Source organism: Rhamphochromis sp. 'chilingali' (genome assembly GCF_963969265.1).
Source record: "Rhamphochromis sp. 'chilingali' genome assembly, chromosome: 8".
NCBI classification, from domain to species: Eukaryota; Metazoa; Chordata; class Actinopteri; order Cichliformes; family Cichlidae; genus Rhamphochromis; species Rhamphochromis sp. 'chilingali'.
The window spans coordinates 1720948-1958660 of NC_137935.1; the positions used below are offsets into that span (position 1 = coordinate 1720948).

The window sequence follows — 237713 nt, forward strand, 5'->3', positions numbered from 1 at the left end:
GTTGTGCTGTGTCCAGACCTGTGAGCGTCACTGAGGTTATTGATTGGTTGACTCCATTACTAACATAATAAGCGAACTTGTGTTAGAGAGGCATCGAAGCACGTGAAGCAGAGACGTCTCAACCGTTTAGATTTGAGCTGTTTCAGGTGATGTTACCGTCTATTCGCACACAAAGTGATTTGCATGTGTTAAAGACATTTGATTGCCAACCTGTCAGACTGATAAACTGATGTAATATGAGAACATGTTGCTTTCATGCAGGAGGTGAAGCAGCTGGTTGGTCCGCCTCAGAGATCAGAACCATGGGCGATCGAGGTTAGACGCCTGGAGGTGTTTCTCTCTCTCACAGGGCTTTAATTGGCCCTGAGCTGCCAGCAGGGCGCCATTGTGCACGTAAAAGAAGCTTAGCAGCACGAGGCCGGCAGCCAGCGACACACACACATACAGAGCTGTGTGTGTGTGTGATGGCCGGGTGTGATGTGTGTGTGTGTGTGTGATATCATGCATGCATGAATGTGTGTGTGTAACGAGGATATTACATGTCCTGTGTGTCCATGTTTGTGTTTTGAGGGGGGTAGTTAATGTGTGTGTGTGTCTTCAGCTTATCTCCACAGGAGACACTCAGGTTTAACCAGGCAGGTTAAAACACACACACACACACACACACACACACACACACACACACACACACACACACACACACACACACACACAGAGATTGATTTCTTTCCTCTCATGCAGCCATAAACGTGACCTCGAGCAGCGCGTTGGCCGTATTTCGTCCTGCGTTGGACGACACTCTCGTCTTTTTGCATCGCTCTTGTTCTTTCGAGCGGACTCGAGTCTCTGACACTCTTCAGTGGTCATTCACGGCCTCTGCAGCTCGCTATCAGTGCTGTTCACGTGCAGCTCATCTTTAAGTTTACAGCTCGTGGTCAGTTTGGACCTTATAAAAACTGCACTTGGGATTCTCCCTAACCCTCGTTCCAGAACAGCTGCAGTTCTTCTTGGACTTGGACTCAGTGTGACTGTTGCATGGAGGTTTTCAGGCTTTCATGCCTCCTGCAGCTCGTGCTCAGACATTCTCATTCCTGTGTGGTGTACAGCACAGACTCTGTGGTTTACGGGGACGTATGAGGGTCTGTGGTTGACGAGTGAAGGTTGTTATTGGTGTGGGAGTGTTGAAATGTGGTTTACGGTTCCCCGATTGTGGTCATGTCGATGGTTACCGTCTTGGGTGGGTTCACCGGCTTCTCCTGGATCCAGTTAAAACTTTTCTGAGTGAAGCAGCAGATTGTTTAATCACAGCGAGGTCAGATTCGGGTGCACCTGAGGTGGAGGTGGCGTCCAGCAGAGAACAGGCTGCTGGCAGTCAGGCAGCCGCCGCTGTTGTCCAACAAATCCTGCCGCCCGGCCCACTGTTATTAGGATCCCAGCAGGGAGGAGGAGTAAGGAGGCGGGTGGGCGGGATTTAACATCTGTCCCACTGAACCTGTGTGAGACCACCAGGTAGCCCACCTGTAGCCCTCCATACTGCCCTGCAGAGGGGTAATTATCAGCTAACTGCTGCCGCCACCGGAGACAGGTTGAAGGTGTTAAAAGCAGCAGACATTAAAACACGTGAGCTTTTCTTCACAGCCACACGTACACAAACACACACATCCTTCGTTCCTATGACTCTGAATACAGCCGACGTGAATCTGTCTAAAATCACATAAGTGTAAAATATTCAGTGTTTGCAGACGTCATCGTGACTCATGAATTATTTTATGTATTTCACTTTGTGTCTCTTCTTTTTTCCTCTTTGTAATTTTTTGAGTTTTTATGTTTTTGTTTTACATTTGTAGTTTTTTAGTTTTTTGTGCACCTTTGTTGTTGTCGAGTTGTGTATTTTTTTAAATTCAAACGCTCCGGTGTTCCAGGACTGAAGCTGAAGATCAGGTGCTGATGAAGAGGTTAACATGCATATTGTTAAAACACAAACAGCACTTGTTGCCTGGACCCTCACTGCTCTCATTAAAGACTCAAATAAATTTACACTGAACTGATGATGAAGCCGCACAGGAACCCATGTCAGAGTTTCAGTGCCTGGCTCAAAGACACTTCAGCAGACACCAAACTAAACCAGCTGGCTTCGGTGGGTCAGTAATCCTCCGACCTGCTGCCTGTCGGACGCGTGCTGGTGAGCTACGGCAGCCCGGAGGCTCCGTGTAATTGGCAGAGGGCGTCCTGATCCAGCGGCTGTGAATGAGAGCTCAGCACGAAGGCCGGCTGCAACGGAGACACTTCAAAGAGGAGCTGAGAGGGCGACCTGCTGACCCACACTCCCAAACACACACACACACACACACACGCACACACTCACTCACACACACGCACACACACACACACACACACACACACACACACACACACACAGCGCTGCTGACTTTAACGAACCTCTGACTTTTCCTCTGGTGCTACCACAAGGTGGATGTTTGTAGTTTCCATAGAAACCGTTGAACCACAGTTGTGATGAGCTCTCATCAGTGCGGAGGTCATCACAGAAAGATGCGATGCCACGATGTGTCATGATTATTAAAAATACAACGTTGATATTAATAAAGAGCAACTAAAGGAGCAGACACGAAAACTACAAACTAACCATCAACCCTGAGCTCGCGCAGACAATAAAAGATCATCTGATCCTCAGAAGGTCTTAAAATTACGTAACCCAAACCTCCGATGAACTACAACACACGACATATTACACCCTGTAATTATTCATTCAGCATGAGCTGAACCAAGAGTCCATCCTTACTCCATGAAGCTCAGAGGGGACACATACAACCTTTGAATTTCTTCCTCAAAAGTGGCCTAGAAGTCCAACCCACTGCCCGCTGTGCCACAGAGCCACACATGTTTGACAGCAGCAGGCTTGTACAGCGGTTGAGGGTGAGGATTTCGGCTCCTCACAGTCACTGAGTGGACCACAAACTCCTCCGTATACCAGTGTGAGGCCATCTGTCCCACAGCTGATGACCCAAGCACAGCAGATCTGCACCAGAACGACTGAAAAAGAAAAGAATCAAAGTGCTGCAGAGCTCAGAGAGCTGTGCATGGACGAATGCCGCAAACCTCGATGAACCGAAGCAACGCTGTGAAGAGGAGTGGACCAGACTTCCTCCAGTGATGTCAGAGACCGATACAGTCAGACGCATCTCTGTTAATAAATGCTGAAATGATGGGCTGTCTTTGTTTGTATTTGAGTCGTTTCAGTGCTTGAGCTGATAGTTCCCCGGTGAGGGAAGAACATCCCAGCAGTATCTGAAGCTGTGATGGTGGATTTGGAACAGGTTTGTCACAATGTCCAACTCCTGGATCCAGATCCATTTTTTTCCAGACCCCACCTGTGATGCAACTCAATCCATAAATTTGGAGTTAATCTGACTGTCCTGTCTGTACTGGCTGCTCGTTTCACTTCAGCTTTTATTGGTTTAGTTTTGATCAGTTTCAGTGTTATTTTAAGTCATTATTATATTTTAATGATATTTTTCAGATGTCAGTAAATAAAATGACCAGAGCCTCAGCAGGTAAGCAACAATTATATAACACAACAGTTTTAGTTCTGCTTCTACTTTTTATTCTTAATTCAGTGAATAAAATGTTTGTCACGCCTAGTTTTAGTTTTAGGTTTTTCATTCATTCTGGGAAACTTTGAAATCTTAACTCTTAAGCTCCTTTAACTGCCTCCTCCATGAGTGTGCTGAACCTGCCCTCTCCTGCAGGCTCGGCATATGGCCACTGTGTTCACACTGCTGCTATTTGATGAGCAGCAGGTCTGCTGGTGGAGCTCATTAACCCCCCAGTCTCCACCCCATCTACAAGTGCTTAACCAGCCACAAAAGCTGATGGGGAAAGTCATTTTTAATGGTTTAGCGGTCTCACAGCAGGGGTGGGGGAACAGATTTGTCCCTCAGCTGGTGGTGAAGAGCTGCCTGACGCTCATCGGAAGCCTGATCTTGACTTTCAAGACCAGAGTAAACGATCTGAGCCTGAGAGCCATTGCTGCAGCCGACCTCTGACCCAGCAGAGAGCTCAAAGGTCGCTGCATAATCTGCTGTATTGTACTCAAATAAAAATAAATCATGTATCTCCCCGCACCTCCTCTTTTTTTCCTCCTCCCTTTCTTCTTCGTCCCTCTTCCTCCGTTAATGTGTCACCTCACTGGAATGCCGGTCTGTGAATTAGACTCCTAATTGTTGCTGCAGTTTAACAGACCTGCTGTCAGACTGCAGATTAACTCGTGTGTGTGTGTGTGTGTGTGTGTGTGTGTGTGTGTGTGTGTGTGTGTGTGTGTGTGTGTGTCAGTGATGAATCTCAGCACTAGCAGCTGCAGACAGGTTACACTTGCTCCGTCTCTGCAGTCAAACCTGTGAACATGCATCCTGGTCATGCCTAAATGCACTGAGCTGCTGCCGTGTGATTGGCTAATGAAAGGTTTGTCCTGAGGAGACCAGGTGAACAGGTGTACCTAATACCTAAAACCTGATCCATTCATCCATTTTCATTCCAACTCCATCAACCACATCTGAAAACATCTCTTCCCTCCCATCGCTCGCCTCCACGGCAGGAGCAGAAGTCTTAGTTATCCAGGACTGCTTAAAGACTGGGCCTTATGAGTGTCAAACATCAGGCCCAGGGCCAGAACCGGCCCAGCAGAGACTCCAATGCGACCATCTGGACGACATTTTTAAAATATGAAAGAGCGCAAACAGTTTGGACTTCCAACTTTTAATTTTCATGATTTTTGTCCTGCTGAGAACAACCCCCGTACTCCCATTCACACCCCACCAAAGTAATGAGTAATAAACAATTAACGGACTGAAAGCTTCTCACCTTTTCTCTCTGGTCCCACTGCGACACTTTTACTACAGAAAAACACATTTTCTGTAATTTTACACATTTATAGCGCAAATCTGGCTGAGATTGTTTTCCTTTACTACAGCTGTGTTTCTTTAACATGTAGAAAATCTGACCCAGAGCCTTGTGTTTGACACCCCTACAGTATCACATAATGGTGTTTGCAGTCTGCCCACTGATCCTGTCACGTGTGGCTCTTTTCTGAATATTCCACAAAGTGCACTGAGCCCGCTTTCGCCTGAATGAATGAACTCAGAACTGGAGTTTTTCCGCGCCGTGCCTGCAGGGGGGACCCTCAGCTCCGTCCCGACAGCTGACTGCACAGACGGATCTGCACACGCACACCTGTCTGTGTGAGAGCTGCAGTCGGCTGCAGTCTGGCCGGACCCTCAACCGGGCATCGCGACATTTCAGCCCGTCACCGCTTCTTTCGGGACCCGAGCGAGAGTCCGCTGAGCTTTACGCGCAACACGCACTCCGAAAACCCGGGAAGACTTCTGCGCCCCGCGGCTCTCCTGCGCTCTGAGTCTCTGCAGGTAGAAAACACGATGAACACGCAGCTGCTTTAAAGTGTGGACTTTTTTAACGCAGGCAGGTGCAGTGAGAGGCGCAGACCGCAGCGGAGTTTTAAAATAGATTTTAAAAGGTTTTATTAAACAGGTTTATTTAAAAGGTTTGGGGGGAGCTTTGGACACAGCTTCATATCTGTGCGGTTAAAATGATTGTGCTTACTGAGAAAGGTGCAGTTATTTTAATCCAGTGTTCAGTTTTGTAACTATCCATTCTTATGCCGGTACTTTACACATTTAATGATTATAAGAGTTACAGTCAGGGGCGTTTCCAGGGCTTTTAAAAATGAGGGAGCCCACAGGAAGTGGGAATCTTTAATCAGAAATGTAAAAAAAGACTTATGAGTTGATTTTCATGCACTCATTCAGATGGATTACAAAGACTTTAAATACAGTGTTGTGTTAAACAAGAGTTTTACAAAGTAGTGAGAGTATTTTGACTAAAGTAACCCCCCCCCATGGTTAGAGTCCATTTTCCCCTGAATTGTCTGAATTAAGAGATTCAAAGGGACACGGGGGAGTCTCCGGGCGTTTTTAAATGGGGTGGCACAAAAACCAAAACAACACAGTGGTGGGATTTCTGTTAAGCAACGGTTCTGCATGTAGAACATTAAATCTAATCAAATCTATAAGAAGCAGATCTCTGATGTTTTTTGAAGAGTTTCTGTGTAAAATATCTGAGCTCTATGATGCATGGCACACACTCAGTTAATATTTTACAAGGTTTTTGTTATATCTATGTTTTTTTAAATTATTATTATGAATCAGATCTGAATATGTTCAGAATGACAGTCATTCTGAACATATTCAGTAAAAGGACTAGATGCATTATCAGGGATTGTAACATCTCGTCCTTTTACTGAATATGTTCAGATTGAACATCATGGCAGTCAGTGTACATGCAGTTAAAAAAGTAACAGAACATTAATGTATAAATGAAGTTAACCTTATATACATTAATTTTTACAGAGCCCCGCAGGGGACATGGGAGAAAAAAAAATTAAGACGGACTTTGCGAGATCTCGCAAAAGTTGAATTCCAACAATGGCGGCAGCTACTTAGTTGTAATATTACTCTTTCTGGGTCACAAAATACACTTTTAAGATATTTTGAGGCGTGAATGTAGCTGTGTAAACGTCAGATATCTGCTCGGTTTACAAGACATCACATATTTGCAAAAGTGCTCCGATGTTTTCGGAGATCTGACACCCACTAGCTCGAAGCTAACGGGAGGTCGAGACCTACTACAGCCGGGAGGAACACCGCTCTCCCGGCACATCGTGCCTCGACCTCCTGGTCGGCTTCGAGCTGGCGGCCTCCGAAGAATGCGGCTAAAACTTTTGTGAGATCTCACAAAACTTTTGCGAGATCCCGAGTTTGTTTTGCGAGATCTCGCAAAAGTCCGTCTTAATTTTTTTTCTCCCATGTCCCTTGCGGGGCTCCGTAAATTTTAGTAAAACATTACTGTGATATTTCAGAACTTAACTTTTTTAATTGCTTTCTATCCACAAGTAGCACACATGCTTGACAGGATGACAGGATTTACATATTTACATTTTGGGGGGGGGATTATGGGTGATGGGGTAATAATTAAAGTGGACACTCTGGTTTGCAGAAGCGCTTTCAAAGGAAATAAACCATGAAGAAGGTTGTGATGGCTGCAAGAATATTAAAAACATGCACAGCATTGGGTGAAATATCTTCTAGTCCCTGCTGAACTGCCCCCAAAATTTAACGCTAAATATCAGATGATTTAGTTCCAGGTTAACTAAATCCAATTTATAAAGCTCCAATACTTGGATTTTATTTTAAAATGTTGTATTAAATTCATTTTAAGTGCAGAATGAGCTAAAAAACAAAACAAAAAAAGAACAACTAATTGGAGTGTGTGCACTTTTCCCATTGTGCATTGCTGCAGGCAGTAGTTTTACTGCTCCTGTTTTGTGATCTGTGACCTGTAGGGGCATTTGTTGGCTCTATTTTTCATGGTGAGGAGAAAAGATGTCTTCTTTTCTGTAAGAGTAGCCACACTACTTTAGGTACATTTTTTATTCTCAAAAACAGCCTTGCAGTTTCTGCAGTCCCTCTTGTTGCCTGTAGGGGGCAGACAGCATCACTGAATAAATGTTGTACAGATATCTCAGTGTTCAGGTGTCCATATACTTTTGCGTTCTGAAGTGTTGATCATCACCATATCAACACTAGTCTGAACCTCAAACAACTCTTTGAAACCGTGAGCCAAAGTGTGGAGCAGCTAACGTGTCCCCACAAGGATTAAACAGCCCCCACAAAGATAGATACACAAGTATAAAAACACACTCCCTCCCTCCCTTCATTTGTTTCTCTGTAGGGATTCCCCGTCCTTCTCCATTTCTTCACCATCACCATCTCATGCTCCAGGCCCTGGCTCTCGGCCCAGACACTGTTGACTGTTCCATGGAAACCCTGGCCTCTGTTTGGGTCCATGACCCCGTTGACCTCAGCGACCTCGGAGAGCAGCGTGACGAGTCATCGCCCGAATGGGGTGAGTCCAACTAACAGCATCAGATAGTAACAGTTAGTGAGAGGCCGAGGATGCAGAAGGCAGCTGTACTCTGCTGACTGCGATGTATTCTTCATGGAAGGAATTATTCTACATTTCTATAAATGCCACATTCAGCAGAGTGAGAATCAGCGAGCTGGAGGATCATTCATCAAACACAAGAAGCTCCCGGCATGTTCAACATGAGCGATCTGTCTCAGCTCTCTTTGCTGCAGATGGAAACATCCAGAACAGTTTATATTAAGATTCATCTTTTAATTTTCTCAGGCTCTTCTTTCTCCAAGAGTCCAATTTGTCAAGAATGCCCTGCCCTGGTTTCTCCACACTGCAGCTCCTCTAACGACCACTAGATGCTGCTGATGTGAAATCAGAGCCTCAAGACCAAAAACCAAGGGCTTTATAACCATCCACGCATTGTTGTGAAGACTTTTAATAACAATTAAAGGAAGTTTCGATGTGGTAGAAGTGAAACCAGTACTGATGAAATGGAAGAAACCTGCATTCTTACTAATGGCCAGCAGGGGGCAGCTCCTCTGGTTTAAATAGAAGTGTCATTATATAGAAGTCTCCATCCATCCATCCATCTTCATCCGCTTTATCCGAGGTCGGGTCGCGGGGGCAGCAGCCTAAGCAAAGAGGCCCAGACCTCCCTCTAGAAGTCTATGAGGATAAAAGCCTTCTGCTCATTTATGGTCGCGGCAGTTGGTTTCAAGTCCTTTTAAATCCAACGTGTTTTAAATTAGGGTCACATTAGAGTCAGCTCAAAGTGAGCCATGGTTTACCATGCGAATGAAAGGTCAGCCCCGCCCCTCACCTGTCACATCTGGTTTCAAAAAGCTAAGATAGCGGCAGCTAACACATGAATTATACTTCTGTGTCAGAATTACGCCGTAATTAACCGGAACCTTCTATGTAACCTGATGTGCACCTCCAGAGAAATGTAACTAGACGTCGGGTCGGTGCATACCACAAAGACTTGAATGTCGTGCAAGGTTGTGGTGTAGGAGAAAAATGAGTTTCTGGTTACGTCAGTTAGGACCCAGATTTCCTGCAGAAGTCTAAATCAAGCTATCAGTCCTCAGTTTGAGGATTTAAAATTGGACCTCAGCAACTAATGGGTGGTCTCACAGGTGGAAGCCTCTGGGCCTGAAACATTAAGACAAATCTATTTATTTGGTTATGTGGACACAAGTTTCAAAAGAACCAAATCTCTAATGCTCAGCTGGAGGTTGCTCCAATCTTGAGCATACACTCCTGTGTTAAAATGTAATAAAAAGCCTACTCTGACTTTGAGAGCATGGTTTTGAATCCAGAACTTCAGCCGGGCAAATAGTCTGACTAAATCCTCCACTGCCACCAGTTTAAAGTCTGCTGTGTGTCTTCCTCTCAGAGTCTCATTGTGTCTTTGACTCCACGCCTCCGGCTGCTCTGATGTGGACGGAAGATCTCTCTCCTCACCTCCAGAGAAACAAACAGGTACCAACAGGTTCTCACATTTAATTTATTATTGTTTTAGTGCACACGAACTACAGTTAGCTCAGCAGCTGAGGTTAAACATGGAGTGCAAAAGACACAACCTGACCCTCAACGTATAGCAGTTCCTTTTTGTCCTTTTTGAGTAAGCTACTGTAACACTTCTTATTTCAGCTGGTACACTGTGAACGTAAACATCTAGCACGTCTAACTGACAGCAATATTTGTTAGAGAGCATGCACAGGGTCAGAAATGAGTCCATCAGAGGGACAGCTCAGAGTCAGAGAGGCTGAGATGGTTTGGACATGTGCAGAGGAGGGACAGAGGATGATGAAGATGGAGCTGCCAGGCAGGAGGAGAAGAGGAAGACCTCAGAGGAGGTTCATGGATGTAGTGAACAAGGACAATGCAGAGGGTTGGTGTGACGGAGGCAGATGATCCGCTGTGTATTCAGTAAACCGTAACACATTTCAAAAGAACCGGTCGATGTGTGCCACTGAACCTCTGCAGTTCATATACCCGCGTCCTTATAATCTGCATTGCTGTGATGTGATTGTATCCTTCCAGCTCCAGGACACTCTGCTGCAGAGGGAGGAGGAGCTGGCCAGGCTGCAGGAGGAGAACAACAAGCTCAGAGCATTCCTCAATTCCTCCTTTGTGAGAAACCTGGAACAAAAGGCAAAGGTCCGTGCAGCATCAGACGCACTGACAGCAATAAACCAGCAGTCTAAACAAAGACACTCAGATCTTCATCTACTGAGCTGAGAGTCATAAAGACATATTTCACGTGTCCTGGGTGTGCCCGGGGGATTCTCCTTGTTAGTCATAGCTCCCCAAAAAGAGAAAAAATAACTTGCCTAGGAGAAACTAGTTAGACGCCCAAACCACTTTAGCTGCCTCCTTTCGATGTGGACGCTCTAGTCTTCCAAATGGCCGACCTCCTCACCTTATATCTAAGGCTGAACTGCTTGTAACGCCTATCTTGTGGTCGTAGTTGAAGGTAGGAACTATTCAGTAAACTACCAGGTATGCCCTCAGCCTCAGCTCTCACGTTAACACAAAAACTGGTATGGGTCCACATCACTGCTGACTTCATACCAACCCTATCAGCCTTCAGATCCATCGTCACCCTGTAGCTCTAACATGAATATGTTTTGTACAGAAGTAGAAAAATTATGTAAAACAAATTATGCCAACTGAAACATTCAGACACTGTTAATGAAACCATTGATCACTAATCCTGGAGACATCTCAAGTCTTTCAAAGTTCACTTTTATATCAGTCCAAAATGTCTTTTGCTCTATCAAAGCATTAAATGTTTTCCACCGATAAAGAAGATAATAACACACTGCTGTTATTCTGTCCTTGTTTCTTATAGAAACTAACTGCTGATGGGAGGAGGAAGCTGAAGAGAAGCCTGGCTTGCTTTGACAGTTTCTGTGGGGATCAGCGAGCGCCCCCCCAACAAATCAGCAAAAGAGTCTGCAGGAACCTCACTGCCCAGTTCTGCTCGGAGTCTTTAGAGACATCTGCTTGCTCAGAACCAAACCTGGACCTCTGGGTCCTTCGAACTCTGGGACTGAAGGATCGGGACACCATCGATACATCCGAGGAGTCCTCCTCTGAGTGGAGCCTCAGGAGTTTGGTTTACGATACTGCCGTCAATCCATCCTCATTCCCAGAATGCAATCCCAACTCTTCTTTCGGCCCTCCTGTCATCATATCCACAGATACTTCAGTCCACAGTTACTGTCAAAGAGCAACACATGGAACCAGCTGTAGGTACAGTGCTGCTGAATGCCAAGAAGCAAACTGTGAAAATCCTCCTGAGTCAGCTTCAAACTGCCCAGACGACTTCACTGCCACTCGAGTGAGCACACATTACGAGTTTCCTGAAGCCACGACCAGGACCTACAGCGCCCCGTCTGCTGAGACCTGTTCTCTCACTGCCTTCAGTCAAGTCCAGACTTTGGAGGGAAATCCTGCTGACCATCACTCTTACTGGTCTTCACTACAAGAAACCCAGACACCATCACAAGACACGATCCAGTTCAACCCACCAGCGGAAAGAGGCTTCCCCACCCCCGTGTTGCCTTCAGGTGCAGACCAACCCAGGAGTTCTGCTAGTGGCTTCATTCCAACGAGCCCATGTCATCCTCCGGCAGCACCACATACGCCTCGCAACCGGACAGATTTGGCATTCAGCATGTCCCTCAGTCCGTCCAGCAGCGTCAAGACCCACAGCTTCCCCCAGGGACAGGCCTTTGTCAGAAAGGACGTGGAGGGCCGGTGGAACTTTACCTGGGTTCCCAGACAAGAACCGTAGGAAACCAGATGGTCCTTACTCTGAAAGACAATCAAAAGCCTCACGTTGTCTTACTGCATAAACATCTCAGGCTGATCCTTTAGAACAGCAAGTTCAAGTGGACTCACTATGGCTTTTAGACAATGTTCTGGACTGAGTATCAAAAAATGCCTTGAAGGACCCTAAGATTAATCTTGAAGACCACACGGACAGATGTTTAAACAGCTCAGAGACCTTTGTCCTATGACAGCTTGAAGGAAACACCTCTTTAAGTCGCCTTTATGATGCCTATATTAATGACGGTTACTTGATTGCATTCTGTTTACTCAATAATCCAAAAGCTAAGAGTACAGTAGCAACTGGAAAAGAAAAACACGAGCCTGAGCAACCAAACCATTTTATTAAGTATAGATCTAATAAAAAAACATAATCTTAACTTAATGAAACATTCAAATTAACAAAACTGGCTAAAATAACACCTGTATGCGTTTAGTCTGTATTTGAAACTGCCACATAAAAATAATAGTACTGAAACTTTTGCTGCTTTGAGTCTGTATTTTCTACATACATATATGTGTATCACATGAACGTCAGTGAGGGACCAGAGCCATTATGACCAGATGACAAGTTCATTTCTGAAATCTTGTTGGCTCCTGCGAGTTAGCTGAGGACCTACTGACTATGGTTCAAGAGGGACTTTTAAATGGACCACGGCATTGGAAATGTGCTGAAGCCAACATTAAGCCCTGGGGCTGGAAATTAAGCCAAATCCAAAGTGCCCAAAACTGCAGTTCCTCTAATGTCCACCAGAGGCTCCAAAACTGAGGCAGTGGTAATAAAAACTGAGAGAGGCCGACAGTGATCACTGACTGTTTTTAGGGGCTTGTTCAGATTCAATAGAACAACATACAAAGCATTAAAACATGTTATAAACACAACAACGTTAATAAACACAGAGCAGTATTCATACGTCATCACTTAAAGACTGTCATGTTAAAATGTCCAACATTACAGCAGAAATAAACATTATAATTCCCTCGAAGAACAGGCAGACGCAAGTGGTTTTCTGTCACTGGTTTATTTGAAGACTTCTCTCCAAAGCCACCGTGAAAACTATACAGCATTAACAAAATAAAACTCAGCGTAAGACACAGCAGTAAAAACACAGTACAACAAACACTATAAATAAATACCTTGTTGGCTGCATGCTGCAAAAAGGGAATTAGCCGCCGTTCTTCTGAGGTTTCCTTTAACCGTTTAACCGTGTGTAGTTAAAGTCCACTTAACATGTCTTTCAATAAAAACCATCCTTTCTGCGCGCTTACAGGTGTTTTTCTTCGTTCTACCCAAAGAGGAAACTAGCGCAACTTGTAAGCGAACTTGACTTTCAAAATAAAAGCACCAAAACGTTGACTACAAAAAACAAACAAAGTAATGTACAGCTTAAACAATTTACAATCATGACATGGATCTTGACAAGATAAAAAAAATAATCCAAATTATATACAATGTCATCATGCCAACAGTTACAAACATGTTCACAGTTGTGCACAAACTTGTCACCTGGTCATATTTCACAACTGGTAAAGGTTACTGTTGTAAAGGAGTGTATTTCACCCCAAACCACCATCCTTTTCCAACTCTACCCCACTAGACTTTGGTGCCTTAAAAGAACCAGCGGGTGGAAATAAAAGTAAAAGCAAGTAAAAGTAAAACTACTCTGAATCAAAAAACAAAACCAAGTTCAAACACTAATTATGACGATTGCCATCATCCCTCCAACCTTCTCGCAGTGTTTAACATAAGAGTCATTGGGGTCTGATTCACTTTCTGAGTCAGCTTTAAATGATCACTAAAACAAATCACTGCTGTTTTAAACTTGGGGTTTAAAAAAACAACAGAAAAAGTTCGTTTTTATGGTTCACAGTGGATGGTGTTAACCATATTTCACATGTTTTCCATACTGGTGTGTTTTTAGAAACATTCTACCAATAAATTCAGCAAAAGTTTTTCAATGATCGCTGAAATTACAATTGATTCAAATGTGCCCAAAGCTGTTGTTGTTTATGTTATCATGTAGCTGTTTTGTTTTCAAATGCAAAGTTTTACTTTAAAATCTCCTTTTTCTACCATATCTATAAAAATGTGTCTGATAACACCGTCTGCCTACATGTGAGTCCAATTAACATGAAATTGTTTTCATATTATTTGGAAAAATATTTTCTTAACCCATGGTTTAAACTATCAGATATGTTTACATGTGAAAGCATTATCCAACGTAAAAATAAAATGTGCTTCATTTCTAAGTGTTGGACTCTAAATGTCAAACATGTCAAACAGCAAACACAGTTATTTATTAGAAGGTGTGTGGGCCAAACTAAAGCTTTTTATGAGCTTTATTTTTCCATTTAGGATGTCAGGGCACAGATTTGGCCCATAGCGTAGTCTGACCCCAACATCAGCTGACATTAGCTCAGTCGCCACAAAAGCTCATTTCCTTGGAGGTGTTTGGTTCCGAACCAAAGACGTGGACACTTGAGAGGTTCAAATCTCAGAGATTATCTGTCCAAGAGTTTGTTCACTGAGACACTCCACAAGCTGTTTTCACCCAGACAACCACCGAGAGACGCCTGCCTTTCAATTCAATTCAGTTTTATTTATACACCAACTCACAACAACAGTCACCTCAAGGCGTTTTATACTATAACCCTACAATAATACAAACAGAGAAAAAACCAACAATCATATGACCCCCTATGAGCAAACACTTTGGCGACAGTGGGAAGGAAAAACTCCCTTTTAACAGGAAGAAACCTCCAGCAGAACCAGGCTCAGGGAGGGGCGGGGCCATCTGCTGTGATTGGTTGGGGTGAGAGAAGGAAGACAGGATAAAGACATGCTGTGGAAGAGAGACAGGGGCTGTATCCCAATTCAGGGTCTGCAGCCTTAAAGGCCGCATTTTAAGGCCGATTACGTCACAGCGACGCGACGAAGGCTGTCCCAATTCGAAGGCTGCTCGAAATGCAGCCCTCAAATGCGTCCTTCATTTCCCTGAACTTTAAGGCTGTGGCGGTGCAGACTTCGTGGCCCAACATATCCTAGAATGCATAGCGCGGCGGTGGGTGTGGATAATTTTGCCGAAAAAAAACGGCGGATGAGGGGCGCCCAAAGAGTAACTTAGTAAACTAAGTGCTGAATATTATGTCACTTATTTATGTGCAAATGTTTAATAACTAAGAACATTAAAACATTACTGTTGGCCACATGTTGGCAAAGTCATGTGACATCAGTGACGTTTGTACTAACTTGGTTTTAAAGCCTTTACTTTAAAATATACGGCGTTCAATAGCTGAGCTTAATCTTACAGAGAATGATCAAAGCTCATGTAGAAACAAACAAACAAATGAACAAACGATTTTCTCCTTCATTTCTGTCAAACAAAGCTGTATGACACGTTTCCAGCTGTTAGTATCATGGTTGCTAGGCAACCTGGGCAGCGCAACGGAGGCTAGACCGTCCCATTTCACAAGCCTCGCACTTCCGGCCTTAGCGGTCTTTAAGTACGCGGCCCTTGAGGATCGTTGAGGCTGCAGACCCTGAATTGGGATACAGCCAGAGATTAATAACAAGAGAAGTCTACTAACACATAGTGAGTGAAGAAGAAACACCCAGTGCATCATGGGAATAAGCAGCCTAAGTCTATTGCAGCATAACTAAGGGAGGATTCAGGGTCACCTGCTCCAGCTCTAACTATCCGGTTGTTCAGTGATGACGTGACGAATCCTACTTCCGGGCCTAAAGTAGTCTGCGTTTAATATGGCTTTTGTGTTGTTAACATGTTTAATGTTTTGTATTTTCTTCTATTTGATCTCAAAAAGCTCCTAAAACACTCAGTGATCACTGTTGACCTCCCTCGGCTTTTATTACCGCTAATCATTTATTTAAGCTCAGTTTTTAAAACCTTAGGATGTAACTACAGCCCAGCCCATGCAGCAGTATATGAATGACTAACCTCGTATTGTGGATGGATTATCTCAGTTGTTCTCTGGCTGAAGTTTGGTCCTTTTACAGCATCCTGCCATGCGATTACATTTGTTCCTGACCACCGAGAACACTCACGTTAACTTTTATCGAGTGGAAAAAAAGTTAGCTTGTTTATATTATGCTAACATAGCTGTGTCGCTAGCGGTCACGTAGCACATCATTATATAGCAGCTAGCCCAACTTCAGTAACCCTACAAACGTCACTGCTGTTTAGTTTTCTGTCTTCATTTATGTTGGAAGTGATAGCAGAGCTGTACGTTTGAATTTGTTTCCAAACCCCGCAGTCAGGACATGCTATATTGTATTTAGATAGAAGCTAGCGAGCTAACTCCCTGCTAACTTCTAACTGCATTAAATTTCATAAATTCCGTTTTCATGGATGACTGGATGTTAAACTCAATTGTTACACCTGGTAGAGCAGAACGCTGATCATTTTATTAAAGATGAAAGACTTTAGACAGTTTTTAACTCTCAGTAATGCCATAGTGATCGTTTGATATATGGACCTGCAGCGGAGTTTAGACCCAGACACGGCTAGTGACGTCAGACTGAACAACCGGATATGCTTTACCAAAAGGAAAGTTTGAGGCCTAATCTTGAAAGTAGAGATAGTGTCTGTCTCCTGAATCCAAACTTCCCTGTCCTGTGTTGAGGACAGCAGAGCCTCATCACATGCAGACCTGAAAGGACAGCAGAGGGTGTCCACATACTTTTGGTCACGCGGGCGTCTCCTGCACTCCTGGAAACACTAAAAACATTGGAGTGATGCTGTATTCAGATGTAGCAGGTGTGATGAGTTTTCAGGAAGCTTTCTGATTCGAGGCACGCTAAGAATTAAAGTTTTGTGAGTTTGCTCTTCGTCTGTTACCAGTTAAACCAGTCTGACCGTCCTCCTCCTCGCCCTCACCTCCCTCTCTTCTCAGGAACAAAAGGAGGCCTGCGACTCCCCAGAGACGCCCCCCTCACATCCTCCTCCACCCCGATCCGCCCACGCAGGTAAAGATGATGGGTTTTACTTTCTCCCTGGGGGTTCTCAACATGGGGTCCTGGCCCTGCCACGGGTCCCCTGAGAGCGAAGCAGGACCGAGGGAAAGATGGGAGCGAGCAGTGTCCGTGGCGGGCCGACCGAGGAGGGTATCTCTAATGAGAAGGTTAAGACCGGCTGCAGATGTCCGACAGATTGGAGGCTCTTTTAGGGCTGGAGGGACCCGGAATCTGGCAGGAATGTGAAAGGAGGGTCGCTCTGGATCACAGACTCTGAGTGTCGGCCAGGGAGAGGGGTCATTAAAGAGGGCGGCCGGCTGAAACTCGATCCACGCCGGCTTACCCGGGAAACAACCCGACAGCTTGGCTCGCCTCAGATTGCTGCAGCTAATGAGTCGACACATTTCACACAGGTAAGCTTTCTCAGCTCGCCACTTGTTTCAGTTTCTGGACGGAGGACCTGAGCTCAGGTTTCTGGGGTTTTTCATCTTCTACACCCACTAAACCTCCACCTGCCCTCCGCAGCAACACTCAGCGTCACTGAGCCACTGAGCTGCAGCAGCTACAACTACACACTGACACCTGAACAAGTGCTTTACATCAGTTAAGCTGCGATGAAATAAAGGCACGAAGAACCTTTTCAAAGTCTCTGAAGCATCAGTCAGGTCACACAGCCTTACGTGTTCAGTCTTTGTCTAATATTACTGTAATGAACTTTAACCTTTAACATGCGAACTGAGGCCTGCACGGTCTGAACTCAGGGTTGGACGTCCACTCCTGGGAAGACTGCAGCTTTGTGCACACACGGAGAGGAACTCTGTGTTCAGTATCTGGCCTGAGGAGCAGCCAGGGATCGAACCTCCTGAGCTGCAGCCAGTGTTTCACAGTGTTTCAGCATTTTGCCTCAGTTTATGTTAAACAGATAATGACACAGTGTAGTATCTCATGTGTTTTAGTGCATTTTTATTCACCTGATTTAAAGACCTGCTAACTACAGTTATGTTCAGATACATAAAACCAGAGCAGAGCCAGAGCTGTACATCCAGGCTAAAAGTGAAGGACAGTCCCAGTTTCCTGCTGATGCACAGCGCTGCATGCACACAAGAACAACACGATTCAGTGTATGAGTGCCATAAGAATAACAGAGAGACTTTTAATTAGAAATTCATTTGGAATATGAATCTGCAGGCGACGTTAACCTCCTGTTTAAACACAACAATTAATGAAGGAAGAGTGGCGAGATAAAGAACGCCTGCACACACTGCTCTGGACTGTGTGTGTGTGTTTAAACGATATCGATTCTTCTCTAACAGTAATTAGCTGATTGATGAGGGAGCTTCACAGTCAGGACTGCACACACACACACACACACACACACACACACACACACGGTGACAGACTGACCGAGCACCCGCCGTGTTGTCGCGCTAATTGCTTTTAGGTAATGCGTCATGTATAAGTGTATGGATGATGCTGACCTCTGACCTCTGGATGGAGTGATCAGTGAGAGAGAAAACCTGATGAGATGTGATGAGAGTCCTGCCGCTGCGTCGGGTTAATGTGCGTTTAGAGAACAATGAGGAAGTGAAGGGCGAGTGGACACGCCGAGGATCAAACAGCCAGCCAGGAGAAAATAGATGAAAAAATAGAAATGAAAATTAAGACTTCACAGTCGCCTCTGTTGGTGCACAGCGAGCGTTTTCATTGGTTTATCATGGGTTTATAATCTGTAGCTGATGGATTTAATAAGAGATAATCCTGTTTTGCATGGATGCCTAACTTTATTGTAACACCTGAGCAGAGACACTGTGACTCTCTCACTCTTATTTATATTAATAATAATTAATAAATAAAAACCAAAGTAAGAGGAAAATCGATATGAGACAATCTGAAAAAGTGCAAAATGGTAAAATTTGTGTTAAGGAACAGAAATCAGCATATTAAATATAGATGAGTGTGTGTGTGTGTGTGTGTGTGTGTGTGTGTGTGTGTGTGTGTGTGTGTGTGTGTGTGTGTGCACGCGCGCTGAGTTTAATGGTTGATGAGTCCTAATGGCATTCTGTGTGATGATAAGTAACTACACACCAACTGTCTTCTGCTCAACAATTAACTCACTGTCACCACACACACACACACACACACACACACACACACACACACACACACACACACACACACACACACACACACACACACACACACACACACACACAGACAATGAGGTGGAACCATCACTGAATCGTATTTGGACAAAAGGTTAAAGGTCCCCGTGAGCTACCATCCATGGAGCTGCCAGATCCACGCTCTGTAGCTAACTGGCTAACAGCCTCCATGTTGGCTTACTGTGGAAATGACAGGTTTCTCCGTCTCATCCAGGTCGGGGGTCAGTCTGAGTGGAGATGCCCAGACGTCCCCTTCCTGGTCACTTCCTCCAGCTCTTCCAAGGACTCCCAAACAACCCCAGAAACATAATCTCTACCCCTGGTCTCTGGTCCACCGGGCGCTTGTCCTCCCAGCTGTACACGCCCAAAACATCTTGTCCAGGAGGCACCCTGGTCAGATGCTAACCCCGAGTCCCTGCTAAATGATCAAGGCCCTCTCCCTCTCTGAGAGCCCTTGTGAAGAAGCTCGTTTCCACTGATTTCATCCACTTTCATTCTTTCAGTCACTGCTCACAGCTTGTGACTGCAGGCTGAGGGCAGAGAGCTTATAGCAGTGGAGTGGTTTGGGTGCCTATCAGTGAGCCCTATCACTGATCAGGGAAAATCAGTGAGATAAGAAAACCTCTCTGATGATTACAAAATCAAAGGACCAGTTCACCCTGCCCAGGCCAGGGCGACTGGGGCCCCGCCCTGGATCCAGGAGGAAGGGCTGGAGGCCAAGTGTCTGCTGGACGGGGACAAACCTGTCACCTACAAGTCATTGATGTCAGAGGACATTAGCTTATTTTATGGAGCTGGTGTGAGTGTGCTGTATACATAAAGATGCTGAAAAAACCTGTAAATGTCCATCAGCTTCCCCTGCTTCAGCTGTAACAGGTTAACGATCGAACAACCCTTAATTTTTATTCTTGTCATTTCATGATGTCAAACAGTCCGAGTTCTTCCACCACCACAGAGTGACGTTACAGAGGATCCAAGCACACCGCTGTGGTTCGAGGAGTCAGCTCTGAATTCTGCTTCCTGTCACAGAGGACTGGAAGACGAAAGTGGACACCGAGAGTTATGGTCTGATCAAAGCTCAGGAAAGATGAACGAGGCTTCGATATGGACTAAAAACATTGCGGAAGTGAAGCAACTGTGCAAAAGTAAGGAGACAGAAGTCAATACAAGCATCTAACGCCACATCCGGATATATCAAAACTGGCACGTTAGGCCCTGAAGTACTTATTTGATCATCTGACTGTATATTCGTGTCTTCGTGTTTCCGTGTTTCCAGAGAAAATCTGAGTAAACTGATCAAAGTCAAAGTGAAAAGAAATGCGGCGGAGGAGGTCGAGGAGGCGGGCGAAGGAATTTTCAGTCAATGGTGGATCAAATAACGGCGGTCGCGTGTTGCAAGCGTGCATTGAATGTAAATTTGCAGAGACGACCTTTGGTACAGTAGGCAACACACACACACTGTAATTAATAACCAGTTGAACCAGTCCACACTGGGAACATCAGACTGGATTACACATAAATATCTAAGCTGGTAACGCTGTGGTTGGGGGGTTGATGGGGTGTGTGCAGCTCTGTTTCCTTTACACTTTCCTCCACCTGTCCTTAGCACGTCAGCTATAAAAGAACTGATTGTGTTTCTTCTGTATCTGACCAATGATGTGACGGCTGTTTGGTCAGTTCCTCTGATAAACTGTCCAAGACGTCAGAGCTCCAGTTTGTTGCAGCCATAGAAGCTAGATAGCGTTCCACTGTAAATACGGTGATGTATGGCTCCCACAAACCAACATGGCAGCAGTCAAAAGGGTTCAAAGCGGCGAGTGACGTGATGGTGAAACTTTCCTCTGTCGGGGCTGCCGGGGGCTCTGATGCATGTTTATTCAGGCTAACGCACAGCTGTAAATAAAGTTTGAAGACTGCAGCGTTCAGCTGTCGTGCTCATCTTTTATAAATCCAACATGCATGCAGAGGATCTGTGACGCTGCCAGAGGAAACTCCTCTAACTAAACTTTTAATCGATGTCCTGCTGCTGCGGCGGCGTCCTGCTGGCAGGGACGAGAGGGTCTGACTGAGCAGCGGCTCGCATTAATAAACGCTGATGAGCCTGTTTTTCTTTAAAAGCCATTTCTGCTTTATTAGTGCGAGCAGAGTAAAGAGCGACAGGTAGAGACAGATGAGAGGAGCGGGTAAAGGTCATGGTGACAGTGATGCTCAGTGGCGCTCATAGAGCATATCTCCAGCTAATCCCTCTGCTAATACAACCAGTCACAGTCACGCCATTATTTCAGGCTTTAGTCTGAGACCGCGGTAGCAGGAACACTGCACTGGGCTTTTAGCTCATCAGACTCTTTTAGGGGTTTGGGAGTAAAATTTAAGTTTAGGTAAGTTAGGCTTTGACACTTTGTTAAAATGATTAAAATTAGAGTTAAGAGGCCTGTGAATGCATTAATGTCACGGCTGTTCCTTCCCCTACTCATGGACCGGAGCGGGAAGCAGCCAAAGTATGACAACCACTTATCCAGAGTACCTCAGCACTACTCTTCATCAGAGCCCCCCAAACACAGCCAGCGAGTTTGAAGTGGATTGGTTTAACAGCTGCTGAGATAAGCAAAGAAAAGAGATGGAGATACGGAAGTTTCTTCGTGTGGAAACACCCTGTTTGTTAGTGGAAGTGACCTGGAATAGAGCCTGTTTGTTATAGTCATCGGCCTTTCTGCTGTTGTCTATGAATGTGAAGGTTTAGTAACTGCAAATACTTAAATACTGTAGCATGAAATGATCATACTTCATAGTCCACACAGCGTCGCTGTCACAGCGAGGAGGCGGAGCAGTCGCCCCCCTGCAGCATACCTGCATTGTTCTGACAGACAGTGAAGCAGCACCAGTCCAACTGTTTGCTTGTGACTGTGTTGTTGCCTGTTTTGGGCGGAGCATAGATTCTCACGCCGCTGTTTCCTGGAACACATTTCTGTGAGACTGTGCCACAAATCATTGTTAAAATACACGGAGGTGCGTTTGCTGCTCTCTGCAGACGAGCTGTCGAACACCATCAATGAGCTGCTATTGATCTCTGCGTGCACACAGCAGGAGATGATGGATGATTTAAATTTAACGCTCAGGTTTTTTGTGTTTCAGGGCTTCGGCCAAAGACGCCACTTAAACATTAATTAATTAGAAAACAACTGCAGCAGTTCAAAAACAGCTAATGTCACTGGTCTCTGGCTCATACGTCTCTGACGGGGTTCAGCGGTTTGTGTCTCAGCTGAAGGTGGCGTGTGAACTGCCAAAGCCTCCCCTGTGCAGTGAGGAAACAGCGTGTTTGTGCAGTTTGGTAGATACCTGCTGGACGAAGGTCGAGCTCACCTAATCACCAGGAGAGGAGCTGGACCGCAGGACGGATACACTCACATCCTGGTCCCTGGACGTCGGGCTATTCTCCGGTGAATGAGACGGTTGTGTCAGTAAAGTTTGTGCTTACATTTGTACTTTGGTGATAATTTCTAAGAGTAAGGAATCACAAGATGAAAAGTTAAACCAGACTACAACCAGTAATTCTCAGGAGCAGTTTATTAAAAGACAAAACAAGAGCAGGCCAGCAGACCAATAACTGAAACTCCCTGAAACCAGCCACCTAATCTCACCCAATTGATTCAATTTTATTTACATAGCATCAAAACACAACAACTCAAGTCACTTTACATTGTAACAAACTTACAGTAATACAGAGAAAAACCCAACAATCATATGACCCCCTATGAGCAGCACTTTGGCAACAGTGGGAAGGAAAAACTCCCTTTTAACAGGAAGAAACCTCCTGCAGAAGCATGTGGCCTGTCTACATTCCCAGTGACCAACAGGGAATGGGAGAGCACGAAGACAGTACAAAGACACTCTGTGGAGCCAGAGATTAATAACAAGCCTTCCTGTGTTTGCTTCACTTTCCTGTTACTTCCTTAGTTTCTCGTGGCTCTGTTCCTGTTGGGTTCGGCTCTGATGTTGGTTTATGTCAGAGGGAAGGCTCAGATCTCCCAGCTGAGTGGCTTCCCTTCTCTTTGGTAACTTTGGCGCGCCTTCTGTTGGCCATGGTTAATTTCTTTTGCTTCTTCTTAGATGTTAATAACTGACAGATTTCTTGGAACCACTTCACTCTTTTTAGTTAGGCGGGACGTGATGTGTAGAAAGACTTTCTGGGGGTTGTGACAGTTGACAGTAAGAATTCAGGTTTTTTATTAATCCATGCGTGCTGCCCTGATAAATATATAAACCTCATGAAAACAGAGGCGATACGCAGACTGTGCGTACTAACTCTGGACACACAGGAACTCCCACACTCAGGCTGGTGGTCGAACAGCGACACCTGCTGGTTTGTGCTGATTTAGCCTCTCATTTACGTTTCTGCTGATTTTCCCACCTGAAGTCACTTGTTACCGTCAACGGATCAGATTTGTTTAGGAAGTTGTGTAAATGACCCAGAAGTGCTTTCTTAATCACATCAGCAAAGGATGCGCTGGAGGATCCTTTGTAAAGGAAAGCAGTTAATGACATCCCACAATTCATAGCTGTGGACCAACATGTTCATTAATGATAATGTGTTTTCCATTTCATGCCATAACATGTTTGAACCTGTGTCAGGAAAAGTGATTAAGAAAAGACGTTTGATGAGAATGTCAAAATAAAAGTCCTGCAACTACATTTAAGCTGCTCAGTGACTATTTCTGAGCCTCAGTCAGTAAAGCACAGAAGAAGCTCATAATCATTAGCATTAAACATGTGCTCCCAAAGAGCCAAGACATCTGACGGTGAAACACATTCCTCCATCAGAGGTGGAAAAAACAATCACCTCAACTGTTTCAGCACGTTTTCCACAATCCACTAAAAATGAATAATTAAAAGAAATTTCAGATGCCAAACAATTATCATCGTCAACATAGATTTTTATTAACCAGTGTCTCTTTATAGAAATGGTATCACATCACGTACAAGCACGTTTAGTCTGTCCACGTAAAGATGAGCAGTGCCATCTCTTTATTAGTCATCAAAGAAAAGCAGGGTTTGATCTGAGAACAGCCGCTGACATGCAGAAACAGCAAAGCTACAAGAGGAGATAACACTGATTAAAGGTCTCGGGTGAAAACAGACGGGGCTGTGGAAACATTATGAAATCAACATAAATAACGAGGGACTCCTTTTCTATTAGAAAACACAGAGACTAAAGTAAGATATATAAAAATAAGGCATTTCCAGTTATTTTATAGGTGAACTGTGATTTTGTTAGCAGCTAGTGTCGTCACCTGTCGTGTGGTGGCGGGCTGATGAGCTACTTTCATCCATGATACATGAACCTGGATTGTTCTCATGTTCTTGTCATTTATCGTCAGTGGGTGTAGCAGCAGCAGCCCCTTTGTCCACCTGTCAATCAAAGAGGCCACACCCCCAACAATGCAAATTTTAAGCCTTAAGATCATTTAAACAGGAGAGTTAGCCAAAGAGAACGAAACCGTTTGTAAACACGTTGATTTCTGCTGTAAGATCAGACATTTCAACATCTGTGGGGACTGACTCACTGCTGGAGCCTCAAGAGGCCATTAGAGGAACTGCAGATTTTGGCACTTCAGCATCAGCTCAATTTTGAGGTTGATTCTCGTATAAAAGCCTTAAAGATTCAAAGTGTTTTGTTGTGTTGGTTTCATATTTTCACTGTGAGCTGTAAATCTTGTGAATTAAGGAAAGACACTGAAAACTTTGTCCCTGAGTTTGTCCTTAAGGCAGCGTTTCTCTGTGGCCTCGATGCAGTTTTACTAGAGACCAAATAAGGGAAACAATACTCTGGTTTATTAAAAGGTGTATTAACTTCCTCAATATGGACAAAAGTACGGGACCACCTACGTAAGACAGCTGTAAGAGCTGCTTGGCCATGCAAGAGGAACTTTGGAGCGCTGCAGCCTTTGACTCAACAGAGCGTCGGCGACTTTTGCAAACTGTGCGCCCGAACACTCGAGACCTCGTTCAATTACTTTACACAGTCTGTCACTGCATGGCCGAGTGCCTAAAAGCTTCCACTTTGAAATAATACCCCCGAAAGCGTGGTGAAACATTTAGGAGGGAAGTCGGACTTGATGCAACAATGGTTTCCTGTTACAGCACCTACTTCAATTCAAACTGACAACCCCTGAATTCAATAATTAGGAGATGTGACCCAGTACTTTTGTTCATAAGCGTAGTTCTTGTACTATTGCAGAAGTTCTGAAACCTTCAAGATCTGCCATTTAGATCAGCGGTCCCCAACCCCCGGGCCTTGGCCCGGTACCGGTCCATGAGTCGTTTGGTACCGGGGCGCGAGAGTTGAGGCTCAGGTGTTTTTATCGGTTTTCAGCATTATTTTGTTATTGTTTTTATCGTTAACTCGGTTTTCCTGGGTCTTTTCACGTGTGATATGAATAAATCTTTTTTTCGGTACCGGTACTAGTTTTATTTTGTTGCATTTATCTTAAAGGCCGGTCCGTGAAAATATTGTCGGGCATAAACCGGTCCGTGGCGCAAAAAATGTTGGAGACCGCTGATTTAGATCATCCTGAAATATACGGATCTCCTGCTCTCCAGAGGATGAACTCTAAAGATTTGAATTACCCCTGGACTTTGCTGTCTATCGCCTCCCTCAGGACAAACCCATCTTAATGTTTCTTCTGACCTCCCAAACACTTGTATTTTCCTGACGTCATTTGAATGCAGCATCTCCTTTGAGTTAGAAATAAAGGTCTTTATCAAAGGGTGGAGTTGGTGCCATTTTCACCACAAGCTCCACCCCTTTTCCCTCTACGATGGAAGAACTTCCTCAGACGTCCTTGAACTGCTCACCGCCTGCTGCTGGTTGTGTTTCCCCATTTTGTTCTCCGGACTGATAGTGAGGGCGGAGTCAGAATCTAGGTGGTGTATGAGGGTGGGGTTAGGAGAGCAGTGAGCATCATGGGCGGAGTTAGGAACTGGGTTGGGGTGTGTTTCTGGGACCGGGTCTGAACGAACTTCTGTCCTATCGCATGGTTCCTGCTGTGTTTGTGTCTCTACTGTAAGCTCCACCCCTGCCCCCTCTACATTGCCCATAAACCCAGCGCACCCTGAGCAACTCCTGCTGTGCTGTGGCCCCTCCTCCATATTTATGACCCCTCTCTTGAGGTACCCTCTGGGCCGCGTCCGCCTGTCTCTGCGGCTAACATTGGTACGCCCGTTTCGGTGGCCCTGATTGGTTCTGTCGCTCTGGCTCTGGATCCGTTGAGCCCTCTGCAGGGCCATGGCAGCCAGGTCTGAGTGCGATGATGTGCTGTCGATCAACCTCCTGCCCAGAGCGAGTGGGCGGACGGGCAGTGCCAGCCTCAGCCTGAGCCAGAAGCGAGAGCGCCGCGGTTCAGATCGGGTTCCTCGCCATGTGACGGTGGTGATGGTGGCCTGACGGAGCTGAGGGACCTCCACGCAGGCCAGTTTGCTGACTGAGCGGTAAACCACAGCGATAATAGAGGCTCGGAGACTATTCTCGAGGTACAGACCGAGACGACACTCCAGGAGACTGAAGCTCTTTTCTGCCAGGAAGTTTGGGCTGAGAACCAAGAGGAGGCGGCGGCTCCGCTGCATTGACTGCAGGATGGCCTCTGATAGGTCTGACAGGGGACAGACAAAAAGACTCAAGGACTGCAGCTCAAGGTTCAGCTTACATCCACACGTACACGGGTACTTTTAGCTCTGCCACGAAGGAGACGTGGCAACTTTAGTTTGTCTGATCGTTCCAGAGTTACTGAAAATGTTACGGATAGATCTGCATAAACATTTCACCATAACATTAAAGGGATTCTTCACTTGAGATATGTCAATGTTGGACATTTAGTTGCAAATCTTCAGGAAGACACATCAAACTGGGAGACATTGTCTTTATGTTCTCCACAAAATATCAGATATCAGGGGCTTCATTCATTCATGGTGTGGAGGGAAGCTACGACCGAGGCATAGTTTTATTTTTGTGTGTGTGATTCTGAAAATGGAAGACATCAAATAAAAAACACTGACATGAATAATGATGGTGAAAGGAAAAGACTTTTATACCAAAAAACAGAAATAAAATAACCACAGTTCACAGCGTGACAAAGTGCAGGATGCACTTTGTCATTCTGAAATATCAAATATAAAGTGGAAAATAAAGAAAGTGCACAGTAATTAACAAACAAATAACAGGTTACTCAATGCTGATATCTAAAACCTGCAGTGCATGAAGCATGAATCCATACTTGGTTTTTCTTGTGTTGTTTAGCAGGTACGATAACTCCTCTATGCAGATGACACCCAGGTTTACCTCTCTGCTGGCGTCTGTGCAAAAACTCCTCAACGTCACAACTATCCAAGCGATGTCACATGTGTGCACGCACAAATCACACAGGTAACCGTACCCACCAGTCTTTAAGAAAATGTGGGTGTTCCCTGACTGGTTCCTGGAGGTTGCTGTTACTGGGTGAAACTGGTTGTACCAAAGACCTTGGATGCTAACAGATTGCTGTAGCTGCACCTACGTTGGATGAAAGTGTCCGATTTGTCTGAAAACACTGTCAACTACTGAGCGGTAATGAAATCACTTGTTGCCATGTTTGCCTTCAAAGTAAAAGTTGTACTTTTTGAGTGGATTTCAGTTCTAAGGCAGAACTTTGTCTTTGAAGGCAAACTATTCATTTCCGGTTTGTGTCGCACTTTAAGTTTTACGACTGTCTGGTGGTTATTTAGTGGGTATTTTCAGATAAGTCAGTATCTTTCATACACACTACAGGTGATTGTGTAGTGACCTGCTCATTAGGCAGGTGTTGTGCTCTTTGTAACCAATTAAAATGACGACTACATTCAGCTACAGAGGACATACAGATATATAAATGGAAATGCTCCCCGTCTGTGGCACATGTGATGTGTTAGCATCCATTGTATGGATTTGAATAAATTTTGTATAGATGGTCATGGCCCCCCCCCTCCCCGAGGATGACTCTTACCCACTTTGTTATCCTGACACCTCTCCACGAGTCCTACCAACAGGTGACCTTTGGTTTTTAACAGATATGTAGAAAAAAACGATAGAACCCATATGAACCTAACACTGAATGCTAACATGATACAGATATAGGACTTGATTTTAATCCACCTCTATAGTCTATTAGTGTGTTAACTGTGTGTTACGATTTGATTAACATGTGTTTAAGGCTATTTTGTGCATGTTTGCACAAAACACTGTAAAGTAAAACCAGACCTCTTTTATAAAGCACCAGTTTAGAAAACACAAAAGTTTTTAACTCTGGACAAACAAAAAAAATGAAATACATAAATGTGATAATGACACATGTGATAATGAGTGGATACTGTAGATGATGAAATGGCAGCTAATATCAAAGTTAAAATAAAATGAGTGAAATTGAAAACCTGTAAAACAAACACTTCTATCGAAGCATCTGCATCGTCCTCCTCCCGCTCTTGAGGGCGACCAGCTTTAACGGCATTGTGACTTCAGCTCCAGGACTGACAACACAGACTTCCTGTTGTAATGAACACTGCAGCCTCTAGGGGCGCTTTCAGCATTTTAACTAACGAACTAACCCTTTAAAAATGTTAGTCTGAAGCTCGTTTTTAGCCATGCTAGCAGCTTTGCAGTAAGGACGGTAACATCCACGCTTGAACGTTGATGTTCAATGAACCACTTCAAACAATCACGGTTTCCACAAAGATGAACTCCTTTCCCCAAAGCACGATTAATTGGTCCTTCGAGAGCCGGAGCCCTGGAGTCGACATTCACCGAGGGGAGAAGAGACACGCTGAAAGACTGACGTCAGTCAGGAAGTTCCTGTAGTAAAGTCCCGAGATGCTAAGCAACGCCAAGTAAGTTGGAGAGTGACTCTATAATCGCAACTGGGTTTGTCTCCCGAAGCTGGGTTTGTGTCCCGCAACTGGGTTTGTGTCCCGAGAAATCGCCCTGGGTTTGTGTCCCGAGTGTCCCTTCATTGGGTTTTGTCGCGCGACTGGGTTAGGGTCCCGAAAGATTGGGTCGGTGTCCCGAGTGTAACGGTGAGAGTTCGAAGTAGGCCTAATTTGTGTTGTTGTTGTTGTCATATGCGTTTGTGTGAATGCTGCGGAGCAGGTGTGGTCTGTGACACGGTTGTTGTTGTTATCATAGGTTCCCGAGCAAGTAAGACTGCATCACAGGGAGACAACGCATTCATGCAAGAATTCACTCCCAGCAGCGCGAGATATTCATATTCTAATACAAAACTGTGATTTTGAGGGTAAATTGGTTGCTGTAAAATGTTTAGATTCAAGTCTTAGAAATTTTCAGAAAAAAAAACCCGCCTTGAAGAGTGTGTGGAGAAGGCCAGCCCACATCAGCAGCAGTTAAGATATGCTCTGGTGAATGGCTTTCCCCCACCCCTTGCTGACACAAAATGCTTAGATTATTCTTTGGCTTGCCCTGATCAACAACAGCCTGTGCTCCAGACCTTAGATTTAATTGAGGTGGATAGTTGTTAAAAGTAATCTACATTAAGCTTGTGGTTGCTTAAATTCAGTACAATGACATATGAGATGAAGTAAAATAGGTAAATATTTAAACTAATGATGTGCATAGAGGCACTTGACCTGTGTGAAAGACTGTCGTCTTATTATGAGCCATTGTTGAGATGTAGAGCACACCTGTGAAAACAACTAATATGCTGAACCCTGTATGAAACATCTAAAAGTACATGATGGAGAAGCTGAATTGAATATGAAAGTGCACGTCTTTGCCACTGTGGGGCAAAGCACGCAACCACTGTGTGAGGTTGCGTTGTGGTCTCTTCTGAGCTGATGAGCAAGCTACACATTATCAGATCGAGAGCTGGCTGAGAACTCATCAAAGAGAGGGAAACAGAACTATGATAACTGTGATAACTGGAGTGTGCAGCGTTTCTGTGAGTTCAGCTTCTTCTTTCAGATGTGCAGCAGTTTTTCTGCATCTTGACTCATGTGTGTAGAGCGTTCATAGCATCAGCATCATGATTCTATGAAAAGCACATGAACCAGAAGCTATGGTGGTGATGACAGCAGTTTCCTATGAACATCACCTAATGCTGTGCCACTGCACTGTGCATATGATGACACTCTGAAGACTGCTGGGATCATAACAGCAGTAAGATAACTGGACCCAGCACCCTTTCCACAGAGGGGTTTTTCTGCAGAGCGTGGACAGTGGAGGAGTCATAAGTACCCCCCTCGCAGGACGAAGGCCTGAAGTGAGGTGATGGGGGTTGGTAGAGGCCATAAAACTAGAGTGCTGAAGAGGTCTGCAGCTTTCATGATAGCTGAGACCCATGTTGACAAACAACAAAACCAACTGGTATGTTTGAATGCTTATTCTACTCTGGTCCTATGGACAGTGATGGAAACAACTGGAAGAGACATTCATGACGCCCTGCAGAACTCAAACCACTCTGCATAGATGATGGGTGATCACAGCAAAGCTGGGATGTTTTTGAAAATGTTACTTTCTTATTTTAACTATTAAATTAACAATTCATTTGTTTGCTCGTAGGATGCAGTTTGCCATTGGATGAGATCAATGAGGAATGGGATAACTGCTAATACATTTGTCAAACTGTGTACGGTTACAGTAATTTAGGGTGATTGACATATGCTGTGTATAAAAATGTTTGCATTGAAACTGTCAAACATGAGGTGATCATAACTTTTCTAGCATAAAGGTCAAAAAGGGGGGAATGTTAGGTTTTGTATTGTTGATTGTCATTTATGCTTAGAAATATCTACTTATATATGCTTAGAGTTTTATAATTAGTTGTAGATTGGTAGAGGTTTGAGCCTTAATAGTCTGCAAACTTTGTGTGCACACCTACATCCTGGGAGCATGGGAGAGGTCGTACCTTGTCTTATTGTTTCATGGTAGGATAAACGTGGCTGTATCTGTTTTAGGCTAAGTGCCTTTTGTTTAGATGAACTGCTGGACTTCCAGACCAGCAGGTTTAGGGAAGTTATTTATGGGGTCACACTCTGACCACACACACACACACACACACACACACACACACACAGTACTCTTTGTTTGTATGTAGAGGTCATATGTTAATGAACCTATGCATATTCATGTAACCTCAATAAAAGAGCAGTGTTACGGGGGAGCGGACGAGAGCAACTGGGGTCAAGCGAAGGAACGGCGTTTGTCCGGTTCTCTCCCGTGCACGAGAAACATGAAGAACTTTGTCTACTTCGTGTCTTGCTTGCTGTGTAATTATATTGTCTTCAACGTTCCAGCGAATAGGTTCAAGCTACAAACCTGTCAGGGAGATTTACATTTTCCTTTTTAAATATCTGCACAGCTGTTAGATGATTAGTGTGAAATATGGCTCGCACATACATGGACGTCTGTCCTCTGAGCTGCACGTGCTGGGCTCGACCTGCACCGACGGTGTCGAGCAGCCAATCCTCTGTTCTCAGCTAGATGTAAGAAGTTATTCCGTTTTTTTCTACCTTACGTTTTTGTAAAATTCATAGTTCATTCCAACCGTATTTTTTAACCGTTTTTAAATTACTTGAACTATTTTGTTCCATTTGGGAGGTTTTGGTTATTGTGCAGCCTGTTGGTCAATGATTATATAGTTCATAGAAATAAACTTGACTACTGTACTCACATGGTGTTCTATGTCAACCACAGTCAAGAGTAAACTGTTATATTTAAGCACCAAGAGCTACGCAGCTATGTTTAGGCATAAAGAACTTGGTCGGCTTCAGCAAATATTGTGGTTTTGGGTTAAAAATGCGACGGCCACATTTAAAACTGAAACTTTGTCCAAAACAAGTCACACTATGACATCGCGTGTCGTTGCTCAGAGGCCAAAGGAAACCGTGCGGGTATCTGTAAGTGGTTTTGGCCAAACATCACCTGAAGAGGAAACAAGGTGGAGCACAGTCTCATTAACCCAGGACGCTGAAACGTGCCATTTGTTCATAATGCGACACTGATAAAAACATTAGCTTGTTGATGGGAAATGTTTTCTGGTGTAAATACTGACAGAGCTGCTAGCATGGCTGTGGACTTTTTCATATCCTTAAAGGGAAAATGAAACTTTGTTCCATAAAATGAATAAATCTGAGTCAGTCCTGGTCAAAAGCATGACTCTCATTCAGAGAAACCACGAGCCTTCCCCAGGCTGAGCTCCATCAGCTGTAACTGTTCTCAGAGAGCTGCTGCTACGCTGCAGAATTCAGGACTTTCTGCGGGTCTTTGACGGTGTTGCTGATCAGCCCCGTTTGGGAGTTTGTACTGTTCTGACTGTGAAGCCTCATCAGCGCCACCTCCTTACTGCTCTCTTCTTCGTCCTCCCCTCGGCTGCTAACCCTCCTCACGGGCAACTCCACCCTCAGCCTCTTCCAGAAGCGTGACGACAACTCTCTGGACTTGTCCCCCTGCCATCGGACCAGCGCCAGAGCCACCCGGGCCCGCCTCAGCTCCCTGACCCAGCCCTTCCTCCGGACCGGCTTGTACTGGACCAGGATCACCCGCAGGTGCCCAGCTAGCGCCATAGTGTCAATGCCGGCCTTAAGCTCCAGCAGAGCCTGGGAGCCCTGCGAGGCGTAGCCGGGACTGACGACCACCAGGAGGCGCCTGCTGCGAGCCACGAAACTCAGAGTCTCATCTGTGATGGCTGCAGGGAGAGAGGGATAATGAAGGATGGACGGATGAAAGGATGGATGGATGACGTGTGTTTTGGTTCACCTGTTCAGTGTGTGTGTGTGGTGTGTGTGACAGCACACGTGAGTACTCACTCCCGCCTGGCAGGCTGTCTCGGTCGAAGATGCACACCGAGTACCCGAGCTCGTTCTCCAGGACTCTGCGCAGCGTCAACAGAACAAACTGCTCCTCCTCACTGTTCCTCGCATACGAAATGTACACGTCGAACTCCTTATCATCTGAACACACGCACACGCACACACGCACACACACTCCATTACAGAGGGGAAACTTCTGAGCTTCAGTCGTCAGGAAGTCAGGACGTAAATGTCACCCACACATGTCGAGTCAGCGAGATAAAAGTGAGTGGAAACTGATCTGATAAAGCGCCTCCTCCTCCTCCTTCTTCTTCTTCATTCTCTACAAAACTAAACTGAACAGTCTCACTCAAGGTTTTGGACTTTTCAAATATGCTGCATGTTTCAGTGAATCGCTGCTCTCCACGTCTGTTCCCATTTTTCCACATGACATGAAAACGTCCCTGCACACACTGCTCAGACGTCCTGTGTGACATTTCTGGTATGCACAAGTTTCATTTGCAGATAAGATACAATCTTTTTCTACCACGACATGTGAAAACTGTCAAATTTTGCCTCTGATCGAGATAAAGCGAGGGGATTTTTCTGTGAGAAGCTGACCGAGTGTCCTCGAACGCAAACATGTAGCTCTGGAGTGATTTTAGGGTCACAAACGTTCTCCTTTAATAAACTAAATGCTGCAAGCGCAGCCAGGCAGCGCGACTCGTAGAGAAGAAATTTAGTGTCAGGGAATAAAAAGTGAAGTGACACTGCAGATATTTCAGTTACCTGGCCAAAAACAAGGCTGTAGCTTTATTACCTCGTGTTTTACACCCCGAATATGCAGAATCATAATCGCACAAAAAGGCGATAAAAACGGTGCGTCTGAGGGTTTATCTGACTGCGGGTCATAAAGGGAACGGGCGAGCAGGTGGAGGGAGCTGGGGGCGGGGTCTCACCTGTGTGCCGCTCGTCTGTGCCAAACCAGGAGCGATAGAGCAGCAGCAGCTCCAGCCAGAAGACGTGATAAACCACGAAGAGGATCAGCATGAGGAGCAGAGTGACGCCGAGGCCGCAGCCCAGCTCCACGGTGGGCAGCGACACTGCAACACAAACACACCTGAGGCCTCAGTGACGGCTAAGCCACGCCCCCACGGACAGAAAACAACACAGGGCAGGGGGTCTTCATCATTTCATTGTAACAAACCTGTAAGAAATGGAACGACATCTGTGCTTTTGATGCTTTCTATCTAACGCTGCTCGAGCTCAAGAGCGCCCCCTGTGGGAGTTCTACATTACGCTGGACGTTATCTATGGTTTTGTCATCGACACCTTGGTCTACTAAAGACGTCACAGGTGTTGGGTGGGGATCACCCAGGACCATAATTCCCAAATCGAACTTCCTGTTTGTTCCCTGAGACCTGAAGCTCATCTGGAAAGTGTTTACTGAGCTTGAGTTTCAGATGCATGACGAGCCTTTAATGTGAAACATCCACACGGCGTGAGCAGCGCTTCCTCACCTTCCTCCTCCAGCTGAGCTCTGCGGGTATCGAAGCCTCGCTCGTTCTTCACGGAGCAGTAAAACTCTCGCTTCAGGTCTTTGGACTGGAAGTCCTGGATCACGAGGATGTTCTCGATAGTCAGGTCCCTGAAGTGGTCTCTCACCACCCTCAAAGCACAAAAAGAAGTGACATTTCAAAATAAAAGCACGCTTTCTGCAGGAATTTACTCTCCGCTGCTTTCGTCTGATAGTTCGAGTTGTTTTAAATATGCTGTGCTGCTGATGTCTCGCAGCCTAGTATATATATCAATAAAGTAGTGTTTCAAGTTTGTTACATTTAAACAGCTCCTTTCACATTATAAGCACTGAGGCTACAGACACACGTTACACATTTTATCTTGTTTTTGTAAAACACTCTTTGAGTTGAACTTTAATTCACTATTTTGAGCTTTTTACTGAAAGGTTTGGAGTTAATTCCAACGGTGCAAAAATAGGAGACGCTGATGAAAGTGAAGGAGGCGTCATTTAAAATGAAAAACCCAAATAAAAGCAAAAACCTTAGCAGTGGTCAGCGCTCTTATCATCAAGTTTATTTGAAGATGTGACTTTATAACAAGCGCCCGTGCAGAGCGGCCGCTGGCGCACGCGCTCTGTTCGCACCTGTTAATTTGTGTGAATCGATCAGGAAGTTTGTCCAGCGTCTTCCCATCAACTGTCCACCAGATCTCCCGCCACGGTTTGTCCAGGACGAACGGAAGCTGACCTCTGCACACCAGACGCACCTCGGTGCCTGAAGAGACAGAAGGATATTCATTTCAGTGCAGGATGAAGGTAAAGTGTTTCCTGCTGCAGGCGTGGATGTTCACGTTAAACAGTTCACTCCACTCGTGGATCTGCATGATGCCATAGAGTGGGAATATCCTAATGTGGTCGTTTTGAACTGCGACTCGCGCAAAGCTGCACGTGGAGCTGGAAATGAGCGGCACACGTCCAACTTGGTGACGGACATGACTCAAAGTGATTTTAGTGTATTCTCTGGATTCATTTCTGTTGAATATTTGCGGTTCATTAAACGATCCGTACAGAACACATGTTCCCGAGCGTGTTTTTATATCTCGATGTTTCTTTGCTGCACAGCTTCATAAATGCAGTAATTCGGTCTAATTAACGACCCGTTCAAACTTTTTGGAGTCGCAGTGTTTGCAGCTTTGGAAAACGCAGCTGCAGTTTCATGACTTTATTTTCCTTTCACAGACAATGACGCTGATATTGAAGTCTTAAACTGCTGCTGATGACGGCGCTGCGGCAGTCGTTTCCTTCAGACATTTATCAGCCTGCTGGCTGCAGTCCTGCTCGCCTCCATCGGCACCGACTCACACTGTGTGTGCATGTCGCGTGCGTTGATGGAGCGTGTGCACGCCGTTAGCAGCTCGTTCTGTTTTATGAGACGTTCTCCCGCAGCTTCCACTAATTCTGAGCGGACGATTAACTTTGTGAATGTCGAGTCTCAGAGAGCCAGTTTGAAAGAAGCTGCTGGCAGACGAAGTGCCGCCCGTCACGTCCTCAGAGTCCAGCTGCAGGTGGAAGAACTTCCTCCACAGAGCCACACGACTCTTCCATCAACTGCTGATGTTGTCCATGCACATCTGGACAAATCAGCCTGGTTAGATTCACCCCTGTCCCCGTCCTCTGTGTTAATGAGAGACGTGGCGTCTGTGCAGACCTTTGTGTTCATCAGTGTGAGCAGGACTGAAGGCTGCTGTAGATCAACCTCATTACACTCAAAATGTTCTTAATGGGTTCAAAGATATCTGTGCAGCACGTTTTATTCAAGCAGGATTTATGTTCCTGCTGTGAAGAAGTCACAGGACAGCCAATCACATCAAGTTATTTATTTAACATGTGAGCTCTGTTGGTTTTGGTTTTTCTGTTCTTTCAATTTTTTATTCGTCTGCACGTTTTCCATTTTGACCAATCGTTTCTGATCAATAACAAATTAACACTATCGCTCCGTCAACAGCGACCTCCGGCTGTCATCTGCACCGATCAATGCGTCTGCTGCCTCGCATACAAACAGGGTCTCCACAATACACGACTGCAGCAGCTCAGGGTGAACGACGACACAAAGAAAACCCTTAAAAACTTGATTTTTCCTTCCGGTCCTCATCATGACACATTCCAGCCAACAGACATTTTCTCTCGTTCAGGGTCTGCCCCGGGGTCTCCTCCACACTGTTCCCAAAGGAACGGGCACTCCAGCCTGTTCCTGATGGGAACCTGGTCTCAGACTGAGAGGTGCTGAAGCTGGAGGTCATCGCTCCGCAGAGCCAGAAAGACCATGAGGCCACTGAACCCACAGCCCACCAGGACTCTGAATTAGTGCCAGCAATATGAACCAAACAATGGGCCCCAAGGTAAAGCCCAAGGCACGTTTGACCGGCATCTCCAAGTCACGGCAGGGACGGTCAAATGCTCATGAAGTTTATGCAAATCTTTAAATCTACACATAGGAGCGTTTAGCACGTCCTCGAGGCCTCTGAGCTGTAAAGCTGCAGTACAAACAGGAGAAACGTGCAAAGACAAAGATGACTGAACAGCGCTCGGGGGGTTTGTTCACGTACCTGTTTTGACTGTGAAAATCTGGTCATGTGTGGGGTTCATGATGCTGGGCTCTTTGGGCAGCGAGAGGGGCACTGAGAGTAAATGAGAGCACCGGTTACCTGCACAGTTACTGCCTGTAATCTCTGTATGCGAGTTACCAGAAACGGTGTCTCACAGATGGCCGTGACGTTGATGCTCCTGGTGAAGTTGAGTGTTTGGTTCCTCCTCTGGTACTGGACTCTGCAGTAATATAAACCCTGATACTGTTCCATCATGAGGTGAACCTGCAGACTGTTTCCTTTCTGCTCCCTGTCGCTGTCCCAGAACGGATACCAGTCGCACACCTGAGAACGGCGAGATTCACACACTTTAGTTTCATCCAGCCCATCCAGACCCGATCTGCAGACGATATCCTGCAGCTCCGCTCGGCTTTACAGCGTGTTTCAGTTCAGCTGTTTGCTTTACTGACTCGTTGACAGAAGGATTAATGAACAGAGCTGCCACGTTTAAGAGAGGAAAAGCACGAATACCACACTGAACATATTCTGTTAATTGAAAGAAGAAGTAAAACTGTTATTGCAGAAACACAGGCATCCCATCGTACGAGGAAGAGAAAAAAACATTTGTGAGAGAAAAAAGATTAATCAGCTATAACGGTGCTGATACGTCTGTGGTTTACTCAGTCATTAGTATCACAAGGTGTATAACGAAACCAGGGAGACTTCTTTACAAAACACATTCATTTCTAGTTAAACATAAAGTACTTCATTGAAGGGATTCCATAAGGCTCAATATTGGTCCCACTGCTATTTTCAAAATATGGAAAATGACTTTATACAAAGTTAGTTGAATTCTAATAAATATGTTTCTATATCATTAATATGTCATCATTTCACCTCTGCCCCTGAAACAGTGCCTTGATTTTCTTTAAAATAATATATAATAAGTTAAGAAATGTTCTATCGTAGAAAAACATCAACATCAGTCAGAGTAACTAAAGAAAGGTAAAGATAATGTACAGCCATTAGAAAAGTTGCTGACTGGAAATAAAACAGAGCAGCCCAGTAACCATGATTCAAGAGAGCGCCAACATACAGCGACCAGAACAAACCAATAAATCCGTTACACTGAAGGCTGATTGGAGATGAACTCAAACGACAGATCGTGTCAGAAGGTGGACGTCGTCCAGCTGCGGCGACTTCGCTTGGTTAAGTCGCTACTCGCAGAACAGACATCGATATGTTTGGTATTTGATTCAGTTTTGAGTTTGTGTTGGGGCCCAATGTTGTGTTCAAAACAATAAAAATGTTTTTATTTGCAGAAACATTAAAGATATACTCGATTACTTTTGATCTACTGACATTTAAGAAAATGTCAATTCAATAAAGAACCGAGTGTCTAAAAGGATTTTAATTTGGTGTCATACAGAGAAAGCACTCAGAGGCTGAAGGACCAGGCTTTATGTCAGAGACCAGCATGATTTTAATGTGATTCTGAGTATCTGAATGCAACAGAATCAAAGACTGCAGATAAAACAGGACAGAGGTTAACAGCAGTGCTGAAAACTTACCGGGTGCGCCACAAAGTACCATTGGACCTTTGGTGCGCTCTCTGACATCTTGGTGGCATCCTGCAGGTCTGGACAGTCTAACGTCTTCCCCTCCTGTAAAGGGATCAAGTCCTCAATCGGTGCCACGGCAACCGGAAGCGCACACTTAACAACGTTGTCCAGCCGCAACACTTTGAGGCGGATGGCGATCTTACTGCAGGAGGACTTGTTACTGCAAGTCAGAGACGGGAGATGTCAGCAAGCAGGAACCCATCCAGAGCATCTGCACATTTCAGCTCCGGCCAAACATTCAGATTTTTATTTGGGGGGGGGGGCAGTATGGAGATTATGTAGGGAAGTGAGGAGAGTGAATGACACACAGGAAACAGTCTGGGGTGGACTCCAACCCAGGCGCCAGCTCAGGAAGGCGCACGATGCTCACGCCTTTCCCACGATGCTGCATCAGCTCTTCTAAAAGTTTCGGGGAACTGACGGCATTCAGAAGCGGCGTTCAGCCGAAACATGACAAAGTGGAGCAGAGCAAACCACAAACCCACAGAACGCGAACACAGGCTGTGATTTTGGGTCATCGCTGGTCTCGGCATCATCAGCACAACAGAAAGAAGCTGGTTGACTCTCTGCTTCATCTCTAAAACTATTGAGCCTCTTATGTTATCACAGGGTTGTGATTCAGATCAAAGATTCTAAACATCACCAACAAACTGATTATTATCTTATCATATGAACAGTCGTGCGCACGCTAGCCCAGCTGTGCTGTTTTACTCTCGAAACCAAACGTCAGGAACTTACAGGCTACAAATACGTGAACTCAGAGGCTCGTGAGAACTTGAGTTTTGACCTCTGAAACATGTGGATGCTATTCCTGCATCTGTGTCTGCACGGCTTTGTGCATGTGCCAAATAATTCTCTGAAGCCGGTAAGACAGAGGAAACAGGAAGTGACCTGACCACACAGGAACGCAGAACTAGATCACCTTGTTCTTTGAGGTCTGCTGCAGTATTGGTACTGAAAGCAGCTCTGGCAGCACTCGTACCACAGACGGCAGCAGCCTCATGACGGACGGACCGGCAGTGAAGTAAACGACGACATCAGAAGAAATACGTTTGTGTTTGTAGCAAATATGAAAATTAAAATACAGACGTCGGTTTTTTGTCTTCATTAGTCACAAAATAACTGATGTGAGCTTAACTGGTTGTGGCTCAGACGACTTACAGGCAGAGCTGTAATGCCTGTCTGGCTGGGCCTGATCTCCATGAAATGTGTGCTGTGCGTATGTGTGTGCATTCATGTCTTTGTGGGGACCAAAAATTGGAAGTTCAGTGTACTTGTGGGGACCAACGTTTGAAGGCATGTCTGAGACTCAAAATGTGGTTTTAGTGTCAGGGTTACAGTCGGGTTATGTCAATTAAAAGTCCCCACAAGATATGAATCCCCGACGTGTGTGTGTGTGTGTGTGTGTGTGTGTGTGTGTGTGTGTGTGTGTGTGTGTGTGTGTGTGTGTGTGTGTGTGTGTGTGTGTGTGTGTGTGTGTGTGTGTGTGTGAGAGAGAGTCTTATTCATGTGCTGAGATAATCTGCCCAGTTCAGATTTATTACGGCCGACTCCTCCAAGCCCCCAAAAACGTTCAGATGGAGCTGAAGGAAACCCCGCCCGTCCTCAGTGACTCGTTGCTAACACGGCGAGCTGTTTGCTCGCCGTGTTAGCGGACGAGTGTACGCCGTGTGCAGAGTGCAGCGGGTTCGAGCCCTCCTCTCTCTCTCCTGTCTGTCTAATAAAAATTCCACGAACAATCATCTTTAAAAACAAAGCGTGACTGTTGTGCACGGCCGTCTAAGTTTTCATGTTTTTTTCAGTATCATTAGAAATGAATGAATCTTGTTTTGGACGCGCTCATTGGCTTATTATATTTTTATATTATTTTGTTTGTGTTTTCTAATAAATACAAAACACAATAGCGACGCAGAGACCAAACAACCAGAAACACAACAACATTATTATTGAAATAAAAAAAGGAAAAGCTTTATATAAAGGTAGTCAAAGCGTCCTCTGAGCGCCGGCTCATCGTTTAAAACGCTTCTTCATCGGTTTGTGTTTCAAGGTGCTCGATGAGCTCACCATCAGCCTGCTGCTGTTGCTCCATCTGATTAACGTGTGATCTCCACACCGTCCAAATGCTTCACGCTTAAAACTCTAACTCCTATAACTAGTTCACATTCTCATTCTTCTGGATTTCAGAATAAAAGACTTATTTATAAATATGTTCCCGTGCGTTGCATGGTCAGGTGACTCGTGAGGTCGAGTAACGCTGATCTGCTTCCTGTTCCCATCACTCGAAATGAATACGAGGCAAATTCAAACGTGAACACTTTTAGTAAAACGGGGCAGGTGACACTTTACTACATCACGGGATCATCACTTTGGCACAGATTGACCCTCGTAGACCGATCTTGCTCCGAGGCTTGCCCGGACCCTCCTCATCCCCTCGGGACCTGATCCTGTTTGCTGACTGTTACTTGGAGGTTTGGAGCGAGTCCAGCTGACAGGACTTATCCGTCGAGCTGAGCGGCACATTTAAGATGCTCTCACAGCCACTTTGGAAGATTAAGTGTGGAGCGGCCAAGACGGAGGATCGAAGCTAAGAGACCGGCTTGTTGCATCTGACTGATCTACAGGCTGATGACCGGGCTGGACCGGCCGTGTTGGACCATCAGCCGGCTGGAGTCGCTAAAATCGAGGCCTATCCGCGAGATGAGTCTGAAGACTCTGTCAGAATTTATATTAATTGGAGAACAGAGAGGTCAGCTGCCCGCTCAGAGCTGTGGCTGCAGTGAAATTAAATATAATGTGGTCACTGAATGCTGTTGGAGATGGAGGCCCTCTGTCACCCCTCGCCTTACAGCGGCAGTGGAAGTGGGTGTGGCCAAGGCTGAATTGTTAATCATTTACACCTGAGGATAAAGGTGTGCCGGAGGCTGGCTCGGTGAAGCTGCTTCGTAGCACTTTTAAAGCAGTTTGAAATAAAAACAGCATTTCTGGTCGTAACAGAAGGATTACATACTGGTCGCAGTGTGGCTGGTATTGAACTCAGAGGGGGAAGGACCAGTATAAAACCAGTATTTGTAATAAAACCTCGAGGTTCTGACGCTCTGGGCCGTTGACAGGTGAAAACATTAAACAATAACAGGCTCTGAAGGTTAAAACATCCTGAGGAAACAAATTATGAACAGAAAAGAGGAGGTCGTGTTTAAAGAGGCTCAGTGAGGAACCAGGAATCCTCCACGTCCAGATGAACAGAATCAACCTTTTGGGATTTACTTACCTGGATGATTGAGCGTGCTCAAAGACAAATGTTTGATATATTTGCAACATGCGCTTCGGTTCAGACAAAAACTTTCCCAGCAGCCCCAGCGTCTTACCGCAGCATGCAGATGTACTGGCCGGTGTCGGCGGCGGCGGCCGGCTGCAGAAACAGTCTCTCTCTGTCTTTGCTGAGCCGCGAGCTGCAGAGCAGGATGACATCACCAATGAGTGAACGTAAATCAGACACGACTCAATTAGAACAACATTAGAACAAAGTCGGCGAGGCGGATCGAGCCGCCTCCCAAACACCATACGTCCTCTCTGGAAGGGAAATCGTTACAGCCCACTTCATCATTCAGCTCCTCTCAAAGTGTCTCAATTAGACACAACCCCCCCATCTGCTTTAAACTCAACCAGGCTCATCTGTAATCGATCACAAACACATCGGTTGTTTATTCCCTCTGTTATTCTCCAGACAACATAAAGTTTATATAGAAATAAACCTAAAACCTTGAACTGGAGCAGTGGAAACCTGCAGGGCAGAAAAAGTGAAGCCGGTTTTGGTCCTTTGGCTTCAGCTTCCTTCTAAACTTGGTCGATCGTGGCTCAAGAGTTGGGAGTTCGCCTTGTAATCGGAAGGTTGCCGGTTCGAGCCCTGGCTCGGACAGTCTCGGTCGTTGTGTCCTTGGGCAAGACACTTCACCCGTTGCCTACTGGTGGTGGTCAGAGGGCCCGGTGGCGCCAGTGTCCGGCAGCCTCGCCTCTGTCAGTGCGCCCCAGGGTGGCTGTGGCTACAACGTAGCTGCCATCACCAGTGTGTGAATGTGTGTGTGTGGATGGGTGGATGCTTGTGTATAGTGTAAAGCGCTTTGGGGTCCTTAGGACCAAGTAAAACCAAGTAAAAGCACTATACAAATACAGACCATTTAAACTTCCCCTGAAAATGACGCCGACGCGTTAATGGGGGTTACCTGTACGTGATTGGCTGCTCCAGGTCGTGGCCCTCGGGGAGGCGGTACCAGAAGAGGTTGTGCCCGGCGCTCTGGGTGGAGGTGTAGTTGTAGACGGAGGGATGAGAGAAAAGAGGACAGGAGAGCCAACCGACCTCGCCCTCCACTACAGAGACCGCCCCCTCGCTGGACTCGCCCCAGTCGTAGCACATGGGCTCTGAGAGGAACATTAAAGGAACAGTTCAACCAAAGCAAGTCCTCGGCGTGCAGATCACACCGAGAACGAGTCAAACATTCAACGGATGAACTTTTTTATCAGAGAACAGGAAGAGGAGTTTGTGGGGGTTCTCCCTCTCTGGATCAGGATGCTGGTCTGGCTCTGATTTTTCTGTGCGAATTAAACAGCGCTTAGTGGATGTCATCGTTAACTGGCCTTGTTAAAGGACGCGTCCGCCTCATTAAAGGATTAAAGCGCAGAGGGCAGCTGCTGCACTGCTGAAATTAAACTGCTTGCAGCGGTTATTAAATTTGGTGCAGAAAGCTGCACAGAGCGAAGGACAAAGAGCCGTGCGCGTGAACAGATGGAGGCACAGATTTCTGACCCCGACCTCCAGGCTCAGAATATCCCAGCGTCTAGCTGGGAAACACAGACATCAGCATCTGGCACACAGACAGACACCCGGCACAGATGATCATGACTGCTGCCTCACATGTCCACAGCCAACTGAGACCTTTTTTACTTCTTTAAAGTTAGTGTGGGAACCAGATTATGCAACACAGAAAACATTTGTTGTGGCTTTTTAGCCTCTCGTATGTTTGGAAAGCTGAGGAGAGAGAACAGGGCCAACAGCCTCTGCATCAGCCCCACACGGAGCTCTCTGCAGCACAGAGCGGTGCAACAGTCACGCCTCGTTTCTTTATGTTGGGCAGGAAAATTGGAAATAGGTGCAGCGATTTATTGAAACTTGGAGAAACATACACAGAAATACGGCAAAAATATGTGACTGCCTTTATTTTTCTGCTTGACCTCTGAGCAGCTCTGTCGCCTCTGCACGATGGAAACATGCAACCTAAGCTAAGGCATGCAATAAAAACGGGCTTTATTCATGTCCTTACAAAAATAGACTGACTGTGCTGTGCCTGGATGGTGTGTGTGTGTGTGTGTGTGTGTGTGTGTGTGTGTGTGTGTGTGTGTGTGTGTGTGTGTGTGTGTCCCCTGTGATGAAATTTTTCCTGCTGCAGAAAGCAGATGTTCTGATGATGCAGATGTTAATAACAGATGTTAATAATATGAATAAAGCCAAACGGGCCTCACTCACAGTTTTACTGGGGCGCGGAAAATAATGTTTATTTTTATTTTTTGTAAATATGAAAACAACTTCATTAATATTTTATTTATATATTATTCTAGTAATCTGGAAAAATAATCTTCCAAAGCGTTTGACTGAATGTGGACACCCCACGCCCCCCTTTACACTCAGCCCTGCCTGCTGAAGGTGATGAAGGTCTCGGGTTAAGCGAAACATCAAAACCATCTCTTTCTCTTAACCTGAGCTCGGTAACAGCTCCGCCTCTTTGCTCTCTGCCGAGTGTGTGTAGACCAATGGGTGCAGCGTGTTTAACTATGACATCATCATCTTAGTCACAGGCATGCTCTTTGATACGTTTCTACTGCGGGGCTGTTTTCAGGTGCAGATACGGGCGAAACGCTCACTGACGTCGCGAAGCTCAAAGCAAAAAATGAGCATCAGGGATTTTCTGTGATACTCTGTGAACTGGGCACTCCTACAGAAACAGACAGTAAAATATCATCAGCATAGAAATTACACGAACATCTGCTTAAGTTCCAGATTGCCGTCACTGTCTCTGCTTATGAAAATCATACAAAGGTGGAACAGGAAAAAACGGGGTGAATTTTAGCCCAGCACAGACATCCCGCCGTGCTGAATGAGGTGTCAGTAAAGCCATTAGTGCTGTAGTATTTATAGCTGATGTAATTCTCCTGCAGTGAGGATGAAACAGCTCTAACTGATGGCTGTAACTAAAAGAGAAAGTGCAAACCCTCATCCAGGATTTTTATCGTAAGCAGGACTTAAATTACCGATTGATCATCAAAATTAGACCAATTTTCCCTCAATTGATTTAATTGAGCAGCGGTCTCAGCGCTGACCCGAGGCCAATCAGTCAGTCAGATTACAAAGCACGCAGCTCGCTCTACAAGCACCTCATCTATAATGACTGAATGACTTAAATGGAGGATAAAGATGATTGCTGTTCAACACAGCATGGGATAATAATAAGGACGACTATCATCCACCACGAGGAGCAGACTCTTGTAGAATGTGCGACCCCTAAACCCACCTAAGCACAGGAAATACCCTTAAAATCACATTTAAGACCCCCCCTCACAGTCTAAACTGAAACACACACTGAAACTGTCTGAAGGTGCAAAACATTATCAGGGATCAGTGGGACCTCTGTAACCATAGAAACCAGGTAACTCATGCATTATGAGACAAATCCAACAACAGAAACTGTTTCGATTTCGTGGCTCGTCCAGCGGCTCGTCTGGGGTCCCGAGCCTCAGTTTGAGAAACTGAAGTGCAGGTGGTTTCAGGATGGTGAACACCGAGCTCTGGATTAATGGAGGCTCTGTGCCCCTCCTGTACGGAGCTGGATCGAGTGTGCGTGTTGGTAATTGACCTGTCAGGTTCTCCCGGCCGGCGTATTAGTCTTTCTATTAAAACCTTCTCCAGCATCCGTCCACCTCTTCCCGTCCTCCTCCCTCGATATCCATCCATCCATCTACACTAACGCCTCCAGCCTGATCCTACCTCTCCACACACACATCACCCATCTGTCCGTAACAAGCTGCAGCGTTTAGCTTCAGTCCCAGCGATCTGTATGAGGATAATAGGACTACAGTGATGGCGTCGCTGTGTTTGTGATGCTTCAATAATCTGGTTGAAACAGTTTAACATTGATCTGCAACTCGTGTCACAATCGAGGTTTGACTTTAGTCCTTTTATTTAATTTTGCCGTTTTCAGACGTCAGAAATAGCTTTTATTAATGAACCAATCAGGGATGTTACACATCAGGTGACATCTACATATATCAGCATCGTCCAGGTGACGTTTATTTCTTCACATCCTGCTGATGGTTTTAGTTACTCTGGAGGTCTTTAAGCTACTATTACACCAAACATCTGAGCTTTTAATCATGGTTATCAGGAGTGCTTGTCAGGCCCTGTTTAGTCTCTATAAACAGATCTGCTGTGTGGGTGTGCAGGTCACCCTCAGCCGTGTGCGTGCGTCTGCAGCGTGAGCGTGGAGGGAAACTCGCGACCTTCAGGGTGAAAATTAAAATCACGTTGTTGTTTTTGAAACGGTTGATTTATGGCACGTTTGAAGAGAGCAGCTTTTCCGCCCGCAGCGTCCCCTCCCCTCCTCCTCACTTTACATCCACCCACCTCCTCTACACTGACCTCCCACTGCCCACCCCTGCCTCCCCGCCACCCTCCGACAGCGTTACAAATGAGGCTCCTCGCTCAGGAACCATCCATTCGCCGTCCCACGGGGCGAGAGCTCCGGCTTTTAATTAACCTCACTTCTGCAGAGTTGCACCGCAGAAACAAGAAAGATTTTCAGTTAAGCAGACCTGAGAGACTCTTAGAGGAAAACACGGCACTCGTTTTTGTCCCTCTCAGTTCCCTTCAGCGTAGAAAGAACTCGTCGGCCTGATGGATCCAAATCCACACTTCATCCTCACTCCTGTGCCTCTACATGAGAATTACCTGAAGCTTTTAAAACCAATGTGCATTCAGATTTTTAGGTTTTCTGCTTCGCTGCTGCCGAAAGACAAAAAATGCCAACAGACTCGAGTCACTGACTCGACCCTCCGAGGAGCTCCGATCTCATCCCGCCTGTCACAGCTGTCACCTACCTGTCGGAGCGCTGGACTGACTGGCAGCAGGGGAAGTCCCGCCCATCACGGCGAGGAGGAAGACGAGGGCGGAGATGAAAGTTGCCCTGCAAAGACAAAGACTGTTAATGTTTATTTTTCAACAACCTTCAAAACAAACACAAACAACATGAAACTGCTTCAAACTTGACAAAGAAAATTTTTTTGAGTCATTCTTGTCATCATTTTTCCATAACTCCATCCATGACTTCAACTTTTTAAGTGAGTGAGAAAACCAAAGAAGGCGTTCACGTATGTGTGGTCTGAATATGTCTGAATGTCTTTATGAAATTATTTATTCCACAAAGACTCTTTTGTTACGTTGGGTTAGTGTAGCATCAGGGTTTAGAATTACAGTCCTCCGCACATACAAGGTCTTCTCTTAATGACCTTGTAGTACCATATCACCCTATTAGAGCACTTCGCTCTCGCTCTGCAGGCCTACTTGTTGTTCCTAGAGTATTTAAAAGTAGAATGGGAGGCAGAGCCTTCAGTTTTCAGGCCCCTCTTCTGTGGAACCAGCTTCCAGTTTGGATTCAGGAGACAGACACTATCTCTACTTTCAAGATCAGGCTTCAAACTTTCCTTTTTGCTAAAGCATATAGTTAGGGCTGGACCAGGTGACCCTGGTTATGCTGCAATAGACGTAGGCTGCCGGGGATTCCCATGATGCATTGGGTGTTTCTTCCTCACTATGTGTTAACAGACCTCTCTGCACTGAATCATACTTGTTATTAATCTCTGGCTCTAACTCTGTGCTGAAAAGGTCACTGCAGCTGACCTCCCAGCAGTCTACACACCTGTCTGCTGATTAACTTGCACACATGTGTAACTGACAGCTGTATCTGCTCACCTGACCAGCATCCAAAGGTGTGCAGATCGTGGAGGGATATCTGAATGATTCGAGAATGAGTTTGTTTTTTAATTCGCATCCGTTGCCGGGGAAACCTCCGACACACACCGGCTGTTTTACTGGACTACAGCACGAGTCCAGGCCGACCTACCCCACCTCTGTCTGTCTGTGCACGTCCGAGAAATGAGAAATTGTATCTATTTTCATTTCATTTTATTGGTTTATTGTGGGAGTGTGTGTTTGCTCTGCAGCAGCGAGTCATGATTAATTTTTATGGATCAATATGTGCCACCTCCTCCTCCTCCTGCGTGCAGCGCGCTTCAGGACAGGAAAGAGGGTTAAAGGTCACATGCCTCCTTACATAGATGATAAATAAAAGCTAAAGATAGATTTGAAAAACGGAAATCAAATAAAAACTAGACTTCTGCCAAACAACAGGATCTGACTGAGTCAAACTCTAAACACAGGAAATGTCTTCAGCTTTAGTTGTTGTTAATCTGCTTAAATCTGCAGCCTCAGCGAGCCGTTACTATCAGACAGTACTCACATATATTCCTACTTTAACTATACAGCTGAGAAAGCCATGCTTTATCCTAATAATCTATAAAAAGCAGAGTAAAGATTACCCGGTTACTAACAGATAAAATAAAAAAGGAGGCACGGCTCGCAGGGACAGTAAAACTTGCAGCGCCTGAGATTTCACTCTTAAAGGAAGTCACGGTCCCCTGCCCGCACACCTCCACAGGGAGGCTGATGGATGTCTCTGAAAAACGAAACGACCCGAGCTGCAAGCAGGTAACTGCTCATGTCACGCTGTCTGAATAACAGACCGTCTTCATGGTCGCTTAGTAATCCAAACCCGTCGCACTGACAGGAAGAAGCTTTGCAGCTTGTTTGTCTTTCCTTCGTCCACCTGGAACAATTGGAGGCGACTCGGTCAGCTGATCGCAGGTGAGGCAGGTGAGACGTTAATGCGCTTAAATCTGGAAATCTGAAAAGTCACATGATCAACACGAGACGCTGATCACTGAAAACGGTTTTGGGCTGAAATACAGTTGTTGGCACTGAGCCTTCTCAGTTGCCATGGTAATGCATCATCTCTGAGGAGGATGGGCAGCGCATATTTATCCTGCAGCTACAATCCACTTTGCAACCCACCTGCACCCAAGCTCCTCCCTGTTATGGCATTCCTAACTACATGAGCGTGAAAGCTGCTCTCTCCGAGGAGGTCGGGGTGGTGTGCAGTCCCCCTCCACCAAACTTGACACTTGGCACAGTGCAGTCAGACAAGTACTGTTGTCCTGGCAACTGCCAAACCCAGACTCGCCCATCAGATTGCGAGATGGAGAAGCGTGATTGGTCACTCCAGAGAACGCGTCTCCACTGCTCTAGAGTCCAATGGCGACATGCTTTACATCACTGTATCCGACGCTTTGCATTGAGCTTGATGATACAGCCGGTCGCCATGGAAACCTGCTCCACAAAACTCTCTACGCTCTGTTCTTGAGCTAATCTGAAGGTCACGTGAAGTTTGCAGAAGTTTGCAGACAGTGGGTGACCTCTGTGCACGGCGCACCTCAGCATCCGCTGACCGCGCTCTGATTTTACGTGATCTACCGCTTCATAGTTGTGTTGCTGTCCTTCACCATCGATTCCACTTTGCTATAATCCCACTAACAGCTGACTGTGGAATATTTAGTGGCGAGGAATTTTCACGGCTGGACCTGTTGCACAGGTGTCGTCTTATGGAAGTGACTGGAACACCTGAATTCAGTGAGTTGGTTGGTGAGTGGATACTTTTGGAGATGTAGTGCATCATTCAGGAGACGACTGCAGCGCGTTGGGCGTGAGTAAAATAAATAAGGGGTTGTGTTGACCAGCACATCGGCGATAACCGCCGCCGTAGGTCTCAGACTGAGCCTGTCGAAGGCTGTGACGCAAACAGAATCGTGACTCACGTCTTTATCTGCTTCATGAGTCCAATGTCCAAGGTATGGACATTGAGGCTGTGGACAGCTACAGGTACCTTGGTGTTCATCTGAACAATAGACTGGACTGGACTCATAACTCAGACGCCCTCTACAGGAAAGGGCAGAGCAGGCTGTACCTGCTGCGGAGACTCAGGTCGTTTGGAGTGGAGGGCCCACTCCTGAAGAAATTCTATGACTCTGTTGTGGCTTCTGCTATCTTTTATGGCGTGGTCTGCTGGGGCGGCAGCATCTCTGCTGGGGACAGGAAGAGACTGAACAGGGTGATCCGAAGGGCCAGCTCTGTTCTAGGATGCCCTCTGGACCCAGTGGAGGTGGTGAGTGACAGGAGAACGGCGGCTAAGCTGTCATCCCTGATGGACAACATCTCCCACCCCATGCAGCAGACTGTGACAGCACTGAGCAGCTCCTTCAGTGGGAGACTGCGGCACCCACGGTGTGGGACGGAGAGATTTCGCAGGTCTTTCCTCCCCACTGCTGTCAGACTCCATAATAAAGACTTTAACTGATCAAGCACACACATCCACACATATGCAATAATACTAAGTGCAATAATCCTTTCTGTCATCGTTGTATTTTTACTCAGTTGTATATAGTATTTGTATTTGTATTCTATTTTTATCTTATTGTATATTTATTTTATTTTATTCTACTGTATATAGTATTTTATTTTATTCTATTCTGTACAGTTGTGTACTGTATTTATTCTTATTGTATTCTAATTTTTGCCTCATAACTTTTGCACTGTCCACTTCCTGCTGTGACAAAACAAATTTCCCACGTGTGGGACTAATAAAGGTTATCTTATCTTATCTTATCTTATGCCTCTCATGAACAGAAACCAGCCTCCCAGTATGGAAACCATCACTTTCACTTCAGTTCCCATTAGTCTCATTAGTCGTGTGGTCTGGGAAAACATCCCAAAACTTCCAGTAAGACTTTGTTCTGTTCGACCAACACCTGAAAACCTACAAACGTTCATTCACCTGAGATGTGAGAGGCCACAGATCTCAGCTGTTCCTGTTTGACATTTTAATAACAAACGAACAGCCGAGCCACGGGAAAATGCACCACAGCAGAAAACGAGTAAGAAGGTGAAGAAAGATGGAGAGGCGCTGCAAGAGACAGACGGAGGGACATAAAGAGTCACGGTGGACAATCAGGCAGAACTAGTGGATCCCAGGAGGGACATACAGACCCAGAGCTGCTCACCAACGCCATCCATCACTCACACACACTCTCTCACTCACACACACACACACCTCCTGTGTGTGTTTGCACGAGCGAGCGATACGCTTCATCACAGGTACAGAGATATAACCCCCTCGAGCTTCGCCCCAGAGGATTCTGGGTACTAGATTGCCCATTTTTTAGAGACTGAGTGAGTTAAACAAACACACAAAACAAAACAGCAGCTTCCTCTGAGGAAATCTTCATCACTCCAGCTGCACACTTCATTTACAGTTTACTCATCTGCTCGCTTTTATTTCTTTGTTGTTTTTCTTCATTTCTGGGGGGGTGTTACTGCACTGCCTCATCAGTTCAGTGCTTAGATGTGATGATGATGATGATGATGATGAAGAGGCATGTGGGCTGCAGTTATGTTTCTGCTGATCACTGCAGACTCTGACCTGACTGACTATAATCGGATTATCGGGACCAGATCGATGGAGACTGTCCTCCAAACGTCAGACTGACATTTATAAAGTGTCCACTTCCAGCTGCCTTCACATCCGGACAGCTGTGAAACGAACTTCATTATTTTAAGAAGCTCTCTGTCCTTCACGTAAAATTCGGCCCTCATAACATATCAGAATTTGAACTTCCACTCACAGCAGCAGGACAAAGCGTAAATGATTTACTGGAGTTGTACATGTTTTTGAGCGCGGGCAGGTCGGGGCAGGGCACGCACGCCGAACCGAAGAACACATAAACATGATATCAGCTGACGCGCGTTTTCTGATAAAGAAAATCGATCCACGCAGGAATTGTGAGATTTTGAGAATGAAACTCGGCATGCAGGCGCACGGACACCAGCAGAGAGGCTCTGCGTCCGGACAGCCCGCTGCGGATCACCAGTGTGCGCGGTGGTACTCTCACTGACGGCGGCTCTCCGTCAGTGAGCCCGCAGAACCAACCCGAGCCTGGTAAAGCACAGCGGCGGGGTCCGTAGAGGAAACAGTACATTTAAAACCAGCAGGCGGTCACTTACATTGGCAGCAGGTCCTCCGGGGGTGAGAGGTGTGAGTCCGGTCGGGGCTGTCAGAACAGCTGACAGAACCAGGAGTGTCCGGGTCCAGTGTGAGGCGCCAGAGTCCTGCGGCTCACTCCCTCCCTCACCCTCTGGGAGCAGCGGGGCTCTGGTGATTAACGGCCGCGTGTCAGGGCTCGATCTCGGCTGTAAATCTCCCACAGAGGCCCCGGTGCTCCGGGAACTCCTCCAAAGTGACGCTCGGAGCTGCTCCGGGTAATTAAGCAGCCGCGGTTAACATCACGTGCCGACTAATTAAAGGCGCGGGAGGGTAGAGCGAGTCTTCGAACAGCTGTGGACAGATGCTGACAGATGTTAACAGCTGGACTCGGTCCGCACAAACTTTAAAGAGTCTTAAAAGCGCGTAAAAGGCGCAGCGAGCGACGCAGTGTTTACGTGGAGGAAGTAAAAGTTCCGCGGATTCCGGTCCACGCTCCTCCTCCTCTCTCACTCTGTTGCGACATCGATGAGAGTTATTTCCCAATAACACACACACACACACACACACACACACACACACACACACACACACACACACACACACACAGAGCTCCGTGAAGGTGCCCCCCCCCCCCCCCCCTCCATTAACAGGTCTCTTGTTTGGTGTTAGGATGGATGATCGTTTCTGAAATAACGGCGCTTTATTCATTTCTATCTGTGATGCTTTTTTAAATTCGCTGCGTTTTTCTATTCATGTTTTTATTTCATTCACATTTTTATCAAGATTTGAAACTAGTAAAATATTTACTAGTTTTATTTAAGGAAATCGTCAGAAACTCCAGCTGGGAACCAACAGCAGTGCTGCTTCAGTCTGAAAATGTAATCTGATTACCGTGGTTGGACTAAAAGTTGCAGCCTGGTGTGATGTCGCCCCCTGGTGGTGTCTGTCAGCAGTCTGAGCTTTGCAGGCTCACTGACGTTCAAATGTGGTGAAGTACATTTAAAATAAGAGAAAAATAAAACCTGATCAATCCCAATTTTCTGAATCTTTCACAATAAAAGCCTCTCACCCGTTGACTCGATGACGCCAGAGAAAACGCTACCCAGGTATTTCCCAATAAAATTCCCATGTTTCTTCACGGTAACCAACAGCTGTTTTAATTTTAATGGAGTGAGGATGAAAGATTTGATCTAAACTACTGAAATGTGTAAAACTGGTGGAAATTCAGTGGAAAGCTCTGCAGCCGTACTCTTCCTGAAGGCGTTAAAGGAAATTAAACTCATACAGCCCACCTTTACAGCACTGACATGGAGGACCAGCCAGTTCATTTTTGGATCAATAAATAATCAATAAAGGTGTGACTGATCAGAGCAGACTAAACCTGGAGTTTCTGATCCAGCTTCACCTTAAAATTCCTCCTACAGCTTCACAGTAAAAGCCTCCTTGTAATTTCACAGTAAAAGCCTATTAAACCCTATACAGCAAGTCACATAGATCAGGGGTCCCCAATCCCAGGCCTCGAGGGCCGGTGTCCTGCAGGCTTTAGATCTCACCCTGGTCAACACACCTGAATCACATGATTAGTTCATCATCAGGCCTCTGGAGAACTTCAGGACATGTTGAGGAGCTAATTTCGCCATTTAATTCAGCTGTGATGGATCAAGGACACATCTAAACCCTGCAGGGACACCGGCCCTCGTGGACTGGGACTGGGGACCCCCGACATAGATGTTTTACATTAAAAGTCTCCAAGCTGCTGCTTCACAATAAAAGCCTCTCATCTGTAGATGAGACAGTAGAGATCCCCAGGCTGCTTCAAAGTAAAACCCCTTTACCTACTTCCCCGCGAAGAACCATCGTGGCTCCACAATAAAAGCCTACCGTTTACAAAGAAAAAAAAACTCACGAAGTTCCTTCAAAGTAAAAGCACTAAAACGGCTTTACAGTAAAAGTCCATCAGTTTAATTTTGAGTTTACCTTTTCAAGTTCACTTGTTAAAATAAAAGCCCTTGCATTAGTTCTCCAACATCTTCAAAGTTAAAGCCCTCCCCATCTTCTTTATAATAAAAGCCCTACAGCTGTTTTACATTAAAATCCAAAAGATTACATTAAAAGCAGGAAGTCACACAAACACTTCACAATTAAAGTCTTGAAACACATTTGAGCAGTAAAAGCCTCCACAGTAAGAATCCTAAGCTTTGCAAGAAAATCACCAAATCGATTACAATAAGTCACAACGATGTTTCAAAGTAAAAGCTTAAAAGTCTATGGTTTGCTTCACAATGAAAGCTTCACACAAAATAAAAGTCTTGAAGCTGGGTCAGGGCACTACTGCTCCTTCACAATAAAAGTCTCTCAGTACACACAAAATAAAAGCACAAAGATGCTTGAAATTAAAAGCAAACAAGTCCTCCTATGACTTCACAATAAAAGCCCACCAACAGTTTCACAATAAAGGTCACAAAGCTCCTTCAAATTAAAAGACTTAAAGTGGCAATTAAAACTCAACAAAATTCCTTTACTTGCTTCACAATAAAAGTCCCCTAGTAACTTCACAGTAAAAGCCTCTGAGCATTTTTACAGTAAACTGTTTCAAAATAAGAGCTCAGAGACAAAATAAAATGCTAAAGCTGCTTCGTAGTAAAACTCTCACAGCTAACTGTGTGACCAGATTTAGAAATGAAACTCTCGGAGTCGCTTCAAACCGTGTGAATTGGTTTGTAATTAGATGCTTCACAATAAAAGTCATTTCTTTCAAAATAAAACCTGCCACCTGCTTAACCACGAGATGCTGTTGGATCCCAGAGGTCAGGCTGACGGTGTTTCCTCCTTGTTGCTGTGATGTCGGCTGATGGTCGTGTTTTTGTGTCTCTCCTTGTTAAAGTTGGATGAAGCCGCCTGCGAGGTCGTCGCCCGTAAAGTGGAAACCAGCCGCTGAGTGCCTGGATGAGCTTTTAGACCATCTCGGGAATAACTGAGAGCTTTTTAGTGGGAAACCACAAAAACACCTGAGTGTTTCCTGCCGCGGCTGCTTCAGAGATCCCAACGTGACATACACGAGCTTTATTTGTGGCCTAAAGTCTGAATCTGTGCGTTTTGTGTTTATGCAGCAGGACCGAAGTCATTCGAATACAAATCCTCGGACTTACAGGAGATTTGATGACAGATAAACGAGGCCCTTTATCACCATGAAGCAAGTCTGCTGAAGTTACAACTTCAAATAAAAATGAGCGATATCTGTGTTACTCTGACCTTTTCTCAATATTGTTTTAAACGATTCTTTCATTTTCTTTACACATTAAAATCACAAACTCACTAATCTCAAATATTTTGGGACAGACTAACGAACTAACGTGCTTATGGACTGAACAGCTGAACGTACAGAAATCCTGTTTTAAGCAGGCGCTGCTGAAACGTCTTTAGGCAGCTGTTGTTGTGAAATGTTGTTAGTTAAAAATAAAAGTGAATTGAACTGAAACAGTGGCCAGAGCATGAGGATTCATTTCAGATTAAAACACAGAGGCCGACTTTGTTGCTTATTGTGTTTCCAGGGTCTGTGTGCAGTGGATATCCTTAAATGGTCATGTCTGCACAGAAGCCTTACGCCCTTGAAACCTCCTTTATGTGAGGAGCAACCAATCAGAAGAAAGTTGCCCTGAAGGATGGGCTGTCCAAAGGGCCAGGATAAGATAAAGAAGGATTATTTTGTGACTCATGCAAAGCAGCTGAGAATGAGCAGAGCAGATTAACATGTACACAGACAAACAAGTTCATCGTCAGGAGTAAAAAACACAGACAGACACTGATGCTCTTATATGTTTTTTTATTTTTCAGTACTCTTTTTTCATCCTGCTGCGTATTTGCGATGATTTTCTTCTAATATATGATGCGTTTTTATATGGAGGTGCGTCCGAAAAGGTGCAAACATCAGCAAACACAAAGAAAGAGCAAGAGATTTTAGGTTCGACAAACACGTTGCAACTCGGTGACGTTCACCCTCCTCCTGGGCCTGCGTCGCTTCGTAATGACATATCATTTTGTGATACGACAGTGCCCCCTACAGGTTCAACATCTCACTGTTTTTGAGTAAAAAAACTGAGCGTCTCAGTTTTTATAAGCAGGAAACTTTAAAACTGCCATCGTTTAATTTCTAGAGAGCTCAGAGTCGAACCCTGAACGCTTTAAAACACAGACTTTTGTCTTTTCTACACTTTCTGCTTCTCATGAACCGGTTTACAAACTCATGCTGCCTTCAGGTGACGCAGATTACCATCGATGCGAGCCTTATCAACGATGGTTCAATGTTCCCGCTCTGATTTTGTGCTTGTGAAATAAAGGATTTGAAACCCTGCACTTATTTTTTGCTAACTTGAGAAGACTCGAGTTAAAGTATTTGAGAATGTCTCAGTAAAATGACAACAGGCAGCACGGAGACGAAAGAAACACTGTGGACGTTTAAAGCAGCGAACGAACGCACACATCTGGTTTTTCTTACACTTTAAGACATTCTCAAATATTTGATACGCAACTAAAATCTTTTCTTCGCAGGCGTTCGTGTGAGTTTGTGAAAGGTGACAAATGTCATCTGGCGTCACATGTAAATAAATCAAAACAACATTTTTATTTACTTTAACATATAAAAGTTAAATTATATGGTTAACAACAGTAGAAATTATTTTATCTATGAAAGTTATTACATTTATTACTAAGTTGTTGCTGATTTTTTTTCCCTCTATGTTGAATTTATTTCCTTTTTTTTCTGCTTTTGTTTCATTGCTGTCGTGTGCTAGCGTGCTATACGAGCTCAAATGTGAGCGCCATTTGTAGTTACTTCATGTTTGCATTTGAGATCATTTTTTTGATGCATATTCTGAAATAATGTATATTTTCATCATTTTAGTTTATTTTGAAAAGTCTCAACAGGATCTTGAGCTTTATTGTGAAAGATTTATGTGAAAAATAATCAAGTGGACGGTTTTTTGCTAACAAACCGACGCGTAAAACAGTCGCACGTCCGTCCGTAGTGTGGTTATTTTAAATATAAGACAAAGAGAGAACTATAAGAAGAAAGTAAGATGGCCACTACATCAACATTTAATTTCTATCTAGATTTTAGATTTATTTAGATAATAAACTGAGATTTATGACATATGTTTTGGTTATGTGACTGGCACTTTGCTTCCTCCGTACAAAAGGGCTCTCACATGATTTTTGAGGCGAACTTATCTCGTAACTTGAAGGCAGTTAGATTGAAACTGGTTCTGGGTCTCCTGCTGAGCCTGAAGCAGAGGATGTGGTAGAAAAGACACCCGGTACAACATTTCTGTCGAGTGGTTTGGTTGTGTTGACGCTTACAGAAACATTAAGAGGAGAGCGTTCGTGCCGAGCCGCTCGTGTTCCAGTCCTCGCGGTCCGACCCAGAACCCCAAACTGGAAGACATTCTCAGAGGCAGCGCAGCAGACTGTGACTGGTCCATTCATTTCCACCCTTCAGTCCATTTATCCATTTACAACCTCACCAACCACGCCCCGCTTGACCCCGCCTCCTTTTACCCTCCACTTCCACCGATCAGAGTGTTTTTAAGTGTCATCTCTGCAGCTTGGTGTCGGCCGACGGGAGGTGACGAGTTTCCCAAAAACAAACACATCAAAGTTCAAACTCTCGTTCATCTGCAGGCCGAGCTCCTCGTTTGGTGTCCAACTCCAGTCCTCCAGAGCTACCTGCAGCTTTTAGACGCATCCTTGTTCTGACACACCTGAATCAAATGAATGGTTCGTTATTAGGCCTTTGCCAAACTTGATGTCTGCTGAAGAGGGAATCGAACCTTTTGATTCAGCTGTGTTGGAGTAGGGATGCATCTAAAAGCTGCGGACAGCAGCTCTGGAGGACTACAGCTGGACACCCCTGGGTTAAGGGACTTTTATGTAACAAACGTGCAGAACGTCATCAGCAGTTGTTGTTTTAACTGTTTTAAAATGTGACCGTTCTTTAAACCTTTGCTCTGTTTTTATCCCTACGCTCTTTTCGCCAACAGACGTTACTCTCTTACTTGGCACATAAGGTGTTTTTAGTAACTTACTTAAATACGGCTACACTGACTTGCTGCTCCTTATGGTACAAACTGGCCCAGCCTAGTTCTAAAATGAGCAGCTGCTTATTCAGGTTCTGAGAGCTTCCTGTTAATCAGCAACAGAATCAGGATCAGAAGAACAGCCGGGACTGTTTTGGGGACTTGGTCCAATCTAGATGTGGAACCAGGGACAGTACAGTGGAGGGACATTTCAGCCTGAGCAGAGGTTTTCCATCTCTGATCTTTATGACTCAAAAATATCTTTACAAATGATTTTATGATGACAGAAGTTTCTCAGGATTGTTCTGAGCCAGCGTGACGACAGAGGCTGAACTTGTGGAACCACAGTATGAGCGGCAGAGACAGGATCGCAGCACGAATGGCACTAACGACTTTCCATACATGCTGCAGTCCTGGTGATTTTCTCCCGCTGAGAACGGTGAAGGCAGTGATAGAACGTGTGCAGGAGGAAGGACGCGTTTGATGGAGACTTGTTTCATTTTTTTCCCGGTTTTCTTTTTGGGAAACTCGGCTGGTAACATCGGAGAGAAGTAAAGGGTCTGAGTGAGAGAAGAAGGAAAGTCTTAGAGGTTGGAGAGGGCAGTGCAGCGACTCAGGCTGAACGTCTAAACTTTACTCTCTGGAAAGGAAAAGATCTCGCCGTCACAGAGCAGTGCAAGGAAGAAACGTACTCGGGGTGGACGCAATAAAGGGAGCTTTCAATCCTGAGCATCCACCCAGGGAGCTGCACGTCTGCTCTTCCTTAAACTCTTGACTTTTATTTTGAAAGATGACAGGAAATCTTTTCCTTTCAGCTGTGTGAAGTTCAGACGAGGTTGGAGTGAAACAGTTTTCAGGGCAGTGCTCTTTGTCTAAACAAAGCGGGGCAGTGTCAGAAACGCTCCAAAGCCCCCCATCGGCCGACACCTGAATGCATCACGGTGGAGGGAGTGAAAGTGGGAGCGTCGGGCGTTTTATCCAAACACATTCACATCCACGACATAAAAACCTGTTCTGGAATCTTTTGATTCACTAATCAATAACCGACCACTTCATCTTTTCCTTGAAGTTAAATTTAAAATTCAAATTTTCTTTTCTTGAACCGCTGCACACATCGTGCCAATTCAACATAAACAAATGGACCAATCAGAGCTCAGTGTGCCCGTCCTCATCAAAACCAAACACACAGTCGTGTTAATAACAGACAAAGTGAGCGCATGCTGTGGCGTTTTAACCCGTTAAATCCTGATCACGCAGAGCTCCAACACGCCTGCACGGGGCAGGTCGCGGTCGGCTCGTCGTTCAGCTTCAGTCCTGTTCAGACCGGATCAGAGTTACACAACTCGGCTGTTAGTGTCTCAATAAATCATTTAAACCTCCCCATGTCTGCGGGGGCGTCGCACAGAAAGTACATCATGCAATATTTCTTGTAACGCCGCAAAACCCAAAATCTTGTCATGTGATCAGAGCCTGAACGCAGCACAGAGAGACTGAGCTGCGATCAGTTTTTTATGACATTATTGGTGGACTTCACAGTCCTGCTGATCTCTTTTTAAAACCAGCAGCTTTCAGACCAACCTCGTGTCTGAAACTCCCCACAGTCAGAGTTACACCTCCACCTGTGCTCACGGCTCTTTGACCTTTCCTGCCCCGGGTTGTGTCTCACAGGCTGCAGGCCTCTAACAGTAACTCACACCAGCCGTGTTTTGGAGAGCAGACTGGTTATAAAGGATAGCTGTAGCTACCAGGACGTCACTCGCTGTAAAATACAAATAAAATTCCAGAATTTCAGTCGCCAAAACTGGAGCTCAGACTTCTTAGGCGGAGGAAATTATCTCTAACAGTGTTTTTTACCAGGCTGTATATTTCTACTGTAAAGCTGTTCATTTTAACATACCAGTCTATGGGGACTGGCTCACCGCTGAAAGTTGCTGCTTGATTTTGGGCTCCTGCCGTCCTTCATTTATTACTTTCTGTGCAATGGAAAAGAATTAGCACTATGCTAAGCTGCACATTTCTGGCATGTTTGCACAGTTCATGGTTACTACAGATCGGTTACTACTACAGTGGGTGTGCTCGCTATAATCTGACAGCACACTGACTGTATAGTTTATACCAAGAAGCACCCAGGGTTGTTTCTGCCCTACGTTTCCCCTGAAATGATTAATTGATTATGTTTTAGGATATTCAAAATCCCCCCATCGTCAACTATTTGTTCATGGAAAATATTTGGGAGTACACCATCTATACTACAGTCTGTTCCAACCGTAAACTGGGCTTGTATTTGACCTATAAACAGCTGCAGGTGCTTTTACAAGCCTCTTGGCAACCCACCTCCACCCCAGCTCTTCTGGGGTGTATCATATCTGATGTCTCAGATGCATAGTGACAAATATAAACTCCTCTGCGGATGTAACAGCCGTTAACACAGCCTGAGACGAAGCCTGCAGACAACACTCAGGGCTGAAAGGTCAAAGCCTTTCTCTGAGCCTCGCACAAACCTTTTAGAACTCGATCCTTCACGTTTGGATGCGTTTAAAGAAGTTTCGTCGGTTTTCGTCAACGTGAAGCGAAAGCAGGAACTCGATCTACAAACTGCTGAGTGATTTTAAAAAGCAGGAATGTGGAGTTCACGTGGACACCACCTGCAGCGACCACACAAACCGGCACGCTGTTCTGATCCTCTCAGGCGTACAGTCACCCGGTCGCCCGACTGACCTCCGTCACAGGAAGCGGTCCGATCGGCACAGAGCCGTCTTCTTTCCTTCAGTCGCCAGTGTCTGCAACAAAAACCCACAAAGGCTCCCACCCCGAAAACACAACGTAACGCACGTAAAGATGTGGCAGCTGAAGAAGACGAAACAGAAAAGGTCTTCCTTCCAACCGGACAGAACATCACGCAGAAGAAGAAGCGCGGCGTGTCAAAAGTGCGAAAGTCTTTGCATTCATTAAGAAATGAAAGGAAGTGAAGTTTCTACATGGCTTAAAGCTTCGGAGTTCTCAGCGCTCGCTCGACTCGCAAAAACATTTTGTCGTCGTTGTGACAGAAATGATGATGATGATTACAATGTGGCGATGAAGAGTAGGTGGGCTAGCCTCTCGGCGCCATTTCAGCAGGGCTCTTTGCATAAAATGTAAATCATCATCATCAACGTCTTGATTTTTTTTCCATTTCCAAACAGGCCCCTCCCCCTCGCCCTCCCCCATTTGATTTAAAATATTTCATAACGAGCACGAAGACCCCACCGCCCCCCCTCCCCTTTTTTTAAGCTTCTTTTTTTCTTTGTTTTCGCCGTCGTTGTTATGGCGGTTGTTGTCGTCGTCGTCGGTGTGGTTGTAGTTGTTGTTGCTGAACAGAGGGAGTGTTAAAATGGGAGTTCTCCTCCTCCTCCTCCACCTTCGCCTCGTCTTCCTCCTGCGGGTGGCGCTGCAGGCTACGACGCCTCTCGTTCTGTGGAGGACTCCGCTGCCCGCTGCTCCCTCTCCAGGCTCCTCGCCCGCTCCTCGCTGTTCATCGTCGGGCTCCTCGAGGACTTCAGCAGCTTCTCCTCGAGCTCGTGCAGCGACGGCTCCTTATACATGCAGACTACAGGGGGGAGGGCGGGGGGAGGACGGGGGAGAAAGACAGTGAGTCATTAAAGCATCACGCCACCACCAACTCTCGAATTTACACATAAAATAAACTGAAAGACATCCAGACGTAAATTCAGATGTCAGAGTTCAACCTGTGATGCTGCATTCAGTGACATAATCATAACTAACAGGTGTGCAGTTTGTGCCAGCGTGGACGAGGACACACCTGAACCTTTATGCAAAGTATAAAAACAAAGCTATTAAAACTAGCAGCTACTTCGAGGTCTATGTGCTGACGTTAAATAACAGAAAAGAAGAAGAACGAATCAGAAATGAGGAGGTAAAAGAAGACATCAGTGAGTTAACGAGGGGGGAGAAGGAAGAAGGGGAGAGGAGGAGGCTGAAGGACACAGAGGAAGAGGAGAAGATTGACAGAAGGACGAGAGGAAGGTGATAGTTGACAGATGTATAGTTGATGGATATTTTTAAATGAAGATGAGGGATGAGAGGGGAGGGGCAGAGCAGCTGAAAGCAGAGACGGAGCTTCGTGTTTCCAGTTAAACCTCCATCTGTGATATTAGAGCTTCACCTTGTCCTCACACTCTGAGTTCTGGCTGGACGACCTCGGCTCCTGGCTCACCTCTGAGCTCTCCACGCCTTCCTCAAACTCTCTCGTTTGCTCCCAGGATCTAAGAGCACAGCAGCTGAGCTACAACGGCTCCTACAAACCGACAGCACAACCTCCCAGTCTCACAGTCAGCTGCCGTTTTACTGGTTGTATCGTCAAACAGGACTAAAAATATCACATTAAAAGGCTTCGCTATTCTTTCAATTTATGTAATTCTGGTTCAAGTTCACCAGGAAATACGAGTCTCAGCTGCTTTACTGTTAAGAGGGTCAGTGTTTACGTAGGCTTTACTCGGCCAACGGTTCACCTGAAGTAGGTCAGAATGTGAGGCTGAGGATTTTGAGATATGACGTTCAGAAACACGTTTTCCTGCCTCTGTGTTTTAATATCAGGACGTTTCCAGCAGAATGTAGATGTCAGTGTTTCAGTGTTAAGCACCTACATTTACAAAATCACCTCTAAATGCAAAACCTCAAAGCCCATTTCACTTATTGAACTCATCTTCTACTACGATAAACTACAGACATGTGGAGAACCGTCGATTTCAAAGTACCAAAATCCCAAACTGGGAGAAAAAGCTGACTTTTCTACTTCTTCTCTCATGTTTGCGCTTAAAAAACATTTTGTTGTAAAAATACAGAGTGTGGAGTTTAGCTCAGAGCGGGAGGCGAGGTTACACTTCCCTCTAAACACAACTTGTGTGTCTTTCACTGACGCGGAGCAGAGGAAGCTGAAGATATCAGCTGCATGTGCACACAGAAGAACAATGTGAAATAGTTTTAACATTAGCTTATTAAAAGTTTTGAAATATGATGACTTGTTGGTTAAATGAAATGGAACTGTTGGACTGACGTCATCACAGACCTGCAAAATCAGTCATGAACTAAGGATAAATATTCACTCTGGGACAACAGAAAACAAGCGTGCCTTGAACTCCAGGACGGTTCCCCGAGGACCTCAACAATACTGCAGACCCACAAACCTTCTTTACAGATAAAGAAAATCGACGGTGGCGTTACTAATTCACACTTCGTCCTCGTGTTTTGTCTTTCTGTCTGACCCGTGAGACACGAAAGCATCGCCACCACCAACATCTGTGTCCACAGCTGGTCTCACCTTCGATGGGTCTGGGGACAAAGTGTGAGCACGGTTTGGTTTTCTTCACTCGGTTTCCCTTCATGATGATTCCTTCCTTATTGAGGCCCAGGAACCAAGCCCGGCCCGACTCGTGCTGCCGATACATGGTGGACGAGTAGATGACGTAGTAGTTTTCAAAGACCGACTCCTTGAACTTGCACTCTGGTGTGAACACATCCTGATACACAAACACACAGAAAACATTTCAAGTGTAATCAGCAGAGAGATCATTTTGTAGTTTTCCTTACACGACCGCCTGCTTCACATCTCTGTGCGTCCACATGTTTGATTGCACGACTCGACTGCTTTTATCTGAGTTTTATTTTGAAGTTTAAACTTGGGGCTTTTATTTTGAAATGAACAGCGTCGAGTGCTGACCAGCAGCCTTTTAGCGTCACGGTTCAGTTTGTGCTCAAAGCTTTTGTCATCATTTTACTTCCATATGAATCTGCCTGCCTGGTGTGACAGGACAGGAAACGGTCACTACATGCTGATACTTCACAGAAACACGGCAGGATGTGATAGGACACAACACGCGAAGCAGCCAATGAGCTGCGACCAATACGAAACACCTCGAAGGTGATCGATCACATTACACGCACACGATAGCGTCAGCAGCACTGCAGCGCAGCGTCACATGTAACAGGACATGAGAGTCTTACAAAAGCTGGGTCTTAATTCTCAGCCTGAGGTTCACACTGAACACAGGAACTGTTCACTGCTGCAGTCTTTAGAACATTTTAATTAAACAAAAGGAATCTGAACTGTAAGAACTTCAATAATCCATAAAACATAAATGGGAAAAGAAGCTCAGTGCAAAGCAGCTGAAGAATAAAACTCGACATTATTTTGAAAGCTTCAAAAAGCTTTTAAGTTGAAATATTAATGTAAGTCTTGTTCGTGCACTTTATCCTTCACGGATCAGGAAGCTGTGGTGGACACCAAACGTGACTGCTGGGCCGTTTAAAGTCCCAGTTTAGCACCTCCCTCCAGGTATAACAGGTGTGTGTGTGTGTGTGCACCCTCTGGATATAACAGGTGGTCAGGTGAGCCAATCAGAGCAGAACAACCCCCCCTAGCCTAGAGCCAGAGCCGGCGTTCAGTTACCTCAATTCTGTGATCACTTAATAAATAAAAAGCAGTTTTGGTCAGCAGGTGTGGACTGCAGGCTCCTGGAGAAGCTTAGAGGCTGTTTTTATTTGTAATCTGTTGCCGATTATGTTTATGTGTCGCTGTGCTTCCTCTCCCAGCCTTTTGCTGCCCTGCTCCGACCTTTGAGACGCGTTCCTGTCATAAACTTTGTATTGATGTAAAAACTTTGCTCACCGTGAGATGTCACAGATGCTAATTACAAATCTGTCTCTGAGTGTTTAAAATGATTCACGAGTGACTGAGAATCTGATAAGAATCACGCTGAAGTCACTACTACACTTAATAAAACCCAACACAAACACAGCAACAGATAAAGAGGAAAAAGGAGCCACGAGGAAGGAAAGACGGGACTTCAAATGGAGCGTGACGATGATGTCGAGGAGGAAGAGGAAACAGAATAAATGATGAAAAGCGTATTTTTTCCTCCCAGCACGCAGCCTGCATCTCATATCAAGACGTGATGGTTTCAGTAAACAGTGTCGAGACGCTCGGGCCTCCCAGCACAACTTTACTTGCAGCTGTCTCACCGCTCATGCTGTAATGCTCTTACATAACTGCAGAGCAAGAGGAGGAGCTGCTGTACTCTTCATCTGAAGCTACACCTGAGAGAACATGAGTTTATATTTTATGGAGCCGAACCAAATCCTCACTTTACCTCCTAAAAAAACAGGGCTGCCTCTTCCATCCTGGATTTATTCGGCATGTGGTTGAAGGGCTGAGAGATGGGATGAAGTCATGTGATCTCCCCGCTCTCGATGGGAAGCATTTACATTTCAAAGCATTGAGCAGTCAGGACCGACTGGTGAGATGGGATCAGGCCAATTTGTGATTAATTAATAATTAATTAATGATTAAGATTCATGAAGAGGACCATCGAGCTAACAAGTGCAGAAACATTTACTAACAGCTGCACTTCCATATATGGCATCAAACCACGAAGCAGCAAGGTTTCATCACATACCCGCCACGAAGGCGCGCTCGTGTTACACTGACTCAAACTACCACACAGTCAGCGTCCGCGGCTTCAAATCGCAGTGGCGGCGAGACATCTGTGATTGACAGGCAGCAGCAGCCAATAGGAGCGCTGCAGAACAGGTAGTTCATGGTCGCTCCTCAGAATTACATCTTCCCCACAGCGCCGACCAACAATCGCAGCTAACAGCTAGCTTCTTCGGGCGCGCTGCGAGCTCATATTTAGTTTTTGTGTCTAACACGCCTGAGAAAGCTTCCTCACATCGTCGCCGTTATCCTCCTCTTCCTCCACTACTCTGCCTCCATCCTGATGCTGCGCACAGAGAGGCGCATTTTAAAGTTTTATGCACGTGTTGTGAATTATGGATGTTAGATGGACTCGCTGAGCAGCAGTACAGCTGTAGATGTCCTCGGTCTGATCAGGGCTGTCCTCCTAACTACTTCCATTGTTCATCATCAATTAATTATTACACACGCTGTCTAAAAGTGGAACTTTTGTACCGTAATGTCACCGAGTTTGCATCTGAACACGAGCTGGAACAGAAAAAACAAACGCAGGATCTCTTTGCAGGGGAAGAACTGGATCGGTCAGATAATGAAATAAGATCTGAAATCAGATCTTGTGGGGATTAAAACTGAGAGAAGTGTTTTCACTTCAGTGAGAAACTTTATCTCAGTGTCACCCTTGAGCAAAGCAGTAACACCTGATTACCTCACAAACAGTAGTTGACTATCAGTGTTTTCAGCAACGAGACGTTTTAATAGTTAAAATGATTGTTGGGGACACGTCAGGAGCTCCTGGCTTTACCTGCTCCAAACCTTTAACGAAACAAGCTCAAGAAGGACATGAGGATGAGGCAGATGTTCTTACAGATGTGTAGAGGAATCCCTCGGCGTTCATGGCCACGTACAGCGCGGCCTTCACTCCCTGAATGGCCACGACCCTCAAACCTACTGGGATCAGGTTAAACAGAGCTGGAGGGCGAGAGACATAGACAGAGAGAGAGAGTTAGGTAGTGAGAGGCAGAAGTAGATTAATACAAAACGTCACAGAGAGCACAGAAGACGGACGGAGCTACCAGGAAGTCTGCCGCAGTTAGCGAGCTCTTATTGTGAAACCTCGAGTTGAGTCATTTGGCGTTTTGAAAGCAGATGTGACGATCGAGCGGCGGAGATGAACGAGGAACTAAGATACTGCACTAAACTCCCCTCTTAACGACCATGATTTCAAACGTTGATGACCTGGCTCTCTTCCTCTCCTTACTCCTGCAGGTTTCTTCCTGTTAAAAGGGAGCTTTTCCTTCCCACTGTCGCCAAAGTGCTTCCTCATAGGAGGTCATATGATTGTTGGGTTTTCCTCTGTATGTATTGTAGGGTTTACATTACAGTATGAAGCACCTTGAGGAGACTGTTGTGTAAATAAAACTCAATTCGAGACCTCCCAGAATATTTTTGTTCTATGAATATGTGCACGTATATATCAGACGGAGCAGAAACGTTTAACACTGCAGGATGATGTGAAAATGGTGATTGCTGGAATAATTCATCAATGGTGGGTTAGCCACGAGGCCCCAGCGTCTCAGCCAGGCGGAGGTTGAGACCCGGACTCTGGACCGCTGCAGCAGCTCCATTCTTTCCTTTTTCAGCTGTTACATGCTAGCATGCTAACAGAGGCCTGTAGAGTCTCCTGGGGGGAATTTGCTGGGACATCCACTCCTGAGATGATGTCTTGAGTGTTTTCCACGTGTGGATACCGTCCTCCGCTGTGGAATAACGGACTTGAGATTCTTTGGCGATGGCCTTATCCCTGCGTGACCGATGGACATCAACTGATGCTTCTTTAAGCTCGTTGCTGATGCCTTTCCTCCTCTGCATTGTGTTAACACACAAACCTGCAAACTACAGAAACGTCTGCTTCTATCTGTTCTCACATTTGCAGTAAAAAGTGTCAGAAATGAAAATGTCACGAAGAGTCGCACAGAGCAGGTTTAAATTAATAAACCAGCAGTGATTCCTCCATCTCTGCTTTAAATCTTCTGCACCTGTGTAAATCAGACCCACTCAGCATTAAAAAATCCCATTACACCTCCTCAAACTGTGAATTCTTGTGCTTTTAGTCGATCTGTAACGGTGGTTAAAACCCGGCTCAGCCTGCTGATGTGCTTCCAGCTGATAAAGCGAGAGAAAAAGACTGAATAAAAGCAGAGAGAGAGCGAGAGGGGGGGTGATAGAGGGACGCAGTGATGAGAGGTGATTTAATCCTCGGGGACAGAGAGCTGCAGTGTGGGTGAGGATGAGGAGTAGGAGGAGGTGGAGGAGGAAGAGGCCTGTGGCAATGGCTGTGGTTAATCCTCCTTTATTTAACTCAGAGATGATCAGAGAGAAAGCGAGAGGGGGAGAGAGGGGAATCCAAAACATCTCCTCCTCCTCTTCTTGTCCTGTTTTTGCTTCTTTTTTCCAAACCAAAAGGATTTACAGGAAGCAGCAGAGGCTGTAATCCTGAGCTCATCCAGCCGAGAAACAAAGACCTGCAGCGGGAACGTGACCGAGTATCGACGATCAGAAGCTGCCTTCAGACTGCTCCACCTCGGATCACTCTGTTACAGACGCCAGATGCAGCTTCAGCTCTGTTTTCTGACGCAACCCCAAACGGGATTTGTGGAATCGAACCAACGACCTTTTGCTTGCCAAGTGAATGTGTTAAACATGACAACGTTGTAGGGGAGGTGCCTTTAGTGAGGGGAGGGTGGAGTGTGAGAGCGACAGATGGATTGGGGCGGAGTGACATCCCTACACTCACCTGTGGGGAGTGACTGAAAGAGCTGCAGGTGTAAGCTGTGGAAATGCATTTCCTTTGAAGCGCACTTAGTGACGGGGCTCAGAGCAGATCTGCTGGTCCTCCACATCGAATAGGCAAGACCGACCGGGAGGAGGACCGGGCAGACCCAGGACTCACTGGAGAGATTATATCTCAGCTGGCTGGGATCAAATCCCCCCGGATGAGCTGGAGGAGCTGGCTGGGGCAAAGGGGGTCCGGACTTCTCTGGTTAGACTTCATGACCCAAACCCAGGGAAGCAGCAGAAGATTGTTGGATTATGTTTATGTTCTGATTTAATGAGCTGTTGTGTTTGAGATCCTTCTTCTGTGTAATGTTTCACCTTTCTGAGCTGTTCTCTTGTTTGACATCGGATGATCCACGGTGCTTTTACACTTTGGCTGTGGCTCTTTCCATAAAAGTTGGAGGTAGCGACCACGACATCACACAGTAGTGAGTGTGAAACAACATGCTCACTGAACCCTTCATAAAACCGACTCCTAACACCAAACTTTAGAAAATGACCTCATCTTTTTATTTAGCTTGACCCAAAACGAGCCCATAAACCCTCAGGATCGCCCCCTGGAGGCCATTAAAAAGAGTACAGGTGTGAGGCATTTTCTCTTCACTCTTCAGACAGAGAAGCCACGCCCATTTTTTATGTAGCGTGCGGTCTAGACCAGGGCTGCCCAATCCCAGTCCTCGAGAGCTACTATCCTGCAGCTTTTAGATGCATCCCTACTCCAACACAGCTGAATCAAATGGTTTGATTACCTCTTCAGCATGCCATCGTGTTTGGCAAAGGCCTGATAACAAGCCATTCATTTGATTCGGGTGTGTTGGAACAAGGATGCATCTAAAAGCTGCAGGACGGTAGCTCTCGAGGACCGGGATTGGGCACCCCTGGTCTAGACAAATACAGTTTTAATGTGGGACTCACTGTAGTCGCTGTTCTCGTCCTTGGTGCCGCTGATGGCTCCTTCGGGCTGCATCTGCAGGAAGAAGCCCTGCTCGCTGAAGAGGCGCGTCACGATGCCCTTCAGCTGCGGCTCTGAAACACAAAGACCGATGTGAGGTTCAGCACACACACACACGCACACTGTACCTGACAGCAGGTTGTCAGGTAGCATTGCTGAGTTTATCTCACTCATGTAAGCGTTTCTTCTTCTTCTCTACTTTCACATTTGAGAAGAAGAAGAAGAAGAAGAAGAAACAAGCGTACATCCCAACATTTCCCGTCCAGCGTTCCTCACACAGACTCGACCGCAGAGAACTGTCACACCTGTGCAGTCAGCTTGCAAATCACGCTAGCTAGCATTAGCTGATAAATCCGCAGTTCACCCTTTGCTTGCATAAGACATATAACACTAACAGTGTGTCAGCCACTAGTTTAAGAACATGTTTAAACATGACCATCGGAAACCCTCCAATCTGTGTGGAGAGAGTCAGGAAGTTCCTGAAGCCCCAAATCAGTGACCTTTGCCCTCAGAGTTAGCAGATGGCTGCTGATGGGTTTCCAGCCTGGGCCACGTGAAGCTTAAGGGCACACAAACACACATGGTTCAAACCCCAGGGTGTCACATGTGCCCCAGAGACAAACCCTGAGGCCACGGCTCAGCACGCGAGTCCCTCCTGCTTGACTTTAACACCGAGCTGAAGGTCTGAGGACGTAAACACGGTAGAAGCTGAGCAGACGAAGTGATGCTCCAGATGACAATGTGGGCCAGAAGGACTCATCTCTGGCAGAAATAGACCAAAAAGACAGCGAGGCTAATGTGGAGCAGGCCGCTGTGCTACTTAACATCTGAAAGGACTGAAGACACACATACGTGTCCGGAAACGACAACAAGGTAAATCTTCACCTTTTAACAGAGCAGACGTGAGTGTGAGTGTGGAGGAGCTGACACACAGCAGGACCAACCGGCCCTGCAAAACACAACGACCTAAACAAAGACCTTTATTGGCTGCTGCTCATTAAAGTCGTTTGGTTTTACTCTGATTACCCGTCAAACAGCTCACATGTATAAATCTACACTTCCTACATTTCATGCAGTCACAGTATTACAGGCCTTGTTTCACAGAGAGGAAGTGGATGCAAACAGCTTCCTGCTTTAAACGGATGATTTTCACATTGTTTGACGACAGCATCACTGACCCACTGCGTTGTGTGTCCTTATTATCCAATTCATCCTCACTCCCAGCCGGTCGCAGCTGATGGCCCCGCTCCTCCTTGAGCCTGGCTCTGCTGGAGGTTTCTTCCTGTTAAAAGTGGGTTTTTCTTTCCCACTATCGCCTTGCTCAAGTGCTCGCTCACAGGTTTACTTTCTGGTAAAAGCAATCTTTGTTATGAATTCAGAGAATAATAATAGCCTCCAACATGATCACTTTAAAGGATTTAAGGTGTCAAACAGAAATTAATATTAACTAAATACCAATAAGGACCTAAAGTTTATATTCAAGGAGCTAACTTATTTATTTCTGGTCATTTTTACGTTCATAAATACATTCAGTTGTTTTCCCACATATTTATGTCATCAGTGCATTTTAAAGGAAGGCCATAGAAGTCAGCTGGTTTACTTTAGAGGGCAGTGGCGTACCTCACGCTGTGTTTTGATGTTCAGAATCCAAAGTCAGCGTGCTGACGATTCAAACACCGACAGTCACGAAACATCTGCAAGGTGTAATCTCTAATTATAAGCACGGATCCAGGAGCTATATCTGTGAGTGTGTGTCACGCTGTGTGAAGACAAGCTGTGAGTTTTAACATCTGTGAGGCCGCGGGCGACAAAACACCTCGTCACACGCTGCTCCCCGAGCTCAGGCGTGATCAGACTGACAGCGCCTTTAAAACCCAACCTCGTCTTCCCGAGTCGCAGCGAAGCGATAAACGCTGAACTAAGAACGCCGTCTGCTGCTGTGGGAGCTTTCTACACGAAGGAACCGTGACATCGATGAAAGAAAACCACCTGCTCATCTCTTACATATATTTATCGATGACCCGAGATGGTACGAAAGCCAACGTTTTCTAAATGTGCATTCCTTTTAAAGGCCACCAGGGGGCGACACCTGAAAGAAAAGACGAGGAAATAGCTCATGGACCTCATTACTGGTTTCCACACACCAACACAGTGATGGTGTAAATCAGGAGTGTCAAACATGAGGCTCGTGGGCCAGAATCTGCCCGACGATGACTCCAATCCGGCCCACTTTAAGTTTTGCAGTTTTCTCTCCACGCCACACCAAACTACAGGATATGCTCTGTGAATTAATGAAAACTTTACATTGTAAATGCATAATTACAGGACAGTCTGAGCGATGAGCTACCAGAACCTTCTCTGCAACTTTCCTACCTGTTTCAAGCCCACTACACATCACAGTTTTCCTTTTAGGACATTGCAGACTGAGAGGGCGAGCGGCTTGATTCTGGCCCTCAGGCCGCACTTTGCCCCTGTGTGTGGTCGATTCTGCACAAAAAGGTGGCGAAAAAGCCGAAGGAAAACCTGGAAGTGCTGCTGAAGGATACTGGAGGCACGCGGTCGTGTTTTGATTTGAACTTGAGCAAAGTTGGGGGTGAAATCTTTAGGGCTTCAAAAAGGCTTCATGCAGTAACAGATCTCATTAGCAGAGGACTCACTGAGGGCGAAACATCAAAGCAGGGCAAAGTGCTGACGTTGAGCTGAACGCCGACTTCACCAGCTGCAGAACAACTCATGAATAACTCGGCCTTTTCCTACCAGCTCCTTACTGGAGAACTTGAAGTCTGCAGACTCTGAAGGAGCTGATCAAGCACAAGTGCTGCGTAATAGTTTTAAGCTTTAAGAAGCTGTTTGTTGTATTGCCAAGAAAACAGGAGGCGGAGGCGACGGCGGGGAGTCGGCTAATGAGAGATGAGAGCTGCAGCTAGCTCATAAATGTGTAAACGCAGACATCTGTCCAGTTCTCTGACGCTCTGCTGCTGCTCTCCGAGAAGCTTTCTCTGGAGGGAACGCCGCTCGAGTTCAGGTCGACTTTTATCTCGTTATTCTGCAGGAGGACTAAAAAACATAAAGGTTTGCAGTTACTTCAAGAAAAGAAAAATGCCGTCTGGAATCACACCGTGGGGATCTGATGATGCAACGCTCATTACAAATGAAACAGAGAACATGGAAGAACCCACAGCAAACAGGGAGGTGAGTTTTCTTTATGCAATCCAGTATCATGATGAACCCACAGAACATACAACACCATGGAAACCTCAAATTAAAGCTGAGCTTCAACTTTCTGAGCTTTAAAAGGCTGAAACCGTCCTCGTCAAGGCAACCAATGAACTTCTTCAGTGTTGACGGACCCTCAACAGACACAGGTAAGGAAAGCCCTGAATCTGAATTTATCAAAGTGAACATAAGGATAAGCTTTATTTGTCAGTTGCAGTTGCTTGCAGCTGAAATGACAGACCTACAGACAATATACAAACTTACACTGGGGAGACAGGTCAGGCTAGAAAAAGGGATAGACAGTGAAATATGTAACATATGGGGGCAAAGTCAGGAGAAAAAAAAAAGGGTTTCTGCCCATGATGACTTCCAACAAGTGAGTCATCATAAGGAGAAAGCACAGAAAACTCCATAGCACACAAAGAAGCACAGATATCATCACACTCTACGCCATGAAACACAGACAAGCAGCATACGGGCGGGGGTACGCCGATGTACACAGTGGTCGCGGACGCTGCAATTCCTCGCGCCTCCAGCTGAGCCACTGTCTCCATCGGGGGAGGGGGGGTAAGCACGGTTACCTGATCAGAACTGATTGATGTTCTGATCAGGTAACTGTGCAGCAACCAAGGTGTCTGTTTAGTGGTCGAGTGGGAGGAGCCAGACGTCTGAAAGCGACGTTAATAACTAGGGGGGAGGGGCTTCAAAATAACTGCCCGGATTTGTTCAAGTTGCCAAGTTGGGAGGTTTCCTTCCTCAAAGATTCCTGCGTCATTGACAGGAAATGTTCTTATATGGCGATCTCAGGTGCACAGAAGGCCTGCTCACCTGCTGTTAAAACCAGCCAGTCAGAGGAAAGCTGAGTTAAAGCTGCAGGTTGTTCACATTAAATTGGACCTGTGTTATTTCCTGTCATATATCTGCTACTTTACGAGCGACAGCCAATCAGAAAGACAAAGGATGCCCTGTGTAAGATAAAGAAGGATTATTTTGAATGGTGACTCGTGCTAAGCTGCTCTGATCAGCGTGGTCATGAACCTGTGTGAGAGCAGTGTTCCCGTCCCGCCGTAACACGGCAAACCTTTGCTCTCCGAATCGTTCCACCCACCTGGTTTCCGGCGTACTGGTCTTTTCTTTCCGCTGCAGAAGCGAACTTTGCTAAAGACGCTGAAGATGTGTCGCTCACACAGAGACCTCGGGTCTTTACTGGGACTTGAGCGTCGCTTGTTAGTGGCGACTTTGTCGCTGTTGGACTCGCGGGCCTGGCGCTTCTGTCTGATCAGGGAGCTGGCGATAGCCGCCGCCATATCTCTGAGAGGAGGACGAAGCCACAGAGGAACAAAATATCTGCTCCTGCTGTCCGAGTCTGAGGCTGACGACCCTTCAGTCCGAAACAGGTGACATGTCGCCTGACGGGCCTCGGAGGGACCGAGCCAAGATGAAAAATCTTCTCCCTTATGGCAGATCGTTGATTAAGAACCAAAACGTTAGAGATCCACTGTGTGGAACAGCTGATGCACAACGGTCACACGTACAGGCTTCAAAAGAAAAACACCAGAAGGATCCTGAAAATCCACAAAAGTGAAGAACCCGGAAGTCGTTTCACGTTCGTGCGATTCACCGCACAAAACCTGTGTGCACTCCGATGTTAGGAAACAGATATTCCTCTTAAACAGTTTAAATAGTTGATTTATGAGTATATGTTTACATGTTGAGGCTTCCTTTCTGACGACTAATCCAAAGAACGGTGATGAAGTCCCCGCACTCTTCAGCTGAGGGTTTGGAAATAGATCACAAATCCTGATGGAGCTCTGAAAGACGGAAACTTTAAATATCCAGAGAAGAACAGAATACCTGTTCCCTAAATAACCCTACAGGTTCCCACACAAGTTAAGACGCAGCACTGGCCTGGAGACAATTATTAAAGGAATAAAGAAAAACTCTGAATGAACATTTGATGAGTGATTACGCCTCGATCGAGGAGCTCATCGTGTCTGCTGGGTAATTTATCACTTTAGGTCGCCTCCATCTTTCAGACGCTCCGATGGAAGCGCACATGGCAGCAGGGATTTTCTCGATTTACGCGCCACAAACAGAAGAATCAAAGAGCTTCACCGTGACGTTTCTTCACATCTCTGTGGAGCGAGAGGAAAGCATCTTCATCCACCCGCCTACATCAGCTCGTCAACAACTTCCCGACATGCAGAAAAAGAGGAACAAACCCGAGAAGTTCAGAATTATCCCAGAGAAGAGCCGATAAAGCCGCCGATTCCACGCGCATGCACTCCGCTCTGCTCTATTTTACTCTACTCTGTTCTCCTGCCTCATCCTCTCCTCCTCCTCCTCCTCTTCCTCGCAGGCTGAGAGCTGCTGAATGTGAAGAGAGAGGAGCGAGGAGAAAAGAGAGCAGCCGTCAGCGAGAGATCGAGGAGAGAGAGAGAGATGGAGAGAGGAGAGGTGGAGGTGTGGAAGAAGCTCCTAAAAATATTCCGCCTGATGTTTCATGTTGCTCCCACATCAGACCACTCCATCTTCACTGCAGCATCCCGACGCACACGAGCGCGTTACACGCCGCAGGACGACTGGTTACTACAGAACAACATCAGCATCGAGGCGCCCCGCTGTCGGAGTCGTGCATGTTAGAGAAAAAAATCCTTTCGTTTCACTTTAATCTTCAAACCAGATCATCACAAATTACAGCCAACCGCTGGCTTCTGCACTGTGCGCAAACATTTTGTTTGTTTGGACCCAAAAGTGACCAGATCTGGACACGTGCGTGGTTAGAAGACCTCATTTAGGCTCTGATCAATTTTAAAATGAGGATTTTCTGCTTTTGTTTTGAAAATATATCTACAGGAAAGGCAAAAGCAGCTGGCGATAAAAAACCTCGGAATCCTGCAAACAACACGGCGCTGTCTGATACCACAATCTTTTGCAGCACAATCCGCGCACAAACATGTTCTGGAGAGCATCAGCATGAAAACAACTTCAAAAGCTACATTTTCACTGACCTAATTGAAAAATAAAACAACTGAATTTTAGGATTTTGGGGTTGTTTTTGTAGCAGGACACAGTTTGAGAAAATTCAAAAACTATAATTATTACAGAATTATTAGCAACAAGCACACTTCTCTAGAAAATTGCCACATAGTCCTCATCATTTTGAACATTAATAAAAAATTCCTCTCTGCATGTGACCCATTCACTCAGCAAAGCAGTGGGCAGCCACCAATCTAGCGCCCAGGGAGCAGTGTGTGGGGACAATACCTCGCTCAGGGGTACCTCAGGGTAGCCGTTCAATGGATTCGAACCCCCGACCTTCCGATCATATCCGACCAATCTACCTACTGAGCTATCCCTGCCTCTACGAAGCAGCTTAGTGTCACTTTGAGAAGGAAAGTCTGTTGCAAGAGGCGGCTCTCCCACAGGGCTGCTCCATTATGGCAAAAATCCACACTTAAGGAAACTGAGGCATACTGAGTGTCTTGATGCTCAATCATCCAGGTAAGGAGATCCCAAAAGGTTGAGTCTGTTCATCTGGAGGTTTCAGTGGTGTTTCATCATCATCAGGTGACGTCTGCAGTCTCAGCGGACTGCAGGTTTCAACCTTATAAACAGGACATTTGGACAATGACTGAAACCAGCCAATGGGCTGGGAGGTCACTTTCTTTATCATTAATATGCAAATTGACATCAATGGTCATGAGTCCCATTCACAGAGAGTTGGGGAATGGCTGCAATCACAGCATGTAAGATGGGGACAGATGGACCCTTAGGCCCCCTCCTCGATTCAGAGATGGTCTTTCCCTTTTCACGTAAATGGCCTCCTTGACTCCGCCCTCAAACCAGCGTTCCTCCCTGTCGAGGATGTTACATCCTCATCATTGAAAGAGTGTCCACTGGCCTGTAGGTGTAAATAGACTGCAGAGTAGCTCTTCTGTGTTGGTCCACCCACATTGAGTTTGTTTGGTTGTGTATCGAGGAGGTTGGGGTGGATGGATGGGTGCAGGAAACAGAAATGTTCAGACAAATCCTGATCTTTTCCTCATCTGATCATATTCCTGATGAAACCAGATATTTACATTTATATTACTACATAGCAGACGGCTTATTTAACAGTGATTTGTGGCCCATCTCTTGCTGCTGTGGGTTTTATTGTGGAGCAGAAGCCCTGAGGAGATTCTGATTTATTCATGGAGGGAGCAGATAAACGCGGTGCAGTAAAAGTCTTCACTTTTTCCATGAAGCATGTAGTTTAAAACAACGGAAACAAGGTGCATGTTAAATTGTCGAGCTCTGCAACCTCTCAGTTTCTGCTCTGAAGCGTCTCTGCTGTTCCGCGCTCACACTTCCTGTCAGAGGCTGTGAAGTCAACTGCAGGGTTACATAAAGGCATCTTTATTCCCGCTGCATCTCTACAGCGGCAGCACACACGGCTCACGAACACGTCGCCGGGGCTGAATAACCGTGAGATCTGCTCCAAGTCAGGGAACGCTCTCTGAGCCCGCAGGCAACGACGTGATCTGACACTCAGCCCACTGTCCTGTCGTTCTGCGCTCAGAGCAGAAATGATTCACTCATCGCTTCACATCTGATCACGCTGTGAATGCTGGAAAGCTGCAGCCTCAGGTGGGGAGACAAACCCAGAGAAAACTGATCCCAGCTCTGTGCACACGGCTGAGTCTGAGCTTCATTATGAAAGAGATAAATCTACAACAAGTATTTCAAATATGGATTAAAATACAGCTTTTTTCTAGATTCGTTAAATGATTCTTTGGCATAAGATTTCCACTGAAGCCTCTTTATTTCAGACCTCTTACTACTAATGCTTCTACAACTGTTTGTTAATACAATTAACCTCTCAGCAGTCGTGCTATTGGTCAGATAATGTCATTAAAACGGCTCCAACAGCACAAACACAGTCCAGAGGTGCAGTTCAGGTGCTAGCAGACCGCTAGCAGCTACAGCCGCCTGTGTCACCAATGGATCTATTAATGCAAACTTTAAACCTTAATACAATTTAAACAGGTGAGTTATTAATAAATTGTCCTACGAAGGAAGAAATGATTTATAGAGACCAAAATAGTTTTTCTGTCAGGCTGTAAACGCGCTTATTTCTGCTGTTGGACATTTCATCGTGGGAGTCTTTTTGGACTGACTCTGGAGCCCCCTGTGGACATTAGAGGGACTGCACCTGTGTGTTGGCTTCATTTGCTGTCATATTTCTGGCATCCAGTAGCTGTTAATAGCTGCATGTTTGTGTTTTAATTACCGTGTTTATATTCTTTCCTTGTTGTTTCTGCATTGATGTGTAAATGGAAAATAATACAGATCCATATTTTTATTCTGGTACTCCAAGGCATAGCTTTACATTACATTACAGTTTCTTTAAGCCCTCCCGATAAGTGAGCTTTCATCTGATTGACCAGCTCTGTAAGCCTACCGAGGGGCATGTATAGGCCCAGTGTTACCAGTAATCAGTCCAAACCGAGAACTCAGAGCATCTGTGGTGACCACAAGATCTTATTATTATGGGGGTGGGCACTTATGCTAAAACACTGGTAACCTTTGCTTCCTTTGTGACTGACCTAATATTACGGCGTACTGAGCTGCTGCAGCTATTCTCCTGTTAAATCTGCTGATTAAAGCAAATTTTGGGGGTTTTAGGATCTGGTTCTGATCCAGATCATCTCATTTTTCTTTCTGAAGAGTGAAATCCTGCAGAGAAGTGTGAAACACTTTCAGCAAACAGGTCATTTCAGCGCCGTTAAAGACGAAGGCTCCACCTCTCTTTGGTTTGTCTCTGGACCTGAGGCTGAGGCGTCCAGCAGGATCCATGGCTCACGCACCGAAGTGAAACTGAATGGGATTAACTTCGTCACTAACCGGGTGCGCACGTGTCAGTGAACGCACCATCATGCTGAATGTAGGCCTACACTCTCGCAGAAAAAAAAACAGGTCAGCGTCTTTAATTACTGTCGTGTATTTGCGTCCTCGTACCTGCTCAGTGGGACTGAGGGAGGAGAAACGTCTCCGTCGCTCACTCTGATTATCAGATCCTGACGCTGCCAGTTACCCTGCCCAGATCAGGTCAACAATGTCTGACTCACTCGACGTTAAAAGAATCGTGTAGTTATTAACTTACTGCTTTCCGATACTTGTAGAAACAAATGAAAATGCTTATTTGAGAGGAGATGTGCAAGACTCATGTCTACCTCTAAATCTCTTAACCCAGTTCTCTGACACTGAAGCTTGAGGTCTGTGGGCTAAATCCAGCTCTTCACAAGTTTTAGTCTAGCACATCGCACATCTCCTTGTAGCTCCTCCATTCCTTAAAAGCCCACGTTCTAATGATTGGTGAACACGTGGAAGCCTGCCAAGAGTACGGAAAAATCATAGTAAAGAAAACGCTGGAGGCCAACTCCAAGGCAACCACGCAAGCGTGGAAGATAAAGATACGAAGCACCGTCCCCGGCAGTGTTCTCCATAGACCTGAAGCTCATCGTCAAAAGCAGAGACGCACATAGATTCAGGAGTGGAGTGACCGTCAGTCACATCCTGTACGTGGACGACTTCTGTACGCCACGATAGAGCGAGGCATCGACTCAGCGATCCACATAATCAGGATCTGCTGTGAGGACATCAGGATGTCATTCGGACTGTAAGAGCGACACGTGCTGAGAAGCTGAACGGCAGGAATAAGATCCAAGCCATCAATATGTACGTCCCCCAGACACCCAGCTGGGATAAGAAGGTGGTCACAGGAGGAAGTTACCGATTTCTATGTATGTGGCCATTGGAGGAACTGCAGCTTTAAGCTTAACCGAACCCCTTTCTTCTTCTTTTTATACACTTTTAGTACTTTGTGTCATTTCTATAATTGATGTCAGGAGAGATGAGTTTAATTCGGGTTTTGTTTGGTCTACATCGACTCTGCAGCCTGCATCAGGGACTTAACAAGACGACTGTCAAACTATTAGCTTGCTAATGTTGATATTTATCCTCCACCTCCAACTGTTCACTGTAGACAAACACCTGTACGACATCACTGACCTGTCCTGATGGTCGCAGGTTCGATATCTGCTGAATAATGTAAGTGTGATAGGTTCATACCTGGGAGAGTCCAGGACCGAAGGACAGGAAATCCACTGTGGCAGCACCACAATCGATCCCACGGCTCATTAACACCCAGCAGGTGTGTGTGTGTGTGTGTGTGTGTGTGTGTGTGTGTGTGTGTGTGTGTGTATACAGTTCAGGTATGTTTCCTGATCAATAGACAGACTGCCTCATCAGAGGGCAGGAGAATGTCAGCAGGGCAACAACAGCAACACCATTAAACTGCCAGAGAACACAGTACACACAGTACACACACAGTACACACAGTACACACACAGTACACACACAGTACACACAGTACACACACAGTACTTGCAGTACACACTACAAACTCAGTACACAGGTTGCTCATGATATGAAAGAACCTCTCAGACTGAATATATGTATTTAATACTGCATTTGTCTTCTGCCCAACACAGTGTGTTAACCACAGAGTCTGGCTGAGCGGTGACTCACAGCAAAAGCTGGTTTAAACCCACTGAGCTGCAAAGCTCTGCTCTCACTGTTATCCTGTAATAAAGAGGTTAGACTGACCGAACATAAATAACTGAAATAGGGACCAACAATGATTAAACACTGTGGTATGAATGTGTTGTTCTAAACAGAAAGGTGAGAATGTGGAACAGGTAAACTCGATAAGGACACAGCAGGAAAAGAAGGAGGAGAGAGATAGTGTGAGGCACAGGTGAACTTAATCAAGGATCGACCCTGTAAACTGAGGAAGTAAGACATGAGATAAATTATTAGGCTCTAAAAGAAACAAAAGGTGAGGGAAAGTAAGGCACAGGTGAACTTAATCAAAACAATAAGCACTGTGAGAAAAGGAGGGAAAGCAGGAAAAAATCAGAGAGTGAACACAGGAAACACGAGAAACCAGGAACAAGGAAGATGTGCAAAGCGAGATCAAAAGACCGCGACGATGAACCAGGACAGCTCTGGGATTTACTTGCAGGAAGACAGTAAGTATGAGACGGGAGGTGTTTTCAAAAATAACCTGGAAAAAATCTATTCCAGGTCCATCAGAGACACATTCAGCCCAAAACTGAGGAAAGACTCCAACAAACAGCGGCGTGGGCGGCACAGAGGACGGCCGCTGGATGTTCAAAATGTTAACAGCAGCACGTATTGTTCCTCCGTCTATTGTTTCACGCCGAGCGTGCACACAGCGATATATTTTTAAAAATCTGCCGTTTCTCCTGCCGATGACTCACCGCTCATAACAAACACAAGCTCAGAAAGCCGGCCCGCCATCACAGAGATGATCCAAGAAGCGGGATTCAGACGACTTTATAGGACGGCGTGAATGACACGTGCAGAACAGTGCGAGCAGCTCAGAGGTGCAGTCAGACTGGACTCTGCATCTACAACAACATGAATCTGATTGATTAAAAACAGCAGCACTTCATATGTGATGTGCTTTACATAACAGTGAGGGCATCAGGTGGAGAGCTTTTATGTAACACGTGTAATTTATTGATTTCGACTTGATTTAAATGGATAATAGAAATGATGTGTGAAGAGCTGCAAAAGTGTTTACTTGGTCATTCCACGGGAACGCAGAAAGAAAGGAATTTTTCCCTCTGTGAAAAGCAGGAAAAGGGTTGTTTTTTTTTTTATATGGACACTGATTCGTTTTAGGTGTTATGTAATATAAATTTGATAACGTTTGAATATTTCTGTCTCAGTAAACGGGCTCTGTTCACTGGACAGATGCTGCCATCTGCTGGAGGTCAGGTCAACTGCAGGTTTGAGTCTGTGGGGAGGAATCAGTTTCATAAAGTTTTTTGAATCTGTTTTCTTCTTGTTTTGGATTTTAATGTTTGGATATAAAGTTGATGTTTGTATTTTTCCACTTTTACCTTAAACCTACAAAGAAACATTAAAGTAACTTTTTCCTGATCTGGAAAAGGCCGTAAACACTTGGATTGTGTAAGAGATTATGCTTTTTACATATACATATATAAATATAAAATATTTTAATGAGGTGGAGTTAGTGTGACGCCGTATCGAGGCTTGAATGATCACATGCATGGCTAAATGCCCGGTGGGCCGATGGTGATTTTTCGTTTTTAATGGGCCGATGATACATATTGGCCAGATGCTGGTCGATGTGTAAAAATAACTCAGTTGTTTGGTGGTGGCTGTGGCGGAGCTTCCACTGAGGCAACAGGTGGATGAGGGAAGGGGAGGCAGGAGGAGGAGAGACCCGAGGCGGCCGCCGGTCCGAGTGTCAGGTGAACTGAACTTCAGGTAAGAAGTTATGACCTGCAGTCTATCTGGGTCAGATATAAACCACGTTTAGGTGGAGTTTATTTTTGTTACCATCAGTTACAATAACTCGTACTGCGTGCTAGCTAGCATGACGGAGTTTCTATACAGCTGGGTGGTGCTATGATGTTACTGATAGTGAACTTTATTTAATTCATAAGGTCAGTTAGTAGAGTTGCCAATCGTCCCGTAAAAAGACGGAATCGTCTCGTATTCAGAGAAAATATTACGTGTTTCGTGTTGTAGCTGAAGTTCAGTTTGTCCTGAACTTCATCTACAATGGAACAAAGACAGAGCTGAAGTTATTCTGTGTTTACGCTGCACAGCTGCCTCTTCTCCTCTCATTCTCTCCCCCTCCCTCTCCTGTTGCTACTTCAATCATGAAACTGATCAGTGATCAGCTGATCGGCTTTTCTCTCTTGTTTGTTGATTGCCCACTTTGCGCCAGAAAGAGGAAACCAGCGGATGTCGTGCTAAACAACAGCAGCACGTTTAAGCTTGATCAGCTGTTGTTAGAATTTATTTAATATTAATTTCTACTATCAGCTGATGTTTGCTGGAGCCACAGCTGTAAAGCTGCTGGTCATGATGGTTTGGATATGTGGTGAGAGGGAAACATGAAGATGAAACCAGGAGATGTCCTTACTGAACCATCAGAGCTGAACAGGTGATGGAGAAACAGGTTTACCTTTTAGGTGACATGAATGAGTTGAAGTGAAGTTATCAACTGTTTCTGGTGGATCTGAAGAGGTTCACATCCACCCGTGACTTTACTCCTGAATAAACACCACAGAAGAAGAACTGAACAGCCAAAGCTCAAGCTGACACGGCTGCTTCTTATTCGCTGTCAGCGAGGTGTCGTCACAAACTGAATTCTGGACGTGTTGCTTGCAGCCAACGTTATGATTTAACTTTTGAAGCACTGGCCAATCAAACCACATTATGTAAATACTGCGAGAGAGCACGGTGGCTGTACAGGTGGGAAAGATTCAGCCTGTTATACATCAACAGTACCTGTAGTTCCAGCTAGCTTGTCTGATGCTAACTGCTGACTCATCTAGCTGACTACTCATCTAATTGTTGCTATGACAACCATACTTGTAATATATAGATAGATACCCACCTAAAAGGAGCGCCCGCTATCAAGCTCCAGTGATCCTTCCTGCCTGAAACTTTAAAGGTAAAAAAAACTAGAAACGGGTTTTATATTCCAATCGTCTCAAAGTGCAGCTTTGCTGCTGCTAGCCACATGCTAAATACACAAGTTTAACTGAAATCAGGATTAAACCTTTTTTCTGACCTGGAACATAAACTTTTACCACCACGTCTGCTGAATCATCCGGACGGTTCAGTTCACGAGTCTCTGCAGACGCCCACCTCCACCTGAGCTCCTTTCTCAGACCTCTGCTGGTCACATCTCACCTCATTTCTGTGGTTCATATCCACAGTTATTTTCATAGTGACAAATGTAGTTTGTGGCTGTCCTCTGTATTTGTTGCTGTGCGTTTCCTCTCAGTCTCTTGGAGGAGGAGGAGATGCCCACTGTGCCCAGCAGAGGGAGACAGAGACCCTTCTACAGCTCCTGTTCTGTCTGTTTTCAGACGATGTTTCGGTCGTTGTGAATCATTCATGTCATCCTGTCAGCCACTTTGAAGGATTAAAAAGAGAAGCTGAAAACACTCCATGTTCTCGTTTTAAACCACACTTTCAGGCACAGCAGCAGCTCGAGGTCAGCTTTCTCTTCCTCCATCAGCTAAAAAGTCATTTTCAGTAACACGTCCAACGTCAGTCGAGTAATTTAGTTATAGAGATGTTAGCACTACACAAACACACACACACACACACACGTTTGTTTGGTATCAGCACCGAGAGTCTGCACAATTAAAAATCATCTGAACTGAATTTCTAACCTGTTTTTATTTGGTTTCAGATGTTAGAGGTTATGATGCAGGACACCTGCTGAAGTTTAACCTGCAGGCGTTCTGTGACTGTCACACTGATGGTTTCTATAACTGTGAATCTTGGACTTGTGTTTGACGAGCCTTAAGCCAATCAGCATGCAGAGGACGACTCAAACAATGGCGTGACAGATTTACGGAAACAGATTCAACTTTTTATTCAGCGTGACTGAAAGTGGATTGATAGGTTTGTAGCATAAACCTATTCGCTGGAACGTTAAGGACAATCTGCTACGCAGCAAAAAGCAAGACACAAGGCACCAAAGTTCTCTGGTTTACTCATGCATGAGGGAGACCTGGCTGGGGCCAAGTGTCGTTCCACCACTTGACCACCGTCAGACTCTCAGCCAGGTTCCCCACAGCACTCCTTTTATTGTGGTTACATGAATATGCATAGGGTCATTAACATATAACATCTTACATAGGTATACATGTGAACAAAGAATACTGTGTGTGTGTGTGTGTGTGTGTGAGGTCAAGGTGTGACCCTGTGAAGACTCCCCAAAGCTGGTGCCAGGAGTCTAGCGGTCCATCTGAACAAAGGGCTCTTATACTTAAACAGATATACGTGTGTTTGCTATACCATATATCAGCAAGAGAAGATACGACCTCTCCTAGGAGGTGTGATCTACGCCAGAACACTCTGTAGAGGAGTGAACGCACTCCCCCTTCATGCTACACAGAGCTGTTACAGACCTCCTAGGATGAGACATTCTTTCAATCTACAAATGATTATACACTTCTAAGCATATATGAGTAAATGTTTCTAAATACAAATGACAATAACAAAATCTAAACCCATCATGGATGAGTCCACAAAAAGTGTTCAAGTCAGAAAAGCTGCTTTCCCGCCGACCGCAACCACAGCTATCACCACCTGGTGGCCTCACGATAGAATGCAGGTTTATGGCACTGATGGAGGATTCTAGCTGCTCAGCAGTCCTGGCTCTGCTTTGTCCTGAAATGTTATTATTCACTGCAGATGATCAGATATCCAAAGTCCTACGACGCGTTTCTGCCATCAAATTCAAAATGAGCTCACAGTGTTTCCTCTACTGTGAGTAAAATGTGGGTTTATGAGATTAAACTACAACTGTAAAAACTGTAAAACAATAAAAACGGAGCTGAAAAAAAGAAACCAACTCTGGAAGCTATCAGAAACCAAACTGAATTAGAAACAGGAAGTCAACATGAAAGATAAATCTGTGACGAGCTGCCGACCAAGCAGTGACGTGTTCCCTCCACATGATGCTGAAGGTGCTTAGATTTGTGATGAAGGAGCCTTTCTGCTTCTTCAGTTTGACCCACGTGGTCCAGTATGAAAAACTAAAGATCTACAGCAGACCTGGAAGACCTGACACAGGAGCTGAGAGACGGTGATCGACTGTTTCACTGAAGCTTCATCAGAGATGCTCTCAGTGGAAGGACGGCTGTCAGGAAGTCGCTTCACTGAGCAGAGAAACAGGTCTGATGGAGAGATGGACGCACATCAAGGTCAAGAGGAGGTCAGGAGGAGGTCCATCAAAGAGGTTACAGACATCAGAGAAACACGGTGGAGACTGTCATGGTTCTGCTGCGTGTCAGTCAGCGGTGTTGGACAAACTGATGAATTATGAGGTCAGAGTTTGAGCCATCATGCAGTAACATCTGGAAACATCTGAGTGGCAGCAGCTTCATTTTTCAGCATCACAATGACCCCAATCACACTGTTAATGCAGTGAAAGCACACCTGGATAGAAACGCACACGTCGGTCATGGGTCCGCCTCCCAGAGCCCGGACCTCACATCACTGAAGCAGTGTGAGATCATCCTGACAGAGAACAGAGCAAAGGACAGAAACATCCAAGAAGCCTGGAGAACTGTTCCTGAGACGGCTTAACGGGACAACAGAGAGCTGAAGAATAAAGGTGCTCACACTGAATATTGTGCGTCTGCATTTATTTTAATAGCTGACATTTTCCTAAGAAGTGTGTGTGCGCTATTTCTACTCGAGTCCGTCCAGAGTCACTTGATATGGACGGGTCTCCGGGTCGGAGCAGCAGAAATGCAAAGTGCTGACTGAGCCGAGCAGACTAACAGCTGCTCAGACAGAAATACACGAAGCTGTAAATATAACGGAGACAACACACACGCACACACACGCGCGCACACAGTGTGTGGGCTAATTTTAGTTAGCATGTTCTGTTTCTGTCACAGGCCTTTAAATGTTGCTCTCGCTGCTTTTTGTTTGACACAGAAACTCAAAACTAAAACGAGAAACTCCAAGAAAACTGACCCAGAATCTCCCCCCGCACTGCCAGTTTATTAGGCACACTTATCCAAAGTAATTCAGCAGTTTTTCAGTTTAGAGATGAGCTTTATCGTCACTGTGGATGCTCCGTGAATCATCATGCCTTCAGCTCTGGGCTGTTGGAATAAACTCTGTGTTTTATCAGCCTGTCGCTTCAGCTCGACTCCCAGCTGTCAGAGGATGAGCTTGGAAAACTTTCAAATAAAGTCACAGAAGCTTCTGCAAACTGCTGGAAACCTCGAGTCACACAGGCCACGCCCCTAAAAATGGTAATTATAAACAGGCAAAGATCTCTAGAGACGAAACCAGTTTGTTTTATCGGGTTGTAAACATGTTTAGTTCTGGGGGGACTGACACCCCCAGTGGACGTTAGAGGAACTGCAGCTGATGGGTTTGTGTGTTTATATATAAGCAGATATTTTGGTGATGTGAGAATCTGTCAGTCATCAGCTGATGAAGGTGTGAGACACCGAGACCTTGACGCTGATATTTATAATCGTCTGCGAACACGGGACATGTAAGGACGCGGCGAGGACGCGGCCAGGACGCGGCCAGGACGCGGCCAGGACGCACAGTAACATTTGCAGAAGCTGGTTTTTGATACTTCACAGGCACTCCTCTACACGCTAAACGCCATTATAAAAACACACCTGCTCATGAAGCGCGTCATGAGAAAAATTGTTTTCTGTGAGCTTTCTGTCATTTATACGAGTCGCAGGTTTCACTGCAGCAGGTGTTTTACTGAAGTGTGTGTGTGTGCACAGGTTGTGTCCCTGCAGTCACACACTCAGGTGTTTGCATGTCATTTGGCTTTCTTTTGCAGCACAGAGACCTCGACCTGCAACAACTCCAACACAACATGGGATCCAAGCAAGCGCAAAAACACAACAACACACCAATCAGACACACAATAAATCCATGCAGCAGGTGTGCCGTGTTATTCACGTGTAGTCTTCACCTACAGATCAGCTGATGACGTGTTGACGTATTCGACATGTATCGATTTTCTGTTTTCACAGCTTTTGTTTCACTTTGACCAAACTTAAGATTAAATATTTAGAGCCTCACACTTTCACATTAACCCCCCCGTCACACAATCTTATCCTGACTTATTGTCTTCTTGGTTTGCAACAAATCAGCCGTCTCTGCTTCGCTGTCCTCTTTTCTACGGTTTATAGTCAGACTGCAGGCTGTTACCACGTTGCAGTCTTTGCTGACCTGTCATGATACATGTGGGATTGGTGCTGTGTGCTGGTGGCTCTTTCGCTCTGCAGACAGGGACCGTGGGAATTCAACCAAAGCGATGACTACAGAGATGCACGTCAGCGCAGTCCTCCAACGAGGCAACAACGTCCAAAACTCACAAGCTCCGAGAAGTGATCCCTCTCTGTGAGAGGATCGCTGCTAGCTGAGCGAGTGTGGTTTTTTACAGAAGCTGCTGTTTGATTGTTATTTATCCTTCCTTTGGTTTTTTATTACTGTATTCTTATTTTTCACCGATTTTGTTTCAGCCTGTGGATTTTGATAAATACGTTGCAAAATGACAACAAACCTTCTTGAATCTTGAAGTATTTACATAAATGCAAAATACAAAAAGTGAGAAGAAACAGAATATTGCAGAAGGTTTTAGAAACAACAATGATGCAGGACAAGAAGCAGGCAGGAAGTAAGACACAGGTGAAGATAATGGCTGTATCCCAATTCAGGGTCTGCAGCCTCAACGATCCTCAAGGGCCGCGTACTTAAAGACCGCTAAGGCCGGAAGTGCGAGGCTTGTGAAATGGGACGGTCTAGCCTCCGTCGCTCTGCCCAGGTTGCCTAGCAACCATGATACTAACAGCTGGAAACGTGTCATACAGCTTTGCTTGACAGAAATGAAGGAGAAAATCGTTTGTTCATTTGTTTGTTTGTTTCTACATGAGCTTTGATCATTCTCTGATTAAGCTCAGCTGTTGAACGGCGTATATTTTAAAGTAAAGGCTTTAAAACCAAGTTAGTACAAACGTCACTAATGTCACATAACTTTGCCGACATGTGGCCAACAGGAATGTTTTAATGTTCTTAGTTATTAAACATTTGCACATAAATAAGTGACATAATATTCAGTACTTACTTAAAGTTCACTCTTCGGGCGCCCCTCATCCGCCGTTTTCTTTCGGCAAAATTATCAGAACCCACCGCCACGCTATGCATTCTGGGATATGTTGGGCCACGAAGTCTACACCGCCACGTCCTTAAAATTCAGTGAAATGAAGGACGCATTTGAGGGCCGCATTTCGAGCAGCCTTTGAATTGGGACAGCCTTCGTCGCGTCGCTGTGCCGTAATCGGCCTTGAAATGCGGCCTTTAAGGCTGCAGAGCCTGAATTGGGATACAGCCTAAGTGACAGACAGGAAGTAAAAACTGAAATATGACGAAAAAACCAACAGATAATTACCAAAAGACAAACACTTAACAGGAAGACGCGCACAGAGGGAGGAGCCAAGTGCAATATAACAAATGGACACGCCCACTGCGACGCTACATGGTTAGCAAAGTTGTGCTATGACACCTCAAGCACAGCATTTTCCCCATGATGGTGACTGTGAAACTGCATGCTCATTGGCTAACTAGTTTAGGGCAGAGAGCTGTTTCCCCTTCTTCACACATATACAGTACCAGAAGTCTTTCTGCAACCACAGATATCGCCGCCCTGGTGGCCATTTGAATGAATGTCAACAGTAAAACTTCACATTTACTGGGCAGACAAACAAATAAAAATGGCATAAACTCAATAACAACACAAAAACCATGTTAGGTAGACTCTTGATTGATTAACTTGAACAGGATATCAGTTTCTGTGTAAAAGAAGTTACAGAGAAACATCATCTCTCTTCTCTGGTTCGCTGCGTGCTTTACAATGGTCACAGTCAGAATGTAGGTTCATGATTATTGTGACGTCTCTGGTTTTGGACATATTTTACACTTAAATGATGGTGTACCACAAAGCTCTGGACCTCTGCTTATCTCATGTATTTGTGATATTTATGCTAACAACATCCTCCATGAACTAAACGTTAGTTTATCTGCAGATGACACTCTGCTGTATGCCCGTCCTGTTAGCAAACCTCCATCAAGCACTTCCCTCAGCTGCTCCACCCTGCTGCTGCAAACACACCAGGAACTTTCCAGAACACATTTCCAGTTTGTGAAAGACGATCTCAAACTCTTCTGGAAAGTTTCAGGGTTCAGCTTCAGAAAGGAGACGAACAAGGGTCCCACACTTCCCAAAGCTAATGTGGCCTCTAAAACTCTTCAGTCTACTCTGAATCAGAAACACCTTCTCACATAAACTCCCCCCAAAAAAGACGTTTCTGCAGCTTCATGCAACAAAAGACAGAAGCAACATAAAAGAAGTCAGCGCGACCGGACTCAGGGACAGATGTTTGTGCATATTTCTGTTATTTAAAGTAAATGATGAGATTATAGAGGCGGACATGGTAACTGTGAGGTTAAATCACATCATGATTCTGAGTTGTGAGTCTTTGCTTTCACCAGCTCTGATCACTACAAAACAAAGTGAGCATTAAAGAATGAGAGAGGACTCAGGTGGGCGCCGTGTCTCCTGAGGACTCACCCTGCTGGCTGCTGTCTTTGTGAATGCTGCCCTCCTCTTCATCGGCCTCCTCTCCTTTACTCTCTCTGGACAGCAGACGCCGAAACAGGCTGTAATAACGGGTCATGGCAGGCAGAAAGCTGACTGAGACTGAAGCTCCAGTCACTTAATTAGTCAGTCAATCAGTGCGCTAATCGATGAGGCAGCCACTGGATCTGTCGCCGAGAGCCAGTCACTGTTAAACACAGAGTCTCAGAGTGCTGCACACGCCTCCACGTGACCACGCCCAGCTGCTGGTACATTAATACCGAGAGAAACGCTGACAACAGCCAACAGTCGTAGTAAACACCGAGCGCTCGCGTGTCGCCTCCTCAAAGGTTTTCAGACGTCAGAAGGTTCGTGTTCCCGCCCAGCTGCGCATTTGACTCACTCGGTCCGTGAGTGAGTTTCAAGTATGATTTCCTGTCCTGAGCACGAGTTGTGTCACTGTTTGCTGCAGGCCTGATAAATCACAGAGGGGGGTCAGGTTACACAGCTGGTTTCTGCAGCAGCTCCTGGTTATGCAAAGCAGCGTAAACCAAACCTCAGCAAGTTTATGAAGCACGAAAGGCTCGTTTGTCAGGTCTAAAAACATCATCTGCTAAATCCAACTTTTAAAAATAGGTACGAGTCCCCAGATAACGAGGAGTGAGAGAAGGATCTCAGGTGAACCAAATACAGCAGTAACACAGTTTGCATTATAGGGGCGTGGCCTCGTTGACTGACAGGTGGATGGTGACACAGGTGGGTGTCAGGCTTCACCTGAACTGGACCTCTGGACTGATTTTGTGCTGTTGGAGCCTTTTTAATGACATCATCCAACCAATAATGTGGCTGCTGTGAGGTCGCTGTGGTAACAGACCACCTATGAAGTCTGAGCTCCAGTTTTTTTGAGTAAAATTCCAGGATTTTAATTGGATGTAACAGATTAGCAGGTACCTGTGTCCGTGTGAAGCACCTGTTAACTTAATGACTTAATCATTTCTGGCTCAAAGAAATCACAGGTGTATTTGAAGTGCCAGGAGCCTCTCCTCTCAGTACGTTTGTGTGTGGATCTGTCACGGCTCCAGTCAAAGGCTCGTGTGGGTTGTCTCCAAGCACCAACTAGGACCGGGTTTATTTACTATTTATTTTGAAATCTACATTATTTGCTATATTTGATGATCTATGTCATTCTCCCAGGATACTATCCTGTTAATTGGTTCTTTGATATCTAAGCTGGCCTGTAATCAGGAAGGCTACGCCCTCTTATCTACCTGCCTGATCACCTGTGATTTGTCAAGAGAACTCGAACATGAACTTCAGAGAGAAACTGGAAATCTTCTGGTATCCAGTCTGTGTTTGAGGTCATCTGGCTCCCAGTAAGCCCTTTGGCCCCCTGCTGTGCCAAAAACAAAGACTACCAGACATCTGCTGGAACCTGTAACTCCTCTCAGTCCTGTTTCTAAATCTAAGTCCTCCGTGATGTCACAGTATTGATTTAGGAAAGCAGAGATGATTGGATGCAGATCCCAGCGGGGTTTCCGGAGCAGCTCTGACGGAGGAGACCGGCTGCGTGTTAGTGATGAGGGAGGGCGAGGATGCAGCTCTAATGACAGCATAGTGATGATAAATATTTTAAACATCCAAATCAATACCAAGATTTTCCTGAAAGTACTTTACATAAAATCTTTATGTATGTAAATAAATAATATTAAGGTGCCGGCAGATGTTCCAGCTCTGCACCTTTACAACAACAGCAGCCGCTCATTTCCCATCTTTCCCTCATTTTGATCATTTCCAGCTCCGTCTTTCCGTTCTGGCCTCCACCACAGCAGCTCTGCATGACTTAAAGTTCAAAATAATCCTTATTTATCTCACACCGAGCCTCGGTGCAGCCTCGGTCTGAAACAAGCTGTTTTAGTCACGTCCCTTCACAAACTCAAAGACTAAACAGAAGGTGGGAGGGGCTTCTGCGTGGAGCACGCCTGAAGATGATGACCATGTAAGGATATCCCATCTCTGTAACATCACTTCTTATTACTGATTACAGTTTTAAACTGTGTTTAAAGTGCGAAGACGAGGCTGTTCTCTTCATCTGAATGAACATCCGTAAATAAACACTCAGTGACCTTCCACATCTCTACATTTGCTTCTGATGATGAAGGTTCCTATAAAAATCATCCCCACTGGAGCTGAGAGCCTCTGTGAGCTCAGTCTGTTTACACGTACATCGTCATGTTTGAAGCTTCATATCCTCTGATTATTGGAGAGCGTTGGCTGAGAGCAAACAGCTGACCAGCAGCTGGGCTCGCCCCGTCGAGCCTCCTTTTGTCTCCGATGCTGAGGATGTGTGTTTGTTTTTCAGCTGCAGCCTCGAGCTGCTGCAGTCTGTTCCCCGTGTGACCAGCAGGAGGCGCAGAGCAGGCGTCAGGGCGTGACGATGGGGGGGGTGCTGCACTGAAGGACAGATGGTCCATCCCACTGCATCCACGTTTCCCTGTGTGATCAATGATCCAATCAGCTGTCAGCAGGCTCGGCTCTCTCTGGACATCTTCTTTTTGTGTTTATATTAAAGCTAAGAACCTTTAGGTGCACGGCAGAGAAGAAGAAGAATGAAACACAGCACAACACAGCAAGAAACATGGTGGAAGGAAAACAGAGCTCAGAGCTGCAGCTGAACCCAGAGGAGAAGAAGCTGAGGCTGAATCTGTGCCTGCAGTCTGCTGATCACTTATCTCCTTATCATAAATGTACGTCCATGTAAAGCATCTTATAATCAGCTCAGTGTATGTATGCTCAGTTTCACAGTTTTTTTCTATCCTTGGATCTCTATGATGTCACAAAGACAGGGCATCTTTAACATGGCCATATGCGAGGAGCAGCCAATCAGAGAAAAGCTGGCTCAGTGGGTGGGGAGCGGGTTTCAGACAGAGGATCAAACTCTGGGTTTATTCTGAACTGTGCATCATGCAAAGCCAGCTAATGACAGCGTCAGGTGCTGAACAATCATAACAATAAAGTCATCAGACGTTCATTTATCAGATGCTGTGATTGGCTCCTCTGTACGGTTCTCTGTTACAGAGCGCGCTCAGCTCACGTCCAGACCTGGTCTTCGTCACCGCTTCGTGTCCCAGCACCTTAAATTAATGAGGTATTAAAAGCTTTTTAAGTTCACTTTTATGTGCTGATGCTCTTCTCTTCCCAAGGTCATGCAGACAGACGTCAGTAAAGATGACAGAGGATAAACTGAGACAGAAAACAGCATCAAACCTGCAAACTGTCTCCGTCTGCCTCTGAGCGAAAGGCAGAAAATAAACTATGAATCTGTCAGAATGAATAAAGGAGCTCCACAGGGTTCTGTGCTCGGGCCTTTTTCATCTTACTAAACATCTCCTGCAGTCATCTCTCCTTCAGCGTGTACATTAAACAAATATGTAGGTCTGCTTTTTTTTCCCCATGTGATCAATATCGCTAAAATTAGAAACGCCCTGTCTCACACTACTGCTGAACAAAAAAACTATGTGTGTGCTACTTATACAGATTAGTTACATTTTATGCAAAGCCGGTCTAACTCACTATGCTCATACTCAGAGGTCGTTTCTATGAGGTGCCGTAAGGGACATTATTACTGAAACGCTCTCACACACACTACTGAAAAACCAAGTCATTTCAGTTGAACAGGAAGGTGTTTCAGTTAAACAGGAAGTTAATTCTTGACAAGGAAACTGAAGGAAAAAGTGTTAGATTTCAAACAAACCACTACACAGATGTCTACTCAGCAACCTGTTAGTTAGGGGTGGGTTTTTATAATCGATTTATTGATTAAAATCGATTCTGGCTTGGATAACGTGAAATCGATTCATTAAAATCCTGAATCGATTTTTTAATATAAATTTATTTTGCCCGAAATGCCAGAATCTCTGGTGAAACCTCACAAAATTTCAACAACCACCAAACAGCTAAGACAGTAAATGAGAGCAGGTACACGGCTTCTGCACAAAGACGTGAACACACAGCGCGACCCACGGATCAGAATCAGTGAGATGTCGCCTTTCTCACCCGACGGCACGGACACGGTCGGGGCTGAAAGCCGACAGCTCGCTGACTCTGATCTGTCGGCAGGTCCGCGCTTTGTTTTCACCCCGTTTTTGCGCCGATTCTAAAGCTGTTGGTTTGATCTCTCTCCAAACAATATTGACTGAACCAGCAGCAAAAGAAGATCCAAACTGCGCTTCACATAAACATCGTCATGAATTCCCTCACTGTTTTGCTTCCACCACGATAAAATCGCACGTCATGCACAGCCCTCTCTTTCTCTCTCTCTGTACTTCAAGAACAGTTTCCCGTCTAAAAATCTGTTTTCTGTATTATTCGCTTGCTTGTTAGGCACAAGTCTACTGTTGTTTACAGCGCAGTCGGCCGCTGTTTTTTTTTTTCATTTTACATACTTCCGAAAAGAAAACCTAATTTCTGCCGTTCAATACTGAATAAATTTAAACTTTTTAAAATTATGCAAAATGCAAAACGTTAGCCGTGTCTCTAATAAAACCGCTGTAACGTCAGAGGTAACGTTCATATGTTGATTAATGGTTTTCTTTCGTTTTTGATCTACTGCAGAATATTTTTTATAAAATCCCAGGCCAGGAAAACCACCTTCATGTTTTTATGTGTTTTATCTTCAGCTACTTTGACACAAAGGCATCTGCTGTGATGCTCACACCTTTGATAAAGTCTTGCGTGTGTCAGCTTCCTTTTTATAGATACAAAAAGATGTAAATGTACTGATCTGAATTATAATATTTCTGACTGTCAAAATTCCCCATAATCAAATCGAATTGAATTGAATCGAATCGTGGAACAAATCGATTCTGGACCTTAGTGAGACAGCTGCATTACTTAACAATATATTAGCCTCAGCATAAGTCAAAATTTAGAATAGCGGGAGACGTGCATTATCCTGGTTATTTTTTTGGCATATGTGCTTTTTGTCTTTTTTAGCAAAGAAAAATATCTTAAAATCATCAATAAAACCAGGGAGAGAAGGCTTAGCGTTCCTCCATTTAGCACAATGGATATGATATTTACTCAAAAGTATGATGATGTTAATAATGTCTGAGACATCCAATGCTAGATGATCCATATAAAAAAAATTATGATGTAATTCAAACAGTGGCACATCATTAATATTTAGGGAAATCCAATTTTTTAAGTTGCACCAAATACATTGTGTGATAGGGCATAGGAAAAAAAAAAGATGTTCTAGGGTTTCATTTTCATCAGTTCAAAAAGAACACTGATCCACCTCAAAGCCAAATCTCTGTTTTTAGAAATTCTGCCACAGTATTAGTTTTGTTTAAAGTGTGTTTCTTTAACTTTAGGTAGAATAGGCTATTTCATAAATTTTTAGTATGCTTTATCCAGTGTATATGAAATAACTAAATTAGAACCATGCCATGTAACCATTCTGTTGTAACTATGAAATATTTTGTCTTTGAAGAAACTACTAACAAATTTCTTATTGCATTTTTATCAAACAGCTGACATTGCCCTAGCAATAAATTTGGGAGCACTGATGAGAAATTATCGTATATCATAAAAATTTTAATCAAATGAAGCAGAGGCAGTGGGACCAGTTCACAAAATTTGTTATATTCTCTTTGAGAACAGTTTAGACAATATTTTTCTGAAAAGTCTGTGTAACTTAGAATGACACCGTTATCATCCAACAAATCTGTTATGAATATAATATTTTTGTTCAAACCAGTCACTCTTGAAAATTGATTTTTGATTAAGTGTTATTACCCTATTATTCCATAAGGTTGAATTATGGGGAGAAGTTGAAAATCTCATTTTCCCAAAAATGCAACGTCTGTTTTGGAAAGTTTGATATCTTTATGGGGATTTTATTTGCCGCAAAATCACATTTCAAATTAAAGTCTAATCCTGTATACTATTTTATTAAACAAGAATCATGGGATGTGGAGCTAAGTAGAGTCTGGCTGTGACAGACAAGATTTTAACCATTTAATTCTAAGGGTGCCAACCATAAATTCCAATTCTGGAGTTTTGATACAACCTTTATTATATCCCTTCACAAGCTGAGATCTTTCTATGTAATGGGTTTTATTCCTCCACAAAAATTCGAACACATTTCTATTTATGGTTTTCATGGTATTTATCGTTTTTTTATTTTTATATCGTTTACGTGGCGCAAAAAAGGTTGGGGACTGCTGTACTAGCAGGTTGCTGAGTAGACATCCTTGTAGTGTTTTGAAATATACCACTTTTTCCATCAGTTTCCTTGTCAGGAAACAACTTCCTGTTCAGCGGAAATGCCTCTGGTTTCAGTAGTGTGTGTGAGAGCGTTTCAGTAGTGTGTGTGAGAGCGTTTCAGTTGTGTGTGTGAGAGCGTTTCAGTAGTGTGTGTGAGAGCGTTTCAGTAGTGTGTGTGAGAGCTAAAATTTCAGTAGTGTGTGTGAGAGCGTTTCAGTAGTGTGTGTGAGAGCGTTTCAGTAGTGTGTGTGAGAGCGTTTCAGTTGTGTGTGTGAGAGCTAAAATTTCAGTAGTGTGTGTGAGAGCGTTTCAGTAGTGTGTGTGAGAGCGTTTCAGTTGTGTGTGTGAGAGCGTTTCAGTTGTGTGTGTGAGAGCTAAAATTTCAGTAGTGTGTGTGAGAGCGTTTCAGTAGTGTGTGTGAGAGCGTTTCAGTTGTGTGTGTGAGAGCTAAAATTTCAGTAGTGTGTGTGAGAGCGTTTCAGTAGTGTGTGTGAGAGCGTTTCAGTTGTGTGTGTGAGAGCGTTTCAGTTGTGTGTGTGAGAGCTAAAATTTCAGTAGTGTGTGTGAGAGCGTTTCAGTAGTGTGTGTGAGAGCTAAAATTTCAGTAGTGTGTGTGAGAGCGTTTCAGTTGTGTGTGTGAGAGCTAAAATTTCAGTAGTGTGTGTGAGAGCGTTTCAGTAGTGTGTGTGAGAGCGTTTCAGTTGTGTGTGTGAGAGCGTTTCAGTTGTGTGTGTGAGAGCTAAAATTTCAGTAGTGTGTGTGAGAGCGTTTCAGTAGTGTGTGTGAGAGCGTTTCAGTAGTGTGTGTGAGAGCGTTTCAGTTGTGTGTGTGAGAGCGTTTCAGTAGTGTGTGTGAGAGCGTTTCAGTAGTGTGTGTGAGAGCGTTTCAGTTGTGTGTGTGAGAGCGTTTCAGTAATAATGTCCCTTACGGCACCTCATACGTTTCTGTGTGGCTGTGACTCCCTCGTAGGTCACAGACTCTTTACAAAGTTGTGATTTATTAAAGTCAGCTCTGGATTTACTTTCTCGACTGAAAACATCACATGACCATACTTTATCAACACACCTGCACAGGCGAAGCAGGGACGGACTGGTCCTTTACAAACAGGTAGGGACTCTTATTTTGACGGGGTAAGCGTCGTGGATGCAGGAAGCTGTTGGAGCTGCAGAGGGTTTGATGGGAGCGTTAATGCAGCAGAGACATCCATCCTGCTCGGCTGCTGCAGCCACACCACCGCATTACATTAGACTGTTCATCAACCCTGTGTGTGTGTGTGTGTGTGTGTGTGTGTGTGTGTGTGTGTGTGTGTGTGTGTGTGTGTGTGTGTGTGTGTGTGTGTGTGTGTGTGTGTGTTGCAGAGACCATTTCCAGAGGAGCCTCATAAATAATTGAAATAATCGTCTACATGACGATACACTTTTAGGTTAAGCTCGCTTGCTCCTCTCTCTCTATGACACATGCCGTCTCTCGCCCCTTCACACCGTCTCCATGGCGATACTCTTAAAGGACCATGCCACGTTTTCTTTGCACGCTGTCCCGTTTGCCGACGCAGAGGTGACATCAGGCTCTGTGGTAATAAAACAGCAGGTCTGCTGATTACTTTCAGCCGTCAGTAGCGTTTTTGTCTCTGTGGCAGGAAAAAAGCTTTTTCACAGCTCAAGGTCACAGCTGCCGACAAACAGAAGCATCAAGTCCTCTCCCTAAAGGCAACAATCATTCAGTGTTTGTATGTATACTTAACAAAAATCACAGCTACTGATCAAAAAACAAGCAATCATGCCAACCCCAACAAATACTGCACAACATCACAGCACTGTAGCTAAACTAACCATTTATCTTTATCACTGCTGCTGAATAAAATATTATAAATCCAGCTCAGAAGTCCCAAATAAAACGTGCTGCATGTCCGACGCACTGCAGGTCCAATATCTGCTCCAGTGAAGCTGGATGTTCATATTAAACATGGACAAAGTTTTTAACAACGAGGTCAGAGTATAATCTCTGCAAACAGCTCTGAACACTCAGTTTCACGCAGGTTTTTCTATCTTTGATGTGTATGATGTCATAGAGTCAATATCCCTAATATGGTTGTCTCAGGCACAGAAGCCCCACCCACTTTCCTTTCTCGGCAGCCGATCAGAAGTGAGTTGGTTAAAGGCTCAGGGGGACTAAACCAGCTTGTTTCAGGCAGTGGGTGAAGTGAGAGGCCCAGAATCAGACAAAGAAGGATCATTTTGAAATGTGACCCGAGTGCAGCCAAAGAATGAAAACAAGGAGCTGCGAACGAGCAGCAGATGTACTTCAACTAAGATCTGGAATGAATAGTGAGTGTTAGCAGACTGTGGTCTTGGTGTGCTCATCTCCAGTCACAGAGTCTGTGGTGTGATCACCATCATCCAGTCCTCCGCCTAAAAAAGCAGCTTCTTGCATATTTATGAGTTTGGAGGTTCTTTGATTATTTCTCTGAGCTATATGTGTGTGTGTGTGTGTTTATTTTTAGATAAAAATATAGCTTTTATGTTCCATTTGGGTAAAAGAAAGGACAAATGATATAAAAATGGCTGAACATTAATCAAACTAACCCTAATCACAGACAGGTTGTCATGGGTGGATATTAGGAGGTTAAATTCAGCCTGCTGGAGGTGAAACGACAGGTTTAAAGTGAGTCACACATGCGTCTGAGCTCGTCTGTATTTGGGAGCAACTGGCCAAAAAGGCCGTGACACCAGGAAGATGCTGAACCATCAATCTGCTCTGAAATCTAAACCAACATCATCCTCCCGACGCCTTTACTACAGAAATGTAAGAGAGAACATCTGTGACACAGCCAAGAATCGCAGCTGTCACACACGAAGAGCTGATGAAGACAGAGTGGGAAATGATTCAGATCTCTGCGAGCCTGTCAGGACAGAGTGAGACGCACTAATGTGGGTTTGACATGTTCCCATATTTCATGGGACGCTCTTGTCCTCAGATGACGGATCTCCTGTTTCCTGTCGTCCAAACTGGATATTACAGATCATTTTATAGTGACAGGCTTTCTGCTTCTAATAACCTCCTAACATGCACCAAGTCTCCGGCTGTTTGGAGTCCAGGTTGGGTTTGGTCACTCAGAGGAGTGCAGGCCGGTCTCAGGTGAAGGTCACTCGGTCCATCGTCAGGAACGTTCTGGTCTCAGCCTCGTGTTTTTATCCAGCAAACAGGACACAGAATATCTGACCTGCTTCTGGAAGGACTTGCTTTGCGGTGACAATGAACTCCTTACAACAGGGGTGGAGAACTCCAGGCCTCGAGGGCCGGTGTCCTGCAGGTTTTAGATCTCACCCTGGGTCAACACACCTGAATCAAATGATTAGTTCATTACCAGGAATCTGGAGAACTTCAGGACATGTTGAGGAGGTAATTTAACCATTTAAATCGGCTGTGTTGGATCAAGGACACATCTAAACCCTGCAGGACACCGGCCCATGAGGCCTGGAGTTCGACACCTTACACCAAGACTGGAAATTACCAGATGGCCTCCATTCGAAGGTCTGAGTCTTTGTGCATGATGTCAGATCAGCTTAAGCCAAAGGCTAAAGATTCAGATTGACAAACATCCAACAATACATTGTTTTCCTTTAAGTGCTTTTACTTTTCACCTAAACATAAAGTCCAAGGTTTGGGCCATCACGGAGAGTGTAACCGAAGCCCTGGATGGTTCTGTAAATGACTTTAAGCTGTTCATATCCACCACGTCACTACGGACCTAATCAAGACTAGGGTTAGGTTTCACTTTATTGACAAGCTAGAAGGTATTAAAAATCAAGCCTCATAGCGGCATCCTCACGGTTTCCTGTTATGGATGTCCAAGAAGTGAAAACTCCGTCCGGGGTGGTAAGGAGCTGGAGGTCACTGCTTCATCAGTCATGGCCCGGATGGGACTTAGTGTCAGGCCTGAGCGTACCCCTCTCCTACCTCGATTGAGGGTTTTGTTGCCTCTGCTAAACTGCTTAAATAAAATATCCTGCACTCAAAAAGGGACTTTTGCAACTTCTAAGTGTAACAGTGAAGGTTAGAGCTTGTGAGTAAGTATGATGTCTTCCATCTTCTTCCTGGCCTATTCTTTTCCTGGCTCTAAAGTAATAACCAAGCCAAACCATACTTGGTTTTTAGGCAGTTTCAGCTTTACCTATTAGAAACACCCATTTCACTCAGAAACCTGGAGCCTTTGAACAGAGAGCCACTCCACACTTCCTGAACAGGAGAAACTGGGATAAAAACACCTTAAATAATATTAAATGAGCAAGGTACTACAACACAAACTGCCCAAAACTCAATACCAAGAGCTGACAGATTCATCCAATCACCCAACCTTAGGAGGCGTAAAGGGGTTTCCAACTGTTTCTGAGCAGAGTCTGAACATGGTGTAGGAAAAGAGGCCTTTAGTGTGATGTGCAAAAGTTCCTGCACCAGTCTGATGTCATTATTTAACAGTGTGTAAAGTCATAACAACACACCAGCAGCAAGTCTGTCGAACTGAACAATGTGGTCCCAACTCTTCCCATTTAGAATACAAAACTTTCAAAATAAAATGTCAATAAACAAGAACAGCCAACCAATCACAGACAGCCAAGGTGAATATGTTTGCTTTGTCAGACAGAAAATCCTCACAGAGGTAAAGACCTCTAAACACGAATGTTTTTACATTTCAGCTGCAGCTGTTTCAAAATGAGGTTTAAGTGACTTCCTGTTTGTGATTTTGCTTTTCCTCCTGATGCCCTCGGACTTCTGCTTCCATGTCCTGGCCTCTGCTCCTCGGGAGCTGCTTAAAGAGCGTGCATGATGCAGCAAGCGTGCAGTAACTTTCCACGCTGAATGTGAAGCTTTGGAAAAAGCTTTTGTAAAACGATCATAAACTGGCTCAGATGTTGTTGCTGTTCCACTTCCAGCTTCCTGTTTAAAACGGAGAGCCGAGCGCTGCTGGGAATGATGGAGAGGCACTGGCCATAAAACATCAGACAGGGAGGGGCTGGCGCACGCTGAGCTCAGCATCTTCTGCCTTTTATGTTCATCTCCCACACAGTGGAGGAGGGTGGCTCGTTTGTGAGAGGACTCAGCTGTACTTCAGGCCATCCAGGGCCGATCGTTCATCAATTTATTCAAAAAGATCCTTCTGCTTTCGTTCGTGTACGCGCTTTCTAAGTTTCCTGGAACAGTTTAATCAACAGTCCATCAAAATCAAACCACATTTCAGAGAAATCTGCAAAGACCTGCAGCCAAAGCTCAAATATATTTCTGGTTATTTCATGGAGACTTAAACCTGCTGCAGTTCCTCTATCATCCACTAGAGGCCTGACTCCAACTGAGTCAGTCTCCATAGACTTCCATGTTTAAATGAAAAATGTCAGATTTCGTAGACGTTGTCCTGGACATGATGTTTCACGTCTCATTTCCTGCAAACCATCGACAGCCTGCAAACTGACCAGCGAATGAATGATTGCTGAGTGGGCTAGCATCTCCTGAACATTCACATTAGCTAATTTAAAAAGAACTCGTTTCCATCTCCCTGTTTCTACTCTCTGATTCTGCTAGGGTAGCTTTGCATGACTCATAGTCCAAAATAATCCTTCTTTATCTTATAATAGGGCTTGGTGGCAAATTTCTCCTGACTGGGTGCCCCTCGTAAACACGACATCTGACGTCAGTGTTTGAAACTCTGTCCATGTTTCAGATGAACATCCATCGGAGCAGCAGAGAAACGACAGGAAATAAGGAACAGGTCCACATCCTGCTGCTGCAACCTGAGAAGGAGCCGAGCGCTCGATTACGGACTGAAACTGAGTGAAACAGCAGCTGGAAGCCACTGACTTTTGCAGCTTGATCCAGATAATGAGCTTAATGTCCTGCAGGAATCGATCCGCTGCAGGAAAGTGTCAGTGCTGTATCGCAGCGAGCTACAGAAGCAGCGAGATGATGCAGCGTGATGCCTCTTCACTCACACACGATCTTAACCAGCAGTCTAATTACCATGAAAACGCTGCAGCTGACAGATTCTGTCATCGCTGTTGACGCTGCTCGTTTTAACCGTGAACTGTCGGCGCCGGTCGGCTGTAGCGGAGCAGCTGCCGACACTACCTGCAGGTATTTTTTCATCATAACAACCAGCAGACACGAAAGCTACGCCTGTTAGCACAGGAGCTCGATGGATGTGAGAAACTGGATCCAAAATGGAGGCAGCTGTGAGAAGCTGTGACAGGTGACGGAAATGAGGATTTTGTTGATGTGATCTAAACGCTCCGTGTGTTACTGTGACAGACCCACCAGTCAGAGCATCTCCTCTCCCCTCAGCTGACCGCTCACACTGAGCTCAAACTAGCCTGGAGGCAGGCACTCGGCTCCGCCCCGCTTTTAAACACGCCCCCGCCCACAGGTGTCACTGTGAGACAGGTGCAAGGGGACAGCTGATGTGATAACTGACTTCTGACTGCATTCACAGAGACTCATGAACTTTTACGTATCATTTAAAGGACAGAAAGAAATGACAAAGACTGTTTTGGACTGTAAGCACCGTCTGTGGGAGGCGGGAGGTGCAGGGGGGGTAAAAAGGGGCAACATCCACAGGGAGACCGATTCAAAGGGCTGCTGGAAAGGTTAACACTCCTCCCACAGGGTCACCTGCAGAAACCTTAATGACTTTTACCTCCTCTACACAGATCTCGATTACCAAAGGCTCTGCTGTGTTCATCTCAACCCTCGATCCAGGAGTCGAAGCTTTCGTGCATATTTCACGATGTCGGCAGTTTGAGCTCGCAGCTGAACGATACTGAAGACCGTCGCAGCGGCGAGCTGAGCAGCCTGCCCGAAGGGAAACGAGCGAAGCGGCGGTCACAAAGTATACCTGGAAACACAAGTCTGTGTGAGAAACACCTGGCTGGAAGCACAGCAGTGATACCTGCAGGTGTGTAAAGGTGGGAACAGTTGGTCAAATTTTCATCTGCAGGCGGATTACCAAACGCCCTCACACCTGCTTAGTATGACGCTGAGGTGAAGTCACTGCAGAGGCTGTTACACCAACATATGAGAGCTGGGTCAATATTCAAGAATCCAGTAAGTGAACAAAGTCATCAGTGATGGACTCATCACTGAAAACTGCACTCAGATCTGCTCTGTGAGTGTTTTAAAGGTGAGGCTGTGCATCTCCGTCCCCGGTGGTTTGACTGCAGCTCTCACCGGCTGGTAAATCATCACTTCCTGACACTCTAATTTCATTTTTCAGTAACGGGAGGGGAAGCTCGCGCCGAGCAACTGCAACCTTTTCGATCGCTCCGACATGCCGAGTGTTTTTCCACAGGACTGCACATGAAGGTAAAGGGCAGAGTAATTCTACCCCCGCAGAGCGAGGACAGGAAGATCCACCTCATCTCACTTGTGAAGGAGAAGCAGGAACTCTAAAATCAAGCCTGTTAGTGAAGAGACAACAAGAACGCTTCTTATAACTATGACACTGATTATTGTTTTATATGAACACAACATCTTACTGTCTTTGTGAGGCATTCGTTTTTAGAAAACATGAAATTGAGCGTTCTGACACAGGAAGTGAGAATCATCTGCTTCAAACATGGCGAGCCTGCAACAGGACTCCAGCCAGCAACAACACAAAGGTGTACAGGTACACAGAGACACTGATACCGGCAGTGTTTGGGTGAAAACACAACCTGAAATCGACATAAACACTCCCCTGTGTGTGTGTGTGTGTGTGTGTGTGTGTGTGTGTGTGTGTGTGTGTGTGTGTGTGTGTGTCCACAGAGTCTCTCAGGTTTCTGTTCTGGGCAGCAGGTCACTGAATCATCCTGATTGGTGTGGATCTGATCCCAGAATCAATACAACACACTGATCTGTGTGCTGTAAACAAACACACCCCTTTAGACCACGCCCCTTTAGGCCATGCCACCTGACAGTTGTGAAACAGCAGGCCCAAAGCAAATCATTGCACCCTGAAGCTTCTCCCTCGCCAAAATAAAAGTCTCTGGTCTACATGTTTGCATTTTCTACAAAGCACTGGGTGAAAATGTGCTCTTTCTTTGATGTGGGCTTGCAGTAGGCCACGCCCCCACACTGGACGGCTTTATATTTGACACATTTACAGAATCAGTATGAGGTTTTTGTGGACGTTTACTTTTAGAGCACTTCAACTGCTTCATGACGAGGAAGTGACGCGACACCAGAGTCCTCCTGTAGGCTTACAGCCCTGAAGCCCCCTCAGTCCTGCTACCTGTTCTCTTCTGTCTCCCTCACAAACACTCCCAGCAGACTGCTGTCGGGTGTCTTCCTGTTAAAAGGGAGTTCTTCCTTCCCACTCTCTCCAACTGCTGCTCATAGCGGACTTTCTGTTGTTGCAGCTACATCTATACATCACAGGCTCTCTATGATATAAACCAGCTGTTTTGTGTTTTTAAAGCAGACGTCAGCTTTGTGTCATGTGACTGTTGATTGTTGGAGCAGCTCTGACTGCTTCAGCATGCAGAGCTTTGAGAGTGAGATTTTTAAAAAGCACACTAAGGAAAATAAATGCATTTCTGCTTTTTAAAGGATAATCGTGGTTTATTCTACCAGCACGGCCTCGCTGGCACAAAGAGGATTTCTCAGAATAATTCCCCGTCGTTCAGGTGGGCTGAGAGCTGCACTGGCCTGCAGTTCTGCTGATAATACAGCGCGCTGATGCTGTGAGCTCTCCTGAACAGCAGAGAGCTGACTCACGGCAGCTTTTAACTCTTTTCGACTGACAGACATTTCACTGACTTCAGCACAGCTTTCACGTGTCTCTGAACCAGCTCGGACCACATCTGGAGGAGCTTTGACACTCGCTCCGGCCAGATGTTACAGAGGCTGCACTGCAGCAACACACTGCAGGTTAGGCCTCTCTGTTCCCCATCAAAGAGAAAGACTGTCGGGCACCAAATGAACACCAAATGTTAACATAAAGGAGTCTGACTCATAAAGCAGTTAGCTCAAAGTTCAGCCTCGTTTATCTTTGGCGAGTGCGACGACGGAGCGCGTTCTGTTTTATGGCAGCAGGAAGCCGCCTGGCAGGATTGCTTTACGCTTGTTTTATTGTGAGTCTTCTTTTATGAGCCGACATCTGTCACAAACACGCTTTAATAAAAACATATCAACTGTGAATTGGCCTGCTGCTCCTGCTGCCTGGTGTCATCAGTAACTTTGACATGTCCTCGTAGCACCGACCACAGGACTGAGCTCTCTCTCATCCATGCTGGGAGACCCGGATGCTTCTGACTGCCGTGGCTTTCTCGTCCATTGTTAGGTGGTTGCTAGGCAACATGTATAATATCTGATATGGATAAGAACCTTCAGGAGACGAAGACTGCAGATGCTAAATGTTGCTGACGGTGTTGGAGGCGTTCTCGCTGTGAGAGATCAGCCTTGATGTTAAGACTCTTCCTGAGCCACTTTAGCGCTTCGGCGTAATACGAGGCTCCTCCGTTACACAAAGATGCTCGTCTGGTTTCCTCCTCAGATGTTGATCTTTCAGTTTTTTCCCTCTTGTAGCCTTTAGGGTTTGTGGCGGAGTTGTGGTCCCTGGCTCAGCTGCAGCAGAAGTGGAGATGATTGTACTGATGTACTGAGGTCGGAGATCAGAGGAGAGAGGAGTGTGTGCACTCGGCTGGAAAGTTGGCTGACGTGTGTGCCAAACCGGGAAAACGTGTGAAATAGTGAAATCAATGAAAACTCCAAACTAAATGCAAAGACGGTGGATCGCAGTCCTTCACAGAGCTGCTTCTCTCTGCAGCATCATCATTGCTTTCTGCTCTTCAAACCTGCTGCTGTGCCGTCTGCATAGCTAGCATGAGCCCGCCGGTTTAAAACATGCTAACATTAGCCGCTGTGCACTTGTTTTGTTGGGCAGTGTAAGAACAACACTGCAGACACATTAATGAGCATCTGCTCAACCTTTACATGAAAACATGACCAATAAATATTTCTAAGAATATTTTCATCCATCCGTTTGTCTAATTCAGGGTCGCAGTGGGGGTGGAGCCTATCCCAGCTGTCTGGGCGAGGCAGGGTACACCCTGAGCAGGTCGCCAGTCTGTCACAGAGCTAACGCATAAAGACAGACAATCATTAACACCTATGGGTGATTTAGAATGACCTATTAACCTTACCCCACTAACTGCACATGTTTGGAGTGTGGGAGGAAGCTGGAGAACCCAGCAAGCACAGGGAGAACATGCAAACTCCACACAGACAGATCTGATGGTGGAGCCAAACTCAGGAGCCATAAGAATACAAACTCTGGGACTTTCTATTTATTACTAAGATAAAGATTACCACATGCTGCTGTTATTCAGGCCACACAAGCTCTTCCTTCCTCCTCTCAGCCCGAGTGCACTTCATTTTACTGCTCCTCACAGTGTGGAGCTCACAGAGACCCAGAGGCCAAATAACACGATCACCACCAACCCCTCCAACCTCAAAATGTGGATTTTTTAAAGCAGAAAATATGACGGCACAGGTGAACAAAATTTTAATTATGTCAAATATGAGAAACATGTATGATCAGCTTCTTTGACAGAGTGGGTGCAGGAAACCAGCTGGAAATATAACTGCAGGAAGTGCATTAACCCTGCTAATGCTGCAGCCTCTCCATGTGTGCGCAGAGACAGCACGAAAATCTGTGCGAAACTTCTGGCGTGCCGCTAGGGCGGGGGCTGAAAGTCGTGGACCCCGTGCTGCCTCTGGTGTAACGGCTGAATCTTGGTGTTGATGGTCAGCTGTCACGTCTGCAGTCTGGAGACCTCAGCAATCAGACGCTTACCAGGATAAAGGAATGATGCAATCGAAGCGTTGCATTACCAGCTTCCTCGTGTGCTCGGCTAACAGCAGTGACCTGATTTTACTGCAGCTGCCATAAATTGATTTTCATCAACAAGTTAGACACTTAAAATGAACCAGGCTCATTAAAAAGCTTCATACATGCAGCAGCTTACAGCTGAGTTAGCGTTGCTAATGTAACCGTGGTTACCGGAGGAAGCATTTCCACCACAAAAATGAGACGACACAAGGAGAACGAGACAGCTGGACTTGTTTGCTAAAGCAGAGAAAAGTTTAAAATACGAGCAGAACCACCTTCAGCCACATCTGGATCTCAGCATCTTCACTGCCAGGATAAAAATGGCTTCTCTCAGATTCAGAGAGTTTTTCTCTACATGCAGTTTTCATTTCTCCAAAACTTTAAATTACAGGTAATCCGTAAATACAAACAACCAAACAAAACGCCTGGAGGATTTCAAGATGGATGCCGCGTGGTGACACGTGTTTTGAGCGTCTTCAGCTCGTCTGCACGGATCCATACACCACAAAGAGGGAGGCGCCGAGTCTCCTCCAGTTCTGTTTCGTGGAGTTAAAAGCGAGCAGGAAGTTTGTTTTATGTTTGAAGGTTTTTGACTCAAACTTGTTTTCTCCGCTGCTCGCCTCCGTGTGCGAGGAGGTGCACGAGGCCTTAAGAGCAGTGAATTAGGAGGAAATGATTAAAATATCCCAAATGAACGTTCTTGTTTTCTTTTTGTTTTACCGTGGTCCTGTTCTTACTGGTTATTTTAATAATAAATCGAGTAAATGTATATTCTCAGATGAATTTAGTTTAAGCTGAGTCTGACATCGTCACACAAAGAACGAAGAGAGGAATTCAGCTTTGGGTTTAATAAAACTATCAGCTGCCGCTGAGGTCAGAGCTGGATCGCTGTAATGGTGACCTGGGATTCACGAGTATTCCTTTGATGTTTGGGGAGAACTTTTGGATCTGCATCTCTGAGGCTTGTTTCTGGGCCGGTGTCCACGGCGATGTTGTGTGAATGGAATTAACCATATTTTAAGTTGTGTTGCCGTGGAGCCCGGGACGGCCAGGCGAAGCATCACTGCACCAACAGCAGCTCAGTCGCTCCGCGTCCGTCAGTCCTCCTGCCACCCGTCATCCATGTGTCTGCATCAGTCAGCATCACCACCCTCACCTGTCTGCCTGCCTGTGTGTGTTTGCTGCATCAGGCTTCTGTCACACACACACACACACACACACACACACACACACACACACACACACACACACACACTGCACCCCATCCCATAATAACCACACCTAAAAAGCTCCAGTGCAGCTGCATTCAGCAGGATACCGCAGTACACTTTTACCCAACATGCATCAGTCCCCTCCACCCATCCACCCGTACATCCATCCATCCATTCGGGTCCCCTTCATCCTGCCTCCACCCTTCCATCCACCTCCCTCTGCGGGAAAAAGCACCAAGTTCCTCTCATCCACCCTCACAGGATGAGGGAAACTTCCATCCATCCATGCACCGTTTCATCCACCCATCCCTCCGTCCTACCTGGGGGTGCCTTCTCTTTAACCAGCTCCATGTCCGAGGCGAGGTGCTCCCCTAGCCTGCGTCCCTTGCTTCCTTCCTTGCTTCCTTCCTTCTTTCCTTAATCAGCTGTTATCAACAAGCGTCGAGTCTCGGATGATGTGATCACCGATGAACCGCTGATGGGTGGATGGTACCGGGAGAGCTGGAGGGAGGCACCGCGGGACCTGCTCTCAGATCCTCCGCAGCTGCTTCTTCGCCGTTTTTTTTTCTTCCTGCGGGCGTCGAGGCTCGTGCGTTCACCTGAGCTGTGTCCGCGCGCCGCTCTCTCTCTCTCTCTCTCTGTGCTGCTGCAGCTCGAGGCAGGAGAGCACAGGAGTGACGTCACTGTTAAGGTGACACGATGGTGGTGCTGATTGGTGTGAGGAGGAAACGTGATGAAGGAACTTTTAGGGCACGGGGTCTTGCCCATCCCACCGCAGGGCATCAACGGAAGAGAAGGAGTCGAACCCGCGACCTCCGTGCACAAAAGAAAAGAAAAAAAAACATGCAAAACTCGGGGCCCATCGCGCATGCGCACTGCTTGTCCGTTAACTATAAGGAAGTGTTGCACGGGGAGCTGTGTGAAGGGTCTCCTGCACTGCTCGTTTTGCTTTATTTAAACACTAAAACGACCGCAGAGCACAGATTCATCAGCAAACATCACAATACGTCATCATCTCGAGCCAAAAGCAGACCCAGTCATGTTCAGGTGGGACCCTCGCAGCCCGCAGGTGCCTCCAGGCCACCTTAAATGCTTCTACTGACGCCAACTCCTTAAGATTTAGCTAAATGTGATCACGTTTTCCCCCAAACCAGTCAAAACCAGTCTCTCAGATTGTTGCTCCTCCCCCAGCCTGCTTCTGTCAGACGTTTGTTCCTATTAAAAGGGAGTTTTTCTTTCCCACTGTCACCAAGCGCATGCTTATAGGGCGTGGTTTGATTGTGGGGTCTTTACCTTAGAGCAGACCTTCCCAAAGTGTGGGGCCCGCCCCCCAGCTCCAGGGGGGCGCAGAGCCATTGCAGGGGGGGGGCGTGGTATGAAAAGGGGGGGAAGAAAAAGACAAAACGCTTGGACACTGCTAGCACAGGGGGGGCCCACAGAAACGCAAAGCGGGAGATGAAGCATCGCTGAACATGTTTCCAAACCAACTTCATTCTAAGCCAAAGACGAGAAAATATGGTGAAGCAAATCTTCCCTTTGGCTTCACCTGCACAGGTGCCGAAGTAGGTCTCCCTGCAGGGTTGGTTTTCCCTGCGTCGGGAGCAGCGCTGCTGTTTAAATCACAGACAAACAGGATCCCACAGCTGTTTATGTTTTTAAACCCATTTTGCACAGAGAGGCATTTTTTGAAAAATGCATTGATAGCAATGTTGAATATTATTACACATACAGTAAAATAATCCCACCGTGACGCCTCTGCCTTTGTAAACAGGGGGACAGTAACTGCGTGTAAAACCTGCAGACAGTCAGATTAACAGTATTTCGTCTCTATCATTCTGCAATTCATCTCATGTAAACAATAACGTGTGCACAGCGTGACGTGAAAAAAGGCACATACCTTTGACGTTGCGTGACGAACTCTGTATTCCTCGTCCACACGTAAACACAAAAAAGGAGTTTTAAAAAATCGCAGTTTTCAATGATTCGAAACGTCGTTTACGTGGACGAAACAGCTGCGTGTTCAAAAATACCCGTGTAGGTGCGGACGCAGCGTAAAAGAGTTAGAAGTTTATTTTCTTACTACCTGTAATTTATTGCAGTTTACTTGTATTTGCTTAATTGTTTACTAAACGTTTGAGGTGTGAAATAAACCGCAATGGAGCAAAATATGGGCGTGTGCAGAGGATATGTTTGTGCATGTGTGCGCGTGCACGCGCGAGAAGGGGGGGGGGGGCGAACATTTTTCTTGTAAAACAAAGGGGGGCCCAGCAAAAAAAGTTTGGGAACCACTGCTTTAGAATATGAAGAGGACTGTTGTTGTGATTTGGTGCTATATCAATAAAGCTGCACTGAATTGGAAAGAGATGAGTCTGTGGACTGAAGGCCACAGTTCTGTGATTGATGAAGCTCAGGAACTCAGATGTAGATGCATCTACATCTGAGTTCCTGAGTCTGTGGGTAGCTGAGGTTTGTGATGAATCTCAGTACTCTGTCATAGATGCTGTGTAAGCCTCGTGCATATAAATAACATCACCATAACCCAGCAATGACATGAAGCAGGAACAGCATGCTAGCCCCAAAGGACAGGACGCGACTCTGAGGTAGAAACCCAGTTTTAGGAAGCAGCTAAACACAAATAAAGCTTCACAAATCTGCTCATTAATCAGAGAAAGCCACAGTTCAGAACCTGCCTGAGAATCCATGCATACTGTTAAACTGTTCTACATCCATGACACGCTGCAGAGAGCAGCTGCTGCTGGGTCTCTCTGCTGCTGTTAACAGCGCCGCTGATTAAACAGGAATAAACTCAGGCTACAAATGGAGCTCAAAGACGGCCTGGAGTCAACATCACAGCAGCACATAAAGGCTGCCTGACACCTTTATTGTCGTACGTGTTCCCAAACTACTTTAGTTCCCATCAGAAGGAGGGAACATGCTCGGTTTTCACAAAGAAGATGGATTTACAGGTAGCAGCCAGTTCAGTGAGACACATCAGGTTGTTTCAGCTGCAATTACTGTTGAAGAGAAGGTGAAAGATGAGTCACATTAAAAGCAGCACTCCTCCCCTGCAGACAGAAATCCACTCAGAGTGGGCTTTTTTTGGACTTTCTTACCTAACGTTCAAGGTTCAAGGTTCTTTATTTGTCACATGCATAGTTATACAAGTATAACACACAGTGAAATGTAGCCTGACACGCTCCTCGACATGTGCAAAAATGGGGGGGGGGGGCTGGCTGTAAAGGAAGAACATATATATGTAGTATATACATTGGGTGAATGTGCAGTAGTAGCAGCAAGCAGGTGAATTCTGTACATTAATAAGAATAGACATCAGTTAACAACGCCGTGGTTCAGGCTCTGAGAGGCTCACCTCCTGGGTCACTGGTGGTACTACGGTGGCATTTGGTTTGGAGTAATTGGGCATGTAAACATTTCTCCTCTAACAGCTGTTACTGTTAGCAGACAGACTGTATAAGAACGATGGCGTTAGCTAGTATAGCTCGACTCACTGGTTTCTGAAGTACATGTGACCATGTTTGGACCGGAGGATGGAAGGCTATGTTATCAGCTAATGCCAGTTAGCAACCCCAGACTGTGTGTTAGCATCACACAGTACCATACCTGCCAATCAGAGCTCCGTGACATCCAAATATAATCAGAGAATTTCACCAAAGCTGGAGCTCAGACCACTTGGATACTCCTGTGTCACCATCCACCTGTCAGTCAGAGACCACACCCCTAATAATGCCATTTAAACAGGTGAGCTATGAAAACATTGTTGTTAAGAAGGGGTTATTTATAGACCAGCACCAACGCCCACCCACAGATTCAGCTGTGCGAGGTAAAGGTGCGCCGCTCAGGTGTAATGAGCTGTTTGGGTTGCTTTTCCTTCTTATTATCAGGAGTATATTTAGCATTGCTACATATATGGAGGCAGTTTAAATTGCCTAAAGCTTACCTGCACAGCTCAACAAATCTGTTGAACCAAAGTTGGAGTTAACGACATCAGCAGGTTAGGGCGGGACCACCTGGAAGTAAATCACAGGTGATGTCAAGTCAAAGTGAGTGTGTAAAGTGACTGCAGTGCTGTAAAAAGTGAACATCCTGGAATCATCATTGTTCCCCATCAGGTCCACAGAGGGTTAGCTCTCCGCTGATAAACTGCAGGACAGTTTCTGGGCTTAAAGCTGTTGTTAACTGATTTTAAATAAAGTTTTATTTTGTAGGCGTTTTGACACAGTCACATGACCCCACAGAGGTTTCAGGTTCCCCCGTCGCTGATCATCAGTAAATAACTCGTGTTTTCTGTAAATCGGGGATTTTAGCGAGGCTGAGCATCAGCAGTAAAGCCTGCAGCGTGTTTACATGCTGTGGTTATATTTGGACAGTGATGGATAGTTTCCTCTTGGAACGGCGAGCGCTCTGACGGCGGCCAGAAAGAGCTGAGCGCGATCCAAACCCAGCAGGAGGCGAGATGGAGAGAGGAGAGGAGAGCAGGTGGAGGAGACAGGTGCTGAGGCACCAGGAAGCAGGAGAGAAGAGAAAGGTTAGGAGGAAGCAAAATGAGGCGTTTGAGATGAGCTGTGTGGCGCCGGGCGGCTGAATGAAGCGGACGCAGACGAAGAGTCAGACAGGAGTTATTTTATCAAGTGCTATTTACAACAGTAGTTCCACATTACAGGAGATAAAGTCACTGTGTGCACAAACAGCCTCCGTTCACATGACAGCTCCCTCCATCATACCCGCTCACACAGAGCGAGCTGCTTCCTCTCACTGCTCCCCCCGGTGGTCGAGAGAGGAAGCTGCTTAAAGGATGTAGTGAAGGAATCCACCAGCTCACCCTGCCTGAGGGTTAATTAGACGAAGTGTTTGAGTGTCCGATTGAAACCTTTAGTCTGGATGGTTTTTAAATGTGTCTGAGTCTAAAGTGTCACACAGGCCATGTGACTTATGATGTCATTTTAACATTATTTCAACGGCCTGCGGCACCAACCACGTGCATGACGTCATATTCTCAGAAGATTGAGCATCTTTAATGTAGCGCACACGTTACCTTATGTGTGCCATCATCTGCAAACAAGACTGCATCTCCTTATTCTGTATCCAGAAATTATCACCTTTATATAGAAGAATTAAAGACCATGATTATACTAAATCCCCATTTCTACGCTCAACATTTTAAACTTTGGTCAGCAGGAAGGTTTTTTTATCCATACATGGGAAAAAATTGGGCACACGATAGCAGATGTTCATGTTGTGACCTGACAGTACTGGAAACCGATCACACACACACATGCTGTGTGTAATAAATGTGACATAATGTGCAGACCTGAGGCTTCTTTCTGAAGGTCTTACTCAGGGATGTTCCCCAGGGTTCGATTCAACCTGTTCCTGAGCCCAATTCTGCAGTACGACGCGAGATCATGAACCTGCTCTCGTCCCACAGTGTTGGTGTTTAAATAAATGGAGCAAAGTCGATTAAGGTGGAGTACGTCAAGGCTCTATTATGGGCCCGTTATTTACAGATGTACTCCTCTCAGAGTATCATACGGCCTATTTGATCTATTTATTAATAGATCAAAAACTATATCATTAATATCTGTTGACAGGATTAAATTATGGACTTTCAGATATTCAATAAGATGTCAGATTCTTACTCAGTTCTATGCAGATGATGATCTGTCCTCTACGTAACTTTAGTTATTTGAATGCAGCAAAGCTTTTAGTGTTTTCAATTTACTCTGAGGCTACGTCCACACGTACACGGGTATTTTTGAAAACTGAGATTTTCCGTTTTCGTTTTAAAAATAATCCCGTCCACACATAAAGGCAGAAATGAAGGAAAACGCTGCTATGAACATGCCAAAGCAGCAGGTGGCGCTAGATTCCTAACCGTGCAGAAATGTTGGCCAATCAGAAGTCTAGAAGCCTCGGTGGGAAAAAGTAAACAAAGCTGGGGCATAGAAGCAGAACCGAGTCGTATGTGTGGAGGGACAGTAACTGTGTGTATATGTAAGCATTTAAACACTGCAGAGAGTAGAATTAACAGTATTGTAGAAATTCATTTCACCGAAACAATAACGTGGCGCACAGTGTGACGTCAAAAAAGGCGCACACCTTTGACGCTGCGTTTTCTCCGTTTTTCTCGTCCACGCGTAAGCGCAAAAACTGAGTTTTCGAAAATCTCCACGCTGGCCGGAGTTTTTAGAAATCTCCATTTTCAGTGACCGAAAACGGCGTTTACGTGTGGACGAAAGGTGCAAACGCATAGAAAAATCTTTCAAAAATACCTGGGTACGTGTGGACGTAGCCTAAGAATTAGTTCTGGGCTCTCATATCTGAGAACTACGCAGATGATAAAGACATTTCCTTCTTCTTCTATGGTCCAACAAACTTTACTAATAAATAAACAGCTCCCTGTTTAACTTAAATGTCAACCACAAATCCAATAGCAGGTTTGATGTTTGATCCTGAGGCCTCCCGTCTTTATTCTGGTCTCTAACTGTAGTATAATTAAGATAAATAAATCTGTGCAATGCAAATTTTGTAAAACAAATCACATGAGCTAATGAGTCAACTGAAGTGGCACAATCCAGGGTTCAATCGTGAGGCCTTGTTGACCAAATCTTGAATTTTCTTGTTGTTCCCTAAAACTGCAGACAATCGTAATCTGAGTGGCGCCGCCCCAGATTCACTTCTGGAGTGTTTTTCTTCTCAGCCACTCTTCAACAGAATCGATCGCTGTGCAGATGACAGCCTGATTTACTCTGTGGAGGCGAGACTTTCCAAGGTTTGATGCTCATATTCTGCAGTTTAATTTACTTTTCTGATGACACCGAGATGTCAGTTACACTTATTAAGAACTGAAGTTGATGCAGAACTTCATTAACTGTTTTTCCTTTCATGAAATGTAAACTAAGGTTTCATTTTATTGAGAACTTTAGATGTAAATTTGAGAAAGACTCACTGAGGACGTAGAGAGAAATTCAGCTTAAAAGACTTTATAGTGAAATCCAGCGAAGAGCCTTCACAGATGGGGAGGAGCTGCCATCTGAAGGGATACACCCACCCACGTCTACGTTGCATAAAGAAATCCATCGTCATAACAAAGCAGAGCAGCGAGGTACAGAAAAATAAAAACTCACAGTCAAAAGGTTCTCAACAAATAGAGAAAGCAGTAAGGTCAAAAGTCACGGAGCTCAGAAGAACACACTGATTACATTTCCACCGAGCAGGAGAGCGTGGTGCGGCACTTTGATGGTGTGAAAAACCTCTGAGTGGGAGTGTCAGTGCGGGTCTGTGGGGTCGGCAGAGCAGTGTACCGTTCAGCTTTAACTTACTTCAGTGTCTTAATGCTACATGACGTATATGTGCGTTTGTATAAGTGTGTACTTGTTCTGTGTTCACTAATTGCACTTGAGGATGAGGATATGGAGATCGCATTGTCTGCAGACGTCTGCAGATTCTTTTTCTGGTTTTTTGCATTTTCCTGGAAATGTTTCAGACTTTGACAAAAAAACAGAACAAACCTGGGACGACTCACCTTCGGCACAACCAGCTGCGGCTCAAACACGCCGGCGCGCAGTCGCATCCTGAAGGCGGCAGATGTCGCCGATGCTCGTTTACGTCAGGAGATCAAAAATATCTGCTTTAGTGTTTTTAAGCTGTAGTGAGCTGCTCGCATTAGTGCTGACTGCAGTCGCGCTTCAGCTGTCCAATCAGAGCTGAGCACAGGCTCTGACTCTGTAATCAATATTTAGGTTTCACCGAGGCTGAAGCTGAGATGAAGCACATTTTTCTTTTCCTTGTATATAAACACGACACCACAGTGTCTGATGGTCATGTGGCTAAATCTGTGATGATTTGTGCCCCTCAAAAAAACCCTTGTAGAGGTGGTGGTAATGACATCACAGCACCATCTCATTAGACACATCCCGCAGCCAAGCTGCCTGAGCTCCAAACTGAGGCTCGCCACATAATCGGTGGTTTCTGGAGCCAAACAGCGTTCGCTTACTGCACAGTAACTGTGCCAGAAACCAGCCTGGAGCTCCATCACACCAAACCTCCACCTACAGTTGGAGTGTAAAAAGTCCCAATCGGGATTTGGTCCCAATGTTTTGTGAGCGACCTGAAAGGCCGACGATCACGTGGCGAGCTGGCGGCGCTGAAGGGGAGTCGAACCCTCGACATCCAAACACTAAGAAGCAGCTGCGGAGTAAACATCGGTCAGGTTAGAAATAATAAACTAAGTTACAGTGAAGCTTATTAAATAGTGATCAAAACAAACAAGATGGAGAAAGAGGAAGTGGCGAGCGAGGCCGGTGATATCGAGCCGGAAGTGACACGTTACTGACTGCGGTCGCCGTGCAGCAGATTAACCTGAGCAGTAAACAGAAACGCTGCTGTGAGCTTCAAGTCCCAAACTGTTACGCCTCGCTCACACGCACAGGCCCAAAACCCACCACGCCCCCATCAGGACCACGAGCTACGCCATCCGTCTGGATCTGGACCCTGGAATGTCTGGAAGGATTCTGGACTACGCTCAAGCTCATCAAAACAAACTGAAATGAGGAAAACTGGGAAAACATTGCAAACTACACGGGATCCAGGGCGTCTGTCAGAACGTGAGCCTGCGAGCGCGAACGAGATGCAACACCAACCGGCAGCTCAGCCGACTCCATCAGGGGAAGCTGCGTCTTTGGACCAATCACAATCACTGCAGCTCTGCCGGTTAATGAGAACATCTACAGCGTGCACTGCGACCACGCGTCGGTAAAGTGTCACCATCAACTGATATGATATACCGTCATTCGACAGTGAGGAGGACACGGCGTCCGCCATCGAGAGGAAACACGGCGGTGTTTGTTTTTTTTACATTCTGTGCAAAATCAGACGAAAAGTAGTCGACAAACCATCGTCAGTCTGTTCCTCCTTCTGCCCACACATGTCAGAGTTCAGTCACTTTGTTCCTTTTTACAGTTAGTTTCTAAGACGTTAGTACCATCATCATCGTCCCGCGGTGGGACTAAGACATTCCTCAGAGGGACAAAATCCACCTTCATCCGAGCTCTGCTGCTTTTGCTCCTCGATGTGAGACTTCAGGCTGTCCGCAGCTCCTGAAAGCGTCCGCCGTCCGATCAGCGAGCTCTGAAATGCTCGACGCCGAGCTGCTGCGAAAACTTGCTGTTTGGTTTGGAAAACGAGTCATTAGATATTTTGAGTAACTTGCTCATAATTATGAAAACCTCGTACTCGTGTCATCACGAGGAACGAGCGCGTGGAGGTGAAGAGCAGCTGACGCTCGCTTCAGTTTTTCTGCACTGGTCAGCATTTAGACCGACCTTCATGACTCCTGCAGTTCTCTGCTGGACAAATGCAGTCCTGCCTCATCAATGATCCATGCACGGATCCAAATATGAATGTGATGATCTCTGAGCCTCAGTAATCACCTGAGGCGTGTAACTTGGAGCTTCATCGTGCTGGAAAACAAACAGATTGTCACCGAATTCTTCCTAAATCGTTGGGAGAAATTCGTCTTTGAGGAGTTTTAGTTTGTCTGGTCTTTAAGGAGCAGGTGGAACAGCTGAAGTCCACAAACTGAAAAGCTCAGGATCAGATCTCCATCGATCAGAATTCGGCTGGTGTCCAACATGAGAACTGCAGAAGGCCTGAAGAGCACGGGTGAACAGTGGAAATGCTGAGTCTTTGCAGAAATAGGATTTATTTATTTATGCTTTGATTGTTCTTCACTATATCACAGAAAAGTAAAAATGAAATAAAAACTGAGGCTTTGGCCACGCCAGCACTGAAATTCCCACATTCGTATCAAAGCAGCTGATTTTAGCCCGGCTCCTCGCTTTCACATCGTTTCTGCCGTCAGAGCTTCAGCGCCAAATTTAAACGACAGCGAGTCTGGCGTGAGACACACGTCACGATTTCAGGAGTTGGTGGACTCGTCTCATTTCCAGGATCCCTGATAATTATATTGAACTACAAACTACGAACACTGGAGCAGCAGAGCCGGCCGAAGGTGGACTTCCATCTCTTCCTTCATTTGTAAAACAACCTGCTGCTGTGCAGCTGTGTGTAAAAGGCATTCAGCAGGTAAAAACCACAGGGCACACAGTGAAAGAGGAGGAGGTGGGGACGGGAATAGAAAAATAAAAAATAAAAAAATTGTGGCAGACACGACAAGACGATCACCTCACTTCACTCTGTGGCAGAGAAACATAAAAAAATTAAAAAAACAAAGTTTCAGAGGAGGTGGGGACAAGGCGAGGAGGAGAAAGGCTGAGAGGGAGGAGGAAGTCAGTCTCAGAAGAACTTGTCATCGATGCGGAAGTGCGGCCGCGTGACGTCGTCCGGGTTGATGAAGACTGAGATGGATTTGCCCGGATTCTCCGTGACGAGCTGCTGAAGCTTCTTGGCCAGCCGGTCGTCGGGCTGGTTCTCTCCGCCGGCGTCGGACTGCGGCGATGGCAGGTTGTTGGTGCTGCCCCGCCACTGCAGTTCCACCGTCAGCCTGTTGGCGGCCTTGGCGTGCTCGATGGTGGTGCGCAGGTGCTCGGCTGGGTCGGAGCGCACGGAGGAGAGTTTGCGGGCGTGCAGCATGGCCGTCTCGTCCGACAGGTGCTCCAGCATGTTGCACTGAGGGATGAAATAGTTGGGGCACATCTTGTTGACGAGGCAGTGCTGCAGGTCGTCGATCAGGCCCAGGAGGAAGTGGGCGGAAAAGTCGTCTTGCGCCAGGTAGTTGGCGGGGAGGCGGTCGCAGGCCCACAGCATGATGCTGCGGAGGTGGTAGGGGCTGATGGCTTTGGGGCGGGACAAGAGCTTGATGATGATGGCTTTGCAGGCCTGGTACGCCTGCATCAGGCTGGACGAGATGCACTTCTTCAGCTGCACCTCGCTGCGGGCGAACGACAGGCGCCACTCGTTCTCCTTGCGGCCTTTGTGGGAGCAGGCGGGGACGAGGTAGAAGCCGCTGATCACCTCCTCCTCGGTGATCTTCCCATCCCAGAAGTGATTCTCCATCAGCCAGCTCTGGGCGACAGCCGGCCACCCTTTAAACGACACCACGGGGACGATGTCGTAGAGCATCCGGCTGCTCCCGACGCCCAGGATGACGGAGATGATTGTGCCGTTCCGCTCCACCTTCTCCACCCTTGGCATTCCTCTCTGCGGCTTCTTCTGCACCTCCAGCAGCACCAAGGAGATGGACTGGTAGAACCAGTCAGCCACCAGTGTTGGGGAGAAGAAGTAGTTGGTGGTGCCGTTGATGTGGTCGACAATGGTGCAGCAGTCCTTCCACTTGTTGATGGTTCCTTCGTCGAAGAGGCGGAGGCTGAGCCAGGAGTGGCCCAGCGCCGAGTGTCTCATGTCCAGGGTCACCGGCTGGTTGCGGTCGTGGAGTTTGAGCGCAGGGACCAGCAGGGTGAAGTCCATGTCGTAGTCTGTGCCGCGGGCGTAGACGCTCAGCTCGTCCAGGTCCATGTCCACCACGCCCTCCCGAACGCCTCCTGACAGGAGGAGGTACTCGTTGGCCACGGGGAGCTTCTGGTCCAACTTCTGGACCATTCCTGAAACAGAGGACGACAAAAAGGATCAGATAAAGATTATGTGTAAAAACGAGCACCACGCACACAAGTGTAACCGGGGGTCAGGATTTAGGCCTCGAGATACTCGTCTTACAGCCAGCTGAGCGGGTTCAGTATCTGACCAGGATGGCTGTGGCTGACCTCAGGAATGTGGACCTGGGAGGAGACCCCGAGGAACCCCCAGGATGCACTGCAGAGATCCAATCTCTTGACTGATTGGCGGAACGACGCAACGTTCCTCCAGATGAGCTGCAGGTCGTGGCCGAGGAGGGCAGGTCCGGGCACGTCTGCTTACAAGATAGACTGACCTCAGAAGCAACTCATTCGTATCTGGATAAAGTTCGACTAACATCGATTTAAAAGCTTCCCCCTGCTGTAATTAAATTCTTTAACGTTGACCGGCGGCTCTGCCGATTCGTCCAGTCTGGTTTTTGCTTTCACAGACGAGGCTGATGTTAAGGTGAGCTTTTAACGAAGTCTGCTTCGTTTGTGTCCAGCTCAGTCTGGATCGGGTCCAGTTTGGCCCTCCTGTTTTCCAGTTCCTTTCATGTCAGGTCTATTTTTGAAGCTCGCTGTGTTTGGAAGCGGACCGCGTGAGCCCCGACGGGTCACTGCGTTCAGCCCCATCGGTCAGGCCGGGCCGGCCTGGACGAGTTTTCCGCTCTGCTGAGTTTAAAGAAGAGGCGCACACACTTCCTGGCTGTCGACTGCATTCCTGCGCTGCGGTTGTTTGGACGCACGCAGTCCGTCTCTCAGAAACAGTTTCAAATAAATCAGATGAACTCAGCTCAGGGGCTGCTCGTTACCTCGGTACAGAGACGATCCTGCAAATACACACTGTCTTTGAATGAACGTCTCACACTCACTTTATAATTCCTGACTGATTTTCCTTTTTTATTGATTGGATTGATTAAATCTGGAGCATAAAACCGCCTCATCGCTTTTCTTTTGGTCTGTCTGTGAGCTGCAAACAGTGAGCGAGCTGTGAAGACAGGATGGAGCGCCGCTTCCTGTTGGGACATTTTGGAACGCTTGTTATTTCTGTGAGGAGGCGCCGTGTGCGAGCTGGCAGACTGTCAGTACATCTGAGAAAATGAACACTAATGCGAGTGTGCGGCTCTGTCAGATGGACATTTCTGCAGTTTCTGTGTGTGATTCTATCTTTGTCGTGTGTGTGTGTGTGTGTGTGTGTGTGTGTGTGTGTGTGTGTGATTCTGTCTTTGTCGTGTGTGTGTGTGTGTGTGTGTGTGTGTGTGTGTGTGTGTGTGTGTGTGATTCTATCTTTGTCGTGTGTGTGTGTGTGTGTGTGTGTGTGTGTGTGTGTGTGTGATTCTGTCTTTGTCGTGTGTGTGTGTGTGTGTGTGTGTGTGTGTGTGTGTGTGTGTGTGTGTGTGATTCTGTCTTTGTCGTGTGTGTGTGTGTGTGTGAGAGAGTCTTTTTACATCCAGATCTTGGAGGCGCTCCAGCGTCATTATCAAACTCGCATTCCTGCACTCCATCCTCCGCACTTCCTCTCAGGTTCAGTTATGATGAGCTGAGTCCTCTCAGCAGATTTGTGGCCTTTTATTTTGAAAGGTTAGGGCCCCACCGCCTTCAAAATTTTAATTATAACCTTGTAATTCCTGATTTATGTCAGATATTAAAGCTGTGTGAGGTTCATTTTTTCTCCTAAGTGAAATGTGAAGACATATTTACCATTTATATCTTGGCATATCTTCAAAATGCTAAACACAACAAATGTGCTGTAGAGCAATTCAAATAAATTCAAAGGTCAACGTAATAAACTAAAATGTTATTTCTGATCAAACGCTTCAAATGTTACAGAGAAACAAAGTCAAACATTAGATCATCATTTAATAAAAAAAAGTAAATGTTAATACAAACAGAGTATACAGAAATATCTAATGAAAATAATTTTCTTTATTTTCAAACTCTGTCAACTGTTTGTAAACAAACTCTTGAATAAATAAACAAAAACAAACACTGTGCGGAGCGATTCATTGGATTTTAATCTGGATTTTCGTGCCCGTGTTCTAACGAACATCATCGAGTGATACAGAAAGTGCACGCTCCACCATCAGAATCAAGAGCTCCTTAAATGAGCACTGAGCACGCACCTGCATGAGCCAATCACAGCTCCTCCCTGCACCTGACCGCAGTGACCTCATACAGGCCATCGAGACAATATTCAGCACGGCAGAAGCTGAAGAGCTCCTCTAAGAGAGTCAGATTTAGCACGAGTGATGTGAACTAAACACGCATTCACAAGGAGTGTTGTGCGTCTGCACCACAAAGCAACACAACTAAATTATTCAGCCACCTGCAAACACACAGCAAACTGCAGGATAATCAAAGCACGAAGGCCAGAAAAATGAGACGGAGGACGCTGACGCAAATCATCTGACATCAGCTCAGCGCGGTGCGCCAGCTTGTACACATGCACTGAAATCACCAACCAATCAAAGAGAGTGCTCAACACAAAGGTCAACAGATGCGTCGTCCCCTCACACAGTTAATTTTTCCAAATCCTGCACCAATATTGGGAATAAAATAAAATAATTTCCACACATGTGCACACAACAAATCAGTTTCCTGGTTGTGCCGCAGAAATCCTACATGCTAAAATCCAAGAATTTCCCCTAGCAGGACCGGAGCTCCGCCTTCGTGGATGAGCTGTTACTACAGTAACCTCACAGCAGCCATGTTATTGGTCACGTGACACATTGAAAATGTTCCAAAAGGCTCCAACAGCACAAACACGGTCCAGAGGTCCAGTTCAGGTGAAGCTGAGCAGTCAGCTAGCAGCTACAGCCACCTGTGTCATCATCCACCCATCAGTCAAAGAGGCCACGCCCCTAATCATATAAACTTTAAGCCTTATTACAGTTTAACCAGGTGAACCCTAAAAACTTTCTTCTACTGTACAGGTGTTACGAAGGAGGACATTATCCACAGAGACAAACAGTTTGTGTATCAGGCTGCAATCATGTTTATTTCTGCTGTACAGTTTTAACATGGGAGTCTATGGGGGACTGACTCACTGCTGCCTCTGCTGGACGTCAGAGGAACTGGAATCTTTTCATTTGCCCCACGGGGTGATGTTTGGGGAAAAAACGGATGATTTATTTCTCGCTGTAAAAGAAATTCGGACAACTAATTTGGCAGAATTTAATCTGACAATTTTAAATATATTTGAGCACATTTGTTCCTCACTGATGCGCTATGTGCGGAAAAAACACCTGCTGGTCGGAGTCCTCACAGCTGGAAGTTTAATATTAGTGAAGATTTGTTTGTTTTTAATATATTTGAAGGTGTGGATGAGGCTGGGATTGTAGTGGGCTTCACCTTGCACTGAGGGTGGTGTTAGTGTCGTCTGTGTTTAGTATTTCCGTATTTGTGCAGCACCTGGAGAAGCTCAGCTACACTTTTATGTTCGTTTTAAACCAAGAAACGAGAAGAAGAGAGGCTAAGAGGATGCATGCGATCCCTAATGCGGTCCAGGTGGAGCAGATGTGCATCACCTGAGCCTCTGCACATCTGGATCACCCCTGCAGCTCCGCGCTCACACCAGCTGAAATAATCAGGTGGAGTCCGAGGATGTTTACCGCAGCCTGGTGTGTGCGTGTGTGTGTGCGTGCGTGTCCTCACCCAGCATGGAGAAGATGAAGTCCTTGGCCGTGTGGATCTCCAGAGCCCGCTGGTCGTCGTACTCCCGCTGGTCGTGCTTGCTGAACTCCTGGATGAGCCGGTTCAGATCCTCCATGCGGGCCGCCGACCTGAAGTCCAGCTCGGGCCCGCCGCCGTGCGGCAGCCTCCCGGCGGCCATGGTGGGGCTGTTCCCGAGGCTGCCCGACGAGCCAGCCCGGCCGGAGAGAGCAGGGGCCGCCATGGTTCCTCCGCGGTCACACGCTGGTTCTGCACTGCCCACGCTGCAGCTGCTCCTCTGTCGCGGACCGAACCGAACCGAGCCAAGGCGAGCCACTCCACAGTGAACACAAGCACCGGAAACCTGCCCCGCTTCCGCCACTCAGCGCTTTCAAAATAAATGCCCCCTAATTATATTATATTATATTATATTATATTATATTATTATCAGCGTTCACCATCTGCTTCCATCTCACCCACCCACCTATCCCAGCACCCTCCTCTGTCACACCAACCCCATGTCTTCCACTGTATTCATGGATCACCTCAGAGGTTTTTCTGTTTTCCTTCTGGCAGCTCCACCTTCAACATCCATCTCCAAACCATGCATCACAGCAGGTCTCGCTATCATCTTTTGAACCTTCTCTTTCACTCTTGGTGCTATTTTTCTGTCGTAAGTATCGGTCATATCAGACACTTGTCTCCTTTCACTCCACCCCGCCTGCAACCTCTACTTCTACCACCTCTCCTGTGCACTGACCCTTCCTTTGGGTGGTTGACTCCCGGGTATCTATCTTCCATACTTCTCTTCACCTTTCCACCTTTCTCCTGCTCATTGCTTCTATTTACTTTCATTCTTCTTCTCTTCTACAGTCTCATCCACCTATACCATACTCTCATCACATACTCTCTGTAGATCCACAAAGACCACAAAGATCCACAGTTCATCACCTTCTGACCTTCTCTATACTTCTCCATCAACACTCTTAAAGTACACTGCTCCTCAGTGATCGCCATTTCTCTTCTTCTCAACCACTCTTTCTCATATCTTTATCTTCATACCTTGTTCTTAAAAATTAGTACCAGAACACTTTTGTATTATTCCTCTGACACTCATTTGCATTTTTTGTGTTTCACTCTGAAAATAAATATCAAATTTCGTTGTATTGACTTTGGCAGCGTTTTACCTTGAAGGTCACAGGCGGATGTTGTGCTTCGTGTTGAGGATTTTGTTTTGTTGATTCAATTGTGTGCAGTATCCGCCTCTGTCCTGCGGGCGTCGCTGACGGTGCCGGAGCTCCTTGGTGACCCGGAAATGAACAACTGCTAGGCGGCCCTTCGGCCGACCTGTCGGGGTCACCGGGATCCAATATGGCGTGGAGGAGCTGCTCCGTCCTGCTCAGACTGACCGGAGATGAAGGCTTACGGAGCTCCGTGAGGGGTGGCAGGTCAGTCCCCACAGGCGGGGGCGAGCAGCCCGTCCCGGGTTACAAACAGACAGATCCTTGCTGTCGGAGTTAGCTCCGTTAGCTTCAAGGACAGTTTAGAATCAACGGGCTGTTAGCAGGTTAACGTTAGCCGCTGCTAACAAGCGGGGAGCTGCCTGGGTGTGTTTGCGTGTTTATCTAATTATCCGGTGATGTAAAGCTGTTTGTCCTATTTAAACACCCCAGTGTGCCCCCTTACATACATGCCCATTACATGCAGTTCTTCCGAAGCTCTTTCAGGTCCTCCCTCCGGCTCAGTGCAGAGGGACGCTGCTTCCGTCGGTGCCCTAAAACCCAGGGGTTAATCTCCTGTGGCCAGCTGACCTGTGCTGCTTTAGGTGGCTTTATTTATAATCCACAAGCAGTCCACTCGGACCCTTCCAATGACCAAAAGTTACTAAATGGATTCAGTGACATAAAACCAGACGTTTGTGGTAAAAATGTTTTTGGGATTGTTGCTCAGTCTGAGGCCGGCTGGTAAAAGGAGACAGCAGCTAATCCTTAGATAATTAAAAGGTTGGCAGGATGTTTATACTCTGACACACTGGTGCATTTACAGTCATGATAAAAAGAAAGTGCACCCACTCTCAGCGGGAAGGTTTTATCTAATCACGGGAAGATGAATTGAGTCGGGTCCTTGGCAGAAGTCTGTACTGTGAAGCAGGAGTTCACCATGGTAACTTGTGCTGTGAACACAACCTGCTCACCACCTACTGACCAATCAAATCTCCAGAAATTACCATCGCCTTTCCTGTGTGTGTGGAGCGTCAGTAATAAATGTAGATTCTTCGATACAACTTTGTTCCTTTGGTTATTTATTAATGATTTTTTCATTTAATTATTTTTGCCTTTTGACAGGAAACAACATTTTTTGTTGTGCTTCCTGTCTGTGGTTGTGGCAGGAGGATGCTGGCGCTTCATTAAAGAGAACTTTTTTCTCACAGTTGTGATTCCTCGTCTGTCCACCAGGTGGCCTCAAAGCTTCCAGCAGAGATGCGGCTTCAGGAAAGCTGCAAGGAAACCCGAGTCCAAGAAGGTGGAAGAGGAGTTAGGCCCCGCCCACAGCGAATCCTCTGAAGCCGCGGCACAGCGCCGGACCCCCGCTCCTCACTGGGACCATCAAGCTCCACCCAGTCCCCCACGCGCCTTCGGCCGGCTCGTCAGGCCGCTCGTCTTTACCATCGGGGTAGGTGATGTTGTTTCGGTGGCGATGACGCCGCTGATGATGTCACGGACAGGTGTTGACTCCATGTCAGTTTACAGGCTGCTCCTTCGGCTCGGCGGCCATCTGGCAGTACGAGTCCCTCAAGTCTCGAGTGCAGAGCTACTTTGACGAGCTGCGAGCCGATTGGCTGGAGAAGGTGCGACCTCAGAAACGAGGAGACATCCGCAAAGAGGTGAGGGTTCGACGTCATCACCTGTAACCAGGCTCCACCCACACTTTGATCTGAGTCTTAATTGGCTGTCTGTGTTTTAGATCAACCAATGGTGGAACAGCCTGAGCGAGGGCCAGAGGACGGTAACAGGTGAGTCAGTGCTTACGAGCAAAGCGCTGAACTTTCACATGGGGGTTGCTGGATTGAATTTCTTTTTTCCCAGGGATCATTGCTGCTAACGCCATCGTGTTCTGCTGCTGGAGAGTGCCGTCTCTGCAGCGCTTCATGATCAGATACTTCACCGCCAATCCGGCCTCCAGTGAGTCTCGCCACCGCCGCCACGATTCGTTCAGGGTCTCCGATTGAGCCTCTGTAACTGTGGCTGTTTGTTGTTGCCCCGCAGGGACTCTGTGCTCTCCCATGATTCTCTCCGCCTTCAGTCACTTCTCGTTCTTCCACATGGCGGCCAACATGTACGTCCTCTGGAGCTTCTCCACCAGCGCCGTCTCCATGCTGGGCCGAGAGCAGTTCATGGCCGTGTACCTGTCGGCAGGTGCTTTTCACTGTGGTGTAATCTCTGAGATTATCTGTGTTTGTTTATGAGTGTGACGTTGATTTTATTTCTTCCGTTTTCAGGTGTTATTTCTACATTTGTCAGTTATGTGTGCAAGATGGCCACGGGGAGGTTCGGCCCATCTCTCGGAGCGGTGAGTGACTGCTTCACAGGTCAAACTGTACCTCGCTCAGAGTCACGTCTGTTTTATGGTTTTATTTTAGAGGACGTGTAGATTTTAGGAGGTCAGTGCGAACACACTGATGTGATTCTTTTGAGCGATTTTCTTTGGTGGACGTCTGTAAATGTTCTCAATAAATAAACAGCCTGAAGTTCCTGTTTCTGTTTTCAGTCTGGCGCCATCATGACCGTCCTCGCTGCTGTTTGTACCAAAATACCTGAAGCCAAACTGGCCATCATCTTCCTCCCCATGTTCACCTTCACCGCTGGCAACGTAAGACCCCGCCCACCCCTCTCCTCGCCCAGTCTACCTGGACAGAGATCTCTTTTTCATCTTCTGCATCAGCCCACCTGCAGCTGCTGCACATCTGCAAGCTGCTTTGAAACCCACCTGAGCTTCAGCTCCTGCTGCTGGCTTTGACCTGACTGAACTCGCGCTCTGTTTCCGTGTCTGTCTGCAGGCTCTCAAGGCCATCGTTGCCATGGATACCGCAGGCCTGGTGCTTGGATGGAGGTTTTTCGACCATGCTGCTCATTTAGGAGGAGCCATGTTTGGAATGTAAGTTAGCAAGTTAGTCGATTTTTTATTTATAAAGGTTCATTTTTAATTTTCTTTGTTAATTCACAGAGAAGTTTTTTTTTTTTACCTTCTTACAGTAATTTTCTATATTAGATGGTGGGAAAAAAACAGCTTTTCTGTCACTTAATTGTTTAACTTAATTACTTAATCACGTTGGTTTAGTGTGAGTGGCCGTGGGCGACGTCTGTATCCATAGGAACAGCTGTAAAATGTGGAAATACAGTTAAAAGTACAAAATTGATGGCTTCCTTGACATTTTCCAGAGCCAGACTGCAGTCTTTTCCGGGCCAATTCTGGTCCCTGGGACTTATGTTTGACCTCTCTGGATCAGATGGTTAATAGGTAGAAGCGGAAGTGTGAAGGCAAAGCTGTCGATTTCCTGTTTGTGTTCCTGAGTGAAGAAAAGAGCGAGACTGTAGACACGAGCTGTAGAAAGGGAGCCCGCCGAGGAGGTGCAGCGGGACCAGGGCCTCCTCGCTGACGTGTTTTGGACGTTGAAATATTTGGAAAACAGATTTATTCTGTTTTGTGACGACGTTGCAGTGACGTGTTTTTAATCAGACTTGTTCTTCTCTCCTCAGCTGGTACGTTCTGTTCGGCCACGAGTTGATCTGGAAGAACCGAGAACCTTTCGTCAAACTTTGGCACGACTTCAGAACTCGAAGGGGACCGGGAGGAGGAGAAGGCGGCGGCGGAGGGGACCGAGGAGGCGCCATTTAGGACGCTGAAACGCAGAGAATGAAGGAAATAAAATGCTAACGTAACATGTAAAGATGTATAAAATGTACAGAGAGAATCACGGAGCCCGGGCACAGGCCGGAGTCGAAGTAAAGACTCGTACTTGTATTTATAAAACATGAACGATTCCATTGTTGTCTCCTCGCCTGCTTTTGTTTACAGTTTGATCAGAGACAAAGACAAACGCGGCACAGAGGTTTACAGCAACGACCTGTCGGCTGATCGTGTGACAAACAGCCCAGACAGAACCAGTCAGAGGGACTTTTTGCCTCAAAAATCTGTAAAAGACTTAAAAAGACAGCTGAGGGATTCTTAAAGAGCTCCACCTACCTCAGGTGAAACTTCAAACCCCATCAGGACGCCATGTCTGAAACTAGAGTCTGGCTGCTGCTGCAGAACGAACCGGACGACTGAACAAACACCGTGTTTGCCAAACAGGCTGAAGTCCACCAACAGATCAGACTGATGGTGTCAGAGCGCGATCTGAAGGGTCGTCACGGAGAGCGTCATACGCCTGCTGCGATTGGCTCACAGCTTTAATAAAGCCCTGTGATGCTCGTGGGTTTAACTTTCTTAAAATAGACTCGATGATATTTGTGTTGTGGAAAAATAAACTGATCAAAACCTGATTTTCTGAGATTTATTCAAAGTTTAAAACAAAGGGACCAAAAACAATGCAGCACCAACATCAACAAGTAAACAAAATACTAACAGCTCCTTTATAGCCGTTGTCTTGATGCAGTCTTTGTTCAGCTGTAGGGACCTGTTCCCACAGTCGTGTAGCAGTGGTCTGATAATGACGGCAGAGCTTCACACTCATTCTTTGTTACAAACCAACAGCACGCAGAGAGGAGAGCAGCTGAAGCGCAGCACACCAGAGCTTGTGACACATTATTTTGGTTTTTGAAATCGATGAACGAGACAGAGATGAACACTGAACACCTCAAACTAAAGAAAAGGCCGACCCTCGCTCAGACTCGCACTTTTTTAATGTCTCTTTAATAAAATGCACTCATTCAAACCTTTTACCTGATTCACAACTGAGATCAGACATGAGTGTGCACATCTGTGAGACCTCGGTGATGCTGAATGATCTGTGAGGGATTTAGAGCAGCACAGAGGTTCTTATTTCATACAAACAACATATTCCCACATCCAGAGAATCGGAGTATTAAACTCCACATCTGTCAGCAGCTGAAAACATCTGGAGCTTTTCAAACCAAACACTTGACGAAGGAGGTGCGAGGTGTGCGAACCCTCTGGTTCCTGAGGGAACATTTGCCGTTAAAATCACCGCAGCTTGTTTTCAGTCGTCTTACTAAAGCAAGGACGGACTTCCCAGATAAAAGATCACCTGTTGTTGGTCCTCTTGTATGTCAAAGCCTTACAGAGAGAAGAGCTGCTGCAGCAGGATAGGAAACCTGCTGTTTTCAGTTTATCAAAAAGGCTCTGAAGGACTTTTAAACCACAGGTTTCCTTCTTTTGGTATATTTTGTCCCACTCCTGCATAGAAGCAGGGTTTTATCTTTGACGGCTGAAACCAGCTCATCACAAACGGTGGGAGGTGAAACTGGGATTCCTGAATGTCGATACTGATGTGTGTTTAGAGACGGTTTGGCCTTTCCCAGAGTTCATCGACCCTGAACAGCAGCAGACCTCAGAAGATCAGACCCGCTTCAAACCGCCGCGCTTCACATCGCAGACACAACCTGAGCGACGCCTGCAGAGACACAAACCCTGGAGAAGGCCTTTCTGCAACCTCCAAACCTGTGCCGACGGTAAGAACCGATCCATCAGACTCCAGCCGTCAAACCTTTAGCTGCACTTTAGCCTTTAACAACTGGCTCAGGTGACGTGTGCGTTTCGACAGGTCTGTACGGGTGAAACTGAGCTCCACGTCTCCTCTGCGGCAGATAGTTCCTATTTTCAAATGAAACACGATAGTGGGGATGCACACTCTGCTGGGACGGATACGTCCTCTTTGTTCATCTCCCTGAAATTCGTTTCTTTAGCTCAAATGGCCTCTACAGTCACCACATCCCAATCCAGCAGAGCACCTTTGGGATGTGGGAAATGGGAGATTCACATCGTGGATGTAAAATCCCCGAGGAATGTTTCCAGCACCTCGTTGAATCTGAGACACGAAGAGCGAGAACAGTTCTGAAGGAAAAATGTGTCCGACCTGTACTAGCAGGGTGTACATAATAAAGTGGCCAGCGAGTGTAAATCACACAGTGTCCCAACAGTGATACTTTTACTATAATCACTGATGAAATCCTGTTACACGTGTTTGGAGTCACACCGAGACGGGAAATCGTAGTTGACTTTGAGTCGACCGCCTGCATTTGAGTTTGTGTTTTACAAACTGGCTCGGATCTTCCCACAGTGAGCTCGTGCACCACGTCCATCAGCGGTGATTTACTCTCTGTGCTGCAGGCAGCTCAGAGTAAACTCTGTGAACACAGAAGTCAAAGCTGCTCTTTGGACTTTGGTCCACGTCACTGATCCGAGTGCTGTTTTCCTGTGTTATGTTCTGTTAACGAAAATAGAAAAAATACACATTTAGTATCAGCTCCGAATATTATCTGAGTTCTTGAAGAAGTAAAAAATAATATTAAACACAACATTTAATACTACGTTGATTGGTGAGCTTAATTTCAGCTTAATTTCAGTCACTGATACTTCATGGAGGTGTCAGATGTCACACGGCCCGAGAGCAGAGCCCTGAGGAACTCCACAAACTCCACAGCTCGTGCCTCCTCCTTCTTCAAAATCATCTGTTTCCAGGTGTTCCAGGTGTTCCAGGTGTGTGCGGAGACGCTGAGCAGAATGGCGGTGGGCCTGCAGATTGTGGGTCTGTTTCTGGGCGTGGTGTCCTGGTGTCTGCAGTCCAGCTGTACCTCCAACCAGGTGTGGAAGATGAGGAGTCAGTCGGAGTCGGTTACCACCAGCCAGTGGCAGTTCGAGGGCCTGTGGATGAGCTGTGCTGCCACCTCGTTGGGGTCCATCCAGTGCAGCAAGTTCAAGACGGTGCTGGGACTGTCGGGTGAGAACGGCTGCTTCGTAATCATCAGCAGCTATTATGGAGTTATGATGATGGCTCAGTCGGAGCACAGGAAAAGGTCCACAGCAAGGACAATTATTTTTCATTCATTGATGAGAGCATTAGTTTTGGAAAAAAACTCATCTCTGTTTCTGCCTGAGAGCTGAGACAGAAATAAGAGAGGTCATATATCTTATTTATAGCGAGTTCTTATCTTTTGCTGCCCAAACAAAGTAACAGCTTGTTCATGAACTTTAATGAGTCCCATGAGGACAATGTTGCTTAATGTTGTGGGAACTAGATGATGGCTTGTTCCCACAAGATAAACTGGGTTTATAAAAAGGGAAAAGACATCTGCAAAAACTGTAAAGCTGTGCGACGAGGAAGATGTTCATTTACCTGTAATGATGCTTTGCAGCTCACCTGCAGACCTGCAGGGCTCTGATGATCCTGTCCCTGCTCTGCGGTCTGACCTCCATCATCGTCTCCGTGCTGGGACTCAAATGCACCAAACTCGGCAGAACGCCCGAGCAGGTCAAAGCCAAGATCGTCCTGAGCGGAGGGATCCTCTTCATCCTGTCGGGTACGAGGCTTCGGGACTGGAGCAGAAACAAACCCCAAACCTGTAAAAAAGCAGCGTTTTCGTTTTGTTTCTCCTTCCTGCAGTTCAACCTGCACAAACTGGAAGCTGCAATTTCACTTGTTTCAAATTATGGCTGTCGTACAGGAAATGTCGACGTAGACAGAACATGTAAATGACGACATACAGTCTGTGTTTGTGTTATGATCAGAACTTCACGGGGAGTGTTTCTTTGTGGAAGAAGAAATGGTGATATTTAGAGAACAGATATCGCTGCATGTGCACATCAGTATTCAGGATGGAATCATCTTTATTCCTCATTTAACTGAAAACAAACATCTAAAAAATATTCAGATTAAAACGAGGCTTTTGCAAAGTTCTGGGATCTGTGGAGACACCGGAGCTCGAGCAGCTGGAAACTGAATCCTGAGCTTCTGTGTTTTTCTTCAGGTCTCTTCACTCTGATCGCCGTGTCCTGGTACGCTGCCAGAGTCATCAACGACTTCTACGACCCGCTCTACGGAGGAGTCCGGTGAGCAGCAGTGTGTGTGTGTGTGTGTGTGTGTGTGTGTGTGTGTGTGTGTGTGTGTGTGTGTGTGTGTGTGTGTGTGTGTGTGTTCCTGCTGCTGAATCTTTAGAGTTTGTGCTGCAGGTTCGAGCTGGGTACTGGTCTGTATCTGGGCTGGGCAGCCGCTGGTCTGGCCATACTGGGAGGATCTATGCTTTGCTGCTCCAGTAAGACTACTCCCTCCAGCCCACCTGCTCGGTAAACATACACACCCATCATCGTCTCCTTATTTAATGCTCAGTAATGACTTCTAAGTTTGTGTCAGGCTGTAAAGATGCTCATTTCTAAAGTAAAGTTGGTCATTTTAACACGGGAGTCTATGGGACTCCCTGCTGAAGCCTCTGGTGGACGTTAGAGGAACTGCAGGATTCATTGTACAGATGTTATCATAAAGAAGAACGAAAAAGAAAGAAAATGAAACGCTGCAAAGAGTGTTGAGTAACTGACGGTTTTGCATATTAGTGAAGCTTTTGTGCAGGTGAGAGCACTTCAGGTAACAGACGAGCTGACGACCACAAATCTGATTATATAAAGTATGTATATAGTTTAAAAAGTTGGTGAGCGAATCTGTTTCATGTACATCGCTGTTGCTCCGCCCTCTAACCTTCATCTGCTCCCCTGCAGGCAGTTTTCTTACTACTCCACCACCGGCCAAGGTCGGAGCATCTACAGAGCAGCTCCGGCCTCAGACGCCAGCGGCTCCAAGGCTTACGTCTGAACCGACCGACCTCCACCGTCCTTTGTTAGGCTCGTGCTGTTTTCTGAAACATGGAATCGCCTCAGAATCACACTGCAAATAAAAGGTCTCCTGAAGCTGTGTGGCCAAGCAGTACCAAGTGTGTCCAAGAGAGGGCGCCACAGGGAATCGCTCTCAGAACTTCACAACAGATCAATTTATTTATTAGGTTTTGCTGTTTCAATTGAAAACACTTTGTGGTTCATTTACATTTGACTTTTATTAATCACATTTACCTGTATGTTTGAATTAATTTCACATTATTAATTTTCTATAGTTAACTTCAGTTTACCTTTTTTAGGATATTAAAGAGAGGAAAGGTTATCATCTAACTAATCATGCTGACAGATCTGTGTGCAGTTTCCAAATGTGACGTTGCAGAGAAAGAAACACGTGTGGTGAAATGAAACTGAGAGAATAAAGATGTTTATTAATGCACACAAAGCTAGAAACCTACTGACAAATTCAGCCTTTAGATTCATGACATCACTGATGAACAGACATTAATTAAACGTTAAATAAAACGATCCATTAAAAGGTTTGAATAAAACTTTATTATTTCCCTTTTTAAGACTGTTAACATGTCGCAGGTGTGTTCAGGTGCGTGACTGCACTGTGCTGCTTGTGTGCGTGCTGGCTCACGGGAACGCTGATGAACACTACAAATCCAGCTGCAGCCCAGCGTGCACAGCAGTAACATCAGTCTATCCACCAGATCTCCAGTTTGGTTTGAGAGCTGATCTCAACCTGCAGATGTTTCCTGCTGGGATCTTTGTGCTGATGTCAATTCTTAGCAGGTTGTGTCTTTATTTCAGGAAGCTGACGCTCATCTTGGTATCAATGTCCATTTTCTCCAGTGACTGAAAAACAAATGAACACAACAATAATTTTTTAAATAAATTTGATTTGAAGAAAGTCCCTCCTCCTCCTCCTTCTTCTTCTTCTTCTTCTTCTTCTTCTGTTTCTCAGACAGAAATAAATGCTGGTCCTAAATCATGTGTGAGCTTTGAGAGGTGTTTGAACCACCACACACAGTATATTTTATACATTTATTATTGTATTTGTGTGAGAGCCCAGATTTTTGATCAGATGCAGCATGAAGCAGGTAAGAGTCTCACCTTTTTGAACTCGTCAAAGGAGATGGCATCATCTTTGTCGAGGTCGGCCTCCTGAATGGCTCGCTCAGCTATGCTCTGCAGCTGCTCCTCGGTCACCTGCAGCCCCAGCATCGCCCGCAGAACCTGAAGGACGCAGGACACAAGTATTAATAATGTACCAACGATGCTGATCGAAATCCTCTCCGAGACCCGTTTTTCTGCAGAACTAAAGAACATGCGAGTGGTGGACCCTTCTATGCAGATGACACACGATTATTTTTCTGATTCTAGAAAACTAAAACTAGCTTAACGCCACAGAGGATTTCTTTGAGGGCAAGCTGGGCCAAGCAACTGTTTTCCTCTAGTGCAAGTCCACAGCAGCTCCATCTGCTGTGGGAAACACTTCGGAAATAAGGGATCAGCCAAAGTACCTGCTACTTCTTCTTTTCTAAAATAATAATCACCCCAGTGGGCTAGCTTTATACTGTAGGAGGGGCTCGGTAATGTTTTCTTTCAGCTAAATAAAAATTCTTCTCTCACTTCCCTCCATTCTGCAGCCATGCAAAAACCCCTGATCTTAGCCAAATGTGAGTATGAGCTCCTGCGTCCTGGTTGCAGGTGTGTAATTTGTGCAAACAATGAAGACCTGACTGACAGCCCCACACACCAAAGACAGACTGCACAGGAGAGTCTCTGTGCATGGGAAGGAACTATGAACTTGTCAGCGATGAGGAGAAGAAATGAAAACTCTCAAATAAGTGGACACAGACCTGAAGAAGCTCCTCTCTGGAAATCTTCCCATCTCGGTCCAGATCGTACAGCTGAAAGGCAACTGAGCAGCTTCTACATTATTTTCTTTATTGTACGCAAAGATAAAATAAAAGACAGAACAAAGTGACCTGGACTCACATTTGAGCTTCCTGGTCCTGCTGCTGGGGAGCTCTTGCTGTGTTCCTTCTTTGTTTCGGTTTCTGTCAGTTGGACGGAAATGAGCCAGAATCCGGACAAAGGAGGAAAAGTCCACGGTATCCTGTCTGGAGAGAAATACTTCCTGTTTACCCTTCACAGTGTCACCTGACCAGTGCCTGAGTCTAGACCTCTGCAACTCAAATGAGTTGATGTGACAGTCCTTGCTCTGTCAGTGCAGAAACAAGTGATTCCTGTGATAACAGCAGGCTGTCGTACCCCGAGGAGAAAAAGGCTTCTATGATTCTGCCTCCGATGGGGTTCATGGCCAAACCTCCGAGCGCTTCAAAGTCGTCAGGGCTGCGATACAGAAGGAGACAGACAGTCAGAGGCTCTGGGACACTGACGTCCCTCAGAGTCTCACAGGCTTTGTTTTAAATCTTTAGATTTTTATAAAGAAACACGACCTGTTTGTTTTTCTGCAAAGGTTTCACTTTCAGCCTGCATGATGTTTAAGAGCGGTCATATTAAAGCAGGGTTATTATAGTTAACTCAAACTTAACTAAAGATCAAAACTAGATGTGAAAAGACATTTTAAACTAGACGTAAACAAACTTCCTGAAAGGATTTCATGAACTTAGAAACTAAACTTCTGATAGAGAAGAAGTTTTAGACTTTGATTAAATGTTATCACTGTTTGTGTGATGAGACTTTGACGGACGCTGAATGTCCTCAGGACTGTGAGTCGCTGCTTTCCAAAGGTTGTATAGTTTTATATTTTCTGGACCGATTTTCCTCAATCATGCCTCTCACGTATGCCCTCATTACATTATTACTTAAAAAGACTAAAACTAACATTAATAACACTAAAAACTAAAAGTAAACATTTTGAAACAATGAAATCTAAACTGAAAGGAAAAAAACTGCTCTGGAAAAACCTGAAGCTAAACAAAAAGCCAAAATGAAATGAAAGTATAGCTCTCTGTCTTCATCTCAAATGGGTTGGCGTTCGGGCTTTGGAGCCAGCAGACATTAAAGAGTTACCTGACACAGTCACAACAGTGACTCTGAATTCATCCTGTTGACACTTTGTGTGGCCGCTGATGTTTGGACACATCAGGGAAAGAGATCCTGAAGATGAAGGTGTTGAACTGGTTTGGATCAGAGTCTAGTCCTCCAGCTTCCTGTTTCTCAGAGTGACCTGATGAAGTTTATGTCTGGTCTTTGACCAGGTCACACAGCGTTTCGGCAGGTTGTCTAGAAACATCTTTGGGAACTTTGCAAAGTTGTTTTGTTTTGTGTTGTTTCGAGTTAAGTGTTTGAAGTATCTTGAATGACTGTTTCTTCATGTTTTCCCGTGACTGTGAGATTGGGGGGAGCGCTGCTGCAGCAGTGTTACATATTTCTGATGCAGACGGATAAAACTAAATAAACTAAATAAACTCATCTTCAGGCTTATTTCATTCTGGGATGTTTTTTGGGGAAACAAACAAACCCTATAAAAACATTATTGTTATTAAGCTGGATGATGATTGTGAGCAGTGCGTCCACACACCTGAGGTATCCTCTGTTGTCTCTGTCCAGACTCTCAAACCTGTCGTGCAGACGGAGGAGATGAGCAGACGAGACTGAAACAGACACGATTTGTTCTTTACTCAGAGTAAACTTTAACAGCTCAGTCAGTCTTTGCAAATACTTGCTGAGGGAAGAAGTATGACTGTCTTCAACAGTAACTTGTATGTCGATACCTCAAATACACCAGAGGTTTGTTTGCAGTATCCAGGGTGTGCATATATTAAATATATTATGTAATCGCTCAAATGGGTCGAACAGGTTTGAGCAGAAATCCTGTGACATCAAAATTAAAGGAGAAGAAATTCAAATAAAGGAAACCAAAAAGAAAAGATCAAAAACGAATAGCTTATGGTCCCAAAGTAAAAGAAATAATAATTATATGTAATTATATTTCTTATTACGAAAAACTAATGTTTCATCTGGGCTTAATCAGCCATCGAGCACAGTCGTGTTTATCTGCCCACAGCGTCCTTATCAGCGAGGACAGTTCAGGGTGTTGCCACGGAAACGCACACAAACAGCCGACGATGAGCTCACACACGGGAAACAGCAACAACTCACACCGTCGCCGTTACAGTCTCACATGAAAGCTGAAAGTGATGTTGAGCCCCCCCCCCCCCCCCCCCACACACACACACACATTTCCTATTGACAATAACTGTTTTGGGGTTTTCCCAATAAAGAGATCAAGACCCCACGATGGGAGAAATACGAGTACACGCACACACCCAGCATTGACATTAAGCCAAACTCTGACATTTAATGACTGATTTTGTGGTTCAAACAAACAGACTGTGTAGAGACATTTAAGTGTGTAATATATGTATGAGGTGTATGGCACACATGCTCACACATTTAACATTACAGTAAATATTGGTCTGAATTCAGCACTTTGGAGAGAGCTTAAACTGGGCAGGTGAATCGTAACCCCGCTGAGCTTTTAATGAAGCTGCAGATTTTACCATCAGCACCTTTAGAGCCTCTGAAACGATTGTCTTCTTAAATTTACGGTTAAAAGAAGAAAAATGTTCACATCCTGAAGTTCAGCTCGTTGTTAGGGGTACACCTCGCTGGTACTTCAGCGTGATGTTCAAGTTTGAGATGATTTGAATTTATGACATGGTGCATTATCCTGCTCAGAAGATGGTACACAAAGGCATGGACGAGGACAGCGACAGGACTCAGGTACGTGGGCGTCAGCTGGCACATCTGGAGCGCTGAAAGGTGTAAAGTGTTGTCAGAGCAACATCTGCTCCATGCAGATGTTTCTCAGGAAGGCCTTTGTGTTTGAGCCGGATGAACTGCAGACTGCTTCTATAACAGCCTCACGGCTTCAGAGGAGCAGAGGAGCCTGCAGTCCAGACCTCTGACCAGCTGACAACATCTGGAGCATCATGAAAGCAGCAAGAGGACGAAGCAGAGCCAGGACTGCTGAGCAGCTGGAATCCTCCATCAGACTGGTGTTAGAGAGCAAACATGGACCTGTCCTACTTTTACAGACGTGTTGCTGCATCATGTTCACAAGGAGCTCATATTTTTATCACCATGGTTCATGTTCACAGTTTCAACATTTGTTATGTTTTTATGTTCAGTTATGAATAAAATCTGAGTCTATAAGATTCTGTGCTTGTAATTACAGGCTGATCACAGCTGGAAACCTGCCTCGGTCAGCTGTGTTTAATGTCTCCCAGCTGCCTGTCGATGTGTGCTTGTACATACATGTTGTAAAAACCTGAGATATTAAAGACTTTTAACTGCTGTAAACTTTATCCCAGGCTCGTCTGTTCTCTCCTCTCTAGTTTTCCTCAAACTTGCTTCAGATGCTTCAAAGCAGGAAATACTCACATCCGGTTTGGCGCATGAGCTCCTGGGCGTTGGGGATTTTGTTCCTGCTGGAGCTGCTGGAGCCCATCCTGCTGCCGGTGTCGCTGCGTAAACCCAGACTTTCAGTTGCTGCAGTTCAAGCCCGATGAATTTATCTCTGCGCTCTGACCGAGGTGTACGCTCGCGCCCACTGCTGACATACAGACCAGCCAATCACCGCTCGCCAAGAACCACACTCTGATCAGTGGGAGGTCCATAAACACATCCACCGTACGTCTGTGCTCTGAGAGATAACTGCTGCAGGAGATAAAGAGCAAATTCAGTTTGAACGATTGAGGATTATTTCAAAGATATGTGACGGCTTGACCCACACCTCCCCTCCCACATCCGCACAGACCCCCCTGAACTCTGTTTGAGTAAGCCGTTTACAAGTATTTCCTGAAGTGGGGTTGCACACAAAGCACTGATATGTACAGCAAGAAGAAACAGTTATCTCGTAGGCTTTTGTTTGGCTGTCACAAAAACATAATCTGGGAAACCACCTCCAGACAAAGACTTCTGTCCTAACCAGGACCCTGAAGACAATGAGTACAAATGGTGACGAGTAACAGCTGCTGCTCAGATGTGCTTAGAGAGGCATTTTTGTGTCATGAAATCAAATAGAAGCAAGTCTGTAAAGTGTGACGGAGAGAAAGACTGTGAGGCTGAGTCTGCAGGAAGGAGTCGGTCCGGCCCTACACACCGATCCAAACTAACTGTGACAGCTGCTTCAGAGCTTTGAGGGAAACGGCTGCTCTGATCTTCAAACCGAATAAACACGTCGGTCCATTAATGAACACTAGATGGAGCAGTTTCCACATATATGTGCACAGCAAGAGCGCTCACAGTGGTTGGACTTTCTGCTCATGCAGGTCATGAGTCTGCAGATTCAGGTGTCTTTAGAGTGCACGCTGACACTGTGTGAGAAGTATTACATACATTTTATGACACCCTGTAATGTAACTGTAATCAGATTTGAATTTCATGTAATATTTAGAATTTTAACTTTAGATATTTAATCTTTTTTTCACTGTTTATCTTCCAAAATGACACAAAAGTCAAAGAAAAGTGTCTGAAAGTCGAAACAGAACTTAAAAAATCGCTGCCACTGCAGACGCCCCGTCATGACCTCACCTGACCTCACCTGACCCTGTGCATCTCCCCTGATTGAAAACTCTAACTTGATTTTGAGCTTGATGATTAGAGGACGTGAGGAGTGAAGATGGTGCTGATACGTTACTGAGGAGAAGCCGCGGGGCGGTTGCTGCCACAGGTGATCTTTGAGTTTAAACTCGTCCTCTGTGCGAGTTCTGACTTTCAGACAGATCTTTTTCTCCTGTTTGTTGAGCTTTTAACATCCGAGTTCAAGTCGTGAAGGAGAAGTGAAAGGCTCACCAGAGAGACACGGGCAGCAATATTCTTAGAAGACCTGGCGGTGCACTCACAGGAAAAGTGACCGAATCAGTCGTGTTCAAAATGAAAGAGAGCCGAGTTTCAACTGTCAGCTGAAGCGATTGCAGGGAAAGTACAGTAATCAGACGTGTGAGGGTGTGGGGTTTTCCTCGGAACATATTAGAACAGCAGACAGACCTGAAGGAGTGCATCTGAGCAAGTGGGTAAAAAGCTTATCAAAGATAAATCGATAACACGTGGAGCTTCACAGAGGGTCCTGCTGCCCCTAGTGGCCCCAAAGCAGCTTTAAGTGTGTTTGTTTGTGGCGCATTTAGATGCTATTACCAGCAGTGCAGCGCTCTGATGGTTTATCAGAAGTAATTCAGCTTCTCCCTCCGGACTTGGACACAGTTAAGTCTTCTTTGGCCGGTTATCAGAGAGTTTTCAGTCTTTCCTGCCAACACTTAAATTGACTTATCAGTTCTGTTTATCAGTTGTTGCTTTCTGTCTGTCAAAATGTGTGAACTGCAGGATATGCACGAACCATAAATCCTGTCCCGTCACATGCCCGATGCGTCGGTTTGGTTAAACTTGTCTTGGCAGAGACGTTCTCACTAAAACCGCCCGGTGTCACTCAGGAGCACTGCAGCCAGGTTCGGGAATAAAACCCCGACGTGATCATATTAAGGATGAAACACAGTCCAAGGCTTTATCCTTCAGTAAGGTAACCAGTGACGTACTCGCCCAACAGACTCAGTAATCACACTTCTGCTTCAGTGCTTCCTCCATCGTCGGAGCGATGTGTCAAAGCCTTCCTCGGCTCCCAGCAAATTCAGAAAGCACATCGGTCCTGCACTGGTGCCCACTCAGCTCTACGGCTGGGTTTATTGCACCTGCGGCACAACTGCACTGTGTGCAGCGTTTTCACGTCACTCTCAGCCAGTCATTACTTTCTAAACAGGGACTGCAAGAACTTAAAACAATCCATATAAAACATAGACATATGCCTGATAGAACATGCATACCATCACTGCATAGATCCATGCAGATCCAGTCCTTTTCCCTCTGTGTATTTAGCTCAGACCATTTCCTCCACTTGTAGAATAATGATGCAATTAAATGGCCAGCAGGGGGCGACTCGTCTGGGTGCAAAAACACTCATGGTTGCACAGCCTCCTGAGACCCAGCCTGTTCATCCATGTCCTCTGTGATGGACATTTGTTTTTGGTATATCTGTTGACTTATTTGAGCTGCCCTGCTAACATCCTGGGCCTCTGTTAGCTCCAAAGAGGAAGGAAACCACAACAACAGTTCACCTCTAATACAGTTTTTTTCCTCGGTTCTCGGGAGGATAGAAGTTTGTGGGAAAGCGTCAGCTCCTTCATCACAGTCCCGTTAAAGTCGGAAAGGATGAATATTCATTAGATGCTTTCTGGCTGATGACTGTGTGTCATCGTTTCCACTCTTACATGCTTATGTTGTAGATTTATAGATTTATCATGTACTTATAGTACCGACTCACTCTGTAATATATATTTTACATCCATCCTGAGCCTGTCCAACTCCAGCATTACCTTACAAGAACAAAAAGCTAGCAAATTTTCATTCTGTTATTTACAGGATGTGCTTTCTGAGACGCGTGCCATTGAAATAAAAATGGTTTCATTGGGGCATCGAGCCAGCCAACGATCTCCATTTCCCATAATCCTCGCCCTTTCTTCGTCTGTTGCTCTCTGAGATTTGGTTTTTTCCAGGCTGGGAAATGAAAGCACAGGTATGTTGGGTATGCGGTGACAAGCGACACGTGGGCGAGTACTTGGATGACAGACTAAACAATAGGCCGCATGCCGCAACAGTCACAGGGAACTCGTAGGTGTCATTTCACCACTTTTTCACCTGCCAACACAGTTACAGGAAAAGCAACAAAACAATGACTAACAAAATCACAAAGAAGCAGAAAACCTCCACAAAATGACTCAAAAATCACAAACAGTTACTAAAACCACACAAAACTGGACAACACTAATAGAGAAACATCACCAGGAAATGACTCAAGATGACATAAAAACCACTAACGTGGATTCAAAACCACAAAAAGGGTTTTAAAAAGCCACAAATGAATATGTGGGACTAAATATCTCAGGGACACAAAATGAACAAAAAGAGACATGAAAACACTAAAAAGTGATGCACAAAGACCAAGAGGCACGAAAAAGCCTAAAACAACAAGTCAATAAACTCTGTCACGAGTCACACAATCACACAAAGCTACAAAGACACAAAAGGAGACTAAATTCCCAAAAACAAAGCAAAACCAGCAGAAAATCACTCAAAACCACACAAACCTTTGTGCTTATGAAATCGAGGTGATAGTTTAGGTAAGTGTGAAAACTGCAGTTCCTCTGATGTCCAGCAGAGGCCCCGTAGACTCCCATGTTAAAGTTTTACATGTTTAACGCCTGATACAGAAACTGTTTGGCCCGTGGACGGTTTAGTCCTTCGTGTCAGCTCTATCTGGATTTTAGTTAAGGGGCGTGGCTGCTTTGACTGACAGGTGCATGTCGTTACCTGTAAAGTTCATGGATGCAGGAAGTTTCATCGTTCCTGCTGGTCAAATACGGTCACTTCAAAAAACCAACACGGCGGTCCAGCAGCAAGGCTTTTAAACATCCTCATGCCAACAGGTGGCTACAGCCATCTTTTACATACAGTCTATGTGGTTGCAACACAACCAACGGTGGAAAATATTTGACCCAACCTAGAAAACCTGCAGAGTGTGATTGATGATCCGTCTGACATAACGGTTGTTTGAGATGAAAGCTGCCTGAGCTTTCAGAAACAGTAACTAAGGTTTGTCTTAGCAGGTGAAATTTGATTAGGATTTTTTTAACGTTTGCATCAACCGTCAGCATGCATCACCAGCACGACGCTGGCTTTTCCCCCTCCTGTCGTGCAGGATGCGTGCTGTGAAAGGCTGCACGCTCTAGCTGCTCCTGATCAAACACGACGTCTGTGGCTCTTTGAGCAAAATCACAGCGAGGATTTGTGAGTGTACGACGGGCCAATCAGAGACCTCGACTTTTGATTATAACAGGAGCAGTGGTTCAAAGGTAGACAAACTACAGCTCATCTGACCCCGCCCACTCCGGCTGACTGACAGGTGCACTGACTGACAGGTGTGGATGGATGTGAGAGGAACAGGCCAACAGAGCCACGGCTCTGCTCTGCTGTGCCTCGCTGGGCTTTTGTCCCGACTGTCACAAACAATGAAACTGAAAGCATGTCAGCGTGTGTGTGTGTTGGCAGAATTCCAGCAGGAAATGAATGAAGTTTTCCTGGTTGAGTGAACTTTGACCCTGTTTAACTCCCTCGACTGCCCACCGCCAGTTAGTGCACAGAAGCTGCCGAGAAGCCAAAAGAGGTAAAAATCCAGTGAATATTAAAATAGAAGCAGATTTAATGACACTCTGCAGACGGCTGTTGCTCATTACCTCACACACCTGAGGTGTGCTTTAGCCTCAGGTATTAAACAGGTGTAACCTCGCACAGCAGCAGGAGCCACACTGTTGGAGGCTCCAGCGAGTCAGTCCCCACAGACCTCCATGTTCAAACTTAGCCAGTAAATCTTTTATATGAAGGTTTCTATGCAAGTTCCAAAGACCAGCATGGTACGGTCAAAACACAAACCCGAGGCCTAAAACCATCCATGTCCTCACCAAACAAATGAAACCGAGCATAAAAACTATTCGTGGAGTCTTACGGGGTCATTAAAGTCTAAATGTTGGATCCTCTGGGGAGCAGGAATGTGATTTCCTGCTTTACAAATGCATGAATATTTTGCACTGATGGTCTTCTTGTTCTCAGCGAGCTGTTTTCAGGTCCGCTGATGTGCTCGTGCAGGTTAAAGTTTGTAAAGGAATCGGTGCAACAGGCAGGATGTTGGGTCTCATTACAGGCCGGCGTGGGCTCAGTGGGATCTTCCTCCTCCTCCTCTCCGTCTGTCTGTCTCCTGGTAGAAGCTGGACCGCTGAGCGTATCCTCTCATTTGTCTGCAGAAACAAGGGCACAGTTATATAATTACATTCCTCGCATACTTTTCTGCAAGGAAAAGAAATGAACGTTTTAAGGAGAATATTTTCAGCTCCAGCAGTCACACTGGGAGCTGACCAGTACAACCAGTCCTGCAGTCTGATCCAATAACCTGTGTTTGCTCGTTTGGTGGGACCGAACAGTGATACAGCTGAAGCTGGTACTCTCCGTGACGATGAGGTTTGGGATGAGACTCTGATCGTACATCAGCAGCATGAGGGTTGGTGTATGGGTCATGTACAGTAGTGTGTGTGTGTGTGTGTGTGTGTGTGTGTGTGTGTGTGTGTGTGTGTGTGTGTGTGTGTGTGTGTGTGTGTGTGTGTGTGGTAACGGTGGTATCACAATCAGAGTGAGGCCGGAGTGAGAGTGCGGTATTTCCCCGCCGCCTGTTTTCGTCTCTGCACAGGAAGCCGCTGCACTGAACTGACTTTATGTTTACACAAGAAAACAATCAGATTTATGACTCACACGGAGCTCCGCCCATTCACTTCCTGTGCAGCGGCTGGCATCAGGCATTCCCCGTGTCACCTGTGTACTCATACACACCTGCCAGTTATGTAAGAGCTGTTTCTGGTAAAGCCCTTCGCTGTATTAGACGTATTAGCAGTGATTTAACCTGATATTCAACTGATGAACGTTCAGTTTCACATTTGGAACGTCTGATCTGAACTGACTGAAATCCTGTAAACGGCGTGACCTCAGCCTCGGTTTCTGGTCTGCGAGGCTGAGCTAAAAAAGAGACGCCGATCTGACTTCTGTCAAATTGAACATCTTAATATCAAAATACATTTTGGATTTGACACTCGCGTGTTGTCCAAAATTTCAGATATTTGCGATGCTGTGTAAAATTATAAATGTAAAAAATAAGTGAAGGCAGTGATTTCCCAGTCTCATAAACTAGATTTTATTCCCAATAGCACATAAATGTATCCAATGAGAAAATGCGTCACTGAATTTGATGACAACACATCTCATAAAAGGTGGGATTGAAACAACAAAACGCTGGAAAAATAAAGATCTGGAGGAACATTTGGTAACTGACGAGTTTAATTAACAGCAGATCAGGGAGATGAGTTTCTCAAGAGGTTCAACCTGGAATAATGTTGCTCAACATAAAATTGTGAGGACTGAATGTGTGATCATCTGCAGCACATAAAAGCATCAAAAGATTCAGAAATCTGGAGAAATCTGTGGGCAACAAACGGTGTTGGAGGTGTGTGATCTTTGGCCCCGCAGGGCAAATGCAAATCAGGAACGCCGGCAGTGTCAGGTCGCTGATGGTGTACAGATCTCTGAAGTCATGCTTTTCTTTGCCCTGGTCTCTGCAGGCCGTGCTGTGGACATCTTTCGCCAGTGATGCTGGAGGACCTCTGGCGGTTTATTCAAGCTCATGTGCAAGTTGAATAAGGAAGATCTGCAGTCTCACATCTGTCTGCTTTCCAGGTGTTTGGTGCTTAATCTAAGATCTACATCTCTTCCACTTTCCCACGCTCTCATTGCAGCATCACTGCTCTACTTCAGGCCAATCAGCCTCCACTTTATGTGGTTTAAATCAGCGCTCTCCATCATTTTCCCTTTCAGACTCTGATTTGTTTAAACCACCTCCCCCCAGTGTCACTGAGGCTCCATCCAAGCGTCCATCTTCATCTCCGCCTCCACCACCAGGGGGTCCTGCCCTAATCCCTCTCCCTGCTGGCATTCCGATTGCCAAACATCTTAACTGAATTCTGTATATCAATAAGTCGTGTTCAATTCCTTCTAATAATCTCTCCTCATTGAACTGACATTTCTGCCAGTGAGTAACCGCCACGATCTTTAAGAAGCAGAAGAACCAACGAGGCAGTATCACGGGTTACTAATCCCAGGATTAAGGATTTCCCCGCTGTTTGATGTTTCTGGAGTGAAAGGGCAGATTTTCACGAGGTGGTACGTGGCAGGTACAGCGGTTAGGTTGTGCAGGTATAAGGCTACCTGCAGAGGGAACACAGTCCCGTGAAGTGAGGCATGCAGGAAAGACGAGAGTCCCAAAACACCAGCAGAGCCAAAGCCTGTTTTCTGAGTGTCGTGCTTTCAGCTGTCAGGCTGGAATGTGTCTGACATTTACCTGCAGCTCTGAAGGCAGGTACAGCTGAGGGGGAAAGTAGATCTCTGTGTCACGGCCTTCATCCTGCTGCATGAACTATGGCACATTTCTACATATGTACAGAAGTTTTTGTCTCCCTGCAGAGTTTCAGGGGTGCTGCAGTTGGCACGAGTGTATGTTTTGCATACTGACTGATTGTTTTCACATTTTGGTGAATTCTTAGAGTCACCTGTTGCATATTCACAGGACTCTAACCCTCACTATGCTCAGGAGGCCTGGACAGCATCAGACTGCAGACACGCAGTCTGACCTTTACTAAGCTACTGACCTCTGCAGGATGTCTGGGCTCCGGCTAAGAGGTAGAGTGAGGAGCTCGACATCTGGAGGGAGGTGAAGTGGTTCCTGTATCTGATTGTGGCAGGATGAATGTTATCCCTCGGTCCAACCCACTTTCAGCCTGGCCCATTAGGGGGCGCTGGTATAAATAGTGGCCATTTGAGTGTCTCTGGGTCGCTTGCCTGTGATCTCCTTTTTGGTCACCTGACTTCCTCTTGGTGTGGTAGAGATCATTTGTGGGTTACTCCTCTGAAGCCTCCATCGCGGCTGGTCGTAGCTATAGAAGCCTCCTCTGAGCTATTTTGCTTACGTTCTATGACCCGGCTTACTTGGTACGTAATCAACTTTTGTTACGCTCTCTGCCTTCTATTGTTCTTTCATAGTAATTATTTATTATGTTTCGCAGGAAGTGTGGGCCTTAGTTTTGCGCCAAGCTACGCGAACTGAAGTGCTGCTGTTTTGCCTTGCTGTGCTTTTACCGTCTGTTCCCGTTGTGAGATTTCTTTCCCTGCTGCTGTCAGCTTTTACAGTGGACGTCGGCGTGGACAACGGCCATATGCATGCCGGTTATCGGAGTCAGCTGGCGTGCATATTGATTGACTGTTAACTTGTTGTCGTGTGACGGCAAGTTGGAGCAGTACGGCGATTCCGTTTGCTCCAGATTTTAGAGTTTTATCCAGATTGTATGTTTTATTGCTTTTGATTTGTAGTTTGGATTTTTGTTACACCACTGGTGGGAGGCCCTTTTTCTAGCTGTAGATCACCAGTGTGGTCCTGCAGTTGGGTTATCCCCCGGTGCTACACATTAGTTTGTTGTAATATATTAAAACTTTCTTTGTTTCTTTTATTCAGATGCGGAGTGCCGACGTGGAGGAGACTAGGGTGCCTTGGTGGTGGGATCCCTTGAGTGTACACACCCGCCTTGTTTAGTTTATTAGTGTGATAGTGTGTTGCACCTGTGTGTTGGTGTGTTTTCTTTCTTTAGTTTGAGTGTGGCATCCCTGCCCCTCCACTGGTAAGCCTCAGCTCTGAATACCTTTTTAAGCATATTTGTACTTGAATATTTATGATTGTGCTTTTATATGGTGTTTTAAATAATTGTTAATAAATTGTTAATTTGTTGATCATTGAACCTCGTCTCTGGATTGAGTATAGCGAACCTAAGTGCCTTTCTGGTGATTTAGTGTTACTTTCAGTATTCTCTGGGTGAAATTCCCAGGGTGACGTTGTCTTTTTAAAACTGCAAAGAGTATTTACTTTATTTCTACCTCGTCTCGCCACATGATCATCAGGACGGGGAGTGTCCCAGAATAGCCCAAGAGGAACTGAGGACCTGGGGGAAAAGGAAGTCTGGAATACCCTGCTAATCCCAGCAGTGGTGCACTTGTGGTTGCTTTGTCGTTGTTAGGATGACCCAGAGGTTTGAGTTTATTATATTATTTATCATTTCTAGTCTTTGGTTTCTTTGTCTGTGTTCTGTCTTATGGTTCACGTCTCGGTTCCCTCTGTTGCAGTGCCTGCATGTGAGTCTGTGTCTTTAGTTCAGTCTGTGTTGCTTCCTGTTTTATTTTGAAGGTCCATGTCTGATGTTAATGTATCTGGTTTTGCTTCCTTTGTCTTGTTAGGCCTGATTTGCCCCAGCTGTGTCTCCCTCCTGTTACTCATTCCCTGATTGCTCCTCTGTGTATTTAAGCCCTGTGTTTCAGTTTGTCTGCGTTGTGATCTACTGTTTTCTGTGCTGTGGGTTCTGTCTGCTTGCCAGAGTTTATTTGGAGTCTCAGTTTTGTTACTGTTTTTGAGTTCAGCATTGAAGCTGTGTTTAAGTTCACCTTTTGTCTCTGACTGTCTCCACCATTCCTGCCTACACACAGCCGTTTCATAACAGCCGTGCATTACTCAAACAACAAAGTTTATCTTTACTCAAAGGTTTGCCTCATCTCACCTCGAGGTTCCTCCTGTGATGTGGAGTACCTACCCTCAAACATTGCTTGAAAAGAAAAAACACAAGTTCCTAGTTCCTGCAGGGTGGACACGGTACTTTCTCCAGTACTTCAAAGAATTATGAAAAAGTTCCTGGAGTCTGAAAGCACCTTGTGTTTGTGTTTAGCAACCCAACCTTCTGACTTTCCTCTGGATGAAGCGCAGGGTCAGGGAAGACATGGTCCTTGAAGACAATGTGGAAAGTGTAAAATGTGTCCATTCTATTAGTTTGCAGGCCTGAGGTATAAACAGGAAAGCTGAACATCAAGTAATTAAAGTGTTTTTCTACTTCTTCTTGATTGTCGTCCATTAATCACAATTCATGTAAAGCAATGAAAGGATCGTGAACAAAGAGAAAGCGGATCATTCACCACTACATGACTGATTGCTGTGCATTGTTTCAGTTCAGACTGATCTGAGTCCAGATTCAGCTGGAGGTTTGTAGGTAAACAGCTCTCAGTGACTCACACCAGAAGGAAACAGTCCAAACAAGGTAAAAAGTCACCTCACGAACACTGAAGTTTAGAGAGTGAGAGGAAGCAGCAGGTCAGAGCATCAGACGGACCTGGTTATACGCTGTTTAAAGAACAGCCTCCTGTAGTCACCCTATTAGTCTTATTGATGTTATATCCCGATAAGAGTTTTGATTGCTGCAGAAGCTGCTCATGATGGAGCATTTAGACAATAAGCTGCAGGTACAAAGTGGCTCACACGCTCTTTGAACTCTAGTGTTTTGCACTTTTACTTTTTAGTTTGAATTTTGAACATGTTTTTGACTTAAATTTAAGCACTTTAAACCAGTTTTGCAGCCAATTGTGTCTTTCGCTGCTTCTTCTTCTGGCTGCTATCTTTGGAAGTTTTGTAGAGCAGATCATCTACTCTCCTTATCATGCTCTCATCACACCAACCCTCTGCTTAGATATAGACAGAATAGTTTATTTGGAACATGTAACTAGAACTAAAATCACAAGATGAAAGAAAACGTGTGGTGCCTGTGTTTTTGACTTTTGCTGCCATGATGCCAGGTTGAAAATTGGATTTTTAATCTTGATAAATAAAGGATTAATAATAACTTAAAAACATCAACTTTTCATGATTATCTCTATGTCCACACAATGTTTATGCTCCAAAAGGAGCAGGATACACGAAAAAAGGATGCTGGATATTTATCAGATTCAGCATCCTTTGACCTCTGCACGTCTCAGCCTGATTCTCTCACTCCAAACTGAGCTGCTCATTCCCAATGAAAATCCTTATACCTGTCTTTGTGTCAGCACCACGTCTCCTAACCACACATCACAGCAGGTTTCACTACCATCTTTTAAACCTGCTGCTGCCATCCTTCTGCCGCCTCGTCTCCACCCACTCCACCCTGCCTGTCTGTTACTTTGGTCATACACCTTCAATGCCTCCGCTCCTTGGCGCTTCACCGTTACACCAAATCAGAAAAACATTTTTCTCAGTGTGTATTGTGAAGTAAACACTGCACCGTAACACACTGAGGAAAATTTGCCCTCTAACATGAGGCTGTGTTGCATCTCTTGAGAACTGAAGCTCGGTAGAATAAATGCAGAAAGCTGCTGTTGACTGTAAATGATGTAGCAACAAGGTAAAAACACTCCTGCCAGAAATAAACACGATGGTATCGTCTGCATACGTGAGACCACCTGCTGCACGACGAGAAGAACGGTTGTTAAATGGGACTGAAAAGACGTGGAGCCACTACAACACAACGCTGTTACGTCTTCACCACTAAACTGACACAAAGTGCTGAAAGACGATAAAGAGATGTGTAACGCTGCAGAGAGAGAAATCTCGAGATACATCAGAGATCCCTTTGACATAGCTGTGTTATTTTAGTCATGTTTCCTGCAACATAAGCCTTCTTCCTGCATGACTGTTTCCCAGTCATCCAGTGCACATACTGTCCATCCAAACCAGATAATCATCTCTTAGAATATCGTACTTGTGATCTGGCTTTACTTTCTTACCTGAAAACCCCAAAGACTCCGCCAACCTCACGTATACCACTCCCTTAACCGGGAGTTTCCAGTTTCACCGATCCCTAAAACAGGTTTGTTTGATTTACTGTAAGAACATACAGAGTAAAAGCCCCGATAAAGAATTTGGGTTTCTTGCCAACTAATCAGATTTCCTCCCTTTCTCTTAAAAAAGCTGGCCTGGAAATGACTCACCGGCCTTTGAACCAGAGTGTTCATGAAGCTGGCCCACCGGAGGGACGAGAAACCCCCGACAATCACAAACAACTGAACTCAGCTGTTATATTTCTGTTTCGGCTAGAAAAGACAATCAACACATCACTCTGGATTCTATGTTTGACGTCAACGTTATTCCTGTTCTCCAAACCGGATGCTTAGGTGTGCTGACAGAGGCCTTCTCGGGATTCCAGCTACCCGTCTGAGACGGGAAGAGTTGTGGAAGAGTTTACCACCCTCTTTAAAAAGCAGCTTAAACCCATCAATTCAAACAGATACAGAGGAGTATTAGGGCCACATTAAGAAAAAAACACAACAATCGTTTTATGAATGAAGCTGAAGTTTTGAGATTAAAGTCATAAGTCTGTGAAGGTTCTCAGTCTCAGTTGAAACAGTATTTTAAGAAATAAATAGGTTAGAGTTTCAAGACAAACTGCTGGTTTTCCCAGTTAGTTTCACTCGGAGGGCAAAGCAAACGAGGCAGCTTGTCTTCAAACTCACTGAACTTATTTCGCAAAATACATTTTTGCCAGTAATCTTGAAATTTTCTACTTTATTCTCAAAATGATCAAAATGATATATAGATTTTTTTAATGTGTCCATAATACTCTGTCGTAGACTAGGTACTAATCCAACTACTTTTTTCAAGTAATGGGTGAAGTAAGGGATTACTATTGCAAAAAGTAATCCCTTACTTCACTGTTACTTTCCCATAAGCACGCTGTGTTACCGCGTTACTGCATTACTGCGGACTCATGACAACGACGTACGAGCAGCAACAGACGTGTGCAGATCAACAATGGCTAACATGGAGTGATGGAGAGAGTACGACCATGCAGCGTTTAAAGCGTGGAAGTAATCACATTACTTTAAATTTGATTCTGTAAAAAGTGACAAACATTAGATTCTGCAGTTCACTCTGTTTGGGAAGAAAACTTCTTTCTACAGCGAAAAATTAAACTTCAACTCTGAGCGAACAGCGAGCACGCTGCCACGGGAACGTGACACTCACAGAGAAACCCCCGGATCCCCCCACTGACACGACCACTGTGGGCGAACCTCCACCCGCCCCACTCCTCCTACACAGGTGACTAGGGATGGGTATCGAAAACCGGTTCTTGTTGAGAACCGGTTCCCACTGTTTCAATTCCTTGGAATTGTTTGCCATTTTTGCAAACGATTCCCTTATCGATTCCAGTCGCCCCGAATGACGTCACCACGTTGCAGAGCGTCATTTACCTGGCAGGAAACACGGCGCCTGAGCGGCTCAAACGCTCAAAAGTTTGATTATACTTTATGAGAACGGATGACAACAGGGCAACGTGCAATACTTGCAAAGTAGATATTTCATTTAAGGGAGGAAACACTACGAATATGCAAAAGCATTTGATCACAAAACACGTGATGACCTTAAATGAATGTCGTGTTTTTAATTCTGGACTTGTGAATCTCAACCAGCAGCAGCGGTAACGTTTGCACGTCCTCTCCCGTTAATGCGGCAGGTAAATAATCAACTAACAGTGCATATTATGTTAGCGCGACCTGCCTTATTACAAACCTGCCATTACTGTGCATTTAGGTGACCGTGATGAGACAGACAGTCTGGCTCAGATGCTGGCAGTTCTCGCTGCAGTCTACCGGCAGCGTCTCCTTTCAGGCCAGGATAGACGAATGTCAGCGAGCAGAGACTCAGTTTGTGGTCAAAGGCTTGCACCCATTTGCCACAGCAGATGATTTTCAGTAAGTGAATGTGTTTAATTGTAGGCAGGGACATTACTAGATATTCTTGTGTAATTGCTACAGAATAATTTATGTTATACTTTGTTATTGCTACAGAAGAATATTTATTTTATTATTTTACATTTACAATTTTTTTTTTCCTGGGGACCCTGTGACACCCCATTGAAGAGCCGTAGGCTGGATCTCTTAAGATCTCAGTGTTGGGTTTGTAAGGCCATGTTACTCCTAAATTTCTATCTTGTTCAAAGAGAAGATATAAAACAAAGTTCTGAGCTAATCGACCTTAGTGTTCTCCTTTTTTAAAGAGAATCGATAAAGAATCGAATCGTTAAACAGAATTGAAAATGGAATCGGAATCGTGAAAATCTTATCAATACCCATCCCTACAGGTTACTATAGATTTAAGAGCGACATGACTCAGAGCTGCTGAGTTTTTGCTTTTATTTATTTCTGCTGTGTTTTACTTGCATCTATTTGAAAGAGTGTAAACACAAAACATTATTTTATTTTATGTGCTGGAATATGCAGGAAATAGGTTTACATGTTAAACAAATTTCTTCAAGTCAGAGTAGTTGCATATAATTAAATTTTTGCTTGATTCAATGTGCATAAAATTAAAAGATTAAAACTGATAACAGAAGTTTTAAAAAGAGACTTTTTCATTTGATTCAGTTTTATATGATGTGTTATGCAGAAAAAATAGAATTGGGCTGAAAGGTCTGTTGCTTTATTACGTATTCAGGTTCATGTTTTTAAAAAGTAACTAAGTAACTAATTACTTTTGAAAATAAGTAATCAGTAAAATAACGGGATTACTTTCAGTAATTAGTAACTAATTACTATTTTCAAGTAACTTGACCAACACTGCTTTTGTGTTGTTTCACTTGATTCCCGTGTTTTCATTTTGACTGCGTTATTTAATACCGTATTTTCACTTAAAATTTTCTCAAACATAGACAGTGCGCCTTATGGTCCAAAAATACAGTAACTCTGTAAAGCCCAATTTCACCCACGTCAACCCCGTCATCGACAACCCTGCTTTCTGATCCACAACAACAGAATATGTAGATTTGGGGTTTGAAAATTGTGTTTTCAAGGTTTTGGACAAAAATAACTAAAAGAATTTTAGCTTCCTGTTCATCTCAGACAAGCCTTTTCTTCGTGAACGTGGCTGTTGTGCCCCATTGTAACTGAACACTCGTTACCACTATTGTGGACATTTGGAGGAAAGAATGGCTCAAAAAGATGTCGGTGCATGATTATGTGTGCCAGGAATTAGATCTATCCTGTCCCAGTCGGCAACATGGACTTTCCAGACAGGTAATGTCTGTGTTTCAATTCAGTCAGGCTATAAACCAACATCTGAAACATTTCATGAAATGTTTTTGTTGGAGTGATTTTTACGTACATGCTCTACTGTTTCTGAAAATTTCCTGCTAGCCTTGAACTGACAGCAAAAAAGCCCCTCTGGCATTAAATCAAGTGAATGTGCCGGAAGATCAACATACTGAGTTTTTTCCAGCAGACACAATGATGCTTATTAGGAAACGTTCAGGAAATCTCACGTCCCCAGCTTTCTGTATATCTCTGCGTTTACACGAAAACGTGACGCATTTTCAAAGCACTCAGCCCCACTTCAGATAAAACTGTAAACTGCTCCCCGAGGAGCTGGAGATGGCAAAGATCAGCTCGGCATCAAAATGAAAGTTTGTTTGCTTTTATGCTCGATCGATGTTTTGTTTTCAGTGAAGCGATCAGAGTTTCAAGATTTCACCCACAACAAAATGCTAAGAATGCACAAAAGCAGTTACAAAGGAGGGCGAGTGCCAGCTCCTGTCATTCAGAAATGTTTCAGTTAAACACTCCAACTCGTTTACTTTCTATTTGAAAACAGTTTTCAGTTTTTGTTGCTTACTGATCTTGAATTCAAAATAACCCTGACTAAATACAACTTTTGAATCTCGGAGCGTAGATGAAGAGGTGGAAAAGTGTTCTTCAGTAAAATCTTCATGTATCTGTAGTTTTCTGACCACTTTTGCTTCCTACATTTTCATTTGTCACATTTTCAAAACAGGTTCATTAATTTACGTTTACGACATAAGAGTCACATCACTGCACGCCTTCAAACGGTTTTCAAAGCCTCACTTCAGATAAGCTGGATTAAACCAGGAACAACATTCCATGAAACAGTTCTGTCGGCACAGCCAACACTTTTTGCACAGTCAGATAAGAGGGGCCCTTTTTTAAACACTGCATCGTTTATGCGGCTACACTCAGGAGCTGAAGGGGACCAGAACCACTGGGAATGATCCGGATGTTTCTGGTGCAGATATAAGTCAGTTGTAATTGTGTACAGAGCTGCAGAAGAGGAGCGAACACAAATGGAGTAACATTTCTGACGTGGCATGCAATTTCAAATGTCATGTTTCTATCAGCTCAACAAATGTCAGCTAGCTAAAAGTTCAGGTGTTGTAATTCCCAGCACAGGAGACAACCTCAGGTGGAAAAAGATTTAGGAAAAAGAGAAATCCAAAGCTTACATGTTCTCATGTAAACAGAGAAAATTTCTACAGAGATGTGTTTTTAACATGTTTTAATGCTTTGTATCTTTTTCTATTTAATCTCAAAAAGCCCCTAAAAACAGTCAGTGATCACTGTCGGCCTCTCTGTTCATTTTAAAGCTCAGTTTTTAAACCTTAGGATGTAGCTACAGCCCAGCCCATGCAGCAGTATATGAATGACTAACCTCGTATTGTGGATGGATTATCTCAGTTGTTCTCCCGACTGAAGTTTGGTCCTTTTACAGCATCCTGCCATGCGATTGCATTTGTCCCTAACCATCAGGAACCCTCACGTTAACTTTTATCGAGTGGAAAAAAGTTAGCGTTCATCCTCCAGCTTCACTGTGTTTATGCTATGCTAACATAGCTGTGTAGCTAGCGATCAATCACGTAGCACATCATTATATAGCAGCTAGCCCAACTTCAGTAACTCTAAAAACGTCACTGCTGTTTAGTTTCCTTTCTTCATTTATGTTGGAAGTGATAGCAGAGCTGTACGTTTGAATTTCAGAAACATGCTATATCATGTTTAGGTGGAAGCTAGCGAGCTAACTTCCTGCTAACTTCTAACTCTGTTAAATGTAATAATTTCTGTTTTCATGGATGTCTGGATGTTAAACTTAATTGTTACACCTGGTAAAGCAGCAACGCTGATCATTTTATTACAGATGAAAGAATTTAGACAGTTTTTCAACTCTCATTGATGCCTCAGTGATCGCTTGACTTATGGACCTGCAGCGGAGTTTGGGCCCAGACTAATGACGTCAGACTTAAAGACCGGATAGAAATGGATGAGAAATGAGACCCCGCTGCTCCGTTGTAAGCATGAGATAATCTGAACGGTAGGTGTGTGGAGGCCCTGAGAACACCATAAACAGATGACATCATACAGATCCAAAAGTGAAAAAAACCTTGTGATAAACGGCGTGTTTAGAGCAGTTTGGATCACTGGGATAACTGTGGCCATGTTTACCATGAACATCCACCACAGGAACACAAGACATGACAGGAAACACTGAAAAGCAGGAATAAAACCAGAATCTGCACAAAACACGCACACATGTGCATTCAACGACTGGACCCGTTCAAGCATGAAGTACAGAGCTCTGATACTCTGCACAACCAAATGTGTTCATTCAAAATAACAGAAACAATAGAGTCTAACAGGAAGTGATCTATGTTATTCTTTCAGAGTTAATCAGTTTCAATATAATGTCAGGGCTGAGGTCAGTCTCCTTTTTTTGTCCTGTATTATGAATGATTTAATCAGAAATCCATGTGATGCATTCACTTTCACTTTGTTATTTAGAAAGGCGTGACCACAGCAGACCTGCAGCGACCCTGCTCAGTCAAACCAGTTTTAATTTGGACCTCCAGCAGCGCCTCTCAGACCCAAAACAGAATATTTTGTTTTTAAATTGTTAAAAGCTCAGTTTTCCCTGACTGATAGAATAGAATAGAATAGAATAGCTCTTTATTGGCACTGTTACAAGAACAGTGAAAGGCTGTTTGGCATCTCTCCATGTGTGTGAAATACACAATAGTGTAAGTATTTACACAATAACACAGACAAATTTACATTTACACAACAAAGATATGTACACGTTATACATACACCTGCATACATACACACACATATTTCCACGTAAACGCTTACATATATATACATACACATACATGCCATCTGAGGAGCAGGTGCATTGTGAGGTGCAGTGTGATCAGTGATATTGCACATTGAGTGTGTGTGTGTGGGGTGGTGGTGGTTGTTGCTACTATAATAAATACAGCTTAAAGAGGTATAAATAAAAATCCAGTTTATAAATAAAGTGTAATGTAGGGAGTGTTTCACAGCCTGTGGGTAGAAACTTCTATTGAGTCTGTTTGTCTTTGTAATGAAGAAAGTTATGAGACATCAGTCTCAGCCTGAAGCCTAACGCATTACAGAAAGCACGGAAAAGCAGATAACCTTTAACGAAGAGAAAATCCCTTCCAGCAGTTGGACATGATGCTGAAGTTTTTTGATTGATTGATTGATTGAATCTTTATTTTGAACATGTTGAAAATGTACAACAAAATAGAATTAAAAGAGACAAATGAACAAAGCAAAACAAAAGGAAAACGAGCAACCACAACTCCAAATAACGTTCATGTTCAAAAAGGAGCAGGAAGAAGCATAAGCTTATTTAATCCCACCCCTTTCCCACTATCTAGTATCAATAGACTACAGAAATACCTCCTTGCAATTACATTATATGTCATGTGTATTTTTTTTATGTCTATACGTATATGTTTCTATCTATCCATACATACGTATATACACATGCGCACATATACACATTTACAATAACCCCATTAACACCTCAAGGATAAACAACCTACAAATATATACATACATATATACCCACACCAACATACCCGTGCACCTGCACACACATGAAAATATTAGACAAGGACACCCTATCACAGGGGTCACCAACCTTTTTGAAAGTGAGAGCTACTTCTTGGGTACCGATTAATGTGAAGGGCTACCAGTTTGACACACACTTCTCAAATAACAAATTTCCTCAGTTTAACTTAATTATGTGTTATCATTAATAATTAATGATATTCATCTATGTACGGACACTAATTATGTTAATTCTTTTTCACCATAATTATAAAGAATGCAATTAGGAAACAAGGTAGGAAACATAAATATCAATATGCAACGCTTTATTTCTATATATCTCTGCAAGTATTTACATTTTGAAGTGATCACTTCTACAACATTTTCACTTACCACTAACAAATTTTAACAAATCATGCACTGTTACATACATTATTTTTGTATGTATGTAACATACAAAAAATCAACTTTCAAATTTTACAGAACTTTTCACCAAATTGGCAGCATTTTAAAGCAAATTGTCACATGTTACACTTAACAAACACATTTGTTTTTCAATAATTAAATTCAACTTTGACATTACACTGTAATGTTGCCACTGAGAACATCTAATATGGCTTTCTTTGTCTGTTAGTGGGAAACCTGGCATTGCATGCTGTTCACCAGTGTGTTGTAATCTGGGGTATAACTTGACACTGCAACTCTGAGTGAGTCTTGCAGATGTGCATCGGAGAGGCGTGTTCTGTGTTTGTTCTTGATGAAGTTCATGTCAGAAAAGGCTGATTCACAAAGATAGGTTGAACCAAACAGGCTGGCAACCTTCATAGCTGCTGTGCACACACCACTGTACTTTTCTGTGTCAACAAGGCACCAAAAGTTTGGTGCACCCAGATAGGCTTTGAGGTGGACATCATTTTGCAATGTTACAATTTCGATTTCCACCTGTCCAGCATCCAAGCTGAACATTGAACTTAGTTGCTCAGCAATGCATGTTGTGTCCACATTCATGAAAGGATTGGAAACAAATGAGACACATGGCTCAAGCTGATCAAGGTCACAAAACCTGTTCTCAAACTCTTGACCAAGTCGGTTTATGACTTGAGTGTACTTTTCTGCAACTTTGTCAAAAGTCTCAGATGCAGAAGCATTGTCTTTCAGCACCATCTGCACAGAGGGAAAGTGCAGCACCTTTTTTCTCTGTAAATGCACAGAGAAAATGTTCATCTGGGCTTTAAATCCATTTAAAGCACTTATCATGTCAGCAACAGTCTTACCTTTGCCTTGCAGCTCACAGTTCAAATGGTTCAGTTTCCCAGTAATGTCTGTTAAAAACGCAAGGTCAAGTGTCCACTCAGTGTCCTCCAGCAGAGATGTGTCTTCCCCTTTGGATTGCATGAACTCCTTGATTTCACCCAAAAGTGACAAAAAACGAAGCAAAATCCGTCCCCTGCTGAGCCATCGGATTTCCGTATGTAGTAGCAGGTCACCATATTCAGCTGACAGCTCCTCCAATAGCACCTTGAATGTTCTGTGCTGTTTAGCTCTGGAGCGGATGCTGTTTATGATCTTCACGACGGGAGTCATGACGTGCTCGAAGCCGATCACCTTTGCGCATAACGCCTGCTGGTGAATGATGCAGTGGTAATGCATGAAGTTTGGGAACTCTGTGTGAGCGATGAATCCCGTATGTCGGCCGATCATAGCAGGAGCCCCGTCGGTAGTCACTGATACCAGCTTTTCCAACGGTACCTTTTTCTTCGCGAAAAACTCCTTCACCGCGTTATAGATGTCAACTCCCTTCGTTGTTGTCTTTAGCGGCAGTAGTGTCAGAAGTTCTTCTTTTGTGGAGAAACCATCAAATACCATCCGGATAAAGACCATCAGCTGTGCTGTACTGCTGCTGTCGACGGACTCGTCACACTGGATGCTAAACCAACTGCACTTTGCCAGATCCTGATCCAACTGATCGGCCAAGTTCCCGGACATAGCCGACACTCTTCTAACAATTGTAGTTGCCCCCAGCTGGACATCAGAGAGAGTGGAGATTACATCGTTTCCATATTTCTTGTCTTTAAGCACAGTTTTTGCAATTATCATCATTGCTTCTTTGAAATACTCCCCGTCTAAAAATGCCTTCTTTTTCTTAATCATGAAATGTGTAGCTCTAAATGAGGCTTCGGTTGCTTTTTGAGAGTTTTTCACCGGTCTCGTGAAAAAAGACTGCTGTTTGCTCAAACCTGCCTTTAATTCGCGGGCCTTTTCCGCTCGCAGTGTGCTGCCCTTTGGGTAGTTAGCATGGTAGCTTGTGTGACACGTTCGGAAATGTCTCTCCACGTTGTGCCGCTTTGCCGTTGCCACAGTTGCCCCGCAAATGAGACACACGCATGAATCTTTCACAGTGGTAAAAAAGAACTCTTCCTCCCATTCACTGTGAAAATTATATGTTTTCTTCCTTTTTTCCGCCATGTTTTCCTCATCTCCTCACCTTTGCCTTTGCTGGTCTTCACGGCAACTGTTTCCGTGGAGACCAGCTAGCACTAAATATTAGATCATGATCTAATATTTAATAATAAACATTTTTTTATATATTATCTCTAACAAATTAACGCCAATGCAATTGTGATTAAAAAAAAATAGCAAGAAAAAATAAAAATAGATGCAGCTTACTGGTAAGTTGTTATGGTGAGCTATTTTTAGAACAGGCCCGCGGGCGACTCATGTGGTCCTTGCGGGCGACCTGGTGCCCGCGGGCACCGTGTTGGTGACCCCTGCCCTATCAAATCTCTACCTTTTCCCTGTACCCTGTAAAAACCATATCCTTAAACCGCTGTTTAAACTGCGCCATGCTCGGACATTGCTTCATATCTTTACTTAGTCTGTTCCACAGCTTCACTCCACACACAGAGATGCAAAAACTTTTTAATGTTGTACGGATACGAGGATGTTTTAAATTTAATTCCCCCCTCAAATTGTATCCCCGTTCCCTTTTAGAAAACATTTTTAGAATATTGTCAGGAAGCAGGTTATTTATTGCTTTATATATAATTTGTGCTGTGAGAAAATGAACCAGATCTGTGAATTTTAGAATTTTTGATTTTAAGAATAGTGGATTTGTATGATCTCTGTAACCAGTTTTATGGATTATCCTTATGGCCCTTTTTTGTAATATAAAGATTGATGATAGCGAACATTTGTAAGTATTGCCCCAAACCTCTGCACAGTAATTCAAATACGGTGCAATCAGGGAACAATAGAGAATGTGGAGTGATTTGTGGTCAAGATTTGTGTTTTACTTTACTCAAGATTGAGACACTTCTTGAAATTTTGTTATGTATATGATTTATATGAGACTTCCAGTTTAATTTATCATCTATAATCACACCAAGAAACTTATGTTCAAGTACTCTTTCAATTTCCACACCATCTACATGAATCTGCACTTGTGCATTTCTAAGGGAATTCCCAAATAAGATAATTTTAGTTTTACTTAGATTTAGCGATAGTTTGTTCCTGTTAAACCATTTTTTAATTTTGCACATTTCTGAAGTAATTGTATCCAGCAGCTCCTTATTTCCCCCCCAGAACAAAAAATATTTGTGTCATCTGCAAATAATACTAATTTTAATATATCAGATGCCTTACAAATATCATTTATATAAATAATAAATAATTTTTGGACCCAATACAGAGCCTTGTGGAACACCACAAGCAATGTCCAAGCATGATGAGGAATGGACACCCAGCTTCACATCTTGTTTCCTGTCACTTAAAAGTTTAAGCTCCAGATCTTCTTCTGCAGGGTCAACTCGGTCCAGCTCTCAGGGACTGTGGCCTCGCAGCCTGGAACGCTGTATGATGGAGCAATGGTTAGCACTGCTGCCTCACCACACCAAGGACCTGGGCTGGTGACTCTGTGGGTCTCGCCGTGTTGGCCCTGACAGCTGGGGTAGGCTGGAAAAAAACCCGCGTGTACCACGCAGGTACACACTGTTTAGACTTCGTAGCTTATGGTGGCACAGCTGCCTGAACACCATTCACGTTTGAATTGCAACCAAATTGGACGATAAAGATGGCGCATAAATGAAACGTCCAAGAGTTAAAGCGGTTTGCACAGATCTGCACACACACAGGCATCTCCGATCAAACATGTCAGCAATGTTCAGGGTCACTAACTAATGATACGTCTAATATTTTACATTGTTTCTTTGCTAGTGTCTCACCACACAGTGGCGCTACCCATATTAAATTAGGCTACGTGAATCAGTGTCTCAGCTGCACGCTGGCCCTCTACAACAGCACCAGGTTGTTTCCCATCAGCAGAAGCAAAAAACTTCAGAGTTCCTTAAAACAAACACCAACCACTCCTTATCTGATGGCTAAATTTATGTGTGAACAGAACTTTAGGGAACTATCAAGGTTGCTGTCAGGAAGAAGGAAGTCAGTATCAGTGTAGTAATCTACTGCTGTGCACTCTTGGCTCCGTACAACCATTTCCTCTTTGGCTGTTAACGGAAAAGGTGCTTTTCACTGTTTTTCTGATGAAGCTTGTGCTCTAAGTTTTCATCGACTAGAAAACGGTTACTTCAAAATAAACGCTGCTGCTTCGATTCAGCAGCTACCTGGAACTTCCTGGTTTTCTCTTCTTCCTTCCTCAGTCTCTGCTGAGGTTTGACGGTGCTCGGTGAGCCATGTGCCAGCTGGACGTCGGTGTAATCAGTGTTTAAAGAAACAGTGAATTGAGGGAAACCCCTCGGGCCCACGGGGAAGTGGACTGCAGACGGTCTCTGGAGTTTTCCTGTGGGTTTCGGCTCTCACAGCAAACATGCACACGGGGAGATTAACCCTCCTGCCTTCTTGGGACCTTTTTGTGCCACTGCTATGTGTTAAATGGCTGCCATTTCCACTGTGTTCAGTGGAATATAACCAAACTTGCCACAGGATAGTTTTTACCTGTCAATGTTAATATTCCAGTGTGAATTCCTTAAATCAGCCTAAAATGGCTGAGCAGCAGAAATCCCCACACCCATCACCCTGGGGACCATTTTCTGCCCATTGACTTCCATTATAAACGCTATTTTTCAACCCCAAATTATCATCATATGATTTTATTTTTTCTTCTTTTCTTGGATGTCAATGAAGACTCAGGGCCTTGAAGTTTTAATTTTTAAATTGCAAAAAAAATGCAAAAAAAATAATGGCAGGTCAAAATGTATGTTGGTGCCAATCTTTGGTCCATCTAAAGGCCTACTTATAATGACAATCACATATTACTTCAACTGGTTTTTTGTGGAAATATTTAGTTTCGTTTTTTGGTTTTTGGGGCTTATAACACAGGGCGCTCATGTAATAACACTGGGATTTGAAGGGTTAAAACAACGAAAATATAATTAAAACTTTACATGAATATTTCAGGGAGAAGTAGTTTTACAAGGTTGGCTAATTTAAAGTGGAATAAAATATGGATATATGGTCTTTTTATGGCGTGGCTGAGAATGGTCCCTAGGGTGATGGGTGTGAGTTTTTTAAAGGATGGCAGGAGGGTTAACTCGTCTGTTGTGGCGAGCTCTGACATCTGCTGATGAAAAACAAAAGAAAAAAATCTATTAGACAAGAGAAATCGGTGACACGTGCATGAAAGACGGCTCTGAGAATAATGACAAAAATAAACTGAGTTTTCGGGTGAAGGAATGAGTTTGTAGAGCTGGATCCTCTTTTGTGGTTTGTGGTTTTCTATAGAGAAGTGGTCAATATTCAATACCATGTATTAATACTTTAATACTAACAATAACACCACCAACAATACTAATAATTAGTAGCAGTCCTTTGTGTTTTTAGCTTGCTCATGTCTAAAATATGTTTCTTTTTTATTATGATCGGCTACTCTGGAGCTCTGCAACAAAACGTTGTTACCCACTTCTCACTTTGTGACAGTAAAGCTAAATCTGAGCAGGATTAATGTAACAAAGCAGTGTTATAATCATAGGAATTAGCACTCAAAAAGCAGCTTGCTCTCTGGGCTTGATTCACTTTTAATTGCGTAGTATTGTATTTTGGATAAATTCAGTTTTTAGTGCAAAATCAGATAAAGGCAAACACTGGTCTGCTGGGGCGACAGCATCTCTGCCGGGGACAGGAAGAGACTGCACAGGCTGATCCACAGGCCCAGCTCTGTTCTGCCCTCTGGACCCAGTGGAGGTGGTGAGTGACAGGAGAACGGTGGCTCAGCTGTCATCCCTGTTGGACAACATCTCCCACCTCATGCAGGAGACTCTGACAGCACTGAGCAGCTCCTTCAGTGGCTGCAGCACCCACGGTGTGGGACGGAGAGATTTTGCAGGTCTTTCCTCCCCACTGCTGTCAGACTCCACAAAAAGGACTTTACAGATGACCACACATACATCTAATACACCATGGTAGCCTTCGCCGATTCTCCCTTATGTGCAATACAATACAAGTGTAATTTTCTGATGCAACATAGTATTTTATTTTACTGTATACAGTTTGTTATTCTAGTTTATCTTATTCTATTCCGGTGTTTTTCTTAATTTTTGCTGCTCTTAACTTTGTACTGTCCATTTTCTGCTGTGACCCAACAAATTTACCACGTGTGGGACTAATGCAGATTATCTTCTCTTGTTGATTTGTAAATAACTGGACACGAATAACTTCAGCTTATGAAATAATAGAGAATATTTCTAACTAACCAAGCAGCTCATTCTATTTCTTTTGATGATACTTAAAAAAAGAGAGATTTAAAAATATTTCTTTTGCCTTACCTTACACAGTTTTATGATATTAACAGACGTCATCATCAGAAAAAATGTTCCAGTTACAAGAAAACCGCTGAAAGTTGAAGACTTTGAACAGAGCAGAGCAAAATGTCTTAAACTGGAACAGTTTGAAATTCAGTGTAACACAGTTATGTAGTTAAATGTTTGAAGGTTGAAGCGGATTTGTGGTTACAGTCTAAGACTGGGGTGTACTACTCCAGCACACACTGACTCTCCAGCTTCACCCATAAAAACACTGAAGCTAATGTGTCCCTGTGGATGTAAGTGATGTGGATGAAGCCGTGATTGGTTTAGAGCAGAGGTTCCCAAAGTGTGGGGCCCGCCCCTTAGGTGGGGCGTATGAAAAAAAGCGCTTGGACACTGCTAGCATCATGGACAGGTTTTTTGACGGGGCGCCCACTCAAACGCAAAGCAGGAGAGGAAGCATCGCTGAACATGTTTCCAAACCAACTTCATTCTGATCCAAAGACTAGAAAATATGGTGAAGCATGTCTTCCCTTTGGCTTCACCTGCACAGGCACCGAGGTAGGTCTCCCTGCAGGGTTGGTTTTCCCTGCGTCGGGAGCAGCGCTGGGCTCTCCAAATAATGCCAAACAGTATCCCACAGTTGTTTATGTTTTTAAACCCATTTTGCACAGAAAAGCATTTTTTGAAAAATGTATTGAGATCAATGTTGAACATTATTACACAGGAAAAAACAACTACACATAAAATAACACGAATGAATATAAATCAATAAAACAAAGGAGTCCAATGTTGACTTCATTTTTAAAAGGTCACTTGTCAAAAGTCCAAGTACAGCTTAGAGCAGTATATTTACACACCTTCTGTCCAACACACACACACACACACACACACACACACACACACACACACACACACACACACACACACACACACACACACACACACACACACACACACACACACTGACCCAGAAAGGCATTTATAATTTTTGGTAAAGCCTGTTTTCCCTGTCAAACCTCTTTATCCAACATCACATTGGACTGACTGCACTTTTCCCCTCGGCTCGATTGGTCGGGTCGTGGGTGAACCAATCGGGGAATAAATCGACTGTTGACTTCCTGTCAGGCATGCTGCACGCTCCTCTGGGATTCAGGGTGTTTATCCGATCACGGATTACACACTGATAAGTTGAGTAACAGCGAGTATGTGTGTTTAGATTCGAGTGCAGTCACTTCCTGAGGTTGTATCACTCTCCGAGCTGGGGAAATCCAACAAGAAGGACAGACGTGTGACTTCAAACCTGCGACCAAAGAACACAAAGGCCCTGTTTGAGTCCTGGAGGCCTCCAGGTGAATGCCACCGATGTGAAACAGCAGAGTCATCCTTCACTGCGTAACGTGTGACAGAAAGTTTGGTAAAACCCAAACACGTCTCTGATGCATTACTAGATCAGCTGCCAAAGTAAACAGAGAGCTGAGCGAGCGCGACTCCAGTGGACTGAATCACAAGCACAAATCGTACCGACAACGATAACGTACCATGAGTCAGAATTCAAATTAAACCATTATTCTCATGTTTGCCTGTAAATAATTACAAACACAACCGGGTTTGTTGTTTTGAAGGGAGTTTCTTTCAAAAGAGCAAGAAAATGAAGGTACAAATTCAAATGTACTGATGTCACAAGTCAAAACATCACTCAGATATCAGATAAACTGTCCGTCATCAAAGCAACAAATAAATCTCAGCTGCCTTTTAAAGTTACAAATACTGAGAACTGTACCGATGTGGTCGTTATTAACTGTGGAAACGTTTGATTTAATCAAAGTGTTTTAAGATGAAAGTGTTCATGAACATTTCTGTGATCAAGAAAACGAAAGAAAGAAAAACTTTGTGTCCTCTTGGGATTTAACGTGATTTCTGCACTGATTACGCAGAGAAGCGAGCTCAGGAAGCAGGTGGTTGGCAGCACGTAGACCGCGAATGTTTTGTGCACATGTGTTCTGAAACACACACACAAACGGGACCCAGCACATTAAGTTCTTTAAAAAACACCCATGGCACTGGGAATATCGAAAACCCAAACGTGCCACATAAGTGCTTTGTTCTCAGACGTGAGGACAGCAGAGAAATAAATAGAGAGAGTCGTTTGATCAGAGCCGGCGAGTTTTTTCTTCCATCTGCGTGTCGACCTGCAGACCGGCAGGTGCGGCGGCATAAGCTGGAAACATGAACATAAACAACTAAAGAAGAAGAGCAGCGTGAAAGGAAAACTGGCTCAGAGCGTGTGGCGAGAGTGCATTACACACCTGCGAGAGAACAAGGTGACGAGGGAGGAGCAGGTGCACCAGCAGCATCGCTCACCTCTGCAGGGCGAACGGTTTAAACGCAACAACCGTGCAGCCACAACCCCTCCACACACCCCTCATTTCCCGCCTTTTGTTGTGCTTGGCCGTCCTGTATACTTCTCCCTGTGGTCAGTTATTTATAACGCCTGTAATACTTCACAGATGTCACAGATTTGTGACTGACTGTGTTTTCTCGTGTGATTGTTTAAAGGAAACTGCAGGCCTTCTGGCTCAGTTTGAATTTTCTGCAGCCTGCTCAGAAAAGCTTTAATCACAGTTCTGATCATCACACAAGAAGATGGTTCAGTTTTTGCTTCTTGCTTTCAGCCTGCCACTAACATCCTGATGATTCACTGATAGAAAGCAAATCTCCATCAACTGCTTGCTTCCCAGATTACATTTCTACAACTAACGAGGCGATAGGAACAATTAGTTCAACTTATTTTTATAATATAGTTCATGAGACTAAATTACAAAACCTGAAAGTCTGAAAGTTCTTCCTATAGAGCTCCTTTTTTACTTTCAGGATTATCATATCAGTTTCAGTCTACGGGTGCCTCTCGTCCTGTAACTTTATCCTGTAGGATTAAAAAAGTTCAGAATGCACCACTCTAAAAATGATGTATTTAAATATATTATAAGCAATATTAAAAAGTTTCTATTGTAAATGATCTCTCATACCCACCTGCAGCATCTCTGTGTCCCACTGTGAGGCCACAATCTGATGATATTTGAAGTCAGCGTGCACATCAAACAAAATAAAATGTTCAGGTTGTCATTTCAACCACGTGCAGCGGTACAGTACTCTGTGAAACGAGGCAACGTTCCTCCAAGACCACGGTGCCACAGATGACAGACAAACACAGGACTACAGTGCAAGTGTGCAAAAACAGTGCAACACCAGACAGAACAAAACGAAAGACTGAGCATTGTGCAAAAAGTAACTTGGTGTATGAAGATGTGTGTGTGTGTGTGTGTGTGTGTGTGTGTGTGTGTGTGTGTGTGTGTGTGTGTGTGTGTGTGTGTGTGTGTGTGTGTGTGTCAGTCCAGTCACTGAGTGTTCAGGAGCCTGATGGGGGGGAAGAAACTGTTCCACAGTCTGGCGGTGAGGGCCCGGATGCTCGGGTGTCTTTCCAGAAGGCAGCAGGGTGAAGAGTGTGTGTGAGGGTTGTGTGGGGTCCTCCACGATGCTGGTGGCTTTCCGGATGCAGCGGGTGCGATGGGTGTCTGTGATGGAGGGAAGAGAGGCTCCAATGATCTTCTCAGGTGGTTTTGTGGACACTAGTTTCAGTTTCAGACAATTGAAGTGATCATATTTTATGACCTTTCATTTATAATTTTATTATTTCTTTTCTTGTCTTTACTAAATAAGTCAGTGAAGAAGGGAAGGGAACATGTGAAGCAGAGCGGGAGAAGACACGCAGCAAAGGGGCTGAGTCAAATCAACCCGGGCTGCTGTCTTTGGTGCAATTGTGTTTGCCTGCTGAGCTAAATCAGCACCTATAAAAGAACTCCTGTTACCTCCACATGAGATGGTTGTTTCAGAGGTAAGACTTAGGGTTAAAGGGCGGTGACATGACTGTGACAGTTCTCAGTCATCCACGTCATCGTAGTCTGAGGAGCTGGGAAAGGAAACCATTTGGAAGCTTCTTCAGTTCTAAGAGTAACTGGTGGAGAGTCTCAGACTTTAAATCCAACTGGGAGTGTCCCCAAGAGGGTCATGGACCCCCCATCAGTGTTGGGAAGGTTACTTTTAAAATGTATTCCATTACAGAATACAGAATACATGCCCCAAAATGTATTCTGTAACGTATTCCGTTACGTTACTCAATGAGAGTAACGTATTCTGAATACTTTGGATTACTTAATATATTATCATGCTTTTTACAACAACGTGAATGTACTATTGCTGTGTGATTTATTACTATTACTGAAGGTCCGCGACTCCGAACTGTAGTAAAGGGACCTCTGACTAATACGGCGGGGTCCCTGTCGGCTCATAGCCGAAAAATAGCTTTACTTTGTTGTCTGGGTCAACTTTGAGACAGAGAGAGGCGTTGAAAGGCTGCTCCAACGGAACTTATTGTTTTCGGAGGAAAACACGAACACGGTGTACAGTCGAGTCTTAATAGCTTACTTACAACTGGGCTCGTCAGGCACTCTTCTTGGCTGCAGTGGTTATTATTATATTTACATGCTTCCAGCTCCCGTTTTTCCTCGATGACAACTCTACTTTTTGACTCTCCTTTTTCTCCCTCCTCGCTCACAGACCCATAACGGGTATGGCAGTCCATTCTCCCTGCAGCACGGACTACACTGCCCATGATGCTACATTCTTTAGAGCTATGCTTGTAGCATTCTGCCTGTTAGCTTAGCACAACAACAACAACAACAAAAGGTGCTCTCTCACCCAGGAAACACACAGTCGCAGAGAGAGAGAGAGCGTCGCCCTGTAACCATGGCAACCGTAACGCTGCCGCCTGGAACAACAGAACGTAGCTGTCAAACAAAACCCAAACAGTCCTGACCCGCGACAAAATGAAACAGGAAAGTACCGCAGTGTAATCCATTTATTTCAACAAAGTAACTGTATTCTGAATACCACCTTTTTAAACGGTAACTGTAACGGAATACAGTTACTCATATTTTGTATTTTAAATACGTAACGGTGGTACATGTACTCCGTTACTCCCCAACACTACCCCCATTGATCCTCAACCTAATCACATGAGCGTGAAACCGGTGTGAAAACGGGTGTAGGTCACAATCAGCCAAGGTCTTGATGCATGCTCAATCATCCAGGTGATGAGGATGTTCACATCCTGGACGGGGAGGAACGCTGGTTTGAGGGCGGAGTCAAGGAGGCCATTTACGTGAAAAGGGAAAGCTACGTCCAGATGAACAGAATCAACGTTTGGAGACAATCAGCCAGGGTTTCAGGTGAGCTCATTGTGAAACCTGCCCCCACCCTATCATGTGATTTCCTGAGGTCAGATGGCCCAGGATGTGAGTGGGCGTTAAGGCTGGGAAAGCTTCTGAAAACTGGATTATAGATGGCAGACAGTTGGTGTCATAAGCCCCGCCCTCTGATCAAAGATGGCCATTCACAGTGGACATAGATGCTTCTTTCACTTCTCTTTCAATCCTTCTGTCTTCTCTGTCCAAAATGTGAACATCCTTGAAAGAGTGACCTTTGTCCCTTAGATGCAGATGGACGAGTCTTGTCCTGTCCAGGACCCTAATGGGGACACTCCCAATAGGGCTTAAAAAAATCTGGGACTCTTCGCCTGTTACTCTTAGAACTGAAGCTTCTGAGATGAGAGCTGAAACTCAAGAAACTCAAAGAAGTCCAGAAGCTTTTCTTTCCAAGCTTCTTAGACAAGGGTGATGATGGTGTAACGATGAGCAAAGAGGCAGTCAGTGACATCGTGAGCATCTTGATCATTTTTTAAAGTAAGTAGGGGCTTTTATTTTCCAAGTCTCACAGAATGAACAGAGTGTAATAACATCCATTAAATAACTGGAGTCTTTAATTTGAAAAAAGTGAGACTGTGAAATTTCTGTCAGCCTGCTGGACACTCCCAAAAAAATCTTGGCTACAGTGCTGAATACCAAAACCATCTGAAGTGTTCCTGAAAAACAGCCAGACTCAGTTTATCTGAGGCAATTATGACCCAAACTGAGAACCAAGACTAAAGTACGTCACGGTGGAGTGGAAGGAAGTTCATCTGGGCTCGCTTTTACAGCCTGATGGCCCAGCTGACCTTCATTAACTGATGTGGGTGAGCTGTCAGTGAGGGAAAGTGAAGATGGGGCAACATTAATCTCTGCGAGCCAAAGATCAGGACTGCTGTAATCTCCATCCAGCATACGGAGCAGCTCACAAGCACTCGGGGCAACTTCTCAGCATGCTTCCAGGAACGGGCCAATCAGAAGAAACTGGGAATAAAGAGTGGGCGGTGCTTAGTTGGTTTCCCTGCTCCGGTCATTTACAGGGGATCTTCGTAATATGGTTATCTCAGGTGGCGAAGCACCGCCCATCTTCTGCCGAAACCATCTGTTTATTCAGTTCAATTCAGTTTTTCTTTCCTTATAGCACCAAATCACATCAAAGGTCAGCTAAAGGTGCTTTACACTGCCAGGTGAAGACCCTGCAGTCCTCCGGAGAAAAGCCCAACAACCCGGTAACAACCTATGAGCAGCACTTGGCAATGGTAGGAAAGAAAAACTCCCTTTTAACAGGAAGAAACCTCCAACAAGGGAAGTTTCTTCCTGTTAAGAGACCTGAAGGAAAGCTGTTAGTGAGGGACAGCCAATCAGAAAACAGTTGGTTTAAACCTCTTAAACCAGTTACAGTCACAGGTTTAAGAGGAAGTTTTATATTTGGTTTTATGGGCGCTTTTTTGTGGACTTGTATGTTTCATGTTTTCATTTCCCAAAAGGCTTTGGTATTCAGATCAGGTTGTTTCCAGTCATGCTCAGTGTGGTAAACAAACCCAAGAAATAAACTCACATAGTTTTCTGTCATTATGTTTAATCACTCTGCTTCCTGAGTGGATGCGCCCCTCTGTAGGAACGCCGGGTAATTCCAGGTTTTATATCAGAGATTTTAATGACATGGCGTGATTGACAGGTTAGAAAACAACAAGCTGAGGTTTTTATTTATGTAAGGCAGAGTTCAAGGAGAGTTGAGCGCTCCCGGCCGGTCCCTCGGATTTGCGTAATTTGCACAATTACGTGAAAGTCCGATGTGTTTTTTCCCCTTCCTGCTTGCGACGCCTTACACCTGTAAGTGAAGTCACCATCTGATCTCAGCGATATCAGCATCCGAACTGGGGCTCAAACCGGCAACCTTCAAGTCACTCCTGAAGACCGCATAGGCAGCGAATTAACCGAGATAAAGCTTTAAAAGGGTGAAACTTGCTGCTATGTAGAAAGGTGTTGGTTAAGTGAGAAGCAGCTCATTGACAGACAACAGGAAGTGATAGAAAATGCCTCAGGGCTCATGTCAGAGCGCCAACAGACACGCTGAACCCATTCTGATCAACTGTTGTGGAAAAAACCCCAGAGTTTCCCAACTCAGAGTGAACCAGCTAGGATATCAGGACCAGACTCTGGGGATGCGAACGGTTAAGAGCTTTTGGAGGATGAAGAGGATGAATCAGAGTTTGTTTCTGTGCATTCAGTGCTGGTTTGTGTTTGGGGATCTGATAACATGACAAATGACGCCAGTCTGGTGTAAACGCTGAGTTTAGTGTAAAATAACACAGCTGGAAGAAAGCCTTCTGTGATGCAAATGTTTTAATATGAACATTTCTCAAGCCTGCAGAGAACAGCTGACCTCAGCCTGAGTGTTGTAATCGCAGCTCCTCTGTTTATGCAAGTAACACAAACTGGTTAGTCAGCAGCTCCCTCCCCTCTCACCTGGCTGGCGTCGTGCCTGACATGCTGCGGTTATCACTCCGTGCCAGCGTTATACCAGCGGCGCATCATCCACGAGTCGCAACTGAATCAACAACTGCTACTTTCACTATTCGAGTAAACCTCAGCTCGAACGGTGGCCCTCGAAGTCCTTAATAAGTCACTTGGTGAGCACATTTAACCAGAAAGAATGCAGGAGCTCAAAATGAAAGCGAAAGCATTTTATCTGCACATATATCTCATCTTAATTAGTCACAACAGAGAACTATAAATGTTATCAGAACTCTCAGGCCCCCGCTTCACATTCCTCACTGAGACACACAAACCAGCACACGTGTCAGAAGTTTTGGTCAGTCAGGCAGTCCTAACATAGCACTTTTCTATTGTGTTTTATTACAGTCACACACAGTCATGGGCGCTTTCATTTCTGTGCCTAAATGTAACCCAGGGTTCAGTGTCTCCACCTGTTCTACCTCCTGGCCTCAGGTGCACGAGGTATTCAGAAAGACTGACTGTACATAAGAGATGGAAGTAGCAATAGCAACGTCATCCAGTGTTGTTCTCGACCGCACATTTCTGAACCTTTGGAGCCAGAAGTGACAATATTTGGATGAGAGCTAATGGTGGCGAGCCTGGAGATCGAGCTGCATCCTCAGACTGTGTGGGAGCCTCTGGTGGACGTTAGAGGTACAGCCGTGCAGTTTTGGCACGTCACTGGTGGTTGCCGCTTGATTTATTTTAGTTTCTGATCATCGTTACTCCGATGTGACACAACAGTCTGATCCCAGAGGGAAATCTGAGGAGACAGAAGCATTCACCTCCCTGCTGCCCCTCTGCTTAAGTCCGGAGAAGTTGTCCTCTGGGCTCAGCGTTCGGAGAAAATCATCGACAGTGATGGCGTTGTCACTTTGGATCACAGCGTGACAATAAAGACACTGACTAACACGGAGGAATGTGCGCTCAGAGCTGCACGGTCACCCCAGCAGGAGGTGAGCAGACGGAGGTCAAACACATGCCAGAGTGGATGAACTCCTCACTGCAGCTCCACAACAACCCGATGTTTCTGCACATGCTTCTTTCAGATCAAAATACAAACCTGCTTCTTAGATTTTCACAAATCACATTTTTGAATAAACATAAGTGAGCAGCCCGGTCTGCCACATGTAAACAGCTAACAGGGGGACATAAACATGCCTGGTGCACACCACACATCCAGACAAACAGATGAGGAGTGGATTGTTCTCCAGGGGAGGCTGGAACGAAGCGAGGGGGAACCAACTGAGTGTCATTTCAAACTCACCTGAACATCAACTGCACGTGCAGCAATTCTAGCGTTTAGTACGGGTACATGCAGAAGGAAAAAAGGGACGAGGGTTTTGCAGAGTACGCACCGTTACCGTGTCAGATTCTTTATATTAAGATGGAATTAAGCATTTTAAACTCTTTGAGCTCCTTCGGGCACAGATTGAAAGCTGCAGGCCTACAGCGATCCCTGCGCGTTTGATACGCAGGACTGTGACTGCAGCAGAGCTCAGGTGGAGGCCGGTAGTGCCGCATAGCTGAGAGGAGCTGAGGCGTGATGAGACATGCAGCACCAGAACACTCTGCACGCTTTTCTGGGTCACGGCCAGCCTCAGAGACACAGAAGCAGCAGCGCTGACGTGCCGACGCACAGCAGCTATAAGTCATGATACGCAACGCGTTCTGTTGTTACCCTCGTGAGGACAGAAATCTTAAAGCCGGGACGAGATTTAGCAGCATGAATCCAGGGTTGCAGGTATCACCCAAGGATCTAAAATGAGGCCAATCAGACAGAAGCTGTGCAAATACTCCCTGAGATACAGCAGCAGTGTGGCAGCTACAGATCGGCTGCCCTCTGAGTCAACAGGACGTGACCTTTCACCAACAGGAAAAAGGATATAAGCTGAAAGGAAAAGGTTTTTTCGTAGAAACATTAAGAGCCTTCGTAAAGGCACTGACAAGACGAAGGGAGACAGAACAACAGGAAGGCAGACAGAGGGGGTAAAGAAATACAGAAATACTGTATTTATCTTTGTTTTGTCAGCTCATTAAGCTCCCCTCATTTCCCTCCACTCTCTGCGCCTTTGTTTACCGTCCTCTGATTGGTCAGTCGGCCTTGATTAGACGCACAGAGGAAATGTATATGTGCCTCCGGTCTTCCTCTTCATCCCTGTACGTATTTTTAGCCGGCTCTTCCTGCCTGAGTGAAAGACACAAACAAACATTTTCAGAGCGGGCTCAGAGGTGGGAGCTGTTCTATAACCCGACCACACAGTAAAGCTTTGACTGTTTTAATACAGGATTTACATATTTGTTAATAATCAGACTTCAGCGTTTCTTTCTTTCCCGCAGTGTTAAAGTTCCTGCATTAGGCTGTTTATATATAGCCAAAATTTCCTGCATGTGTTTCACATTAAAAGCCATACATCACTTCAGTAGACAGCAACAGTTTTTCATTTCTTATTGAGGCTTTTATTTTGAAATATTTGTAAGACTAAATTGTATGTGAAGAAATACACGTGATTATCTGTGGATATCACAGGAAACTGGTTAGTAATTTGTGGGTTATATCAGGACAGACAGGGAGACACAGACAGGTGTCAGAGGCCACGCCCCCCATGTAAACGTCTTTATTTCTGCTGACGTTTAACATGGAGTCTATGGAGACTGACTCACTGTTAGAGCCTCGAATGGACGATAGAGGAACTGCACGTTTGGCTCGACAGTCACATGTGCAGGAGCTGCAGGAGTTTATCAAACAACCATACCTGGCGTCAGTCAGTAGGACTCCCAGCATCATCTCCAACTCTGTCTCTGACCTCTGCAGACGGGTTTGTTCTGACAGCTTTCAGGGGCAGTTGCAGGTGACAGGTGTCGTTTTTTGTGTGAGGTTCAGCTTTTCCTGAGCACAGCAACAACTTGAGTTAACTGTGACCTCTGACCTCACTGCAGAGACAGACAGCGTGTGGCAGAGGATCACAGAGATTCCTCATGCTTGTTACAGTACTGTTCTCAGCAACGGTTTATGATGGACATGTGAAGCAGGTGGGACACAACGCGTCACTCTTCCTCTAAAGGAGGGTCGGGGAACTCCAGGCCTCGAGGGCCGGTGTCCTGCAGGTTTTAGATCTCACCGTAGGTCAGCACACCTGAGTCACATGATTAGTTCATTACCAGGCTTCTGGAGAACTTCAGGACATGTTGAGTAAGTCATTTAGCCGTTTAAATCAGCTGTGTTGGATCAAGGACACATCTAAACCCATCCAGGAAATCACAAAAGAACCCAGGACAGCACCTGCACAAAACCACTGAAGAACACAAAAGCATGTCTCATATTTGCCAGAAAACATCTGGACGAGCGGCAGAATTCCCAGAAGTTACTTCTTCAAAGTTTTGGGAAAAGTATGACGAGACAAAAGCCGAAGCTTCATCTGGCATCAAACTAACACAGCATTTCATAAAAAGGAGATCACAGCAACAGTCAGACCTCGTGGTGTTACGGTGATGATCACACATCGTGAGGGAAGAAGGAACACCCAGTGCATCATGGGAATCCCCCAGCATCTGGGGCCTGCTGGGAGAATTCTGCTCTCTATGTCTGAGCGCCAGTTTGTGAAACTGAAGCAGACAACAATTCGAAACACACCAGCAAGTTTATATCATGGAAGGATCTCACGATGTTCATCGTAGGCTTCGATTTAGCTACACGCACGTTAGATCCAGGTTGTGTGTGTGGCGTGCTCCAGAGTCTGAACTGAGTGGAAATGTAAGATTGCCACCAAGAAAGTGTGTGTGTGTAGACATAAATGGTAAATGGCCTGTATTTATATAGCGCTTTACTAGTCCCTAAGGACCCCAAAGCGCTTTACACATTCAGTCATCCACCCATTCACACACTGGTGATGGCAGCTACATTGTAGCCACAGCCACCCTGGGGCGCACTGACAGAGGCGAGGCTGCAACAGGACGAACACATGGTAAAGTCATCAGCAGTCCATAAACCTGCGAGGTGCCCATCTACATGAAACAGATCTGAGTCACAACATCCTTCGTTATCTCTGCCCTCATCTGCTCCCAACTTATCACTGCGAGCTTTTTGCCACGTCAGCCGGGACTTTCTCTTCCTATTGTCCTCCCTGCACCGACCTGGATGTTAAAAAAACGACATTTAGACATTTCTATTTTTCAGGCAGAGCATATGAAGTTGAAAGGTGAATCTTTTCACAGCGTCACTGCTTGATTATTGTTGTACGGATGTTTCTGCAGCTAAAAATGGAAATAAAATGGCTTTGGACTCATTCATAATGACTTTTTATTCTCTGTGTTTAAATGAGCTGAAAACTGTTCACAGGTGGACACGTGCACCATCATTTACTCTTTAAGGTGAGTTTTTTGATAAAACACTTCAAGATAACAAATGAATGGAAATTGATTCTGCTTCGAATCAGATGAGTCTTTTTATACGAGGTCACATGCAACCATGAAGACGTGTGCTGCATTACATACACATATATGAATAACCTGCTAATAGCAGTGGAGTAAGTAATACTTGTCTCAGCACCTTTCCTGGTTGGAGCCCTCACACTCCTCACGGATTATTCCATTCTCACCTTCATCCCCAAAAACAGAGTAACTAGCTGACCTTCCAACCTGATGATTGGCTAACGTAACAAACAGCAGGGCAGCAGGGGGGTTTGAACATTAGTGGCTGCGACTTACATTTTACTTACATTTGTACTCTGGCCAAGTTTTCAACAACAACCCGTTTTATTTCTACGCCTTTAAGCAGTTTTCCCTAATATTCATACACATCTGCACTCAAATGCATCACAGTTTATCTTCTACATGCAGGGCTGCAGACTGATGATAGGAGGACGACCTGCGCTACCTTCAGAGCCACAGCTCCCCAAATACAGTCCTGATCAAATGTTTAAGACCACTTGGAAAAATGGCACGAAAACATATTTTGGTTGGATATAAACACATCCTGCGTGTTCCAGGGATCTAAATCCAATTGAGAACTTGGACAAATGTTTCCCATCACCTCATGGAAACGCTTGCATCAAGCATGCCGCACCAAATTTAAAGTGATCAACAATAAGAGTGGAGCTGCTCATTACTCAGCTCATGTTTGGTCCTAAACTTCTGACGTTTCAGTTTAAGCGTTGTTTTGTCTCACTCCCATTTCTACATGTTGAATGTTGAAGCTCTACTTGGAACCTTGTTCAGATCCAACTATGCAAAATATGATTTTTTGCCATTGTTCAAGCGGTGATGGTAATAAGTAACATTTTATTTATATAGCGTCTTTCAAGATAAAAATCACAAAGTGCTTCACAGAAGCTAAAACATGAAGACAAAATCAACCACAAGCAAGTTTAAAAAGATGAGTTCCACAGTCTGGGGGCCACAGTTACAAAAGCTCTGTCTCCTTTTGTTTTCAGCCTCGTGTGCTGGACAACCACATGACCTCAGGGACCTGCTGGGGATGTATGGATGTAAAAGTCCACATATGTTGGTGCTTGTCCACGCAGAGCCCTGAATGTCAAAGTCAAAACCTTAAAGTGGATTCTGAATCTAACAGGGAGCCAGTGCAGCTGAATCAGCACTTGGAGGACTTGGTCAGAAGCTTTGCAGCAGCTCTCTCTGTTAGCCTGTTAAACTAAGGATGTGCCACAGCATGAGAGAGCCATGGGTAAAGGAGTGCTTGTGCATCAAATACATGATTTCATTGAAGTGCACAGTAATAAATCAGCACTGGATTCACTGAAAGCGATTCAGTGGTTCATTCTAAAGTGAAACAGCTGTTTTGTGACATGGAAGTGAGCTCGGAGATGTGTTAGGTCTTGTTTTTAATAAAACAGCACCTCTCTGGATGAATTTGGTGCTCTAAGCTTTCAGATCTGTTCAGCCCTAACCTCAAAGATCCCCAGCAGCATCTGTTGGAGGGCTCTGATCTCTCGGCTGCCTCTCCTCGATCTGAGCTGCTTCGCGTTTCAGATCGGCCCATTTTCTGTATTTTACATTTGCGAACTGACCTGGGTTCATCTGTGCGTTGTTTGGTCGCCCACTGTTAGACTGACTCCGTGATAGTGAGATTATGGTTCTAGTTATGTCCCACTGTTTCTCATGTAATCCCAGACTGTGTGACATCACGACACATCGGGGCACTGCATGTTTCTGGATCTGGTTCAGCTCCTCTTTGAAATTTGTTTTGGAGCACATTGAAGATTTCTGTGGGTTTAGGCCTCTCATTCTGTTCTGTATGAGTCTGGCTGGGTGACTGTCTTTGTTGTGATCCCATCAGATGAATTTGGGACAAACATCCAAAGAGAACACAAATGTTCCATGCCTTCAGCCTTTTGTGAATCACAAACCTTCTCGCACAGGGGAAAACCAGGATTCCATAAACCCCCTATTACAGGACATGGTTTTAGGTCACATCCGAGTAAAACTAAGGTATGTGAGAGATGAAATAACTGACTGAAAGCAGAGATTTTCCTTGTACACTTCTCTCTCCTGTATCTTTGTCATAAACTTGCTGTCGGGCTAATTTTGTCCAGGATTTTTCTGATTTTCCACAGCTGTGTTTCAGCTTTCTCCTCGCTCTCTAACCAGCAGCAAAGCAGCTGATTGCAAACATTAATGTGCCGTAAACTTGAACTGAAAACCAGAGGGGGTCCTTAAAGGTTTCCATGGTGATGTGTTGATTACTACATCAATACTTAGGTAATAATCTAGTTGCACCACATTTCCATCTCTGCATTGGTTAACCGCAATTAGTGTGTTATCAATTACTCACACCCACACAGCAGATGTTAGCTGACAGAGCAAACAGATTTAGATTGCTTGTGTTACAGTAAGCGGAGGAGGGGAGTGCACTATAAAAATCACAACTTTCTGGGCAGTTAAAAAATGGTTACGGCTTTGAGCAGCTAAATGTGTGAACTTCACAGATACCTGATGATATTGATCATTCAATCCTTCATGGACCTTCTGCAGCTGGTTGCTCTCAAGCTCAGCATCTGAAAAATGAAGCTGTGCAGCCTGGACTCCGTTTTAATGGGCAGCAGGGAGCGAATAAGGATAAGAGCGTATCAGGGTCTCATCAGCAGCCACAGAGAGCGAACGATTATTGCTCACACATGGAGGAAAATGCCTCACGGCTCCTGTGCTGTCTAAAACTGTGCAAACACACAACAGGTGTGCTGCTCGCCCCAAATGATGCGAGCCTCAGGCATCCTGCCCCACAAACAACAGCCCCCCATCACAGAGAAAGCAGAGACAAACTCAATGAAGTCTGTTTAGCAAAAAACAGCAACGAGAAAGTTTGTTGCGTTCACAAAGTGTCCGTTTTGTCGAGACAGTGAGTCGCACGTATGTTATCCAGACGACCGTTGGATTTTTTTTGCCTTTTTAAAGTGACCCCGTTGTTTTTACAGTGCATCTGCGTTTGGCTCTCAAACTGAAAGGTCTTCAGTTAAATCGCCTCTGCCTTCCTTTCATTCCTCCTGTCAGATGTTCTGCTGCTGTTTCAAAATAAATGGACACACAAACAGGATGTAAGGGTCAGCAGTCGCTGAATTAAAGAGGGGGTGAGGACATGTAATAATTCTTTTCAGTAACACTCACAGTCAAAGCGAGAGACCTTGAAGAGATAAACAGTGGAGACAACAACATGGAGAGGAAAGTGCAGACATCCTAAAACGATCAGGGCATGTAGTGGTTTTGTAGATAAGTGTTTCTTCCATCAGCCTCAAGCATTTTCCCAGAGTTTAAAAAAAAATATCATATTTTTAGGAGCAGCGGACAGACCAGTAAACACCACACTGGCTTTTAACCTTGTAGCAACAATTTAATCCAATTAAAAAGACAACTGAGATATTTCAATAAATGTCCCGTTATTAAAAACATATCAACTTCTTAAAAGTTAACAGAACAGCGGTGAGCACAGCATCAACTAAACTAAACTTCTGGGGTCCTGATCAGGTCCGTGGAGCAGCAGAGGGGCTGCTGATCAGGTCCAGCTGCTTTGGTGTTCATGAAATTAACAACAGGTGCACTATAGGGGAACAATGGGGCAACTCCAACAATAGGAATGGGTTCCCTCCTCATCAAACTACAGAGCACCACTTTGAATTTGCAATTCAAATTACAGCAAAACAGACTCACCAACAGCATCACGTTTTCACTTTGGTTTTTGGGTGATTAATTGATTTGCATCCATCAAATGACTTGTCATCCTTTCATTCTAACACCTGACCACATCAGTACAGATATCCTGCAGGATTCTTTTTTCCATTGAGACATGATGTGTTTCCAAAGTGTTGCTTTATATTTTTAAACACTGTGTATATATTTATTCCATTTAAAAAATAGTGAGAGAGCAAATGAAACCAACCAAGAAGAAAACCAGTGGAACAAAAAGCAAAAGGTCCACCAGTAAACCATTAAAAAGCCTTCGTGTTTTACACATCCCAGTAAAACTCAAAAAAGGGTCCACACACCTTCAGTTTACACAAATATATTCCTGCCATGCAAAGTTTGACATCAGTTTGTCTAATAGATGGTTTTAGACTAAATGATACTGTAGCTTTTTGGTGAGTGAAGCTCGTTAATTTTGTCCTCCTGGATATAAAACGAGGAGAAACAGCTTCGGTTGAGTGGAACTACTTTTGACACAGTTTTCTCGAATCACTCTCGGAGGTTTCCAGAATATCTGAATCCTTCTGTCAAACACAGCAAAGCAGCATTCCTTTGGCCCGGCCTGAGTGTATTTATATGCACACATGAGAACACTATGTGCCAGTATTATGTGTATGAGGAGCTAGAAATAAAATACAGAGGATCCTAATCCTCTGCTCCAAGGAGGTTGACTTCAGCCCTCTTAGCCTCACACTCTGCAGCCTGTGCACCTGCTCACGATCACCTCATCACCTGTCATTTTATCAACTGGCTCCACATTCAGTCTTCACCAGATTGTCATCGAACCCAGAGTTGTAATCTGGCTCCTCAATGACTGTCTTATTTCTTTGTGTGGTCCCTAATATGACTTCCTTGTAGGGCTGTGCAATATGACCAAAATCTCATATCCCAATATAAGAATTCTATCGTCCGATAACCATATAAATCACAAAAATGTAACATTTTCTGTAAAGTCTGTGAATCTCGGGCAGCTCGACTTGTGTGAAGTGTTTCCAGCTGCGCGTCATGTAGCTGGAGTCGAGGGTTTTAACCGATGCATGAAACGATACATTTTTAGACATAAGTTGTAACGGCCGCCGTTTTCTTTGTGAGTATTTATTACACGGCGTGCTGCGGGGAAAAGCCTGTTCTAACGTTTGAGTCTAAGGTTTATTTTTTAGCTCCTGGCGTCTTTTTTACTTCTCATCCGTAAATAATCTGCTCTTTCACGTGATTCAGTTTATTTTGAAAAGTCTCAACAGGATCTTGAGCTTTATTGTGAAAGGTTTATGTGGAACATAAACAAGCGGACACGCGATGGTGTTACCGTCGTTTTTGCTAACAACAACGCATAAAAACAGGCGCTTGTCTGTCCATAGTGTGGTTATATTAAATATAAGAGAAAGAGAGAACTTTAAGAAATGAATATAACCACTACAGTGACCATCAGAACCATGAACAAATATTGTCGTAAACAGTTTATTTTGCGACACCACAAAACAAACGATAGCGTAAAATGAAACGATAGATGTTTTTATATCGTCATCCGATATATATCGTTATATCGAACAGCCCTACGTCCTTGTGTTATTTCTCATTCCTGAAATAAACCCAGATTCACTTGAGCTGCTCTACTTTCCCCAAAGAAACCCATCTAAATACCCTCTGTCCAGATCCACCTCCCTGCTCCTTTTCCAGCCAAGTGGATTCCTGCCCAAGCCCTGAACAGTGCCTTTCACCTGCAGTTTGTTCCCCCTCAGGTCCAACTACTCAACAGTAAGCGATTGAGTATATTTACTCTCACTGATACTGTGGACTGGGCACAGCACCCATCTCCTGTTTTTCCCAGAGACACCACACTCTTCCCAGTGCCCAGCTAAGTAAAAACTCCCCGTGTAAAAATAAACTCAGTGAAAAACAGTGCGCTATTGTATCCCAGGTCCAGAGTCTGTTCTCCGACAACACCTTTCATGGTCATGATACCTGCCAACTTTGGTTTCTGCAGGAATCCAAATCTGCTGTCAGAGATCGGACACCCAAACATTTTCCATTATTCTGTGTTAACCTGAGCTCCAATCCTGAGAGTTCATATTCACAGAGGCACAGCACCAGATACTGAAGGTTGTGGTGTGGGGGTCGAAACTGAAATATCGATTCCTCCAACACCAGATGTCAGAACAGATTCTCATTAAAATATTGATATTTTAGCAGTTTGGGGAAAACAGGTTTCCACAATTTACAGGAATACAGTGGAAATTAACTACTGTAAGTAATAATTGGGACTGTCTACAGGATCTGCAGGAATTACTTCTTCCACTTGTCACGGCTGTTTGTGGAGCTATTTTAGCTTCACAAACAGCTACGACGTGGTTTGTGACAAACTTTGTCGAACACAACCATGATGATGACTTCATGATGAGATGAGAGGGACAGGTGCTGCTAGGGCGGAGCCCTTTGCAGGTACTATCCAGGTACAGAGGGAGAAAATATGGAGCTGCTGACTTTTCAGGTTTTTTATTTCTTGTATGATTTTCTTCATAGTTAAACAATATGAACAAATAGTTTGATGCCTTGCATTCATTCTGAAGATATCATATGAAATACCTCCGATGTTCCAAACACGTTTTTGTACAAAGTATCGGATCAGACAGGAAATCCATGGTATCACACGTCACTAAACGACACGCCTACTTCTATCTCTGTGGACAGCAGGGACCCGAAATTTTGCACAGTTTCTATTTAAGTGTTTAGATGAAACGAGTTTGTGCAAAACCTCTCAGCTGCAAATCTTGTTTGAATTTATGCCTCAGTTCTTCAAGCTTCGAAGATAAAGATCTTGACTTCTTTTCAAACCCAGTTTTAATGCATCATATGTTCTCCAGTCCTCGTAACAAATTGTTTGTTTCTTTTACGCATTTTCTCACATTATGCCAAATTTTAATCATATGAAGGCTGTGAGATTAGCCTGTTTTGTGAGTTTTTGTTGTTGTTCAAAGATTTCACGTGTGTGCAAGAGAAATGTTATCTGCTGAAAAATAAAATATAATGGACCTCAGCTGTGCAGCCCAGCAACAATAAACTGGCACATTTAAATCCCCCATCATTAAAAGACAAGTATAAAAGAATCAGTAATCCCACATTCTTGATTTTTAGTTCACAAACACTTGTTGTAATGACTAACTGCTCCTGACATTTTGGAGACGTTAGCTCTTTATACAGTAAAGTTACAGCGGGATACAAATAACATCGGGCTGATCCTGACACGATTTGTTCCCCTGGTTCAAATCACAGACTAACAGGATCCCACAGCTGTTTATGTTTTTAAACCCATTTTGCACAGAGAGGCATTTTTGAAAAATGTATTGACAGCAATGTTGAATATTATTACACAGGAAAAAAACAACTACAGTAAAATAATCACAGCGTGACGCCTCTGCCTTTGTAAATGGAGGGACAGTAACTGTGTGTAAAACTTGAAGATAGAGACAAAATGCTGTTAATCTGACTGTTATTCTGCAATTCATGTAAACAATAACGTGGCGCACAGCGTGACGTGATAAAAAGACACATACCTTTGACGTTGCGTGATGAACTCTGTATTCCTCGTCCACACGTAAACGCAAAAAAGGAGTTTTAAAAAATCTCAGTTTTCGGTGATTCGAAACGCTGTTTACATGGATGAAACAGCTGCGTGTTCAAAAATACCCGTGTAGGTGCGGACGCAGCGTAAAAGAGTTTATTTTATAGTTTATTTTATTGCTACCTGTAATTTATTGCTGTTTACTTGTATTTGCTTAATTGTTTATTAAATGTTTGAGGTGTGAAATAATTTTTTTTGTAGAACAAAGGGGGGCCTAACAAAAAAAGTTTGGGAACCACTGCCTTAATATAACATCTTGGTTTTGTTAACATTTTATTTATTGTTTAAACTGTTAGTTTTTCCAGTTTACTGTTTGAGAACTCACCCTACTTTCTTTCTTTACCCTAACGCCTACTGGTGTTGGCCAGAGGGGCCGATGGCGCGATATGGCAGCCTCACCTCTGTCAGTCTGCCCCAGGGCAGCTGTGGCTACAACTGTAGCTGCCTCCACCAGTGTGTGAATGTGAGAGTGAATGAATAGTGGCATTGTAAAGCGCTTTGGGTGCTTGAAAAGCGCTATATCAATCCAATCCATTATTAATCCATTATTACTTTCCTGTGTTCCAGGAGCAAAAGGAGGAGGTCCTGTCCTGTATTGGTATTTGTAGCTTCCTGTTTAGTGCTGATGTCACAGGAAGGGAGCAGGTGAAGCGGGGGAAGAAAATTGTTGTAATTTAGGTTTTTTTTGTTTTAGTGTTATATGTATTATTGTAAAATGTAATGGTTACACTTTAGAGGTGGGCGTTTTGTTGCTGGTAAAAAGAAGCATCATAATGTTTAGTCTTACACGTTGTTTGGACAGCTTGAGTATTTACAGTTTTTTCTGATTGCTTAAGCACATTTTTTGTAACTATTGGCTAATTTTGCAAAACTCTTCACACAAATAGCCATTCTGGCTACCGAGGGAATTTACAGCAGTGATTATTACGGCTGTTTACATTCCCCCACAAGCCGACACTGACCGAGCACTCAGGGAACTGTACAGCGCGATCAGCAGCGAGGAAACCGCACACCCAGAGGCAGCGTTTATCACAGCCGGAGACTTTAATAAGGGAAACCTGAAGAAAGTCTCACCCAAACTCCACCAACACATCCACTTTAACACTTGTGGAGATCGGCTACTCGACCACTGCTACACCTCTTTCCGGGATGCGTACAAAGCCCTCCCCCGCGCCCCATTCGGCCAATCAGATCACCGCTCCATCCTGCTCCTGCCCGCCTACAGGCAGAAGCTGAAACAGGAAGCTCCAACCCGGAGGGCGGTGCACTGTTGGACGGACCAATCGGAGTCTGCGCTGCGGGACTGTTTTGATCACGCGGACTGGGAAATGTTTCACGTGGCTGCTAAGGACATTGACGAATACACAGACTCAGTCTGCGGATTTATCTGGAAATGCGTGGAAGATGTCGTCCCATCCAGAACAGTTAAATCCTTCCCAAATCAAAAACCCTGGATTAACGGAGATGTTCGCACGGCACTGGCGGCACGGAGCACTGCCTTTGCCTCCGCGAACACATCGGACTACAAGCACGCACATTACCAACTCCAGAAGACGATCAAAGCAGCCAAACGTGAGTACAGGGACAGGGTGGAGCAACAGTTTGACAACCCTCGGAGTATGTGGCAGGGACTAAACACGATCGCAGACTTTAGAGGGAAAACCAGCACACCGCAGACCACGGCCTCTCTGTGTGAGGATCTAAACGTATTCTACGCTAGATTCGACACAGCGAACACCATGAGACCGGACAGTGTGCGCACCGCGGATGACGTCAGTGCGCACACTGTGTCTGAGGAGGATGTGCGGAAGTGCTTCAGGAAGGTGAACGCACGCAAAGCTACTGGTCCGGACGGGATTCCCGGCCGCGTCCTCGAGTCATGCGCGGCTCAGCTGGCTGGAGTGTTCACGCACATCTTCAACCTTTCCCTCTCTCTGTCTGTTGTCCCAGCCTGCTTCAAAATGGCCACCATCGTCCCTGTACCCAAATCCTCCACCATCTCCTCATTGAACGACTGGCGACCTGTAGCCCTGACCCCCATCGTAAGCAAATGCTTCGAGAAGCTGGTCAGGGACTTCATCTGCTCTGCACTACCCGACTCACTGGACCCTCTACAGTTTGCATACCGCCACAACAGGTCCACTGATGATGCCATAGCCCTGACACTACACACTGCCCTGTCACACCTGGAGAAGAGAGACACGTATGTGAGGATGCTGTTTGTAGATTACAGCTCAGCATTCAATACCATCGTTCCCTCGAAGCTGGACAGGAAACTGCAGGATCTAGGACTGAGCAGCTCCCTCTGCAGCTGGATCCTTAGCTTCCTGTCTGACAGACGCCAAGTGGTCAGACTGGGCAGCATCACCTCATCCCCCATCACACTGAACACTGGTGCTCCACAGGGGTGTGTACTGAGCCCTCTCCTGTACTCACTCTACACCTACGACTGCACAGCCACTAACAGCTCCAACATCATTGTGAAGTTTGCAGACGACACTACAGTGGTGGGTCTTATCACCAACGGTGATGAGACGGCTTACAGGGAGGAGGTCAGCGCCCTGACCCACTGGTGTCAAGACAACCATCTCACCCTCAACGTCGCAAAGACAAAGGAGTTGATAGTGGACTTCCGGAGGTGCAGAGAAGTACACACCCCCATCACCATCAGCGGCGCTGCTGTGGAGAGAGTGAGCAGCTTCCGGTTCCTTGGTGTACATCTGGCTGAGGATCTTACGTGGTCAGTACACACAAACAAAGCAGTGAAGAAGGCGCAGCAGCGCCTCTTCTTTCTCAGGAGACTGAAAAGATTCGGCATGAGCCCCCGCATCCTCAGGACCTTCTATCACTGTGCCATTGAGAGCATCCTCACTGGATGCATCACCACCTGGTATGGCAACAGCACCGCCTACAACTGCAAAGCTCTCCAGCGAGTAGTGCGGTGCTCTGAACGGATAATTGGAGGTGAGCTTCCCTCCCTCCAAGACATCTACAGGAAGCGCTGCCTGAGGAAAGCGGGGAGGATCATCAAGGACTCCAGTCACCCCAGCCATAAACTGTTCAGACTGCTTCCATCAGGAAGGAGGTTCTGCAGCATCCGGTCCCGTACCAGCAGACTGAGAGACAGCTTCTTCCATCAGGCCATCAGACTGCTGAACACGTCATAGACACCTCAGCTTCACTACTGGAACTTCAACATTATGCACTCCATACTGTACAGTAATGCCACTGTTTTGCACATGTCTCAACTCTGTATATTTTATATATTTTATTTATTGTTTACTCTATTTAATTTTTAAAATATGTGTACACACACACACACACGTAGAAAAATATTTAGTATACACATCCAGAAATGCATATACTATTATATATTGTACACATATTTATTAGTTTCAGATGTAGCCATTCTTGTATTTTGCTTGTTTACATTATTGTATTTTGCAAACACACAAACAACTCTGTTGCTTGTGAAGCTCGCACACAAGAATTTCACTCGCATGTGCTGTACCAATGTACCTGCACATGTGATGTGACAATAAAAGTGATTTGATTTGATTTGATTTGAAATAAGAAAACCTGTCACCCAATCATCAAAACATTGTAGTTCTCTTGCAAAAGCAAACACAGCTAGATTAACTCTTCACACCTTCGTAAAAATGGTGTTTCCGTATCAAACAGTACACACAAGCCATCATCTACTAAGCACACAATGCGCCAACTGGGGCCTGTTCTTCGTACCTCGCTAAGTGAGTTAGCTGGATGAGATTGTTGACGATTTCGCGTGATCCTGAATCGTTCGGTTCCCCGAAGCTCATCCGGGACTTGCTGTCATAGCAACAGAGCCGTAAGCGTAAACCTGCTGGGGAGCAGGTTTACTTTATGTAAACAGGATTAGATCGCGGCCACGCAGGTATGTCCGCTTCATTTATACGAAAGCAACAGCGATATTCCACCACTGTTTCACCATAAATAAATAACATCAATGTAACTAAAGATAATGCAGCACTTGATCCTTTTAGTGATGTCACACAGATACATACAGGTCATTCCCTAAAAAAGGGAAATGTACTATTAACATTCTATTACATGTATGTGATTATTACAGATGTAATTCATATTTCAGAGTAGTAATTGTAAATTACTTCGTGTAATCAAGATGAGAGGCCACGGCTATAAAAGCGAAGGTGGATTTGGGAAGCCTGTCGCAGTCATGTCCTGTCCGTATACGCGAGCCACCCATTGCGGAAGGTGCAAGATTGATAAGGAGAGTCCTCAGAATTCAGCGTATATTGCGGGACAGACAGGATCCTTTAGCTCAGCGCGACAGTGTGCTCATTGAGAGATATCGATATTCCCGTGAGGGTATTATTTACTTAACCAACTTGTTGACGAGGGGGTGCTATATAAACCCACTCCATTATTATTGTTATTATTAAATTACTTACGAGTTTGATTTGTCAGCAACTTTCTGCCAGCCCTCTCTCCTTGCTTTTGCAGCCTTTGCAGTGTTCTCTTGCGTTTTAATTAAACTCTGAAACTCCTGAAATCCCTCACTCAAGAGTTCTTGCTCTGCTGCCGGAAAATACCGAGCCGAGCGCGCTCCTTCGACATTTTCGCCGACCAATCAGAGGGTTGCCGATCAATGTTTCTACTATCGATGCGTAGCCCCTTTTACGACACCCAGTGATGTCACATTACTGCGTCCAGCTGTACTAATCGTCAACAACAGGTGTGTTCGGGGAACCGGATTAGCGAGCTCACGGTTAGCGCGATGGTTTGGTCTTGGATGTAGTGAGCGACGTACGAAGAACAGGCCCCTGGTGTTTATTCAAACACATCAAAACAAACACAAGTGTTTATTTCCAAGTATAGGATTATTTGCAATCACCATAATGACTCTATGGGTTACTTGGTCTGCAGTGAACATGCTTCCTCTGCCCCAGCATCTGGTCATCTAGCAATTCTGTAAAGTAACAATTTCAGTATTTCTACATCAATGGTATTGGTGTGTTTCTCATTGGCATATGGCAGTGCTACAAATCTTTGTGCGAAGTGACTGTACTAACCGATTCTCATTTCAAGAGGTCCTTATGGTGCTTGCTACAGTGTAGCGGCTCGAGTTAGGCTGGACCCGTTGGCCAGCTACCCTCAGGGTCATTCCATGGTTGATTACATGGTCCACTATTGTAGCTCTGATGTCATCAGCAATTCTATTTCTTACTCTTCCTACCCTTCCTCTCCCCCCTCCTCGTCTTCCTCTTGCTCCTCCTTGTCCTTGTCGTCCTCTTCATCCTACTTCTTCACCTCCACGTCCTCTTCCTCGGCCTCCTCTACTTCTCACTCTTTCTGCTCCCTCCATTGTACTCCGCACACACAGCTTACCTGTATTATAGTGCTTAGGCAGATTGCAAAGTGAACTAATTATCTAAAGAAGTTTTCACATGTGAAAGTGTGCCAGACAGTTGGCAAATTAGTGTTAATGATAGCCATACATGTGTATACTTTTGCTAGGAGTGTGTTGGAAATTTGGTAATTGAGTGTTGTGCAGTGAATTGTGCCTACAGTTTTGCAAAGTGTGTGTTACAAACTTGCAAACTGAGTGCAAAGCAGTTTTTGTGCTTTTAGTTTTGCAAACTCAGTGAGTGGTTTTGCTATAAGTCTGAATAGTTTTAGAGATTGTGCTACAGGAATCACAGTTAGGGTTTAAGCATTCAGAAAAAACTAAACAGAAGAAGTCGGGTATTTTTGCACAGGCAGACTTTTCTCTGCGTTCTGGCCTTTGTCCACGTAAACTGAGTTTTGAATCACTGAAAACTGAGATTTTTTGAAACTCCTGCCGCGGTGAAGATTTCCAAAAACTCAAACTAAGATTTAGTCTCGCAAAGGTGTGAGCTGTGCGCTACGTTATCGTTTACATGAGAGGAATTTCTACAACGATACAAACAAAATACTGTTGCTGTTAATCTGACTATCTGCAGTTTTAATACACTTATATGTACACACAGTTTCTGCGTTTGCGTGTGTACGTGTGTGTACGTGTGTGGTTCAGTTATGTTTATTTGTGCCGAGTTAACTTTGGAGTTTTTGAGTTTTTTTTATTTATGTAAATATTTTTGGTCAGTGATTCTAAATAAATCACCTGCTGCAGTGGACAGCATCGTCTCCTGCCTGCTTCACCCACCTTGGCCAAGCTATCTCGTGTGTATTTAAAGCTACAGTGGGGCAAAAAAGTATTTAGTCAGCCACCGATTGTGCAAGTTCCCCCACTTAAAATGATGACAGAGGTCAGTAATTTGCACCAGAGGTACACTTCAACTGTGAGAGACAGAATGCAGGGGTGTCACTAGGTTTTAAGGACAGGGGGGGCTTAGCCCCCAAGAGATGCACACGACATGAACGAACGTAGTGAATGAGCACAAAATTTCACAAACAGAAAACAAAGACTGAGAAATTGTTTTCCTACTTTTTTGGACAGATTAAACATCCTAGGCCACCAATAGATCTATTGTTTTATTTCAGTCTGCTTTATAATACAGTACAACAAAAAAACAGAGGAAATGTGTTTGCTGCATCAATAACAAGAAAAAAACTGAAAATAAAAAAGTACATTTTTCTGGCTGCAATCACCAGTTACTTGGTGGGTGGAAGCATCAAAGAATGACGTCTGTTTTTAAGAGTGGCAAATCGGTCAATCACTCTGTTGTGACTCAGATGCTGAAGCGTGTCTTTTTCAATAGACATGACTGCAAGACTGTGAAGTCTTTTCTGACCCATTGTTTGACGCAGCCAGGAGTGCAGCCGACGCAGTGCACTAAAGGACCGTTCGCACGAGCAGCTGCTGACAGGCACTGTTAGGGCAACTTGGATGGTTGCCTTCAGAGAGGGAAACATGTCTGAATCAAGGAGGTTGTACACAGACAACATATTTTTGGGTGGACATCCAGCCTCTGTTTTCCGGGTAAGAAAGTTTCTGGCCACCAGAACCTCCTCTTTTTTCAGGTCAAGTCTGTAGTGCTTTGCAAGTTCATTCAAGTGTGGTTCACTCAAGAAGTTCTCAGATTTAGGACTGCATGCCTGGATGCCTTTTAGCAGCCCTGCATCTACACTGCAAAATCTTTGATCAAGCTCGCCAACCATCCGATCCACACAAGGGAAAAGTAACTCTCTTTTCAATGTGTCTGAGTTGTTCAATTCAGTGCGTGAACCCACAGTTGCCTCCAGGACAAAATCCTCCATTTTCCTCTGTTTGTGCCTTGTCTTGGCACCTGGTTCAGGGATACTGTGGGTGTTACACAGGGCCTTGGTTTTCTCATACAGCTCTGTAGCAAATGCATCTGAGTGTTTGCCCTTAAGTGTGTCACACACAGCTTGTTTGCAGATAAAAGCTTCTGCCAGGTCTAAAGTCTCTTTCTGCAGGAATTTGTGGAGTCCTTCGGTTACAGACAGAATCGACTGAAACATCAGTAGTGCATAGACTGCTGAGAACTTGTAGAGCTTTGCTCTGAGACCAACAGCTATGGGGGATCCAATTGCAGATAGGCACTCCAAAATGGCAGGCAATGTCTCAAGAACTGCACTGATTGATCGCAACTGACATGCCCAGCGAGTGTTTGAAAGTTGCACAAGCTCAGTTTTTGTCAATCCAAGCTTTGCCTGAGTCTCCATGAACTTATGATGATTGACTAGGGAGGTGCTGAAGAAAGAATACACACACTCCAACAAGCTGAAAAGCTCCACAGCCTCTGGGACAGCCTTGCAAGTATTGCACAAAACCAGGTTGAGTTGATGAGCATAACAATGCACATAGATAGCCTCAGGATGGAGCCTTCTAAAATGTGCTTGTACACCTCCAGTGGAGCCACTCATAACGGCTGCACCATCATATGTTTGTGCTACACACTTAAGCTCTGCAAGACCATAGTTTTGGATCTGCTGCTGAATCTCATTTGCAATGGACTGGGCATCAAATGATTTTATCTCTGCAAGTGCAAGGAAACGCTCCTTCACTGCCCCCTCTGACACGTACCTGACACAAACAGCTAACTGCTCTGCCTTTTTATCCCTTGCCTCATCCACCATGATGGAATAGACTTTAGACTTTGTCATTTCAGATACAATGACACTAGTAACTTCCTGGGCACAACAGTCAATCATGTCATTCTGGGATGTTGGTGAGATATACTGTGCATTTGATGGGGGATTATGTTTTTGAAGAAAAGGATCAAACTCCTTCAAAAGCTCCATGCACGCAAGAAAATTCCCTCTGTTTGGGCTGTCTTCACCTTCATCATGGCCACGAAAAGGGAGTCCCTGTCTCCCTAACATAGAGGTGACTGCAACAATTTGTCTGAGATACTCTCTTCTTTCGACTATCTCACTCACATTTGCAGTTGCTATCATCTGTGCAACGTTTCCCTGTTTGCTAGTTCCCTGGTAGCTTTTCCATGTAACAACACTGTCCTTATGTGTTTGTGCCATCTCATGCTTGCCAAAGATGACTAAAGCTTTCTTCCAGTTCTTGCAACCGTTACTGACCAAACTATCATGTTTGATGTTTTTGCCAAACACTCTACATGGGAAGCAGAAAGCTGCATTCTGGTTGACTGAATATTCTAACCAGTTGTGCTTTTCAAACCAGCTGTGGTTAAATGCTCGCTTCTGTGTACCAAAAGTATCAGCTGGATAGCTCTTCAGCTTCACCTGTCTGGGCCCTGTGTCTTTGTCACCTAAATCAAACCCTGTAGTAGAATGAGTTGCTGCAGCTGCTTCATCATTTTCCCTCTCTTGGCCTGTTTGCTCTCCTCTCTCTGTAATAACTTGATCTTCCTCTGCCTCTCGATCCATTTGCTGCAGCTCCTCTGTCTCTCCTTGCTCTCTCTGACTTGAACTTGCCTGTTGACCTTTTTCTCCCTCAGCCACTCCTTCTGCCTCACCCTTCAAGATACATTAAAACATACTGAATTGTAATGTAAATTGCTAATATCATGACTTCTGCTCCCGCTCCACAGTAATTTGTTGCTCCCAAATATTTTGAAGTTACAAACATTATATTTTGAGCACGCATGTGACTAAAATGGTTGCAATTTAAAGCCCTGAAAAATATTACTAAATTACTTGAATTGAAGTAATATTAAAATAGAACCCTCAAAAATATGTGAGTCAGGCTAATTTGACTTATATACATATCTCTCTCTTTGCTCTCTCCACTTTCTAACCTTGACTCTCCTAAATAAAAGCTCAAGTTAAACAGGTCTTATATGTTGTACCGTGACTGAAATGTTTCATATTTCATATCCATATTGAGTCCCATAAAATTCTAATCAGACTGTCTCCATCACAAATGACTCCATCCTTTGACTCACCTCTCCAGCAGACGTCTCTCCCCTCTGCCTCTCTGTGCTCCTCTGCCCTGACTCCTACAGGTTAATGGGGATGGAGTGATTATTATTATTTCCACTGATGATAACCATACCTGAATGAGCTCAGCTGGATTTTTCAGAGCTAAAACGAGTGACAGAAATTAACATTATGCTAACAATTTAACTTAGTGCGCTAGCCAGGTTTTTATTTACAAAATGGGGAGCACCTGGTTCATTATTTACATGGGACTCTCTGCTGTTAGCTGGAGCTAACTAATTGTTACTACCAGCCAGTGATGAAGACTTACTTTCTTGAAAAACTTGCGTATATCCATGATTTCTTGCCGTTTGCCACATGCACGCTAGTGTTTCTGCAGGTGTATACGAGCGGAGTGTAAAGTAGCAGTGAAAACGAGGACTGGATTTTCAGTCATGTGGATGTCCCCTGTGAACAACTGGAAGGGATTGGATAACGAAGCACTGACGCTACCTTAACAATGTAAAGCGAAAGGGACCAACCGAGTTATGATCATATTTGTGTGAATAGCGACAGGTTTATATTATTATTTCTTTAAACTCATATTCCTGCATCTTTATATTGAATTTGTCTGCAAGTTCTGTAAAAAAAAAATCGAATAAGTTAAAAAAAAAAAAAAAAAAAAAAACCCCACCAAATTATTTAGGGGGGCTTAAGAATATTTTAGGGAGGCTTCAGCACCCCTAAAATAGGCCTAACGACGCCACTGACAGAATGTGAAAAAAAAATCCATGAATCCACATGGTAGGATTTGTAAAGAGTTTATTGGTAAATCAGGGTGGAAAATAAGTATTTGGTCAATAACAAAAATACAACTCAATACTTTGTAACATAACCTTTGTTGGCAATAACAGAGGTCAAACGTTTACTATAGGTCTTTACCAGGTTTGCACACACAGTAGCTGGTATTTTGGCCCATTCCTCCATGCAGATCTTCTCGAGAGCAGTGATGTTTTGGGGCTGTCGCCGAGCAACACGGACTTTCAACTCCCGCCACAGATTTTCTATGGGGTTGAGGTCTGGAGACTGGCTAGGCCACTCCAGGACTTTCAAATGCTTCTTACGGAGCCACTCCTTTGTTGCCCGGGCGGTGTGTTTTGGATCATTGTCATGTTGGAAGACCCAGCCTCGTTTCATCTTCAAAGTTCTCACTGATGGAAGGAGGTTTTGGCTCAAAATCTCACGATACATGGCCCCATTCATTCTGTCCTTAACACGGATCAGTCGTCCTGTCCCCTTGGCAGAAAAACAGCCCCATAGCATGATGTTTCCACCCCCATGCTTCACAGTAGGTATGGTGTTCTTGGGATGCAACTCAGTATTCTTCTTCCTCCAAACACGACGAGTTGAGTTTATACCAAAAAGTTCTACTTTGGTTTCATCTGACCACATGACATTCTCCCAATCCTCTGCTGTATCATCCATGTGCTCTCTGGCAAACTTCAGACGGGCCTGGACATGCACTGGCTTCAGCAGCGGAACACGTCTGGCACTGCGGGATTTGATTCCCTGCCGTTGTAGTGTGTTACTGATGGTGACCTTTGTTACTTTGGTCCCAGCTCTCTGCAGGTCATTCACCAGGTCCCCCCGTGTGGTTCTGGGATCTTTGCTCACCGTTCTCATGATCATTTTGACCCCACGGGATGAGATCTTGCGTGGAGCCCCAGATCGAGGGAGATTATCAGTGGTCTTGTATGTCTTCCATTTTCTGATGATTGCTCCCACAGTTGATTTTTTCACACCAAGCTGCTTGCCTATTGTAGATTCACTCTTCCCAGTCTGGTGCAGGTCTACAATACTTTTCCTGGTGTCCTTCGAAAGCTCTTTGGTCTTGGCCATGGCGGAGTTTGGAGTCTGACTGTTTGAGGCTGTGGACAGGTGTCTTTTATACAGATGATGAGTTCAAACAGGTGCCATTCATACAGGTAACGAGTGGGGGACAGAAAAGCTTCTTACAGAAGACGTTACAGGTCTGTGAGAGCCAGAGATTTTCCTTGTTTGAGGTGACCAAATACTTATTTTCCACCCTGATTTACGAATAAATTCTTTACAAATCCTACCATGTGGATTCATGGATTTTTTTTCACATTCTGTCTCTCACAGTTGAAGTGTACCTCTGGTGCAAATTACTGACCTCTGTCATCATTTTAGGTGGGGGAACTTACACAATCGGTGGCTGACTAAATACTTTTTTGCCCCACTGTATTTGATAAGGTGTAGGTAGCTATCTTGTTTGGTTATTAAAATATAGCATTATTTAATACCAGACACTTCAAATGTTACTCACATGTGAGAAGCATCTCCACCAGTTTCCAGTGTGATGAATTTACAGAGTGTACCGTTTTAACTCGAGCATCAAAATCAAGCAGCGTAAAATGGATTTAAGCAACAATGTATCAATAAAAATCTAAAATGTGATTCTTTTTCCTACAAAAGAATAAACAAAAGGTTGCTGTTTGCGTCCATCTGCAGACACAGATCCCTTTGTTGCATCAGAAACACAATCCAGCACCAAAGAAATTAACACGTGGAGCTGAAAGCAGAACAAAGGCAGGGACAGCGGGGCGTCTAATTTAGACCAAAACAAAAAGTTTACACAGAGGTAAGGAACGTTTTCAAGTTCATGACTTTGCAAAGTAATTTCTCATGAAAGCCACAGAGCAGCAGTTCCCAGTTTGAGACAGGCGGTCTGAATCTGGAACGATTCAGCCCAGCAGCCACATTAGAGTGAAAATGACCTTTCATACAAAGAGCTGCATTTTTACAGCCCAGCCAAAGCTCACAAACAGCTCACAGAGAAAATAAAATTTTCAAAACGTATCAACAATCACCCCAATCTTTCCGCCGATGCATAAACACATCAGTTTTTATTCTGAGGAAATTATAAACAGGTTTGTTTCTCTGGAAGATGTCCTTGCTTATGATTAAGAGAAACACTGAAGTGTAATTCGGGAAAAGAAAAGGAAAAGATTTCCATATTTGGGAAATTTCTAAAGGCCTTTAGACACAGGTCCTGAAGGAGTTCAGAGAACAATGTGGTGCCTATAAATAAAAGTCTGGCCATAATCAAGTTTGATTTCCTTGCAATAAAATCTCAGCATGTGGAGAAACAATGTACTGTGTGGATCTCAGAGCCTGATATACTCGATTCCCGTGAGCCTTAGAGCTCCACTGGTGTCCAAAGACCATCACAAAGCCATCTGTGGGACATGTTCCATTATAACCCACACACACACTGTGTATCTGACACAGATCCACACACACCATCCGACTGCAACAATCAGATCACCACATGTGGATTAATTCACAGGTTACTAAAGTCAGCGCAGACATTTCAGATGGGCTGGACACAACATAAGGAACGCTGTGATGTGGGCTCATGTCTACATCACTGGGAAGATGAAGGACCACTGTTGAAAAATGTTTGGTTTCTATTATTTTTTTAGCCTTTATTAATTATTATTGTATGGAAAAGATATGTCAGAAGCAAGATTTAGGAAAATCAGTGCAGGTACTGAACGTGCAGTTGACTCGTAGACATCCAAGATCTCAATGAATGAGTCCATCGAGGCTTATGGTCATGGTGTCCCCATGACCATAAGGTTGAGGGTTCGAATATGCTGAATATTCTGCTTCACTGAGTCAATGGGTTAAATGCAGAGACGAATTTCCCCATGGGGATCAACAAAGTTATTAATGTTAATTATTATGTTAACATTTTTTTCCCCACGTCTAGTTTAAGTTGTCAGTTTAGTTCTTTGCAATCAGGCTTGCAGCACTGTAGCCTCCATTTCTGCTTTTTTGTACAGGAGAATCACCATGACGACCACTTTAAATTGTCTTTGGGCTGCTTTTCATATTTGCTTTGTGTTCATATGTAAACACGTATGTTTGTCCTCATTAGAATACGGATTGGTGTTGGTGTGCAGGATGCTAGCCTCAGATTTATATTGTTAAATGGCAATTATGTGACAATGTGTTTCAGAAATGTTACAAGTAGAATAACTAATTACTTCCTCTGATGAGTAATTAAGTAATGAACTGGAATATTTTAAAGTAACAAGTAATGCGTAATAGATTACTTTTTTTGAGTAATGACCCCAACACTGGTTCTAGATAAGCTAACCTTTATTAGTCTGACATGTAGAAAATTTGTTTTGTTACACCAAAAAGTGGACAGTACAAAGTTACAGATGAAAAATGAGAAAAACACTGGAATAGGATATAACTGAGAATAAGATGCTGTACACAGCTGTACACAGCTGTACACAACAGAACAGGAGGGCTGTCGACCAGGCCTGTGTAACTGAAACCGTAACCAAACATTTTTCAGTGCTTGGGTCACCGTGAGCACTTGGATGTAGTCACGCTGTGGGTTTAAAAAAACAATAATCTTGAAGACGTGCTGCCATTAACTTTCTAATAAAGAACTGAAGGATCACCTGTGTCCAAAAATCCAAGAGAAAAAGCACCTCGGCGGTGTCGTTTAGTCAGGATGTGCTTGGACCACCAACAGAGTTTGTGCATCTCCTCACAGGTGAACCAGCTTGTTCAAAAATCCTGGGAAAAACAAAAAGACCATTTCTTTGAATGCCTGCACAGCCTGCTGTGATGCATCATTCGCTGGAACTACTGAGATAAAAGAAATTCATGGGGAAACAACTGTTGGATGGGAATTCTGCAGGTCTTTTCCATGTCAGTAATTCTCAGAGCTGCCTCAGAGAAATGTCTTCACCCAGCAGAACAGGTTCAAACAGAACTGCAGCTGTTTTTAGGACGATAATCTGTGACATAATAGTTTTATAAATAATACCAAGGAATACATTTCTTCTCCTTCCAGCAGTGCTGGATGTGATTTCATGTTTAGTTTGTGACATGCAGCTGTGCTTGATTCATGATCGTCAAAACTCAAAGCCTCGAGGCTACATTTATTACACTAATAAAAGTGTTCGATAAACAGCGAACAGGACGGTTTCTCTTCATTTTGCACTTTGACAGGACCATGTGTCCGTCTGTCAGCATAGCAATGGAGAAATAATCAAACAAACCACTGAAAATTAAACCAAACTTTTCTAGATTATGATTTTATTTAAATGTATTTCCAATTAATGTGTGCATTAACAGACTGTGCTTAGACTGTTCCTCCCCTATGCAAGGACACCTGGGTTGGCTGGAAGACTGTTTACTTAGCCTGGCAGGGCGAAGGACACTGTCTCAGCTGAACTCTGAACACACACACACACTGATACTGATAAGAATCAAAGTGCTGCCAAGGTCCAAAGTCCAGACCTCAGCCCGACTGGGATGCTGTGGTGGAACCTGTGCACCTAAATAGCTTCACGGTGATGTGACTTGCACAGAAAACCATCACTGCAGGTTACTGCTGAGGATCCTGTAGAAAACTCTATATGTTCTATACTCATTACATGCATTTTAATCCTGACGATCACGGCTCATAATTGATGAAAATTAAAATCAAATACCTAACTGACTATTCTAACAGTACAGAGATACCATATATCTCTCAGTCTACTTCAGTACACACTCAGTACTCCTCCCACAGCTACATGTGGACTTTCTACCTCTTAAAAGGGAACAATAGTAACACACATGAACACAAATCAATACATAGATGAAAAATCACATCCAGAGGTATTAGAGCATTTCACAAACTGCTGTGAGATGTTGCTGCCTGACACGAGCCTGCACGCTTGCTGGGAGATGACGGTGGTGCTGACTCACTGGCTGTGGCTAATCTGTTAGTGGGTGTCGTGTGTTTGTGGGCTAGCTTGCATTGAAGTGGCTCTACTCCTGAAATCTGTATCTGATCTTATCTGATCCCTGATAATCCTGTCTGCACTCGTGGCACGTCACTGGCTGTGATGCTTCATCACTGGAAGCAGAAAAGAAGGCTGCTCGTTTCCCTGAAACGACTCTTTTTGTAAACTTTTTTAAACATATGTGTGTGGCTCATGCAGAAAGAAATCCTGTGACCCTGCAGAGGCTGTGTGTGCCAGTTGTGTTCTCTAGAAAAAATGTGTGAATGAGGAAGCATCAGAGATGTGGTAGGTAATTTACATAGATAAAGTTTTAACTGTAATTTTATGTCCAGTCACCCCACACACCACTCATTTTAGCTGCCACAGTTAGTTTAACTGCTCAGTGTAATATTCATCTGACAGAAAGAGAATTTCCAACATAGTCATTTTTCTATTTGTCTACACAGTACAGGGTCAAGTTTTATTTATATAGCACCAAATCACAAGAGCCATCACCTCAAGGCGCTTTATGCTGTGAGGTAAACACCCTACAATAATACATCAAACGCCTAACAATGAGACAAACTCTATGAGCAGCACTTTGGCGACAGTGGGAAGGAAAAACTCCCTTTTAACAGGAAGAAACCTCCAGCAGAACCAGGCTCAGGGAGGGGCGGGGCCATCTGCTGCGACTGGTTCAGGATGATGGGAGGAAGACAGGATAAAGACATGCTGTGGAAGAGAGACAGAGATGAATAATAACTAATAATTAAATGCAGAGAGGTCTATTAACACATAGTGAGTGAAGAAGAAACACCCAGTGCATCATGGGAATCCCCCGGCAGCCTACACCTGTTGCAGCATAACTGAGGGAGGATTCAGGGTCACCTGGTCCAGCTCGAACTATATGCTTCAGGAAAAAGGAAAGTTTAAAGTAATAGATATAGAAGCTTACAGTAAATTTTAAAACACATGATTGAATATAAAGTTCTACATACACAAGTTAGAATGTTCACAAGTCAGTGTTTCCCCCTCAAGACGGGCAGCGTGTTTCCATATGAAACTCCTCCCATATTTGCAGACATGTCTGTAACCACTGCTTTGGTTATGCTATCCACCAGCCAACAGGTGAAACTCACAAATCCACTCTTTCCACCAGTACGTAGCTGATGAACAGCTGCAGAGTTAAAGGACTTTGACATTGGATGACTCTTTTTGATACAAAGAACTGCCGCTTTTTACGCATGAAGCATGTCGAAGTTGGTCGGTTTGATCAGTAAGACCTGCAGGATTTCGATGGTGACCCTGATATCCAGAACAAAGACGTATCACTGCTGTCACAATGTGAGGTCCACACCCAAATTAGCAAAGGCCAAAGACAAACATGAGCCTAAAATCCAGAATTGGATGTAAACACAAACCCCAGCAGTAGCATACAAAGACACACGGGGGATGCTGAAGCACACAGTGTTTCTTCAGTGTTTAACTGCCAACAAGGCAAAAACAAGTCTGCTCTCATGTGATCAAACCAAGATAAACCTGAGTGCATGTAAAGAAATAAACCCTTTAAACTGTGTTTGGATCCTGCTTCAGGAACGCTGTATTAATCGCATCAGTCATGACAACAGGAAACGAGACAGAAGAGGAAGTGGAACTAAATGCAAGCATAAGACAAATACCTATTAAAATAAAAGAGGAAATGAATAACAGCATAGCTGAGGCACAGAAACATGAATGGAGGGGAGCCCAGAGACAGCTGGAAACATTGACAAATACTGGACAAACTTAAAACACAGTAACACAATCCAGACACCTGAACTACATCCAGGAGACAAAGTTGTGCCAGTGTAGCTGAAATAGAAAATGAGTGCAGGGAACTGGCACAGAACGCATGGATCACAGTTTTCTGGCTCAGCCGTTTGTCCTGTTACAGATTTATTTTGTGAAAATTGGAGGTTTACAAGACTTTAAATAGAATTTGTGGTGGATGTGCATGTGTGGGGCTTAAAAAAGCTTAACAAAGGTTTAACAAAGCAAAGAAAGCTATGATTTCAAGGCTTGATGCAAAATTTTCTGTACGTTTTTGTCCTTGACGGGTTAAACCACAATAAATAGAGATAGCGTACACGTGGTGTGTGTGTAGTTGTCTGCCTCTTATAACTCCAGTGATTTTCCTACAGTTTGAAATCTCGTGTGATCTTGTGAATTCCATGAGTCCAGCAGCTAACCGCTCTTGTATCACGGCATCTCAACAAGAACAAATTAAGTTGTTGAATTTCTGACAGCTCCTACATGATTTATTTAAGTTCACCTTAGAAACATGAAATTATTTTGTTCAAATTACAAGTTAGACTTTTGTAAATGTAACAACCATCCAATTTCCTTTTATTGGTATACTGAAAAAAGTAGAGGCGGCCGCCCTAACCCATCTGGCTTGGTATGTGCATTGAACCCACTGTCTGACGTGAATAAACTATCTTCTTGTCTGCAGGCAAAGCAATCGACTGCATCTCTTGAGGGAGACTTGTTACTCTCATCGCAGCCTCTTTGTTCTTTTCCCAGTCTGACGGTAAGAATGTAACGCGGTTTCATTCTGTCAGAGCCAAAGTGAAACTTCAGCCCCTGAAACAGTAACACCCCCCCCCCCCCCCCCCCCGACATTTTTTCATATCTAAACTTGTGTTTATTGCAAACAAAACTAAGAGCAATGACTTGGAAAACATTTGCCCCTTAATAAATTAAATCCACATCTAAAAATTGCGTGATTAATTTCCTCTGCTTATCTTTGTCTAACAATAACGTTTGTTGGATGAGCTGAAATATCTAAGTGTGATAATATGTTAAAAACAACAAATGCTTTCTCTCAGCGCTGTGCGTGTTGCAGTAGTGTGGTGTCTGTTTTTCCACGGTATGAGATACAAAGCAGATCTGTTCCCCTGAGGACTCACTAGGTCTTTTGTCAGGTATCATTGAGTGAAAATTTTCTTCAATTAATTTGGAATAATAAACAACGGCTCTGAATACACATGAAAGCTTCGTGAAAACACCAGGAGTGCCAAGATAAGCACACAGGTTGGGCAACAAACCCAAATAGGAACTGCATGACAACACAGTCGCTGATGCTGCCATATGTCAGCCTGCAGGCACAAAAGGAAACAAAGCTCTGGCATTCCAGCCACTGGTTTCTGTGGAAGGAAGGTGATAACGATATGCCAACGTTCTGCAGAAACCAAAGGGACCAAACCCGCAATGAAGCAAACAAAGATGTGAATCAACCTTCTCAACTGCAGCAGTGACACAGACAGGGCTCCTTGATGTCCGGCCGTGCTTCCTTTTAACGTAAGACAGGAGTTTTTCGTGCCTGTGGTTCACCATACATGCGGCTTTGTGTGTAACCTCCATTTATTCTCTGTTGTCAAACAATATTCAGTTCAGTCATTTTAATTTACAGTAGACAGTTTAACAAGAGCCTGAGTGATGCGAGAAAATTCAGAGAAATATCTCAAAATATTTGAGCTGATAATTGTAAGCTGGTAAGTTAAGGAGAAACACACATGCATGTGTGTGTATAAAAGTGAGGTTGTAGGTGGCGTCTCAACGACATGATTGAAAGGATGTGCTGTTGGTGGTGTTTTAATATAGGATGTATTAAAGTTTTCCTTCTTCTAATTTGCTGGTGCGGGCCGTGTACAGTTGACATTTTTTCTTTGTGAACTCATGTTTGGCTGTTTTTTCCTCATAAATTTCAATTTGGTTCCTTTCTGTTTATGTAGCACCGAGTCAACGGTTACCTCAAGGCAAAGGCCATAAAAAACACCAACAGTCAAAGCTTATGAGCAAGCACTGGGTGACAGTGGGAAGGAAAAACTTTTAACAGGAAGAAACCTTCTGCAGAACCGGGCTCAGGGAGGGGCGGGGCCATCTGTCGTGACTGGTTGAGGGCGAGGAAAGGAAGACTAAAAACACCGAGAATTTGGTCCTTGTATCTTAAAAAGTTTGAAAATATTCGTAAAAAACTTTTCCCATGAGTTGTTTTTGCCTTTATTTCCACAAGGGTGTAAGATCACGTCCCCAAAGTGGCTCCTGTGTGGTGAAATGTGCTTACAGAAGAACATTTACATACTTTGAATAATGTTTCACTGCTTTCTTTTCTTCTTTACAAAAAGTTAAATTTAGACTATAGAAGAAGAAAAGCATGCCGCAATAGATCAAACACATATGAGATAATACAATTTCCATGATCAGCTAAATGGAGCCTTTAGCCAGAGTAGTTAAATCAGGAGGCACCTGTTTAAATCCTAATTTCCTCGTGCTGCCAACTCTTCACGCTCGCATTCAGACTTCCTGGCACTGCAGGTCCGGACCTGCCGCGAGTCAAACGTCTCTCTGATTGGGTAATGCTTGGTAAGCCTGAAATGCACAAATGAAACTGTGCGTTTCAGTGCAGAGCAGGATGTTGGAAAGCTCTCAGGTACATCGCCACAAAGGTCTGATTAAAAACACATAATTCTAAACTAAAGGTCACAACAGATGGGAAATTCTGCTGACGGGATTCTGATCAAACACATTTTTCCTGGTTCACGTTTCCTGTAATCTTTGATCAAACAACACACAGATATTTTGATCTCTGTCTTTTATTGGTTAGGTGTGATCAGGATTTCAAAATATTGTGCTTGTGTCCACTCACCTTTGTTTTTTGTTTTTCTGTCTGAATAATACAGCTACAAGTGCAGAAAAAGGGGAAGCATTTCAGCATTTCAAACTGGAGCAAGAATACTGGGAAACTCTGCTGTGATGTTCTTTAAAAACACTCACCTATGCTCCCCGTCTCATTTCATGCTTTCATCTGTAGTTTGACTGATTTTGTTCTTTTCTGGTTATCTGCTCACATGCACAAAAAGTAGTCTGAAAGCTCAATGTGCTAATTAATAAGAATTTTCTAAATGCAGTTGTTAATGGAAATACTTTGGGTCTCTAAATATTTATTTTCCTTTGTTTTGTTACGTGTTCATGAAAAGGTGAAAAGCAGTCAAACAGCACCAAAACACAGCAGTTGACGTAAGGTGCTTTATACTTTAACATTGTGGCCACAATGTTACAGAAAACCCCCAACAATGAGATGACCCCCTGTGAGTAAGGGCTTGGTGACAGTGGGAAGGAAAAACTTCCTTTTAACAGGAAGAAACCTCTGACAGAACTCAGGGTGGGGCGGCCATGTGTCACAACCTGATGGGGTGATGGCAGCAAGACAGGACAAAGACACACTGTGGAAGAGAGCCAGAGATTAATAATAACTATTGATTTAATGCAGAGCGATGTATAAACACATAGTGAGAGAAGAAGAAACACAGAGCGTCATGGGAATCCCCCAGCATGAGGACTATATGCTTAAAAACAAGTGTTATATTAAGTGTTAAGTGTGGATCTGACCCATGTGGGTCTGCCTGAAATCGTAACCTGCTTCTTTGTCCTCTCTGATTCTAATAATGATCTGGGATCAGCCTGGGGGGCCACAAAGACTCTGATAATAACCTTAACTGATCTAACAGGAAACCACTCACTGAGTTCTTGGATCAAGTGATTAGGCTCATTGTCTCACTTTTTATGATGGAGTGAGCCTGATAAAGGTGCTGAAGCATTGGCTTTAACAGAGCGGCAGCCATGGACATAACTCTGTAAATATGAGACCAGTGCGATGAAACGAAACAATGGGGAAATATTTGGAAGGACATAAACAATCCAAGTGTACAAAGGAAATTTGACTAAGTAACTAATCACGTTAAACTTCTGCTTTCAGGTTTCACCAGTTTGTCAGCCATTTCTGCTACACATCTGTAATACGGATATTTCACCAGAAATCATACAGATCAGTTCTTCATTACCGCCAAACGCTTCTTTGGAAGTGCTTGTCAGATTAGGGGATCTGAGTCTGACAGTTTGCCCTCTCAAAACCACTTATATTCACGCCCCATTTTTCACCAGGATCGCTGCACTCTGCAGACGTGAGTGAAGCCTTTCACTCTTCAGCTGCTAACAACCACCGGTAACCTGATGACTGGCAGCTGCAATATGAAGAAAACCAACCCACACACTGGATAACAATGAAACTACACCTGCCTTTACCTGGAAGAGAAGCGGTTTCCATTCCCTCACTAAACATGTCCAATCACGTTGAAGTTAAACCCCTGTTTAAGACCCCAAACAAAGCAGAGTGCTGTGGAGTGAATATGGGACATTAAAAAGTGCTTTCTGCAGATTGTTGGTGCAAAATTTAGTCGCTTTACAACATATTTGCCTCAACAAGTCATTCACTTTAATAATATTAGTCGTTAGTTTGGATATGGCCCATGTATGAAAAGCCAAACAGGGCAGGAAAGACCGAAAGTAAAGTTAGGCTCTTAGATAATGACGTGTGGTTGAACCCAAAGAAAGCCAAAGAGTTACAACAGTTTGAACAAGGAGGGGAAAAGACCACCAATACAAACATACCCTTTAGTTTCCTGGGGTCCGATACTCTAACTGAAGACTTAACAACAACAACAACAACAACAACAACAACAACAACAACAAACTTTATTTATATAGCACATTTAAAAACCATTGGTATGCCAAAGTGCTTAACATACAAGAGGGTCAGATGTAAGTAATAGAGACAGATGAAGACCATGGCAAAGTACCAAACATGCTAGCAGGTTGATAGCATTAAAAACACAGAAAGAAAAAGAAATGCATATAAAAGCATAATAGAACAATATGTGTTAAAGATAAAAGAGTCAAGAAAAAATTTAAAATAATTAAAAGCAGTTACAAATAGAACAAAAGTAGCAACAAGCACTAAACTAACTAACAAACAAGCATTAACTGGTAGAAAAGGTTAAATAAATATGTTTTTAACCGCGATTTGAAGGATTGAATGGAATCAGACTCACGGATAGCGATGGGGAGGTTATTCCACAAATCGGGTGCAGCCAAGGCAAACGTGCGGTCACCTCTAGTCTTCAGCTCGGCTCTACCAAGAGTGACTGGGAAGATGATCTTAGTGCTCTAGAAGGGGTGTATGATCTAAGTAGTTCAATGAGGTAACTTGGCGCCATATTGTTGATAGTTTTAAAGGTGAGAAGCAGGATTTTGAATTAAATACGGTACTTAACGGGAAGCCAATGCAGGTCGGCAAGGACGGGGGTGATAGAGACACGCCGCCCAGTACCAGTAAGGAGACGAGCTGCCGCATTCTGAACAATTTGCAATCTATTCAATTCAATTTTATTTATATAGCGCCAAATCACAAAAAAAGTCGCCTCAAGGCGCTTCATAGATACAGAGAAAAACCCAACAACCATATGACCCCCTATGAGCAAGCACTTTGGCAACAGTGGGAAGGAAAAACTCCCTTTTAACAGGAAGAAACCTCCAGCGAACCAGGCTCAGGGAGGGGCGGGGCCATCTGCTGCGATTGGTTGGGGTGAGAGAAGGAAGACAGGATAAAGCTGGAGCCTATCCCAGCAAATTGCCACTAGGTGTGAATGTGCGAATGAATGTGAGTGCGAATGGTTGTCTGTCCCTGTGTGTTGGCCCTGCGATGGACTGGCGACCTGTCCAGGGTGTACCCTGCCTCTCGCCCTATGACAGCTGGGATAGGCTCCAGCGCCCCCCGCGACCCTGAAAAGGATAAGCGGAAGCGAATGGATGGATGGATGGATGGCATTCACATCCAAATACGGCTGGAGTTGTGAAAGAACGATCCTCTCCAGGATTTTGGACAGGAATGGAAGCTTAGAAATCGACCTATAGTTCACAAAATCGTTATGATCAAGGTTCCTTTTTTAAAGAACAGCTGGACAACAGCGCGTTTAAAGGCTGAAGGAACAGAGACAGAAATTAGGGATTAATTCATTAACAATAAGATGCTGGGTCCAATTACGTCAAAGCAATCCTTAGCTATGCGAAATGGAAGAATATTGTAGGCAGGAGAGATATTCTTTGATTGTTCAATAAGTTGCTTGAGAGTGTGGAGTGACACAGGCTCAAACTGTTGGAATGATGATGAACAACCAGGGGTGGGAACAGAACTCGGTACTAAAGGAAGCGAGGACTTAAGATATGAAACTTTATCAATAAAGTGAGTAAGAAATTGTTCACAGAGAGCAGGAGAGCCTGCCAGTGGCATTTCAGGACAGGGGTTAATGAATGAATTGAAAATATTAAACAGGGATCGGGGTTGTGACCATTAGCACAAATAATTTTAGATAGGAAGGCAGCTTTAGCCATTTTAGCAGCGATTTGAAATTGCAACCGGCTGGCACGCAGGATATCATAAAAGACATGGAGTCTATCTTTCTTCTATCTTCTCTCATCGCGGCGGCACACAAGTCGCAGGGCACGTGTAGAATCATTTAGCCAACATCAGGAAAAGGATCAAGGCCGCTTCAGTATTGAGGATAGAGGAGCATTCGAGAAAAAAGGTGCTGGCGAAGTCATCAACTGTGGGAGACAGGGAGGATGCAAGTTTAAGAAAACACATAGAAAAATTCTCCACAATTCCAGAAGTAATTATACGTGTAGGAGAGACTCGGAGTGAAGTTCAGAATTACATAAATTAACATCAAAGATAACAGGAAAGTGATCAGAAATCCCAACATTGCTTATATCCCTAATGCTAATGTCCAAGCCATGTGAAAAAACCAGATTGAGAGTATGGCCCTTAGCATGCGTTGGTTAGTTAACCCACTGGGCAAGATTGCAACGGGGCGGTCACTGGAGAAAGGGAAAGAGCGTAATAAGTCCCTAGAGGCATATGTGTAGACCGTAGCCTGTGCTTCAAGGTAAGCCTTCATACGAACACGAAAGCCACTCCTTTTACCCCGTCTCCTGTATTGTTTCTTATACAGGTTGAAAGGGGGTAGGCGGGGAAGGCTAGTGGGGGAGTCTGGTCATAGTGGGGCGGCGTCTCCCAGAGTCCAGCATCGGTCAAAGCGATGTGAATAGGAGAAACTGAGATCTAGGAGTGTTTGCCGGTCATAGGTCAATAATGCGCAGCCACCTGATGAGCACAATATGAAGAAAATCAAAAGTACAATGCCAAGGTCCAGAAGGCGAGGTAGAGAGGGTAGAGAGCAGAGGGGCAGATGCAGACAGGGGCGAGAGCGAGAACAAAGACGGCCAGCCACGGACATCTTGGCTCTAGGGATTATTGAAGGCGAGGTAGAGGTCACCAGCGAGTCATAATTAATCACGCGAGCCGTATTTGATGTCAGTATTTCCACTCATGGAAATCTAAGATGGACTTCTTGAGGGTATCTAACGTTTTACAGTTTAAAGATGTAGAGCACATCCTTCAACCACTGTGGAAAAGGCGGAGGAGTGAGTTATGTCCATTTCAGAAGAATCATTCAGGAACCTTGTAAGCAGTGATCAGCTGACTGTGGAGGCCATTTGAGTACAGTGAACTCACCGTCCAGTTCAGGAAACCTCCACCGTTGACAAAACTCAGGGTGGATCGGTGCTTTTACATTGGTTACAACAAAAAATTCCATATTGAGAAGACATTTTCACCTAAAGCTGCTGCTCACTGGATTATTTTTCTCTTTTAAGACCATTCCCTGTACATTCAGAGATGGTGGGACAATCCCAGCAGATCAGCAGTTTCTGAAATACTCAGACCAACAACAAGTTCAAAGTCACTTACATCACCTTTCTTTCCCACTCTGATGCTCATTTTGAACTTCAGTAGCTCATCTTTACTGTGTCTGCTGACCTAAATACACTGAGCTGCTGCCATGTGTTTGGGTGATTAGATATTTGTGTTAATATGAAGTTGAACAGGTGTACCTAATGGATGATCAGATTGCTCTAATCCCTTTGCTAAACCACAAAGTAAGCATGCAGTTTAAACCTCTCTGAAGTTCCAAACGGAGCCGATATTCTGATGAACTCATTCATTTTGAGTTAGGCTATTACTCAAGAGGGACAAACCTGCATCTGCTGTTGAGCTCAGATTATTAAAAGAAGATGCAAATGCACTAACGGAAGATTTTTCGGGGGAAAGGACTTTTAACAAAGTAGTATTCGTTAGGGGAAACGCTGCAGGCGTTATCGAAGTTTAGTTTCCATCTGACTCTGATTCTCACTCAAAGTCATGAATGGACATTTTTACATTTACAGAAAATCACACAAATGACGAACCCCTCATTATGAACATGCAAATCAGGTTTTTTTTGGAGCAATTATTAGAAGTTGATGTTGCAAAATTAGCACAAGTCATGAAACCACTGTGGAGACATTAAAGGGAAATAGAGCATGCTGAAGTAAAGCAGAATGTAAATGTTCAAACCTCAGAGGAACAGAAAGTAAAAGTAGACTGAAAGCTGCTGGACAATAAAACTGCAATGTGACAGGAAACTCTGAGAAATCTGTCATACTATACACACCAAGAGGTCAGCCAAGTGTTATCCGGCAAACTCAATCAGTCTTAATCTGCTTCCTGCCACATGTGGCATTCAATAAGAAACGATTAAAACATCCGGAAAGACTACCGTCCCACTGTGGATGCCAAGAAAGTCATAGTGGACCATCATCTGTCGGTTCACCCCCTAAACCATCAGTGCCATCAGGTGACTGTGATTCTTAGGTAAGTTAACAACAAGAAAAGCCCCAAACCAACAAAATGCCAATCTCCAAGTATTTTCACTTCCTGCCCAACACTTACATCTTTGAAAACAACAATAAGTGGTTTTAGGGCCCCGCTGATATTTGTAAGGTGTTTTTGAACAGAAGTAAACAATTGGGACTACTTAGAGTGGTGGATTAATCCACAGTTGGAATAGTCTTTCACACAGTAAATTCCCCTAATCAGAGATGCTTTTCGTAAGCTTTCAGGAAGGCACAAAACAAATGACTCATTTCTCAAAAATGTAACCTGTTAGTTTTGTTGTTAAAGCACAACAAAATTTATATCTATAAATATAAATAATAAAATAGTTACTTTTTCATACAATATCCAGCTTATCTTTTTCTCAGAGTTTCACAGGAGACCATGAAAATTAAAGTTTTAAAATTACGTTTAAATTTAAAATGAATTTCAGCAACAAATAATGTTTCTTTTCAAATAAACTGATTTTGGATGAATTATCCATTGGAGACACTGATGACAGGGTTTTGCCAGGTCAGACAGCTTTGTTAGTTAGCATTAGCAAACTAGCATTAGCAAACTAGCATTAGCAAACTTTACTGTGAATTTCATGCCTTCCTAATGGTACCCATAGTTTTCCACTGACACTTAAATTTCTGTTTCCTTTCTCCTTTCTAGTCACTTTCTGTTTTTATTCTACAAACAAACATTTCTTGGCTCGTGTGATTAGGTAGAGGATCAATAGGGGGTCCGTGACCCTCTTGGGGACACTCCCATAAGGCTTAAAATCTGGGACTCTCCACCAGTTGCTCTTAGAACTGAAGAAGCTTCTCGGATGAAGTGTCTTCAAGGAAACTTAAAGAAGTCCAGATGCTTTTCTTTCCAAACTCCTTAAACTACATGACCTGGAGGACTGAGAACCTTCACAGACACGTTGCTTGCTAGCAAACTCGGCGTGTTAGCTAACCTTAACCTTCAGGCAACCACTGGGGGATAAATGTTTAAGCGTACTCTGTGGTAGTGCAACTGTGAAACGTGCACATGCTGGCAGTGAAAAGGAGGCAGAAGTTTTCATTTAAAAGTGAACGTGCTCCACAAAGTTGCAAGTTGCAGCAAGTTGGCGTCTTACAATGCAAACAGCCAATCGCAGCAATCTGCGAGTGACCAAAGTCATCTCTGATTGATTTCAGCCTACAGAAAAGCACTCAGCGACCGATCTGGGAATATATATTGTTTTCTTGCTACTGCTGGCTGTATATGGCTCATATGACCTACAGCTCTCAAGCAACGTGTGAGCAACATCACATGAGAAACTTCTACTGGGAAATCAAAGGCAGGAACTCAGAAACATAACCACCACACCCTTTGGGTTTTTACGAATTCAACCAGAGTCCTTCACATAGAAATCAGTCCACAGGCTTTTAGAGCCGGCGAGATTTGGTGAAGCTCTCATTGTGTAAGTGTTACAAGTCCAGACGCTGGCATTAGAAAAGAAGAAGAAGAAGAAGAAGAAGAACCCGTCAACATCGTCAGGTTTAACTGAATGTGCTTGGAGGAGAGTTTAGTCCTTAAAACTGTTAATCTTTGAGTCGGAACGTACAGAGGGAACTGAAAAACCCCCACACACGCCTCTATATCAACTCCTTTCACTTTCCCTGGAGTCACACCACAGGTGTAATTAAAAGGCAGCACAATACAAAAGTCATAAATGACGCAGTTTGTTTGTTATTTAACCTTTAAACTCAGGAATCTCCTGTGAACACCGTGAAGGCTCACGCTCTGACGTCAGTCTGAATTATATCATATTCTGAGAATTCAGGTTTTATCATTTGGCTCGAGTCTAACGGTCCTTGAGTTGTTTACAGTCTTTAAGATGAACTTAAAGGCTGTAAACATTTGACTGAAATTTACTTCTTCAGGGTCAGTCGGGGAAAGATTTTTTTAAATGTATGTTGGGAGTTATTATCATTATTGTGTCGCCTTTCTTTTCTAATGAAAGGGCAACAGGAATCAGAAAACATGCTACGTTAACACTTCCTCCACTGTGCCCTTGAACCAGACTAATGATTAACCAGGAGAGGTTCAGATATAGAAACAGGCCATTCTGTATAATGAATGCTTTCATCTTAAGTACCTTTTGATGTTCAAAGTTCAAAGTCAGCTTTATTGTCAAAGACCATATGTACAGTCATACACAGGAATTTGAAACTGGAATGCTCCCGTGGCCCCCAGTTTACACTAAAATACAAATATAAAAAAGGAAAGAAAAACAAATAAAAATAAAATAAAAGTTTGAGTGCAGTGGGAGTGGGGCAGTCAACGAAAGGGCCATGGTGGTGGGTCAGAGTTTGTATGTTTGGGGGGGTGGGGGGTTCAGAGGGGAGATCATGTGTGTGAGAGCAGGGAGAGAGTTCAGCATCCTGACAGCCTGATGGACGAAGCTGGTTCTGGTCCCGAGGCTCTTCAGTCTCCTTCCTGATGGCAGCAAACTGAAGAAGCAGTTGGACGGATGGGTGGAGTCGCCTGTGATGCAGAGGGCTTTCTGGATGAGGCGGGTGCAGCAGATGTCCTGGAGGGAGGGAAGAGAAGTACCCACGATCCTCTCGGCTGCGCTCACTACCCGTTGTAGCTGTTTCCAGGTGGAACCACTGCTCAGTGGATCAATTTAGGAGATTCTTAGTGTCAGAATGTAGGATTATCCAGGTTTGTCGATGTTTGTGCCTGTCCTCGATTAGCTCGATCCACCTGTCACTCGGCAGTTTTGGTTCAATACTCCGAGTACGAGGGCGAGGTGCTTCAGTGCTTCCTGTATTATTGGATAGTTTAGCAAAGGAAACGAGTTCATAGCTACGCATCGTAACACCATCATTAATGGTAAACGGCCTGTTCTTGTATAGAGCCGTTCTACTGTACATTAAAACAATCAACATGACTGATAAGTGTCATAATTAACAGTGTGTTTTACATTTCAGGACATAACCTGCTGATATGGTCGTGAACCTTGAATGCGAGGCTGATAAAGTGTTAGACAGCTGTGATAACATCTGCTTCGTATCAGGCTGCTGCCTCGTGTGAAGAAAGTAGATCTCTTAAAAAGCTTATGAGCCATATTAAAACGATCGATGTGACTTTAATCTTTGCCATAATTCAGTTTGTATTATTTGTACACTTTAAGTGTGGCTGACGTCAGGCACTAATATATTTGATATCAGTCTCATGAAGTCTGCAGCTGCTGATTTCATTTAACTTCATGGACTGTTTATTCGGATGCACATATTATTATAACCCTGTTAAAGAGGCCGTATTTTCCACCCGGCGGTTCTCTTTTATATGACCTGTGTGAAACAACACAGCGTGACCACGTTTACCAAACTATATTTGAACTCCACCTTTGTGTAGTTTTACCACAGCAGACCCACACCAACAACCTTTGCTACACCAAGCCTTTCCTTTCCCTGTTAATCCTTGTTTACGTCTGTGACGCCTGAGCAGCAGACACGGAAGAGAAAACGAACTACAACAAAAAGTGAGTTATTTATTAAAGCTGATAGCAAAACTCAAAATAAAGCGAACTGAGGCAAAACTAAAACCCAAACTGGGATCAACAAAAGCTGAATGTGAAAGCGATGACGTGAACATGAACTGAACAGGATCGTGCAAAACTATGATGTGTGGTAAGCAAGATAGAGCATGAACCTGAACCTGAACAGGAGTTGGTGCAGCCACAGCGCTGCTGTGGAGAGAGTGAGCAGCTTCCGGTTCCTTGGCGTACATCTGGCTGAGGATCTTACGTGGTCAGTACACACAAACAAAACAGTGAAGAAGGCACAGCAGCGCCTCTTCTTTCTCAGGAGACTGAAAAGATTCGGCATGAGCCCCCGCATCCTCAGGACCTTCTATCACTGTGCCATTGAGAGCATCCTCACTGGATGCATCACCACCTGGTATGGCAACAGCACCGCCTACAACTGCAAAGCTCTCCAGCGAGTAGTGCGGTGCTCTGAACGGATAATTGGAGGTGAGCTTCCCTCCCTCCAAGACATCTACAGGAAGCGCTGCCTGAGGAAAGCGGGGAGGATCATCAAGGACTCCAGTCACCCCAGCCATAAACTGTTCAGACTGCTTCCATCAGGAAGGAGGTTCTGCAGCATCCGGTCCCGTACCAGCAGACTGAGAGACAGCTTCTTCCACCAGGCCATCAGACTGCTGAACACGTCATAGACACCTCAGCTTCACTACTGGAACTTCAACATTATGCACTCCACACTGTACAGTAATGCCACTGTTTTGCACATGTCTCACTCTGTATATTTTATATATTTTATTTATTGTTTACTCTATTTAATTTGTAAAATATGTGTACACACACACACACACACACGTAGAAAAATATTTAGTATACACATCCAGAAATGCATATACTATTATATATTGTACATATATTTATTAGTTTCAGATGTAGCCATTCTTGTATTTTGCTTGTTTACATTATTGTATTTTGCACAACTCTGTTGCTTGTGAAGCTCGCACACAAGAATTTCACTCACATGTGCTGTACAAATGTACCTGCACATGTGATGTGACAATAAAAGTGATTTGATTTGATTTTTTTGATTTTGAGTGTAAAGATGTGAAAAATCCACTGAAATACACAGAAGGGTAATGAAGGAAGTGGAAACCCATATGGAAAAGATTTATATAAACCTTATAAAGTTTGTGTCTGTCTTGTGTGAAACTTGTATGAAAAGCATACAAGAGTGAAAACAGATATAAGATCCCTTGAAACTTGTGTGTTTTGGATACTAAAAAAAAATATGAAAGTAATGACAAAGTGGCCACTTTCATGAGTAAATTATACAAGTTGTTACTATTTCTTTTTTCCATATGGGAACACCTGAAGAAACATTAACCTGACGCCACAGGGTATGGCATAACTAAACCCACAGAACATGGAAACACAAGACTTTCAGAATAGAACAGGAAACATGTAGACGTGACAACACAATCACGACAGACGGGGGAACAAAAAGGAGCACAGAGAGAGGAACGAGGGGACAGATAAGGGGGACGAGGCTCATCCTCTATGTGTATTAATTAGTATTAACCAGACAAACCCCAGCTAATAATAACTGAACATTATCCACATCATGAGAAATCAAAAGTACAAAATAACAGACTCCCTGACAACATCTTTGTTGTTTCCATCACAGTGAAGGTAAAGTGAACGCGTCTTCACATCCCAGTGGACAACATCGAGCTGGTGACTGAGCTGGTGGGCAGGTAAATACCACACAACACAATTCCACATAAAATAACTGCACAAACAGTTTCACTTAGGAAGTATCACCGAGGCAAGAACTCTCACTGTTCATTAGCCAGTTGTTGTGTTTAACCCTGATCTTTTCAGTGGCCACGTCCACACTAATACGTTTTTGTTTGAAAACACATCTTTTTCTCTTTGGCCTCGCGTCCACGCTGAGACGGCGTTTTTGGTGAAGGAAAACTGAGCTTTTTCAAAACACTCTCCAAAGTGGATGAATCGCAGTGTGGACTGTGAAAATGGAGGCTGACGCAAACAATGACGCATTTTAGTCATGTGATGCAGTCATGTGACCAATTCAACTAGGATGGCAGACGGCATCGTACAGCAGTTGTTCTGTTTGATCTCAGTTTGCAGCCCTATTAAAGATTAACATCAGTTTGTACATGATCCAGAGAGCTTTTCTTCAAAGGCGACGTTTACTCAGAGCTGTTGTTCAGCAACTTTGTACTTTTGTGTTACTCGCAGCAACAACTCCACCTCATTGTCAGTCCATTTAACAAACTCTGTGCTTTTCCTCGACATTTGGCCGGAAAATATATAAACGGCAGACGGAAATGATGCAGGTCGAGTCGTTTCACGCATGCGAGCTACAGGAACATCAGCGTTTTCTTTTTTTTCTTTTTTTTGGCCTGTCCCGTTTGGCTCTTTTGCCATCAGAATTGTTGTCTAAAGGCAAAGAAAGATGCCCAACGGATTTACTTTACCAGCGTTTTCAGTGTGGACAAACAACTCTCGGAAACGATTGAAAACGACACTGGAGGCAGAGCATTTTTAGACGACAACTTCATTTTCAGATGTATCCGGATTAGTGTAGACGTAGCCTCAATCTATACATAGATAGCTCCCAATTACGAAACCTAAATGAACAGCTTCAGTCACTAAACCATTATTTCTTAGTTCTTTAACCAAGTGCATGCCTAAACTTAACCAAGTGATACATTTTTAATGAATAGTGTAAATAATAATGTATTCAAAAATAACACCTCAAATGTGTGATCCTGGTGTGAGCAGCGAAACGATTTGCTTCAGCACTGAGCATGTACACAAGCCTGTAACTGAGACTGGGCTGATGAAGTGTTGCATTCAGGGTCACAGGTCGATCGCCTGAAGGCTGCAACTGTTAAAGATCCTGGTATCACCATCACTGCGCTCTCTGCAGATGACAGGCTGGCCTTTAACGGTAACTTCTAATAAATGAGAAGCTTCAGACTTTGAGCCGCAGAAACCAACAATGATGTCATTCTCTTGGTTACTGAGCAGTGACGACGTGGAGACTGACTGACGGGAATAAAACAGAGAAATACGATAAATTTGCTGCATAACGCTGCACACACCCAACAAAAGGACCTTTAACACACACACACATGCAAACATGCTGCCTCATGAGAAAAGTCCCTTACTGCTAGCAGCAGATCCTTATCAGCCTTTGACACAACTCTCCTCTTCCTCTTTTCTCACAAGCACTCCAACACTGTGCTTGCAGCTCGTCTGTCGGTGACAGAAAAATCTCACAACTGGTCAACATTTGGCTTAAAGGCTTGTTTTCCTTTTACTAATGAACTGAACAGAAGCAAAATAAGAAATGGACGAGTGTAAATACTGATGTAACTTTAGTGCCATTGATATTACCAACATGTAACTCCTCTTCCCATACGCTAAACAAATTTCAGTGATTCTTCCACATCAGCTGGCTTTTAGGAAGATCCGTCTGTGCTGTTCTGCTTCTGCTTCCTCCCATAAAAACTCCCAGCGATGTTCGACAGTCATGCTTGTGGGGATGTGTCAGATTAAAGTATCGCTGCATTCTCAGACTCGCCTAGAGTAGCTTTGCACGGTGCGTCGTTCAGAATAGTCCTTATTTGTCTGAAACATCTGTCTGTTTTACCTGACTTTCTTTCTCATTGGCTGCCCCTCACAGGCAGGTGGGTGGAGTCAGTCTTCATAGGCTCCCATGTTTGCAGCCTGACACAAAAACTGTTTTGGTCTCTAAAAAATGAAATCCATAATATTTGTGGGTGCCGTGTGTTAGCAGTAGCTGTTAACTTAGCACTCCTTTCATGCACATTTGGTCACTTCTGGCCCCAAACACCAGTTTGTCAGTGGCCGAATGCTAACATACAACATCTGCTAACAGCATCTGAATTCTCAGAAGTGAAGTCACTGCAGCTACGTACTAGTGCTGGGTCATATCATACCGTTCACGGTATAATGTTGGGCAACGATAAGAAAATGAAATATGACGATAGAATTTGGGTAAAACGCGCGTGCGCAGTGCCTTTGTTTTCATACGCACATGGCGGAGAAAGCGGATCGTTAAATGAAACAGATGAATCAGAACTAGTTTGTAAAACTGCTGCAGCTTCACTGGTGTGGAACTGGTTTAGCTTTCGTCCGTCAGATACACAACAAAGCACTATTTTTGGTAGCGCATGCTAGCGGGCCGTCGTTATTACCGTGTTTTTTGGAAAATACGGCGCACTTAAAATCAATCCTTTGATTTTTCTGAAAGTCGACAGAGCCCCTTATAATCCCGTGTGCCTTATGTATGAACTCTGGTTGTGTTTACTGACCTGGAAACGATTTTATGTGCACGGCGCTCGAAAATCTGTCAAATGTTTTAGTACGACTTTGCTGAGCTACGAAGCCGCACCGCTTGATGGATTGTCGGAGCGTTACGGCATCGTAGGCGGAGCCTCGCGGAGTGATACGTGCTGTGCTTCAACATAATATTACCGTACTGTGTGTGTATAACCTGTTTTTAAGTTTTGTGGATATTCTACATGGTTATGCTGAGGACATGTCAGCCAGTTTCCACTGGAAATGCCTTTTGGTTAAACTGTCAGCGAGGAATTTGCATTTGCACTGTTACATTTTTACATAACTTTAATGCAGATAAAAAACAGCTGCTTGTTTAAGTGAAAATACATTGATGAGGTTTTTTTTTTGCACTAATAAAGTTGTGGAGTTGTAAAGTATTTTGTCTCGCGTCAATTATATCGTTATCGTAAATTTTCAAATGTATATTGTGATAAATATTTTTGGTCATATCGCCCTGCTCTACCACCTACTGCTATATACATTTGTCTACAGCCATCCTTTATGCACAGACTTCAGATTTCTTTTATCAGATACAAACAGGCCTATTTATGGCACCACTGTCCAGTTTTCGGTGGAGTCTGACGCTTCCTCTCTCTCGTGTGTTATCAAATCACGTCCATAAACTTCCCTTGGATTCTCTCCCGGACACCTTTGCCACATCTCATAATTTGTCTTCTGCCGGCTCGTTCAAATGTGACGACTTCCGGTGGAGTGCAGGTTGGAGGCTGTAGAGGTTATCGGTAAAATTCGAGCGATGCAGGAGGAGCAGCTTCCTCTGGCAGCTGTTCTGCTGAGCCGATATTCCTGGAAATGTGCGGTTCATGGCTACATTTGAAAAACAAGACAGAACACTTAAGCTCAATTTAGACAGAAGCTTCCTCTAATATCTAGTGAGCGGCACTCGGTCTGCTTGTCTGCAGTAAGTTAGTGATAAAATCTCACTCTAACCTCAGTCATGAGGAGTGAAGCTATCGAGAATCATCATTATTATCAGGATTGCTCCTCCGTGGTTTAGTCCCAGAGGTTTGTTTGCTGATTTATAGATGTGCTTGTTTGTTTGTGGTTGGAGAGGAATGCGGTGGAAACAACAGCTGTTTCGCACCGCAGGCCGGCTCCCAGTCATTCACACACTGTCGCTCTCCAGACCAAAGCAGATCGGATTCCTTCATCAGTCCTTGAGCCTCCGAGTCAGAAAATAGACTCAGGTGTTTTTTCACTTATGGAACAAAGAGAAAATGATTGATTTCTTAAATTTATTTAACCAGGAAGTCCGTTGAGATTAAAATCTATTTTTTAGGGACGAGAAGGTTCATGGTTCAAATCCCAGCTGACATCCTAACACAAAAAAACACAGAATGAGTTAAAATAACACAAAAACCAGGTCAAGCTTCTGAAAAGTCTTAATGAGAGACACAAGCATTCAGCTTTAATGTGCTCAGAAGGGTTTTTATGTGACGAGGTGCAAAATAACAGAACGCCCATCCTGTGCTGGTTCCTCTAAAGAGGAACCAACCAGAGAACCACAAATCATAGCAGCTGTTTGAGGCTATTAAGAGTTTACACAGATAAGGAAGTTCAATCAGGATGGTTTGTACATGAAAACAAACCAGTGCAGTCGTTTAGTGATGAGTACAGGACAACATATCTGGATGTAAGAGTACACAGAGCACAGAGAAGGAAAACACATATAAATAATGTCCCTATAATTAATAATATTTAAGAAAGTAGTCTGATAAATCACAACAGAGCATATTTCTGTAAAACAACTCCACTCTAACCTTCTGCTGTCTCATCAAGCGCTCAGGAAAATCTGTCAAAATATTATTTCCAAATATATCTACGATGAAACTATTTCGGTAAAAAACACACTTTTTTTTTACTTAAGTAAAAGTACAAATACTTGTGTTAGAAATACTCAAGTAAAAGCTAAAGTGCTGATTCAACTTCTTTACTCAGTTAAAAGTGAAAAAGCACCGACTCTGAAATGTAGTCAGAGTAAGAAAGTAAAAAGTAGCGCCTTGGAGGACGCTACAGGTAGATATAATATTAGTACATGACAATACAAATGTTCATTAATCGAATCTCTGATTTTCATGAATGTCATTTCTGCTGAGAGCTGCAGGAGATTTACTTGTGCAGGCTGTGATCAGCTGACCTGCTGCTCTGCACACAACTCAGTTCAAGCAGATGTTTCGCAGATGTTTCGCAGGTATCTCGGCCGAGTTGCATTTACTACACTGACAGTATAAAGTTGAATCTGAGCATCATCGGCTCAAATGTAAAGTCATCTCTGCCACACCAGCCACACACTTAGAACCATGGAAATAGAAATAATACGTTTAGAGTAAGCTTTACGTTTTCTGTGCCGCCCACGCTTGACTAGATACGAACGCAAATAAATTATTAATATTATAGAAAAACTGTGATTTAACTCTGTGCAGACTTTCTGTGAGGAGCTGATTATATATGAGGTGTAACAGTGACTTCATCAGATGCTCTCAGGCTGCATGGCGTGCACACAGCGAGTCTTTAAGGCTGCAGTCTGTCTGTTTTTCCACAGTTCCCACAGTTTGTGATTGATGACAGGTTGTAAATTTTTCTCGTCATCTCCTGACCGAGTGATGGAGTCGAGTTTCAGTCTGACGGTGGGAGAGTTTCCTTCACAGGAGCACTTTTCTTTCTTCACGCAGTTCTGCTGATCTCGTCTTCAGACACATTTTTAAAATAAAAGTTTCAGATAATAATGTTTCATTTCTCCTTCAAGTCTCTGATGTTACCTCGTACATTTGTAAACTGATTTTCATGCCAATGAATTATACTGCTGTGACTGTGTTTCCTCGATTTCTGCTTAAACATTGCAAACTAACCTGACAAAGGTTTAGTGGCCGTCACGCAGAGCTTTAAGGCTGGTTGCCTGCACAGTATGCAGATGTATCCATGTGTTCCAGCTGTGACGTGTTGTTTATTTGAGTTGCTCTCTGGCTGTTTCCTCCAGCTTTCTGAAAGACTGAGGAGAGTCACGAGCCGTTTTGTGTACCCACGTCTGATAAATGGTCTCTGTTAGTATTTTATTATGAAAGGTTCAGGAAGCAGCATCCACATTCAGACGTGTGCGTGCCGACAGGTGCTGCGGTGGTCTGTTAGACTCATCATCGCCGTGGTAATGTTCTCCCGGTCGTCACGCCAACTCATCCTTCTGACGATGTTCCCACGATGGGCAGGTTCAAAGGTCGGGTGCTAGACGGATGTAGGGAAGGGGGGGAGGAGGGTGGGAAAAGCGTGGAGGAGAGAGGTGGAGGAGTAAAATGTTGCAGACTTAAAGGCGATGGTTTCAATTATTTAGTTCATAACAAACAGAACAAATTTTGTCAACTTTACCGGAGAATCATGTGACTTCTTCTTCCCCCGATGCTGCACACGTCTCAGAAGTAGGTTTTTATTTTTCATCAGTTCAAAGTTTCGTGATCAAACAGATACAACACGTTGTTGTTTGAACATTTTCCAGAGCAACAATAAATGAAGCAGCTGTGCCATGTCAGACATGGCCACTGTACAGCCAGGTGTGCTGTGCAGTGCAGCAACAGCCTGCAAGAGGTCGATGGGAAATAAGGATTAATGTTAGATATAACTACATCGTGCAGTTTCAGTCACTCTTTGATGAAGCTGTTTTGTTTCGCTTGTTCTTCATGTTTGTACACGTGTGCAAGTGGATTCGGTGGTTGGAGCAGCTGTTTAAGAGAGATGTGGGTTTGAAAGATGTCAGCTCACACTCAGAAAGGAAAGACTGATGCAGATTTTAGAGGTTTTCAAAAGACAAAGTTTATGGAGAGCCGACTAAACATGCAGAAAAATACAAGAACTTGACTGAAAGTTTGTGAGCAAAGTTGCAAAAGCAACGAGGACTTTGTTTTCACTTACAGATGGAGCAGTAAAAAGCAGCTTTGTGATTTCCCACAGTAATCATAAAGAACAGTGAGCAGCGCTCTGATGCAGTTTATCAAAGAGTGTTTGTTAGACTCTGCCACGCTAATATGCTGTGAACAAACGACACATTGGAGAATATGCTCCTCTCCAGGCGAACCATCAAAGGACTAATCAAGGACATCGAGAGAAATCTGGAGCTTCACTTGTAAAACAAAGCAGACGTTTACTCCATGGCTCTGGATGAGAGCTGCCATGTACACAAATAACCCAGTTTTACTCATGTTTTATGTGCAATAATAAAGGAGTTTGAGATTACAGAGGAGCTGGCACCGATGTGCTCAATAAAAGGGACCACGGCAGGTGTTCCAACTGACGGCTGTCCAAATCCGACAAAAACATCAGACTTGTGAAAACAAAGAACTGAAATTGGTATTTTTGCAGTTTCACCGGGATGAGAGCACTAAATCCCAGTTTGTTGCACAAGAGCATGCAACTGAAACGGTGACATAGGCTACCACACAGCGGTCAGGTGGTTCAGCTTCGCAGCTGAGAGCAGAAATTCAGGAGTTTTGTGAGAAGGACATTTCAGAGCTCTCACATGCAGAATGGAAAGCAGATCCTGTGCTGGCTGTTGATGCATCTGCACTAAATAATGAACTACCTACAGGAACAGGGCTTATTTGCACATGAATCGTACAGCCTGGTGAAAACTTTCATGAGAAACTTGCAGTTTCCTTTAACCCTGCTGGAGACCAAGATCCTTACTGGGACAGCAGCAATAAAGATGTTGATCTGTGAAACATACTGTTATAAAGTTCAGATACAGATCCTCTCTCAGTGATGAGTCCCTCGCATTGAATCTGACTTTATTGCACCTTTTCAAGTTTAAAACACACCAAATTTCCCTCACTGAACAAAAAAACCCCATTTTCATTGCCCAAAAGCAAAATCTACTCTCACCAGCAGCAGTTTATAAAGAGATCAATTAAAACTGAGCAGAGCTGAGTTCAGCTTATTGGTGCAGCCCTCTGCAGCAGTCCCAGTTTCTCACATGGCCACTTGGGAAAATCAATTGCCCACCTGTGGTCTAAGAGTAAAAAAAGGAGGAGAGCAGGAATGCAAACACGTCGTGACTCGAAGCATAAACTGTTTTTACTGTGCCATGGCCTCTGCTTCCCGTGCAGTGACCTGCGGAGGGCTGGGTGGCCCTGACCGTGTGACAGAAGAGATTTACGCCACTTTAAGCATCAAAGTCCAGCTGAGATGAACCAGGGCCATGTGGAGGAGGTGCGAGAGTGTGTGCTTCATGTGGCGACGGCATGAAACTGCACACAGTCATTTTCTCAAAGCTGCTGGCGTGGTTCATTTATGCAGGAGGTTTCCTTTGTTGGCGTTACCCTCAGTCATGGTGTTGTGAGGTGGATCTGTCGCTCCCAGCTCATCACTTACCTCAGAGTGCTTTTTCAAAACACTCAGCTCATTCTGTGGAAGCCTAGAGAGTAAAGATTCAAACATGAATAAGACAGGCAACAAACAGACACTGCGAGGGGAGCCACGTCCTCCAGCTGATAAACCGTTGCATATTGCAGCACCACCCTGCTAAAGCGCTAATGTGGTGGCAAACGTTTACATGGCGTTTCTGTGACAGCACGAATCACAATAAGAGAACCAAAGACTTGGAGGTGCATTCAAATGCTCATATTCCTGTAGGTATGTAGCGTTTCACACTAAAAGCGGTTTGTATTAATGATAACTTTAAGATAACTTTTAGATTCTCTGTTTCAGTTAAACAAATAGCACGTTAGACTTCCAGATGCATGCGAGGAAGGAGTGCTGCACACTCCTACACCAACTACAGGTTGGTTTTGTTAATGAAACTTTACCCATCACAATAAAAGCCTACACCCAGCCTGGCTGTTGGGCTCCTCGTCTCACAGGAACATGATGCACCACAGATTCAGGGATTTAAATAAAGAATAATATTACTAATAGTGAAATAAATTATGACTTTCTTAAATTGTAAAATTGTGCTAATATGAACATAAGTATTTTAGACCTGCTTATTCTTATTTTGAAGAATGTTTGTCTATTTTTTGTCTCATCAACAAAACAGTGATAAATTACTTTAGCTGTAGTTAAATAAAGTTTTTTTAAATTTCTGGTGAACGTGCTCTGGATGAGTGGATATCCTGAACGTGGCTGCGAGGAGGTCCAGGACGAGTTACACGAGGATTATTTTGAAGCGCGAGTCATGCAAAGCTACTCTCAGAGCTACACTTCAAGTCTAAAAATATGGAGCTGAGAATGGGAACTCGTTGGGTACCTGCGAAGAAGAAAACTTTACATTGTTTTTCTCATCACTTTCCTGACCTCTGACACACAAACACACACATTACAGCTCTCTGTCTGTCTGTTAGCTCTCTCACTTCCTCCCTGGACGACCTCTGACCTTCCTGGGTCACAGCAGCTGATTTGGGGGTGGGCCTCCATCACGATGCACTCCTGCTGGGAGAGTTGTAATGCTGTGGTGTTAAACAGGATTTGGAGCTCTCTTAGTTCCTTCTGTTTTCATGTTTCATAACTTCAGATAAAAGCAGTCAGAGTGCAAAAGGCCCCCTGAATGTCCTCTGTCCTCCTCCTCTGTCCTCCTCCTCCTCCTCTGTATGCACCACCATTTATGCTTTTCACCCTGAATATTAAAACCATCCACCTCCTCCACCGCCTCCTGCTCTTTCAGAGGAACACCAAGGTGTTCACCGCCCAGCTCCTAGCAGCTCCTATCAAGGACAGTAACTCTCTGTTCTGAGCTCGTGCTGCATGACTGATCTCTTCCCCCTGTCGCTCTGCAAAGCTCGTTTCTGCTGCTTGTAACCACAATCTCAGTCCCGTGGTTTCTACCCACAGTTTGTGTGCAGATGTCTTATATTCTTACCTTTTTATAACAGAAGAACTTTAAGCACATCAACCTGAAAGTTAACTGAAACTCTTCTTGTTTGTGGTTGGAAAGCTGCCTAGCCTGAAGCGGTTTCACGGTCACTTCTATGACCATACCTGTCTTAACCACCTCCATCAGGTCTCAGCATGACTGAGCTTCTCCCTCTACCTCTAAGGCTGATCCCAGGCATGTTTCAGACGCCCTCTCAGCTGAGCAAAGTGGCCTCGGATGTGCTCGTTCAAATCCCAGCCAGAGAGCAAACCTCTGAAGCCAACACTGGCAGTAATCATGGACTTCATCTTAGTGGTCGATCTTTAGCAGTGTGCTACAAAAAGTCTTGAAACGCATAAATACACATTTACTAGTAACAGGCCTGAAGTTTTACTTTGGCACATGAGAATTTCCAGCACACACAACATTAACCGTGTTACCCACTAACACTTTTAGACTGTTTTACATATGGTAAGCAGGTTACAGTAACACGAGGCTGACAGCTAATTTAGTTCATGTGCCTGTAAAAACATCAGTTGTAGAAATCCTCGACTAAACTTTCAAAATGAGACGACCAAAGTTTTTACAAAACCACATCATGTGGACGTGTGTGTGACCAGCCTGACTTCATGCATGTTACAGTGCGTGTGTGTGTGCGCGCGCATTCACGAGCATTATCAGGGTAAATGGATGTGGTGCAGAAAGTGCAGACAAAACCGCAGCAGCACAAAGAGTCGATGAGAACATAAAAGCTGATAACAACGCTGCAGTTATGACGCCCACTGAGCCTGAATAAAACACACTCTTTCCTCACACTCCGATCATATCTGATCATTGGGCCACAGATCATGCTTTAAAGACTTCAATCATTAGTGTTGGTGCCAGTTCCTCAGAACTAAACAGCAGAGGCGGTTTTCCAGTTTAGAAGATAAGCTGAGTGTTTCCAGTCTCCCTGCAGTCAAAGGTGGATCTTTGAACCACGTTTTAATTGAAGAAAGTTGCTTATTTGTGGATTCTGCACTTTTCTTTCAGGTAAATGAATGAAGACTTCCTGATATCACTTTTGAACTTTCTGCAGCAAATGTTATTATGTTGGTATTATGCTACCAGCTGAGTTCCTCATACTTGGGAACTTAGGTACCTGGGCATTCCTGGGAATAATATCCACTTCCCTTTTCTTGGAAACAAATCTTTAAACATCCTGCAGCATCCCGGGACATTGAGCATGTATTTGCACATGGGTTTATGCAGTAATTATGCAATGACATCCTGACTTATAGTCAAATTTAAGGTCAGTGCAGGACGTGGCTGATGTGAAGGAGGAAGGAAGAACCTGCACACAATGAAGTGAACGTTAAAATGTGAAAATGAAGACTTAAGCAATGCTTTGAAAGTTAAACGCATCACTGTTGTGCATGTATGAATGAAGATGTTAGGAACTGCTGCTCTTTGTGACGGAGACACGTCAGGTTGGGACGGTCAGTGTGTGTGTGTGTGTGTGTGTGTGTGTGTGTGTGTGTGTGTCTGAAATATTCATTATGAGAGAGAAGAAAGGTGAAGACAGTTGATTCATGTCTTTGTCTTTATCCTTCCTGTTCTTGTTTCCTCTTCATAACTTTCTCTCTCTCTTACACACACACACACACACACACACACTCTCACACACACACACACACACACACACACACACACACACACACACACACACACACACACACACACACTCTCACACACACACACACACTCTCTCACACACACACACACTCTCTCACACACACACACACACACACACACACACACTCTCACACACACACACACACACACACACACTCACACACACACACACACACACACACACACACACACACACACACACACACACACACACCTACCTTCGTGTCAGGATTGAGGGTAGGGTGTGTGTATCCAAAACAAGCTGGGAAAGAGAAGAGGGGAGGTCAGAGGTCAGAGACGGTGATGGAGTGATGACAGGTGTGTGTTTCATCTGTGTGTGTTCTTCACTTTCTCCCTTTCATCTGTCTCTCTGCTGAACCTCTCTGCTCGCCGTCTCTCACACAGCAGTTTTACTTTACAGATGCTAGAAATGAGATTTTACAGTATTGTACAATGAAAATGTGTCTGATGACGACGTTCAGCTGTCTCTGGTCAAGATTAATCTACAGATTAGGTCATAATTTGAATCTGCAGTTTCTCTGGGTTCTAAATTTAATGTTTGGACCTTAAAAATATTAACAGATTAGTCCCACTACAGTAAAACTAGGACGCCAGCCAAACTCTGGTGGTTGATTTGTAATTGCAGATTTTCTGTTGTTGTTAAAGACTGACTGCAAGTCATTCTAGCGCCCTGGTGGTCATCAAGAATTAAGCATGCAACAAGTTCAACCTCTACGTGACCTGGTTTGCAAGGCAATGGCAAAGGTTGACTAGTGGTAGGCAGCAGGTCTCCAAACAATCGCATCCCAACTCGGACTGACTGGAATTACTCTCCAAGAGGTTGGCAAATAATCACCGTTTTTATAAACACATTTTGCAGAGTCTCTTTGTGGTAGGGGGCTGGACTCCACTGGTTGGCAGCCGTTTGCATGCTGGTTACATTCCTGTATGCAGAAACACAAGTGTCATTTAGCAGTTAAATCGCCATCCAGCAGCAACTACGTCACTACTTGTGGAGGAATTTCTGTTTCACATCTACGAGGTTCGGCTGGCCTTAGAATGTAAGTAGTTAATGTAAATTTGTTTATGCAGACAATAATAATAATAGTAATAATAGCATGTAAATAATGAATGAAAGAGGCCCCGATACTGCACCCTGGGGCACACCAACAGAAGCAGCAAATGAGTGCGATTAGAAAGATATAAGACTAATGCCAATGAATGCAAGTCTTTTCTGGAGGATAGTGTGAAAAAAGGAACTTGGGGTTACATGCACTACAACAGATTAAACCAGACAGTACACTTCCTGTGAGACAGGATGTGATTAATATACATTTCTTTGTGTTTGGTAAACCGCGAGGTTGGTCTAAACCAAGGTGCTGAGCAAGAAAAGGACACAATCTGTGTTTGAGAGGAGCAAATGTACTAAGGAGGTTTTGAAGGCTGGTATTGTAACAGGAAACCAGATCAATGGGAGCTGAAATGCTACAAGTTAAAGGGAGATTGTTCATATCAGGTGAAAAAGTGTCAGGATTGACGGCTCTGATGTTGCTGAATGTAATATCACGAGGGGGCAGTGAAAACTAATTATTGAATAAGATAAACATGTGATCAGAGAGGGGAAACAAACGGGCTTTGCAGTCAGTGAGACACCAGAACACCAGATCCAGTGTGTGACCTTTACAATGAGCTCAACATTTTAAATGTTGTTGCCGTCCAAAACTATCCAGACAGGATGTGAAGTCTCTGAAAAAAAGGGTTATTGTCAGTGTAGAAGAAGAACAGCAAAGTTGTTAAAGAATCCTCATTGGGTTTAGGTGATTGGTAAACAGTACATAGGATGGTACGAGTATTAGCAGTGTATTAAAATGAGTGGAAGACAGGAGCAGAGGCAGGAAGTAGCTTCCATCCCAACGGAGGATGGAAGGCAGGTTAGAATTCGTCCAGACAGCAGCAGCACAAGCAAACAGTTCAGGACAGCATTACTCTTAAACATCAATTATTGTTGTCATCAGGCAACTAAAAAGCAACCAAAGATAAGATGGTAACCAGTGAGCTCTGCGTCCACGCAACCGGAAGATCCAAAGTGCAGACGTTTTAAGGCCTTAATGGCAACAGATTTGTGCTTTAGCCTATTTGTTAGAATTACCTGCTGGATTATTACAGATCACAAGAAACTGCCAATCGCAAACTGTTTCCCCTAATGCGACTTATTAAACCCCAGCAGGAACCTCGGGAGGCCAACGCAGAAGCATCAAAAGCTGCAGTTCCTCTAATGTCCACCAGAGGCTCCAGCAGTGAGTCAGTCCCCACAGACTCCCATTTGAAATCTTTACAGCAGATATAAACATGTTTAGAGCCTGCTGTAAAAATTTGTAAAAATCCCCTCATAACCTGTTTCTACATTCGGCATCACGACGAGTCAAATATTAAACATTTTTGCCAGTTTTGACTTCTCGGTACTTCCTAAAAAATTTTATTAAAATGCACCTCCCTGTTTCGGCCTAAAATCCCCGCAGTGCTTAGATTGTATCTGTAAGTTTCACCCAGTGTCAACTTTAGAAGTCAGTACAGGACAACCAGTCTTATATACAAAGTTGGGATATGGATCAGCGTGGCTGTGTTATTAGAGGGTTATACCTGACAATATAAAGCACCTTGTGGTGACTGTTGTTGTGATTTGGTACAATAAAATTGTACTGAACTGAATGAGCGTTTCCTTTATTCAGGAGATCAGAGTTTACTTTCTGTCATGGACCTTCATTGGGAACCAAAAAAGTAGAACCCAGAAAGCTGAGAAGCTGCGTGAAATTTCACTACATATCGTACTGTGTATGACTGTGTACGTGACAAATAAAATTTGAATTTGAATTTGAATTTGAAATAAAAACAAATCAATGATTTGCAAATCTCATTTTTTTCACAATTAATGTTCACATAAGTTCTTGGAAAAATCAAAGCATCTTATCTTGAATTAGTTTGTAAATTATGTTTTTTAAACTGTATTAAGGAGGCTTCACCTCAGCTTACTGGAGTCTCTGAACTGGACCTCGAAACTGTGTTTGTGCTGTTGGAGCCTTTTGGAGCATTTTTAATACAAATATCTGCACAATGATTTGGCTGATGTGCGGCTGAACCTGAAGAAAAACAGGCTTAACAGAGGGACAGGTGGGGTTGTTGTGTGCGGGATATCATCTAATCTGGAGGGAAGCTCTGTATGTCCAGAAAAAAGAAGAAAACAACCCCCACACATAAACTGAACATGAAAAACTAAACTGGAACATATGACACTAAAAAGTCAGCTTTCAGTGCTGAGCCTACAGACGTGATGTAACTACAACGAAGTAAAGAAGTGGTGTTATTTTCCAGTCAGGTGTGCTGACTAGAGATGGCACGATACCACTTTTTTATGTCCGATACCGATACCGATATCATAAATTTGGATATCTGCCGATACCGATATGAATCCGATAGTGTTTTTTTAATCAACAAAAGTGTTTTTTAAAATATCTTGCTGCATTTTGCAAGTCTGCAAGTTCATACTCAAGTTTAAAACAACAACTACACTAAAGCTATTCTGTTATACCTGTATACAAAAAAAATATTTCATAGTTCAGCAATACTGATCAATCTAATAAACTTAGACCTACACCATCCTCCCTATTCTGGTATTTTAAAGAGTACTTAGCGTAAATATTAAGCAACCTAACTAATAGGGTTCCAACTCCCAGCAACAACAAAAATAAATAAATAAAAAATAGGGAACCACCCCTCACGCTCCACCTCATGATGCTTAATCGACGTAATCAACCTTAATTTGATGCAGTGTGAAAAAAAATGCACAGAAATCAATTATTTTTCAAGAAATATTAAATAGATTCAACATCTTTCTTCAACAAAATTGCAGACTGCACAGATGGTACCTTCCCAAAGGAAAAAGTACTATAGCTTACTAGGGTATATATATTAGACTTAATAGTTACTATATACAGTAATTGACTTCTATTCCTTTTACATCAAATTAAAACTTTGGGTGTCAGATAATTATTTATTAAAAGCTCGACATTTTAAATGAGAATAAGAAAGAAAAGTATGTCTTTGTGCCCCCTTTTCCCAGTTAATGCCCTATCGGCCCCCCTGGCTAAACTTTGCTAGATCCGCCCCTGCACAGTTACCAGCCGTCAGCTACGTAGAAAAAGATCCTCGAGTAGAAAGTAATATTAAATACATTCTAACAACAGCTGATCAAGCTTAAACGTGCTGCTGTTGTTCAGCCGCTGGTTTCCTCTTTCTGGTGCAAAGTGGACCAAAAGCAAACTAGAGACACGGACTCGCGACAGAAAAGCCGATCAGCTGATCATTAAGCAGTTTCATGATTGAAGTAGCAGCCAGAAGAGGCAGTCGCTCGTTAAGCTTAACGCAGGAATGCTTTACAAACATTCAGAGATGGACTTACACACTTGCTTTACTTCTCTCGGGGATAACTTTGTCGGAGATGAAATGCCAGGTTGCTAGCGAAGCTCCACATGCTATCCAGACCACCGACAGGTCCCGCATGCCACAGCCGCTCTACCACGTGATGCATACTGCTCCAACGTGCTAACGTTCTGAGGCGAGTTACGGCGTGTGGCAAGTTTTGTGAGGTGCTTTCGTGATATTTAATGGATCGGATTACATTTTTTATTTTTCTCCGATATCCGATCCAGTAATTTAGGTCAGTATCGGACCGATACCGATACGTAATATCGGATCGGTCCATCTCTAGTGCTGACAGGCTGTACTTCAGACACATCCACAGTGCTGAGCATCGCTGGCTTGTGAAGCACTCTGGTGTTAATCTGACCAGAGGATGAAGACTTAGTTCACCAGACGAGATGAGAGATGAGAGAACACGTTTACTGAATCTTTGCTGGAGAATAAAAACAGGTTTCAGACAGAGCCCACACAGTTAATGAAGCGTGTCATTTTCATCTGCACTTACTTATATTTGGGGCTGGGACTCGGTTCTGTAGAGCAACAACAGACAGCAGCCTCAATAACAGCAGATATAACGTTAAGTCAATAACAAGAAAAAGATGGAGCTGGAGATGATTTGGGTTGCAAAGAGGCTTGCAGATGTGACTGTAGGATAAAGCAGACCCAGCATGTCTTATATGAGGTTTACGGACTGGACGCCAAGGTGAGACGAATGCTGTGCTTGATTAGTATCAGTGTGAGGTCCGATGCACTAAGAAAGAAACTGAAAGCTATTTAAACTGTAATTTTATGGCATCGGGAGTAAATACCAGCTACAAATATGATTATGAGTTTATTTCCTTAAGTGGTTAATTTTTGGATTCGGTCTTGGCACTTTTGACTTACCGTACGCTTTCACTGCCTCAAAGCATCACTTAGATATTTTGCTTAAGAGCTGGTAGAGACCAAACACAGAGCTCAAAGAGAAGCACTGTGCTCTAACGAGCCCCACATACCAAAAATGAGTCCTGTAGGTTTAGTCCTGAACCAGAAACTCGGCAGTGTGGACGTTTTACACGCAAGCAGCTTCTCTTTGTGTTTTTGCCTTTTGCTCCCTTATCACTCACTCCTGCTGCATGTCATTCACATTTGGTGCCCCTGCACTGGGTCTTACCCCACTACAGGCAACTGTAAGTCCATCCAACTGGGACAAGAGAACAAAGCAGAGGGAGGATTTTCTATCCCTTAATGGCCCGGGAACACCTCAGGAGAAGGTGGCTGAGGACTGGGCCAGCTTAGGCTACGTCCACACTAGCCCGGATAGATTTGAAAACGGCGTTTTCGTCTAAAAAAAACTGTGTTTTTGTTTGAAAACGCTCCGCGTCCACGCTAGTGTTTTCAGTTGTTTTCAGAGTTGTGCATCCACATTGAAATGGCAGAAAATGCTTACGTTCCAGTTCTGTGCATGCTTGAAACGCAAGAAGATTCAACCTGCCTCATTTAGTCTGACGCTCCTTTACTTTCCAGCTCTTTGAAAGGTCGCAGTAAAATGTTGAGGAAAAGCAGCGAGTTTTTTTAAATGGACTAACAATGAGGAGTTGTTGCTGCGAGTAACACAAAAGCACAAAGTTGCAAAAGTGAGTGAGAATTAAAGAATTTGAAGAAAAGCTCTCTGGGGCATGAACAGACATTAATCTTTAATAGGGCTGTCAATCAAAACAACTGCTGTGTAATGCCCTCCGCTATCATTGTTTAATTGGTCACATGACTGCATCACATGACTGTTTTCACCGTCCACACTGTGACATGAAAGCGCTGTTTTGAAATGTATGTCTCAGTGTGGACGGGAGGCCAAAACGGAGAGAAAACCATGTGCTGTCAAATGAAAAAACGTTAGTGTGGACCAGGGGCGGAGCGGGGGGGTGGCTTACGGGGCTTAAGCCCGGGTTGTTTTGTCAGAAGCCCGGGGTATTTTGGAGTGTAATTTTTTCATAGTTAGATGCCTGGCTGACAACTGTATAAAACAAAAAGTACACACAATATTCGAAGCACATAGTGCACACTGTGGGAATTTACGACTGTGCGTGAATCCCCCCTGATATTGGTATGATCCAAGCTCAGGCACTAAGCGACTGAGCGAGGGGGCGGGGCAGCTGCTGCCCGTGAGTGCGCTGTTGGAGAGACGGAGCCAGCCATACTAAGGAGAGCTTAAGTTTGAGCAGGTACCAAAGCAAATCATTCGTACCGTACAAATAATGTAAATATGACGGTGAATCACGAAAGATTGATATGAAACTGATCACTTGACCAATATTACGTTACTCGCTCTTCAAGTGAATCAACAAATGGCGAAATGAAAAGCCGAACAAATGCTGTTTTTTTTTAGAGTCTTAGCTTACATGTGTTTATTTCATATTCTCAGTTCTTACCCTCCCCGACTAAATCGGTTTCAGTTATGTACTGAAACATAAGAATGGACATTAGAGGGTTCTTTCAAAGAAAAAACTCAGGTAAATGTTATTTTATATATTATGCTTTGTATATTGTTCAGTATATTTCTATGCAAAACAAGAGGGATTTCAGTACACAGCAGGATATTCACATTTGTAACCAGATATTTACATACACTTTAGGGAGAAAACATAAAACATTTTTACTGTACAACATCAATTTAGAGTAAATTTTTGTTTTAGATAAATATTGAAATATCTTTTGAATTAGTTAAATTTCAGAATAAAGAGAGACAGAGCTATTTTTATCACTTTCATCAAATTTAGGAGTACATGTACACTAAATTTATTGTTAATTAATAAGAAAACTCCAGACGATTCCATTCTGAGCTGAAGAAGCTTCTGATAGGTTAGTAGAGTCCATGTGAGTAAACTGGTGGCACAGCTGTGGATGCATATAAGGCAAAACACAGAGCCTGTTTCTGTGACATGGGAAAATCAAGAGATATCAACCAAAACACCAGGAAAAGAACTGTGGAGCTCCATAAGTGTGGCTCAAGTTTGAATACAATTTGGTGCCATTTGCAATTAAGAAATACAGATAGTTTCTCTCTTTACTCTTAAAGTTAACAAATATGTTTTTATATTTATCAATCTAAAGAAATAAACATTTAGTCTGATTTGATGTTACAATTAAAAAAGTGTTTTTATCTGAAGAGTAAATATCTGGTTTCAACTGTATATTTGATGATTGTCAGCACAAAGAGGGAGAGAGAGAACGAGGACAGACAGGTCCTCATGTATCTCGTACCTAGTGTTTCTTTTTAGGTTTGTTATTTTTCAAATTCTGTATTTATTAAGTTCTGCAGGCTTGTTTGCACAACAAGGCTAAATAATTATATAAACTTTTCTCAATCTAAATAGTGGACTTTGGTAGAATTAAAAAAATAAGTGTAGTGCAGGTCTATGATGATTTTTAGTGCTATCATCTAGTTCTGATTCTGGTTCTGTCTTTGTTAAGTCCTCAGTAGTCCTGATTTTGAACTGTTGTAGTCCTGTTTTAATTCTGGATCAGTTCTGGGTCTGGTTGAATTGGGGTTTAGTCCTCGTGTCTTGATGCAGCCCTGACCTTGTTCTGCCTCGCTGCTTAATTAAAAAACTAGTTTAAGGTGTCCTGCACATGTGATATATATTTTTCCCTATATGAAGTCATTCTTTTTTGAACAGAGCCTATTAATCTTTCAGTCATTTCTACACCCCCCCCCCCCCCCCCCCCCCCCCCCCCCCCAAAAAAAAAAAAAAAAAAAAATCCCACATACATACTACTCTTTGGGCTAAGCCCCGGGTGTTTCAAATGTCTGGCTCCGCCTCTGGTGTGGACGCAGCCTTAGACTGCTCTGCTACCTTATCTTTGCCCTTAACCTTGATTGGCCCTGTGACCACGGCAGACCCGATGACACGCTCATGCTTTGCAGCGTAATCTTTATTTACACTCACGGTTGCTGTACAGTCCAGGAGCTAGCTGAGGTGTGACTGCAGATGCAGCTCAGGTGCGTTCGCCTCCCCTGCAGCAGCACTGCAGACCACCACCACAGGCCCCCTCCAAGCAGTGACCATGTTAGAGGTTCAATAGAATTCAACTATTAACAGGCTCAACGCTCAGACGTCGTGACCTTTGAGCTCACTGATTCAGCAGAGTTCACAGTTCATTCTGAAGACAGGTGTGTGTGTGTGTGTTTTCAGAGACACAGCCAGCCAGGTGGACAGCAGGTGAGCCAGAGTCGGAAGTGACACGTGGCAGAAGCTACTCATTAGCCAGGAGTCAAAACAACAACATCAGATCAAAGTTTAAAGTGAGAACGTGAAAGCAAAGAGAAAGGGAAACAAAAGAAAAGCAGACAAAGGACTGAGGGGAGGAGGGAGGTGAACCGGCAGGAGACGGACAAAGAAGGAAGTTTGTCACATCCGTTGGAGAAGTTTGTTTTGTGGATTTGCTTCCATACACCAGTGCAGTGGATTTTAAATCAGACGATCGTGGTATGACCAGCCGTGTCCCGTTCTCTCAATATTCATGGACAAATTAAACAGCTGATTCCAAGATACCATTGTTATGTTTATTTGGGTTTCTTAAGCCTATCAGGTAGAGAGGAAAAACAATCTACAAAAGACCACAGAAGACACATGAAGCGAATGATGACAGGATTATTTCTATGATTCAGGAAAACAACGTCACAACTAACCAAGTGGTGAATATGCTCGATGAGACAGATGCATTGCTGTCAGAGTCTACGGTCAAAAGGTGCAAACCGCCGGTTACACTCAACAAATGGAAGGCCAGGCTGTGTGTGAAAATGACTGAAATTCCTTAACAGTTAATGCAAAATCTTTGTAAAACCACCAGGACATGTCGTTAAACACACTCCAACAGCACAAACGCAGCCAGAGGTCCAGTTCAGGGACTCCAGTTAGCTCAGGGGAAGCCTAGCAGACAGCTAGCAGCTACAGCCACCTGCGTCCCCATCCACCTGTCGGTCAAAGAAGCCACGCCCCTGATAATGCAAACATTAATGACTAATCGAAACAGGTGAGTTATAAACAGTTGTTATGAAGGGGGAAACGAAAGAGTTCCAGCTAACAAGAAATGTTACGTGTCCACGAACACATAGCTCTCCTCTTCCTCAGCTTAGGCACTCGTTAGCCTGATCGCTGAGAGAGAAGGTAGCAGGTAGGTGAGGCAGTCATCATGGCTTCATGAAGTCCGGCCTGTTGGAGCAGTAAAGTGAAATTTATTGGGACGCTGTAAACACTGAGGTAAGCGGGATGATGATACTCAGTGTCCATGTTTTGGTCTGACAACTGCACAGCTCTCTGTGGACTACTGTGAATATTCTGCGCACACACACACACACACACACACACACACACACACACACACACACACACACACACACACACACAGCTGATTGTGCAGCTACCAGTGTGTGTTTTATGACTCTGGAGGCTTTTAAATCGTAATTTTCCTGCATCTGATTCCATTTACAGGACTAATAAGACTTTATTCAGTCGTCGCACTGACTGTGGTTTGGTAGGGAAGGTTAAAGAGGTCTCATAAAATGATCGATGATTGTATGAATACAGATACGTTTCATTAATGCTGGGCTTCACTGGCTCCAGGACCACGGGACCATTTTTTTAAGCTGTCATCGGGAACGACAGAGAAGGCGATCGGTGGACATCGTGGATTTATTATCAGCGCAGAATAAAACAGAAGGATGGCGTCTTTTCAAAACTCGGTGGAAACGAAGGAAATTACAAGTAAAGATTATTATTAATAAATGAAATAAATAAATAATACCAGAGGTGTGGACTCGAGTCACATGACTTGGACTCGAGTCAGACTCGAGTCATTAATTTTATGACTTTAGACTTGACTTGAAAAAATGTTCTAAGACTTGTGACTTGACTTGGACTTTTACACCAATGACTTGGGACTTGAATTGGACTTGAACCGGTTTACTTGAAAAGACTTGATATTTTACCCCAAATATAAAATTTAACATGCATATTATATAGAGATTGAAAATGTGACGTCATTCACGGGTAGAACCGCAAAGGATTCTGGGAACTCGTGGCAAGAGGTACTAGCTCACGCAGGCTTTCAATTGAAATCAGTTACACAGCGATAAAAAGAAACACAAAAATGGCAAGAAGCTGTTGTGTTATTAACTGCAATAGCCGGTCGCATGACAGCCACGGGAAGCCGACGGGTAAAGAGATCGGTTGTTATCGGATTACGTCGTTGAAGAGAAATTGTTCGAGCCATGTTTCCGAAGTAACAAAGACGCGACTGGATTGCAGCCATTCAAAGACCAAATATAACGTCCCAGAACACTCCAGCTCACAGGTTAGTCTGCTCCAAGCATTTACACGAAGGTCAGTCTGCTGTTGTAGTTAATGCGTCATTTTCATAACATAATTGGTGATATAGGTTACAAGCAAGTCTGGCGCTGAACAGAAATTGTCGCGCTATGCTCCTTTATTTATTGTGCATAAATAGTGAATTGTCCTGACACAATATTGCGTTTCGCTTCTGTTATTATGGTACATTGACAAAAACATACTTTTATTCACAGGATAAAACAGGTTTTTTGTATCACTAATTGCCCAGTACGATTACAGCATATTATTGTCACTGCTACATTTCTGTGATGCTACCAGAAATTATTTCCACTACTAATTAATTACCGTTGAGCTCAAAGGTCCTATTAATAAACGGTTAATGAATGTGTATTTATGACGACGATTTGTGAGACTGGTAAACTTATGATACGTACGATGGTCTTTACTTTCTACACGGTGCATTTCAAGGTCCTCCACCCATCCGTCGGTAAACTGTACCTGGGCTTGTTGCAGTGACCGGAAGTTACTAAACTTCATGAGTGTATGCACTCACTCCAAGAACCGTATGATTATAAATATGCATATAAATATGCTACGATGAGATAGCTGACTTCATCTAACTAGCAAATGCTGTCCAGGCTACGTTGGTGATACAGTTTTTTTTAATGTGTATGATATTTTTGTCATGCGATTTTAAAGCTGGTCCTACAACCGCATCCAAGAATAACATGCAGCTTATCTCAGAACTGTCGGTGAAAATTATTATTGGAGCTAGGTTTAATTGAGCTGCATTTTAAAGAGGTGCAATTTCACAATTTGTGTATATTTTCTAAGTTCACTATTTTGTCATGTGTTGAGAAAAACACAGATTTTAAAATTACATGGTCTAATATTTACATTTAGCATAACTGCAACATGCTTTTTTTCGTTTTTTTTTTTTTTAAAGACTCGAAAGGACTTGAAATTCAAAGTTTCAGACTTGTGACTTGACTCGGACTTTTACACCAGTGACTTGAGACTCGACTTTGACTTGCCTGACATTACTTGAGACTTGACTTGAGACTTGAGGATAAAGACTTGAGACTTACTTGAGACTTGCAAAACAATGACTTGGTCCCACCTCTGAATAATACAAAGGAAATTAAATAGTGAGTTATTATAAATGAATTCTTATTA

At 44.4% G+C, this 237713-nt stretch overlaps 8 protein-coding genes across 13 annotated transcripts; 3 read left to right on the top strand and 5 right to left on the bottom strand.

Annotated features, from left to right (window-relative positions):
• The first annotated feature begins 5268 nt into the window (after window positions 1-5268).
• Window positions 5269-13826, top strand: gmnc (geminin coiled-coil domain containing). Of its 2 annotated transcripts, none has more exons than XM_080888905.1 (5): window positions 5269-5438; window positions 7822-7995; window positions 9404-9489; window positions 10054-10170; window positions 10865-13826. In XM_080888905.1, exons 2-5 carry the CDS (start codon window positions 7863-7865, stop codon window positions 11810-11812), a joined length of 1284 nt encoding a protein of 427 aa, XP_080745031.1. In that variant the 5' UTR covers window positions 5269-5438; window positions 7822-7862; the 3' UTR covers window positions 11813-13826. The 2 variants fall into 2 exon arrangements, with proteins under 2 accessions (XP_080745031.1, XP_080745032.1); XM_080888906.1 differs by having other exon boundaries at window positions 7872-7995.
• An 8711-nt stretch (window positions 13827-22537) lies between these two features.
• Window positions 22538-26679, bottom strand: LOC308401856 (uncharacterized protein). Its single transcript, XM_080890309.1, has one exon. The coding sequence runs from the start codon at window positions 26599-26601 to the stop codon at window positions 25792-25794; it is 810 nt and encodes a 269-aa protein (XP_080746435.1). The 5' UTR covers window positions 26602-26679; the 3' UTR covers window positions 22538-25791.
• A 428-nt stretch (window positions 26680-27107) lies between these two features.
• Window positions 27108-52177, bottom strand: il1rap (interleukin 1 receptor accessory protein). Its single transcript, XM_080890308.1, has 12 exons — window positions 51718-52177; window positions 46647-46732; window positions 42725-42920; window positions 41870-41953; window positions 38454-38664; window positions 37059-37227; window positions 36904-36975; window positions 34943-35072; window positions 34302-34450; window positions 33741-33884; window positions 32800-32943; window positions 27108-32678 (listed from the first exon to the last, which is right to left on the bottom strand). Coding segments are annotated over exons 1-12 (1842 nt in total). The 5' UTR covers window positions 51720-52177; the 3' UTR covers window positions 27108-32223.
• A 3301-nt stretch (window positions 52178-55478) lies between these two features.
• On the bottom strand, window positions 55479-108461 carry LOC308400636 (fibroblast growth factor 12-like; the record flags this gene model as incomplete). 4 transcript variants are annotated; one of them, XM_080888466.1, is made up of 5 exons in its annotated part: window positions 55479-61354; window positions 63086-63284; window positions 66102-66205; window positions 68987-69097; window positions 108147-108461. In XM_080888466.1, the coding sequence occupies 5 exons, from the start codon at window positions 108175-108177 to the stop codon at window positions 61203-61205; spliced, it is 597 nt and encodes a 198-aa protein (XP_080744592.1). In that variant the 3' UTR covers window positions 55479-61202. The 4 variants fall into 4 exon arrangements, with proteins under 4 accessions (XP_080744592.1, XP_080744590.1, XP_080744593.1 ...); XM_080888464.1 differs by lacking the exon at window positions 108147-108461 and adding an exon at window positions 89488-89979; XM_080888467.1 differs by lacking the exon at window positions 108147-108461 and adding an exon at window positions 73348-73546.
• A 5104-nt stretch (window positions 108462-113565) lies between these two features.
• Window positions 113566-123439, bottom strand: LOC308401354 (nucleotidyltransferase MB21D2). Its single transcript, XM_080889524.1, has 2 exons — window positions 123072-123439; window positions 113566-119405 (listed from the first exon to the last, which is right to left on the bottom strand). The coding sequence occupies exons 1-2, from the start codon at window positions 123310-123312 to the stop codon at window positions 118141-118143; spliced, it is 1506 nt and encodes a 501-aa protein (XP_080745650.1). The 5' UTR covers window positions 123313-123439; the 3' UTR covers window positions 113566-118140.
• Window positions 123440-124369: 930 nt separating this feature from the next.
• parlb (presenilin associated, rhomboid-like b) lies at window positions 124370-128605 on the top strand. Its single transcript, XM_080889021.1, has 10 exons — window positions 124370-124516; window positions 125525-125741; window positions 125812-125952; window positions 126033-126081; window positions 126155-126250; window positions 126335-126484; window positions 126568-126638; window positions 126837-126938; window positions 127126-127223; window positions 127826-128605. Exons 1-10 carry the CDS (start codon window positions 124440-124442, stop codon window positions 127962-127964), a joined length of 1140 nt encoding a protein of 379 aa, XP_080745147.1. The 5' UTR covers window positions 124370-124439; the 3' UTR covers window positions 127965-128605.
• A 1024-nt stretch (window positions 128606-129629) lies between these two features.
• On the top strand, window positions 129630-133314 carry LOC308400890 (claudin-1-like). The gene is made up of 6 exons (XM_080888921.1): window positions 129630-129760; window positions 130770-131028; window positions 131444-131608; window positions 132056-132137; window positions 132258-132371; window positions 132798-133314. The coding sequence occupies exons 2-6, from the start codon at window positions 130812-130814 to the stop codon at window positions 132889-132891; spliced, it is 672 nt and encodes a 223-aa protein (XP_080745047.1). The 5' UTR covers window positions 129630-129760; window positions 130770-130811; the 3' UTR covers window positions 132892-133314.
• Window positions 133315-133440: 126 nt separating this feature from the next.
• On the bottom strand, window positions 133441-138504 carry chp2 (calcineurin-like EF-hand protein 2). Of its 2 annotated transcripts, XM_080888922.1 has the most exons (7): window positions 138333-138489; window positions 136468-136540; window positions 135192-135272; window positions 134916-135040; window positions 134777-134838; window positions 134028-134150; window positions 133441-133769 (listed from the first exon to the last, which is right to left on the bottom strand). In XM_080888922.1, exons 1-7 carry the CDS (start codon window positions 138397-138399, stop codon window positions 133716-133718), a joined length of 585 nt encoding a protein of 194 aa, XP_080745048.1. In that variant the 5' UTR covers window positions 138400-138489; the 3' UTR covers window positions 133441-133715. The 2 variants fall into 2 exon arrangements, with proteins under 2 accessions (XP_080745048.1, XP_080745049.1); XM_080888923.1 differs by lacking the exon at window positions 135192-135272 and having other exon boundaries at window positions 138333-138504.
• Window positions 138505-237713: the final 99209 nt, after the last annotated feature.

Coding starts and splice junctions, on each gene's coding strand:
- gmnc (XM_080888905.1), top strand. CDS start 7,863: ATGCTCCAGGCCCTGGCTCTCGGCCCAGACACTGTTGACTGTTCCATG. Junction 9,490..10,053: donor ACCTCCAGAGAAACAAACAG/GTACCAACAGGT, acceptor GTATCCTTCCAG/CTCCAGGACACTCTGCTGCA. Junction 10,171..10,864: donor ACCTGGAACAAAAGGCAAAG/GTCCGTGCAGCA, acceptor TGTTTCTTATAG/AAACTAACTGCTGATGGGAG.
- LOC308401856 (XM_080890309.1), bottom strand. CDS start 26,601: ATGCAGCGGAGCCGCCGCCTCCTCTTGGTTCTCAGCCCAAACTTCCTG.
- il1rap (XM_080890308.1), bottom strand. Junction 42,921..46,646: donor TCAGTCCAGCGCTCCGACAG/GTAGGTGACAGC, acceptor TGTTCCTCTCAG/AGCCCATGTGCTACGACTGG. Junction 33,885..34,301: donor AGCTCAGCTGGAGGAGGAAG/GTGAGGAAGCGC, acceptor TTTGTGTTGCAG/TGTCGCTGCCCACCGTGGAG.
- LOC308401354 (XM_080889524.1), bottom strand. CDS start 123,312: ATGGCGGCCCCTGCTCTCTCCGGCCGGGCTGGCTCGTCGGGCAGCCTC. Junction 119,406..123,071: donor CTTCATCTTCTCCATGCTGG/GTGAGGACACGC, acceptor CCTCTGTTTCAG/GAATGGTCCAGAAGTTGGAC.
- parlb (XM_080889021.1), top strand. CDS start 124,440: ATGGCGTGGAGGAGCTGCTCCGTCCTGCTCAGACTGACCGGAGATGAA. Junction 125,953..126,032: donor GAGGAGACATCCGCAAAGAG/GTGAGGGTTCGA, acceptor TCTGTGTTTTAG/ATCAACCAATGGTGGAACAG. Junction 127,224..127,825: donor GGAGGAGCCATGTTTGGAAT/GTAAGTTAGCAA, acceptor TTCTCTCCTCAG/CTGGTACGTTCTGTTCGGCC.
- LOC308400890 (XM_080888921.1), top strand. CDS start 130,812: ATGGCGGTGGGCCTGCAGATTGTGGGTCTGTTTCTGGGCGTGGTGTCC. Junction 131,609..132,055: donor GATCCTCTTCATCCTGTCGG/GTACGAGGCTTC, acceptor GTTTTTCTTCAG/GTCTCTTCACTCTGATCGCC. Junction 132,138..132,257: donor CCGCTCTACGGAGGAGTCCG/GTGAGCAGCAGT, acceptor TTTGTGCTGCAG/GTTCGAGCTGGGTACTGGTC.
- chp2 (XM_080888922.1), bottom strand. CDS start 138,399: ATGGGCTCCAGCAGCTCCAGCAGGAACAAAATCCCCAACGCCCAGGAG. Junction 136,541..138,332: donor GCTCATGCGCCAAACCGGAT/GTGAGTATTTCC, acceptor TGTCTGTTTCAG/TCTCGTCTGCTCATCTCCTC. Junction 133,770..134,027: donor CCTTTGACGAGTTCAAAAAG/GTGAGACTCTTA, acceptor TTTGTTTTTCAG/TCACTGGAGAAAATGGACAT.